General features: G+C 44.5%; 1 long non-coding RNA gene across 1 annotated transcript; it reads right to left on the reverse strand.

Moving 5' to 3' along the window:
- Window positions 1-33,438: 33,438 nt before the first annotated feature.
- Window positions 33,439-184,921, reverse strand: LOC138527929 (uncharacterized). The gene is made up of 3 exons (XR_011284091.1): window positions 184,842-184,921; window positions 38,037-38,207; window positions 33,439-33,773 (listed from the first exon to the last, which is right to left on the reverse strand). It is a non-coding gene; the product is annotated as an uncharacterized lncRNA (long non-coding RNA).
- Window positions 184,922-288,358: the final 103,437 nt, after the last annotated feature.

The raw sequence follows: 288,358 nt of genomic DNA on the forward strand, positions 1-288,358 counted from the left end.
ACAAAGAAATAAATATTGACGAAAACAAGAGAAACTGAAATAATACAAGAGTCACCAGAAACTGGTAAATTTGAAATTCTAGATCCTGCTACAATATCTAATATTTTAGACCATTATACAATTCATCCATTACACTCTAAAGACACCATAGATGCACTAGAAACGTACCAAATGCGACAAACAAAAGGATCACCAATCAGCATGTGGGAAAAAAGTATAGAAGCAGGAGTTTTCCACTGCTATTTCCTACTGGCAAAGGCAGAAGATACGATGATAGACCCACTCAGATTACAGCATCAGAATACCGCTCATTACGAATGTATTCGCAAGATCCCAGATGTAGACAAAATGTGCAATACATATTCCACCTACTCTTTGAAAGTGAACTAGCAACCATATGTTATGGAGTTGCACACATTTTGAAATCTGGAACCCACTTTCAAAATATGTCAGGCACGCAATTAATAGAAAAAGTGCAAGAAAAAGATGAATTGCAATCAAGTATAACAAATCCGTTTGCAAACATGCGTGGTACAAAAGAATACTGGTTCCAACGTCACAGAGACGTATGTTGTATGATAAGAAACCTGGACCACCCACTTGGTTTGTTACATTAAGGTGTGCAGAATATTCCGGGAGGATAGCTCAGTGGCAACGTGCTCGCCTTGGAAGCGAGGCAACACGAAGCAACACAGGTTCCATCACCGGGTCGGCGCTTAGAAACCTCTGGGCATTTAAGCGCATTATAAATATGCAACTTAAACAACAACAAAAAAAATTCTAACAGCGCCTCAATGCCTCTGGCCTGTGTGAGCGCTTTAAAAATGCAAATAAATTAATAAAAACATATGCATGGTAAGATTTACATCAGTTCCTACGCATATCAAACAATAAAAACAACAGATATATTAACACCTGGAGAACTTTGCTCTCTAGATCCAGTTAATGTTTCAAGATATTTCCATTATAGTTTCATTGCTATGCTACACATTATTTGCAATAAAACTGTTCCTCCCCTCGGAGAAGTGCAACACTTCTTTGAGAGAAGAATATCAAGCGAGAGGAGCATCACATATTCACATGCTTTTATGGATCAAAGGTGCACCTAAATTTGGTCTCGACAGTGATGCCACTGTTTTGCAGTTCAGCCAAGAATAAAATCCCTTCACAACTGACATAGTGACCTGCAGGGACAGATTTGACAATTTCAAAGACACAAATGTGGCAAATATTGTTGCAAATACAAAAGCAAAGGGAAATACTACACCAAATGCCATTTTGGTTTTCCTAGAACAGTTACAGAAACAGGTGAAGTGAACAACTTCATGTCTTCAGTTAGACAGTGTTAAAAGTAAATCACCTAAAAATACATATTACATAAAAATAACCAAAGCAAAATATGTCAATCATTACAATGCAGTCATTGTCCTATTGTGGAATGCAAACATAGATGTGCAGTACATTGCAGACAATTCCACTGCAGTTGCACGATATGTTACAGCCTACATAACAAAAGCAGAAAAAAACAGCTTCAGGGTCTCTGGAATGACCTGTCAACCAAAACACTGTCTCGGAAATTGTATAGCTTGGGCATAAAATCGGTACTGCTTTGTATGGAAAATCTGAAAATATGCTATGGCTAAGTCTTGGTCCTGCTAAACCTAGAAAAAGAGTTCTCAAATCATACGGTGACATAGAAACAATAGCCATAAGTGATCCGAACAGCCAAGACTTTTTAAAAAACAAGTTAATAGACACATACTACCCAAACAGAAGCACCACTTTGGAAACCATGTGTCTATACCACATAGCCCAAAACATTGCATACAAAAATATAAAACCGATTAAATAAAATGTAGATACAGAGTGACAAATTGTGAAGGCAGCTTAGTAAAACTTATCAAACCAAGTTTATTCAATCATATCAAATTGTCATAGTTCTTTATGTTGAGCAGTTTTTAATATTACATGTCCCTGCTACAACTCTTTAAACCATGGAGAAAAGAAGATGAAATATTAGATAACTATGACTCCTATGAAGACGCTTTCAAAGCAAATGAAAGCACTATCACTGATGTAAACTTTACACAGTACAAAACAATGTTGCACAATGAACAGCAACACGAAGAAGAACTCCAGGCACAACTAGATAAGGACACTCCTGACAGTAGTCAACCTTCTTTAACAGCAAGCCAAGAACCACTGGGACAGCCACTAATTGCAAATGAAGTGGATTTAGCTATGACAGAAGTAGAAAACGCCATGTGTCAGTATGAAGATACAGAGACTTAAATACACTACAATCAAAACTACACAATGAGCAGCGTAGCATTTTTCAAGTAGTAACAAAAGAAATTGCACATGATGTACAACATGAAAATAAAGAATGTACCTGCCAAAATGACAAACCTATACTATTATAGGTCAGTGGGGAAGCTGGTTCAGGCAAAACCATCTTAATCAAAATCAGCAGCAAGTTCCTTCAACAATTGACAAACAACAAACTCTCAGCTGTTGTAACTGCCCCCACAGGTTTAGCTGCCTACAACATAGGGGGTGTAACTTTACATCGATTACTACTCCTACCAGTAGAACACCAAAACAAATTAGAATATTACAAACTTTCTACAGAAGCTGCAATGGAACTATGCAGAGTGTTAAAACAAATGAAAATGCTACTAATAGATGAAGTGACCATGGTCTCCAACCTAATGCTGGCTTTGATTCACCTCAGATTACAAGTAGTACTCAAAGCAAACTATGAAGAGCTCTTTGGAGGAAAACACATTGTTTTCAGAGATCTTCTTCAATTGACACCAGTGAAAGGTGAACCAATTTTTAAAACGTTAGGACACAAACTCTGCCAGAAAACTATTGGTAGCATAGGAAATGTCAACCTTTAGCAACATTTCCAATATAGAGAATTAACAGAAAACATGCGACAGTCTACAGACCTCACCTACGCCAACATTTTAAGAAGTATTAGAGAAGGTGTACTATCTCAAGAAGCACAAGCAATATTAAAAACCCAGCACATCCATGCACTTTATGGGCATAACTCATGTGCTACTGATGTTATGGAACAGTTAGCACACAATAATATCAATTGTATGGCCTTAATGCCAACTCTTGCAAGCGGTTCCAAATTCAATGAAACAATGTTGAAAAAAGAAATGCAACCAATAATGGAAATTTCGGCATTAGACAAACTGGACGTACATGGTATGACACTACCCATGTGTCACCAAGCCACAACAAGACTAAATACCTTAGAAAATTCTATCTCCAACACAGCTGGTTTGGAAAAAATATTGAAATTATCCTCAAACTGTAGAGTAATGCTTAAACGTAACCTTGACGTGGAGCAAGGACTTGTTAATGGAGCACTGGGTACAGTAGTTGGCTTTCAAACATACCCACGTGACAACAACATTCAGTTTGTCAATATTATCTTTGACAAACTTCCAGAAATAAAAAGGATAGGCTACTCAACAGCTCGATTCCTTCTCTTCAAAGACGTGTGTACGCAGAGAACAAATTTCTCTAACTCACGCAGTCACCATTCATAAAACACAAGATCTTACCCTAGACAAAGCATCGATAGATATTGGTAACAGTCTTTAAAGAAGGCATGAGCTACATAGCACTATCACGCTTATGTACAAATGACAGTATTTCTAATCAACTTTGATGCAAATAAAGTAAACGCTGATTTTCCTTGCATTTTAGAATACAATAGACTACATTCTCTATACACCCCATCTAAAAAAATCCCTTTCCACAAAAAAGAAAACGTTGTAAAAGAAAAATAATTCAAACAGAAATGCAACAGGATCTCACTGCAAATCCTCCAAAGAGACAAAAGGAAACAAATACTTCATCAATTACCACAACCAAAGAAGAAGCTATTACTCAAAGTAACTCAGGTACGTCTTCAAAGAAGCAACAATCTGAAAAAATGACTTGGACACAGACCTATACGGTCCATTCAAATTTTCAAATATAACTGGTGTAAGTTGCTATGCAAATGTAGCAATGAATATTCCATTTCATTTACCACCAATTGTTGAGAACATTTACTTACACAGTACAGACCAATTGTGTTTGCAAATGTTAGTACTTCATAGAAAAGCAACAAACAATCCTGACAACACGTATAGTGTTCATGGAATAAGACAAGAATTGGACTACTGTGCTTTAATGGTGAAATTCACTATAAACTCACAAGATCCAAAAGAATTTCTAATGTACTTACTACAAGTACTTGGAGAAAAAAAAACGTACCTATAAATGTAATTTTCCAGATTTCATACATGTGGAAACATACATGCACTCTCTGCAACAATGTGACACAAGAAAAAATCCCTAATGAGCGCTTCGTGTATGTATCCATACCCAATTGTGAATCTGTTCCATTTCAGCAACTTGTACAAAATGCAAACCATGGTAGATTGTGTACTACCTGCAATTCAGATAATCGCTCCACCATACTAATACAAACCCATAGTAAATACATAATACTAATGCTTCTACGTTACAATGCAGATGATACCAAAAACAACTGCAAACTGACTGGATTCACACATGGTCAAGTATCACTTGGTAAGAAAACCTTCACAATAGGTATAATCTATCACACAGGAGCCACAACCAATGCAGGTCACTACACTGCATATATTAAAAAGAAATGTGGTTGGTTTGAATGTAATAACAGTACCCTTACTCTAAAGCAAAGATTACCAGCACATCTTACAAATGCTTATTTAATATTCTTAAAACCAAAATGTAATATCCAAGCTGTACTTAAACATTAACATAACTTCAATTAAATAACTATAAACTGTTTCAATACGCCAACAGGTATCTAACTGCTCCAAAAATGTGCACCAAGCCAACAGATAGAACATTAGCCAGAAACAACAAGTGAACTCTGAAAACAAACAAATAGACTGTAGCATAACAAAAAAAGGGTTTTTTTTAAATCTGACATGGATTTTTTTTTCCCCCCACAGACCCAATGGTTTGAAAAACAAACACAGAAACTGAGCAAATAGCACAGTACACTGGTTTGTAATCTAGTAAATATGAGGGTCAAAAAGAATAAACAATGTCAATGCTATAAATCCTTACAAACTACCAATACTAACGTGATCTTTTCTTTTGTCACATAAATTGAGAAAGAATATATGTACTGCAGTTACCAAACAGTAAGTATATTACAATAAGTACAACTCATAAATACTGCTCCATAACACAACAACTGACACAAACAGTGCATATAACTTCAGTCTTGAATGCATGGCCCATGCACCCAAGACTCTAGAACCTGGCCACAACCAACGCAGCATATCACACCCATAGCTTATAACTTCGGTACTTACAACTTTGGGCTTGTGTAGGCCATGGCCACAACCATCACATACACCCAAGGCTCTAGGCCCTCACCAAAACCACCATATGCACCCAAGGCTCTAGACCCTCACCACAACCACCAAATGCACCCAAGACCCTAGGCCTTGCCACAACCACCCCAGCATATCACACCCATAGATCACACCCATGTTTGATTCTATGGGTGTGATATGCTGCGGTGGTTGTGGCCAGGGCCTAGAGTTCTGGGTGCTCGGCCATGCACCCAAGACTAGGCCCTGGCCACAACCACGGCAGCATATCACACCCATAGAATCAAACATTTTAACCATGCCATATAGCCGTTTTAATGTCTGCGAACACCATGCATGTTCTTAGAACAGTTTCAACTTGCCTGTGAACATTAGGACATCCCCCATCTGGGTCGATTGCGGACATCAAGGACAGTGCGGCTGTCCGTGGACACAATGAACACAACAGCAGTGCCTACCACCTAAATAGATACAATATTTCAACCATCTCTTACCCCCCTACTATCCCCAAACAGTCTTACAGACCAACACACTTGCCAAAATTGTATTTCACCACCATTTGTCATCGTGCTGTCCGCCGACATCCGCGGATACAAGATGGCGGGCGTTTCCAAAAATCTGACTCACACCACGCTCTCCACCATCCAATTGGCGAACACAGTGCATGTCCGCAGACATGACGCAAGTCGATTAGCCAATCAGGACACTGTCCGTGGAGCGAACCTAGATACTCATTTTTTTTACCTACTTTTTGGTCATTAAAAAAGAAATAACTACTGGACAGAATTTTGCCAAATTTACAAAAGCACGCTTTCGGGACCAAGCCGCTGCACCTGCCGCAAATTTGGTGAAAATCCATCCTGCGGTTTGGGCTGTAGGCGTGAGCAAAGTTTTCCCCCATTCAGTCTATGGGGGAAAAAAAAGACATTTGGGACCCCCCCCATAACTTTGACCCCCCTAGACCAAATCGCACCAACCTTTGCAAAAAAATTCAGAGTGGGCCATATACTTTTTTGCAAAGTTTGGTGAGGATTCGTCCAGGGATAACGAAGTTATAAGCTGCCCAAAAAGTGCTCTTCCTATGGAAACAGCAACTTAACCACCCTCTTGGTGTCCAGTTATAATGTCGACTGCAAAAAGGAGAATGCAAATATGTCGAGAAAAAAAAAATTCAAATGTGTATTTTTTTTATTTGTATGTTTTTTTGGGGTCTAGCTAGTAAAAATAAAAGGGGGGTTGGGGGAAACCCCAACATTATTATTATTATTTTTTTTTTTTTAAAACACATTCGAAATGTTCTCTTCTACATTTTTGCAGTCGACATTTTCACTATAAACCCACCCTCTTGACCACTACTAACTCACTCTTCCACTTCAGAATGCATTCCTGCTTCTGTACCTCTGTCATTTTCTTTTATACTGTATATATCTCAAAATACAAGGAGTACTAGATACACACTATATATATATATATATATATATAGTACATGCACATGTGATGTCTGTGATGTCATCTTTGACGTCCTGGGTGTTAGTCTGAGCAATGCAAGTAGGTGGTGCAAGTTATGGTTGCTTAGCTTACCATAAGTAGCAAATGTCAAGGGTTTTTCATTTTACTTTGAACCATAACGTCTCTTTAACAAAGTTTTTTTTACTGAAAATATATATATGTATGGTAGTGACCAAAAACAAAGGGGCTACACATGATATCAGTAATGACATTTGTGATGCCATCTTTCATGTCCTGGGTGTAAGTGTTACCAGTGCACAGTGGTGCGGGCGGGTATGGTTGCTTAGACTACCATAACTGGCGAATTTCAGGGGGTTTTCGGTTTTACTTTGAACCATACTGTCACGTTTGTAAAGTTTAGTGAATTTCATAGGTTTTTAGTAGCGCAACTTAAGCATAATGTCCCTTTAACAAAGTTTTTTTTTTACTGAATTTCACAGGTTTTTAGAAGGGGAACTTAATCATAACATCGCATTAATAACGTTTTTCTACTGAATATACATTTTCATCATGTGATTTTGGGAGTTGTGTACGATAATTTCCTTATTTTATATGCATGTAACATAGAACATACTGAACCCCCTCGCAAATTATATTTGCAAGGCACGGACTGAGCGCCTGTCTGCGGACGGGCACGAACGAAGTCAACACTACCCAAACAGTCAGGGGGTATCTGAAATTGTATTACATAAAAAATGCACAACTTTGAAAAAGAAAATATAAAGACAATATCAGTACTAATAAATAAGTGAACCTAAACTTCTGAAACATTAACCATGCATTTAATGGCCATGTAGAATGGATTGTACCATAACAAAAAAAGTATGCCTCAAACATAATTACAATACCGAAACTGTGCAGCCAGGAGCAGCAGTAGACGCACAGTAAAAGGAAGAAAAATGACAACAAAATAGTAAGTGACCTTATTTTTTGTGATGTGTGTGTACTTTTTTTGTATGAGGGGCAAAAGAAATAATGTATTTGTTTTGACACAGAAATGTGCAGTACTTTAGAGTGGCTGGAGGAGAAATTTCTGCATGGGTAAATGTTGGAAGATAGCGATAATAATGGTACACATTACTGTGCATAAGGAAATTAATGGTCAGTATTTTATGGACATTAAACATATTTATTTTTAACAGACCAGGTACAAAAAGAAGAAACGCCAACAAAGTACACAGAGGAAGACAGGTTGAAAAGGATAGAATTGAAAATGGACATACTGAATGACAATTTTAACAGTTTAAGGCAATTTGTAGAGTAATATGTGAGAGAAAAAATACGATATCACTGTCCCACCTGTATTTCCCCCCTTCTCCATTTCCTAGTGAACCATCACCAAACCTTCAAGAAAATAAACATTTTGATGAAACATCCATCCCTTCACCCCCTCACAAATCATCCCCTCACAAGCAGCCTGTGTTAAACCCTAATTCCCCTATATTCCCTTCAGTATCTGCTTTCCCCTGTATTTCTCTTGATTGATGTGTGTGTGTTTTGACAATTTTATTTATGTTAGTTGTAGTGGAAGGGTGTGAGGCAAATTTTTTTTAAAAAATGATTTAAATGTTCGTGGACAGCATGCCTGTTCGAGCTGGACGTAAGCAATACAATATAGATGGTCTAACGGCAATACACCTACCGTACCAATCCCAACCAAGATGGAAATTATCTTAGAATGGACCAGATGTTCAAGTTGTGCATAAATGAACACAATGGGGCATCCTAAGGACATTATACCTCTCAGTATCACTCACAAATAAGATAAAACCTGTTCGTACAACATACCAGGTGTCCGGGATGTCTGTAAATGAACAAAATAGAGTGTCCCCTACCTGTCCGTAGCCAAGATTGAACTGTCCGTAGAACAGGCGCGGTGGCCAGCATGTCCGTAGTCAAACATGGAGGTGTCCTAAGGACATTGTACCTGTCCATACAGTCAGCAGATCATGTGCACACAACACCCATAAGTATTGCGAACATCGCGCCTGTCCGTAACTGTCCGTGTCACTTGTGTCGCACTTTTAATTAGTTTCAGGAGCCGAACACTGCCCATAGAACACCCGCGCACATGCGCACGTCCGTTACTCTGCATTTGCTGTCCAGGGGGCACCCATTTCCCTCATGAATTTGTTCATGATGTCATCATGTGACTGCATCCACGCTGAGTGTGTGGACTAATTTTAACAGTTTGTCTGCTTCCGCAACATTTCAAAAGAACTTCTACAAACATGGGACATTTTTTTTACATTATAAAATCACCATTTCACATGTCCCATACAATTGGCCTACCTTTGAACGTATTGTTTAGAATTTTTGCAACGCTTTTCTGTGATCAATGTGGTCATGAGCCACACCCCTATAAAAGGCCACACCCCCAAGCCCATCTTCACTGTCCTTCTGTCTATAGCAGACCGAGTTGTGCGGCCTTTACTGCTGTAGTGAACATTAGCCAGTACTCCTTATGGCATCCATGGCTATTGTTGCTTCATTAGCCTCAGCACCACCCCCAAACCCTCCACCACCTCCCCAAGGGCCTGTAGAGGGAAATACGGGTAAGGATGTAGAGATCAAGGAAAAAGAGGAACAAGAGAATGAGGTGTGGAACTCCGCACTACAAGCACTCGTCAGGAGTCGGGGGTGTGGCGGTTGTTTACCGTTTTTGGGAACGTACCAAAAGCACGTGCGAACCTGGTCAGGTGTAACTAGTGCCAGTTGCTGCTGAGTCGCGGGAGACCTGGTGCGTACAGCTTTGGTACGACAACCATGAAGCGACACTCAACTTCGTTCCACAGTGAAGCCATTCGCAAGGTGGTGCCATGTGAAGAGCGTAGTCTATTGCGTTCCTCCGCAGCATCCTCTGTGTCCGATCCTCTCACCACAAGAGACACTCCTGTGGGGGGGAGCACATCCTTCCAGCTGCCTCACAAGCCATTCGCGATGCTGCCTACCCTTACCTTTCAAGGGTCACAATATTGTGTATGTACTGGGATGCAGTACTCTGCAGGGGGGAGAGTAAGTGCTTTTGAAGCTACGGTCACGGAGCACCAGAAGAACTGCCCCCTACCCAAGTAAAGGCCACCCTATATCTTTCTCTCTCCACCTACCCTTTCGTATCCCCGTGGCTGGTGTCCCTTCCTTACCCTCCTTTGCCCTCCTCTCATAGTGCGTCGTGTGCTGAAAGGCAATAAACTTGAAAACAAAAATTACAAAAAAGGCTCTTTTCAGAGCCGCCTTTCTCAGTTTAACAATAGAACTATCAAGTGACCATTGTAGGCCCTGTGCATTTTTCAAAAAGTCAACGGACATCCGTAGGACGCACAAAAATGGAGTATGCAAGCGAGGCAAACCCAATGCACTTTTCTCTGGGAGTAAGTGGTGGCTCTGAAAAGAGCCTTTGGGTGGTGTAGTGTGCGTTTCAAAAAGTGTGGATTCAAAAAAACGGATTGCCAAATAGGTGACTATGAATCCAAAAAAGGTCACAATGCTTTCTGTACAGTGCGAAGAAAAATCAGATTGCCAGAATATGTGAGATGGACTCCATCTCTGCGAAAAATGAAAGTGCTGCGAAACAAAATGTTTTCATTGTGGAATGAGGACATGCCAACATCTTAGACAGGCACAAACAGCCTTATTGACATTGTGCCTCGCTTTCTCCATTTGTGGACCAAATGCAGAAGAACGCAGCCATATTTGTCTTTGTGTAATATGGGAAAACACTGTTTGGCAATTTGGCAACATGTCCATTACCTTCGCAAGACCTTCCTTCATTGCAAATTGCAGAGAAATTCCAGAGACCTGCCCTAAACTGTTTCCTCTGCAATGAATGATAAGTACATCAGGATGACGCTCTGTCTGTAAAGTAGCACACAGAGGTACCAAGTCCAGCCACGTCATTCCATGCACGCGATGCCAGTGCACATCCGCATGAGGAAATCCAATATCTGCAGATAGACCACAACTTTCTGCATGCACCTTCAACCAATGTATCCATGAGTCTCCCAAAATCTAGATAATCTGTTCGAGCACACAGAGCCATGGCTGTCTGGTCTCCTGCCAGGGAAAAGACCTCACTAAATTTCTCAGTTCAGAACACACCCACTGAACTATACTGACCAATCCCTACCTTCGCACATTCTCTTTTGCATGCATCTCCACCCCAGAATCCCCGTTGGTAATACGTGCTGCCTGAAAACTACCGTCATGTCTGCAGACACTTAGAGGATCAGAGCATATTAGTCCCCTTTTAGGTGGGCTCTGAAAAGAGCCTTTTTTTTGTTTTTTGGGCAGATGCCTTACAGACACCTATTTATTTTTTTTATATTTTTCTTCTTCCTTTACTCCTACAACCATTACAGAACCTTCTCCAAAGCAAGCCTTACATTCCAAAAGAACATGGCATTTCCCAAAGATGATAACGCAACACCATCTGCTGCAAAATATGCCGCGTTACTGGGAACAATGTTCTCATGGCTGCAGAAAAATATACCAGCTCGTAACATGAAAGCACTTATTCCACGATTGATGTTACACCTCCCAATACTTTGATTAGGACAGAAAACAGAACTGTTGTCCCATTTTCCTCTAGGGAGTAATGCAGAAAAAATTACTTTCGTAGTTGGAAAGTTGTTAATGACCGCTTGCACCAACTGTTCTAAATCTTCCAGCAAAGTACATGAACGCATGTAGCCCAAATGGCAAGCACCATAGTGCAAAAGTACCACATGAGGACTGGTCATCCTACGCATGTTTCTGCAAACTTGGAGAATTGCTGCAACATTGCGATCAGTCTCAGTGCTCCACACCACCTCCACTCCTCACATCGAAATTGTGCGCCACATGCCTACTTTTGGAATAGTGCTGTAAAACATGGACAAAAATATCTCCAAGCACCAAAACCCTGACACTCTCCACCTCTGCCATCTTCAGAATACACACCGTCTTTCGACACAAAAGAGCAAAGTCAACATCTAATTGGCTGATGCCTACAGTCCTTTCCATGCTGGATTTGCTGTAGACCCCTGTATGCGACACTCCCTACCCGTGGACAAGCGCTGTCTACGTGCGGCACGTAACTCTTAGCCAGTCCTTCTATCCTTTCCACATCACTCAGAAATCCATTCCCTCATTGGACACAGCTAAGCAGTCACACAACCATCCACCAATCATATTCAACATCTCTACATCTAACAACTATTCTTTCTGCTGCCTTTCTTTGACACTGGAGGACCCTTCTCCTTCACATTGTGTGGCCAGGAGGCCTTTGTGATCCCACTCCCCGACTATCATGGAAGGCAAGCCCATTGTGGCTTATAATGTACTTAACGCTTTGCTGAGAGAATTTGAGCTCCGTATTCCATCAGGAACATCAAATTGATGGTTTATGTAGCCTGTACTACATTGTGCCCCTCACTGCTTTACATCATGTGTTGTACATTATCTGCATTTTCTCAATGCGCCCTGTGTTACCGAAGGCCTCTCCAACATGGCCGATCCTTTCCTCCTGGCTCCAAGTGCCTCCATGTAGCCCCGCCTGCCTGCATATGATTGGTGCAGCTGTCCATCATTTGCACCAATCGGGCAAGCCGGGAGGCGAATGCCGGCCCGCCTCCAAGGTTCCTGTTTGTTTCCTGTTCGGTGCCGGTTCTGCAGTGATCCCCCCCTGCTCATGCCCAGTGTGTTTCTCCTCTTCCCCCAGCCCCCGCTCATGCCCAGTGTGTTTCTCCTCTTCCGCCCAGCCCCCGCTCATGCCCCGTGTGCTCTCTCCCCCCCCGCTCATGGCCCATGTTGCTCTCCCGTTTCCAGCCCCATCCCTATGATGCCCGTTGTTGTCTCTCCTGTCCCCCCCCAACCCTAGGATGCCCCGTGTGGTCTCCTACCCTCACCCACCTCAGAATCCCCATGTTCTCTCTGTATCCCCTCCTCCTATACCCTGTGCTGTCTGTGTCCCCCACCCACTTGCATTCAATATAGTGTTGTGTCTGTGCCCCCGGGCCCACCTCTCATCGTTTTGTTGGTTCTGTGCCCTTTTGTACATCTTGTTTGCCCCCCCACTGTCTCTTGCATCTCTATGTGTTCCCCCATTTGCCCCTGCATCCGTTGTTGCTTGCCCACCCCTGCCACATGTTCATCTTTGTTCCCCCTTGTATCCCTCTGACTCCCCCTCTGGATCATCTTCCTTTTTCCTCCCCCTTCCCCTTTCTTCCTCCTGCTCTCTTATCCTTGCCTTTGCCTCCTCTGGTCTCCCCCTCCCTGTTTATTCTCCGGCACTACCCCCAATTGCTGCCAGGCATATTAAGTGTAGCACATGCTTTCTGCTTCCATCCTCCCTTCTCCCCTTTTTCCCCCCCTTATACTTTACAAGCACTTACTCTTATCACTGGCCTTGACTTCTGATAAGAGCTGTCTGTTTCCCCCTCCCCCTTCTTGTTTTCTCCTCCCCCTCCCCCTAGCACTACCTTGTTTGTTCATTGACCCTCAAGATAGTTCTCCTGTGTGTTCCTCTCCCCTCCCACTCTGTCCCCCTCCCCCACCTCTTGTCATTTTTGCACTGCAACAATTGCCGTCAGGCATAGTAATGCTACTGCTTGTATTGTCTCCTTTTTTCCTCCCTCAACTCTCCGTCATTTGTTCCATGCACTTATACTATCAGTTATGAAAAGATAGTTATTTCTCACATTCTGATTTGCTTCATGGACCTGTAAGAATGTATTGTATTTTCCCTTGTTTCCCTCCCTCCTTGTAGCGCTTTGAAACACATTGTGTATAGGCGCTATACAAATAAACATTCAAACTCCGTTATCAAAATTTCGCACTTCAAATGTACTATTGATCACGCTGAATACAAATTGCATATCATTGCAAAGCACCTACTTCAAAAACTACTGTGCAAGTGTCACGGATTTCTCATACACCTCCATGCATGCGTACATGCATGAGTACAAAGTACAGGTATGCATATTGTATTCAGAGAACATGTGCAACCTTTACGATTTCATTTAAACAAATTAATGCCACTAAATCTGCAAAGCTAATACATACCAACACTGCCCCTTTAAGTGCAAGACGTCCGATTTTTCATTGACAAACCGCACTACTTCTTACTGTCTCCCGTATAACCTATACATATGCAACAACCTTCCCTATTTAGCGTGAAATTCGATTTTCCCTTAGAAAATGTCACAATTTGTTTGTGTACCGCCTACATTAATACCATTTCCAATGCGATTGTATGAGAAAAATAAACGGTCCCGATTGCTGTGATGACATCTCCCTCTGAGGGTCTCCCGATTTTTCGGATATGTACTTATATGAAAGTAGTGACATTTTTGCCATCTACTATAATGACCTATCACTTACAAACCTCTCTGCTATGGATAACACAGCTTAAAAAAACAAGACATTTTCATAAACTATAAATTGTACTAATTTCCGAATCACGTTCAACTAACATACTGCAAATATACAAAGGCAGCACATAGTTAAGTGAAATGCACACATGTTGAGATATAAACGGAGAATACTCCAATGAAAGATGCAAAACTAACATGTACAGTAACATCACTGCTTTAAACACACAAAATGACTAACTTCTTTTTACAATCGCAGTGAAGACTACTCTCCTGACAATCAACAGCATCTATACTGCAAACGACATATCCGAAGAAACCTGGACATTTCGCAAAAAAAAGTAAGTACAGTACTACCTTGATATTCTTACTGGTCCTCAAAGAGACTGATTTAATTTGCGCACTAAAACAAACATTGATTTCTGAACCATTCTACCCACAAATCCCCAGTTATTAAACAAAGAATAACAGGCAGAATGGCTCACAAATCCCTGTTTTTGGAACTCAAACATACAGAAGCCATAGAATGTTAGTACTAGAAAACACATGCTGGTTCAATTTTATACCATTATGTTTACTATTAATGCTTCTCCTCTCCACTAACTCACTTTGTACTCTCATCTGAAGCACAGTGTAGTAGTATACAAACAGAAAAATATCCTTCCCAACTCATTTTAACAGCCCAATGCACTCACACACCACCACAAAGAGCTTCCCCTTCAAACTCATGCACGCATGCACACAGCACACATACATTGTACAACAGACCAAACCATGCCTTTTTTTCCCAACAGACCCCAAAGAATGCCTACCGAACGCAGAAAGAGCAAATGAAAATAAGTGTCCATAGTAAGCATCCTTCTGTAGCAGAGTTTGTAGAGAACATTGGAATAAAACAGCTAATACAGTCGTTTAGCGAAACAAAGGTAGCTTCAACTACCGAAACTTTACCTCCTCTATAAAAATGTGGCACGAAATAATGCTTCAAAAAAAATAATAATAAACCTTCTAAAAAGGAAGTTGTTCATATTAGTGTTAAATAGGATGAAACCACTAACAAAACTAAGTACTAAACTACAAAAGAAACTTATCAATAAACGGAATGTCAACAAAAATATTTGTGGAGGTGAATGGAGTCACAACAACCACAAAACCATATTTTAATGAAGCATACAAACAATTTCCATCCATAGCAGTGGACGACTATGAAAAAAAAAAAAATCAATAATACCATCATGGAACAAGAAACACTGCTTAGAAAAGTATCCCCTGAAAACTTAGAATTACCTCTCAATTCAACTGAACCACACCGTCCTGTATACAAATGGCTGTGCACCTCAATGTGTGACATTCCTAACAAATCTTTCAAATCTTTACGTCAGTTACTCAATCAGTATGTGAAAGGTAAAAACAAAATTCAAATGAAAGTACTGCAAAATATGGCTATCTGTCCAGTGCGCACATACACTTAACTACAAGGACATTCATTAGCCTGCATTTCAGGACCTATTTGCAAAAGCACCTTACATGATATCGAAAGGATATCAATACAGCATTTAAATGTAAGAAATCTAGTGTATAAAATATACTATGCTCAAAGTCCAGCTTTAGAATTAACCAATTTAAATAACACTCTTCTTCATGGTACACCCAAATACCTACAAGAAGTCGACCGTATCTAGAGAAAATATTCTGGAAGTGAAAGCCACTTACAAAATGCAATAGTTTTAGAACAGACTTGCAACAATTCTGAACATAGCAACATTCTATTATACACATACAACAAAAGAAATACTAAAATTTAAAAGTGCATTGGCTGAAGTACCAAACCATGTGTGTGTTGCCGCAGAAGGTTTTACAAAAGGAACACACAAAATATAGACATAGCATACAAAATTGAAGACCATGAAGATTCCAAATGGTTTGAATTAGCTCTACCTTTTAGCAGAAAACAAATGCCAAATAAGTGAACCTCTAATATGTTGCAGTTACTGCACTACAAAACTTGACAACAACCAAACTCCTTCATGTGCTATCGCAAATCATTTGGAATTGTCCCCACTACCAAAACCCCTGAAACAACTCAATTTGTATGAGAGCATAATATTTCAAACAGTTCACCCATTTCAAGCAATAATACGCCTTCAACTTAAAACAGCAAAATTACCTCCCTCGGAATTGGTGAAAGGCATTTGTGGCAAAGTAGTTTATTTGCCATTAGATCTAACAGAAAATGTACACACTCTAGGAGTGCAACGCTCAATAGAACATTCTTTAATTGTTAACTGGTGGATTTACATAAAGTTAAACAAGCCTTGCAATATCTATAAGACAATGAATACTACAAGGAAATACATATTGAAGAAAGCTTAAGGGAAACAACTGAAATAATTCAAGAGTCATCAGAAACTGGACAATTTGAACTTCTGCATCCTGCTGCAGTATCCACTCTTTTGGACCATTACACAATTCATCCATTGCATTCCAATGAAAGCATAGATGATGCACTAGAAACTTAGCAAATGCAACAAACCAAGGGGTCACCCAATGAGCATATGGGAACAAAGTATAGAAGCAGGTGCTTTTCCACAGCTATTTCCTACTGGCAAAGGCGGAAGATACGATGATCGACCGCCTCAAATTACAGCATCAGAATACCGCACATTACGAATGTATTCGCAAGATCCCAGGTGTAGACAAAATGTGCAATACATATTCCACCTACTCTTTGAAAGTGAACTAGCAACCCTATATTACGGAGTTGCATACATTTTGAAATCTGGAACCCACTTTCAAAATATGTCAGGCACGCAATTAATACAAAAAGTACAAGAAAAAGATGAATTACAATCAAGTATAACAAATCTGTTTGCAAACATGCGTGGTACAAAAGAATACTGGTTCCAACGGCACAGAGACGTACGTTGTATGATCAGAAACCCGGACCACCCACTTGGTTTGTTACATTAAGGTGTGCAGAATATTCTGGGAGGATAGCTCGGTGGCAACTTGCTCGCCTTGGAAGCAAGGCGACAAGAAGCAACACAGATTCGATCCCCGGGTCCGCACTTAGAAACCTCTGGGTATTTAAGCGTGTTATAAATATGCAACTTAAACAACAACAAAAAAATTCTAACAGCGCCTCGATGCCTCTGGCCTGTGTGAGCGCTTTAAAAATGCAAATAAATTAATAAAAACATATGCATGGTAAGATTTACATCAGTTCCTACGCATATCATTCAACAAAAACAACAGATATATTAACACCTGGAGAACTTTGCTCTCTAGATCCAGTTAATGTTTCAAGATATTTCCATCATAGTTTCATTGCTATGGTACACTCTTTGCAATAAAACTGTTCCTCCCCTCGGAGAAGTGCAACACTTCTTTGAGAGAAGAATACAATGCGAGAGGAGCATCACATATTCACATGCTTTTATGGATCAAAGGTGCACCTACATTTGGTCTCAACAGTAAAGCCACTGTTTTGCAGTTCATCCAAGAATAAAATCCCTTCACAACGGACACATAGTGACCTGCAGGGACAGATTTTACAATTTCAAAGACTCAAATGTGGCAAATATTGTTGTTACAAATACAAAAGCAAAGTGAAATACTACACCAAATGCTACTTTGGTTTCCCTAGACCAGTTGCAGAAATAGGTTAAGTGAATAACTTCATGTCTTCAGTTCGACATAGTGTTAAAGGTAAATCACCTAAGAACACGTATTACATAAAAAGAACAGAAGAATCAAAATGTATCAATGATAACAATGCAATCATTGCCCTCTTATGGAATGTAAACAGATGTGCAGTACATTGCAGACAATTCCACTGCAGTGGCACGATATGTTACAACCTACTTAAAAGCAGAAAAAAAACAGAGCTTCAAGACCTCTCGATTGACTTATCAGACAAAACACTATCTCAGAAATTGTACAGCCTAGGCATACAAATGCTCTCAGAGAATGTGGTGCGGCAGGTAGTTTAACTGGTACTGCTTTGTATGGAAAATCAGACAACATAGTATGGCTAAGTCTCGGTACTGCTAAATCTAGAAAAAGTTCTAAAATCATAAGAGGACATCGAAACAATTGCCAGAAATGATCCCAACAGCCAAGACATTTTAAAAAACAATTTACTGGACACATACTATCCAAACAGGAGCAGCACTTTGGAAAGCATGTGTCTATACCACATAGCTCAAAACTTTGCATACAAAAATATAAAACCTGATGAAAGCAAAGGTAGATAGAGTGACAGATTGTGAAGGCAGCTTAGTGAATCTTACCAAACTAAGCTTAATCATGTCAAATTGTCATTAAAAACTACTCAACAGAAAGAACTATATTACATGTCTCTGCTACAACTTTTTAAACCATGGAGAAAAGAGGAAGAGATACTTTATACCTATGTCTGCTATGACGATGCTTTTTACACAGTACAAAACAATGTTGCACAATGAACAGCAACACGAAGAAGAACTTCAGGCGCAACTAGATAAGGACACTTCCGACAGTAGTCAACCTTCTGTAACAGGAAGCCAAGAACCACTAGGACAGCCACTAATAGCAAATGATGCAGAATTAGCTATGACAGAAGTGGAAAACACCATGTGTCACTATCAAGAAGATATAGAAGACTTAACTGTACAGCAAGCAAAACTTAAAGATCAGTGCAGCATGTATGAAGAAGTAACAAAACAAATTGCACACTGTGTACAACACGAAAATAAAGAACGTACCTGCCAAAATTACAAACCTATACTGCTGTACGTCAGTGGTGAAGCTGGGTCAGGAAAAACATTAATCAAAATCAGCAAGTTCCTTCAACAATTGACAAACAAACTGTCATCTGTTGTAACTGCCCCCACAGGTTTAGCTGCCTACAACATAGGCGGTGTCAGTTTACACCGATTACTACTCCTTCCAGTAGAACACCAAAACAAATTCGACTAGTACACATTTTCTGCAGAAGCTGCAATGGAACTACTCAGAGTAGTAAAACAAAATGAAAATGCTACTAATAGATGAAGTGAGCATGGTCTCCAACCTAATGTTGGCTTTGATTCACCTCGGATTGCAGGAAGTACTTGAAACAAACTACGAAGAACTCTTCGCGGGAAAACAGATTATCATTTTCGGAGATCTTTAATTGACACCAGTGAAAGGTGAACCTATGTTCAAAACCTTATGACAAACTCTGCCGTAAAACTGTTGGCAGCATAGGAAATGTCAACCTTTGGCAACATTTCCAATACAGAGAATTAACAGAAAACATGTGTCAATCTGCAGACCTCACTTACGCCAACATTTTCAAAAGTATTCGAGTTGGGATATTATCTCAAGAAGCACAAACAATATCGAAAAACTGGCACATTCATGCACTTTATGGGGATAAAGCATGTGCTACTGATGTTATGGAACAATTACCGCACACAAATGTCAATTGTATGGCCTTAATGCCAACTCTAGCAAGCTGTTTCACATTCAATGAAACAATGTTAAAAAAAGAAATGCAACCAATAATGGAAATTTGCGCCACAGACAAACTAGACATACATGGTATGATACTAACAAGCCACAACAAGACTAAATACCTTTGAAAATTCAATCTCCAACACAGCTGGGTTGGAAAAAATATTAAAATTATCCTTAAATTGTAGAGTAATGCTTAAGCGTAACCTTGATGTGGAGCAGGGGCTAGTTAATGGGGCACTGGGTACAGTTGTTGGCTTTCAAACATACCCACATGACAAGTTTGTCAATATTCGCTTTGACAAACTTTCAGAAGTAAAAAGGATAGGGCGCTCAACTGCTTGATTCCTTCTCTTCAAAGACATATGTACGTACGTACGTACGTACGTACGTACGTACGTACGTACGTAGAGAACAATTTTCTCTAAGTCTTGCATATGCAGTCACCATTCATAAATCCCAAGCTCTTACCCTAAACAAAGCATTGATAGATAAAGGAAAGTCTTTAAAGAAGGCATCAGCTACATAGCACTATCACGCTTACGTACACTTGACGGTCTAATCAACTTTGATGCAAGTAAACTGAACACTGATATTTCTTGCATTTTAGAATACAATAGACTGTTCACTGTACACCCCCCCCGCCCCACCAATCTGAAACCATATCCTGTTCCAGAAAAAGTAAAATGTGGTCAAAGGAAACTAATTCAAACAGAAATGCAACAGAATCTGACAGCAAATCCTTCAAAGAAAACAAAACAAGCTAAAACATCAATTACCACAAGTAAAGAAGAACCTATTAGGGAAAGTAAATCAGGTAATTCTTCAAAGAAGGAACAGAAACTCAGAAAAAAGGACTCGAAGACAGAGCTAGGTGGTCCATTCAAATTTTCAAATGGCACGTGTGTAAATTGCTATGCAAATGTAGCAATGAATATTCCATTTCAATTCCCACCAATTGGTAAACAATATTTACTTAAACAGTACAGACAAATTGTGTTTGCAAAGGTTAGTCCTTCATAGAAAGGCAACAAACAATCCTGACAACACGTACAGTGTTCATAGAATAAGACAAAAATTGGACTACTGTGCTGGAATGGTGAGATTCACTATAAACTCACAAGAGCAGCCACACAAATTTCTAATGTACTTACTACAAGTACTGGAAAACAAAAACATACCTATAAATGATATCGTCCACATTTCATAGATGTGGAAAACATACATTCACTTCCTGCAACAATGTGATACAGGAAGAAATCCCAAATGAGCGATTTGTGTATGTATCCATACCTAATTGTGAATCCATTCCATTTCAGCAACTTGTACAGAATGCAAACCATGGCAGATTATGTACTATGTGCAATTCAGATAATCGCTCCACCTTACTGATAGACACATAGTAACTACATAATACTTATGCTTCTATGTTATAATGCAGATGGTACCAAACAACTGCAAGCTGACTGGATTCACACATGTCAAGTGTCACTTGGAAAGAAAACCTTTACAACAATAGGTATAGTCTACCACGCAGGAGCTACAACCAATGCAGGTCACTACACTGCACACATTAAAAAGAAATGTGGATGGTTCGAATGTTATGATAGCACCATTACTCTAAAGCAGAGATTGTCAGCTAATCTTACAAATACGTATTTAATCTTCTTAAAGCCAAAATTTTATAACTAATGTGTACTTTAACATTACCAAAAATTAAAGTAAAAGACTATAAACAGAATACACCAACAGGCATCTAACTGCCCAAGAGTGTATAACTACACAGATAAATGAATACCACAGATCTGTAACAGCAAATGCAGTTAGAATACGCCAACAGGTATCTGTTTTTAAAAATCTGCAACAAGGCAACAGACATAACATTAATCATAAAGAACAAGGAAACACTTAAAGACATTTTTTGTAGCATAGCAATGAAAGGTTTTTTTAATCCGACAAGGATTTTTTTTTCCCCCAGGCCCAAGGATTTGAAAAACAAACACAGAAACTGCGCAAAAAGCACAGTACACTGGTTTGTAAACTAAATAGGAGGATCACGAAAAAAAGCTAAAATGTCTATTGTACATTGTAATAAGTCTTCATAAAATACAAACACTAACATGCTCTTTTCTTTTATCACAATAATTAAAAAAAGGATATTTCCGCCAAGTACTAAAGTCGTGTAAGAAATATATGGATTCACAAAGTAAACAGTGAGTATAATTACACTCATGTCATACATATTCGAATCTACACGTCTAATCTATGGCAGTAATATGGTGCAGTGGCTGTAGGCTGGGCCTAGCGTCTTGGATTTATGACCTACCACCTACACCCTGCGGCCAAGCAACCAAGACAATCGGTCCTACCCACACCCATCACAGCATATCAAAACCATGGTGCTTGCAATTTCACTACTTATAAGTTTACTCTTGGCTGCATGGTTTGCAGCCATGCACCCAAGACGCTAGGTCGTGCACACAACCACCACACCACAGTACACCCATGTTCACTTATAACCTCACTGCTTATGACTTCAGTCTTGGGTGCATGGCCTTTGGCGATGCACCCAAGACTCTTGGTCCTGGCCAGATTCACCACAGCATATCGCACCCATTGTGGCTTCTAACTTCACTACGTATAAAGTTAGGTTTGGGAGCATGGCCTTCGGCCATGCACCCAAGACTCTGCACACTCCCCACAACCATCTGATCGATAAGCAATACTACAGATGTATCCATTGCTGTGGTGGTTGTGGCCAGGGCCTAGAGTCTTGGAAGTATGCCTACGGCCATGCATCCAAGACTCTAGGCCCTGGCCACAACCACCGCAGCATGTCACATCCATGGCGGCATATAAATCAATAGCACACCCATAGAAAAATATAATTTAACTATGGCATGTGCTCGATTTCAAGTTGCCTGCACACAGCACGGACTGAAGTACTACCCTTATGAGACCCCTCATTTTCTGTACTTACAAACATCCCAAACAAGGCGGGCATAGGGAATACATCATTAACACCTACCGCCTGAACAAATACAGTATTTCACCCATCTCTTACTCTCTGAACCTCCCCAAGCACTCTGACACACCAAAACAGTTTCTGAAATAACATTTTTTCGCTGGTCGCCGCTGCGCTGTAGGCGGATGCAAGATGTCGGGTGCATCCAAACAATCTGACGCAGAACACAGCTCACTGAAGACAATCGGTGGAGACGTCGCATGTCCACAGTCATGACGCCAACCCCTTAGCCAATCAGTATCTTGTCCACGGAGCGGACATAGATATCACAAATCTTTTTACACCTACTTTTTGGTCATTTTAAAAGGAAATTACTGCATGGATTGTCACCAAATTTACAAAAGCACTCTTTCGGGACCAAGCCTCTGCCCCTGCCACAAATTTGGGAAAAATCCATCCAGCGGTCTGGCCTATAGGCGTGCGCAAAGTTTTTCCCCCATTCAGTCTATGGGGGGGGGGAAGACGTTTTGGGACCCCTCCCCCCCTTTAACTCCTCTCTCCCCCCCCTCTGCACCAAACTTTGCAAAACAATTCAGAGTGGCCCATAAACATTTTTGCAAAGTTTGGTGAGGATTCCTCCAGGGCGGGTGGATTTGTAGGCCGCCCAAAAAGCGCTCTTCCTATGGAAACAGCAACTTAACCATAACTACACAGCCACTATGTGGCTGTGTAATGTAAAATATATAATATATATATATATATATATATATATATATATATATATATATATATATATATATATATATATATATATATATATATATATATATATATACACACACGTTTTAAATGCATAGCCGGGCTACGTGACAAGCGATGTGATTGGGCGAACCAAACACGTGGACGATAGCAGCAATGACTGGCATGCATATGCTAGACTACGGCACATATGACAGCACGGCACATATCATCACCGCTATCCAGGGGGAGCCTGTGTTACTACAGCTAAATACGGGCCAATGGCAGCTGTGCAACATTTTTATAAAAACTGCATTACAGAAACAATGAGTTTTATAGGAGGAATGGGAGAGAGCAGGGGAGGTGAGGAGGACAGGGGGATGGGGGAGGTGAGATATAGGTTTGGGTCACTTGTTAATGCCTTGGGAGTGCCGGAATGTTTTTATGAATAGCCGCGATTATGAAACAAACAGCCTCACTTGGTGTTGCTATACCCGTGGGTATACAGTGAGCAGCCAGTCGCACGTAGGCATGTTAACATATTTTGTCAGTTGATTGGTTGCTGGTCTACACATGGCTATGAATTGCTGCAGGTATTCAGCCATACATTTTTGTGCAAAAATCATATTATTCTGTGATGTTACACAACACAATTTTACATGCATTTCTGATTCCATGTCTTCACTGGTCTCATTTGAACTTGGTTGGCAAGGTCTTTTTTGTAGTTGGTAAAAAATGTACGTGTATCTGCCGCTACCAGAAGGTGGGGAATTGCCATAACTATGAAGGGATGTTTGAAATTAAAAGGGTTTGTTTTTTGGTGTTTGCAACTGGTTGTTGTTACTGTTGTAATTGTGTACTTGCCTATGGCAGCTTGCAGTGAAAATGTGTTGGCCATTTTAGAATCAGTAAATATTTAAAGTTGTATTTTCAGTGTTGTGTGTCAGATATATTAACCAATGCATTCAGATGGATTGCCATTATTTTCGAACTGCTCACATCAAGCTACTCTATTTCATAAGCACTGCTACCAGATTCTATGTATTGCCAACATAGTACACCTGTTCACACCAAGTTCCACGTACCAGTATTGTTCAAATGTTTTGCAATTGATTTACCATTACTTGTAAAAGCAGTACAAATGGCGGAGCTCCTAATTCACCTATGATTCATTTTTACTTTGAATAAAATGCTGCTAATACATTTTTAAAAGAACATTCATATTCAATTATTTCCCTTTTTCTATGCAGGTTACTGAATGTAAAGGTTTATTTGCTTGCACTTGTCCTAAACTTTCACTTCACCTCTGCCATGAAGTATCTCCAGCTCTCTGCAGTTTTCTCTTGGAAGGAAAATGTAAACAAACTGAGAAAGACATGAGTAATCGCACTATGCACCTGAAAATTAAAACTATAAAATAATGAACTAAATAATGATTTGACAACTTTGTTTGAGGCTAAAGGTTTAGTTGCTCAAACTTTTCTGACATTTTCTGAGGCAGAAAATGGCATCTCTGGCCATGAAGCAATTGTGATATTTGCAGCACAAAGCATGCACTTTGCCGTTCGAGGTCATTGAATGTACCTTGCTGCAGATGGATGGTGCAGAGGTTGCTGCTGGAGAGGTTGACACCACAGAAGCTGTTGGCAGTAGTCAGAAGTAAAAGCATTGAGGATAAGTAAGAGTTGTCTGACCAACTATTTTCAAACCACATTGTTTTTTTTCCCCCAAAGACTGAATAGTTCTTATACGTGAAGACAGTTCGGCAGAGGGGAATTGTATTTTGTGTTAATCATGGGCCTTTCAGTAGTCACATCAACGTCGTCCGTGTGAACTCCTACTAAATGTTGTACGAAGACACATGTCCCCAAGCTCTGCGATGGGATGTTAGATGGTCCATGGCCCAGCTTTGTTTTGCAGAAGCTGCACTGAATCATTTCTGTTTTAGAGAGTGGTGCTGCTTCACCATGAAGTACCTCCAGTTGTCGTCAGTTTTTACCATGCTGCATACAAGGGTGGTGGATGCTTTGTTTATCCACCCACCCCCTCTATCCTTGCCCATGCATTGTACCTTCACCCTCTGTACCCTCATGCACCATATTCTCACTCTTTATATCTAACCCATTTTACCCCCCTTTATAATATGCCCACCATAGCCTAGTTTTAGTTCCCACACCCACAGTATTCCCATCCACTATTCTCTCACCCACCCTACTCCACCATGTGTACCCGTACACACTGTGTATCCCAACCCACTTTACTCCCACCCATTCACCTTATCAATGTGTTACTGTATGTGTTTCTTTTTCCCCAATGCCCCAATAATTATATGTGAAGGCAACAGTGTAATTCGCGCAAATGTTGTATTGAACATAGTGAATATCATGCACTACATATGAGGGTCAAAAGCATTAAACATGTGTACAACTGTAACTAATTGTATTTCATAACATATGTTCCCTAACTAATTATGTTTTCTTTTTTTTTTACAGATAGAAGAGTGCAAACTATACCTTTCTCATCATATCTATTAAGTGTCTATACCAAATATGAAATCCACCCATTTTAATGAACTCCGACTACCCCATCCACTTAACTGTTGACAGTCTATTCACACTCCATACACTCCACCTACATCCTTTACCCCCATCGATCCTACTCCCACCCCTACGCATCCTATCGCCACAGAATCAATTCATGCTACTGCATCCTACTCCCATCATCTCACACTCTGTATTCTGTACTCCTTGTTACATTTTATTATATAAACACTTATACATTTTATTTAAATGCAAATTCATAACTGTGCCTATGGCAACAGCCAATAGGGTGGCAAGCTTTGAGGTGCAGCTAATGTTAACGACTGGTGCATATCCATTGCTAAGAGATCACCAACTGCAGCTCCCCACACCTAATCACAGCTATATCCAGGCTGCACCGGGGCCTTTGATAGCTGTGGTTGTGAATAGAATTCAATTCACTCAATACACACAGCTATAAAGAAAAACAGAGTAAAATACGTGCCAGAAACACAAGCTGCATACTTACGATCACCCAATTTGTTGTGATCTTTTAGCACAGTTTTTTTATTTAGTCTATGTCTATAACTTAGAGGTTGGCCCTGAAAATGGCAGTTCTGGGGGACAGTAAGAGCATCAGGGTTTACACATGTAACAATGGGTATTTTAGTTTTTTTGGGTTGATTTTTTTAATGGGGTGAAAAAAAAAACTGCTGCAAAATACATACCTAGTGGAATTGGGTCTGGTGTTCAGAAATTACCCGTCCCAAGCCATCTAGGGTAGCATATCCCACTGTGATCCAATTGTGGCATTGTTAACATAAAACCTTGTAATCATTTAGCTCTTGTGTCAGCGGCGGTGGGGTTGGTTGGGGCACGGTGAAGGTTGTGATAGTTAGGAGTGGTGGAGGTTGATGGTCTAGAGTTTACCATGGTGGTTGCAGCTCTTCGCCGCCGTACAGAGTTTGGTCCATGAGCTTAAATTTTGTGTTGCTCCTGGGCCTTTTGTAGTCCTTGTCTACATCATATGTGAGAAGCCTGAGGGTATTTTCCCTCCTATGTCCCTTGGATCCTCTGCACAGGTGGCCAGGGAAAGGCCATCACTATTGGATCCTGGGCCTAGGGGCAGAGAAGTGAGGATCACCTTGGTGAAGGTTCTGTGGGGACTGCTAGTGGGATGGCCCAGGGCAAGACAGGGTATCCCCCTTTCGCTAATAACTAAACAACCCAACCTTTTCCAAACCTGTATGGACCACAACTAATTTCCCCACCATTGACACTTAATAGTACTGGGACGAAGAAGAGGCAACTAAGAGCAATGAAGACTATACTCTTACCACTCTAGTATTGGGATGGGGTAGATGCCTGTTAAGAGCAGTGTATCTCAGTGGTCAGACAAGGCTGATTGATCATTCACACCTGCAGCCTGTTAAAGGGCTGCAGGTGTATAAATGGAACCCAACTCAGTGTCAGAGAGAAATGGCAGGAGAAGGAACAGAAGGCCAGTGCATGCAGCAGAGAACTGAATGGTGCGGCTTTGGAGCTGGGACTCCCCGGAGCAGACTTGGACCTATGAAGGGAGCCGTGCTCGGATGCCGCCCATTCCCTTTCTACACAACATGCTTGTTCCTCTGTAGTGGAAGACGACCATTGGAGTGTCTGAGGGGCAGGAACTGGAGAACCAACACTAGAAGGATGAAGGCTGTGTGATCTACGCTGCAGCACACACCTTTAAAGCAACCAGTGAGTTCCTGGGGAATGAGAAATCCACTACATGTGTGTGAACTTAAGCATTTCCTGACCTGAATACTTTGTATCAGAGTGGTAGCGTGTGGCAAGAAGCACATTTTTGAAGGTCTCCAAACAACGTACTATTCAATTAAAGTAAATCAACTATATTTGTCATTATCAAAGAAAGAAGACTACTATGTGCCGGAGTGGTCGTGTGTGTGTGTAGAAACATTTTCAGAAAGTCTGCAAGCATTTAATCAATTGAAGTGAAACAATTTTATTTGGCAATTATCAAACAAAGACAAACATCTGGTATCAGAGTGGTCGTGTTTGGCAAGAAGCATGCTTTCGAAGGTCTATGAGCAGTGAACCATTTAATTAAAGTGAAATTAACAATTCTTGAACTCTGAATGGAGGGAATGAACCCTAAGCAAGAGATAAAAATATTGAATGCTGAACTGAAGTAAAATGTTATAACATTACAGAATGAACACCTTTGGGACCCAGAGAGGGGAAGAGACACATTAAATTCAAATGGACCATTAAATGTTGAACTGCTGAATGAATATTATAAGCCAACGATTATATTAAACAAACCACAGTATGCTGATTTCTAATGTGACTTTACAGATTACACAACGAGAAATACTGAAGTCTGATTAGCAGTGGAGTGGTCAACTTCTACCCAAGATGCAAATTATCTGAACAAATATTAAAAACATTAACTGAACTATGGAAACACAGAAATGTTGTGTTTTGTTTTGAACTGTACCACTTGAAAACTTGGGGAAGGGAACTCTGAGTCCTAACTAGGAACATTTCATCTCAAGGTTGTTTAAACTTTATTAGTTGGAACTTGGGGAAGAGAACCCCGAGTTCGACCAGGAATATTTATTTTCAAGTTTGTTTGAACTGTGTTACTTGGAACTTGGGGAAGGGCATCCCAAGTCCTTACTTGGGGAAAGGAAACCCTGAGACCGAATAGAACTATTGCATTTTAACTCTAAGAAAGGTAATTTTTAGACTTTGTTTATTCAGAACGGTTTTCCACTTGGAGAAGGGAGCTGACATGAAGCTTCAAGCTGGAAGAAGCACAGGAATTTGTGTTAAACACTTTTTTTTGGTTGATGACGTCCCTACACATTCTATAGTTATCGTTGTGAGGGCAGGTATAGGTTCTGGACACAGACAGATTCCCAAGTTGAACTCTTACACTCAGACTGTTTTATTTAGGTAGGGAAATCCCACCTTAGCATACGGCAAGTTAAGCCTTTTTCCATCCTGACATTTAAGTTAATAAAATTGATTGTTTTGAATCTGGAATCTATTGTCTGTCGGTCTTCATGATGCCTTCACACATCCCAATGTACTCTCATGGATGGGACATTTGATGGCCCGAGCGTAGGTTATTTATTTTTTTTATTTTATACAACGGATCTTGCACTGCATCATTCTTTGAGAGTGGTGGTGCTCCTCCACCATGAAATATCTCCAGCCATGTGCCATTTTCTTCATTCTGCATTATTTGTTCTGCAAGCATGCTGGGTTTGGCACCCAAACCACAGTCGCTGTTGATGCCATGTTCAGACATGTTAGACAATGTCTAAACTGGTAAGAAAATATAAAATGAAAAATGACACAATAAAAAGGACTATGCCAAGGGAAAAGGGAAATGGACACAGGATGGGAAAATGGATCGGTAAATCTGAGTAGTTTGCTATTAATAACCTTCTGATACAAAGGTATAAATAACTTTCAGAGAACTAGCTTAGTTTCCAGTTCCTGCCTCTCCCACTCCCCACCCCCTCTCTCTCCCCCAAAACAGTCCTTTTCAGGGACAACCTTGATTGGCCTTTTTAATGCAGTGTGTGTTAAGAAAAGACCATTTGTCTATGTATATTATTATAGACACAGATTTCCTTCATGGTAGCCGTGGGTACAACCTATAGTCATTGCTGCAATAAACCGTGCCTACAGTTTAGCTAATCACATCCTTCATGGTAGCCTCGAGTACAATGACAGCAATGCTATAACTGTGGCTACAATGTTTGTCAATGAGCCCTGTGAGCCTATTCCATAGCGTGTCTAGTATCCATGGCTTTGCAATTCTTTTTATAAAGAAATACATATGTAGATATATGTGTGGTAGGTAGTCCTGTAAAGTTCTATTTTGAGATATATTGAGTGTAATCTTTGTACAAATGTATTGTAACACTTTAATGACTTTCTATTCATCAACCATAAATATAACTAAACATTTTTAAATGTTAAATATGCAAACAACTTTTTTCGTGAAAGCAATTATTTGTGGGCAATGTGATTGTGGGATCTTTTAGTTTTACACATTATACTTCATCAGCCCAATTGTCTGCATTTTTACTATCTATTTTTTACTATCTATTTGTCTCAGGTCTTGTGTGTCCTTGTTAATGAATCTCCAACGATATGGAATCAATTAACATGCGTTTCATTTTGTTTAAAGTATCCATGATTGTATTTGTTGGGAATTCCTGAGGCGGCTGTTGCCTAATCCTTCTAGATACTTTAATTACTTTGTCATCCGTTTGAAAATATGTATACATATGTTTAAACAATTGAAGATAAAATTGACCTTAAAATACTTTTGCTGGTAGCACAAACATTTAAAAACAATATTTATATTTATTTTTAGATGGTTTATATCAGTAAATAGAGGTTCCATTTTTGTCTCTCCAATTAAACTTTTTTTTCTCTACAAAATTATTAATCTGTACAACATTAATTGGTTGAGTATTAGGAATATATTCAATATTATGATAAATAAGTCACGCCTCATATTTCTGTTCTGAAGTGTATTGCATTGTCTTTCAGAGATGTTATAGTAACTGAACAGAGGTGTGAGATCCATGAATTTAATTAAGGATGCCACTGGGAAGAACATGTATTTGTATACTGTATTGTTTAGAATTATTATGGATAGTGGTCTGGTAGTGTTCTAAAATGTCGTGGCTACTGGCTATGGGTGAAGGCCAGTGGCACAGAACAAATCTATAGAATAACAAAACTCTTGAAATTCAAGGATAAAGCGTTATTGCAGGGACGTTAAAATGAGCAATACATTGTATCAAAACCTTTGAAATTCAAGAAAAAAAAAACTTTAGTTGCAGGAACATTAAGGTGAGAACTTAAAGCAACAAAACCCCTGAAATTCAGCAGAAGCCACCTTAACTTCACACCCCTGTTGAGCAGCCTATGGCCATAGATGACATCAATGATGACATCACTAGTGAAATTACTAATTACATAATCTATGACATGACTGATGACATCACAGATCACATCACTGATGCTACACTGCTGACAACACTAATTACATCATATATGATAGATTACATCAGTAATGGCAGACATAACATCATTTATAAGTTAGCTCATAAAACCTTTGATTATCTTAATGACAAGTTAGACCATCGACTTGACCATGACGAAGGCTGTGGTCATTGGCCATCAGCAAAGGTCATACCAAGTGTTGGCTGGTTAGTGTTGTACAATATATAGTGGGCCTGGCTAAAAGCTATGCACAGTGGCCCGTTACTGTTTTAAAACAAAGTTGGCAAGGTCGAAAGCTGTAGCCACTGGCCATGGCTAAAGGCTATGGCTAGTGCCTATTAATATGTTAGAATATACAGTCAGCATAGCCATTGGCTGTGGTCGATGGCCTGTATTGTGCAGATGGCCGTGGCTAGTGTATATAATATACAGTGTGCATGGCAGAAACCTGTAGCCAATGGCTGGTTAGTGTTGTATAATATACAGTGGGCCCACCCAAAGCCCATAGCTAAAGGCAATGTAGTATTTTAAAATACAGTGGGCATAGCCAAAGGCTGCAGCCAATGCCCATGGTCAAAGGCCATGGTTAAAGGTCCATTTATATGTTAGAATATATATGGAGCATGGCCAAAGTCTGTGGTCACTAGCAAGTATTGTGCTGAAGGCCATGGCTAGTGGCTGGTTAGTGTATATAATATACATTGGGCACAGCTGAAGGCCATATCCACTGGTGAAGGCCAAAGGCTATGGTTGGAGGCCTATTAGCATTTTAAAATATACAATGGGTACGGATGAACGCCAAAGACCATTACTAGTGGCTCATCAATGTGTAAAAATATATTTGGCCATGCACACTGACCATAGCTCAAGGCCACTGCTGGTTACTGTTGTAATTTTTGATGTCTTCAGTGATGCCATCTATGATGTCCCACTTTGGTAATATGCTGCACAACAGGGGCTCAGCGTTAAGTTGGGTTTAGCTAAATTTTAGAGGTTGTGTTAAGTTCTCACCTTAACACCACCGCAACTAATGAATTTTCCTTGAATTTCAATGTTTGTCTTACAATATATTGTTAACGTCCCTGCAACTATATATAGTGTTTGTTCAGTTTTGTCACTGGTATATGTCCCACTTTTTTACACCCTCACAAACTGCTGCACTACTTGTTCTCATTATACGTGGCAATACCTCTGCAATCTGTAAATATGTTAATGCAAGTCATTTTTAAACAGATTTGGCATCCCACTTTTTCAAATAAATACAAAGAGGCTTCATCAACGAAAGAGTGCTTCAACAATTACAGAAGCATCAGAAAATTCCCACATTTAATTTCCACTCCAGAAATATTTCCACGCTTCAATCAATTGGTCAAAGAACACATCAGCATTGCTGATGACTGAGATAGAATAGCAAAAGTAAAAGTTAAACCAGCTATTTTAATATTTCCAGAATATATTCCCAGTTGGATTTCTCCGATTGTGGACATTAGTCACTTCACTTTACAACCAAATCTAAGTACCATAATCTGATGACTGTATTTTTAAGACAATACCGGTTACCTCTAGTGTCTATGGAGGCACTCACTTAGATTATTTGAACATTAGACAAATATTCAGGTGATCCAAACAGCCTTTGCTTAACTGAACAAGACTGTCAGGGAAAGGAAGTTCAAGTCTTAATAAAATTCCATCAAATGTAAAAACAAAATTAAAAAAAATAAAACTGGATGGAATTTAGTTAGTAAACCACAATCTGGTTACGATCTGTGGGTAGACTTTACCTCATTTTAAAACATAATGTTAACTCATGCCCATGATGCAGTGACAGCTCGTCAGCGATTTCAAAAGACAAAGGAGGTCCTACGTGAAGTTGCTTAATGGCCACACATGGGTAAGACAGTATTTTTTATTTAAAAGGGTGGCTGGTGTGTTGTCAGTTCCAACCAAACTCTCCCAATATCACAGGGCTTCTTTAAAAAAGATAGTATTTACATAACCAGTGCTATATGTTCAGATTGACTTATTAGTTCAGTGATTCAATTTATATTTGTTTACCAAATTGCTGCCCACTCGGAGTTTGCAAGATGGAGACTGCAGCCATTTCATTAATGAACCACATCTTCTCTAATTTCCGCCTTTGTGAAAGGATTGTGTTGGACGGGGGTAGTCATTTAAGCAATAAGGCAATGACTAAGTAGTAGGACTTTTTGGGAGTGAAAACATTGCATTGTGCCTACCTCCAGGCACCATTGAAAATGAGGATACTAAAAGGGAAAAAGACAGGAAGACTGAGTTAATGTGAACCAGAGTAGGACCCGTCGTCCCTGAACAGCCCTTAATCGAATTGAGGAATTAGTTCCTTCTTACGATGAGTCAAACCCTGAATAAAAAGGAATCTGTAGTGAAATGGTAAGTACAAATGTTCAGATGAAAGGATGAATGTCTATACACTGTTTATTGAATACAATTTTATGCTTTAGCCATTCTTGTTACCAACCATTAAAGTAGAGGAAAATAGGGTAGGATTTAAAATATGTAACCTTAATATCATATCATGATATTATACTAAAACACTGCATCTACCCCCTCTCTCCTAGAGACACAATTTCATGTATTTTACAGGACGGATGATAGGGGAGAAAAGAGGAAAGATGTAAAATCCCTCACACCACGAAGGAGGAAAAGAGGAGGTGAGGACCCCAACATCCTCAGTCCAGAAGTGGTTTGTCCAGATATCCAACATTGGCGATGACCCGAAACATGAACCTAAGCCCTGTAAAAAGAAAAGGGAGAGATTAATTTTCTTTCAGAGAGAAACTTTGCATCGAAATTTAAAGAAAAGAGGTCTTAGTTCTGCATAGTACATACTAACCCTGAACACATGCCCTTCCCCTGGAGCCATTGGTCCTGGGGGGGAAGGAGGGTTCTGGAAAAGAAATCAAGAGACCTGCCGCAATTTAAAGTGAAGATGTCCGCAATAATGTCCCACTTAAATCATGCCTTGCATTTTCATCAGCTACCAAGAAAAGGGTTCACACCTTTGGTAGTTACTCTCTTCCCTGAGAGAGAGCAATTAAAAAAATGGTGCAGAGTTTCTCTGACAATAGGGAATATGCTTTGAACTGTATACTACAAGCAAGAACTGCTGAAAGACTTTGTAAAATAACATTTCAGCAGCTATTGAAAATGGTGTCGTACTAGACTGCAATATTAGAATTAAAGCGAAAAAACAGTGCCACTTCCTAGATTAGCTAGAAAATATTGCAACGTTTTAATAAAGCTTAATGTATTCACTTGTAATTTTAAGCACAAAATACAATCTTTTTCCAAAAGCATTGAACATGAAATGGACTCCTCTTTCAAGGTTATATGCCTGAAATAGCAGTTATGCCTTCATAATTGTGATTACACAATTATGAAGGCATATATTATTAAGAATTATGAAGATTACACATTGAATTGTCGAATGTAAACGTACAAGATTGTGAGCATGATTCAAAAAGAACATGTAGTTGACCCCATTTTTAAACATCGAGGGGTAACACAGCATGAGGACCAGGACCTATCGTAACAAACCGAAGCACATCCAGCGAGGCTACTAGGAAGCTCACCAGAGCCAGATATCCTCCGTTCTACAACGGGAATTACACAGTCTACCCACGGTCATCTCTGCATGCCCCACGTTCAGGGGATTATTTTGCAACATATAGATGCATTCAGCAGTCTTCTCAAGGCATTTTCACCTATGATAAGGTCACGCCCCACTCTGAAGAATTAGAGACCTCTTCTATACCATTTCTACCTGACATTGCCAACAGTGGTACTTCGTCAGTCAACATTAAAATTGGATTTTCTACCAATGGTTAGATTCTCTCACAACAACCCTGTGAAGTTTTTTATACTTGCCTGTACACTTTGGCACTTGGACTATGCCATAACAAATAAACTTACACTATTGGTGCCCTATTCAAATGAACGTTTCAACCTCTATTCTGAGTTTGACAGATGGTGAGTTACCAATATCTTTGTTTTTTTAACACGTTGAGGTGTTTTCTTTTTTTTAAACACAAGACCGGCATTTACTTAATTCAAACTACTAAAGCAGACCATGACGTTGCTCTAACCAACGTAATAGAGCACGGCACGCACACATTATATCGTGACATCACCATACAAATAGCGTCCATTTTTTTACCGCGGACATTGCAATTTTTGGGATACATTGGAATACATGCCTCCGGTTAACAGGTAAGATGAAACTCACCAATTTAGCTGGACTTGATCCAGTCCAGGAATTTTGATATATTAGGTATAATTAATAGTGGACATTCATCTTTGATGTTTATCCTGATACATTTGGGCTTATGTTCCCATAGGCTACACGCCGCAATTGATCATCAACAACAAGTTGAAGCCACCAGTGACCATACTCTACCTTTAAAGCCACATTGATTTGAATGGTGGCAAGAATCTTTTTATCCATTTACAGACATTGGCCATCAGGTTTGTTCTAAATCAGCATTCTAGGACCAGCCACTATAACATCCATAAATACCTTAAAACCTATTTTCATAGATGTGACATAAGGGCTTTTTCAGCCCCAACCTTGTTGATTAAGTGATTGACCAGTCCAGACACTTAAGAATTAGCAACCACCTTTGTGAGACTAATACACAGATTTACTTTGGACTACCACACCAAGATAAAGACTACACTAAAACATAACCTTTTATATACACGTGGATTAGATCATTTCATATTGTGAGCAACCTATTCTCATATGTGCATTATTTATAGGCTCATTTTATTGATTTTAGGCTACTTGACAGCCCACAAGTAACCTGTCGGTACAAGCATTACAATAATTGATTTGAATTGGAAAACAGTGTCAAAATTGAAAATAGAGTACCTGGTATGGCAAGTGGGGGACGAGAGTACTTGCCCACATCATGTAGGCGAGGAATTCTCCCTGCCATGCAGAGGGATCAATTGATTGGGAGAGATGGGCACCAGCTGCGATCGGGAATTGTCTGTTACAAGAGGTTGGCAAAGGAACCGGAAGTCTAACATAAACCAGAACGTTTTAGATGCAAGATATATATAGAACAGCTGGACTGAACAATGGAAAAAGTAAGGGGGGGCTGACCTGGGCAAGAATAGAATAAAAGGTGCCCTTCCGGTAATGGGTATCTGACTAAGAACAGATGGCTCGATTAGACTTCCACCTTATAGAAACAAGAGAATAAGACTTAAAGAACAAGAAACCCCCGGTGAGAGTAAAGAGGAGGAGGCATGGAACAAGGCAACCACTTACCGGTCGTCCAGTGTGGAATCTTCGTTTGACACCACAACGGCAGCGTATTGCCCCAAGAGGTAGTACCTGATGAAACAAGGATGTAGCGAGAGTGACCAACAGTCTCAAGTCCCAAAGGGTCACCGACAGCAGGCAGAAGCCTAACAGGTTCTAAGTGCCAGGGTTGGAAGTCCAAAAAGTTCCTGCGCTAGACTTGGGGCAATACAGGTGTGCAGTGGCATCAGGTGGAATTTAAGGTCTATATCCAACCCAAGGAGTTGGTGGTTTGGTAACCGGGAAAGGGGTTACTTTGTTTAACAATCCTTGTTCGTGTTGGTGCAGACTGAATCGGCAGGCAGAGGCAAATCGTTAGTGGTCTTGGTTCGTTCTTGGCAGTAGTCAGAATAGGATAAATAATCAACAGAAAAGGCAAGGAAACAAGGGTAGGCAAGACAACAAGACCTCAGGAAATTAGTATGTGAAAGGGACAGCGCCTGATTTCAACAAAATCAGAAGCACCGGGTCTCAGAAACCCGGAAGCTAAATATTCTTTGCTGGGAAACAACAGCCACAAATCTTAATGCGTACGTTGGAATGTATCGGGTGCCAGAGTCGCCATGGTAACCTCCAAGTTGTTTGAGGATTACAGCAAGAGCAAGGGGGCAGGGTTGTCAGAGTATGTGCATGGCATTGTTTACCAGGGAACAATGTGAGAGAGCTCATTGGTAGTGGGCTACAACGCCTGGGGACCTGGTGTCTGCTACCTCGCATAGTCGTGTCCCCACTAAGTCTAGTAGGTACATTTTTGGAATGCCTAGTAGGTAACGCCCGTCCCGAGGATGGAATCCTGACAGAGGAATTGGACATCCAGGTGAATATTTCTATTAATTGGACATGACAATATAATGATCCAAATAGTCTTAGGAAACTAAAATGTTATCATTAATTATACATTATAGATCAGCCAAGTAAACAGAAGAAGGTGAACAACTCCTGAAGAAGTGGGATATCTAACCACGAAACGCGTAGAGTGTTACACATGAGCATTTTTCAAAACTACATACAGTTTGTGAACTTTTAAACATAAGTGAAGAATCTGATGAGTATATTCATTTACCCTGAAGGAACCATTGAGCATTGAGATTTGAGTTTTGTTGTTCTAACCAGTTCATATGCTTTCCTATGAATTAATAATGTTCTGTGTATGAAGAAAAATAGGTGTAACCTAGGAATATTGAATCAAAATTTCATGTGTGAAAAACTACATGTACAACTGAAGTAAAACCTAAACCAGTTTACAAAAAAATTGAATCATAAGTGACTTAAAAAAACCTTTTTTTGAAAGAATATTTCTTTTAAAAACATATTACGCTAATTTACATATTGTTTGTGTATACAATAACCCAAGGTGTGCAGGGGATGGGAGACTTCCACAAGTGTGTGGACATCTGTTGGTTTGGCATCACAGAAGATGATCACCACTGCAGCAGATGGCCTAGGGATAGGAGGTTGTGGAAAACCCTCCATGGTGGACTGCACATCCTCAGGTCTCTGGGCCAGGGGTGAAGCCTAAACACCCTATACAATGCCCCACCTGACCCCATAGGCTGGGCTGCAATAGCGCCCTTTCCCACTTCCACCCCATCACTCAAGAAGCCTCCACCCTAGCTGGCCCCTGCATAGCAGCATCTTGTCCCACCACTGCTGATTAGTACCCCACAGCAACCACCTCCTTGGACATACCGTCAGCAGCCTTGCCCGATGGAATCGGCGCTCTCCCTGTCACATCGCTCTCTGAAGAGGGAGGAGTCAATGATCGGTGGCCAGGGTTTGCATCTTGGTCTGGCAGCCTTGTCCCTGACCCTGCTCCTCTGCTCCACAGCACTTCAACCCTCTACGCCATCTGAAGCAACTCTGGAAAAGGAGACAAAGAAAATAGACATCAAAGTTAGAGAGTCAGGGAAAGACTGCATGCCAGTGCGCTTAGGCCACTTATTCCTATGTGGTGTGCTGCAGAGCTAGTGTCGAGGTTCAACCCTTAACCTCAAATATTAAACAATTAGAAAATTAGACAAGCTACTCACTCTTGCCACTAACATTAATATTGAATGAGCATATGATCAACAAGAATATCAATACAATAGTTAGGTATTCAAAATTGCTGGGCTTATGTTCTTTTCTTCTGATCTGAACCAAAACGTCTTTCGACACTATGGGCCTCATTACGAGTCTAGTGGTTAGCCTGCAGGTGGCCGCCGGTCTCGTAAAATGTTACGAGTGCCTAAATTCCTGGTGCCACCGGGAGATTCCAAGTCTTGTGGCCTGGGAAGTCAGGCGCCTGTAAAAGGTAAATCCACATTCCCATAGAGTCTTTTAAGACTCTATGGGAGTGGGGATATGGAAGCATCAGCACTGTTGCCAACAGTGCCCGTGTTTCCATGACTAGTCTGCCTACTGTGTCCACTGCGTCCGGCAGGGTCAGACCTGTTGGGCACAGTGGCTCAGGCAGGCAGACTCATAGATTGACGGTCCGGAAACAAGGGTGCCGGTGAGTTTACCGGCACCCTTGTTTCCGGACTGGCAAAGTTATGAGGCCCTTGGTCTTCCTCAAGGTGATATTAGAATAATATGAGATCAACTTTGTATTCCCAAATACAAACAAAATTAAAAATAAATACCAGAGTCATGGTTTGGGGACAGGCAAATGAAAAACAAAAACATGGTAGAAAACTAGCATTCGAAACACAATTACAACTAAGTATTACCAAAAAATCATTGTCAATCTTGGTATTAATGTTTCAATTAGCTCACCTAGTTGAGCTCTGTAGGTAACAAGTGACCAATTGTTTTTGACAACCAATAAAACAAAGGTGAAGCACCGAAAATCCCATTAAAATCAGTATACCAAAGTTAGTTTAACATAAGGTTGGCATTGTAACCATGCAAGGTGACTAGGCCCTTAAAGTGATTGAAATATTTGAAAGTAAATAATAGTGTTATTGATGACACTGAGTGCTCTCCAATGTGAGGGCGGTGAAAAATAATATTATTGAGCTCACCTGTGGTAATAGAGGGGAATATCCCGAGGATCAATATAAATAGAACAAATGTAATCAATTGTTTCCGAACTCCAATACATCAGGTCTGAACCATATTGTTTTTAGCATAAGAGCACTTACCCAATAAATAGAGGATAAAGTTCTGCTGTAACTTGATGGTATCTTGGTTTAATGTACCAGTTAAATCTTGAATTGCTGCAAAAATCATCAAGAAACATTTTTAATTTTAATCTTGTCATTAAAGGAATATGCGAGATTCTTGGAGTTTAGTTGTCGCCAACTTACCTCTAAGACTTGGTTCTTCCTTAAATCGAACAATGGTAGTAGGGGTTCCCTCATGGTAGGACCAGATATATAATGCTGCAGAAGGCAGGAAAATAAAATGCGTAATGGCACCGATTGTGGAATTAGCATCTCACATATTTACAGCTATTTATCCCCATTAACTATCTTCTAAGCCTATCTTATTGGGATTAATCTGAAGACATTGATCCTTCTCACAAGGCGCTGATCCTATGCCGTGTTTGGTTGTGTCTTGTTGCTACCTTACATTCCACTACTTTTTTGTCTGCCCCAAAGTAACAAAATTATATAATTAACTTGTGGTTGCTTCAATAGAAGCACCAGAAACTTTTAAATAGTTTGCTTGGTCATTGGACTTTTATTTGATGCAATTGGTATTTTAATATACCTTATTTGATTATTTCAGTTGCTTAATTCAATTTGTTTGTTCCTCTCAATTTGCTCATTCCTCTACACATCGTTCATCTATCAAGGTGGACCTTTGGTAGAAAGTATTGATCTGTAGAGATTGAATAGAGGATAAAGTATGAATTAATTCATTTAAAATAAAATTGTCTATTCATAACTTCAACGGACACTATGATGTATCAACCAGGTGTTTATCCGTGTTACATCTCACTAGGAAAAACTATTCTATTTATACTAACAGCAGTATTGCTCTAAAGGCACAAATCACTGATACATCATAACGTAATTTCTCAGTCTCTCCAGTATTCTCAGGAGATTCAAATATTCTCCAATACACATCTTGATATTTTTGTGTAGTTTGATTTTTGTAAAAGGATGTAAAGCAATGAGAACATAATCTGATTTTATATTTACTACATGTCTGTTTTGTGCTAAATCTAGGTCAGGGACTCGCCTGGCATCTTCTAAAGCTCTAATGTTCCTGAAATTGATAGTGTGGTTTCCTGCAAAACAAAATAGAGTCCTTGTATTTGATGCAATGTGCAATGACATCATTACGCAAAGCGTTGTAGATGACTCGTATGTGAAACCGCTGTTATGCTGCTGTAGAGGAGATCCCAAATAAAGCCTGCACTCACCATTGCTCATTTGGAAGTACAAGGAACATTCACACCAAAATATGTGACGTCTGATGAGCAAATAAAACAGCAGAGAGCCGCAGTAGGGCTCTGCCCAATACCCATCAGAAGAGCAACACCTATTGAAGTACCAATACCCAGACAACCATGGACAGTAAGGCATCCATTGAGAAAACCCTACCAACAAAGGAGACAAAATGAAGATTGCCCAAGTACCGTCCCAGAAGAAACCAAAAAGGCCTTAATGGAAGATGAATGGTGATATCACGAGAGCCCGGACGGACTCACAGATCGAACAAATGACGAATCAAGAATGACCCAAGGAGCCGAAACGCCCTGAGAAAAGAGATTGTGAGCTTAAAGTGATAGAAAGCTATCAAAGTGTAAAAGAGTTAAGCTGTAAGCAACATGAATACAGTCAATCTGTTTACGCCTGTACATATGCTTGAAACCACAAGAAAGATAAGAAAATAGTGCAGCTTGCTATGCTAAGTAGAAGAATAGCGTGGCAACCACCATTATACATAATCTACCTCAAAACAAAGCACAGTATTATAAGTGCAATTCCACTTTGCACGAAAAGCAGAATCAACTCAGGTTACTAGAGGCCAAGCAAGACAAGATTCATATTCTAGCAAAATGAGAAGAGACGGCTGAATCGAAACTCAGCAGATGCAACTTGTGCCAGGAGATCCAAGGTCATGCCAATAGGAGGAACAAACAGTAGCTACATCTAATTGAAACTCAAGAACATAATATCCTGTCTTTGAAAGGTCAAGATAAAGAAGCGTAGGCAGGTGGCAAGCCGAATAAGAATTAAATGCACAAATCGAGGGAAACTAAGCAAATTCATAGTGTCTGCATCACGTGACCATCCGAGCGAGGAGAAGCACGAGTTCACACCTACACTTGCATCAGCCCAGGAAGAGTTATTGGAACTGTCCCAGACAGAAGATGCAGTTTCGAGACCAACCACAGTAACATAATTGACACATTACTGTTGAAGTGATGATTCACTGTAACCTTAACGGAGGAAGGCCGGGTAGCTGAGGTGGCACCCTGCACCTGGCTGACCATTCTGCGTGCTGCTAAGCAGAGTGGAAATGTATGCATGGGGTTGGTGCCAATCCAATCACAATGGACCAAATAATCTAGGGTACTATAGTTAGTAGATCATCATACTTTTAGTGACGTCTACAGTAGTCATTTGGAAGGAAGGGCTTGGACGCCCACCTGACTATTTACCCAATCCCCTCACTCCGTTACCATATACAGATATAGCAACTATATTAAAGTTACTTTTTCCGAACCAATAGAAATGCTTATTAACTTTTGAGTGTTACACGTCACTTATGACGAATTTTCAGCATAAATGATGTGTTTTTTATGAAGTTCATTGAAGTTGAAGCGAGACGGACTATTGCATCGCTGCTGATTGCAATGACTTCCCGTTTTTTGTACTTGTCATTAAACAGACTCCCTTTGCCAAACCATTGAGTTGTCCTTATTGATTGGTGTTGGAGTAATACATCTGCACCCCCATCCATCTCAAGGTGCAGCTATCTGATCTTAAAGTACTCTTGGAGCAAACCTCGGCTCTTATGGCCGGCCGGGGGTCTCCTGAGTACACTGGGATGATTTATTAAAAATCTACTAAAAATAAAGCTGAAAACTTTGTTCCGAAAACCAGTGAGAATTGTCTATGTTGGAAAAAAAATACCAAGATTGTGCTTAACCCATAGGAAGAGCACTTTATGCTTTGTGGCTTATAACTTTTCCCAGTTGGATGAATCCTCATGCAAGTTTGCAAACAAAAGTATATGGCCCTCTCATATTGATCCTGTGAAGTTTGGTGAGGTTTTGTGCAGGAAGGCAAAGCTACAGGGGGGTTCCCAAAATGTGTGGTTTTTCCCATAGACAAAATGGAAAAAAGATTTTGCTCACCTACAACCCAAACTGCAGGAGGGATTTTCACCAAATGTGTGGCAGGAGTGGCGACTTGTTCCCGAAAGCGTGCTTTTGTAGATTAGGTGTAAATCCATCCAGTAGTTACTTTTTAAAAGGCCAAAAAGTAGGTAAAAATACTTGCTTCCTGTTCGGTCCATGGATGGTCTTTTGATTGGTCTAGAGAGTGACGTAATGTCCATGGACATTGGACACGCCTGCTGATTGGTCAATAAAAGATGTGAGGTGCGTCTGATTTTTGGAAACACCTACCATGTTGGATTCACGGATAGTGGCTGGTGTCCACATGCAGCACCGTAAAAACATATTGAAGAACACAACATTGCACTTGTTAAACTAATGAAACAATCCCTGGGCAGGTGACGGGTGATGAGGATGGGATATGACCTTAAAAAGGCAAAAAAAACTGATGCCTTTTTAACTCCAATATCCGCAAACAGTCTGGATGTCTGAGGCAGTCCTGTGATGTTCATGAACATCTGCGATATCCAGACACATCTATGCCTATTGATGCATTACAGGGTTGGTGACAGTTTTTGGACGGCTTATAACTTTGGCACCGCTCAATGAACCTGCATGAAAATTTGGAGTTCCATTCTAGACCGGTCTCCATATGGTTCTGCAAAGTGTGCAGTTGTTTTGCCAAGACGTAACAAAATAAGAGGGGTGGGTCCCAAAATATTTGAAGGGATTATAAATGTGGTACCATTGGATGAATCTGGACAGACGTTGGCAGAAATATTTTAGACTTAGATGTCAATGTGTTTGCAAGGTTTGGTGGGATTTTGCCAACAGGCAAAATTAGATGGGTTCTCAACATTTTTAGATGGCTTAGAACTTTGCCGTTTCACGAATTTGCAGAAATGTTTTCAGAGAGATTATAGACCCAATCTTGAATGTTTCTGCAAAGTCTGAATGGATTGTCAAGTGGGGGCCAAGTTATGATTATTTTATGTACGTACATTTTGACACTTTTAAAAAAATATATATGGGCGGATTTGCAGCAAACTCATTCAAGGAACATTGGCAAGGACCTGAAAGCATGGTTTTGCAAATGTGTCCATGTTTTATTTTTTGAAAAGTGTCATAATGTGAAACAAAACAAATGATATACCTTTGGTTACTGAGGATATAGCCTGTGGCCAGGTGCAGAGGCCAGATTGTCCTGGTCATGGCCTCAGGCAATGACCCAGACAATCGGGGCATTGGCCATGACCAGTGGGGACTAGCAATGAGGTTAAGGCAGGCATGGCCACCTGGGAACAGTCGTTTGGTAAACATTTTTGAGAAATTGGGATAGGTTGCAGTGGGAAAATGAAATTCTGCTTGTGGGTACAGGTTGAAATGCAAGATGGGATTGCTGCAAATATGGATGAGGAGATTCAGCAAGAACTTCATAGCATGGTTTTGCAAATATGTGCAGTATTTTATTTTTTTGAAAGTGTGAAAATGTAAGTAGACAAAACAGTGATAGAACACTAGTGTTTGGGCAAGGTGCCTGGCCATCAGCAAGGAGAAATGTGTACTGTAATTTTCTTATTGGGGCATGAGCAAAGTGGTAGATTTGAATGGGAAAAAAAAAAATTCTGCTTGCCATTACATCCTGCAGTGGTGCACTAGATTATAACAAACGTGCGCGACGAGCATTAACAAGGGCCTAAAAGCATGTTTTTGGAAATCGGTCTAATTTTCCCCAAATGTAATAATGTAAGTAGAAAAACTAGGGATATTAATTTGGTGTCTGGGTAGCAGGGCCTGGCAAATTAAAATGTGAACTCAGATTTGCTTAATGGCAAATGCGGCATGGTTGAACACCATGGCCCATGGATTGGGAGATTGGACATGGCTGCAAGCAATGAGCACTGGCCATGGACTACATTAGGGTATAGTGAACACTGAGCTAGGATGCTGGGTTGGTGCACTGAATAGGGGGGTGCAGGGGGGGGTTTGGTTTGGCTGGGGTCATAGTGGAGCCGTTTGCCGTAGGCAATTGAACTTTGATTTTCCCTGCTGATAACGACAGACATAAGTATGTGTTGCAAAATATATGTTTCTTAAAGGAGGTTTATAGTTTTTATATATATGAAATTGAAATTAATAACATTTTTTATAACTTCTATATAGTGATGTAACACCATAAAACATTTTCACTTATAAAAACCTATTAAATTAACAAAAAACATGGTTAAAGGAATGTTACAGTTAAGATGCATCCCACCCTTTGGACTCCTCTCCTCCGGTAGTTATCCAGTGGTGCCCCATCTTGGCTTCTGAAATGCAGATGCCAAAGATGTGTGGAACAGTGTTAAGTGGCAGTTGGTGTGTGGAAGCTTTACATGTACAGTTTTTGGAAGTGATTGGTGGATGGACATATGACTGTTTGAAAGCAGGTGTTGAGGGATTGTGACAAATATAAAATTTAAAAAAGGTAGAAGGGCTGCCCTGTCCGATGGTGTGCGTGTGCCATCCGGGTCTTTTAATGATCCATGCCCAGGAAAGGGGACTGGATAATTATAAAGGTCCACCGATGATGGTCCTTATTGTATGCTACAGAAAAGTATTTGTGACATAAAATTGTTTGTCTGTTTATATTTTTCTCTAGTATACAACTGTCCATTAGCACCCTGTGTGGGGGAGCCAGCCAATCAGGTGGCTAAGAACGCAGGCTTGAAGTGCCAGTACAAACGTACGTACCATGCAGCCTGACGGCCAGCTCTCCCTGGCGCCATCTCCCCCCACCACCCTCTGTTCCATTTTCTTTTTGTTCACCCCCTTTACTTACCTTAATTCATCGGTGGCAGGTGCCGCTGCCACATTCACTCCTTCCCTTCGCTTCCCACAGGCTGCCATGGAAGGGGAAGAGGGGCTTCGTACAGAGCACTGCCTTCCCTTTCCATAGCAGCCATCTTGAAAAAGGATTTTGCTTCCTACAGCAGGGGCTGGAACAGAGGACACAGACCATATTATGTCTATTATCATAACACAAAATGCTTATGGAAATGGAGAATCTTATTGCGTCTATCTACTTTATTGAGAAATGTAAAGTAGAAGGAGCCTATTAGATTATTGCTTTTAGTTTTATGTTTTAACTGTGAAAGATGGTTCCTAAAGGAACTTTTTTTGGAGGAGAAGAAAGAAAGTATAGAGGGTAGGTGTACATAGGAAGATGTTGCGCCTGTGTTACATCCAAGGCAGTGTTTTTCATGCTCCTTGATAACAGCTTCAAAAGTACTTCAAAATTTCTCCCCCCTGCATAGTGGTGTGTTGCAGTATTGAAGAGAATTGCTGTTTCCGAAAAAATATGGAACAGCAGCCTCTTATCACTTACAAGGAGCTGGTGGGATTTTGTGTCCCACAGAAGTAGGCTGTGTGGTTACAGTATTGGTTGCGGAAGATGAGGTGGAGGAAGACAGCCTACTGCTTGCTGAGAAAGGAACAACCTTTCTGAAAGCATTGCAGTGGTTGGATTTGGTGTGGTGGTGCATAGAGGTGGTCCCATACGAGTACTGTAAAGGTAGTTCGCAAATGAGTAAGCGCTGCACTCTGCATTTCACTTTGGTAGCTGTAGCCTTTGGTACATTCCCAACAGTGGAAAAGAAAAGCCACACCCACGATTCTATCTGGGTGCTAGAGGTAGGCACTTCCTCTACCTCATCTTCTTGGCCCTCTTCTTTGTCTTTGGAAGTACTGCACTTTTTAGTTGTGTAGGACCTCCAGCTGGTGGTGGTGGTGGCTCTTGGGGAGGAGAGATGGCAATACATGATGCCATTTTTAAGATAAATAGCAGTTTTGCTAATATTCTTCCAAGTATGTATTCTGTGCTAGATTGTTATTGGATAATGATTAAGACTGTGTAGGAGATGCGCTAGTGTACATTATGAGCTTGAAAGTTTGTAGATCAGCAGAAAATGCAGTCCTGAACTGTTTGTGATGCAGGGACCCATTTGCGAAGTGCAAACGCGTTCACGAACACATCATGCTGTGCATGTCCGCGTGGTCACGTGACAGTGTCCAGAAAGTCTGCGATTATGTCAGACGCTCACGGACGTGGACAAACACAAAAACTGTGAAAAGTTTCAAAAAGTGTATGGAAGTGTTACAAATTTTGCTGGAATGTGAGGAATTGCAGATTTCTAAGGTGAAACTTTGTAAATTGGACAAACATGTTGCTATTTTGGGGTAAGTATGATATTTGTAAGTTGAAGGAAAAGTGTGCACTGGTAACAACCCATGAAATTAACCTATAACATCACAAATCTGGGCCACTTTTTGTTCATTGACATATGTAGGTCATGTGATTTTGTTCACTGATAGAGACAATTATGCAAATTAAGAGGTGTTACATACGTACACATTAACCTTTTATGGTGTTAATGCACTTTCCTTGGGATTTGGCCTCAGTTCATGGTATAAATACATGGTGAAATAAGCAAGCCTCAAACACACAAATCGTGTGTACTTCATGATGAAGTGAAATGTAACTGTCATTTTTTGGTGGTGTTCTTTCTTTCCTCCTTAAGTTTCCTGGTGTGTGCCTCAGATTTGTATGCATTATATGACCTGATGTGTATTGTTTCTACTAGCTCAAGTATGTAGTAAGTCTTCAATTATTAGCTATTTATTCCATGTTTATCATTACTGAAAACTCTGATAAGGTACCATTCAATTACCAAATTACAAAAAGTGTAATTCTGTAGTGCATGCTGCAGCCATTGTCTATGTATGATTAGGTTCCTGTATTAACAACAAGACTCCAATATTAGGTTTTGTTGAGATGAGTACATCCTTTAATACATTAAGTAGTTCATGATACAATTCCCGATCACACCTGACATCTTGTTACTAACATTATAAAACACAACCATAGAGACCTATCACAATTAATTTCATATATGAGGTCATCGGTGATGTCAACAATGACATTTATTTGATATGCTATCTTTAATGTCCTGGGTGTTAGTCTTAGCAGTGCACAGAGGTGGCACAAGTTATGATTGCTTAGCATACCATAACTGGTGAATTTTAAGGGTTTTTCTTTTACTTGTAACCATAACATCCCTTTAACAAAGATTTTCCACTGAATTATAACAGTCATTTTTATTCTTGTAAACATTGCATTCTAGCAATATGGGTAACTGGTTCAAGACCACTCTATGTAAACATAATATTATGTTCATAATGTGAGTCAATTACCAAAATTACAGCATGGAGTAAATAAAGTGAGTTGTAAGTGGGGTTTGTAATAGCAACTATGATAATCCAAATCAATTGTTTGTCTTGTAATATCCATTCAAATGTTCACATATTCCCCCATGAATTATTCATATATTGTATTTGATATTAAAGAAAAGACCAAATCTTACTTTCCCGGTTTAAGCCAGAAAAACATGTGTCCATGTACATGATCCATTTTGCCTCTTGTCATAGATTTAATTCTCTGTTGCCTCCATTAATTATTTGTACTGTTGTCAATCCCAAGAATCGCAACTTCTCTGTTGGTTGTCCCAAATGTTCTTTTTGACAGTGTACAGCCATGGGATATTTATTGTCTCTGAAAAAAATTGTATGTGCTAAAAAGTTCTGATCATTAACTTTCGTTTGTGTATAGGTAGCAACCTATATACCATTTTCAACTGTGGCATTCAATTCCATAAACAACGTATTTGATATCACAGATAAAGCGTTTAATTTCTTATATTTTGCCATTGAGAAGCTTTACTGACTTAGTCTTGTCCAAGATTTGGGTACACGCTTTGCATTTGATACATTTGTCATTTCCTTTAGGCAGTGGCTTTTGCCAATAAGAACACCGTGCCATGTTTTGTCTGGTTCCAAGAAACGCAGACTGAGACTTGTTTTTAACGTAGTCGGCAAAGTGGCATCATCATTACTAGCCTATAATTTTCATTCCACTGTGTTGCTGTGGTTTTTTCGGATGACATGCTTGGTGTCATTGATGTATGACAGGTTTTGTGGTAGAGGATTAAGGTACAAGTCTATTCTGAGATTCTTTCAGTTATTAGAGCCAATCCCATTAATTATGGGTCTGAAAGGAGAAACAAAAAAAAAGTTGAATGTTTTTAGGAATATTTGGTAGAAAAAAAAAAGATTGTGGCTATTATTTTGTGTTGAATGTTCATGAAATCAAAGTCATGGTCATTGAATAAAATCAAGTATGCCAATTTTTGCTTAATGTATTCCAATTTGCAATAACAGTTGGTAACGGATTAGAATCCAATGTTGATAGCAAAGATTGTTTAGTAGTTTGTTGGCTTCAGCTATAAAGTCATTTATTCATGAGGACAATTTTGCCACCTTTGTCCATACTTTTGACAATGATCTTTGTTTTTTCTAAGTTCTTGTAAAGCTTGTTTTCTTCAAACGTAAGATTGATTTTCGTGGAGTTGTGTAAGTAGTTGTGCCTTAGATTTTGTATTATAGCCTGGTTGAAGAGATCAATCACATTATCTTCTGACTGCGTTGGCATGAATTTAGATGTCAGGGTGCTGTCTTTAGTGATGTGAGTATCTATGTCTTGTTCTCAAACAAATTGCTCCAAATCACAGTCTTCGTCTATACCATCCAAGTTTTAAAATGTTTTTTTTTCAGCTATAGCCACAGTTACTCCAGATTGTATTGATTTGGGTTCCTTTGGTTTGTCTGATGTGGGTGCAATGTCAAAGAATTTCTTTAACTAACGTCTGCAAAATGCATACATGTCTATGTTTGCATAGTATCCATGTGTTGGTTGGCCTATAAGACAGTAATTTATTGAGACCCGAGATGTGGCTTGTAGAAAGTTGTGCATCTAAGATTTATAACTAGGTTTTCTTGTTGTACCACCTCATTCCTCTTGATCTTTTTGTAACTTCTGTGTCTTCTTCTGTGCGTTTTCCCTGCTTGTTTGCCTCTTTGGCATTTTTTGTATTGGTCATGGTAGAGGGACCTTTTGTAGGTCTTCCTGTATTGAATGTTGGTCTTTTGAAATTTAGTTTGTGTCTTTTGAATTCCTCTATAAAAAGACATATTTTCTGTGATAGTGTTTGTTTGCTCCAATTCGACATCACTGCTTTCTGTGGATTCTACCTCAGGTGATGATGCAGACAATGCTTTTTTCTACCAGTGTTCTAACTGTTTTTGAGACCGGTTTTGGATTATATTTCGTCTCATATATCTACTATTTAATGCTGTAAAATGGCATGTCTAGGAGTCTACAACTTTTCCATTTCATAAATCTGCATTGGGCTGAAAGCCACCAAGTATGATGACACTGTTTGTAATGACCAAAACAGCATGATATATTGGGGTTGTTACTATATTCCCCCCCATGATTGCATTATGGATTTCTACTCATTATGAGTACTGTACAGATACAGAAATTAAGTCCAGGGTTCATAAAAATATATGTCTATTGTCCATTGACAGCGAATAGTAAAAATCTTACCTGTGGTACGACAGGATGTCCTGTAGGAAATCATCCCAGGCAACCCGTGCGCAAGGTACACATGGTGCCATTTTGTTCCATTGTTGCACAATCATGCGTATGACATCACATGCACGTTGCATGTGACAACATCCTCACTTCATGTCACCATTGACAGAAACGAGCTGTGACAAGTGTCCTTGTGGCGATACCAGTGCACAAGAAAATAAAAACTGTTTTAATTTGGCATGTTAGCACTAGATTCGGGCTGTGTGGTTGAGTATTGTAAAGTCCACCCTTGTTACTAAGGTCTATAACTCCAGCGAACCTGACCAATCAGATTCTTAAAATGTCTAGTTGGGACCTAATGTAGGCTGTCTATTATAATTGTAGAGCTATTGATATAGCATTCTAAATTCTCCTGACTGTAAGGTACCACATGATACATCATGTAGGGATCATTGAGAACTGTTAGGCCATGAGTAACATTAAATGTGAACTGAATAAAATGTATGCATCTAAAGTGTGCTCTTGACCATTACTGTCATCAATTGGCATTTGGGACGATTGCTACCTACAATACAGACATTCATCAATCCGTATCCTAACTAGGTACACAATCTTTGATCTGCCTAATAATTACAGTCCCTGTGATAGTGACCCTGTAGCTATGGTTAAGTTGCTCAAACCATAGGAAGAGCACTTTCTGGGTGGAATATAAATTTGTACCCTCTAGATGAATGCTAACCAATCTTATAAACAGTATGTGGTCCCCTTGGCTTGATTATACTAAGTTTTGAAAGATTTAGCACGGGGGGGCAAAATTATAGGGGTGCCAAAATGTGTTTTCCTCATAGACACAATGGAAAAATAAAAAAATAAGAAAGGTGCTCACGTTTACAGCCGAGACCTATGGACGGATGTTCACCAAATTTGTGCCAGGAGTGGTGGCTTGGTTCCGAAAGCATGCTTTTGTAAATTTGGTGTAAATCCATCCAATAGTTTTTTTTTTCAAAAGGACAAAAAAACTAGGCATAGAAAATGTTGATAAATGGGTTCAGTCCACAGACTCACTTCCCTATTTGGTCTGTGGAAACCCCCTGGACCAATCAGGGGGTGGCGTGATGTCCGCAGACTTCGAACGTGCCTGCTGATTGGATGGTGTGAAGCAGGAGGTGGGATATATTTTTGGAAGCATTGGCCATGTTGAATCCGTGGACAGCGTCAATGTCCGCGGATAGGGCAGTGGGTGGAAAAGTATGGAAAACACATTTAGGGTTATTTGATGGCCGAAAAGAGGGCCTGGAATGGGTGGGGGGGGGTGTTTGAGTGGAATAGAGATAATATGGGGCTGTTTGTCTAGATTAAAAATGTGGGGGCCGGTGCCGCCCGATCAACGGACACTGCGGTAGGCCACAGACAGCGCTGTGAACTGGCAGCTTGGAAAACACAGTTATTTGATGGCTGAAAGAGGGTATATAAAGGGTAGGGAATGGAATGAAGATTATATGAAGCTGTTTGTATAGGTGAAAATAGGGTTTGCATGTGCCACAGACTCCACTGTTTATTTCAATGTCCGTGGATACCAATTCAATGGCTGCGGTTTCAGGGTGAGTTGTTTAGTTGATCATGCGTTCCAAAACAAGGGGTAGCCTGTATTTGCAGGTGTGCTGCATGTACTTGTTAGAAAGTACAATTATATTGGGGTGGTTGTGGCCAGTTTTCTGGGGGCCTGGCTGTGGGCCATGGCCCCAAAAATCTGGCCACAACCATTATAGTAATCATAGGTACTGTATGGGGAGTAGATAGTATGTGGTATTTATGATTGTAGATAAATGGAGGATAGTGCTTATGGAATATGCATTTGTTTACAGTTGGTACTGTAACTTAGGTGTAATAAAGTAGTAAAGCTGGAATCTCTGGTTGCAGAGAGCGGAGAGTAGAGACAGGCGGATTTCTGTGAAAGAAAACGGTATAAATTTGTTAAGCAGGATGTTAGGCAGAATCCTAAGCAGTTCCCTTAGGGAGCACTACAGAAGATTAGGACTACAGGTATATGCAATAATTTCCCTTTGGTATCAGTCTGTACCACACAGATTTAGTTGGTAGCTGTGGCTGAGCAGTCAGACTCTCAAGAGGGAGATGAGCAGTATTCAGGGTTTACACCATAGGACTACAATACTATGGAACATGGAAACACTGACCAAAGCTTTGTATCAAAAGGAATATATTTATTTTACACACTTCTAGTTCAACACATAAATCACTATCCTTAAAGCAAGTTAAAACAGTCAAGATAAAATTACACAATGCCCCGTTTAAATTGTAGACAAGTTTGAGCAAGAGTGAAAACTGAGCAAAAAGGCACAGTGTAAACCAAGCAGAAATGGCACTAACAATTTCTCAAAAGGGAGGGTAAGGACAAGTTATACAGATTCAGACTCTAAAACACACCAGCAACACTTCCCAAGTAGATTAGGAAAAGCGGTACTTTTAGCATATGAAATACTTGGTGAAAATCAAGCAAAATGGCCCTTCACAATATTTGAAAAGGGAAGGAGGGTGGTTATAAGAGTTTTAGGTGCACCAACACATTTCTTGATGAAAAGCAATCTAGAGAAGGCAGTTGTAACAGATTTAGCCAGAGTCAACAGGCCTGTATCAGAGTCAGTTGTACAAGGCAAAGTGCCCAGGATCAAACAGTTCTAGTAGCTGCAGTCAAGTCTTTGTTTAACGATTTTGAAAAGGCGGTTGCAGAAGGTAAAAGACAATTCTAGATGATAGGGGCGGCCAACCCAGAGGTAAGTAAAGGATTTAAAACACCTTTAGCAGTACGCAACAAAACAGGAGGCCTGGTGGAACAATGTACATTTCAAGTGGAAGAGGCTCCTGTGGTGGCGGTAGTTCCTGCAGTTCGGGAGATCCAGCAGAGGAAGAGAGGCTCTCGTCATGGAGGAAGGTTTGAGTCACTGCACTGCCCAGGGATGAAGCCAGCCGCGGTGCTGCCAAAACTGGAATAAAACTTATGCTCCTTTAAATCGTGGTCGTGGTGGACGGGTGCCTAGCTTTCCGGTCTCCGAGTGCAGGGAACTGGCGATTCAAACAAGGCAGGTCCTGAAAGGCGATTGGTGAACTGGTTGGCCCCACCAGCTCAAGGGAAAAAGACTCTTGCAGGTGAAGATTTTCTCAAGTGGTGAGGATCTGCAGCAGGTCTTCACCGGTGGTTCAGTCGTAGAGGTCTTCAGCTTCTCTCCTCTTCGGGTTTTAGTCCCAGTCGCGACGGAAAGACCCCCATTCATACAGCCTAGCTTCACTCACAAAGTGGGGTGGCTATCCTGGTGGGATAACCCCCCCAGCCTATCAGGGCAGAGTGTGACTTCGGTTGCCTAGGTAACCATGTTCATGGTGCCTATTCCCCCTCCCACATATCCCGTCGACCCCAGACTCAGTGGCGCCGAGAGGAGGGCTTCTGTGCAGAAGCCCTCCAAAAGGACGAACATAGGATCCCTGACGCGGGTTAGCATTTCAAAGAAAGACATGAGAAAGAAATATCAAAGATCTGGCAATAAAAACCTACCGGAGTAAAGTTAATAATAAAATAAACCAGCGGTTGGTTAGGGGTTGTCAGCAAAAGTGGTACCCCCGAACAATGGGAAAATCCCATAGGGAAGTATTTGCGGTCAAATATTTACGGTAGTAACCACTGCCACCAGCCAGAAACTTTGGAGAGAGGGACTGGACAGTACCCTCAAAAATGATCACTAGGGAAAAACTATTAACACCCTTTCCAGTACTTCCATAGTAAGATGGGTTGTACTGGGTTTGTTCATAATTATTGACTAGTAAAGTCAATGGGGACTTTACATGCCCTGGGAGACAGTAGTCTGTCCCACGGTATGGAGTCTATGTTTGGGGGTCACCATGACACCACTGTGTTACTGCACTGAGGGTGCTGTGTAACACATGTAAAAATATGATACCTATGAGGGTGAGAAAAACCCCATAGACCATAAGCACAAAAATAGCCTAAAACAAACATCTGCAATACGTCTAAGAGTGGGGAAAAAGTCTCTTAGCAGGAGACAAAAATAAACCCATCAAATCAAGCAAAGCTGCTGGGGGACTGTATAGGTAAGGGAAATTAGCCTTAGAAGAGAATTCTCCCTAACACAGGATAAACATTTACTTTTTCTGACCCTCATAAACAGTGCATTCTATGTACTATGTTTGATACAACATTGGTGAGTGGTACACTGTTGTTGCATGGACTTGAATAATCATTGGGTCATGGGCAATAAAAATCCATAGAGGATTAAAATACAAACAACTACAATTATGGCTGTGTGATAGTATGTTTGAAGTGTGTGGTTATTAAGGGAATGTTTAAAGTAGTTATATGTTGGCGTATTCTAACTACATTAGACTTTAGAAGAAGTTTTGTAGTAACAAGAATTGTGATGGTGTATTTCAAGTGTATTGCAATGAAGGGTTAAGTAGTTGGATACCTGCTGGCGTATTCTAACTATCTTGACTTTTAGTCAAGTAGTATTATAGATTATGGATGTAGTTATATTCTAACTGTTCATTGTGCTACAGTTTAGTGTGTAAAATTGAGTTGAAGGAATATTAAGTAGGCAATTTTTGGATTTGCAGGTAACCTATGTTTTGGAGTAACAGAGGTGTCATTACATTCAAACCAACCACGTCTTTGACATATGCATTTCGGTGCCCTGAAGTGGTTGTGGCACGAGTGTTGTATTGTATACCTACTGGTGAAGGTTTTCTTGCCTATAGATACTTGGCCATGTGTGAAGCTAGTAAGATTACAGTTATGTTTGATACCATCTGCATTGTACCTAATAAGCATTAGTATGAATAGTAAGCATTAGTATGACATATTGGCTATGTGAGCTGATTTGTATGCTGGAACGATTGTCTGAATTGCAAAAATGGCCTAAAATGTCATGGAAGCTGGTGAAATGAAATGGATTCACAATTTGGTATGGATACATGGTTGCAGAGAGTGCATGTGTGTTTCCACATGTATGAAATCTGAAAGATTTATAGGGATGTTTTCGGTTTCAAATTCTTGTAGTAAGTACATTAGGAATTCTTGAGCATCTTGATATGATGTGTTATGGAACTTATAGCAGGCCTATACACAAGTGTTTCAAGGCGTGACGAGGCAAGGGAGGGGGAACAGAGGGAAGACAGACAACAATCTTACTAAGCCAGGTGACATTGAGATCGCGCAAGTGCAGGGAAGGGAGAAAAGTGTAGGGGAAGGGGGCAGCGCAGTACATAAGCTAAACAGTCAAAAAAGACAATATATAAATAAAATAAATAAAACAAATAAAAGTGTGGCTAGCTGGTGGCAAGGGTAACAGCAGACATCAGGTGTCAAGTACTGGTAGGGGGCTTTCGGGATAAAGAAACAGCTCCCGAGTGCCATGGTTACCAGGGATGCCAGTGATGCAGTGCAGGGTTGCAAATGGCTGGGGATGGGGGGGGCTGGGCCTGGGATCAGAGGGTAGCCAGGTAACCAGTGCAGTTTCAGTTTTAGCCAGGAGATCAGCAGGGGAGAGGATGAGAGAAAGCAGAAGCAAAGCGGAAGGTCTTGAGGTGCTTCCGGAGCCGAAGATGGTTCTCCTTGAGTTTGAGGCAGGGAGGCTGTTCCAGAGGGTAGCCCCAGCCGAAGAGACATCTACCACCAACTTGTTGCTTGGAGAAGCGACGGACCCTGAGGGAGTTGTAGGCAAATGAGCAAAGAGCACGAGAAGGAAGATATTTAGGAAAAGAAAGTTGAAGGTATTGCAACCAAGACCCCAGAAGGCCTTGTGGGCAATTAAGAGGGTTTTGAACTTAATCCTCACCGCCGCTGGGAGCCAGTGCAGAGATTTCAGTCCTGAAGAGAAACAATCCCTGGACTTGAGGCCAAGGACAAAGCTTGCTTTCCTGTTTTGGATGAGTTGCAGAGGGCGGAGAGTAGAGACAGGCAGATTTAGAAAGAAGCTGTTGCAGTAGTCCAGCCTAGAGAGAACCAAAGCTCTAGAGACTGTGCTTCTGGGAAGAGGGAAGGAAGAATACCTCTGAGGAGAGGCAGCTGGTAGTGTGACTTCTTAGAGACGTCAGGGAAGTGAGGAGAGAAGGAGAGTGAAGTCGAAGATGACCCACAGGTTTTTAGCCTCGCAAGTGGGAGCAGGAAGTGCCAAGAGGCCGGCCAGAGACTGACAGGGAAGGAAGGAAGGAGCAGTTATGCCGATGAGGAGAATCTTGGTCTTACTGGCATTAAGGCAGAGATCATTGGTGGCAAACCACTCCTGGATAGCAGACAGACAATCGGAGATGAGAGAAGGAGAAGCGGTGGTAGGAGGTAGCCTGAAAATGAGTTGAATGTCATCCGCATAGCACTGAAAGTTAGGGAAGAGAGCGACAATGTGTTGGGCAAGAAGTTCCGGGTATTGGTTCTTCATGGATGTCATTTAGGGCAGCCAGTGCTACCCCTAGCTATTGGCATGCTACTCCTGATCAATTGGCCATTACATCTGTCCGATCCTCAAAAAAAACAGAACACTGCAAGGGGGCGTGGCTAATTAGAAATTACTGAGTGACGAGTCAGGCACTGTCACATCCCTTTTGGGCTCCCTCCATTTTGTTTGCGGCCAGGCAATAGCATGATGTGTTTGTGTGTCTGAGCAGTAGCAGGTGTGCGACCCCTCCCACCGCCATGGTGAGTGGCAAGAGGAGCTTCTGATAATCTCCACGTTTATGTCCATATTCCCAAAGTGAGTGAGTAGATTAGAATCAACTAGTCATGCAGGTGCCCTGGCGCCGGCGGAAATTATAATATGTAATTAGAGCCATCGCCGAGCACCCACTTGTACAGCCGAGCCAGAGAGCAGGAAAGGTTCACTGTCTGTCCGACCACCCTGGTAGCACAAGTAACTGACGTTGTTGCTTGTCTTGGTCCTGTGGTCTGATCCATGCTGGCTGGCCGACTGCATTAGCCTAGTTGCTGTGGCCTGCATGCAGGCCCAACCATAATGCGTGCCATGCCATCATGCCACAGTGTGCCAACTCCAAGGGCTAGCGTCGTGCAGCAGCAGGTAAAGCCTGGGCTCTCAGCGCCTGCCTTCATATTACTACTCAATATTGTGTTTCTAGTAGCTAGGTATGTTCTCAATCTCAGCTTTGCCCAGTGCCTGTGCCTTCAGGCGGTGTGGTTTTCCATGCAACACTGGGCCCTTGTCAACCCCTCGCCCCACTAAATAAGTCCATTCAGTTGCCCCCTTGGCACCCACCACCCAATCAATCAATCTGGCCATCTCTCAACATTGCATGATGCAATCACAAGCACTGACCAAACAGTCCCCCATCACTGGACCATCCAAAACGGCATACAGAATATCAGAAATATTAGTGAAATAGGGTGGAGGGAGGAGTGTGGGATTGAGACAGCGAGGTCTCTGCTGCCGTAATGGTACAAAAGATAAACATGACGTCCTCTCAAGAAACGGAACACCCTTGGTGATATCAAGTATACTCCCCTAACTTCATAAAGATATATCATCTATATCGTAAAACATCTCCGGTGTCCAGTCAACTGGTCGAAAAAAAAAACTGGTCGACTGCAATTTGGTCGACGCAATTTGGTCGAAAACCAAATGGTCTAATTTTTTTTTTTATTTATATATTTATTTTTCGGGTTTTCGTTTAGTAAAAAAAGGGGTTTTTAGAGAAAAAAGGGGGTTGGGGGGACCCCCCCAAAAAAAAAAAAAAAGGGTTAAAATAAAAAAAATAAAAATTCGACCATTTGGTTTTCGACCAAATTGGTTCGACCATTTGTCTGGTCGACCAATTTTTTTCGACCAAATGTCTGGCAACCAACATCTCCCCCATGTTTTGCCACCTCCTGTGGTGTTGCCTGATGTGGGGCTCAAATCTAAGCATTGCCCTCCCTCCAAACCCCTCCCCACAGCCCCCAAGGCATTTAACTAATTGGATGATGCATTTCTCATAAAATCAGACATGCACCTACCCAGTCCTCACTGGTAGGTTTATACTTTCAACTTCCTTTCTGCATTCTACTGGTGCAGGGCATGCCAAAACCCTAGTGACATATATGTCCCTTTCCCATGTCTAAGCACTCCAATCATCAAAACAGTGAATAAGTGCCACCACTCTAGTGTTCATTGTGAACTACAAAAACAAATTCAAAGCCTTCAGACAATGACCATGGTTCATGCATCTCTCTGGAGACCACAGGCAAGGGGTACATTTACAAATATATACAGTTATACATAGTAATGGTTACTTCACGTGTCTTCACTATTACTCTATCCTTAGAGTCCTCTTCCCCCAGAACACAAACAGATATCCCTTCTGTATAATACAGAGGGCTTTAACCTTCAATACCATAGTCTCACTAACCTTAACACTGTGCCCAACAGGAAGACCCCTTAATCCCTCGTATAGGTTGATCAGTGACAACCCGCTTGTCTTGGAAGCAAGACGATGCAGAGCAACACAGGTTTAAATCCCGGGACTGGTTAGGAACCTTTAAGGTATTAAGTGCATTATAAAAAAAACTAATTATAACTATAATTACTCATTTTTCTCAGCGCATTGCTCAAGTACCATTGGATTAGTTTTAGTTCTATAACCAGCCATAACTGTTTCAGCATCCCAACTGTTATCAACTATCATGACTTCCTGTTCACACCTCTGCCAGGTGCTCCATGGATACCCTGTGAGTGCAATTCATCCTGTAGTTCACGGTAGGATTGGGGCTTCTCAAAGCCATGGATCTCGCTACACTGGCACAATTGCAGTTTACCTTTGCTCAAGTCCCTGTATTCCCTGCACCAAGGTTCCACTAATGCCCCAAAGGAGTTGTCCGAAATGCCCTGTGAAATTGCAGCCCCACTCCCCCTTTCTACCACGTATGCATCTCTTAGCATTTGTGTTTTCTGGTCCATGCTTTACATTGCCCTATATGCACTAGGATCCCACAACATAGCCAGCTTTCGCATACTTCTGGTCCCAGGTGTCTCTGGGAGGCTGCCCCCCCAGTAACACAACCCCTATGTAAGAAGGCTGAACTATAACCACCCATTACCTTCTACCCTCAGCTGCCCTGGCCTGTGATCATCCAGAAGTATCCAAATACTTTCCAACATACAGGTGCCTGTCCTCCACCAGGGAACTATTGTAATACGCTGCAGTCCAAACACTAAATTCAAGCCAACCCCAACCAGAGTATCAGTCCAGGGACTCACTGACCATCTACATAGGCTCTCTCGCTGAGTCCAGCACACTTTTGGGAAGGAACCATGAATCTTGTACTGACCTTTCTCTCAAGGATCAGTGGCAATGTGTGACCAAATTAGAAATTCTCATTCACGCCATAATCCTTGCTTCTCCCAGAACATCCTCAATGCAACACTTCTTATAAACCTTCTGTTAGGGTACACACCCACTCACCCAAACAACCATAAAGGTTCATCTCATTCTAGAACTAGCATACTGTGACATCCTTCATTCACAAAAAAGGCAGGGATCAGACCAGTTTGTGTAAACCACATCCTCCCAGTATCACCCACTCACCTATCTTCAGGCCCAAACCACACCGTGCACATATTCTCCGCCATGTGAAACCCACATCCACTTCACCCCTGAAGGGACCCTCCAGTAAACGGGGAATACTTGGTGACAGTATTATATGAGTAAATAATTATTTCATACAAAAGAAAAAAAAGGTTCTTTCATGCATTCACCTCCTCTTTTCACCAAGTAGCCACCTATAGCTGCATAAAACAGTGAGGAGTTCGAAAAGAGCAAATAACGCAAACTGTGAGCTGGCTCTTTCAGAAACATCCTTTGGTTCGGTGCTTCAAGAGGTTTCAACACATGTCACTTGTGATGGATTGCGAGTGTGGTCACATTTGAACTTGATGTAATGTCTCAGAAAGGGGTCCCAGCACATTGATATTAATGATATTCACACAACCGGGAACTCTAACCCAGGGGTCGGCGGCACACACGGATGTGCTGCTTTTACTGTCATGGGACCTGTGAAGGATTTAATTTTAGTAACCCATTAACATTATTTGATCATAGAGCAGACCTCAGCAATGGCAGACTTTTGAAGCAGCACTGGCCAATAATGTGTTTATATTCTCTTGTGTGGATGTATTACACTGCTCCGTATTGTGTTCGCCTTTTAGGTGGGCTCCGAAATAAGCGCAGCGCCATGCCTTTATTTAAGATGCTCTCAGGCATGAGGGCATACCATTTCTCAGTCAATTCCATGTTTATATTCAGGTATTCCTGGACATATTTGCACTACTCAATACTTTTTTTCTGTGTGGGTGTCCCCAGAAGAGGAGCAGTATGTATGGCTCTCTATTGTAAAATATATCTAGGGACTCTCAGGCAAAGGCAGAGGTCTCTGCTCTCTATTGTGTTCTATGCTTGGGTGCTCTCAGACGTGGATCCTTTGCACTGCCCCTAGAGGTGTGCGTTTCTACCAAGGCGGTGCCCGGGCAGTTCGCGCCGGAGCACCGGAATGAGCAGACGTCTCCGGCATGTGTTCTTGCGTGCCGCCACCGCGCGCTGGTGTCCCGACCCAGCGAGGCCCGCACACCACCTCAGGGCTCTCCCAGGGCACAACACTGGCGACGAGGAGGTACGGACTGCTTCCGTGCCCCGACAACCTCAGAGAGACGGAAAGCCTTCCGTATTACGGACCCGCGGAGCGCCGGCGGCCATCTGGTTTTCACTCGCTCCCCCCTTCACACGAGGCGGCAGTGGTTGCGGCCCGAAAGGGTGCTCGTGCGCCACTCGCCAGCTGTGTTTGAAGGACAGTCAATTTTTGGAAAAGCCCACAGTCCTGCAGGCGCAGGGCTGTGGCAATTAAGAAGAAAGAAGTGGGTTTTTACACCCCAACACTACCACGAGACCAGGACAAGTCGCCCTTCTCTCCAGACAGACAACTGTGAGTACTTGACGCAGAAATGGGTGAAGAGGCCGACGATGAGGGTGCCGCTGCCCCAATCCCCCGCAGATCTCGCAACTCCCTAGCCCCCATGCCGGAATTCGATACTACTGGCCCCCCTACCAAGCTGGGCCCAAAGTGGCTATTGTGGGTCAAGAGACTAGATATGTTCTTCAGGGCATCTGCGGTGGACGATGATGACACCAAAATTGCGACTATGATCTACTCGGCAGGCGCAGAAGTCCACAAGATCTACGACTCCCTCGTCATCCCCGTGGTCACGTATGACGCAGTCAAGCAGGCGCTCAAAGACCATTTTCTCCCCATGGCCAACGTGGATTTTGATAGATTTGTCATGGGCGCTGAAAGACAACTGGACGACGAGCCCCTAGACAAATTTTGCGCCCGTCTGAGACTCCTGGAGACCTCCTGCAGATGGGTAAATGAGGAAGAAATGGTCCGCAACCAATTACTGCAGGGGTGCAGCTCCGGAAAACTTTGAAGGCAGGTACTGAGAGAACCTGGCCTGACCCTCCAGCAAATTTTGGACCTGGGTAGAGCACATGAGCTGGCGGAAGCCAGAGGTGCGAAAATGGACGCTGCCACGCGACCGAAGAATGACGAGGAGGCATTCGCTGTGAGACGGTCAGCAGCGGGAAGGTCAAGGTGGGTGTCGAGAGGGCCTGATACCACGCCCACGCCAGGCAACGCCCCATTGTGCTCCTACTGTGGGTATGACCTCCCCCACAGTGGTGACTGCCCGGCAAAGTCGAGAACATGCGCCTGGTGTGGCACAACGGGGCACTGTGCCAGGATGTGCCGGGCTGCCTCCCCCGTTGCGGCAGGAAGAGGACCGGAGAGAGCTGGACGAGGAGGCGCTCGCAGAGTGAGAGGCATCTCTTCGATCAATCAGGGCCTGCAGGACCTGGACATCGCGGAAGAAGAAGAGGAGGAGGAAGAGGTTTTCTTCATCTCCGACATCGCAAAAGGTCCTGGCATGAGGCGCCAACCCACATGCACTGTCAACATCGATGACGTTCCCACCCCCATTCTCATTGACACTGGGGCTTCGGTCTGCGTGCTAGCCACCAAACATTACGAGGCCATGCCAGGCCCACCGGAACTATCAGCGTCCACGGCACGAATATATGCATTCGGGGGGGAAACACCCCTACCCATCCAAGGCGTGTTCGTTGCCCCGGTTTCTCATGGACAAAACACCATCAAAGCTAGGTTCTTTGTCACCAGCGTCAGCCCACATTCCCTGTTGAGCTGTGCGGCGTCAGAGGCACTCGACATTGTCCACTTCACGTTTGGGGTATACCACGCCGATCTGAAAAGCATGTAACACAAGTTTGAAACTCTCTTCAAGGGCATTGGTAAACTGAACGCAGAGCCCATTTGCCTACACATCGACAAGTCCGTTAGGCCGACAGCCCTCAAACACCACCGGATTCCTTTTCACCTAAGAGCCCAAGTGGAGGAGGAGCTGCAACAGCTAGTCGACCGGGACATCATTGAAAGAGTGGAAGGCCCCACCCCTTGGGTTTCGCCCATCGTAGTAGCCCCAAACCCGAAACAGCCGGGGGCTGTACGCATCTGCGTGGACATGAGGCTCCCGAACGCCGCCATCAAAAGGGAGCGTCACCTCACACCCACTCTAGACGACATTGTCGGAGAACTCCAAGGCGCCAAAGTCTTCTCCAAACTGGACCTCAGGTCTGGGTACCACCAGTTGGAGCTACACCCCGAGTCGAGGTACATTACGACATTCACTACTCACGAGGGGTTGTACCAGTACAAGAGACTTAACTTTGGAATCTCGTCCGCGGCAGAGGTCTTCCAGAACGCCATCAGAGGAGCACTGTCCGGACTGAAAGGTGTCATTAACGTGTCCGACGACATCTTGGTCTTCGCCAGGTCGGAAATTGAACATCTTAAATGGCTAGAGAACACTTTTGAGAGACTACAGGCGGTAGGCCTAACCATGCACCAAGAAAAGTGCGAATTCCTCAAAGACCGACTGGAATTCTTTGGGTTCACCTTCCATGCGGGGGGCATATCCCCGGACCCTGGAAAAGTGAAAGACATTAGGGATGCGCCTCCACCCACATCACCGGCGGAGGTTCTGAGCTTCTTGGGGATGGTCAACTACTGCGGCCGATTCATCAAAGACCTAGCCTCTCTGTCGGAACCACTGAGGGCACTTACGAGGAATGACGTGGCTTGGCAGTGGACTGAGATTGAACAACGATCCTTCAATGCCATCAAGGAAGCCCTGTCAGAGCAGGAGACAATGGCCTATTTCAACCCCAGCCGGGAATCAGAGATTTTGGTCGATGTCAGCCCGGTGGGACTGGGGGAGGTCCTCATGCAGGAAGACGAACTAGGGGTCATGAGGCCCATAGCAAATGCCAGCAAAGCCCTCACCGACACGGAAAGACGGTACTCCCAGATAGAAAGGGAAGCCCTTGCCATCTTGTGGGGATGCAAACACTTTAGGATTTACATCCTCGGCAAACCCGTCGTCGTGATTACGTACCACAAACCCCTAATTCCTATCCTGTCCGGAACGTCATCCAAGCCGCCTCCCCGCATCGAAAGATGGATGCTGTCCCTCATTGAATACGGCGTCAAGCTAGTATACCGCCCAGGCACTCATAACCCCGCCGACTACCTTTCTCGCCACCCAGGCTCGGGGAACGCCCAGAGTCCGGTAGAGACGACAGACGCTGGGGACGCCGTGCATCTCGTCATTGAATCAGCCCTGCCAGTAGCCTTGTCGAGAGAGGACATTGTGGACAACTCGAACTCCGACGAGGCGTCCCTAAGAGTGAAAAGGGCGGTGGCCACCGGAGAGTGGCGGGACATCCTTCTAAACAATGCCAGGAGGAACCCAGAGGTACAAAGGGACCTACAACTGCTGTGGAAAGTTCGACACGAGCTCTCGGTGTCCACGGACGGCCTGTTGCTGCGAGGGAACCAAATCGTGATCCCCAGGTCGTTGATCATGAGGGTCCTCCAGTTGGCCCACAAAGGGCACCAAGGCATGGCCAGGATGAAGGCGCGCCTCAGGCTGAAGGTCTGGTTCCCCGATCTGGAACACAGGGTAGCCGAATTTGTGAGGACCTGCATCCCCTGCCAGGCCACAAGTCCTGTGGAGAGGGGTCCACCCATTCAGGCCATGGAACGGAGCGACGTGCCATGGGGAACAGTGCACGCAGATTTCGGCTCGACCGGAAGAGGTCTATATTTCTTGGTGGTCACAGACCAGTGGTCGAGGTACCCGGAAGTGGAACTCGTGGAATCCACCGCCAGCGATCACACCATCCTGGCCATGGACAAAATCTTCGCCACCCATGGGTTCCCATTGGAGATCTGCTCAGATAATGAAGCGCCGTTCCAAGGGCAGCGGTTCGCTAGATACTGCGCGGAACGAGACATCAAGCACCAGAAGGTGACCCCGCTGTGGCCAAGGGCCAATGGAGAGGTTGAGCGGTTCATGCGGACGCTTAACAACATTTTTCGCATTTCTGTCAATGGAGGGGAGGACCTGCGACACAACCTAATCGACTTTCTCCATGAGTACCAGTCCACCCCACATCGGTCCACCGGAATCGCACCCGCCGAGGCACTGTTCAGGCGAATACCCAGAGGGCTGATACCCGAAGCGGGAGATCGACGCCCAGGAGTGATCGATAGCGCACAGGTGACAGCAGACAGAGCAGCGAGAAACGAGAGCGAAACAACAAGGCGGAGGCTGCCGGAAAAGGAGGTATCAGTAGGAGACACCGTCCTAGTCCGGAATAGGAAACCGGAAGGAAAACTCTCGATGACTTACGAAACCCAACCAATGGGAGTAACTCATGTCAAAGGTTCAATGGTCACAGCTGCGAACGCTCGAGGAACGGTAACCAGAAACGTGTCCTTCTTCAAGCGCATAGGACCCGTGGCAGCGGAGGGAGAAACCACTCCTGACCAAGGACAAGCAGCAGAGGCGCCGCAGGAAGGCGGTGAACCGCCCGAAGACCCCGGGGGACCAGAGAACCTCGAGAGAGGCTCGCCCAGGTACCCGCGCAGGGAAGGGCACCGCCCACCGCAAAGGTTCCAAGACTTCATCATGGACTCGGCAGCCTGAGTAATGAAGTCTGTTAAGTACAGTTTGATTTGAGCCACGTTGGCTCCCCTGTTTGATGTGTTTGTTGTTTGAGGGGGAAAAGGAGGGATTTTGTGTACGTGGTACACGAAGCACGCATGCGCGGCCCAGCGGTCCGGTGCATTCGCGCTAGTTAATAAAGGCGGTGCCCGGGCAGTTCGCGCCGGAGCACCGGAACGAGCAGACGTCTCCGGCGTGTGTTCTTGCGCGCCGCCACCGCGCGCTGGTGTCCCAACCCAGGGAGGCCTGCACACCACCTCAGGGCTCTCCCAGGGCACAACAGGTGTCCCCAGACAAGGAGCAGTATGTATGGCTCTCTATTGTAAAATATATCTAGGGACTCTCAGGCAAAGGCAGAGGTCTCTGCTCTCTATTGTGTTCTATGCTTGGGTGCTCTCAGACGTGGATCCTTTGCACTGCCCCTAGAGGTGTGCGTTTCTACCAAGATTTTCTCTGGCACACGCCTGTAGCCTTTTCCCAGCCTGGCTGCTGTACACAATGGTGCATGGCACTGCTCCATATCGTGCCATAAATCTAGGTATTGTCAAGCATAAGCCCAATAATTATCCTCTGCCTGGGAGTTCTTACATGTGGGCACATCATCACACTGCTCTACACTGCACTTTCTACCTGGGAGATCCCAGACATAAATGCACTACAATGCTCTATATTGTGCCCGAGTCTGAGTGATCTCAGACATAAGCACACCACACTGCTGTAGACTAAGTCTTATGTTGCTTTGTGTCTGGGTGTTCGTCTCAGATTCAAGTGCATGGTACCCCACTAAACCATCTCATATATCTCAATATTCTCAAACGTAACTCTGTTTCACTGCACAACATTCTGTTCTCTGCCCGGATGTTTATACACGTGGGCGCACTACACTGCTCGATACTGCACTTTCGACCTGGGAGATGGAAGATAAACATGCATTGCACTACTGTATACTATATGGTACCTGTGTATGGGTGGCCCCAGACACATATGCACATTGTACAGCTCTAGACTATGTACCTTATAACTAAGTGCGTGTTCTAAGACAAAAGCACATTGCACCGTACTCTGTGTTCCCTGACTGGGTGCTCATAAACTTCTGTGTACCAGACTACCCTACATTGTGTTTTCCATAAAGGTATTTATTGACAATAGCGCATTGCACTGTTCTATAAAGACGAGCACCTTACATAGCTCAATCAGGGCAAGCCTTCTGAACAATCCCCCTGCACGACTCCAGTCCCCATTCCCCTGCACTTGCGCGATCTGTATGCCACCACGCCTAGTAAGATCGTTGCTTTTTCCCCTCCCTCTCTTCCCTCCTTGCCTTGTCACGCTTTGAAACACTTGTGTATAGGCGCGTTATAAATACCATATCATACCATAATTAACAGTACATGCTGCACTACGCTATATTAGATCACCAGGCTGCGTCATGGTTGGGCCTCCATGCAGGAAGCCAGCACGAACCGATTCCGGAATCCGTCTCCGACCACAGGAGCTGCAACTCCTTGGTTGCTGTGCCGAGGTGGAATTATCACGCAATTGTCATGCAATGTAGCTGGGTAATAATGACGTGTGTGTTTTATATAGCGCCACCGCCTAAAGGCAGATTCCTGCCTCCCAATCCTAAACTCGGTAATATTACCCTGTTGTGCTCAATTTGTCTCACAAGAATGAAGGGGGCAGGAGGAGATGGGTTCAGTGGCAGGCAGCACAGCTTCATGTTCAACAAATGTGAGTGACTTTTTCGAAGTACTGGCGTTAATTGCTTGTAACATTGAAGCTGCACTAGAATAGTAACTTAATGTGTAAAGAACTTAAATGGCAATGCCCCCACACAAGTATGTTTGCCCCTCTCCCACAGTCTCTGAAGGTAGCACCTTACCCAACAATTTAAGGGTTAGCCCCACCCCTGGAATTTTAGCCTAGGTGCACGTGGTAAAATGTTAGATAAAGCATTGGCAGGAGCAGCTGAGAAGCTCCAGATTATCGTTCAGTAGGTATATTGGCCTCTACAGCTGAGCAATGAAAGACAACCAGCAGGGAGTGGAAACACTAAACTTAAAAAGCAATTAAGCTTTCCTTGCCAGAGTCACATGGTGTGGTATGCCATTTCATTGGGTGGTCATGTGGGCCACTAACAACCCCCCATATGGAATAAGTCATTGTGGACCCTGCTTCCCTGTGGCCCACCCTCTTCGGTCAGCGAGTCTCGGCATGCATGGTGTTATGCATCTTGTAGCCAGGAGATTACACAGGGATCTAGAAATGAGGGTGCCCAAAGGAAAGGACACCAAGGGACGACTTGCTGCCCCCTGCCTAATCATCAAATGTTTCATCTCGTCTGTTATGTTGTTCACTTGGCCCCCTTAAATTGGGGGTACTTAAGTGCTTTGCGCATGAAATGAATATGGTGTGGTGTTGCATAAATGATTCTCCAATTCGGAGGTTTGGTTTTTAATTCCAAACTTTATCTTCCACACCTGCATCTTCTCATGGGAGTTCCTTCCTCTGTGTCCTCAGACTTCAGTAAACAGTACCACCACAGAGCAGTGGACATCCAGCTGTATCCTTCACCACTTGGGAGGCAAATGAACATGAAGCAACTTATTGAAAATGGATAACATATGTTAATGTTCTGTTGATCCTCATCTATGCATGTGTTACAGCCTTGGCCAAGATGTTCCAAATCTAAGGATTGCTCTGCCTCTTCAAGTGAATCAGAGAATGCCACAAAATAACTTCAAACGGGTATGACACTAAAGACATGCGTCACTTCAATCCATTTTCAGGACCTAGGGTGTTTCTTCTTTTTAGGGGCAGAGTTTGAACAGTTTACAACTGTTCATCTCTCAAATCTAAACTATAACTCCAACAGATAAGACTGGCCTAAATGTAAGCTACCAAAAGAAATACTTGAAAGCACTGCTTAGATATATTTATTTAATACACTTTCAGCCAAGCACCTTAACATATACAACATACAATGCCGCAAAACCATTAAAACATCACATTTACAGTCATTTCCACAGGTACAACACTTTCAATAAGAACATTGATGTGCTTCATTACTCGATTAAAATGACTGATAAAAACGAAATACTACATAATCACAGTCTTAATTATATTACCAACTCTTAAAAAAAATATAGGGTGTACTGGAAACACAGATAAAAAGGGATCAGTTACAGCCTCAGTTTATTACACTTCGCTAATTAAAGCTCGAGTATTGCCACACAATTCCAATAAAATCTGATAAGTTAATACATCAAATTATGGTCAGAACCATTTAAAAATTGTGTACATAAGTCTGCAAATTCTGTGCTCGAAAAGGCCGTTATACGATTTAAGATAACTCACTTTGATATTTTGCAGACTTTCACACATAGTCAAGAGATGCTCAATAGTTTGTATTTCTTGTGACCCACATAGGCGACAATAGTGCATTTCACACTCTATCCATAGCGGAGCACCTTGATTTGCCAACGCCTCACTGATGTTGAATATTAATAGCAAGTACTGTTGTGCTATGGTGCTATTAGGAAACGATAATATGCAGGATGGTTTAACCAAACGAATCTCAATATTCTCACAAAACGATGAGCTGTTTCGCTTGGTGTTTAAAATGGTTAGATGTTCTTTGCTGAGTATTTTCAGTCTATGGTTCAAACGTGATTTTATCACTCGCACAGTATAATCCACAGATAAGGAGCTACATCCAACTTGCCATTTAGCATTCAGAGAGCTCAATTTACTGAGTGTTACTATTGTGCTGCAGTTATCTGTTGCTAGGAATGAGCGTAAGAAAATGGCCATCATCGTGTTGTGTTCAGTTTAAGCTCATCATAAAACCTTACAATTTTCCCCATAAGGTCGGAATTGATACTGTTACACTCAAATTCTAGGCATAGGTATTCAACAGACAGTGCCTGTGGCATACAGAGCAAGTTTCATAGAAAGCAGCTTTCAAAGCGTTTTAAAGCTGTAGCATACTGATGTCCCCATAACTCAATTCCATAAAAAAGGATGCAACGGATTTTAGTCCAATACAGGAGTAGTATTGTCTCAATAGATATGCCGCTCTGTTGGCCAATAAATTGGTGGATTGTTCGGACTACTCTAACATTTGGTCTTGGTTTCTTTCCACTGTTTTTCCCATTTGAGGGTTTCTTGGACATAAAGACCTAAATACTTGTAGCTGGAGACACATTCAAGGTTAAGTCCATTCAATTTACAGACAATATTCCGTCTGTCTTTGCGACGGTACAAATGTCATTATCTTGCTCTTTTCTATGTTCAGTGTCAAACTATTCAAAACTGCATATTCGCCTAGTGCCCTGATCCACTCTTGAAGGCCACAGGGAGGTATAATCTACCAAGAGGAGATCGGCATATGCCAACCAGCTTATCTGCTGTTTGCCTATTTTCACGGGGTCGATATTTAGATTGTTAAAGGTAGGTCCCAGGTTGGCTAGATACAAATTAAAAAGTGTTGCAGCGACAATGCATCCCTGCTTCATGCCCCGTTGTGTTGGCATGGAAGAAGAATTTGCCTGCAGCATCTAACCAAACCTTAACTGTCGTGTTTTTCTCTAAAAGCATCAACACCCGGATTAAGCCAGGAGGAATGTTCCACTGTGATAACTTCAGCCATAAAGTATTTCTCAACACGGAGTCAAACACAGCTGAGAAGTCAAAGGCACTATTCACTGGGATGTTTCTGCGTTTCCAGGCATAAATGACTGATGATTTCAATATTGGAAGGTTATGTGAGGTCTTTGCTTTTTTAATAAAGCCCATTTGATTTGGTGGCAGCATGTTTTCACTGATCCACGTGTTTAATTCCAAAAACAGCACTTTGGCAAATAATTTAGCGGGAACGTCTAGCATCACTAGCATTCTGTAATTAGTAGTCACGTTCCATGGGCCTTTATTGTGAACGGGTAGGCTGTGACTCCCTAGCCATGTGGGTGGTATGCTGCCAGTTTCACCAATGTGAGTGAAGAGTAGAATTCGGGTTTGGGCCCAAATCCCAGGGGCTGTTTTAACAAGGGCATTATAAATGCCATCTCCACCTGCAACCTGTGATGAATTTAGGTGTTCAATAATGATTAAGTCTAGAATAGTAACTTTACAATACCACAGGGAGATTGGTAATGGAAGAAAACGTTTTGTCTAGTGGGGAATCAGCCCAAGGTGTTAGCTATGTGGAGTTCCAATCTGGTTCGCAATTCCGTTGGTAGGAAGGGCATGTGGATCATTGCCTCTCAATATACACCATGTTTTTGAGTTGAGTGGTTAAGTGAGCTATTTCTATCCATTTGTCATAGTTGCATTTCTTACGATATTCCTTGACCATTTTCGGTGATTTTGATTAGGTATATACTATTGAAACTAAAATATGTCCTTACGGTTAAAGAGTGTTTCATACATGCCAGGGAGGTAAGCTAATGGCCTGTATGCTGGCCCTTACAAAATATCCTTTTGCTTACCTTCTGTAACAACTCAGACCCCTGTTTGTCACAAACAATCTTATCTTTCAGATAATTGATGCTTCCTGTTTACATTCAGGCTTTTCAACTGTCACCTATCATTCATCAAAGCAAAAAAGGTTTAGAATTCATCTCAACTTCTGGCATTGCTCTTGGCAACCCTCCAGACCATCCTTTTTCACCCCCATTACCTCTTTGTTTTTGAGCTATCATACACCACAATTGTTCAGATGTGGTTATTGCCATTCATAGATAGTAAAGCAAACACATTTGTGAAATTACTTATTATCACCATTATATACATAAATTAATGTTAGTTCTAAGCCAAAACAATGCATTTCAGATTGGTCTCCTCTCATTTGATATGCAGCAGAAGTGGTCTCCCAACGAAGAGTGAAGAGCACAACACGTTGGGAAGACACCTAGAAATCCATCATTTGCTTGAATAATAGCTTTATATTTAACAGTACTAAAAGCAAGAACATCCACACCAACAAAGGATCCAAAACAGAGGTCAATACTTGAGATATTTGCTCAAAAACCCAAACGAGCTGACACTAACACAGTCTTGGATTCAAGCAAGTGAAAGAGGTTGTCTTCTGAAGATACCTCAAGTGGCAGTTCAAGCACTGCTTTACATGTTGCCCAACCATCGGCCAGCACAAACTCCTGCTGGCAGCGCAGATGCTTCTTCAGGTCCAGACATTGCATCAACATTTACATGTGCTGATATTGGCCTGATATCTTCACATGCAGACACTTTGCCTGGAGCTCCTCATTCCTTGGCCGACATGGCTTCTTCATTTGTAGTGGAGTCTCTTGTTCACATGCAGACACTGGTGTGATGGTTTTGCGTTATGCTGGCCTAAGCAATACTTCATCTTTCCTGGATAATGTTGAATGTTTTCAATCCTGATATTGAGGATTGTTCTTCCTGTGTTAGCATGTTTGAGGATCCCCCCCTTAGTTGCATGTTTTACTCAAATTTTTGTCCTCCAGGAGATCACAGGCAGCTCTTGGATGCAGAGTGATGAGTATGCAGATGTGTCACGCTGAGCAGGGCATTCAGAGAAGATCTTCAGCTCCCAATTTAGATGAGTGTGGTCACTGATCTGTCACCAAATCAATGCAGTGACCATGTACAGCAAAAACCCCCTGCATACCCTGTAAATGGGACTGTAAGTTTAATGGAGACTACAAAACATATCCTTGGCTGAAGTATTGAGTTGTGAAAGAAAGTATACTGCTTTGCATGCAGACATTTTGGTGCTACTTCAGGAGGAGGGGGGCGCGTGCATGGCAATGTTCCATTTGTTGACATTGGCTTCAGTAAATGGCAAAAGACAGGTCATGTTTTAAAGAAGCAGAGTCTGAAGAACATAAATCTTCAGTTGTAGCTTGGACAGACTTTAAAGATGTACAACAAACTACAAACCCTCAAAAGTCCACTTTTTCCACAATAGAAAAGGTTGGAGAGCAAGAGATTGAAGAGAATCGTCAACAAGTGCTGCAGTTGCTAAGGGCTTAAGTTTCTTGGCTCGTCAAGGTCTTGTATTCCGAGCCACAGATTCGCACAATAAGGGAAACTTCATTGCTATATTGAATATGATTCATGATCTTCTTAAAACCAAAATGGCAAGAAGATGTGGGCACTACACATCTCCCAACTATCAAAATGACAATCTCAGTTGTGACAAATCGCATACGTGATAACATTGTTAGCAAAGTGAAAAAGTACTTTGCAATGGTAGTTGATGAAACCAAAGACATTTCACATAAAGAACAGCTGAGCTTTGTGATCCAGTTTGTAGATAAAGATGGGGGATATTCAGGAAATCACCCATGTATGTTACCACATCGAGAAGTGGGATGCCTCAAGTTTAGCTGCCTCCATTGACGATTCTGTATGCAAAGCTGACCTTCACTGGAAGAACTGTGTGGCACAATGCTATGATGGGGCATCAGTTATGAGTGACTGTTTCAATGGAGTGCACGGCAAAATCAAACAAACTGCTCCACAGGCTATTTATGTTCAATGCCATGCAAATCATCTAAACCTTGCGTTAGTGCAAATTATCACCAACAGACACAGTAAAAGATTTTTTTATAAACTTCCAGGTGGTTTATGCATTCCTTTCAAAAAGTTCTCCTTGAAACCAACTTTGTAAAAGTTCAAAAAGAAAGTGGTCTGCTAGTATACGAATTAGAAAGACTTGCTCACACTAGATGGTTTTATTGGTACGCTAGTGTTAGAAAACTATACATTTGAAACCGTTTGCAGTGCAATAGAATCACAACAATGTGGCATGCAGTCTAGTTCAAAAGCCAGAGGTCTACTCCAAAATATTCAGAGCTTTGAGGTTTTGCTAACTTTGCAAAGTATGGAAGTGATTCTCGGAAAAAATGAATGTTATCTGAAGAACCTCAAAGAAAGGATCTTGATTTGCCAAATGCGAGTGATCCAATTCAAGTGACGAGAACTAACTCGTTGACCTTCGACAAGAATGCCATTAGATGCAAATCGCCATTGAGGCAAAGTAATTGGCAGAAAATGTGCTACTGAAACCAGTAAAGACCACAACAGAAGAGCTTTACCATTAAAGCAGCACCAACTGAGCAACAAACTAACAGAATACTTTGTTAGTACTACTGTAGTGAATAGGCCTGGCCATTATGAGCACTTGAGGATAGAAGGCCACAGACTGAATGGTTAAAGCAAGCAGTGCTTCCTCCACCTTAGATAGGTTTGTAAGTGAGTTGGATGCTCGATTTACAGATAACATGGGGCTTATCAAGGCTGCGGGCATGTTTAATTCAAGGGCACCACATTTCTTGGACTCATCTGCAAATGTTCTTGTTGTGTAGTACCTAGGGACCCAAGTACATTACGTTGAATTGCATGCAGGGATTTACATGGCAAAGACATTTTTATCAAACAAGAATAAGCCAGGTATTCACTGTCAGATACCATCTCCATCATCAGGATTATCTGAGGTCCTGTTGCATCTGGTCCTTGCATTGCTAATTATAACTGCAACAAATTAGGTTCTTCTCCGGTTGAAAAGAGTTAAAAACTATTTGCGAAATAGCTGTGGAGAAAAGAGACTTCGTGATTTGAGTGATGCCATTGACAGATTTGCGGACATGCGGCAAAGCCGGTATTCCCTCAAAAGATGAGCCATTATCTTCCTTGACACTGTGCTAGGGTATAGCTCACATTCCAGTTACACTCTCCTTTACAAGTCACACAATCCTAATCAGCACCACATACAGTCTTCAAAACCATCTGCCCTGTCCTACACTACCAGCCTCTACTCATTTTGAAGTGAGACATGCTACATCGCTGAAGCACTACAAACAGATAAAGTGATAAGTTTCTTGGCTTGACTCAATGGGACCCCTCAAGAATGGGACCCCTCAAGAATGTAACCCGTTTGCAGGAAGAAGTCACAGGGATGTTGAATCCAAGACAAGAGAGCCAAATGCACTCTGAAAGACAGCAGTTTCGGTCTTCGAAGTGGTCTCAGTTGGACAGCAGCTACTCTGGCCGTGGAAGTCCTAGGAAGGTGAAACTTGCCGTGTACTCGCAAAAGGCCTATTTGATGAAGATAAGACCCTTGCAGGCTTTGGATGACTTTCGACAGAAACGGGTGCAGTGCCTGAAGTAGGTGTTTCAGGATTTCATAGTTCAGGTTCAGTGTCTTTTGGATGTTCTGTGCTGCAGCCACAGCACAAATGTCTGGATAGCTTCTGGTGACCTGGTCTCGCCTACTGGAATGGATCATGGGCCCTCACCAAGGCTGCACCCTCAGGACATTTTCTGCAGATTTTGGTGGTGGGAAACCCCCCCGGCAGTCCTTCCGCTGCACACAGCAAAGAGGACTCTTTCGGCAGGAAAAAGTGGTCAAATGTCATATCAGGGATGTCGATTAAAGGATTCTTTGATCAGGTGGAATTTTTGCAGCTCCAGGGGTCAAGCGGCAATGTGCCAGGGTACCCCCTCTTCTGGGTGGAACACAGCAATCTGGCTTCCAGCAGTTACACATTTTCTTCCAGACCCTGGGCCACACAAACGGACTTCGTCTCAAGATGTCCAAGCACTCCTCTTCTTGACTCACTAGACCCTTTCACCAGATGGCAGGAACACAGGACTGGCTTGCAGGGTACTGCTGATGAAGAGTAGCAGGTGCACGATGGTCCCTTATAGCTCGAGAAGCGGTCTCATATCCAGGTCTTCTCTTGGATCAGTACTTGGAAGAACATTGCATCTTTCAGATTTCCTGAAGAAAATGCAGCAGCAGACTTCTTCCTCCAGCTGGGCTGCCAGAGAACAGCTTCTCTTGCTTCAGCTTCAGGTCTTGGACAAATTGGTTACCGAGGGGTCCCTATATGTACATGTTACCCATTCACTCAGGCTGATCCAGGCTCAGGCAGCCTATCATTCATGAGTGCATTCATGCAGGAGGGCAGCCAATCAGGCTCTCAGGCATTCAGGCCATTCACCCAAATCAGACACCCATAACAGAATATAGATTGAGTAAGCACCCAGCCTTTCAGAACACTATACTGCATTCACTCCAGTTTCAGTAAGGGCTGGCCCAGGCATTGTGTCATGCACACCAAAATCAGACACCCACAACAAAGAATGTGATTTGGCTTTTCACTCCATTCATACAGGTCCCACCCCAAGGGAGTACGCACTGCACTGGGGTAAGGCTCCAGTCAGTCTGGCAGGAGGCATGCAAGCCATATATGGTTCTTCCACCCAACAGCCAGTCAGTCAGGGGGAAGGAACTGAGTCAGGGCTTCCCAGGACTTTGGGAAACTAGGTGAAAAGGCAAACAAGAGGCTACAGTGACAATCTTGCCTTTGTTCAGGGATACATTGATTCCTATAGCAGGGCCTGGGTTTCCCAAAAAATGGTGGACCCTCAGAGCCACTGCTAAGTGCATGTAGCTGCAACCAGCCCATACACTGTTCTGTGGGCAACACACAGGTCCCAAAAAACATATTCCTGGTACAAGGGTTCACATAGGTATAAACGAACAGCTGCACTGCCAGAGGTCCAGGCTGGACCTTAGTGGCAGAAAACCCACACAGAAGTGGTACAACAAGGACTAGGTGGTCCTGTCCCTCCAAAAGGCATTTCCAGCATTACAGTGTCAAGGTACCCATCACTGTCTGCTGGCCAGTACTCATGTGTGGCAATGGCATGCAACACACATCTCATTGTCCACATTCAGTGTCATGCATGCATATCTTCCATTGTGAATACCCATCAGGACACGCATAGAATCAAAGCAATGTGTGCATGATTTCACAGTCATCCATTCCCTGGCCCCGGCTGCTGGTACATGTGGATGGTCAATAGATTTTTCAGCGTAGTATATTACACATTGTCAATGGAGCAGTGACCCAGAAAGAGTGCCTTGGTCAGTTCCAAGTCGCAGAGTCCTCACATATGTTTGCCATAGATGTGATTGGAACCAACCACATATCTTGTGGGGGGCAATGTTGCAATTGTGGAGATCATGGCAACACATGTGCCTGCATGACATTTTAGTTCAGCATATGCAAAGGTCACATTTCCACATGTTGACAAAGGTTTGGAGTAGAGTAGGGGCTCGATGATGCAGACCTCCAGCCTTCCACTGATGGAAATCACTCTTAATCATGTCCTTGTGTATGTACTCTTGATTCCCACAAACCATGCCATGTTGCACGGCCTGATCAGCCCAGCCATGATTGCACAAGTCACCAAATGCCATTCATCTGTGCTGTTCAAGTCACACTGTGCTCAGTCACAATGTGTGATGTATGTGTGGCCGGCCATTTTGTGTCTGTATGAATTGTAATGCACATGTGCATCGCCTGTCAGGTACTCATGTCTCAGAATGTTGCTGTGACATTGTGCAGGTGGTTATGCAGCAGATGGAGGTGGGGGAGGGGGACACAACAGTCCACCAGTGGAGGCCGGGATGTTGCGCCTGTGAGAATCCCCTAGTGCTGCAGGTAGTCCTTGGTAGGGTTGCAGACTCTTCTCTGGACTTTTGAGACTCCTCACAAAGCTGATGATTCAAATGTGGAGGACTTGGAGGGACATGGAGGGTTCCCCAATTGGCAGTCTGGATGGGTCCATTGAGTCTGAGAAGGTGAGCCAGGAGTCACAGGTCTGGTTTGTGGGATGTATTGACCCACTCCACTGTGCTATGCGGCATCACCCTGCCAGTTATGGGGAAAGAAACAGCAACAACGGCAGCAAAACCCTTGTGTGCACCAAAAACCTACACAAACCTACCAAAACCGTGTGCTTCAGCACACAAAAAGAGGGATGCACAACCTGCCACCCATGGTGCATGTGCGGTGGAATAGAGCACAACCTGCAGAAATGTGCCAGTGAGTCCCATGACCAGCAAACAGAGTGCAGACAGAGAAGCAGCACTTTGCAAATGAAACCCCAAAATGTGCTTACAAATGTCATGTGCTTTGTTGCTAAAAACTCCAAAATGCCTGTAACACTTTTACATTTAAAATCTTGCCTGGTGCGAACATTCATGTATCTAATGAAGCATTGTAAATATAAAAAGTCCCAATATGAAGAGCAAAACATTCACCAGAAAACTGGATTGTCGGAAAACTGACAGCATACGCCAAAATATGGGTGCAGTACCCTGGGCCGCCTGAATGTCAAGTTACTAATGAAACTTTAAAAGTGAGCTAAAAACTCAAAAGCCTGCTGGATTAGCAAACAGAAAAAGGACTGTTGCCGAAAAGGAATACAGATCTTAGTTGTGTTTTTATCCCAGAGATTTTAAAAATAATGTACTTATGTTTGATGCAACAAAGTTGTTTTGCTGGATTTAAAAGTTAATTAGCCTGGCTGGGGCTGAAAGAACTGGAAAAGCAGTTTTTTCTCCTGGAAGGAGGGCCTTCCTCTCAGTACAAACTCACAGGGAGGTGTTAATTGCTGGGTTGCCCAGAATCTTGTCTACAGAAAGCTAAGGAACAATGCAAATCCTCCAACCCAGGATATGGAAGGTGTGAAAGGCTGTAAAACTGCTGCAGCCCAGGAAACTCCTGGCTGACACAGCAAATTCCAAAGGAGGGGGCCACCACATGCTTTAAGGAGTGACAAATACTTACCATTTGGTGTTCAGGATATGTAATGGACATTTTTAAAAGGGGTACAACTTATTATCAAAAGGCGTGCAAAATCTGAAAATGGCAGAGCAACCTAAATTTTAGCACTACCGTTGAAAACTTAGTACAACCGTGTAGTTTATTCTGAACAGGGATGGCAACAAACGTCTGTTTATGGTCTCTGCATTTCTGCTAGAATTGGGAAACTTTATACGCTCATTGCCATGTTAAACACACATTTGTGGAAAGTTACATGAAATTCGGAAACTGCATAGCGAAAAGGACAAAATTCTGTAGAAAGTCGATCCGAGATCCTACAGCTGCGAGATTTTGGTGAAAAGATGCTAGATAAATTATGGCATCTTTGTGTGTAATTTGTATAAAAGTGACTAAATATAAAATCCGATTTTGAGACCAGTGGCTAAAGGGAGGTCTGAGGACTGTAAAGCAAATCATAAAATTTGACATCAGCCGACCTTGATCCAATCACCCCAAATGCAAGGCGGAGATGAAGTGTTGACCCTATCCCTGCTCAAAGAGGCAAGCTTAGCTAAACCGGCCCACACACCCCTTTATGATGTCATTTTTTAGCATAGAGACAGTTGACAACACATAGGGACAGAGAGATACACTCGCTTTCCAGATGCTGGCGGAGCCCCCTCTGCTGAAATCTACATCTTCCTTGTTCCAGACACCAGAAACTTGGAAAAGCAAAGGCCTATTGCATAGCTGAACCATTCTCAGCTGCGCCTCAAATTCTAGAACAGAAGTCTAGGGGAAGCATAATACAGCCGGGTGTGCTGTTAATGCTTGCCTGCTGAATTGAAATATCCTTAGAACCAAGAAGGGCAGATCCCGTGCTGTGACCAGAGTGCCTTGCTGACCGTGTCCAGTCCGATGTGCCCAGCTGTCAATCCCTGACAGATCCGATTCAATGGTCCAGAATCCTGACGGTCCAAAAATCTTAAATCCATTTTGTTTTGTGAATATTAACAGGAAGCTAGAAACTGTTGATTCCTGTGCATTATCTTTTCCCGTCCTAACCTCTGAACTATCCTTACTTCCATAATCAGTAATATTGTTTAAATCTGTAGTGAAATCATATTCCGTCCACCTGTAAAAGCATTCTTTTTCCTAGTCACTGTCAACTTTGATCTATTAATTTCATTCGAGTGACCAGGCTGGCGCTCCAGGGTGGACAGCGAGGAACCAAGACTGAGTCACGAATCACTCCAGACTTACGTTGTGCCATCCTGGTGGCACAGCTTGGATAGTCCATAGTCAATATTTTTCTGATTTTAAAACTAAAGTTTCTGTCCAAATCCGCGCCTATATTTTTGCAAAATGGCTGTTACTAAAACCTCCATAACTCCCTCCGTTTTTGTGATAGAAATAGAAATTGAACACTTACTTGTACCCAACATCCATAGCTATCCATAAAAGAGTGCGATTCTCCAGTTATCGTGAATGGAAAGGTTTGCCACAAATTTTCTTTGAGACATTTCTACACGTGTGAAATAGCTTCCATTTGTTTCTAACTTGGATTTTAAGATTGCAAATGTTTTCTGTTGACTAAATCATTGTTTATGCTGGTGGGCAACTGTTCAAAGTGGCTCCCGTAGGAATTTAGAATAATTTAAGCATTTTTCCACACACATTTAGAGTTCTTGCTCAGCCACTTTAAAAGTAATGCTGACAGTTGAAATGCCCACTTCATTTTTTTTCTTTCTGTGTAAGGGGGATGGAGGGGGGAGTGAGACATGGTTTGATCTGTACTATTCCTAAATACCTGCTCTCTCCTTCCATCTCTTTGCATTGCCTATTGGGGGTTGAGGGTGTTGAGGGGGAATTTCTAACCATAGTGCCATCTGATCTGAAACCAAAACAAAAGTATTTTCTGTGCTGCATTTGTTTCGCTCATTACTTATTCCCAGGGTATTAAAGATATTTGGTGTTCTGGCACCCCATTGGTGATTGTGGTTTACCTATTAAAATATATATATATATATATATATATATATATATATATATATATATATATATATATATATATATATAGCAGAGGCCACCAGGGGGTGCACAGGCTATGGCAGCCTGAGTTCTGAGCTCCCGCCGAAGCTGGGCCGAAAAGGGGTTGAGGCCCCCGCCCCTCCTCTCGACAGGAACAAGCCTGTGTGACGGCAATGTGATCCCCCAGGGACCCCCCTCCAGACCGAAAGAGCAACGATCCGGGACCCCTGGAAGCCGGTGTTCGGGGCCCGTTGGTGCAGGCGGGAAGCGGAGAGTTTCGGTGGCTGAAGAGGAACGGGAGGAGCCGTTGGAGATCGGGGCAGTGGGTTCTCGGGCCCCCTTTCCTGCTCCCCGTCCGTGGGTGCCAGAAGATTCCGGGGAGATCAGCTTTTCTCGGACTGTCGGAGTGTGAGGGGAGCCTCCCCCCGTCCAGGGGAGTGTCGACTTTGGAGGCATCGGCCCGTAGCGGGTGAAGCCGCTCCATCTGGGTGCGGGAGCATGGGGGCGGCTGTTCGGAGAGTTGGGGCCCCAACTCCGACAACACCCCCGGGGGGCCTGAAGAGCACAAGCCCTCCGGGGCGAGCATTAGCCTGAACGGGGAGGTGGACTCGGGGGTGCCGAAGCATAAATGCCGTAGAGCGAGAAAACAGAGGCCCTCCGATCCCTCGCCCAGCGATCCCCGCTAGAGTACTCCCAGATCGACCAGGGACTTGGGAGGGGTGCGGGGGCCTGAAGTTTGGCAACCCGGAGGGCGGCGCAGTGACACGATCCTCTGGAGAGGGGCACTTACATGGACACGAGGCCCAAAATTGCTGGACGGCATGAGTTAAGGTGCAGGGCACAGGCATGCCGACTCCGTGTGGGTAGTTGCCCCGGGGCCTGAGTCCGGTGCGTGTACCCTCTCAAGCGTATCCGAGAGGGGGGCTTTGTCCTCCGGAGTGGACTGGGAGGCCAGACTGGTGGTTGTCCCCCCCCGGAGTGCAAAGAGGGTCTTGGACTGCCACAGTAGTTTGGACGGGGTGTGAGGCCCCCGCCCGCCGTTGGTGGGGCGTGTGCCCGCACAGGAGTGTATATGGTCCAGGAGGACAGGCCAATTCCTCCTTAGTAGTCCACCAGCTGGAGTGGTGAAGAGGTCTCAAAGCAGAGCCTGGGGGAGACGTTCTATGCTCCCCTGGACGGCGGCGGAACATGCCGGGGGGGCTCACGGGGTGGCTGGATGAGCTGGCGGAAAACCCTTCAGGAGGACCGCTATCAGGAGGTAAGCAGCAACAGGCTGGATCGAGATAGCGGAATGGCCCAGCCAGAGTCCTCATCACAGTCAGCTTCAGCAATGGAAAGGGGTTTTGCCGCAGTCCTGCAGGAAATCAGGGACATGAAATCAGACATTGCCCAAAAAAATTGAAAAAAAATGGAACAGAGGGTGAGCAAAGTTGAAGACAGGCTGTTGCAATTGGAAACTAATCAAACATCATCAGTGACCCAGGAGGTTCAAATAGACCTGAGGCTGAAGGCCCTGGAGAAGAGGGATGAGGAAAGGGCCAGGCAACTGGACGATTTTGAAAACAGGGAAAGGAGGAACAGAATTTCTGGAGTCCCAGAAACAGAGGGCGAAATGGAAAGAGAGTTGGGTCAGGTGGTGAGAGACATGAACCTCCTCTTTGCAGATGGGACGACAACAGAACTAATGTTGGACCATGTTCATAGAGTGGGCCCCCCCCCGGTCTATATTGGTCCGGTTCCATTACTACACTGAAAAGACCACGGTGCTGGAGGAGGCTAGGAAGGCCCAGGAGAGCGCATACAACAACGCGCAAGTATCAATTTTCCAAGCTCTCATCGTACACGTTGGCCAAGTGTAGAATGTGCCGCCCCATAACAGCTGCTGAAGGAGAAGGGAATGCGTTACAGATGGGGCTACCCCTTCTCCCCATCATTCGAATATATGGGTCAGCGCACAATCTGGTCACTGAGGACGACATAAAAAGGGAGCTATCCAGGACTACGTGACTGAGCCGACCCCCTGGAGGGGACCCACAGGGTCGATTGTGGAGGGTGCAAACTGTCCCAGGTCTCCGGGAAAGAGGACAAAGAAAACAAGCTGAATAAAATTAAAAACACTGAACACGCCCTCACCAACCACAGACAACCCTGGAGGAGGAGAGGGCCACTCCGACCAAAAACAGGGTCACCATGAACAGCAAGTACAAAGGGGTCTCGGAGGGGGCGACAAGATGGGGGGGCTCAAAGAGGAGATCACTTCAATGATAAGCCTAGCAGAGGTGGGCAGGCTGGTGGTCCGGCCAAGTGCCTGCAATGGCGGAACTATTTGGCTGGACACCGGGGAGTGGGGGTTGGGGGGGAAGGGGAGAGTTTGGGTTCTTCAATTTGGGAATGGGGGGCAGTTGGGGGGAAGCTTAAGGCCCACCCAGGGAGGAGGGAGGTGGGGTGAGAGGGAGCACAGTAAAAGACAAAGAGCTGGAAGGAAATGGTGCTGAGAATATGCTGACCGAGAGAAAAGGAAACCTAGACAATAGCTGAAAGTCTGCCTGGGAGTGGGTTCCCTTAACGTGCGGGGCTTGAACGCCCCTACCAAGAGGTCCTTGGTTTGTAGAGAATTTAGAAGGGCCAAACTGAACTTACTGGGCAAGGAACCAAAAATGCACGGGGGAGGAATCAGAGAGGTATTCTGTGCATCACACAAAACCAAAAAGAGGGGGTGGCCATTTTAATGGTAACGGACGTGGGCTTTGACAAAGAGGCCATACTGAGGGATCTGGAGGGCCATTATTTGCTGGTGAGGGGTACCCTACAGGGCTCCCCAATAACTCTCGCTAAGGTGTATATCCCAAATGATGCCAAGGCACAATTCTGGGAAGAAATGAGGGACAGGCTAAAGTAATTTGTTCAAGGCTCAGCGGTGGGGAGGAGGCGGAGGGGGGAGTTATTTCAACATGGTCCTGGGCCCATCCACTGATGGGAAACAGTTGGGACCACAGGTTACTAGGGCTGCGGACGAAGCCAATGGCATGAACCTTCCAGAAGGTTAATGCGGAACTGAGCCTGGTGGACACAATCCTGAGTCCCAGGTCTGGATATCCCTTTTTCACATACTACTCCGCAATCCATGAATCGTATTCTAGAATAGACTACATCCTAGTTGATGAGCTCCTGTGTCTGCACATCTCTGGCAAAAGGGTCGACCTGTCCCCTGGTCCGACCATGGTCTGGTCCGCATTACCATAGTGGAGGGATGGCGTGGGGACCGTAGAGGGCGTTGGAAATGTAATGACTCCCTGTTGAAGGATGACGTCCTGGCTCAAGAGCCCAGATTCAGGGGTTTCTTAACTCCATTGAGGTTCTGGCCCTGACAGAGGATATGGCGGAGGGTTTGGAGGGTCCTGTGACAGAGGATGAGGTAGAGCAAGTGATTAGTGGGATGAAAGTGGGGACGTCTCCGGGTGAGGATGGCTTCACTGTATTTTTACAAAAGGTTTCGCTCCACCCTGGCCCCGTACTTAGTGAGGGTGTTTAATGCGGTACTGGAGAGGGGGAATCCTGCCAGAATCCATGATGGGGGCTATAATAGTGGTGCTGCCCAAGGAAGGAAAAGACCCGACGGAATGCCCCTCCTAACGACCAATATCGCTTAACATAGATGTAAAGATCCTAGCCAAGGTGGTGGGGAAGCAGATGGAAGAGAATGCCAAAGCTGGTCCACGGGGATCAAGTGGGCTTCATAAGGGGGAGGCAAGGTTTAGATAATATCGGAAAGGCGATAGATCTGATCCACTATGCCCAAGAATCGGACCTTAAGGCGAGCTTGCTTTCTTTAGACTTGGAGAAAGCTTTTGATAGGGTTGAATAGAGATATATAGAACTGCTCCAAAGAATGGGCTTCGGGGGTACACATTAGGAACTGGGTCACCACCCTATGTAGAGCCCTAATGGCAAGGGTAAAAGTGAATTGAGTTTTATCAGAATCATTCTCCCTTTCGTGGGGGACAAGGCAGGGATGCCCACTCTCTCCCTTGATATACGTCCTCATGAAGCAACTCCTTGCCATAGCGGTGAGAGCCCATCCGGCTATCCAAGGGATTAGAAGAGGTGAAGTGGAGTTCAAGCTCTGTTCGCAGATATCCTGGCATACCGGGTGCAGCCTGGCTCCTGGCTCCCCCCTCTCCTGTCCTTTATGTCCACCTTTGGGCAATTTCCAGGGTTGAAAATTAGCACAACAAAGTCAGTAATACTCCCCATGAGGGCTCGGGACCCAAGGTTGGATCCTTGGACAGGTACAAGGGGATTGTAGTGGGGAAAGACTCCATCCGATACCTGGGCGTTCTCATTACCAGGGACCTTTTCAAAGCTAGCCCCAACCAACTACGTCCCCGCAATGGCAGGGATGACATCGGATCTGAGGAAATGGGGTGGGATGATCCTGTCTTGGTACGGTCGCATGACGGCAGTAAAGATGAATATCCTGCCGAGGCTGCTGTACCTCTTTACAGCACTCCCAACGAGTGTCCCTGACCAAACCTTTAGGGATCTGCAGAAAGCAGTGCGAGAGCTTATATGGCAGGGGAAAACCCAGAGGATCAGGAGGGCTACTCTAACTCTCCCCAGGGAGTAGGGGGGTTTTGGGTTACCAGATTTTCTTCTATTACCGTGCCGCCCAATTGCGCGTCCTTTTGGAGCATATGAAAGAGGGGATGGGAACTTACTGGACCTACCTGGAAGATAGGGATGCCCACGCCCTTAAGGTACGTGACCTCCTGTGGATTCCACACAGGCTCATCCCGAGTAGGTTGAAAGCCCATCCAACCTTGGGAGTGCTCTGGGCGATTTGGAAAGAGGGGCCCTCTACTGCTGACCTCACTTCATGGCCCTTTCCGAAGACCTCAATCTGGGGGGACACCCCCTCAAACTTGGTAGTAGGGGGTTCCGGAACACCCAATCCTGGTCGGACATAGGTATGGAATGGGAGGGGCAGATGTTTAGAGAGGGCGAGTTCCTCTTGTATGAAGAAATGAGTGAGGCTATTGGGCAGGGGTCAATCTCCATTTTCAAATACCTTTGACTGAAGGGCATTCTCTGCGATCAGTCATGGGGTCACAACCTGAGAAGACAGTTGACTCCCTTTGAAAATCTACTGGACACGGCAACAACAAGAAAGGGGACAGTATCCAAGATGTATAAAATTCTGAACACCAACAACCTAGTGGAGAGGAGGAGATTTCGCACGTTCTGGAATGGGTTAGCAGGGGAGGCCCTCTCGGAGGACGCATGGTCAAAGATATTTAAAATAGCGTTCCATGGGAACTTATTTACATCAGATATGGAGCATAATTTTAAGATTTTGCAGGGGTGGCATAGGGACCCATTGAAACTGTCAAATATGTTCCCAGGGGTGTCACCCAGATGCCCAAGGGGTTGTGACCATGTGGGATCAAGGGACCACATGTGGTGGTACTGCCCAAAAGTCCAGAAGTTTTTGGGAGAATGTAAGGGGTTGGATTGCTGAGGTAACTGAAGAATTACTCCCACAAAATCTGCTGATGATGCTGTTGGGCCTCGTCCGGAGGAAGTGGAAATACACAGGTACCCAAGAATGTGGGAAACAATGTTGAGGGTGGGTAGGGTGGCCTTGGCGCAGAAATAGAAGAGCCCGGTGACCCCTTCCAAGGACGATTGGAAGAATAAACTAAAGAACATGCTCCGTGTGGCCAAATTGACTGCCATGGTTAACAATGACTCTGGTACATTTCAAGCGAATTGGTACGGTGTGCGACAGATATGGGGATGGGAGGTTTAACGTCACTGAGGGGATGTCTCTGTACAGGAGGGGAGGGACGGAGAATGCAAGGTATCTACTCAAAAGTGGGTGACCTACGGTCTGGGGTGCAGGAGATGCTACAAAGCCGACAGATGGCGATAAACAATTCAGCTCCCAAGCTCCAGGAAAAAGATGACTTATGGAAGCTCATACGGTTAAAGTTCTGAAGGGACAATCTAATTGGGGTGAGGGACGGAGTTGAGGGGGGAATGGGGTTGGGTTCAAGGTCCGATGAATGTGTTTAACCTGTACCTATTATGGGCCCGCTTGTTGTATTTAGAAAATATATATATATATATATATATATATATATATATATATATATATATATATATATATATATATATATATATATATATATATCGAATTTGAATTTAAATAAATACCTTTTACAAACCAGACTGATTCCTGGTACAGCGTGACCCGGGGTATTTTTAAGTAAGGGGTGTGATACGAATGGTACATCTTTCAAATAATTGAACCTATATGTCAAATAAGTTTTTCCATTGCACTGTACACTAGGCCGAGAGCAGAGTGTATTGCCTGATTGAAATCCTTAACAGGTCAGTGGGAAGCCACGTGTCTATGGTGGTTACGGCTGCAAGATCGCCTTCACATGTGTAGGATTCAGCAGCAGGGGCTGTCGTCCTATGAGGCTTGCAGGCATCCCAACGCCATGGGCCCAGTACACATGGTGGACGTGTGCATGATGGACAGTCAGAGTGGGAGCAGCAGATGCTACATGCGACCATCAGACAAGGAAACGTCATGCAGGGAATGGCCAGGGACATCCATCGCCTGGCTGAGAACTTCTCCTCACCAACTGCATGAGATGCACAGCATCTGGCCTCTGGGGACCAATGGCAGCGGTTGATGGACAGCCTGACAAGGACACTGCATGACATGCAGTCCTCAAGTCTCTCCCACAAACTGGGCATGGAGGCCAACATCAAAAGCCAACAGGCTGATCTGGTGTCTCTGTGGGAACCCCTGCATCGAGATTCGGTGGCACAGAGAAAAGGTCTGCAGCTGGCGATGTTGATGTCCCGACCCCCCCCCCCCCTCCTATTGTCACGAGATGGAGAGCTTGCAGTCTTAAATGCATAATGAGCTTTTGGCTGCAAGGTCCCACCTCCACCAGGACATGGACGTCTTGGGGCAGACCATCTCTCAGCACTCTGGTGCGTCACGAGTGAGCACACACGTGGACTCTGGCCACTGAAGAGGAAGTTCATCATGGCTTCTAAGCCATTGGGCTATGCATGCATGCTAAAAAGAGAAGGTGCATTTGAGCTAGTACCAAGTGCGCACGTCAATGAGTTCAAAGATTATAGATGCAACAGTAGATGCACCATGTCTGCTGTGGGTGGTCGCGCAAAACGGAATAACAGCTAATTGCACAGGTACACAGCAATACTGTACAGAAAAGCCACAATTTTCAGGTACACTATTTTAATCTGAAAAGGACAGCTGGCATATGTTTCGACCACAGTCTTTCTAGCATTAAGCTCAAATTAGCCCGGTATTCCGGTAAAAACCAATATGAATTAGCTCAAATGAGCAGCCTGTTCTGATTCAGTGCATCTCCTGAGATGCACTGAATAAGAACCGGCTGCTCATTTGAGCTAATTCATATTTGTGCTTACCGGACCGCCAGCTTAATTTGAGCTCTTTGCAATATTCGATTCACTACCTGAACTACGGTTGTGACTTCCAGACCTCGCTTAAGGCTAGAAGACGACTTGTTATGTTAACAGATTTCTAAAGCGCACGGTCACATTAAGGTATCTGGGTGCTAGAGGGAGGGGTCCGCAGCCAGGACCAGCACAAAACTCATCCTAAAATAAAAATGTTTTAACAGTGAAACAAGTGTTGGCTGTCCTTTTCAGATTAAAAAATAGTTTGACACTTGTGGTTATTCTGTGCTGTGTACTTGAGCAATTACGCATGCATGTATCTGTGTCATGAGGGGCCCTAGTCCAATTTAAAACCTTGGCAACGGAAGGATGCATGTATGGATAGCCCCTAGCCCACAGGGTGGACATATTTTTGTATTACACCCGTCCAAGAAAGTCGTTTTCTTTTTTTCCAACTTTAGTGATGCGCCATTGCCCTCTCGTGGCCTTCCTAAGTGGAGAACTGGACATGCAGCCATGCACAGTGGAGTCAACTCCCATGGTTAAGTGGACTTAAATAGCCTAATACATACAGATGCAGATGGCAATCAACATTGATTTACACATGTGCATGAATGACTCATTTAGCGGATCCAATGTCGGTACAGGTATTTTGCCTCAACCAGTACCTGCACTCCCCGAGCTGTCCACCCACCACCATTTTTCCATCCTAGTCGCTATACCCTCTGCTGTATACTGGCCCTCCATGCACCATTGCAGAGGCAGTGTTAGGTGGAGGTGGTGAGGGAATCAGAACAGCTCTGCCAGCAGGTAAGGTTGTGCACTGTCAATCATGTTCATGGAAGATGACGTTTGCATCCCAATAGGGGCATGCAGTGGCACACGTAGGATTTGCATGGATCATGTGATTTGCTGATGTGACTGTCACTGAAGATGTGAGTTGGGTTACATGTCCGTGTTTGTGCATGTCCCCTTTATCATCTAGGAATGTGCTTTGTGTTTCTGGTTGCACTTCCACAGAGGACAGCAGACTCAGAAGGCTGTACTGAACTTATCCTCCTTCTCCTCATTGGCAGCCTGTGACACCATCAACGTCAGCATTGACGGACTCCACTTTCTAGGCATAATGGACTCTGCATTAAGATGGTTCACCTCTTAACTCATGGACTGTTCACAAATCTTCCTGCCACCTTTCTTCTCTACTCCACGCTCTGTCTCCAACAGTATCCTTCAGTGGGACTTCCTAACCACCCTGCTCTTCACCCTGTGCCTGGGCCCCATCGCCACCCTTATCTGCACACATGACCTGTCCTGCTACAACTACGCAGATGACACCCAGATCCTTTCAAGACCCAAGACCCTGGCTAATCCATATCCTGACCTCACCTCAGGATGTACAGCCAACTATCTCCTCCTAAATCGTGGTGAAAGTGGAATCCTGATCTGCGGTAATACCTGGGGGTCGGTGCAATCAGCCATGCATTCTAGGAGTAGGGTACAGCTCTCCTTTAAGTCATATCCTTCAACATAATGTTCCAAATCTGAGAACTCCCTTCATTTTGAACTTCCCTGGAGGCCAAAAAAATAGATCTGCTTGAAGCCTCTCTCCTACATCCCCCTGGGAGCTTTGCAAGTTGGCCATCTGGGTTTTATTTCAATGATCATTTTCTCCCAGTCCAATTAGTCTCGTGGCCAGGAATGGGGTTAATCCTAGGATGAGAATTAGATGACCTTACCCTCTTCTGCTCAGGGGTCAAGAAGGCTGTATATTGCGCCCCTACTATCGGGCCACCCTCTTCAAACAATGCTGTCCTTTACAGTTGATCACCGCACGCTTGATTTAACTGGGATGTGGTGGGTTCCCAGAGGTGTGCAACAGAGTGAGATGGCAAATAACTATGACTGCATCTTTATGTTCATTAACTGAAGTAGTTAAATCAAGCATATCTCTGTTAAGGATGATACTTGAGGATTCTATCGCCTGGTTTGGGTCATCTTCCCCAAGGAGAACCTGATCCATATTAGTAGTCATCATCTGGTTTGTCCGATTTTCTTTTTCCACCTCTCAAGCTCTTCCTCCGTGAGGGTGTCTGCGGTTGACTTACCACCGGGACTCAAGTCCTTAAGCCCATTGCTTGGGATCTTCCTGGGTGCTTTGGGTTTTTTCGATTTTTTTTTGTCCGTTTTGACAGCTTACCAGGCACTTTCATTTTTGCAAATATTTCAAATACGGGATGAGAAGGCCTCAAGTCTTTTGGTTCACCTACCAAGTTCAAGGTGATAGGGCCCATATCCTCTAGGTCACTAATGCTCCCTACTTGGATCTCCTGTAGGGGTTTTTCCGACAACTCCTCTTGAATAAGAGAACTGGGGGCTGTCCCCCTTTCTTATATTATCATGCCTTGCGCTGTTTTCTGGGGCAGAAGCATCTAAGCTGGAGGAAGATCTCTAAGCTCGGAAGCTGAGGTCATTGCTTCTTGCATTTCTTTGCTAGATAATATCTCCTCTAGATCGAGACCTTTGTCAACAATGTAGGAAGTAAGACCGTCTGAGCGGATCTCTTTTCATTTAATGAGTCAGATTTGACAAGTTCATAAATGTCATGTTCATTGCCGACAGTGTTAATTCTACAGTAGATTTGACATCCCAAAAGATCTAGGAATCGGTTCGATAAATGAAACTGAGGAGTTTAAAGAGGAATCCGGAGTATCTGGATAAAGGATTGGGGATACCGATAATTGCCTCTCATGAGGTTGGAGACATTCCTCTTGAACCTGTCTCATCATAGTATGGTGTCATGTTCCTTACCATGCCCTTCAAAAGTTCCTGGGCATCACGTACATTTCAAAAAGCTGTTTATGGTATGAATGAGGATGAAGTACCCTCCTTCTGCTGATCAATGTTGGCATCTTCTAGGTTAACCACCATTGATTTACTCAATTTTATTGCATTTGTGTGTGAATGCAATGTAAGATTGTTCTTTGGGAAGTGGACCTGTGCCTTCGCAATCATGTAAGGATTCTGAATCTGATGTGAGGTCTTAGAGTAGGTATTTTACTTTGGTGGGGCACTTTTTCTGGTTATATCAGTCTGGATAGGTTTAACCAATCTAGTATGCCAGCTCTCCCCAATTTACAATGCTTCTATTCATTGCCCCCCCCCACCGCCAGGGCAGTATATGAAATATCCGAGACGGATATTAACTGGTCATCGGATTGGCAATATGAGCTGAAGGGGATTGGGCAGTCTTTGGGAGCTGTAAATGCTCTGCTGCCTTATCGTCCGCAGCAGCCTCCTTTTTCTTTAGGTATGACCGGATATCATGCATAAGCCATGGTGCAGCTGTAGCCGCAGCTGTTGGTGTTGTTAAGCGGCTTCACTTCAACACTACAGCTAAGTCAATGCCTAGTCTGGGATGCTGAGGGAAACCCTTATTGATATATTTTTAGGTCCAGTTCATGTACTCTGGATGACAACCCTTATATAACGCCCCTCTCTTAGAAACCCCCTGACCCCACTGAGTCAAGAAGTAGGTCTGTTTTGCAAATTTAAAAGGTTTGAGAAAAACAATATATATCTATCACACTTTTATAATAAATTAATATTGCATATCACACTTAAAATATGACCGTGACAACAATGGATAATGTTCTACTGTAAACTGATTTGGTTACTTAGTAGTATAGAGGATGAGGTAGCTGAAATGCTTTATGGTTTCAAGGAAATGCAAGGTGGAATAAATGCAGTACAGAAAATAAACTGATATGGTTTCACAAGAGATAATATGTTCACTTTTCCCCTGGTGGCAATTCACCCCCCCCCCATATGCAATGCAAGGAGATAGAAGTAACACACACAGTCTTCAGGAATACAATCAAATACAATACGGAATTCAGTGCCCCCCCCCTAGCAAGCTTAGACAACAGGTATGCTTTTTAAAACACGGGCTAGAGTGCTTTGTCATGTGGTGGCAAGGAAGTGAAAAATGCTAAAATTGCTTTTAATTCCCTATAGGAGGTTCAGGGTGAGTGGTAGACACTTTAAATCAGTTCAGGTCAGCCCTAACAATTGTTCAGGGATGGTTATTAGGTTGCAAACGAATTTTAGCAGTTAAGGCAACAGCGGCTATCTTTTTACAGATGACGAAATCGCAAATCACGGTACATTTTGCGAGTGCGTAAATCTCGATTGTGGTAAAAGTATGAGTAGGAAGTCAGTTCTAGGCTTGTTGGAAAGCTTAGATTCTAATCTCGTTCCTAGGACAAACGGTTCCAGAGATACGGACAATTTTGTGAAGGTAGTTTTTCGGATTTAAAGTAAACTCAAATTGACAGGTGACAGCTTGCAGCTGCAGAATTGACAGGTGACAGTTTTGCAGCTTTAAAAATGACAGATGACACGATTTCTAGGAGGCTGTTCTAATTAGGTTAAAATAGTTTGGATTAGATTATTTTAACTAAGAGATTGGGTTCTGCACAGTTCTGGCAGATACTCACTCCTAATTTTGAAATGAATGGGCCTCGTCACAGATCTGGTCAGGTTTTGGACTGGACTCCGGTTCTGGTCTCGGCACTTCACAGCGATCTGGGTCAGCTCTCTGGATACAGCGGCCTGTGGTTCTCTGGATCTCTGGTCTGGTCTCTGGTACTCGCCAAAGTTCTCTGGATCGGGTTCTGCTTTCTCTGGGTACTGGCAAAAGTTATTGGCAAAGAATTCAGACAGCTCGCCCGGCTGTGGAATAGTTTGCAAAAGATTGAGGCCTGCTGACAAATACTTTTGCTTGCAGAGGGCCTTCTTGGTTCAAAGTTCTGTAGTCTCTGTTTAGCTTGGAAGTCTAAGTGTTGGATCTCTGGATGTGAAGTCGTCGGTCAGCACGCTCCGCAGCAAATGGAATTGAATGTCTCTACCTGTCCCAGCAGTCTCTTTTTGTGTGTTTTGGAAGTGGGTGTGTGCGTGGCATAACTGAGCCTGCCCCTCTCTACTTGTCATTGGCCCAATTCTCCCCTCTCCCATGATTGGGGGAAGGAAATGGATCGTCATCATGATGAGGTCTGTTTATGGGTCAGAGGATCCTTCCCTGGTCAATTTGCCCACAAATCTATATTTGATTCAAATACATATTTCCCAGATACACAATTTGTTGAAATTACATGTACACATTATATATTCCTTATGGTCCATGCTTGTCCGCCTCTGATCTTCCTGGGGTATTGCATTAAAAAATGACAACATTTTGTGCTTTTTGACTGGTTTACCAATATCGGACATTTAACAAAAATTAAACACATGTGCGCAAGGAGTATGTTAATTGATGAAGTGTCAGATTTTTAACATGCAGACATTTGGAGTAAGACCCTATTTTCCGCTAGCAACCCCCCAGCAAACACCACAGGGTCCTAACACCTCTTAAAACATGCACAGAAGAATCACAAGAATAATATTACTTATATAATTCTGACAAGTCCGTACTATGAATTATCCATCTTTTTTTAAAAATTATGCTCTGGACCAGATGGGTGTGGTTTAGGTTCCAAAGCACATGGGGGAAGCTTCTGTCTGCCCCCGCCTCCAGCTCGGGTGGCTCCCAGAGGTACTTCTTCTCCCAAGAGGAAGCCACTTTACGGCCCCCCCAATATAACATTTGCCTGAGTCCAAGACAAGGCTTTGTTCAACCTCCTGCAGGTGCCCCTCCCCTAATCTAATCAGATAGGTGTCAACTTCCTTTTGGTGGGGAAGCAGGGTGCAGCTAGGCCTGGGAAGAGTGGCTGAGCAGGTTTCTCCTGTCGGGGGTAGTTGACAGGCAGAATTCAGCTAAATGTCACTTTAGTTCCCAGTTTAAATCAAATTTACAATTTTTACATATACATTAAATAATTACTTCAAGTCATTTCAGAATATAGTTTTACATTGTTTCCACCTCTTAGCAAGTCTTTCCTTGGCCTGGTTTGGGTTCCTCTGTTCAGTTTTACACAAAAGTCTGGTGGTTTTAAAACGCCGGCTTTCTGATAGTGGTGAGTACCGGTATTGCATCCATTTTTGGGATCTGTCTTGAATTACTGCATTTCAATAGAGGGGTCTTTTGGTTGATAGTATAGGACCCTTGCTTAACATTGTTTTGATGGCATCCTTACAGTAGAGTGGTGATGTGGAACCCCCCACAAGAAGGTTGAATCTTTGGAATGGTCTTGTGCCAACTGCACAGTTCTCCTGGATTCTGGCGTGAATCTGGGCGGCGATAGCTCATCCCCACATCTACCCAGTCTAAGGATTCAACATGGGTCAAAACCCTTGACAGTGTGGGTTGGAGTAGCTGTTCCTCAGAGACATTGACAGTAAGTCTTGGAACTTTCTCGGCTAGCCCTCCATCTTCTTTCAGCCGGCATGGCTTTTTTTCAGCATGTAAACATAATATTATGAAGGTTTAAATACTCAACAGGTAAACAGACTTACCCGAGGGCGGAGTATTAAGCCAAACGTGCTGACCCCTCTCCACAGTTACTGCTCCAAGGCCCTCGACCCGCCACTTTGCCAAACAGCCAAACACTGTACTCCCAGTGCACTCATGAGCGCGCACATGTGGGTGCGCACGTCCAGGGTCGTAAATGCAGGTCTTCAGCTCTGGGCGGAGTTTGAGACCAGATTTAAATAAATCAGCAGTTGTGTTTTTAAAAAGATACAAAACAATGACAGTGAAGTAAAAGATCTGTGGTAGACACTTGCAGCAGCAAACAAACAGCTACAAGCAGGGGGTGGGAGGGGAATGATTCTTGCAGCCTCCAGCAATAGGTTGGATCAGCCAGCCAATCAGTGCACTTGCAGACATAGAAAGGATGGAGGACAGGACACTCATTAGCTATACAGGCCTTCCTTCTTAGAGAAGATTGACTTTCCCCATTTGGGCACCTCCTGTGCCAACTGCCATGAATGACAATCTACTTAGAATAGAAAAACAATGTACCACTGAGGACAAGAATGAGTAGTGACCAATCGTCTTACTCAGCCCCAACACTACAAACCAACAGTGATCACAATCAGAAAATTACAATAGGCACAGCTAATAGCTATACCTCCTCATCCTGTTCTAGTAATGTGGGTTGAGGGAAGGCTATGCTCTCAGAAGGGGTGTGGGCCGGATCCAGTAGCTATGATAATTTGACTGCAGGAGTACAAGGATGATTAGAGGCTGAACCGCCACTCAGCCCTCACACTTCACAAAGAGTGAACCCAAGCATACAGGTAGAATAGGCACAGTTAAGACTGTATCTGGTCATATAATCTAAAGCATTACCATCAAATGCCATTCCATCGACAAAATTGCATCAAAAAAATAAGCATCGAATGCATGTTTTTTCAAGGTAAAGGGTTTACTGTTATTTATAATGGGTTTTAAAGGGTAAAAACAGGGGTTTGGGGGAACACCCCCATTTAAAAAAGAATAAAAAAGGAAAAACATGCATTTGATGGTAATTTTGATGTATTATTTTAGATGGATTGGTCATTCAATGAAATAAAATTAAAAAAAGATGGAATGACCATAAACCAGTTAAGACAATCCCTTCACCTTTTGTGGTAATGTGGGCAGATGGAAGGCTATATTCTCAAGAGTGGTGTGAATATGAAACAGTAGCATCCCAATCCAAAATAAAGAAATGCCCAATCAAGTTATATATACACTTTCATAAAACACATGCAATAACTCAATAGAAAATACAAAATAAGACTATAGAAAGCAGACAGAATATGCAAAGATAGCAATATGCAGCACTCTGCATAATGGCGCAGGGAGAAAAAGACAAAACATAGCCACAATGCTTTTAACAAATGTGTTGTGCAAAAAATGATTAAAGTGAACTAGCCATACTCAAGGGCCCAAAAATGGACTGGGGTGGGGAGTTGTCACTCACCAAGACCTTTTTTGTTCTTTGTGGATTGTCAATAGCAAATCAAGATAATTGTTGCTGTGCAGCCAATTCGTTTCAGGCTTGAATGCGGCAGTCACGGTAGTCCATATGGCAAGCAGATGTGCAGTGAGGTTTTACTGAAGGTTGTTGTAGTTTGAAGCGATGGTCGAGGGATGCAAGTCCTGGAGATCATGGGGTTTGGTTTGATGGTCCAGGTTTGATTGTGGAAAAGCTAATGACAGGACACGAAAGGAGAGTCAGTTCAATGTTGTGCTCAGAGGACACAGTTTCGGTAGAACAGCAGGGTCAGTTCGACCGACGTCTGGATTGGTGATGAAGAGGCTGGAGGTTTGAACAGGGTTTGAGCTTGAAGGTGCAGCTACTCTTCAATGTTCGAGATGAGGAAAAGATGCGCTTAGCTGTGGTATGGTTGCAATCTGGTTTGAACAAGCAGTATAGCGGTCCGAAAGTTGGTGAGTGCCAAAGGCAGTTTGTGACGCTTCTTTTGGTTTGAACTGGGTCAAACAGGCTCGACTCAGGGTTCACAGTCATTGAATGGCAATAAAAGTGGGATTCTGGGGTCATGTCTTTCAGGTGCTGTGAGTCCCACTCCAGGGTCTCAAGGGCAAGGGTAGTACTTGTTCTCAAACTCCCAAGTGGTTGGTAGGCTGGCACACACCTGCAGGGATCCTTTAGCATGGGGGGTACCAGTGTGACTGGCAGAGAGGCAGGTCTTGCTCCAGCAGCAGTGCACCCCCAATATGCCCTGGGTATGGTGAGGGGGCAGTGCTTGTCTTTGCCCTGGGCTACCGCTCTTGAACTCACAACTGAAAGATTTTGGAAAGGCCGTCCCTCCCAACAAAGTACAAATACATTTTTCATCAAGGTCTGTAGCCCAAGAAGTTGGAGACACATGTAAATGTCCATTAGTGATTGGAATAAAGCAAGACCGATTCAAGGTGTACAATCCCTGATCTTGAGACCAGTGGTCTTTGCCTACGGACATACCCAAAAGACTGTTCAATGAAGTGGAGGAGACATTGTTAAGGAGAAATCTCATTAATGTGCTAATTTCCCTTACCTTACGAGACCCCTAGCAACGTTGCTGGATTTCTAGGACTTTCATTTTTACCTGGAAAGAGTGGGAGCCTTTTTTTCCCACTCGTTAATGTATTTTGATGTGCGTTTTACTTTTGTGTTCTTAGGATATGGAGTTTTAGAAAACTCCATAGGCATCATCTTGTTCTTGTGTGCCACACAGCACCCTCAGTGCAGTGGCACATGGATGTCTTTTAGACTTCCCAAGGTTTAAAAACCTTCTCTGGGATGGACTACTGTCTCCCAGTGAATGTAAAGTTTAATTGAGTTTGCTAATCTTTTTAATTTGCTAGTCCCAGCACACACTGCCTTACAGCAGAGTGCTGGAGGGAATATCTAGTGTTCCCTATGCATGGAAAACTCATAGCGCTCAAAAGCTACCCTTTCCTCTCAGAAAGGCTGGTGGCAGTGGTATTACCATGATTTCCCTGACCACGATCCGTTTAAATGCTCTGGTAGCTGAAATCCTCCAGAGCCATGTTTTTCAAGATGGTTTCTGAGCCACCTCAGAAAAAAAAAAAGTTCTGATAGACTTTTGCCATTTCTTTTTGGAAAGGTCCTTCCAGTGTTTGTCTGTGTGCCAATCCAGGTTTGGTCCCTTTGTTCGTTTGCCTTTGGCGGGCTTCAGTGCTGAAGCCCCCCTGTGGTGTCTGAGTGTCTGGGGTGGACAGGATATGAGGGAAGTGCCCGAAATTCCCTGTGCTCAGTCTCCTAGGAGACCTCAATGCACTCTGGTGTGACTGACTAACTGGCTGACTGTCCGGCAAGGACATCCACCCTGATGCGTGAGCGACAGCTAGGCTGGAATGAATGGGAGAAAACTGTTTAAAAGCAGGTCTCTGGGACTTGGAAGGTAGGGTCGACCACTGAAATGAAAGAACCAAAGACGAGCTGAACAAAGACGACTGCTGCAACTCCTGGACCATTGGTTTGCCCAGTGAAGCCCTGCTGCATGTCTGAATACCCTGAAACTCCCTTGACAGAGAAGCCCCTTCAAGGAAGACTTCTTCCCTTGAGCTGGTGGGAACAACTCACATGCTACCTGGAAACCATCTCCATTCTGGTCGAATTTTCTTCATAGTGCTGTTGAAAACCGGATAGCCACTGAGAAGGATACCAGTTTGTGGACTAAGGCACTCACACCTTAAACCGACGTTTTGCCAAGCTTGTGGATCCTTCCCTGTGCAATGCAGGAACCTCCAGACGTCCCCCCTCTTGTCCCCACGACTGAGACTCAGGAACAGCGAGACCTGCAGGAACTGCCAGGAAAAACTGCCTCAGCTACAGCTTTTTTTCATTCAAAAAGGTACTGTGCAAATGCAGTGGAGAAATCCTCTTTGCCGCGGTGAATGTTTGTGAAACTTTCCAACTTTGGAGTCTTGTTCTCTCCTAAACCGACCTATAACTTTTTTGTTCAAACTACTTCTAAGAACATTAGCAAAGACTTAACTGTTTACTACCAGAACTGTGCTATCCTATCCAAGACACTGATCTATTGACTTTGGCCCAGGCCTATTGAATTGAACTGCCTCTTGTAGTGAACTGAAAACCTTTGCCCTGCATATGAAAGTAACGGTTTGATTCTTATAACCTTTGTCTTTCTACCCATTTTGAAAGTTACTGAAGTGCCATTTTGCTCCCACTTCAGGGGAGCCTAACTTGTTCAGAACCTTATTGGTTTGGTACTGTAGTGTATTATAGTTTGATATTGAGCTGCTTATTACTAGTGGCATGTTTTCTAACTAAATGAGTAAATAAATTAATATTGTTTTACTAAGAAACCTTGAGTGTTTGTTTGAACCACTGTGAATGCAAGTCCTTTGTGTAACACCTTGTACTTCTCACATGCCTCAGACATTAAGGAAGAGTGAATGTAGAGAAACAAGGTGACTCTTTGCTCAGCTGTGAGGTGCTCCTTCTATCTACACTAACTCTGCCCTGCTGTCTCCTCATGGCTGCTTTTGGCATACAGCAGCCTAGTGTGAGGCTGGTCCTTTAGGGATGGGTGTGCATTTTGATTCCTGTTTCCCTGGCCAGCTAGCTCCTACTGGGAGGCTGACTCAGTGCAGAGAGGTGTTAGAAATCCTCACAAACGATCACCATGAGAGGTGTAGCCATCCAGCCTCCTGCCCCGTCACTGGGCAGCAGCTAGCTAATGGTTTGAGCCAAACAGGTGACATTCTCTACCTGGTACGATGGAGTGGCAAGACATTTCACAGATGCAGCAACAGTGGTTAGAGTGAGTCCCAAAAGCAGCACAAGTATATCCTTGTTTGAATGTGGTGAATAGTACTTGCATGTGGTTTAATCGGTCTGATCCAGTGAAAACATGGCTCCTAGCTGTCTTGGATGTTAGATGCCGTGAGACCCACTGCAGGGGACTCTAGGAAAAATGTAGTCCTTTCCGGTTCTACTCTCCCTGCCTAGGAAGGTTTGCAAACAGAGTGACAGGCCTTGGTCCTCAGCAAAAGCCACCCAAATGTGCTCTGGGAGTGGAAAGGGAGCACTTCTTGCCTATGCCTTGGAGTACTGCTTCACATCAATGCCCGAGGGATTTGGAAACATCAACTCTCTCAAGAGTTCCAATATTATTTCTTTAGTCCTGTATGGTCGAAAAGGGAATCAAAAAGGGATGGGAGGCCCCCTCTTTTGGGAATGGAGGGAAACACGCCTGCTTTAAGGGTTCAATGCCCTGTCCTTGTGACAAATGGTCTTTGCCTTATTGCATTTGAACCAAAGTTGCTTTATGCTAAAGGAAGGAGAAGTGCAGGAAAAAAATCAAGAAGGTGGCATCCTTCCCCAACTATGCCAATCTCCCTCGGGCTCACTAACCACACGCCCTTCTATCATCAAATGCCCTTTGGTATGCAATACCCTGGTGTGAGGTTTGTCCTTTTGTTTTGGGTGTGCTCTTTGAAGGCTGCTTTCCAGGCTGATCCTGCTGGGACATGTGGGCTGGAGAAGGTGCTCCCTGACCTCACAAATGATGAGCTATAACTTCCACTGGCTATTGTCCTGCTGATTGCATCCAGTCTAAGAAGACTACACAGAGCCTGTCCATGGCTGACCTCGGCTCAGTGTTGGCAGGTGTACAATACAGATCAGATGTGGCATTAGTGCTTATGTAATTTACAAGTCACCATACTTCACACAGGTGTGGCTTATGTTTAAAGATTAAACTGCCTCCAGGATGGCAGTCATCATAATCATGTCATTTTTGGAACAGAGGTGCAGATTGTAAGTGCAGCCACAGTACTGCAGTGACTGCCATCACAGCAAATCTTTGAACTCTGAACCTACTCCGTACCACTGAATAGCAGGTGCTGCAGATCAGGATACTGATCAACAGGGCACAGGTGTACACTTTGCTTTTGGCATGGAGTTTGATGAAAGGGGGTTCTGGTAAACAGACCACCCTCTGAGATGAAATTAGCTGCATCACGCTATTACTAACACATTTAAAAGGCAAGGTTTTTACACCTTTGTCAGATGGCAATCCTTCATACCTGGAATTTGTGAAATCTGTTAACATGCATCACCTATCTGTATTCTCCCGTGAAACAGTCTGGGAAATCCTACCCACTATAATCGTGGTACATGTGCAGGTTGATGGAAACATACCCTTTCAAGTATCACAACAAACCTGAGGACAATACATAGCTGCAATATCCAAATATTAAAATCGGCATGGTTTCATCTCATACTATTTAATGACATTTTGTGTTTACGTAGCTTTCAAATAAACCATATGAATATAGTTCTTTAGTACTGTATCAATGCAACACTAATCAATGAGCCGTAAACAGTACAATGTCATCTACAAAATGCAAACATACAATAAGTGGATCACTTCACTATTATTTATTTTCTAATGATATATGGTTGTGCTTTGTAGAATAAGTCACCTTTAGCAATTAGTAATATATGTTCTGCCACTTATGGCGAGTTGCCTTCAATATATGTTCATCCTTGAGAGGTTGTTAAAACCAGTACCAATTATTTGGATACACACACATCTGGTATCTCTTTATAACACCAACCAAACACACATTAAAGTCTAAAAGTACTTCTGTTAAGGTGCATTCACCATAACGAAGGAGCCAGTATTCAGGTAAGTTAAGTTGCCTTGGGAAACAAGTGAAATATGTTGATGTTTCCAGAGGTTTTACTATGTAGTGCATGACTAATCGAATGAATGCTCTTTGGGAATGCATCAATTAGACACAACACATTGCCCAAAACTCTGGCAAGGCAAAGGAAGTTATACCCACACGTCACTGATCCTCAATACGAAAATAAGGGATGATAACCAGGAAGGAAGCAGAGCACTGGAATCCCTCCATGGCAGTCGTACAGACAGATGCACACACACACACACACACACACACCACACAGACATGCATGCGCGCTCACACACCGACCACCCTAACACATCATGCAGAAAGATAAATATTCCCGAGTACAAAATGAGTGGTTTCCTTTGCTCTGCCTGCTACTTATGTCTTCAGAGAGTGTGAAAGGACTAGGTGATATCAGACAGGCTAGGAGGAAGAGGAATCATGTTTCTACTGTGTTAAGTTGATTAATAGAAAAGTATGCTTGCAAATTGTAACATGGAAAGTACTATAAGAGACAAACTGCTCTATAGTTGACACAAAACAAATGTGAGCAAAGGTCATTTTTATAATCATTTTTTCTGAAGGATTCATATCTAAAAGCAGAGGAATACAATGTGCATAAATGAGTATACATTGATATTTCTGCTTATGCGTTGTGTAATCCACAATCGAGGACTCCCCTTTGTCTTCTTGCAGTCCGAGTGCAGGAAGAAATTTAACAAATAGCAAAGAGATCATGGCACGCGTGCTAGCCTTTTCCATCTGGAATAACTTACACTAGGTGTACATCCATTTATATTTCCCAGAACACAGCGAACATTTTTGTGGGTTCTTGTCGAAAGGAAAGCAGACTTAACATGTCTGGTTTCCAATTACTTTGCAGAGTTGCATTCAAAATGAAAAAAAATGCTGGCAGATGAGCCTGCTGGAACAAGGATCTCAATGTGATATTATTGAACACTTCAGCACAAATGACACTTTGCTGGCAGTATTGACAATGTGAGAAGAAAATTTAGCACCATTTCCCATTACAGTCAAAAGTCACTAAACTACTCGATGACGATAGATGTAAAAATTGATCTGATGAACTGCACAAGCACATTATATACACATCAAAGGTGGGTGTTTGAATTCCTGTTTACTAATCCTGCTCTTAATGGCGTGTAACCTCCTTATAAATTCAGGGAAAAGGAACATTTTGTAGGGAACTCGCCATTAATGGCAGAAAATAAGTTACTAGTTACTAAAGGTGACATTTATGTTCTAATGTTATATGGTTGGGCTTTGTGGAATAATAGTAAAGTGATCCACTTATTGTATGGTTGCATTTTGTTGATGACATTGTATTGATTATGGCTATTTGACTACTGCTGCATTGATGAAGTACTAAAACACTGTACACATAGGCTTTATTTGAAACCTACGTAAACACAATATATCATTAAAAAAAGTATGAGATGAAAACATTGTTTTTAATGTGTGGATATTACAGTTCTGTATTGCCCGCAGGTGTATGTTGTGATTTTTGAATGGTATGTTAATGAGAACAGTGTTACAATGAAACATTCCAATTGAAACATTCGTGAGTCAAAATGTCCTTCAGTATATGTATGCTTAACAAGCAGTTTAGACTCGGCATACACACAAAAGTCATTTGTTTGGTTCACAGAGACAACTACCAAAGTGGGGATTAGAGGTTGATCCATGATCAAGCTTTAATTATTGTGTGGTATCACCACCACTGAAGGAGTGTAAATGTTTAACATGATTCCATATAGAAGTGTATACAGTGAAAATATACAGGCAAAGACAGGTGAATTGGAAAGAATGGATCTTGCGAATACTAAAAAAAAATACAAAAAAAACACCCAGCTCCTCCGACTTCCCAGTTTTTTTGTTTGGAGTTGCAAATCTCAGCTTGGTGGCCAATTTAAGAATGCACATCCGTCCTAGAGTTGGATATGGGAGGAAATGAATGAAACCTGCTACACATGAGTACCTGCAAGTACATCTACCCAAAGTCGTGAGGAACAGTTCACTCTCCAATTATGCCCATTCACTGTTGCATTGCCATATTCAGATGGATTTAAACATTTTTAAAAAAAAACAGTTGCCAACACAAATCATTCATGGTGAGAGTTGTCTGCAGTAATTGATGTCCATTTTGATGAACAAAAATCATAAAACAAAACTTTTACATAAAACTTTAACACAACTTTGCCATAATTTATACATGTAAAAAACACCATAATGTCATCGTTTCCAAATTTCATAATACAAACATTCTGTAAAATTCAAAAACATGAACATTTTTACTAAAATTGACTAACTCATAAAATGTGTATCGAGAGACTCAACTGACTTGTGTACATATATTTTATTGACTAACAACCAACCAAATCTTCAGGTGCACACTCTGAATATCCCCCATTACACAATTGCCAGCGAAAACTCTACGGCTTCCTTCCACATGTAAAACCCGGCACCTGTAACAAGTGAGTTTGGACTGTATAGCAAGCTCCAAAATGTTTGTATTTTGCCCAAATTTCACACAAAGCATGTGTGTGCCTTAATGCACTGGTGTCTAAGTGTACTACATTGGGTCAGGACATGACGGCTGGATTCAACATGTTTTGCGTACAACTGACAATCTATCCTCATTGTTGACTCCACTCCAATTCCCAGTATATTCATAAGTGGGTAGGATATTTATGTGTGTGTATATGATACGTTCCTCCATATAATGGGTGCAAGGCTCAAGAAGATAGCGACATGCTCTGTCTATTGTAAATGCCTGTTGTGAAAATTCTTGATGGTGCGTTTTTGTAACTAATTTCTGGAAAGAAACAAGCCTATCCCACTCCCAGGTCTTTCTCCCGAGCAGGTGAAGATAAACTGGCGTATCAGTAAAATGCAATAGTTGGAAACTAATCTTTTCACAGTGTGCCACTGCTATTTGGTCAATGAGAACAGGAAAGAATTTGGGTGGACACTACCCAAGTTACGCCACCAAGCTCAACAGCTTTGTAGCCCCCGGCGAACAATAAAATTGAGTCAGTGGGCTAGAAGAGACTGCACTCCCAGCTCAAGTCGCAGGGCTTCGACCGGCAAAGCATTAGTTACTTTCAAGATCATTCCTAAGAGCCTCTCTTCTAGTCTATCCAACCAGTCCAGGTAGGCCTCGAACAGTAGTTCGAGACTATATGTCAAGCAGGGACAATACTTGTCTGATGTATTTTAATGAGGCCATCTATTTGTTACCACCAGAACTGGCCACAAATCGTTGTATCAAGTGCCATTTCTAAAGTATGCGACCAGAGATACCCTCGCCAAAAAACCCTGTATAGGCAATGAGCAAATTGGGAAAACTAGGTAAGTATAACAATCAACCACCCCTACATTTACACCATTTAACATCCAAACTTAGGGGTCCCAGCATATTGTCCTTCTACCCAGCACCAAAAGCTTATTCTTGGAGATTTATAGCCAAATTGTTCTTACTGCCGTATTCCCCACAATGCTTTAATTGCATGCTGTAGGCCGATCTGTGTGATCCATAAGGATGGTATCATCGGCGTACATTAGCTATCTAATTCCCAACAAATATGTATCCAAGTCTGACGTACAAGGATTATACAGCAGTGGTGCAAGTGCACATCCCTGTTTCAAACCTATGTTGGTTTTGATTGTCCTGGAAAGTTCCCCACCTTGGGTTAATCGAATATCTACCTGCGTGTCACTATGCAGTGCCTTAACAAAATGTAAAAGGACTGAATCCAGACCCCAATGAGATAGTTTGTGCCAGAGTTTCACACAAAACCATGTCAAAAGCTCTTGAGTGATCTATAAAACACATGTAGATCCTTTGCTTGCGAGCCAATATATATGAGAGCAGGAACTGTACAGCGCAGATATTGTGCATATTGCTGTGAAAACCAGTTTAACATCTATGGAGGCAGACAGAAGTTTCGTCCCATGCATTTATTTGTTTTAATAGCAGTGTTGCAAATATTTTCGCACAAGAGTCGAGCATGGCAAGTAGCCTGTAATTGGAGGGGGCGCTGAATCTCCCCTCTTATAGACCGCAATCAAAACGGACTTCCTCCAACTGCTAGGAATTTCACCAGATGTCAAAATCTTTTTGAACCAATCTGCCAAAATTACCACCCAAGCTGGCAGGTCAGTTTTGAATACAACATTAGGTATTGCATAGGGCCCACCTGCCTAAGAAGTTTTTAAGTACTATTACTATTTTGAGGTCAGCCTCGAAGGATCCCAGCACTCTACAGTTCCTGGGCTGTTCGCTGGCCACCAGAGGAGCCATTTATCGGTCATAGAAAAGTGACCCCATATATTTTAGCCAAGTTTCTTGCGAAATGGGGTTCAATTCCTGGACCGAATAGCCTGCTAGACAGGACTTGAAAAAAGACTAAAACTTTCTATTATCATTTTTATGCAGTAGATTGAACATGTTTTTCCAGTTGGCACTTTGTAGGGAACTACGATGCTGCAAAACCAGTTTTTATATTTAGTAGTCGGCTCTGTACTGACCGCTTTTTCTCTGTTGGATGGCTATATCAAATGGCGCAAACCCCACACTAGCCCACTAGGCCCCCACTCGGAAAAAGTGTTTAGATGGTTGCAGTGCCCCAACGTAGCTGTCAGGTTCCCTATATGAGAGATCAATCAATTCATGATCAAGTTCCATGGACATTGAGGGGATTCATCTTTTCGATCATCAGGTCGGACCAATGTAAGCAGTTGCCAGCGTTGTTAACTGCTAACAATGGACAATGTGCCCCCTTTGCTCACTTGTTTCCCCCTCTCCTGTGTCCACCCCCATGACAACAGGTGGTGACTTAGATTGGATTGCACCGTAGTGATGGGGCTAAGGTTATACCATAGATCCTGACTGATGAAAACATAGTCGATGCAAAAAAAGGATCTACCATTGGTCCAAGTGTATTGAATATCACAACCACCGGTCATCTTTGTGTTCAGGCATGCCAATTTATAGGATTCAAACTGTTGTTGCCAACCATGTAGTGGGACATGGACCACACTCCCACCCAACACAATAGAATTGGCATCCTTTTTGACCCTTTAGGCCGCCCACCCTTGCAATGGTTAGATATGCTCAATGAAGTCCCCCTAGAGTAACAGGTGTACCAATAAACAAGAGGTTTGGTCACCTTCCCACTAATGGGACCTGGATTCTTGACCGTTGGTGGCTGTAGAGGTTTATGATCAACACAGCATCCAGGGAGAGTTCTGGCTTGTGAAGAACTGCCGACAATACATCCTCACAAATGGTGCAGACTATTATAGTGAACCCTCCCATAGTCTGCCCTCTCAGGTCGGGTTTGGCCGGCAGCCAGACGACATTGCAGCCGTCCACACAAAACATATCCAAGCACCATGTCTTCAGATAGAAAAACGTGGTAGATAGAAAACATTTTTAAACCGTTGGGATTAAGTAAGGAGTTAAAGCCCTGTGAATTCCAAGAAGCCCATCTCAACGTTTCTCCTTTTTTGATAATCATGCTTGGCCCACACCATGTCCCTCAAAAGCGTCAAGGCACCAAGTTACAGCCTTAGGGCTTTTGCCCATGTGATCACCCTTTGAGTATGAAGGGATAACACTGTCTGATATGTGGCGCAGGGGCACTGATTGAAAAAAGCGAATCATGTTCATGCGGGGTACTCACTTGCCTACAAACTGTTAATCAAAAAACGAGTGGTTTTATATCCAGGTAGCAAAGACTCAAGATGGCGGAGATCGCCGTGGTAATGAAGTCCACCGTGCCCAGTTAGTAGCGCTATTTGCTTTTGGCAGGACAATCCCTGTGATATTACTGCGGTTTATATTCCTGAGCGGAGGGTTACGCTGGAAATGTTTTAATATAAAACAACGGTTCGAAAATTGGCTAGTGTTCAATGGGGATGGTTCTTCCAATTTTAGCCCTTTCCCATATAGAGCGCCAGGGGACCACTCTGGTGGCAATAGTGCGCGGTATAAATGTTCTCTTACATTAACATATAGAGCCTTCTGGTCATGTTGAGACTCTGCCTGTTATCAACCCTGTTCCTCACATTAACTCACCTTTTGGACCGCTGATTTTGATAAGGCCGTTGCATTTTTAGTCCCTCCTGTGGGTTGTCCTGTGGTTTTTCCATAGCCCGTGTCCCAGGAGCAATGGCTAATCCAAACTGGGGAGGTCCGTAACTTGCTCCCAGGGACTCATTGAACGATTTTGGATTGCTGACTCCCTCACCCATTAAGAACCATCTTTGCAATGGGCCCTGTAGGTCAACCTACCTTTTAGTGGCATCAGGGAGGGTGTTGGTAACCGTAGTTGAGACGAGCCCACGTCTCCTGCAGTATTGTGTGGTGCCAACTCTTAGGCTCTGTGCCTCCTACTTCCTGCATAGGCACAAGGGGGGCATTGACACTTTTTGCTTGCCTGTGTGACTGAATGGAATCCCGTCAGGGAAAGTGGCAAGTGCACCCTGGAGCATATCGTATTGTTTATGGCTATGGGGCTGAAGTTCGCAAATTCTATGGACAAGGCGGGCTCATTCGCTGAGTCCGGGATAGTAGATCCGAGTAGTCCTCATTTATTTGAGCGAGCCAGGCCAAGGGTCGAGATTTACTGGTAAGATCTATGGTGGGGCTGCAATTGCTAAGACCCAAATTACCAGCTTATGTTGCATTAATAGGCGTAGTTACATTAGTGCCAGATGGAATATGCAATGGAAGGTTGAAGGACACTTCCGGCGCTGGCCCAACTTATATCGTAATGCTGCTGGCCAGAGCCTTTTCTAGCCACCTGGTCAATATTGTCTTCATTGAGCTATTTTCTTTTACATGACATTACATACCAGCAACAAGGCGTCCAAAGAAGCACTGAAATCTTCAAGTGTAGCACGGGTGTGCCCCTCCTGTCTGCAGTGCCTTATAGGCGAGGGGCGAACATTGGGGGGGCCTGCGATTCCGGACCTTCCTCAGCTTCACTCATAAATTCACTGTCTTCATCATAGCTGCTGGACGAGCAAGATGGAGAGCAGCCTTTGCATGTCGGGTGACGCTGATAATTGGGTTCTGATTGTGTTATCATAAAGCACTGGAGGAGTTTAAGGTGACAGTGTTCTTCACAGCTACACCCAAAGAATTCTGATGAAGATTCATTGCTAACTTGAGTAAGGAATTCTTGTGGTTGTTCGATGGCCTCAGTTTGGACCAATTGAGGGGTTCTTCCAGTCCCTCCTCTTCCTAAACTGTAGATGCCAGAAGAACAGGATGTAGGCAAGCCGAGGGTGCTATGTTATGGTCCAAGGAGGACTTGCTGTATATGCGTGTGACTCCCCGGAGGGCAACAAGCCTGAGGCAGCCGCACATGGTTCGGCAAGCGATAGGGGCAGGGTGGGCAGCCAATACACTGGGAGGATTTTTGGCTGTTTGCCCAAAGTAGCCCGTAATTAGATTTGCATAAGTAGCCACTAAACGAGCCACAGGGCTGGCGATAGGGGCATCTGAATTGGGGGGTCTGTCCCTTGTTGTTACCTTTGTACCGGTCATCTCCATCTTGGCACTATGAAGGCCTACATCTTGCTCCTCGCCGCCTTCATTCTTGGGCTTAACAAGCCACCCCATTTAGCAGGTATCAGATTAAGTGCTATAATACACAGTCTGACCGTGAGATGCAAGGTATGATGTGATGAAGCTTGCCCGCTCCAGTGAGACAAGGTGAAGGAGGAGGAAAACAGAACAAGGCTCCCTCAACCCACTCATACCAGACAACCATAGCTAACCACTCCACACACCACTCACCACTCTGCACTCCACATGGCAATATATGTTAAATGTGATAGACCAGTAAGGCAGGCAGCAGGACTCCTCCACACAGCAGCAATGGAAGGCAGACTCACAGGCACCGAGTCACCACATCTAACCATTCCTCACACCAGTCTCCGTCTCTTCATCAGTACAAGTAGAATTATTTTTGTAAATTGGATATGGCCCAGGCAAACACATAGGGGTATCAGAGTGCTGTGCACAGAATATCTTTCTGGTTACAAAAGAAAGCTTTACAAAGAATATTCATCAAGAGGCCAAGAGGGAGTAAAAGAGGGTGAGCAGTACATTTAGCATACATTATATGTGGCAATCAATGAAGAGACCTAAGCTACAGAAATAAACAATATAAATCCAGCAAGAAGGGATATAAAAAGAAAAGTCTGGTTCGAGGAGCGTTGTGAGAGGAGAAGGTTGTGGATAGTTAGAGACGATCAGGTATAATCGGAGAGTGAAGAAAATGCTATAGATTGGCATGAACAGTGACGAAGGAAAAGGCTAGACCCACTGAAGGAAAAGGTCAGGTAGGGAGTATTAACAAGGATGACAGCATTTAAAGTAGGAGGTAGGGGTGGGTTTATGCTGACTACAAGGCTACTGACTAACCACATTTAAGGGAGGTCAGGATGAGCAGAAGCAAGGGCTAGTAATAATAGATAAGGGAAAGGTGCGACCAATGGTAAAATGTGAGCCTATTGGCGAACTGTGTTCAAGGAGGAAATATGTAAGGTGTAAAGTGCAATCTGATCTAGAGTGAGAGGATGTGTGATGGGAGAGCCAATAGAGACAACTGTAATTGGTAGAGTGTTAAAAGACCTTCAAGGACTACAAACCTAATAGCTAACAGCACTCAGGCGATGTCAGGTTGAGTAGGGTGGAGTGCTTGAAAAAAACCAAAAGTGCGCATGTGAGTGGACATGGTGAGTAATGAGAGAATGAAAATCTGCTTTCTAACTGGATTCAAAGGAGGGAATGAAAGGCAATAGAGGAGGAAGGGCAGCAGAAGGAAGTTGGTAAGGCAGAAAAGGCAACCCCAATTGATGGGGGATATTTCAAAAGAAAGATAAACACGGATAGCATTCAAGGTGAAATAAGCATATCAAGGGAGCAGGGGAAGTGAAAGTACAAAGGAGTCGGTTGTTGCCCATCCAGAGTGGGGGTGGGGCGGTTGGGGTTCCCCAAAGGATGCAAGACAAAGAACATGTGATAGATAAATGCAGTGAAGCAGAATGCCATCAGTTACAGTGTAAACTCATTATCACAGAGTGCTAAGCAGACACTTTCTACATATGCTCTGTTCTTAAAAGATAGTCTCAGTGGTTACAACTGAGTTGACTTCTGGCTCACAGAGTAACATCATCATGGCCATCTCTATAGGTGATCCATGTAAAATACTTTTATACACAGGCTACCAGCAGACGAGAAGAAACATTGACACATTTCTCATGCAGCTCCAAGTGTCCATTCTGGTTTCGATTTGTTGGAGAGGTCTATTCACTGTCCATGTACACAGGTGTAAAGACACTTAATCAAACGAGGGAGAGAAAGGAGATAGAGCAAGATAGACTTCTTCCAATATCCCTGGAACACACATTGGGCAATTAAGCTAAAAACCCAGTGTTAAGAGGCAAAAGGGCTGGTAACAGGCCACCAGCCTGAGCTGGCTCTGTGAGCCCAATGTCCTATCAAATAAAAGAAAAACAAGACGGCTGCCATCAGAGTACATAGAGAAAGGACTTAAGTCTGTTTTCTATTTCCGTGGCGGTGGGTAGACGGGAAGGAGCCAGATAATCACAGGTAAGTGAGGGGGGAGTTTGAGTGGAAGGTTGGGGATTACGTGTGGACTGAAGGGGAGTAAAATAGGGTCAGGTGCAGGGGCTGAGGGACAAGACACAGAAAACATGGCAGCACCTGGGAAAGAGGCTCTGGTGGCTGATGGAAAGCAGACAGGTCACTGGCAGTTCTCAACCATATTTCTAGCCACATGATTGTCCGAGTAGCCCCTTCCTGGGGGTGTAAATTAGTGGAAGAACCTTGAGTTTCCATGCAGCTGGAAAACAAGAGACCCAGAAACCGAGGTACCAGTGGGAGACAGTGCAGGATTTCCCTCAGTATTGTTCATACTGAGTGGGGCAACACAGAGTTTTGGCTGTTTGTGGTTCTCTGGAGGAGATCCCAGCACCCTTAAGTCTAGAAACATTTCACGTGGCACCATTTGTTGGTCAGAAAATATAAAAAGACCCTAAGCCTTTATGTATCGCCATTGGGCCACAATAATCTGCAATTGAGTTGTGTGAGGACTTTATGTGCCAAATAATCTTTGGAGTCTTGAGTTACTTCTACATCTGTCAAGCAGTTCCATGTCTCTGCTTCACATATATTCACTGAGTGGGTTTTCCCCGCACAATAAATACATCAGATCTTGTTCGCTTACTGCCCAGTCACACCCCAACCTGCTTCCATGAAGTGGAATACCTGCTTCACACCCCATCCCCACCACACATCCCAAGTCACTCGGGCGCTTAACTGAGTCTCTTGCTGTATCTCCACTTCCACAACTCTACTTCTGTTCTGCTCTTTCATCACCACTCCCCCATAAAAGCCCCATAATCACGCAGTGCCTGCCTCCCAATATAATCCAAGAACCACACACCCTCCAGCACCTCTCCCCACTGTGCAGTTCTTTGCTGTGATGCAAGTGCGCATGTTAAAGGCCCCATTGTATTTGCAGCACATTGAAGACACAGCCCATCAAGCTGCCTGAGAAAACTCGTTACGCTGCCTGACTCAAAGCGGTCTGCACTGTAGTAGTGCATTTTCAAGTCACATGCCACCTTCAAGACATTCTCAAGTAAAACTACAACTTTCCCTGCTTTTGAATCACAGCTCAAACCCATATTAGCCCTAGAACACCAGTCCAACACTGTCATGCCTTCTACATAAACTAGGGCAGAAGACTGGAGGGATTATCTTGGCTCTCAAGCCTAGTATATGCCCAAACCTTTACCTATCAAAAGACATTTTTACAACCAGGTGTGTGTACTCCTAATTTAAATCCTTAGGCTTACTTTCTCTTGTCTGCAATTTCCACTGTGTTTTAAATTGCAGGTAGAGGGGGTTATTTATTTCAAATCGCTCTCTATCTTTTTGGTAAAGATCGTATGTTTACCTTGCTTGAACATTACTTTTATTTTGGTTCATACTGTTTTTATTTGTTGTATGGAACCGTCTGCTCCTGATATGTCCAGGGGTCAAGTCCTAAAAATTAATGTGGGGGGGACTCATCAACAAACGAATGATTGGTGACATCGCCAGAAATTATCAAATCAAGGTGAAATATGCACATTTCATTAAATTGGCTTTGCATAACCACCCCCATTGCACAGGACGAATGGCATTTGCATTTCATAAAATTAATGCAAACGCAAAACCAAGAGAGGATATTTTCTTCTAATAGTGTTCTTGAAAACGTTAAAAGGTGCGCATGTTTTAAACTCCAACCAATACAAATGTTTTCCCTGGGACATGCAGTACCGAAATGGGACATTTCACCTTTAGTTGTTTGTTATTCTTCATCAGGTTAACTTGGTGCAGTGATGAAGTTTCCGGCCTACAAACCTGACGACTGCGGTTTGAGCTTTAATGCATAAATTCAAAGAGGACATTCAATGTTTCTCATTTCTGCTGTGGGGGACTCAGTCCACCCTGTGAATAAAGTGGGGGGACTCTGTCCCCCTACGAGTACCCTCGACTTGAGCCCTGGAAATGTCTGCCGCTGATGATGATTCTCTAGGGCATATCCTCCCCTCGGAACATGTTACCAGGTCAAGGCAAAAGAGTAACATTTAGTTACATTACCTTCATGACAGAAGGTATTGGAGCCAAGATAGTGTGCAAGTTAGGGGCAGAGATCATAGAAGGCATTTTCTTCCCCTTGTACTTCTGGCCAACATGTGATTTAGAAACAAAAAGGGAGTGGCGAGAAGATAAAGGGGCAATAGAATGTGTAGGCAATATTAAGATAAATATTGTTGATCAAGATCAATAAGGGAGGAAGGAGGTGAAAGATATTCGTGGTGAGGGGAAGCTGAGCCTAGTAGTTAGAACCAAAATTAAAAAGGCATGCATGCAAGGCCAATGAGTGTCGGGTAGTCATCTGCAGGAAAATAGGTTACTTCCTGTTTAGGTATTGCCTAATTAGTCGACTTTTGAGTTATTTCCTGAATGCGGGGCAAGGGAGTTCCATATTTTGTGTTTACTCAAGAATGCTTAATGCTAGTTTGTTTTTTCTTGAAATTTGTAGGTGTAGATTCACTTTTCTATGTAGGGCTATGATCTCTCCTAAGATTTGGAGTTTGTTATGTTTTGGAATAAAGGCTTTGCACTGTATAAATCACCATTATCGTGATCTAATGGCATGGTATCTTGTCCAAGATGCTGCCATACTTTTCCCCCCACCTGGGGTAAAACAGACATTAAAAGGATGAGAAGAGAAAAAAAACAGGGCAGTATTGAGAGGGGAGTGGAGAGAGGGAGGATCAAAGTGGCAAACAATACTAAACATAATTGAAGAGACAGTGGGATTGAGGGCAGAGGGAATATGTGTAGATGAGGGGCCAAATCTGACCCTCATGCCCCGTGAATGACTCGACATCAAGAGAGAAACAATAGATGTGCCTCGCTCTTAGGTCCATCACCGCAATCATTGATATATCACAGTTGTGAAAAACGATATTCCCTTAGACAACCATTCAAACCAATCTGGAGGTTTAGGAGCTTAAGAGAACTATAGATCACCTTGCTGATCTGTTTGTCTCCCTCTATCTAGTTTGTTTCCTGCAGCCTCTAGTAGGGGTTCCAGTGGGACAGCGCTCCTGAAGTCCCAGGGGATTAGGGATTCAAAGTTTTGGTATATGGAACCCCTGATTTTAATGGTTTGTTGGTGCCAACACGTGTTTCGACCTAAGGTCTTTCTCAAAGCTGTGCAATTTATGTGGTGGTGACGGTGTTTTCCAAGTATCGTGGGTGGGTACAGTGATATACGTTATTTAATAATTGGTGTTAATACATGTTGAGTTTGATTTTGCGGTTACAGAGGTTCACTTGGCACAAAAAATACATTTTTGTACATTGTTGGCAGTACATGGTATGATGGTATACATTTAAACATATAGGTATGACACAATGGGTGGTGAGCCGTGAGTGGACCATGAATTGTGAGCTGTGTTTGTGACATTGTCAAGGAACCAACAAACAAGAATATAAAAGAATGCATCATATAACAGTAGATGTCCTGAGATTGAGCACAAGTAGGGGAGAAAGAAGAGGATGCGTTGGTATGGGGGCAGGCATGCTAGCAGTTTTCTGTTAGGTAGTCAGTATGGGTGCTTACCGTAAAGCAAGGGCCTGGTAGGTCCCGAGTGGGGATGGCTGGTTAGCCTCTGCATTGACAAAGGAAATGGCATGCATTAGGGGCGATTGGTCTGGCAAGCACACTTTCCTTTGTGGTTTTCTTAATACAATGTTGCCACTTGAAAGCTTCAAACACAAGCTGATTTCATATCAGCTTCTCTGACTCACCGGAGTGCTGCTTTTTCTGGCACAGCTTTCTTGCAGGAGCCAAGTACAGTGCAATTTAGCAGCAATTGCTCCTCCCGGCTTGGATTATAAACATGGGAGCACCCTGGATATCTTTGATGCAGTCTAGGAAAAATCAACATCAGTTCTCAGTCTTACAGGGTAATTCATAGAATTTCGCTGAAAAGTGTCGCAAGCGGCTGGCGCAGAGGGTCTGCGTGCGATTGACTGCGCCAGGCACGTGCGCTAAAACCGATTTCCGCGCACAGCGTATTCATGGATTTCATGCTCCCAAACCAGCCGTGGCGCAGAGCATCGCAGCGACCCTGCAGCAGCGCCAGTAACGCCCCCAAGAATGCCCTCGCGCAAGGAAAAGCCATCCAAATCGCTAAATCATCGCAAAGGGCTGCGCTAACCCTGGACCAGTTTACAGGGCTGCCAAACAAGGAACGCAAAGCGGGTAACGTGCATATCAGGGGTACACGTGAAGTCATACACGCGATTAGCCAGGGTACGTGTATTACAGGGGTACGCGGGAAGTTTAACACGCGATTGGCCAGGGTACGTGTATTACAGGGGTACGCGGGAAGTTCAACACGCGATTGGCCAGGGTACGTGTATTACAGGGGTACGCGGGAAGTTTAACACGCGATTGGCCAGGGTACGTGTATTACAGGGGTACGCGGGAAGTTTAACACGCGATTGGCCAGGGTACGTGTATTACAGGGGTACGCGGGAAGTTATACACGCGATTAGCCAGGGTACGTGTATTACAGGGGTACGCGGGAAGTGTAACACGCGATTGCCCAGGGTACGTGTATTACAGGGGTACGCGGGAAGTTTAACACGCGATTAGGCAGGGTACGTGTATTACAGGGGTACGCGGGAAGTCATACACGCGATTAGCCAGGGTACGTGTATTACAGGGGTACACGGGAAGTTTAACACGCGATTGGCCAGGGTACGTGTATTACAGGGGTACGCGGGAAGTTTAACACGCGATTGGCCAGGGTACGTGTATTACAGGGGTACGCGGGAAGTTATACATGCGATTAGCCAGGGTACGTGTATTACAGGGGTACGCGGGAAGTGTAACATGCGATTGCCCAGGGTACGTGTATTACAGGGGTACGCGGGAAGTTTAACACGCGATTTGGCAGGGTACGTGTATTACAGGGGTACGCGGGAAGTTTAACACGCGATTAGCCAGGGTAAGTGTATTACAGGGGTACGCGGGAAGTTTAACACGCGATTAGCCAGGGTACGTGTATTACAGGGGTACGCGGGAAGTTTAACACGCGATTGGCCAGGGTACGTGTATTACAGGGGTGCGTGGGAATCATCACACGCGATTAGGCTGGGTGGGTCCTCACAGGTGTTCCCTGTACACCCTCCACGGCCCCTGCAGGCAGCCTACAAAACAGGGGACTACCCTGCACACCTGCTCATGTCCCCCTGCACCCCCACCCCCCAGCAGTGCAGGGGCAGCCTCCACCAGGCCCCCACTCATGTCTCCCACCACCCCCACCCTCCCGCCACCAGGGGCAGCCTCCACCAGGCCCCCACCCATGTCTCCCACCACCCACACCCCCCCGCCACCAGGGGCACTCTCCACCAAGCCCCCACCCATGTCTCCCACCACCCCCACCAGTGCAGGGGCACCCTCCACCAGGCCCCCACCCATGTCTCCCAACACCCCCACCCACTAGCACTGTGGGACACGTGGCCAGCAGGCAGTCAGGCAGCAGCAGATGGCAGGTGGGAGCGTGCTCAGGGCTCTGGGGGGCAGTAATTTGGCCTCCTGGCCAGGAGCGTGGTCTCATGTGTGAACGCGTGGACAGCCTGATAGGTAGTGAAATCCCACACGTCAGCAAAGGCCCTTAGCGCGTAAACCCGTCAACAGCATATGCGCGCCTATAGTCACCTGCACGTGCAGGAAATTGTTGCGTGACACGTCCCAGTGTCAAAGCGTGTGATTGGTGAAAATGGATGTACACGTAGAAGTGACAAAGCGTGTGATTGGTGAAAATGGATGTACACGTAGAAGTGACAAAGCGTGTGATTGGTGAAAATGGATCTACACGCAGAAGTGACAAAGCGTGTGAATGGTGAAAATGGATCTACACGCAGAAGTGACAAAGCGTGTGATTGGTGAACGTACACGCCGCGTAAGTGACGCTGGACGTGTGGGCCTGCATAAAAGGTACGTGTAGAACACCATTTCCTTGTACGTGCTTTTCGTGGAGAGCGAGTGGGTGAATTCTGTACTTCTTGTCGGTTCACACGCGATTTACTTCACGGCGTTTCCAGTTCGTATTCCCTGTTACCTCTGACAGCTTTTTCTCTTTTTTCTCTTTTACTGGTCTACCTGGGCCTGTTCCCTCAAACAGTGTCCCCTTCTACTGTTGTCCTGTCTTCTCAGACAGCGTACACATCTTCTTTTGGCGGGGGTTTAGCCAGCCAAACGCGCTCATTCTTCACGCTCTTTTACCTGGCAGACGGTGAGTCACGCACGTATCCAACTTCTGTGCTTGCCCCGTGTGTAGCCTACCCCTTCAGAGGTCATTCTAGGCTGCGTGTGACACGCATACGTTCATTCTTGTGTTACTGGGTGCCACAGCGTAGTGCAGGTTTTTCTTTCTGCACACGTGGTCTAGGAGGGGTTGCGTGCACGTCATCTCCCTTTTTTGGGCCTCCTGTGCGTTGCGTGACTCGTCATCTTTCCCCAGGGGTTACAATCAGCCGTGCTAGAGCACTAGGGTACAATTACCATCTGGTACCCAACCCCTTTGACCCCCAATTGCCCAGGACAATTGTCTACAGCCACTCCCATACGCACATTAATATCAGTGCCATGGCTGGGAGGCGAGGATTCCGTAAGGGTGGCAAAGGTGGAAGAGCCACAAGTGGTGGCCGTGGTGGATCCGGTAGGGGACGTGGTCGTAACTTGCAGGGTGAGCCTGTCCCCCCATGTGTGGAGGACCAGTCAAGGGCACCCATCACCCCCCCTCCCCCCCTCCCCACCTCCCGTTGAGGCTGAAGTGGCTGACACCATCCATGCTCAGCCCTTGTTGGACCAGCCCATTGTGGCACCAGACCTGGCTGACTCCATGGCTGACTTCCAGGTCAGCAGGGCTACGACACGTGCGCTGGTGCACGTTGATGCCATCATGCCACGTGGATCTGGGGCAGCAAGGTCATCTGCTGCACCAAGGAGGCAGGGCGGAGTGGCTGCAGGGGCAGCTGCGGCTCCATCCACCCCAGCCCTCACACACCCAGCCAGGACAGTGTCGGTCCTAGTCCATGCTGCTGACATTCCCCCTGACACCATCACACTAGAGCCAATGCCTGCACCAACTCCCATGCTGAGTGTGCAATCCCACACTCCTGATACAGAGTCCACCAGGGCTCCTTCCCCTAGTGTCCAGAGCGGCGCAGGACACTCAGGATCACCACCACCTTCCAAGCGGAAGAGGAAGAGTGCTCGTCCGGCACAGGCTGATGCCCCAGACACGGCTACACAGTCCGGCCCGTCCAGGAAGCCCAGCTTCACGGATGACGAACTGAATGCACTTGTCGAGTATGTGTCCGGACATGACAACGAGATGGTCATTGTTGCAGGATCCAAGACCACACCTGCACAACGCCAGGCACACTGGCAGACCGTTGCGGACATCGTAAGTGCCCTTGGAATCGTGAGGCGCACAGCCAATGATTGCTATAAGCGCTGGAATGACCTAAAGCGCAGGGCAAAGAGTAAGCTGGCCTCAAGTCATGCCGCAACTCTAGTGACTGGAGGTGGGTCTCCAGTAGTAGACATGGAACTCACTCCACATGAGTCAGTCGCTGGGACCTACGTCACGGAGGAACAGATCCAAGGCGTGGGAGATCTGGCTGATTACGAGGCATTGTCCGGTGAGTGCACATGCATGTGTGTGTCATACATGTGCATGGTGTGTGTGTGAGGGCTTCTGTTTGGGTGCCAGGTGAGAGTGTGTGCGCCTCAGTCGTATGGGTCAGCCATGTGCTTCATGCAATACTTCCTGCGCAGCTGCATTTGGCCATAGCAGTATCCCTTCTGCCAACAGTAGACATCTAGCACAACTGCACGCCAGTTGCCCTTGAAGTGTCACCTTGACACAACATATTTGCTTATTTTTCACTGTTCATTCAGTCAGTTTGTTTGCATTCCACCACTTTCACTAGGCATGTCGCTGTCCACTAGTCACAAGTCTGACATGGGTATGGTAAAGTGGAGTGACTTTGTTACCTGGATATCATTTGTACACACATGTCCCTGTGCTATTTGACCATTTCAGACTGGCAGCTCCAGGTGAAAAATCTGACCTGTTAGAATCAGAAAAGCTATTACATGCGGGAACTGGACTGAATGAATAGGTGCTGCCCTCCTCTCCATCTTCACTCAATAGCAATGGTACATGCCATCTGTGTGATGGCATGTGTGTTTCACCTGCCAATCACAGGCCAATGTGTGATGCCACTGCCAGGCAGCATGCAGAAAATGTGTTCATCTTCCATCTTGGTGTCATCAGTGTGTGCCATTTGCCTGCACTTCATACGCAGTGAGGGTGCATGCATGGGAGGGTTTTAGTCATGTGGGACATGTGTCAATCAAGTACTGGTTCTCTTGCTTCTCAGCCCTCAATGTGTGCCATGGTGCTAATGCCTGTTTCCATTACTTTGTTTTCATGTCTTTGCAGGGGAAGACGCACCTGATACTGCTGGGGTTGTGGAGATGGTGCAGACCCAGGAGGTGTCCCAGGGCCGACCAACCACCAGTGAGGGACGTGGTGTGGTGGTGGGGGAGAACCCACAAGTGCTGCAGGTCGTGCTCTCAAGGGGTGTCTCTGGCTGCACCTCCCCCGAGCTGTACTCAGGTGTTGATTCGGATGAGACCTACGTGCCGTCGCTGGTGAGTGTTCCAGGGAGGGATTCTGTTCTGTCTCACCCACCTGCACCAGGGTCAGTACCCTCCATGGGGATGTCAGTGTTGGCAGCTACGCCTTCGGTGGTTACGGATGCAGGGTCACACTCCGCGACATCTGATCCTGTTCCTGGGCCAGCAGATCAGAGGGGGAATGCAGTCCTGCAGCCTCAGGCAGTGCCGGCACAGCAAGGCGCAGTTCGCCTTGCCCCAGACAGGTGTGGTGTCCGCCGACGTGGTGGCTGTACGCCACCCGGCAATACCGCATGGGAGCAATCCATTTACGGTATGGCTACCCAACAGGCTGCATCATCCGAGATGATGGCTCAGGCCATGGATAGGGTGGCCACTTCCATTGTCCCCCCAGAAAGGCTGATGGAGCGACTAGAGCAGGCAACCGACTCCATCTGCCAGTCACACAGGGAGGACATGTTAGGGTCCAACAGGGACAGGCGGGCGGCACTGGCGACTCTGCAGGAGGCCATCTCCATTGAGTCCCAGGGCCACAGGGAAGCCCTGAGGCAGGAGCTCCTACACCTCAGGACGACTCTTGTTGAGCTTGAGGCTTCAACACACCAAAGGACAGAACAGCAGCTGGAGCGTCTCACCCGTACGCTCTCAGCTGAGATGCAGGCAACGAGGGCGGAGGTCCGGGCATCCCGTGAGTTGTTGCATGGGGACCTCCGCACACTCATCCTCCAGAACCAGACCTACCACACCCGCATGCTTGCAGCCATGGAGGAGCAGACTAGGGCCTTGCGTGGGCTGCCTCCCATAGTGCAACCACCTCCGGATGCAGCTGCACAGGGTGATAATAGCGACAGCAGTGACACTCCCACAATAGGGTAGCCGTGTGGGCCATGAGCCCATGGAGGTGTTTTATCTTCCCAGGATCCACGCAGGTGGGTTCTGGTGTGCATCCTGTCCTCGGACCTCCTGGGTGGCCTCCCCAACCCCCCCGGGCCCATCAATGGCCATTTTTGATTGTTTCTTATTTTTATTTTGATTTCTTTTATTCCCAATTTTTTTGGGACGATCTGTTGGCTCCGATCTGTTGGCTCCGATCTGTTGGCTCCGATCTGTTGGCTCCGATCTGTTGGCTCCGATCTGTTGGCTCCGATCTGTTGGCTCCGATCTGTTGGCTCCGATCTGTTGGCTCCGATCTGTTGGCTCCCGTGGTTCCTGTGGGCATACGCTGCATTGTGGCTGGGCACATGCAGGCTTGTAATGTATTTGGTTCAGATGCTTGGGTTTGAGTCACACACACCCCTCCTGCTTCCCGTTTCCATGGGCTTGCAAAGGGTGTGCCCAAGTGACAGTGAATTACACAGTGACGTTGGACTCCCATGAGCTGTGTGGCCAGTCTCTAGTCAATACTGTGTATACATTCATAGTGCATATTGCTGTTGTGTTGTACACTGCATGTTGCATTGATGTGTAACTCTTCTTCTGTGTCTACCTCCCAATTTGCAGGTCCCTTCCTCAAGTCCACACAAGGACCTCTAGTCTGGCGATGGGGACCATGTTGGCAGCAGTGCACCTACAACTCTACATGGCGCCAACACTGCACAGTTGGTAGTGGTGGGAGTGCAGGCATTTCCAGGTGGTGAGACTACTAATATGTAACATTTTTGATGTCATGTTAATGGTACTACGTGCTCAAGTATGTTGTTGGTCCGGCATTGCTGTGAGCATTTCAGGTGTTGCAGGTTTCTAATAGTGCCACTGTACATAGTGAGAGTGATGTCATGTTGTGGGGATTACTTTGTTTACCTGCAATTAGCATGACATGGCACGGTGTGTCGTGTGGCAGTGCTGGGGTTGGGTTGGCTGACATGGCACTGTCCTCTTGTTGCATTTTGCAAGTGGGTATTCATTTTAGCTGCTTCAATGTGTAACTTCACAAAACTGCATTGGTGGTGTCTGTGTGGGTAGGGATGCACACATTGTGACACTTCCAGGTGAACAATCTCAGGCTGACATGGAATTCCCGGTTCATTCTCCACACATTCAGGATCAGTGTCAGGTTGAGTCATCATTGATTGTCAGATGGAATGTGCCAGGGCAGTGTGCACTCCACAGGGGTGTGATTTCTATGTGAAGTAATTAGCCACTAGCTGTGTACGGGCTGCCTCCCCCCGTGCCCTTTCCCCTCCCATGCGCAGCGGCTGTGCATGTGGTTGGGGATGTGGGGCCACCACCATGTCCACGGCCAGGCCCCGGCGTGTTGCAACGTTGTGCAGGACACATGCTGCCACTATGATCCTGCACACTACTGGGGGAGCGTATAACAGCTGCCCGCCAGAACGGTCAAGGGAGCGAAAGCGTGACTTCAGCACTCCGAATGTGCGCTCCACTATGCCCCTGGTTGTAATGTGGGCTGTGTTAAATCTTACCTGGGGTGGCGTGGTGGGGTTCCGAATTGGCGTCATCATGTGGGGGCTGAGAGGGTAGGCACTGTCCCCTGTGGAGGTGGGGATTGGTATCATTGGTGAGGTTGTGACCTTGCTCAGTATCCAACATGCATGCATGTGCAGTGGCATACATACTCACCAAGCAGCCATGTATCGCCATGCCGCCCAGCTTCTAGGTCCCGGCTTAGGGTGGACATTCGGTAAATGAAGCTGTCGTGGGTGGAGCCGGGATAGTTGGCATATACTGAGGTGATGATTCCCTTGGCATTACATGCTACCTGCACGTTGATGGAATGCCAGTGCTTGCGGTTCCTATAGATGTGCTCAGATGCCCCGGGGGGACGTAGAGCCACATGGGTGCAGTCGATGGCACCTAGCCCTTTGGGGAATCGTGCCACTGCGTAAAAATCCAGGGCGGCAGCATGCCTTTCTGCAGGTGTTCTGGGCAGGTATATGTGCCTGCGGACTGATGGGCGTGCAGTCATGATGTTCAAGACCTGGTGTAGGCAGCGTGACTGGGTGGCCTGTGACACCCCACCCACTATGGCACTTGTCCGCTGAAATGATCCAGTGGCTAAGAAGTGCAGTACATTGAGGACCTTCTCCAGGGGGCTGAGTGCTTGGGAGCACAGGGTGGGTGATGTGAGGTCATCCTCCCACTCACTCACCAGGTCCAGTATGATGTGCGGTGGAAACCTGTACCTCCCATACACCTGGTCATCAGGCATCCCGAAAAGGCTGGTTCTGGGTGTGAATATTCTGGCCCTGACTATCCTCCTCCTCCTCCTCCTTTGGTAGCCCACTGCCACTGCTGCTAGGAACGGTATGTTCATCCTGGCGTCTGAGCTTGTTATTGTTAAAGTCCGCAATTTATGCTTAGCGCGTGTTCTAGGCGAGCGTGTGACCCGCGCAGCCCTGGAATCCTGTTCCCAGTCCAATAGCGTGTGGAAATTCACACGCACCACGGGATACAGGTTCGCTGACGTACTTGCGTGTGTAAGTGGCCGCGCACCCATTAAATACACGTACATAGGCCAATCGCGTGTACGCGCACTTTTGTCCAATTACACGCGATGACACTCTGACGTGCAGTATCTCCACGTGTGCCCCGTCATCACGTCCTGAGTGGGGAACACCCGTGCGGGTCACGTCACAGACGCGCTTACGCGCTGAGGGACTCTGGTCCAATAGAATCGCGTATGCGTGCTGACGCGCTTACGCGCTAAGGGCCTTTCCTCGGATTTCACGCTGACGTGCAGGATTTTCACGTGCCAAATCACTCCGTATCAAGCTGGCCACGCGAAAACACACGGAAGCCCACGCTCCTGCCCAGAAGGCCGAGTTACTGCCCCCCAGTGCCCCGAGCAGCCTCCCACGTGCCATCTGCTGCTGCCTGCCTGCCTGCCTGCCTGCCTGCTGCCACCGTGCCCTGCCATTTGGTGCCTGCACATCAGCCATCTGCAGGGGTCCAGTTGCTGTGTCCACCCCTGCTGGAACTGAAGACTCCCGACTGGTATTACATCGCTCCACAGCCCAGCCCCAGGACCCAGTTGCCCACCCACACCTGCCTCTGGGGTTGCCATGTCGGGCACTTCCACATCTGGCACCAGTGGCAACCCCAGGCCAGAGGGGCAGAGGGGCACCAGCTTCACTGTCACCGAAGTTGGTGTCCTGGTGGAGCATGTCCTGGGGCAGTATGATGCCCTCTTTGGATCGTCCCGCACCAGCAAGGAAGGACGGCAGAGGATCTGGGCCGACTGTGTGGTTGCCATCAACGCGGAGGGGGTGGCAACCCGCGACGTCCTGAAGATCAAGAAGCGCTGGGAGGACTTGAGGTCCAGGACCCTTGTGAAGGCCCGGTGCCTCGTGGAGGGGGGCCGGGGCCGCATGAGTACCATCCAGATGAGGGTCCTGGAACGCGTACGCCCAGCGCTCCACGCCCAGATCCTTGAGAGGGAGGCCCGTCTGGAGTTGAGCGGTAAGTGTCCATGCATTACTGTGTGAGACAGGGCATGTTGCGGTGTGCTGGTTCTATGATACTTGCCTGTATGTGTGCCATAGCCCATGTATGCATGTATGTGTGCAGGGACATCTTGGTAATGCATGTGCGACCAGTGATGTGTGATGCACATGATTGTTGCATGTGTTGAAATGCCGCATGGGGAGCCCTAATCAGATTATGAACATGAGAGCATGCCAGTCTCTGTACCTGAACATGGGTGGGGGTGAGGGATGGGTGCTGATGCCAGGTACATATATGGTAGCCATGTCTGTGTGCCTGACCTGCGTGTCTGTGACTTGTGCATGCCATGGATGCATGACACGTGTGTGACAATGCAGAGATTCAGTAAAGCAGCAAAATTACCCTTGTATCCGCTGTGTTTGGTGTGTTTGGGGCCAGATGGATGTGACTGAGGTAAAGTGTGTGCATGTGATGGGCATGAGGCATGATGCATGTGAGTTACATATCATTGAATGTTTCAAGAGTCCATTGGACATGCATGGAAATGTCCATGGCATGCACCATGCCTGTTACTGTGTGTGTTTTGCCTGGACTGGCCCATGTGTTGTGGAGGGACATGATGGAAGTGTACTTTGACAGTGGTGCTCATCTGCTATTGCTTCCTGTCTAGGGGACCATTGTACAGTGCCCTGATGCTTGTGTTCTTTGTCTCCCTCTACGCAGCGGCTAGTGAAGAAGAGGGCGGAGACGGCGCTGTGGAGCAAGGCGGCGGGGATGCCCCCACGGCTGCAGCGGAAGGGGTGGGTGAGCCCCCACAGGGGCCTGCTACGGTGGGAGACGGTGAGGAGCCATCCAGGTTGGTGGTTTGCACAGAGGAGGAGGAGGCCGCCACTGGGGCACACATGGGGCCTGGTGGGGGCATCCCTGCTGGTGCAAGTGGTGCAGTCCAGGGCCAGGGGCAGGAGGCAGCACAGGTCACCGTGGAGGGGCCTGTGCATGTCGCTGTCCCTGACCCTGTGAGTGCACCACCATGCACCAGCAGGGATGCCCCGTCCCAGGCCTGTCCGCAGGTAGAGGGGATGTCCATGTCACCTGACTCCCCTCCACCTGCGGACGTGGGAACCCCTGGCCGTGCGGAGAAGGTCCTGATTGGGGTCGCGTTGCGCACGGCTGTGATTCGTGATGCCGTGCGTGCTTCCCGGGAGGAGCACGCACGTCATCACGAAGTGCACCGTGCCGACGTGGCCCAATTGGGATCGGCCATGTTCGGGGGTTTCCTGCATGTGTTGGCCAATGTGGCGGCCCTCTCCTCCTCTGTGCAGGCTATCCACCAGTCGTTCTCCTTGCCGTCTTCCAGGCCAGATGCCACCAGGGCCCCCTGTGGACCTGCCCCGACCAATGCAGCCAGCTCGGTGGGGATCCCATCCCTGCCACAGTCGGGAGTCAGAGATCCAGCAGGGGTGGACACCAGAGCAACTGGACCCCAGCAGATGGAGGATGTGACGGCATCATCGGGCAGGGCACGTGCACGACGGCGTCGGTGGTTTCCATCAGCCTGGATGCCGTCGTGCTGGCACAGGCAGTTGCGTCGGAGGCAGCAGCAGGCTCAACGTGGGAGGCATCATGGCTCGGGGCCATCAACATCAGGGGTGCAGGCATCGGCCGGAGGGCAGGAGAACCCTGGAATGGGAGTGGCTTCCGTGTGGGAGAGGTTGTGCCAGCGGATAGGTGCGGAGCGGCAGCGGGCAGAGGAGGAACGGCTCACGATGGTCAGGGCGGAGGACTCCATGCGGAGGGCGCTGAGGCGGGCTGAGTGCCTCGAGGGTCTTCGCAGGGAGTTTGAGCTTGACACTGCGTTATCCCTGCGGGACCTCGGGGCCAGGGAACATGCCCGCCTCCAAGCCATTAACCAGGAGTTCGAGGATGCCCTGGCCCATGACAACAACCAGTGAGCCGCCCCAATAGCCCGCTGCCTTTGTATATAGTTGTATAGTTAGGGTTAGGTTTCCTTTGTTTTTTTGATTTTTTTTTTGGTTGCGATTGGACAATGCACCACTTTTTTGTATATAGTTCCCTTTTTAGTTAGTAGTCAGTTAGGTTTAATTTGGTAGGGCTCATGGACCCAGGATGATCTTCTTGATTGGCTTATTTTAATTTTTCATAATTTTTTCTTGGACATTCATCTTGTTTTGTTTGATTTGCTTTGTGTTTTTTCTTATTTGCTGTTCAATACATATTATTTTTTTAATCTTCAATGTGTTGTATCATCTCATTGCTTTCAGGCATGTCATGTTGGGTGTTTTGTCATTCACTTGCAGCCATTGTGTGTGACAGACATGTGTTAAATTGCATTATTTACATTGGGGGTGTAACATGTAATTGCCTTTGATATGTGGGTGGGTGTGATAGTTGGTTGGGCCTTTTGGCAGGGGAGGATGGGCATTACGGACATGATTGGGGAATGTTGGGACCCAGGTGCAGGGGGGCATGGATTGGACATGGGTGGGGGCCTGCTGGCAGGTGCCCCACAGTGCTGGGGGGTGGGGGTGGTGGGAGACATGAGTTGGACATGGGTGGGGGCCTGCTGGCAGGTGCCCCACAGTGCTGGGGGGTGGGGGTGGTGGGAGACATGAGTGGGGCCCTGGTGGAGAGTGACCCTGGTGGCTGGGGGGTGGGGGTGGTGGGAGACATGAGTTGGACATGGGTGGGGGCCTACTGGCAGGTGCCCCACAGTGCTGGGGGGTGGGGGTGGTGGGGGACATGAGTTGGACATGGGTGGGGGACTGCTGGCAGGTGCCCCACAGTGCTGGGGGGTGGGGGGGGTGGGAGACATGAGTTGGACATGGGTGGGGGCCTGCTGGCAGGTGCCCCACAGTGCTGGGGGGTGGGGGTGGTGGGAGACATGAGTGGGGCACTGGTGGAGGGTGACCCTGCACTGCTGGGGTGTGGGGGTGGTGGGTGACATGAGTGGGGGCCTGGTGGAGGGTGACCCTGGTGGCTGGGGGGTGGGGGTGGTGGTAGACATGAGTGGGGGCCTGGTGGAGGGTGACCCTGCACTGCTGGGGTGTGGGGGTGGTGGGAGACATGAGTGGGGCCCTGGTGGAGGGTGACCCTGCACTGCTGGGGTGTGGGGGTGGTGGGTGACATGAGTGGGGGCCTGGTGGAGGGTGCCCCTGGTGGCTGGGGTTTGGGGGTGGTGGGAGACATGAGTTGGACATGGGTGGGGGCCTGCTGGCAGGTGCCCCACAGTGCTGGGGGGTGGGGGTGGTGGGAGACATGAGTGGGGCCCTGGTGGAGGGTGACCCTGGTGGCTGGGGGGTGGGGGTGGTGGGAGACATGAGTTGGACATGGGTGGGGGCCTACTGGCAGGTGCCCCACAGTGCTGGGGGGTGGGGGTGGTGGGGGACATGAGTTGGACATGGGTGGGGGACTGCTGGCAGGTGCCCCACAGTGCTGGGGGGTGGGGGTGGTGGGAGACATGAGTTGGACATGGGTGGGGGCCTACTGGCAGGTGCCCCACAGTGCTGGGGGGTGGGGGTGGTGGGGGACATGAGTTGGACATGGGTGGGGGACTGCTGGCAGGTGCCCCACAGTGCTGGGGGGTGGGGGTGGTGGGAGACATGAGTTGGACATGGGTGGGGGCCTGCTGGCAGGTGCCCCACAGTGCTGGGGGGTGGGGGTGGTGGGAGACATGAGTGGGGCCCTGGTGGAGGGTGACCCTGGTGGCTGGGGTTTGGGGGTGGTGGGAGACATGAGTTGGACATGGGTGGGGGCCTACTGGCAGGTGCCCCACAGTGCTGGGGGGTGGGGGTGGTGGGAGACATGAGTTGGACATGGGTGGGGGCCTGCTGGCAGGTGCCCCACAGTGCTGGGGGGTGGGGGTGCAAGGGGACATGTGTTGGTGTTCATTAGTTCAAGGAGACATGTGCCTTTGCTGGGGGGCATGCCCATGTTGGGTGGGCTGCCTGCGGGACATGACCAGGGATGCAGGGTAGTCCCCTGTGGTGTGGGCTGCCTGCAGGGGCCGTGGAGGGTGTACAGGGTACACCTGGGAGGAGCCACACTGTCAAATCACATGTGGAACTTCCCGCGCACCCCTGAAATACACGCGCCCAGGCTATTCGCGTGTGGAACTTCCCGCGCACCCCTGAAATACACGCGCCCAGGCTATTCGGGTGTGGAACTTCCCGCGCACCCCTGAAATACACGCGCCCAGGCTATTCGCGTGTGGAACTTCCCGCGAACCCCTGAAATACACGCGCCCAGGCTATTCGCGTGTGGAACTTCCCGCGCACCCCTGAAATTCACGCGCCCAGGCTATTCGCGTGTGGAACTTCCCGCGAACCCCTGAAATACACGCGCCCAGGCTATTCACGTGTGGAACTTCCCGCGCACCCCTGAAATACACGCGCCCAGGCTATTCGCGTGTGGAACTTCCCGCGCACCCCTGAAATACACGCGGCCAGGCTATTCGCGTGTGGAACTTCCCGCGAACCCCTGTAATACACGCGCCCAGGCTATTCGCGTGTGGAACTTCCCGCGCACCCCTGAAATACACGCGCCCAGGCTATTCGCGTGTGGAACTTCCCGCGCACCCCTGAAATACACGCGCCCAGGCTATTCGCGTGTGGAACTTCCCGCGCACCCCTGAAATACACGCGCCCAGGCTATTCGCGTGTGGAACTTCCCGCGAACCCCTGAAATACACGCGCCCAGGCTATTCGCGTGTGGAACTTCCCGCGCACCCCTCAAATTCACGCGCCCAGGCTATTCGCGTGTGGAACTTCCCGCGAACCCCTGAAATACACGCGCCCAGGCTATTCGCGTGTGGAACTTCCCGCGCACCCCTGAAATACACGCGCCCAGGCTATTCGCGTGTGGAACTTCCCGCGCACCCCTGAAATACACGCGCCCAGGCTATTCGCGTGTGGAACTTCCCGCGAACCCCTGTAATACACGCGCCCAGGCTATTCGCGTGTGGAACTTCCCGCGCACCCCCCCTGAAATACACGTAGCCCGCTCCCCCAGGCCCGATCGCGTGTGGAACTTCACGCGAACCCCTGTAATACACGTAGCCCGCTCCCCCAGGCCCGATCGCGTGAGGAACTTCACGCGAACCCCTGTAATACACGTAGCCCGCTCCCCCAGGCCCGATCGCGTGAGGAACTTCACGCGAACCCCTGTTATACACGTAGCCCGCTCCCCCAGGCCCGATCGCGTGAGGAACTTCACGCGAACCCCTGTAATACACGTAGCCCGCTCCCCCAGGCCCGATCGCGTGAGGAACTTCACGCGAACCCCTGTAATACACGTAGCCCGCTCCCCCAGGCCCGATCGCGTGAATAACTTCACGCGAACCCCTGTGATGCACGTACCCTGCAAATCGCGTGTGACACTTCCCGCGCACCCCGGTATACATGCACACGTATTTTTTGTCAGCGGGTGTCCGTGTTTGTGGGTACCCCTTTGCACGTCATTTTTCCTGGAGGGCCACAGTATGGGACATTCATCATGGCAGTATATAGGTGCTATTTGTTGGCGCACCTTTTGGCGCACATTTCTTACAGCCGCAGAGACGCTACCGCCTCCTTTCTTGTGGCGGTCGTGTTTGTGCCTGTGCGCTGGTTTGAGCGTGCACTTTTTTCCCCTATTCTATTCCATGAATACGTGTTGTAGGCGAGCGTGTGGGCGTTCCGCGCACTTGTGCCCTGTACTTCCCCCGTGACGCCCACGTTTTGGCAAGTTGTTCCCCATTCCGAGTGTTACGCCCGTGTTCCGCCTACTTTTATTGCGTGCGCCGCGCTATGTGCGAATTTCGCTGTGGCCTGTGCGATTTTCGCTGTGACCTGGCGCACGCTGTTAGATGGCCTGTGCGCCAATGTGCGCCGCGCACTTTTTTTTCGCACATCCGCTGGTTTTCTCACGCACGGCCTTCCATGAATCGACGTGCGCTGCTTTTCGTGCGATTTTCGCACGTTCACTGCGATTTTCGCTATTCCACTGCGATTCGCACGTTTTTGCCCACTTGCGCCGCGCTAATTATTCCATCGAATCGGCCTCTTAGGCTTTTCACTTTCCAAGGGTTATGAAAGTAGCGGTTTCTAGAGGTCAAGGGTGCTTCCCTCTTTGTAACCCTCTCCGGTCTCGCCGCCTTTCTCCTCGAGTTAAATTGCCATTCTGGAACTGCTGCTTGCTCATGTGTTTTTCCTCGCTCAGAATGTGCTTTCGTGCTCCTCCTTTTATTCATGTGGGGGAAGTGTGATGGAGGCAGGTGTGTGTGATGATTAGAAATTGCCTGACCAGGGTTTTGGGACATGTCAGGTATACAGCTCTGGTGTAAGTCCATCGTCGCACATGATGAACTGTCTGTGAGAAAGTGTCGATAAAGAGGGTTAGAGCTTCTAGGTATCCCATCTGGTAGGATGGGGAAAAGGTGTTACAATTTGGCAGTATCCCCTTTCCTGTATCAGACGATGTCTGCATCGTAGAGTTCCCCGATGAAAAACTCACTGATGAGGTGCATCGCCATCTCCGCTCATCAATCAAAGCCATGCTGATGGATGCTTCACCCAGTCTGCGTTCTCCTTAGACTTTGATGAAACTAGCCTAAGACAGACAGCATATCTAGCCAACAACCGTCTCAATCAAGATAACCTACCGAAATCTCGAATTGAAGAGCAGGAGAGACCCTTGCAAACCAACTTGAAACGGAAGTCCGTAAGAAGTCCATCACCCGTCACTTGCAGGGAAAGACCGTTAAAAAAGGTCCAGGACTAGGGCTACCATTATCAAGCAAGAGAAGGGAAAATGTAGTCCTGACAATCAAAAATGTCCGCGGGAGGTTGAAGGGGGACAACCCCCCGTGCAGATCAGTATCATTTGGTGTGCGCTACCAGGCCCCAAAATTCTCGTAAAGAGAAGTCTAGCAGCAAACTGCAGTGGACCCAGGGTGCCCCTCCCCATCCCTGCTACCCTGAAACACAAGAGGATTCACACATCTGACAAGAAAAGAAGTATCCCATGGAGCAAGATTTCATCTGTTTGCAGGAAACATAGTTTATTAGAAACCCTGCACTGGATGGTTTTGTGTCTTTTCTGAAGCTGGCATCGACAGGCACAGGGGGACACCCATCGGCAGGTCTGTTGATGCTGATAATAGAAAATGGAAAATGGAAACATTTTTAACTAGTGAGTTCATCTAATTATGGGCCTTAAATACAGCGGACCGTCTTAAAAAAAGATACAACTGCTTGTTTTTCTGCAAAAACAAGGAAGCATTTAGCTCTGATCAATATATATTGGAACCCGAAGAAGAGTGCTGAGCCCAAATTCTGTTAGATTCTGCAAGGTGCATTGACAAGGCGTACAATTTGGATAACACCTCCATAATGTTGTGCAGGGACTTAAATATGTCCTGTGGGGACAGTCGCCTGTTGATGCCAAAGACATGTCTAACTGCCTCCGCCTAATAAGCTGAAGAGGACTTCAGTAGGCTCACTTGATGAAATCTTACGATGTACATATCTTAATGCAGATTTTGAAAAAGAAGAAATGAAACCTGACGTGGCATGGGGGAAGTCAGTCCTCTGTCATGGACTATATTTTTGGATTGGCACAATAGTGTCCTTGGTCGGGCCAAAGTGACCACACCATGGAATAAGTTTCCAATACTATGCTGAAGATACTCAGATTTCATTACAATTGACAAAGTCAAGGAAACCTTTACTAAGATTAGTGATTGTCTTCAGGAGATTACTGAGCGGATGGCCTCCAATCAATTGCAAATAAATGCAGTCAAGAGAGTTTATTCTGTTTGGCCCTGAGCAACTTTCGGCCACTATAAAGAATCAGTCACTTCCTAAATTATTGGGAGTCTAACTCAAGTTTTCTACCAAAGTTAAAAACCTTGGCTGCATCTGACAGGACAGCCTGGGTAGTGAAAGCCAGGTTGGAGCCAAGGTGAATGCCATTTTTTTACTCCGAGACTTCTCTGACAAACTCTCCCATATATTCCAGAAGAGGATCATGCTCTGGTGGTGGGAGCACTCACAAATGCCCAGTTATAATATTGTTATAATATTGTAATAGTCAACTGGTGGGCATTCCAAAAAACCGTAGTAGAATGCAATGGGCACAGAATGCAGAAGTCAGGTTGGTTTGTGGATTAAATAAAACCGCACACGTGTAACACGCGCACCATTTGCTTCATTGGTTATGAGTCGAGGACCGTATTAAATTTAAGGTAGCGTGTCTGGTATACAAGTGTTTGAACAATCACCAAATTACCTGAAGGATAAGCTTAAACAATATCAACCTTCCAGATGTCTACTTTCAAGGGACAAGCTCTGCTAGTTATCCACTCATCTACATTTGTGTCTAGAGGATTCTCATTGTTTGGTCCTAGACTCTGGAATAGCCTACCCATTGAAATTAGGACTTTGGGTTCGCTGTTTAAGTTTCGTAAAGCCCTAAAAACTTTGTTTGAATAAAGGTTAGTTATTCTGGGCTCGTGAAACTGGGTGTCATTACAATTTTGGTATACAGTTTCTAGCAAAAGTAATCTGCGCCATTATACGGTTTGGTCCGTTTCGAGCACGTCACAAATTCCTCAAAATGCTTTACTCAGAGTGCACTGGGCTATGGAAGAGACTCAAACTAAGAAGCACCAGTGTACTGTTGAGGTGGACAACAGCGCTTCCAGGCTAAGACTCCAAAAACAAGATGTCAATAACATGGCCCAAACTCTGTATAATCAACTAAACTGAAGCAGACAGCTGAGCTCTGATACTATAGTCAACTACCTGCTACTGGTAGAGGTCCACCGTAAACCCAGGGATAGAAGCCACCAGACATGGCTATGATATCTAACTAGCCAAAAAAAAGAAATAATCATAATTTTGAGACGTGAAGAAAGACTACTTAAAAGGCTAGAAAATGAATTGTCCAGAAAGAACATTGTATGATTGAAGACCATCTACAGGAACTGGGAGACATTGGATACGGAGCTAATGCTGAGTCAATGCTGGAGAAAAACAATTCAAGGGAAGACATGATCAATCAACGCTGAAGACCATAACCAATATTAGAACACCCTAGAGGGTGTTTGACGTTCCTGATTGGTCATTCTGCAGGCTATATGGAATGGTATAGCCCGCAGATTGATTAGAGCCTGGAAAAATGTAAGCAAAGCTTACCAAAGAAAGGGCAGAGTTGATTTCAACACGGCACACAAACTGAAACAGTTAAAGTTCTGTGTGCTGTGTTGCCTTCGCAGCATGCCTGGCATGGCCCTGCCCCATCAAGGAAGCAGACTTCCATATGTTAAAAAAAAAAAAAAAAGAAAGTGTGCTCGATATACGACGGGCGTTTTGTCATCTGCAAACTGTGCTATCATACTTTGAGATGCGACCCGTTGCTCTCACGCCCGAATAAAAGAAACAAGCAAAGAGACTTTCGGGAAAGGCATTGGGTGCCAGTTCAAAAATGAAAACTTTTCACATTTTCAAGTTGATTGTGCAGTGTATTTCTTTTTGCGAGTCATGCATTGAGGACAAAGGGAGTGTGGGGCGTTATGAGGGAGAGGAAATGTAGCAGAACGGGTCATTAATGTTCAGAGCATTGCCTCGAAGTTCATGTTTCCATATAGTGGTGATGGAGGGGGTGGGGGTTCGGAGGGGAGGAAATATATTTAGTTTATTTTTTGCTGGATTTCTTGACCGTTTCCGGCACAGCATAATGTGCTTCTACCCTCTGCTATTATCACACACATTCAAAAAGCCTACAGCAGAGCATAGCGGTTAATTCACAGATCAACCTATACATTCCAACACCCCTCTCAAACCCCTCCTCTCCCACACAAGTACAATTTGCCAGCCCCAGCTCCCTAGATGCGCATGTGTCCTATTGTTATCAGCCCGCTGCGTGTACACTGGTGTGAATAGCAGCCTGTAATCAAACATTTCTCATGTATTGTACTTTAACACTAAGTGCATTCTAATAGCTTTATAGACCTGCAGCTTGGGCCGTACCGGGCGTTATGGTCACTCATACATCGTTTAACTCAGTCTTCAGGGCCCATAACGCCCTTTACGGCCCTCGCTGCAGGTCTATAAAGCTATATCGTTCCCTAATAGACGGTGTATCTGAAACAAGATGGTCAGTCTTTTTCGAGGACCTATATGCAGCCCCCAGTGGATATATCACTTTCTTGATTTACCCAGCTCCTTGGTGCTCATCGTAGAACCATGACGACTTAATCCATCTGATCTAATGAGATAAGGCATCTCATCCTCTGCGTCCGGGCGGTCTGGCGAATAGGACATTAAAAGAAAACCCTGAAGAATGGGCGGCCATACTTGACTCAAATGATTGTGGCATCTAGATTAATCCCCAAGTCCTGGAATGAGGTGAGCAATGTCCTGATCTATAAGAGTGGCATCAGAGACGACCCAGGGAACTACCGGCCGATTGTCCTTTTTGAGGTCTTGGGGAACACTCTACGCTACCCTCCTTTTACAGAGACTGAAAGGGAGGGCAAAGGAATCCGGGCACCAAGATGAGCTGCAATTTGGATTTAAGAAAGGCCTTGGAACCCTCCTGACCATTATTTCTGCTCTCATTGCTGAAAAACAAAATGCTGAAAACCAACAAAAATTTAATCTGGCTTTTATAGACTTTTCAAAGGCCTTCCACAGCATCAGTAGGCAACTGCTGTGAGGGAAGCCAACTAAATGGAATTGCCCTACTGACCTACACCCCAGATCAAAGCCTTGCACTCAGGCACCTTTCAGGATACGGTTAAACATGGAAGGCTTTTTGAGTGGTAAAATCAAAACAGGGCTTCTAGTAAAACATGGATACCCGCTTGCTCCGTATATTTAAACTATATATCTCCAACTTCATGGTGTTTATGAAATCTTGCACCCGTTTTTTATCTGTCTTGGAGAGTATACTGTGTTGAATAAACTTTCAATCAACATAGGGAAAACTAAGGTCATGCAATTCCAGAAACAAAACAGTCCTTTAGGTGGTCAAAGAGTCTGTTCCAACCTATAAATATCTGGGCCTTAATATATCAGCAAACAAAACAGAAGATAAACAGTGCAGCCCTGAACAGGAAAGTGGAAGCTTTGGCCAACCAAGCATTAATCCTCAAGCGAAGATTATGTGCCTTTTCCCTGCAACCACTGCCGAATTTCTATAAAGCCAAGGTGGTGCCTTTACTCACATATGGCTCAGTGGCTTTGCCATCCACCCCATGGCAGCTGTGGCCGTTACTTGAAGGGAAGTTCAGGAAGCGCGTTCTTGGCCTACCAAAATCAACCCTGATGCAAATTGTGAAAAGAGAGCTGGGCCTAATAGCACACAGGGCATCTGGACTGGAAATCAGTATGCTTTTTACGGAAATTCATAATGCCCGAGTCTGCATTTTGTTTCCAAATGATCAATGCCGAACTAGCCAAGGGAGACAATGCACTAGGCGCATTCTGGGATGATTCCTGTAGAAAACTTCTATAAACAGAAACCGCACCAGAAGAGCTGATGACCAAACCGGACAAAACTGAGAAGAAGCTGTGGGGAAAAAGACTGGCTATCCACTGAGGAAGAAGCCAATAACTACTAACTCCATAAACAGTTGGAGCATGAATCAAGAGCGTATGGCCAGCTGCAGGAGTATTTAAATAAATTCCGGGACACGATGTACAGAAATTATCTGATGAGAATCAGATTCAGCCTCTTGCCGAGTATGGAGATCATCGCAAGTCGATCAAAGAGCTGCTCAATCGCCGAAGTGTAGGATCTGCAAGGCAGTCTCATCACCGGAAACCTTACAACATCTTGCCACAACATGCAAAGATCAAACAGTACCGAGATCGAAACATCTTGCCAAGCTCATCACAAGGGCAGAGTTATTGTCCGCAGCGGAAGGGTGGTCAATAGCATCAAGTAGAAGGCGTGGGCTTCACTGTTGATATGGTTGACTTTATTACAGAGTACCTAGGTCTGAAGGGCCATGTAAAGCATGGTCAATCTAAAGAGGTGAGGTCAGAGGGAATGCAAAGACAACCACTAGGTTAACGAGGGGTTGGGACGCACCTGCTCCTCCTATGACTGGGATAAGATATGGAAGTAATTTCAGTGCAAAGAAAGGTGTTAAAAAAGCGCAGGAACACATTTTTGTTAAAAGGTTTTGTAATAAAGTAAAGATGCAATGATAAACAAATAAAACAATTTGCAAACCTTTCTACAGATTCGTCAAATTACACCATAGTTATAAGCCATCTAAAAATGTTGGGGTCCCCTCCAATTTTGCCCCTTCTTGACAAAATGGCACCAAACTTTGCAACATTCAAAGTTGGGTCTATTTTTTTGTTGTACAATTTTGTGCAGTTTCGTTTAACTGCGCCAAAGCTACAATGCATCGGAAAACTGCTCAACGACCCTGTAATGCACACAATATGCACGGATGTCTTCGAACATTTGTCAAGTTCATGAACATCACAGCAATGTCCCATAACATTTGGGATGTGCGCGGACATTGGAGAAAAAACACCAGATGTATTGCTTTTTGTGTGCATATCCAGTTCCATCCCATCCTCATCACCCTTCACCTCTCCAGAGATGGTTTCATTTATTTGACAAGTGTAATGCTCGGTTTAATATTTTACTGTGATGTTCGCAGATTACAGGTGCAGTTCGCAAATCCAACATGGTGTCCAGTTGAAAGGTTGTGTGTAAACATTAGATGGCTGCCTGGTTGTTATAGAGGAGTCCGTGGACACTGAATAAGGAAGTGAGACCATGGACTGACAGATCACTATTTTCTTTAAACCTACATTTTGGGATTTTTTTTTCTTTTTTTATCTGCTAAATGGATTACCAGCAAATTTGGGCCAGGCCACTGCTCCTCGCTCAAGTTTGGTGCAAATCCGTCCAGTGGTTTGGGTTTTAGTTAAGAGCAGAAATGTTTCCAAACATGTCTGTATGGATTTCAACCATTTTGGGACCAGCCCCTATAACTTTGCCACACTTTGACCAAACCGAACATGACTATGGAAATTATTCCGGGATGGCTGTGCACTTTTTTTGCAAGGTTTTGTGAGGATTTGTCAAACGGCGCCAAAATTATGAGTTGCACAAAAACTACTCTTCCTATGGGAAGTGCAACTTAACCAGAACTACAGGGTGGCTGCCACAGTCCCTGTATTGAGGTGGCTAGTCTACCTCTCCTGGAATATTGGGTGAGGCTGTGGCTAAATACTAGGGTGGTGGTTTACACTCGAATATGCATTGGAAGTGAGGTTGTTGCAAGTGGCTATTGATCTCCCCTAGTTTAGGCATGTAAGACATTGGTTCTGTCACTTAGATTTCATACATGTTGGAGTAGGTGGTCGGTCAAAATACCGAAAATAAAATCTCGAATTGCAAAAAAGCACGAAACAAAAATCTCGAAAAAAAAATATCGAATTTTTTATTTATTTATTTATATGTGTTTTTGGGGGTCAGGTAAGTAATAAAAGGGGTAAAATAAAAAATGAAAAACGGGGGGTTGGGGAACCCCCCATTTTGAAAAAAAACACATTGAAAAAAAAAAAATTTCCGCGATTTTAAATTCGTGCTTTTTTTTCCGAGATTTTACTTTGAGATTTTGACTATAAACCCAATGGATTGAAATAATGCCACAGTCCTCTATGGCAGGGCCTCTGCGGGCAGAAGGCTAAGCTAGGACGAGGTGCAATACTCGACCCAGGTGTCCCTTCCTGGGAAGCAGGTTATGCTTTATGCTTGGCTCCCCATTATAAAGAAAATAACACAAAATTAAGTGCATTACTTTCCAAATCGTCCATAGCATTCCACCTAAATAACGAACACATATGTACCCAATACCATTAAGAGACTCACAGGTTACCAACCTAACTTCACATAGGTTCAAAAGATTGAAACATGGAAGATCCCTTGTAGCATCAAGTCCAAACCTGTGGAACACCCTCCCCATAACTCTAAACACAGAATATAACCACAAGAGTTTAAAAAGGAATGTAAGCATTGGGCTCTGTGAGCAGTACATCTAACTCAGATATGCCTGCATACAGGGGGCGCTGTTGAGCGCCGAACAAGATGGCCGCCTGAACGTGACTCTCCACGGCAGGCAGTCACAGGATCCTCTTTTGCGGCACCTTTCTGGATTCGCAATGGACTCCGGAGGGCACGACTCGATCGAGGACGATCCGTGCTCCATTTGGATCGAACCCCGACGCGAAACGGGGCCGGGGACCCCGAGATCCAGTCATCTCCCCGCCCCTCCCCCACCTGCGAGGCAGCTTCGCGCCGACGTCCTTCCTCGGCTGCGGGACGTGCCGGGCTTCTTGGATTGCTGGAGCCGCCACAAGCTCCAGCGAGGATCTACACCCACTCCCACCGGGGCTCGCCGACTGTGGGGCCTCCCCCGGAGCCCGGACCCTGCGCTCCCTACCATCGCGGAGGGGCGGCACACATACGGCTGCGGCGCAACCCGGCGCCGCCTCGTGGTGTCTCCTTGTCGCCGCTGTGGCCTGGCCCATCCCGGACTGTGGTCCTGCTCGCCGTGGGAGTCGACGGCTGGACACTTCTATGGAGGGGTCGAGCTGCGGTGCCCCCCCGGACGCCTAGCGCCGCGCTCCCCTGCTGACACACTGTAGGGCCCCGGGCCCAATAAGGTACGTGGGGGGGGGGGTACCGCCTCACTCTGGTGGTGCCGGCCTCAGTGACTTGGGGCCCACCTTGCTGTGTGCTGGCGCTCTCACCCAGCGCAGTCTGCCTCGCCCTGGAGTTACATCACCTGGGGGCCCCTCTCTCCCGCAGATCTGGCAATTGACTTGGGGGGGCTCTGGGCCACGCCAGTCACCCACAACATTATTATTATCTACATTGAGGGACCTCCTGGCCTGAAGATCCTCGGGATTTGGTTCATCCTACATCGCTGTTCTGGAGTCTCAGCCTGTCCATTTCATTGGGGGGCCGGTTGGGGCTCTTCCCTACCCCTCCTACAGGCTCGCTTGAACTACCATTCCTTGACCTCGGCTCCCACGGCGGCCACTACACACCACCGCTCTCGGCCCCTGGGTCGCCTACACCTGATCTCTCCGGGCTTCGCCTCCACGGGCCCCACCGGCCGCCACAGTCCCCACATAACGGGTCTACAGTCGCTGACCTCCCCTCTGAAAATCACCTGCTCTACATCACATCTCGCGAGGTTCCCATACCCCCCCCCCCCACTTACTCCATTGGAACTCCAACCTTGCCAGGATGACCAAGGGGGCCTCAAAGAGACAGAGCTCCATCAATATGTTCGCGAAGTCATCGGTAAGACTGCCAGAGGAAACCACCGAGCAGGCTCCAACGGCGTCATCATCCTCCATAGCTCCGGAGTCTCAAAACATGATGGATTTTATCCGGGAGGGCTTCACCGCACTCCACTCAAAACTAGATGACATGAACGGCACTATATCCTCTATCAAGGCCCATATTGAGAGGACGGATAGCCGGGTGGCGGAGGTCGAGACAAGGGTGGGCTCCGCTGAGGATGCATTGGGTGCTCTGCGCTCTGAGGTCATCGCCCTTTGAAATCGAGTCCTCGACGTGGAAAAGAAGAACGAGGACTTGGAATCCCGATCAAGGCGCAATAACCTTTGTATCATCGGCGTTCCTGAGAATGAAGTTCATGAATCAATGGAAGACTTTGTCAAACATACATTGCTGTCACTCCTCGATTCACCCAAACTTTCCCCGCAATTTTCCATAGAGCATGCGCACCGAGCCCTAACGGCTAAACCCAGGCCCGGCGCTCCTCCTCGGCCCATCATAGCCCGTGTGCTGAATTTTCGTGACCGCGATGCCCTCCTCAGGGCCGCGAGGCTCAAGGGTGAGCTCTTACTGGGCGGTGCGAGGATCCACCTTTATCCAGACTTCTCGGTGGCCGTTCAACGTGAGCGCAAGACTTTCCTGGCAGTAAAACGCAGGCTGCGTGACCTCTCAGTTAAATACGCCATGCTCTACCCCGCCAAACTCAGTGTAGAACACGCCAACCGGGTGTTGTTTTTCACTCTTCCAGAAGAGGCCTCTAAGTTCCTGGACGAACATTTCCCAGGCTAATACCCCCCCATCTGTCCAAGGTCCTACTGCTACCCTCTAGCCCGGTCAAGGAGGGCCCGTACCCTGCCACCTTCCTATACTGGAGTCACACTGGTTTTCTATTCTGTAACCTGTTTAGAATGTTCACTGTCATGAATATGTGCCGCATCAACATGTGCAACATCTCCGCCCAAGCTACGTACAAGTTCTCACTGTTGGCACCTTTCATCTCACTTTGACCTGCCGTGCCCGGAGAGACACTGCCAATCCGGCCTACAGGCCCCCAGGCGCTGATGCCTTTGGTTTGGTTTTTGTTGAGGGGTTTTGGGATTGTCATCCCTCTGTTAGGGGGGGTGGGGGTGGGACATGTTGGGGGTTATGTTACAAAAAGCTTGGCGTTGGCAGCAATTACGGACCGCGATGTGGTACTCAACGACTGTTACTGCAGGGTTGCTGAACTGGCCCATTGGCCATTTGTATTTTCTCTGATATATTTGCCCTCGCAGCAATGTCTGGGAGCGACTTGACTTATGAGCTGGAATGTTCGGGGGTTGGGTAACTACAAAAAGATGAGGCAGCTACTGCTACTGGCTGAGCATCATGGATCCAAGGTTCTCTTCTTACAGGAGACACATGCCCGCACGGAACAGTGCATAAGGTTTGCCAAATCATGGGGCCCCCCACAGATTCTCCACCGATTTTTCTTCCCAAAGCCGTGGGGTCATGACCCTCATCCATAAGAGTCTCAAGTTCACTCTCATCTCCTCACACAGACCCTCAGGGCAGATATGTATAGCTTCATGCTACGCTTCAAAATAAGGAGATAGTCCTGCTGAATATTTATGGTCCCAATATAGAGGATCCAGAATTCTATGTACAGGTCTCGTCCCTTCTCGATGGCTTCCCCTTTTCCCCATCCTCTGTTGGGGGGGATTTCAACACAATTTTCGATGTAACCCTCGATAGGTCTGGGTCCAAACCTCGTCAACTCTCTAGAGCAGCCTACGCTGCACTATCGTCCCTTCCCCGTCTCGCCATGGTCGATGCATGGAGGTTCTTTTACCCGGATTCCCGCGTTTATTCTTTCTACTCTTCGGTCCATGATTCTTATTCCCGTATTGACAGATGGGTGATCTCCAATGTCCTGGTTAAGAATGTCATACAGCTACAGATTCTCCCCAGGACCCTGTCTGACCACTCTCCTGTGACCATTACCATGAATTGGGGACCGGAACCGGGCTGTACCCGACGTTGGAGGCTGTAGCCTCTTTCCCTGCTAGACCCGGAATTTTGCTCTGAGCTCGAGCTATCTATCGAGGAGTTCTTTGAGACAAACACAGGTTCGGTAGCATCGCAGGCCATTCTATGGGAGTCCTTCAAGGTTTACATTAGAGGGATGGCGCTGTCGAAGGAGAACGGTGTTCTTAAATCGATCCGTAGAAACCTCGCAGAGAGCGAATCCAAATTATCGACCCTTGAGGCTCAATGTTCACTTCACTCCACTCCGGGAACCCTGGCTGACATCGGGGTGGAGCTGGATACGTTCCGATCCCTGGCGGAGCGCAAACAAAAATTCTTGGATAACCCTGGCATGGCGAGGAGATACAGGGAGGGTGAGCGCCCTGGCCGATTTCTGGCGAGACTTATCTGTCACGAGATGGGGTCCCCGCATATACTTGGGATTGAGAGACCGGACGGCTCTATGGCTGTCGCCTCACAAGACATAAATACTGAATTTTTCAAGTTCTATGAAACCCTATATTCCAACTCTGATGAGGTGCCAGCGGTGGAGATAGACTCCTTCCTCGATACCCTTCCTTTGACGACTCTCTCTCCGGAGTCCGCGGGTTCTCTTGATTCCCCACTTACGCTTGAGGAGCTCTCTGATGCGGTGGACTCCTAATCCTCGGGGAAGGCCCCTGGTTCGGATGGTATCCCAGTTGAATTTTATAAGCGCTATAAACGACTATTGCTCCCTCACCTGTTGGCTCTCTGGGAGGAGTCGGTCAAAGCCGGGGTATTTCCACCCTCACTCCGTGAAGCCACAATTACGGTACTCCTTAAACCTGGTAAATCCCCCTCACAATGCGGTTCATACCGCCCGCTCTCACTTATAAACTGCAATGTCAAAATATTTGCTAAGGCACTGGCACTCCGGTTGGCTCCCCTCTTGCCATCTGTCATCCATCCGGATCAGGGGGGCTTCATCCCCGGTCGCTCTACCTCCCTGAACCTTAGGCGTCTCTTTAATATAATTAACAGAATAAACCCCGAGACACACGCGGTAGCGGCCACCCTCGACATGCAAAAGGCGTTCGATTCGGTTTCATGGAGGTATTTGTGGCGGGTCCTCGAGAGCTGTAGGTTTGGTCCCTCTTTTCTCTCCTGGGTCAGATTGCTCTACTCTGACCCCGTGGCTAGGGTCCGTACAGGTGACCACTGTCCCCCCCCGCCACCCCCCTTTTTGGGATGGCCAGGGGGACGAGACAGGGATGCCCCTTCTCTCCCCTGATCTTCGCTATAGCAATAGAGCCCTTCGCTGACATGCTCCGTCAATTCCACGCACATAGAGGACTCCGTACTGCGGGCCAGGCGGACATAGTGTCTCTATATGCCGTTGATGCTTTGTTGCTTATACGCTCTCCCTCCGTCAACTTATCCCCAATACTGGAAGACGTCAAGCACTTTGGCCGAATCTCTGGCCTCAAGGTGAATTGCTCGAAATCTACACTTTTCCCTCTTACAGAATACACTCTCCCCCCCCCCTCCCCGGACACCCAAGGGTTCACATGGGCTCAGTCTACTTTCACCTATTTGGGGATCGAGATAACGCGCCATCGAGCGCTGACTTTCAACGAGAACTATCAAAAGTATCTCACACATTTGTCATCTAAGGTTCTAGCCTGGGACAAACTCCCAATATCCCTCGCAGGCAGGATAGGCCTACTGAAAATGGTGGTGTTGCCCCAGTTACTCTACAAGTTTGCCAATATCCCCCTGTGGCCGGGGGGTGGTTTCTTCCGGGAACTGACTCGCACGGTCAATTCCTTCCTTTGGCATTCGGGCGCGGTCCGCCTTAAACTGGATACCTTATCTACCCCTATGGTTTATGGGGGCTTTGGTGCCCCTACTGGCTGGTATCCCAAATCCAATATGCATCCTACTGGTTTAACGCAACGGACCCCCCCTCCCCACATGTCAGACTCGAGAAACTTGGTCTGTGACCGTGACATTCGCTTCTTGGTGATACAGCCCTCCCCTCTGGAGCTGGACTCACAGAGTCCGGTTGCCTGCTCATCCCTGGCACTGGCCAAAACATGGAAATTGTCTGGTACTGTTCACACCTTCCATGGTAACCTCCCTCTTTGGAACTTCCTACCTGGGGTCCCACGGGTGCCATCGGCCATGGTCCAACGCTGGGCTGAGGCGGGATATGAGTTGCTGCACGATGTGTTCGATCAGGGAATATTTGTCGAATGGCCCGACCTCCCATTGTCCTTGAGAAGAGGCCGGAGTGTGTGGCTCCAATATTCATCTCTTCGCAGGACCCTTAAGCGTAATTATCCGATGTTTCCGGCTTTACCACCGGATGACCCCATCATCGAGGAGCTGACCTCCCCCTCGCCCACTAGAGGTAAAATATCTAGACTATACACCATGCTGCAATCCAGATCCATTCCAGAATTCACTAAGCTGAGGTGGGCGTGGGAGGTGGACCTTGGTGTTGAAATGTCTGATGAGCGCTGGGCGCACTTGTGTGATCGCATACACCGGGTGTCTTTCAACTCCCGCTTTAAATTGATACAGTTTAAAATCCTACATAGGTTCCAATACACCCCGATCAGATTGCACCACATGTCCAGTGATCACCCCTCTAGCTGCCCTAGGTGCGGCCTTGATGCGGCTGATTACATTCATATGATTTGGTCCTGCCCCCGCCTTTCACAGTTTTGGGAGGCAGTCTGATCGACGGTGTCGGCTATGCTCGACCACCCCATCAATCCCTCCCCGGTGGTATGCATCTTGCACGACCTCCCGGGCCTCCCCCGGAACTCCAGAAAACTAGCAGGCCTCCGCATGCTTCTTGCTGTTCGATCCATCCTACTGTGCTGGCTTCGCCCCTTGCCTCCCACGCACGCCCAATGGCTAAGAGCGGTCACGTGGGCCTTGGACTCGGAGGAAGCCTGGTCTCACCTACAACCTACCCACTCTAGGCCCAGGAACGTCTGGCTCAGATTCCGATCTTATATGTCAGATCGGAATGTGACACCGGCCACATCTCCTCTGGCCACCTCTCCCCACCGACCCGGGCTCTCGCCTCCATCATAGCTTCCGGACTTTTTGTTGTTTATGTTATAAAAGTGCCCAATGGCTGTGTTCATCTCCGATGTAACCTCCCCCATTTACCTGCACTGTATATTTATTGTACTTGTATTGTACCTGCCTGGTGATGTTCGCCTGTCTTTTTTGCTGCCACGCTAAATGAATAAAAAGAAGTTTAAAAAAAAAAAAGATATGCCTGCATACATAAACCAAATAACCTTCTACCCAATGACTCCTACGCTTTACTCTCCGACACCTACACCTTATGATTAACGCTTCCACCAAACAGGCACATTTAGCCATTTCCAGATCAACTATAATGTGCCTGCCTTGGCCCGGCAAAGGTTTACCAGAAGTGTTCCTATTCCCATTTGTTTTAGGAGGGTCTTAAGAATAACCTGCACCATAAGTTGTTTAACCAATGGTGCCTTATTGAAAGTGTCGACCAAACCATGTAGCACAGTGTCAGCTCAGATCTCTAACATACGTCACACCTTTGTTTTGTACCCGACATACTGTTTTGTTTCTCCTGTGCAATTTGAAGCGGCATCCCCAAGAGTTAGCGCATTAAAAGCACAAACAGTGCTTTGCGGCTAGCTTCTCTGACCTCAAAATGGAACTGTGAAAATGCCTCCTCTGTGGCATTTTGTTCTGACAGAATTGCGCACAAGACAATAGAGCACATGTCTGTTTTGCCCAAGTTACTGTAGTCCAAGAAATGCCCGTTTAATGTCCTTTTCCCATGAAATGAGGTTACAAACTGCTAGAGGAGAACTGAACAGGAGTTCTCTCCCCTGGCTACTTTGTCCCAGTAAGTGGTAATACATGTTTTGTGGCGAACACGGACATTCAGAGCAAAGCCTGTTTTAGGGTCAGAATGAGAAAGAATACTTTGATAACAATAGTGACCCTTACTCCTGGATTCACTAAAGGGAGGTTAAGTTGCACCACTACAAACCTATCCCCATTACTGAAAACCTATGCTAAAGGAAGGGTCTGGTTACAGTGGCCTACTAAAAACCCACCAACTTCAGTGCAAACAGGTTGGTGAAGGGACGTTATGCTTCAGTTGCCCTAAGAGCAACCTAGCAACTTCAGTGCAAAAACCTGTTACAGGAACATTACAGCTACTTTGCACCAACTACAACCTATCCATACTATGCTAACAAATAAAACCAAGAAACCCAAGAAATTCACCAGTTATGGTAAGCTAAGCAACCATAACTCAACCCACCACTGTGCACTGCGAAGACAAACACCCATGACATCAGAGATGATATCACAAATGTAATGACAGTTATGCAGGAGATCGGAAACAGACGCATGACCTGGGCAAGTGCCTCCTTCATCACAAACGGCACTGAACCTCATGTAACACGCTTGCAATTTTCCCTCCACAACGAATAATAATATTGTCCACATGATTGCGCATTGCCAAAGTGTCACACAGACAAACCAAAATCCCAAATCAGTGGCCACTGCAAAGTGTTTGCCATTCACTGGCAATCAATGGGCCTCATTGAGAGTACGGCGGTAGGGGGATAATGGCACCGGTAAGGATATCAGTGTCGTTAACCCCCAACCGTCGCATTCCGAGGTCCTTTAATGGGTCCCACTAATGCCAGCTTGTTTTACCAGCCGCCGTTAGCGGGTGCCGCTAAGGGACCAGGGAGCTAATAACGGGCCCACTGTTTGTGGGCCCGTTATTAGCTCCATTCGCATTGAGCCCTATGGGGGCTCAAACGGGAATGGGGAATGGTTTTCAGAATGGGGGACTTACCAGGTCCTCCAAGGTTGGAATGACCCAGGTCCTCCAAGGTTGGAATGACCCGGTATTGGAGGCAGCCATGGCGCTAATAGCACCATGGCTACCTCCAAACTCATAATGAGGCCCAATGTATTTCAAACGCCCCCCAGAATCTGCACGCTGTGGCTCGTGAAACAGCCATAACCGCACCCTCTGCACTTGTCAACATCTACACCATATACCAGAGTGTGCCTGCACACCACACCCAGAAACCTTATTGACCAATCCCGTAGCCTCTACAGGCCCATTTCTATTGCCCTAATCTGCGAAAGTGGCTGTAACACATGCCACCCTGCAACTAGCACAATGTCTGCAGACTTTGTGCTGTGCACATGTGGGTGTGGGGGAATAACTTTCAAACAGGGTAGGGGGACGTGGTTAGTTGTGGGGGTTCTGAAAAGAACCTTTTTTTCTTTAAGGTGCTTCCATAGAAACACTCTTGTGTTTTGTCTGTCAGCTCACATTCTTACAGTAGGGTCTTCAGTGCAGCCTCTAGATTGTGAAACAAAATCTCATTGCCACTGGTCAACAAAAACATGCCATTTGCTTTGAAAAGGTGTACAATGTTCTCATTCTCACAAGTCGCATGCTTCTTTTGATGAGACCTCTTCCGACCTCTGGCTGGCAACAGGAATCATTGGAATGCTCCCATACGATTCTCGGTGGTATACATGAGAAAAGCACCTTGGCAGTGGGATAAATGTGCTGCACTGCTTTCATCATCATTTTCAGTTGACGGTACATACAGAAACAAGGCATGGAACAAGAAAATACTGCTCCAAAGTGCACGACCACAACATGTACAGTTGCGGAAGTGGCCATGCATCGACATTCTATCAGCACTCCGCCAAAGCAGCACCCTTTGACACTGCACCACAAAGCCTCCACTCACTCCAAACCAAAAAACCAACAAAGGCATCACCTATGACTAAAACTGTGCGTCTTGCCATGTCTGCCAGCTGCACTACACAAAGTAATGAAAAAAAGGATTGCCGCCTTTTCCTGGGATGCACACCCTGAGCACCTCATTGGACATTCCCCACAGTCCCATTTCCATTGGCCAGCATGGTGAGAAGTACAGAATGTGGCATGTGCCCTTACCCATGTACCGCAAGGGCAGCGCCCCAGTGAAGCAGGAGGGGTCCTTCTCCCCATTGGTGCCCTTGCCAGTGATGCACACCCTGAGCACCTGATTGGACAATGCCCATAGTCCCATTTCCATTGGCCAGCATGGTGGGAAGCGCAGAATGTGGCACGTACAGTTCCCAAGTACTGTGAGGGCGGTGCCGCAGTAAACTAGGACTCCTCCTTTCCTGTGCACTATTTCTGGTCCATCACTACCTCATTGGGGACTGTTGAATAGTCACACATGGATCCACCAATGGCATCTGACATGTTAGCATCGTACACTGTCACTTCTGTACAACACTTCATATGTACCGTTGCACATTAAGCCTCCAAGTGGCGTTTCATTGTAAAGCACACCTAATAGAAAGTTCAATAAAATAGAAAATGTGTGCATCAACATTCATCCACGTGAGCACCCATCACCACAAATTGGAGGTATGACTTATTTTTGCGAAATGTGTACAACTCCGTTATAAGTACCTGTGCGCATGGTATTTTCCACTGAGCATACATTATGTTAGTAAAAAATGTTACTGTTTTTTTCTCCCACCCACAGCCATGAAGTGACACGTCAATTGCATATGCTTGCAACTTTTCCATTTACCCATATCACTCATTGTTATATCACAACAGGAACTCTTTCCTTCCGACAATGGTACAAACTGTTTTCACCACCAACCCATGTTTTACAGAAATTGTAAAAATGTGGCTTCTAAATCAGCACTAAATGTATATTAGCAACGTAAAGCAAGGTCCGAAAAACTCACCGTCTCCACAGCTGTGGTTGTCTGTAGGCTACACTATTGCAACAGCCTCGGTCGAAATTTTCCTTCTTCCACTCTACACCCTCTGCAACTCAACCAAGAGAGGACTGTGCACCTTGTCCTTGGCCTCAAGCCCAGGAATGGTCTCTCCAGGACTGAAATGTCTGCACTGGCTCCCAGTACCTGCGAGCAATAATGTGAAAACCCTCTTCATAATGCACAAGGCCTTCTGGGCCCTGGGGCTTCAATACCTGCAACCGTCACTTTGTAAATTATTCGCGTGCTCGAGCTCTTCACTCATCTGCCTCCAACTCCCTCTGGGTCACTCACTTCTGCAAGAAACCACTTATTGGTAGATCTTTCTTTGGCTGGGGCCTTCCTCTGCAATAGACTCCCTGCCTCACTGAAACTTGAGGAGAGCTATCGCCGGTTCCAGAAGCAACTGAAAATCTTTCTCTGCTTTTGCTCCTCCTCTCCCCTGATGACTTACTGCCTGAAACTGATTCTGCACTGGTTACCTGGCCACCCTCTGATGTTGGCCCAGGTCCACCTCCCCACTGCCAATTGTACCCCATGCACTGCCTTTCTGGCAAACCCCTCACTTGGGGACTGTTTGCTGTATCCCTAACCGTTCCACCACCTCCAGATGTCTGCACTCATCCATGCACTTGCCACCATAAGGCCGTTTTCCCATTTCGTACGAAATTAAATTTCTGACCCCACCAAAAAGACCTAAAACACATACCACGAAAAGTTTGAACTACCCAAAGTTCAAACTTTTTGTGGCATGTGTTTAGGTCTTTTGGTGGGGTCGGTAATGGGGGCTGCCCCCCGCAACACTCTGCTAGCCATACTATACAGTATAGTGAGTGGGGGACACCCCTGCAGCTGCCCGAAAAAGAAGCCAATATTTTTAGTAAAAAGCCAGGGGATGCGGGGTGTCCCCAGCAACCCTTGGTCACTATACTGTATAGTATGGTATGGTATGGTGAGCGGGGGTTGCGGGGACACCCCTGCAGCTCTCCCGATCAAAAGTAAAAAAAGAAAAAATTAAAAAGGACCCTGCAGCACCTGTTCCCGATCATGGAAGTGAAAGGGAACTTGTGCCGCAGGGACACAGCGCATCAGGAAAGTTAAGTAGGGGGTGGGGGTGTGTTGTGGGTGTGTGTATGGTTTTGCAATGGATGTCCGCATGGGAAATGTATAAACATTTTGTATTTGTGCATTTCCCATGGAAACATTTCCGTAGCAGCTAAATCAATTCTTGTCTTGTTTTCTTCTTTCCATGTACTGCACTTTCACCTCCTCCTCTTCATGCACTTGGCCAATCTGAGTGCCAACTGGCCTAGTAGGTTTGTTGTCTCTGTCTCCCCTCTGTACCCCCTCCTTTGCTCGTTGCACCTTGCACAGCTAGTGTGTAGGCACACTGTAAATGGCATATCATACAATTTGAATCATATTCTATCATGCACATTGCATTCATAACAGGATGCCTGCCACTTACCTTGTGCCCTTCATAGGTTTTTTTGTCTGCAGTACTGCACTTATCGTTTCCAAAAATATTGCACATAAGCACCACTCAATGCAGGTTACCAACTTCAAACCAGTACATGCACCTTTGTACAGAGGGACCTTCTGCTACAGTTTTTGCTTACACACCACAACCACAAACCTTATTGAGCAATGCCTTAGTCTCCACAGTCCCATTTCCATGGCTTCCATCCTGCAAATAGCTGGATGTGGCACGTGTAATTCTGAAACTACCGCAGAGTCCGCTGTGTTTTTGTGCTTACGGGGTGGGTGGAGGGTTGGGTTTTTAATACTGTGTCTGAAAAGATGTGGTTTTTTTTTGCTCCTGTTTTTGGCATGTATGTGCTTACATACAATTTTTTTTTTTATCTCTTTCGATGCGTTTGTTTGCTTCTCCTTCTGACATTTTTACCAACTGAAGGTGATCGCTTCTCTTACATTTCTACAGAATTCCCTGCAACGCTTCGTGCATAGTGGCAGAAAAATCAGCATTGCCAATGAAGGTAAAGGTTAAAAAAAAAAAAAAAAAAAAAAAATGCCATGTCCTTGAAACTACTTCAAATCTTGATCGTTAATGCGGTCATAGTCCGTGCAGAACATCCCAGCACTGCACATAAAGTCACACAAGCATCTGTTTGTGAAACACCTCCCGACTTCTGGCTGTGCACAAATTACACCAGCATGGTCCCATGCTCCTCTTGGTGTTATGGTTGCGAAAAACAACTTGTAGAAAGGTATCACACACGATGAGAACTCTGCGTCTCTCCATCTCTACCAACCTCACCATAGACTTTTGGGGAATTATATCACCACCCCTTTCTGTCAACCACAATACCGGATTGGTTAAATCGCACAGTTCTAGGTCCATGCCCACCATCCTTAAAAAGGGCAGGATGTGGCATGTGCGCATGTCCAGCTGCAGTGAGTGCCCCACCCCAGTAAAGCAGAAACAGTCTTATTTTCCCTTTCCACTCCAATGCAAGGCGCTATGCCCTCACCACAGAAAACACCATAGTGCACAGTATGTTTAAATGCTCATGCCATGTGCACTACACTCCCCATCTGCAATTGATCCTGCCAGCTTTCACCCTGGGCGCATATTTGCATGCATGGCTGCATAACGTTGCATTGGGTGTGCTGAAAGTATGTAGGAGACTGTACATTAGCCATAGTTTACATGTATGCTGCTGAGCACGTCCTTTCATGCTGCAATATCTTAAAGCACTCCCTAAAGCAAGGGGCTTATAAGGGCCAAACCACAGGAAATGCACATGGTGGCTCCCTATTGTGCAATAGGGGCAATGATGTACACCATATGCTAATGTACACGTACCAGCTCATTTCTGCTGGTCTACCAAGCCTACACTGTCCTCCACAATCATTGTGAGAAAGTCACCAAATTCAAATGCATGCAGAGTGACATGTGCATGATTGCATTATATTGTGATTGCTGTGATAAAGGGCTATGCTGTTGGGTACTGGTGTGGTGAAGTATGTAGGAGGCTGTATACATTGGCAATATTTTACATGTGTGCTGCTGAGCAAGTCTTTCCTGCTGCAATATCTTACAGCACTTCCTAAAGCAAGGGTCTTATAAGGGCCAAACCATAGCAAACGCAAATGTGGCTCCCTATTGTGCAACAGAGGCAGTGATTTACACTGTATGCTAATGTGCACATAGCAGCTCAATTCTGCTGCTCTACCAAGTTTACAATGTCCTCCACAACCATTGCGTAAAAGTCACCAACCTGACATGCATGCAGAGTGACAAGTGCATGACTGCATTATATTGTGGTGGCTGTGATGAAGGCCTATATACGACAATTTGCGGTTACCTCAGCATGAAACAACCTTGTCTGGTGATTGCAGGCAGCCATCATTGTGGCATGACCGCTCCAGCGGCAATCTTTGTTTGAGTGGTGGCAGGCTGAATTTAAAGCAATGGTGCCTTGGATTGATTTGGCATTTGTGGACGTTTCACCCCCACCTGTGCGTGACTGTGGGCTGCTGGAGATGTCATTAATCAGCGCATAAGAGTAGAGCCGCCTCTTTCCCGTTTGATCGCTGTGGTTGCGCGTGCGCGCTTCCGTTGTCTTGACAAGACATGCCCTCCCATGGGGAAAGTAGAGGACAGATTACAAGCAGTGCTCAATGAGCCTTCTAGCACAATACAATAAGGTAGCAAGGAGCATTTTTGCTGCATCTATTAGAGTTAAAAAAAAAGGAGCACGATTGGAATCCAGTGACCTGAAACAGGTGGCGATAAGCCTCGTTTTTGCAAATTGTGTCAGATGCAAAATGCCATATTTTTGCTGCATACTCAATACCCCTCAGCCGTCTTTCTTCATAGATAGGATTGCTCTCAGACATACATATGTGCCTTGCTAGAATCAATTCTTTATTAGTGTATACAGTACAAATAATACCGGAAGTGGAATGAGAATTGAAGGTTAATAAAGGAACTAAGTCCTATACAAGATCTACGACGACTTTCCGCCAAAGATGCTAGCACAGAAGAAGCAAAGTTTGCTTAGAGGATTCATTCAAACCCGGATGAAGATTTTAAAGATATAAACAAGTCATTTTCAATAAAATCTCCACAAAATAAGTAAGATCAAATTGCGTTCATCATGGATAGAATTTACTGTTGAGAAATCTACATGAAGCCTAACAGCATAGCATAGCGATGCTCAACCCATGGCATGCATATATTGTGCAAGGTGAATCATCCATATATAAGGGGACACCGGAACAGTCAGAAGTTTGCCCCCCTTTTTGGGGCTAGGAGTTTTGTGGTATAGATGGTCAGGAACCGTGGTGCTGTAGGGATGGGACTGCCCCCTTTGTATTCTATGCTCCAATAAACTGATCTGTGTTTCCAAAAAGGTAAACTGTTTGACTTATTCACTGACTGCTCAGGTTTTGGTTACCAGGGTATGTCATCCTCACACGACAGGGGAGGGGGCGCCAATAGGGGCTGACACCGATATGTGAATCTGTGCTGTCCTGTGCCCCTTACATTGCTCCTGACTTTAAAGTACCTTGTAAACCGTAGTCTTGCATTGTATTGTGTGAGTCTGCACCATTGAGGGAAAATGTGCATTTTACAATGTGTTTTGGTGATACATCATCCAGACATCATTTTCTTCATTGTGGAGTGAACAGTTTAGGACAGGTTACCGGCATCTCTCTGCAGTTGCGATGAAGACGGCACTTGGGAAAGTCATGGACATGTTTCCCAACTCAATAATTTCTTTTCTCGCATTGTGCAGAGACAGACTTGGCTGCGCTCTTCATTTGGTCAGCAAATGGAGAAAGCGAGGCACAATGTTAACAAGGCTGTTTGTGCCTTTGAGAGAGGTTTGCATGTCATCCTTTCACAATTAAAATATTACATTTCGTAGCAGAGCATTTTTTTTTCGCAGAGATGGAGTCCATCTTACTGATGCTGGTAATCAGTTTTTTCTGCGAAATATTCAAAATGCATTGCAGCCCTTTTTTACAAGTATAGGAGCCATTATTCCAGTAGGGTTTGGCTTCTTCCACCCAAACACCACAAAAAGGATCTTTTCAGAGCCACCACATTCCCCTGGAAAAGAGGAAAATGTTTTTGAAAGTGCCACCTCCTACATTTTTTCTTTTTAAAGTCTGCAGACTACAGCGCTTTCTTTCCACGGACTTCCCAGCATGCCATGGACCCTGTACCATTTAATTGCCACTATTTTTAAACTGAAATGTGCTGGGCACGGGGGTTTTGCATTTTATTTTTTTATAAATGACACATAAGGAAAGGAAGTGAGAGGGTAGGGAAGGGGCACCAACCACAGGGATAAGAAAGGGCAAGTGGAGAGAGGAAGATGTTGGGTGGGCCCTACTTGGCTAGAGGGCACTCTTTCTCATGCTCCCAGACCAAAGCCTATAAAGCACTTCAAAATTGCTCCCCCCTGCAAAGTACCGCATTGCAGTACATGCACAGTACAGTGACCCTTGAAAGGTAAGGGTCTGATGCGTCATGTATGGCCTGCAAGGCTGGTTCAGGGATGCGCTGCCCCACACTCTTGTGGTGGCAGGAGCAGATATGGAGGGTGTTGTAGAGGAACTCAACCTACTACTTTGTTCAAAGGGGACCACACTCTGAACTGCCGCCTTGTGGTTCGACTTCATGTGTCGCCGTGTGGCGGTGGTCCCATAGCTGTACAGATCTGGTTTGCCATGACTGAGCACCATTTTGCACTCAGTGCAGTGGACCTTGTCTGCACGTGCCTTGGGTACCCCTACAACGGTGGTAAGGATCCTCCACATCCAAGACTCACGCTGGTTGGCAGTTGTAAGGACCTCGACTAGCTCATCCTTTTCTTCCTCACTCTACATCTCCACGCCTGTTCCCTTTCCCAGGCGCTTGGAAAGGAGGTGGTGGTGGAGGAGGAGGAGGGGGGGGGGGTGGTGATGAAGCAGGAGCAGCCATGGTCGCCATCTGATCTGGAAAGTTCTCCAAAAGTGCAGCAATGCTTTGTCCTTGTCAAGCATCGATGCTCCAGGAGGAGCTAGAGCACCCAAAACACTGCCGGCGCAGTGTCTTTCAAGCTGGAGTATTTCTCCTAGTGCGAGGGAAACAGGAGGGCCTCACTGCACATTTCAGCTGAGACCAGTTGATATCACTCAGTGCCTTGCAAAGCACTACTGCTTCCTCTGACGTCGCCAAAATGGGCTGAATGCCCCTACAGCTGCTCACCATTTTTAATCAGCCCTGGTGATTACCCGTGTCCATTGATTCCCCCCCCCATTGGTCTCGACGATGAAAAACGCACGCCAAGATGGCCACCCTGATCTCTGATGAGTCATCTACAGCCTAACTTGGGCCACGATATGCAGCCAGATCAGCTGTGCCTGCTCTCTTGAGCACCAATCCCTCACCGGCAGGCGCAAGCCGGCCCACCTTTTAAGGCACGCATTCAAAGGCTCTTCCCCTGTCCCGAGCCTGTCAGAGCTGCAGGGACACAAACTCCTCTCCTCAAAGAATCTCTGCTACCAACGCCTCAAGACCGGCACCTACTGCAGCCAGAGTCCTCATCGGCACATCATGACCACAATGTGCACCGTTCCTGCCTGCTTGGTGCCTAACACAGCCTCATAAACAGCCAGGTGCCTCACCGTCCATTATTGATTGCCTGACACCTATACCACTAGGAGATACTTATACTGCTGAGCACCATAGTGCCTAATGTTGTTTGCATCCTGCCTGCCCCGACACGGGTGCTGCTGAGCACCATAGTGCCAAATTTTTAACTTGCATCCTTTCCGTCTTACACTGGTGCTGCTAAGCACCCTAGTGTCTACTGTCGATTAAACCTGCATCCTGCCCACCATTACACCTATACCGCTAGCAGAAACCTATACTGCCGAGCACCGTATTGACAATGTTGTGTAATTTTGCATTCTGCCTGCCTTGACACTGATGCTACAGAGTACCATATTGCTGATTGTCGTGTAAACTTGCACTGTGCATGCCTCGACACTGGTGCCGCCGAGTACCATATTGCCCCCTGTTGTGTTATCCTGCATCCTGCCTGCCATGACACCTACACCACTAGCAGAAAGTTATACTGTTGAGCACAATATTGCCTAATGTTTAGATTTGCATCTTGCCTGCCTTGACACTGGTGCTGCTGAGCACCATACTGCCCGCTGTGGTTGAAACCAGTGCCGATCCCAACCTGCATCTTGCCTGCAAATGACGACCTTACGGCCCAGTGCCCACTTTTGCATCTCACACACACACTCACCATGCCAGCCATCCAGCCATCACCACCTCCCTTTGCGCACCTAGCATCACAGACAGCCCCGCTCGCCCTACACACCAGCCCACTGGTAACAAATCACCTCCACAGAGTGCAAGAATACCCGCCCCACGCTCTTTCTGCCTTCCTTCTGTGCTCCCCCACCCCACACAATTTCACTGCTTCCCACCCAGACAAGACACCCGCACCTCCCAACGTCTCAGCAGACAGCAGTTACACCTACCAAAAGAACCTCCACATGCCCAACACACCCCAGACCCACACTGCTGAGAAACCAACTCCTGGGAATCTGCTTTAGACAGCCCAAGCACAACCAAATCGAACCCAGATACGCCTCCACCTACAACCATGCACAACCCAACAGACCTACCCACCACCACTCGACTTCACCAAGAAATCTCTCCCACTCCAAACCTCCCACACAACTCGAATGCACCATGATCAATGCTCGTTCTCTCCCGGCCCACGCCACCGATATCCATGACCTGCTCATTGATCTTGACCTCGGCATCCTCACCATAACAGAAACTTGGTTACACGTAGCCACAGGCCCCTTCATCAGCATTGCACTCCCACCTGGCTACACCTTGTTCCACAAGGACAGAACCTCCAATAAAGGAGGCAGTGTGGCGCTCATTGCCAAAGACTCATTCACCATCAGACAAATCAGCTCATCCATAGATGAACTGACGGACTCGCCAACCGTCAAACTTTCCCCATCTCCCAATGAAACCATCACCATTCATGTCATCTACTACCCTCCTGGCCCAATACTACACTTCCAAGCCAATCTCCTTCACCAGGTGGGGGAGAACCTAAAGTTCAAAACAATCGCCCTAGGCGACTTTAACCTAGGCCTCAAAGACCCTAAAGACAAACAGAGCAAATCCCTCCTCGACATGGGCTTAATCCAAAGAGTTACTGACCCCACCCATATCAAAGGGCGCAGTCTGGATTGGATAGCGGACCACAACTGTGCCGTGGACGTCAGCTCTAACACCCCCTGTCCCTGGACCAAACACCACCTTATACATTTCCACATTCCCACGGAAATCAGACCCAAACCCACCAAACCAGTACCCCTAGCCCTGGCCAGATCCTCCAGGCTAAGGAAAGGCTTATCCATCTCCTAAGGCATCCCCTGCTCTAAATACCCTATTCGGCACAGATCCCATAGTGCTAGCCGACCTGTCCAACACAACCTTACAAACAGCCCTGGACTCAATCACACCCCTTATGATGAAAAAAGCAAAAAACAGGAAGCATTCTAACTCACGGTTCACACAAGAGTTACTAGACCTTAGAGCGAAGCGCTTGGCGCTCACCACCTTGAAATCCCACCCATCTTCCACCTCTTTAGAGGCCTACAAAACCCTTGCCTTACAATACAAAAAGGAAATCTCCATAGCCAAATCCTCATCCTTCAATTCCAGAATAGCCAACGCTAAATCGGAATCAAAGGAACTGTTTGCCATCTATAAAGAGCTGCCGGCCCCGCCAATACACCCAAGAAACAGTAAAGGATGAAGCATGGTGCAACAACATTCAAAGAGCCATGATAAATAAAATAAACACCCTCCAAGGACAAATAAAAGCCCACCTCAATGCCTTACCGAAAACTACCACAAACTGGTAGTCATAGCCCTCATTAAAGGAATCAAATCATCCTCATGCAAAGGTGACGCCTGCCCTGCTGCTCTCATTACAGATTGCACAGTACCCATAGCCACATTCCTCTCAGCATTTATCAATGCCTCGCTCTCCTCAGTTATCGCCCCCCGTCAAAGAATCATGGGTTTGACCGCTTCTGAAAAAAAGACCAACCGAACTATAGACCAATAACCACTGTCCCCTTTCTGCTAAAGATACTAGATAAAGCAGTATAGCAACAGATTAACCACCACTTGGAAGACCAACATTTCTTGGGCAAGAGGCAATCAGGCTTCCGGCCACGCCACAGGACTGAAACCGCATTACTTGACCTAATAATGCAGATACAGCGAATTATGGATGAAGGGAAAACAGGTCTGCTCCTGTTCCTAGACCTGTCTACTGCTTTCGATCTTGTGGAACACTAGACTCTCTGCAAACACCTAAAAGACGCAGAACATTTCTCCCAACAAGCCACCTCCTGGAACAGCTTCCTCGAAGGGGGACTCGTGAGAGTATTTTCTGACCAGAACTGCGCAAACCCTACACCCATCCACTGCAGAGTCCCCCAGGGATCCTGCACCACACCCACCCTCTACAATATTCTCCCCCTCCCCCTCTTCAATGACCTTTATGATCATGGCATAGCTTACACAACTATGCCGATGATACCCAGGTTCTTCTCCTACTCTCTGGTTCTTACAAACAAGATGCAGCCACACTGAACAAGATCTACGCCATCATCCAGGCCTGGATGACAGCAAATGGGCTTGGTCTCAATGAAGAGAGCTACTACTGGTCGGCCCCAAACAAGTTCAGTAAACTGGACAGCAAATACGCATCCTTCAACATTGACAAAATAACTATCACCACTGCAGCAGCTGCCAAAACATTAGGGGTAAACATACTCAAACTCTCCATGTCACGTCAAGTGAACGTGATAGCATCCTCTGCAGCACTAACCACCAAGATCATAAACTCCATCAAACCCTACCTCTCTACCAAAAACTGCCTAGCCATAGCAAGAGTCACTGTGGTAGCGAGACTATAGACTACTGCAATGTCCTATTCCTAGGCACATCATCCAAAAACATGACTAAACTACAAACCACACAAAACAATGCTATATGAGCAGCCCTTAGCATACCGAAGAGAGCACATCTCAGGCTAGATGAAATGCCCACTGGCTCCCAATGAGAGAGCGCATCCTCTTCAAGAAGCTCTCCTTCACCCAATCCTGCCTATCCCAAACAGCTGTCATAGCTATCAGAAACCATTCACAGAACCACCACAAACAAACCCAAGCAAACCTAACACTGCAACCAGCTAGTGATTCCAACATCAGAGTCAAAGCAGGTGGCTTCAGCTTTGCTGTCCTAGCCCCCAAGAATTGGAATGCACTCCCACCTGCCCTCAGGAAAGAGCCCTCCATCACTCTTTTCTGCAAGGCACTCAAAACACAACTCTTCCGCTAGCCCAGCACCTGCCCGAGTAGGACTCATTGGTACTGCATCCACTACACCAATACACGGTGCACCTCACGGTAGCTCCACCTGCTTGCTAGCCGAAGCTAGTCTATCATTCCCACTATGAAAACTGGTTGCTTCACTATGTAAAACTGTTAGTCCAAGAAAAGTATCCTGTAAAAGCGCCACAAAACCCCTGGCTCGCTGGCACTTTATAAATCGAAATACAAAATATCCAAAAACAGAATGAGGAGCAGCTCTGGGGTGTGCCCTTTTATAGGGGTGCTGGGGTGCTCCACAGACAGTTGTGCGCTCCGGGGACACTTTGAACACCAAAGAGTTCAAAAAGCTCCAAAAAGTGTTCAGATTGCAGGGGCATTGTCTGGGACCTGTGCAAGGGTGACGTTTCATAGTAAAACATCTTGGATTGCTAAACAAAAAAATAAAAAAGCTTTTTGGGTGTTCGGGGGCCCGGACACTGCTCGCGGACAAGGGCCTACGCTGAGCATGGGTGCAGTCACATGATGTCGGACGTTCACGACTGGGACGGGTGTTCGTAGGACACCTAATGCGCGGGATAGTTTGTACGCATAGGTGTTCTATGGACAGGGATGGGCTCCACAGACTAATTAAAACTGCGACACGTGCGGCAGACAGTTCGGACAGGCACGATGTTCATAGGACACCAAAGGTGGGATGCACGCAGGTGTCCGCCGGACAGGGGTGGGGTCTAATTAGGGGTGCATCACAACTTTGCAGACATGCAGTCAGGTGTGGTGTTTTACGGACACCTCCATTTTGATTGCGGACAGTCCTTGTTCGTAGTCCCTCGAAAGTGGGATGCGCATGTGTCCGCCGGACAGGGGTGGTATGCCCAAACTAATTAGGAGTGAGTCACAGCTTTGCTGACATGCGGAAAGGCTTGGTGTTCTACAAACACCTCCATTTTGATTGTGGACAACCTGGACAGGTTAAGTGTCCGTAGGACATCTCCATTGTGATTTACGGACACTCTGGCCAGTCGCGCTGTCTGCGGACTCATACAGGGCTTCTAAAAAATAAAAACGCAGACATACATATAACTTATTTACAGACATAAATATACAAATTACGAAAGAGGCAGAAGCAGAAATGGAGGAGGAGGAGATGGGTCTCATCGTAATGTTTTTGGTGATGGGGAATTTGTGGGGATGGTTGGCTGAGACAGGGAGAAGGGGTACAGGTGGGGCAGTGATATTTAATATTCTCCATGATATGTCCTTGTACAAAGTCTTTCAAATCAGCAAAGGTGTTCATTAATTGATCAATTTTCCCTTTTTCTTCCAAGTGCACTAGATGATTTTGCACAGTGTCACTTTGTTGATCCATATGCTCTTGGAGTTGTACATTATGTATTGTTTCTGGGGCATTGCCTTTATTTTCTGTATGTACTGTTAAAGAAAGAAAAATGTGTTGGGTCATGTGAAACAATGTTTATTAATTGGCTTACTTTGGAAACTGCACTGTGCACTGCATTCTGAGCCGACTCATCAGAAACACCTTAGAAGCCTGGTTCAGCTCTTTGCAGCCCATTAAAGAATATTAAGAAAATGTATTAAAAAAAACAGTGGTTCTGTCCCCTTGAACTAGTTCCACAGTGACATTTAAGACCCAAACTATATCTTAAAAGATATACGCTTGGGGGGCGCTGTTGAGCGCCGAACAAGATGGCCGCCTGAGGCTCGAGCTCCGGAGCCGGCAGATCACAAGATCCTAAATAGGCACCCTTAACACCAGATAGCCGATCCCGGCTTATACGTTTCTGGAACAGCTACCCCAGGGACCCAGCGGATCGAATCCCGACATAAATCGGAGCTGTGGAGCACGATTCCTGGGCGCCGCCGTACCATCCCCCCACCTGACTGCAGTGCTCCTGTGCCAAAACTCGGCCCCGGCGGAGCGGACAGACTCGCCCGGGGGCCTGCGCCGTGTCCCCGCCTCGGTGGATGTATGCTGCCGGGTGGTGGTTCGCCTCTTCCCTGACTGGTGGTGCGATCTGGAGGCGGCCGAGGTGCGTCCTGAGACCGCACACTCGGAGGGACGTCTGCCCTGCATCGGAGCTACCCGGGCCCCTCTCTCCGTCTGCTGGGCCTCGTGGTGCCACCGGGGTGCCACCTCGGCGGGAGCTCCCCCCCCTGCCGACAGCGGGACTCCAGCACCCGGGGAAACACGTGGTGCACCGGATCCTTGCGGCCACCAGGTACATGGGTCGGGGAGGCCCCCGCGGACTTTCCCGGACGGCGACATTGCCCTACCCCCTCCCTACACGGGGTTGCAGATTACCCGCTGGCGCCCCCCCAGCCTCTGGGCCCATTAGCAGTTGGTGTCGCCCCGGGCCTGGCGCCTCCCCGGCCTGCATTTGACTTGGAACCCCCCCCCAGAATTTTTTTCATCTCCTCACCCCACTGGTCATCACGGGCTGCGGGTGTCTTCATCCCTGGGGGTCTCCTGTGTTCTGAGGGGGCCGCGATGATCTTGGTGTCACTACCTCGCCCAGGACTTTGTGTTCACCGGCTGCCTGCCCTATCCTCCATTACTGTGCCAGAGGCTGCGGCCTGTCTACCCTGCGGGGCATTGTGCTGGGAGGCGCCCCCCTTTACTCATCACACTCGATCACCCATATCTGGATACAGGCTCACATTGTCCGCTGGGCGTCATCGCCCCCAGCCCTGGGGTCTTCCACCCCCGAGGTCCCCTCGCGTTTCTCCCCACGCCTCCCTGGGCTTGCTGAGACCTCGTGGCCTGCGCTGGTGGCCGCAATATCACATCTATACGGATTCACAGCCACGGCTCCCCCTGCATTACTTCCTGTCTTATACCATACTTCGCACTCTCCCTCAAGTGGTACTGGGCCTGAGCTCCCCCCTCCATTTCTCCCGGGGTGGCCGGGGTCCCCCCCCCTCATCCCCACTCGACCTCCAACATCGCCAGGATGACCAAGGGAGGGGCGAGGAAACAGAGCTCCATCAACAGGTTTACTAAGGCTGCGACGAGATCAGAGGAGACCGCTGAGCAGGCCCCTGCTGCACCTCCACCCGACAGCACCGGAATCCCAAACTATGATGGACTTTATTCGCGAGGGCTTCACCGCACTCCACTCAAAACTGGATGACATGAACGGTACTATATCCTCCATTAGGGCCCACATCGAGCGGACTGACAGCCGGGTGTCAGAAGTCGAGACACGGGTCGGTTCCGCAGAGGATGCACTGGGTGCCCTGTGCTCCGAGGTCACCGCTCTCTCCAACCGAGTCCTTGAGGTGGAGAAGAACAACTAGGACTTGGAATCTCGATCGAGGCGTAACAACCTCCGCATCATCGGGGTTCCCGAGAACGAAGTTCATGAACCAATGGAGGACTTTGTCGAGCGCACATTGGTCTCTCTCCTGGATTCTCCCAAGCTCTCCCCGCACTTCGCCATTGAACGGGCACACCGAGCCCTGACGGCTAAGCCCAGACCTGGTGCTCCACCTCAGCCCATCATAGCCCAAGTGCTGAACTTCCGTGACCGAGATGCCCTCCTCAGGGCCGCTAGACTAAAAGGGGATCTACTATTGGACGGTGCAAGGATTCATCTTTATCCGGACTTCTCTACGGCCGTCCAACGTGAACGCAAGACTTTCCAGGCTGTGAAGCGTAGACTGCGGGACCACTCAGTCAAATACGCTATGCTCTACCCTGCCAAACTCCGCATAGAACACGCCAACCAGGTGTTTTTTTTCACGATCCCGGAGGAGGCCTCCAGGTTCATCGACGAACATTTCCCTGGCTGACCCCTCCCCTCTGGTCACGGTTTTGCAGTTATCCTTCTGTCCCGACGTGGAGGGGCCAGGCAAGGCCACCTTCCTGCATCGGGGTTACTTTGATCCTCTATTCCGGAATCTGCTTGTTTTGCTCATTTTACAAATATGTGCCACATTAACATGTGCCAGAACCCTGTTCAAGTTATTTGCAAAGGTCTACTGTGGGCACCTCTCTTATTTGGATCTGCCGCAGCCCGGACTGCGGCGGCTAGTCCGGCCCTCAGGCCCCCAGGCGCTGATGCCTCTGGTTTGGTTTTGGTTGAGGGGGGTTGGGATTGTCATCCCTCTGTTTGGGGGGGGGGGGGGTGGGTGGGGGTGAGTCATGTCAGGGGTTTTGTTGTTAAAAAGTTGGCGTTGGCAGCGAAGACGAGCCGCGAGGTGGTGCTCAGGACTTGGTGCTGCAGGGCCGTGAATCTGGCCCGCTGGGTACTGACATTTTTCCCTTTTCAACCACCACTGCATCTGTGACCGAGAGTGACCTGACCTTCATGAGCTGGAACGTACGTGGGTTGGGAAACTATAAAAAGATGACAGCTCCAGTTGCAGACCGAGCGTCATGGGTCCAAGATTCTGTTTCTACAAGAGACACATGCCCGCACGGAACAGTATGCGTTTTGCCAAAACCTGGGGTCCCCATAGATTCTTTACCGATTTCTCTACCCAAAGCCCAAAGACCCAAAGCGGGGTCATGACCCTCATCCACAAGAGCCTCAAGTTTACTCTTATTTCTTCACAAATAGACCCTCAAGGCAGTTATGTGCTGCTTCATGCTACGCTACAACACAGGGAGGTGGTCCTGATGAACATTTACGGCCCTAATCTAGATGACCCTGATTTTTATGTACAGGTTACGTCCCTCCTTGAAGGTTTCCCCCTTGTTCCCATCCTCTGGGGGGGGGGGGGCGACTTCAACACGATTTTCGATGTGGCCCTTGACAGATCTGGATCCAGGCCCCGTCTACTCTCCAGGGCAGCCTACGCTGCGCTATCATCCCTGCCCCGTCTCGCCATGGTAGACGCGTGGAGGTTCTTCTACCCGGACTCCCGTGTGTTCTCTTTTTACTCCTCAGTCCACGATTCCTATTCCCGCATTGACAGATGGGTGATCTCCAACGAACTGGTTAAGAGCTTTATACAGCTAATGATCCTCCCCAGAACCCTGTCCGACCACTCTCCAGGTACTGTAACCATCGGTTGGGGTCCTGATCCCGGCCAGACACGCAACTGGAGGCTGAAACCCCTGTCCTTACTGGACCCGGAGTTCTGTTCCGAGCTCGAGCGGTCGATTGAGGAATTCTTCGAGACTAATACGGGTTCGGTAGCGTCCCAGGCCACTCTATGGGAGTCATTTAAGGCTTATATCAGAGGGATTGCGTTGTCCAAGGAGAATGGGGTCCTTAAGTCAATCCGGAGGGATCTAGCTGCTAGTGAATCCAGACTCTCTACCCTGGAAGCTACATGCTCACTTCACTCCACCCCGGGCAACCTGGCTGACATAGGGTTGGAATTGGACACGTTCCGATCCCTTGCGGATCGCGAACAAAGGTTTTTGGATAGTCCTGGCATGGCGAGGAGATATGGGGAGGGGGAGCTCCCCGGTCAATTTCTGGCACGACTGATCCGTCATGAGACGGGGTCCCCACACAAGAGTCGAGAGACCTGACGGCTCCATGGCTGTCTCTTCGCAACAGGGAATTTTTCACATTTTACGAAACCCTATACTCTAAACTCAGATGAGGTGTCCGTAGCGGAGATCGACTCCTTTCTCGATGCCCTCCCTCTCTCAGCCCTGTCCCCGGAATCCGCGGCTTCCCTCGATTCTCCTCTCACACTGGAGGAGCTGTCGGACGCTATTGACTCCTTATCCTCGGGGCGTGCCCCCGGTTCGGACGGTATCCCGGTCGAATTTTACAAGCATTTTAAGTCACAGCTGCTCCCTCACCCGTTAGTTCTTTGGGAGGAGTCTGTGGAGTTCGGAGTATTCCCCCTTCACTCCGAGAGGCCACAATCACAGTACTACTTAAATCAGGTAAATCCCCCTTGCAATGTGGTTCATACCGGCCGCTCTCACTCATAAATTGTGACGTCAAAGTATACGCCAAGGCTCTGGCGCTCCGGTTGGCTCCCCTCCTGCCATCTATCATCCATCCAGATCAGGCGGGTTTCATTCCGGGTCGCTCCACCTCTCTGAACCGGAGGTGCCTATTTAATATAATCAACAGAATCAGTCCCGATACGCAAGCAGTGGCCGTCACCCTTGACATGCAAAAGGCGTTCGACTCGGTCTCTTGGAGGTACCTATGGCGGGTTCTCGAGAGTTGCAAATTCGGCCCCTCCTTTCTCTCCAGGGTCAGATTGCTTTACTCTTCCCCGGTGGCCAGGGTCCGCACTGACGACCACTGCTCCCCCCCCTCTTTGAGATCGCCAGGGGGACGAGACAGGGGTGCCCCTTCTCTCCCTTGATCTTCGCTATAGCAATAGAGCCCTTCGCTGATATGCTCTGCCAACTTCATGCTCACAGAGGCCTCCGCACTGCGGGCCAGTCGGACATAGTGTCCCTATATGCGGATGATGCTTTGTTGTTTGTGCGCTCTCCCTCCATCAACTTACCCCCAATATTGGAGGACATCATTCGGTTCGGTCAAATCTCTGGTCTTAAAGTGAATTTTTCGAAATCCATTCTTTTCCCACTCACAGAATGCACTCTCCCTTCTCCCGATACCTTTGGCTTCACATGGGCTCAATCCACATTTACCTACTTTGGAATAGCGGTGACACGCCAGCAGGCGTTGACCTTCCAGGAAAACTATCAGAAGTATCTCGCACACCTGACGGCTAAGGTCCGGACCTGGGACAAACTCCCGATCTCCTTGGCAGGCAGGATAGGGCTGTTGAAGATGGTGGTGTTACCCCAGTTGCTTTACAGGTTCACTAACATACCCTTGTGGCCGGGGGGGGGGCTTCTTCCGTGACTTGACTCGCACTGTGAATTCCTTTCTCTGGCACTCGAGTGCGGTCCGCCTTAAAATTGATACCCTGTCTACTCCCATCTCCAACGGGGGCTTCGGTGCCCCTAACTTCCTCAAATACTGGCTGGTATCCCAAATCCAATATACCTCACTGGTTTAATACAATTGACCCTCCCCCGCATGTCCGACTCGTGACCGGGATATCCGCTCCTTGGTGATACAACCCGCTCCCTTAGCACTGGACTCACAGAGCCCGGTCGCCTGCACTTCCATCGCATTGGCGAAGATGTGGAGACTATTCAAACTACCTACGCCTTTCACGGCAACCTCCCTCTCTGGAATTTCCTCCCGGGGGTCCCGCGGGTCCCACCGGGCACAGTTCGTCGCTGGGCAGACGCAGGCTTACGAGCTGCTGCATGATGTGTTTGACCAGGGTATATTTGTTGCATGGCCCGATCTTCCGTTGCCCCTGAGGAGTGACCAGGGTGCATGGCTTCAATACGCATCCCTCCACAGGACCCTCAAACATAATTATCAAACGTTCCCTGCGCTGCCTCCGGACGACCCGGCTATTGAGGAGCTCACCTCCCCTGGGCCCACAAGAGGTAAAATCTCCAGGTTATATACGATGCTGCAATCCAGATCTGTCCCAGATTTCACTAAACTGAAGTGTGTGCGGGAGGTAGACCTGGGTGTTGAAATGTCAGATGAGCACTGGGCACATCTATGCGAGCATACACATCGAGTGTCCTTCAACTCCCGGCTTAGACTCATTCAGTTCAAAGTACTACACAGGTTTCACTACACCCCGATCAGACTACATCGCATGTTCAGGGATCACCCTTCCAGCTGCCCTAGATGCTATAGGGACGATGCGGACTACATTCACATGATTTGTTCCTGCCCTCGCCTCTCACAGTTTTGGGAGGCAGTTTGCTCGACAATGTCTGCGGTTCTCGACCATCCCATTGTTCCTTCCCCGTTGGTATGCCTCTTTCATGACCTCCCAAGGCCTCTCCCGTGATTCCCAAAAATTAGCAGGCCTCTGCCTGCTGCTGGCGGTGCGCTCCATCCTGCTTTGTTGGCTTCGCCCCTCACCTCCCACACACGCCCAATGGCTGAGAGCGGTCACGTGGGCCTCGGACTCTGAGGAAGCCTGGTCCCATATGCAACCTACCCACTCCAGACCTAGAAATGTCTGGCTTAAGTTCCGCTCTTACATGTCTGATCTAATCGCGACACCGGATACCTCCCCCCTGCCTTCTTCCCCCCCGCCTGCTCGAGCCCTCACCCCCATCCCGATCTTCTGTTGCCCTATCCATGCTGTGATTGTACCCATTGATTGTGCTATTATGTGAAGTAACCTCTGGGCACCTACATTATGTATACAGTATTCATATTGTAACGCCTTACGCTGTTCGCTTGTGTTTTGCTGCCACGCTGAATAATAAAAAGAAGTTTAAAAAAAAGATATACGCTTGAATTTGAACTGCCTACAAAGATAGTTTGCCTTCATTTCACTGTTCTGCAATGTCAGTACGTTTCACCCAAATGCGCCTGCATTATCTGTTTATTTCCTAATATGGGTGGGTTACCAGTGTTTATCCTAGTGTGCTTGTCTTTTTAGTGGAATTAAAGTTTCACATTACTTTTATAGAACCTCAATTAGATGTTTGTTACTTTGAAACCACAGTACTATTGTTTTGGATGCTTTGATGGCTACACCTCTCCTGCAGAATGTAGCTGACCTTGACCAATGTTACATTAAAGAGGCAAAGGAGGTGTACCCTTATGTTGTGCCCGTTTAACCTTTATGATGGAGATTACTGCAGGTTTAGTAGTAGTGGGTGGTTGCATATGCATTTAGAAACCACATCACATCCCTGTAAAGCAGTAGTCATTTTGTCAAAGCCATTGCCTGTCAGGATTGGCTGCGGGGGAATATGCAGATGGTGCAGAAGGAAAGAATCCCATGCAGGAACTCTCAATATGACAGTTATCACACTTGGAGTGTGTGTAGTAAATGATTTGATGTACTGCATCCACTACACCAATACACAGATGTTTGAAGGATGAAAATGAAATTGACAAGGGGAACCTGGCTTACATCCAAGAGGAGCAAGTAGAGTGATATTAGTGAGTGGGGGGGGGCACGTTTCCCTCCCCCAGACCAGAGGTTGAGTAGAATCATTGCCCTGGCACATGCATATCACCTGGGGAGCAGCCTTGTGAAGAGAAGGATGAGAAAGACATTTGATGCGAAGTCTGAGCATATATGAGGATGTATGCACAGTGTGACCAGTGCAAAAAACATTGCAAAATGGGCTTTTTTAAGCACTCCCTTGTGCATCCTCTCCTTAAGAAACCCACAGCTGTTCCTTGTCCGGCTAACTATAGACCAATTTCCATTACTCCATTACTCCCTTTTTGGGTAAGCTCCTGGAAAAGCTGGCCATCTCTCAATTTAAACTTCATTCTGATTCTGTTGGCTCTCTCCATGACCACCAATAACAAGCATGGAAACTGCTCTCCAGAACATCCGTGAAGACCTGCTCTCTAAGATCGACTCCAACATTACCTCTGTCCTCATCCTACTTTATCTCTCCTCTGCTTTCAACACTGTCAACCATACCTACCCTGCTCAATCGTCTGACAACCTGGGTATCACCGATCAGGATCTGGCCTAGCAGATCTTTCCTCTCTGATCGACTCTCCCACATACAACTTGGGTCCTTCCCATCTCCCTTACTGCCTCTGGTGTTCCCCAGGGGTCTAACCTCTCTCCCTGGTTTTTCAACCAATACCTGGCAACTCGCGCCTTTCCATTTTCTGTTCAAATTTCCAGTGCTATGCTGATTACACCCAACTCATTTTCAGGTTTCCTTCAGCCACCTCCTCTCGGATTGCCTAATCGCCATTCAAAATTGGTGTGCCACCAACGATCTGTGTCTAAGTGCCAATAAGACTGGGATCATCCTCATTGGTACACCTTCACCATCATTCTCTGGCCAGCCTCCCTTGGCCCTCCTCCTATGCCTACCTGTGAGGCTAAGAACCTCTGGGTCATCTTTGACTCCACACTTTCATTCTCTGCACAAATCTCTGAAGTCTCTAAAAAGTCAAACTTCTTACTGCATCTCCTTAGAGGTACTCTGCCTTTCCTCTCCTTCCCTCAAACTCACTGTCTCCCAACCTCTAGTCCCCTCTAGGTTTGACTACTGTAACAGGCTCTTTCTAAATTTACCTGCCTCCACTCAGTCCTTTACAACTAATCCAGAACAGGACGCCAGGATTTGTCCTTTGCCTCAAGCCCTGGGATTGTATCCTTCCAGCTCGGATGTCCCTTCATTGGCTTCCAGTGGATGCAAGGATTAAGTTTTAAACCCCCTGCATGGTCCACGAGGCTTTCTTGGGCCGGGGTCCAAAATACCTTCAACTATCACTCCGTAAATACCTCCTCTCAAGCCATTCGCTCCTCTACTTCTAACTCCCTCAGGGTCAGTCGTTTTTCAAAGAAATGAGCTGGGGGTAGATCGGTCTTCGGCTGGGGCCTCCCTTTGGAACATCCTCCCTGCCACCTTGAAACTTGAGGAGGACCCTCTCTGGTTACGGAAGCAGCTTGAGACCATCCTCTTCGCTTCTGCCTTTGCCCTTCTTCTCCCCTGCTGATCTTCTCTCTATTTCTTCACAGTGCACCTGGCCACCCTCTTCTGTCGGGCCCAGGTACCGGCTCACACCGCCGGCCTCCTGGCCACCCCTTGCAATGGGGTCTGTATCTGTACCCATACAGTCCCCCACCCACTTTTCTTCTGCACTTATCAGATACCCCCCCCCCATCTGACTAACCTAGCACTTTGCCACTTGCGGGCTGCACTACCAATGTTTATTGCCTTTAGTTATTTATTGTACTTATTTATTCTGTTCTCTCCTCTGTTCCGCACTTTCCACTTCTTCCCCCTTCCATGAACTTTCCCCCTTTTCCCTTTCTCGTGTACTTGCATGCTCTTAATTCACTGGGCACAGTAAGATCGTTGTTTTTGTTTGTTCCCTTTGCCTGGTTGCGCTCTGAAACATTAGTCTACGAGCGCGATATAAATAAAATATATCAATGGGCAATCAACACAGGTCCTAGTGTTGCACTCTAAGGCCAAATATGTTACTGACATGCATCTTGTCCATTCAGGTAGAAAAGGGCAAAGGAAAATACTTACTCTGCCTCCTAGATTCATTGATTAAAGTTTGAGAACATGGCAGGTAGCATGGACATTACAGCAATCTGGAGTGCGAGTGCTGCATTAGGGTCAGCTGCTGGGCAGTGCTCACACTACACATTCAATTCCAAAGGCTCAGTCTATAATGCTGTGGGGCCCACAAATTTCACAAGCATATCCACCAATCCCCACTAGTAAACCAACCCCACTCTTCAGAGGAGTCTTTGGTCAGTGTTTAGATGGATTTTTTTTTTTTATCTGGCCCTGTGGACAGATTTAGGAGGTCAACCTAGTAATGGTGAACAGGGGAACTCTGATTAGCCAAACCCAATCAAGGTAAGCTTGGAGAGTGGCCAAGGCTTTGTTTCAGGAAAAAAGGAGTTGGCTCAGGGGTCCACGAGTTCACATGGTGAAGCACATAATTCAATTCAGACAGGTTAGTACAAAAATACTCTGCAGGACTCTTCAAACGTGGGGAAGGAGAATTCCAGCAATGGCCATCGCGCACACAGGTGCTAGCGGGCATCTTTCCAGTCGTGGTTGAAGACGACCTCCCAAAACAGGATTCCTCGATTCTGGCAAGCTGAAACTTGGCAGGAAGGCAACTTTTTCTATGAGCTGGTGACCAGCAAAGTTATTCTTGAAGTAGCCTACTGGAGAACTGGTCAGCTCACCGGGTGGTCCAGGGAAACTTCTGAAGGCTCAGGATGACTGGATCATCAAGAATGCGTCGAGACAGGTTGGTGCCATTAGTTCTAGTTTTAAAGCATCGCTCAGGGGCTTAGCCGGGCCAAACACATGAAGGGATGTCAGGCCTCTTCGGGTGTCGCCCACGTATCTTCATTTGGCTTCTGTTCTACAGAGCATACTTGGCTACAAGGCTGATCTGAAGAATTTACTGCAGGAGTCCCCTTATCCTAAATCCTGTCTAGAAGCAAGTCCACCAACAGTAATGATCTGCACCATTCCAACAGCCAGTAGTAGTCCAATCAGGGACCACTGTGGGTTTCACTCATGGCCCACACCCAGACTATCTGGCACCATCTTTCCTGGGCAAGTGCTTGACCTCATGTGATTTCCTGACCTGAAAAGGCAGGAAGAAGGCCAAACAATACAGCTAAAGTACATGAGAATAATCTTGTGGAACTGCCATTTTAGGGCCCTAGCCATATTTAGTAGCCAGACACAGTATGAATGCACCTAATGACATTTTTTTTTTTTTTTTTTTTTTTTTAAAGGCATCTGCTGCCATCAGCTTGTCTTTAGGCACATAAAGTAACCGAAAATCCCCAGTATAAAGGACCAGGGTGGTAAAAAAAAGTATCCCCACTGCACTGTATTGTAAGATGTTGTGTGCACTGTTAAAAGGTTACGTGGAAAGACAAAAAAGGAAAGACAAAAATGGAAAGAGTCAAGGACTAATCAATTTCCCCATAACAAAATGAGCAAAAGGCCAGGGAGTGAAGCTGAAGGCTTCACTTCCCTGTATGAATTCAGGACAAGTTCAAGTACAAAAGCAAAAGGTTTGGGGGCTATAGAATATGGAGGGAAAGTTCCCTAAAGAAAAATATTTCCTAACCGTCGTGAGAGGTGCAACCTAGAGGAAGGTGAAGACTACATAAAAAGGTTTTGAGTTACTTACTCTGGTTTTCAGCATTATGAGTTGGGAGACAGGTGGGGGCTGTAGTGAAGGGAAACTGGTGACAGAAAGATGACAGGAGGTGGAAGAGTTGTGGCAGAAGGATACATGGATGAAGGGGAAGAAGGGAGGAGAGAGCATTGGGAGGAAGGTTGAAAGCAACATGCAAGAGTTGGACAGAGGCTTTGGGAAGGAAGTGAGTAGAATATGTCATGAGGAGGTTGGTCAATGAGGGCAGAAGGAGACTGGCAGAAGCTGTAAGAAGGGGGTGGGTAGAATCTCTATAAAAGAGGCTGGTCAGTTTACTGTGAAGGAGCCGGACAGAAGCTATAATGAAGAGTTTACCGGAATTACAAGAAATGTGGTGGCAAGCACATCATACAAGAAGGGGAGTGAAGAAGAATTGTAAGGAGTTGTGATGAGCAAGGAGGGGAGAGGGCATTAACATGGAGGTGTGCTTGAAAATCAGGATGAAGGTGCAAAATAGTGTAGTGGCAGAAAAAGACAGAAAAACAAGTGTGCAGCTGAAAGTTGAGAGATACAGGAGGAGGGTCCGAAGAGTCAGCACGAGGAGAGAGGAAAGGACAGTGTAGCCCAGTTAGGATCGGGATTATTGCAAATCATTAAAGAGGTATACAATGTAGAGGAATTCAAGGGAAACCAGATGCTACATATGCTCCAGAATGAAGTGAACAAAAGATATGAGAGGGAATCATACTTGGAGATGGAATTGGGGAGGCACACATGGGTGGAGAGTGAGGAAGAAGAGGAGGGCCTCTGTATGAATGAGATTGATGTGTACCATAGAAGAGGTAGGGTTTTGGAGAACCAAGTAAGTACCTTTGAAGGAGAGGTGGTGACCTAGAACATGAAGGAAAGGCTAGTCTAACAGTTCCCTTGCAATACCTCTGGATTCATCAGCTGGTATAAGCCCGGCTTGTGCCATAAGAGGCTTAGTGTACGAGTGTAGGATGGCCTGGCATAACAAAGCAAAACATCTTCAATAACCAAGTTCAGACACAGATGGCCACATGCTATATAGCCAAGAAGAAAGAACAAAAGGTGACAGGGATGCTTCCAGCCCCCAAACTATAAGTGGCGCATATTGACATTTGCAAAATCATATACTGGCATTCAAGGAGAAATTCTATAGTGCTTGGTGGAGTCTTGTATTTTGAATTCAATGAGAACCTAACCTGGGGAATTTGTTGGACTCCATTATGTTGAGCTAATGCAGAATAAATCATGTGATGTCATTGGACTAGATAAGCCTTTGCCCAGGGAAGTGTTTGTGTGGGTATTGAAAAATCATAACTTTGGGTGTTGGAGAAGACATTCTTTTGCTCTTGTTGAACAATGTTTTATATTGCCTTTTTTCATTCAATTTTCAGGTTATACTTCATCCTGCATCGCTTTGTGACAGTGTATAATATTAATTATTGTAGGGTGCAACCCGCCCAAAGGCCTCAGTGCACACAGTAAGGAGGAAACCAAAGAACGAGCCAAAGAGGTGGTGTAAAGATAGGTATAAAAGGGATAAGAATCGGGATCAAGAGGGGAAAAGAAGGTCTAATCATGAGAGTTAAAAAGAAAAGTCTTAATTTTTTTTAAGCCAAGGAGTGACGGGTTATTTCTCAGTTCCAGTGCGGTAGAATTCCAAACACCAGGGGCATGAACATCAAAGCTCGTGCCACCAAAGTACTTTAGTTTATGTCTCAGATTGGGTAGATGGTCAAGATCACTAAAACGTACATAGCATGTAGCTGGGGCCTTCTGCAACCACTTTGCTAAGTAAGACCAAGCTTTGCCTGCCAAACATGTATATGGCAGTGTAAGGATTTTGAAGTTTATGCAGTGGTGGAGTGGAAACCAGTGGAGAGATCTGAGCCTGGGTGAAATTAGCAATTCTTGCCAGTCCACAAACAGTGCTAACCACACTATTTTCTGCAACCTGTACGATTTTCACATTGTTTTTGGAGGTACCTGCAAGAAGACTGTTGCAGTAGTCTATTCATTGAGTTAAGAGCCATGGCCAACCTAGCAACATTGTTATGAGACAGATAGGGTTGATCTGTCTAATACGTTTTGTCACATAGGCACAAGAGGCTTTGATCTGCATTACATGTTCTTTTCATGTTCAGATTACAGACCAGATGCACCCCATGTGTTTTCACCCAAGGGCACACATGAAAAACAGTCAGCTACTGTGATTTGACTATCTAGTCTAAGCCAGATGTTGACTTGAACCAACCAGCAGAAATTAATTTTTTTGTTTAAAGCCAAGGAATTGGCGTCAATCCATCCTTGGTTCAGGTTATATACCTGATGGATTAAATGAGTATCCCCCTCAGACACTTGACAGCTCGAAGACCACCTGGGCGTCATCTGCGTAGTTGGTGTATGAAACGCCGGTGCCATCCAGGAGGGTGAAGAGCGGTCGGGTATAGAGGTTAACTAAGCATGGAGAGAGAGGGTCCCTGCGGTACTCCACAGGTCAGCAACTCAGGAGGTGCCTGAAATCCCGCGATAGCCACATGTGCCATCCTTTGGCAGAGAAAGGAGGCCATCCATTGCAATGCAGATGGGAACAATTCGCGATTAATTCCATCCTCTCGAGCAGCCGAGTATCATCGATGAGATCAAAAGCAGCCAAGAGGTCGATAAGCATCAGAGCCACCGTACCAGAATCCACAATCCCAGCCAAATTGATTCTCAGGTCTAGCATGGCAATTTCAGTGTCGTGCATATCACAGAAACCAGACTGTATTTCACCTAATACTCCATGCTTAACCATGTGGTTCTGAAACTGCAGAAAAGCTCCCCTATCCAAAATCTTCAATAAAAAGGGACATTGGTAATGGAACAATAATTCCTTGTTAACCCAGGATCCAATGTTTCCTTTTTAAGAATGGGAGTTATCCATACATGCTAAGAGTAGGAGGCACCATGGATGAGGCAAATGAGGAGTTAATGTTAGTAACATAAGGGCGAAGGGGGTAATGGCATTATGAATAATGCTGGATGGACATACATCACCAATACAAGTAGATGCGTTCAGACTTTTACAATCTCCAAGACCTCCACCTCAGTTAGTTGGCAAAGGTGAAATTCAGGAGTGCCGTTTAGATTTGTAGTAGAGAGTTTAGATGTGCTAACCATGTCAATATGGGCATAAATTGGAACAGACCAGTGTTCCAAAATGGTGGCTTGTTGGGAATTAATTTTCGTAGTAAAGCCAGGCTGAATTTTAGTACACTATGTGTCACCAATGGCAGAAAAGTTACTAGTTTTCCCCTCCATTTTCCTTAAGATGGTAAACAATTCTCTTTGGTCAGATTATGCAGAAGTAATCCTGTTTTCAAAGTGTTTTTTTTTTTTTGCTGAAATAATCACATAGTTATATGTAGCTGCCGCAGTATGGTATTAAGAGATTCTACTGAGAAGAGATTTTACGCAATGTCCTTTCCCATTCTTCTGTGTCTTATGTTCTCGGAGAATCACTTTTGCAGAAGTTCCTTTTTAAAAAAAATGTTATGGTGATGGGCGCATGAGTGTTAATAACCAAACAAGTCATCTTAAATTGTTCTACAAGAGCATACGGATTGTTACATGGAGCAAGACCTTCAAAAAGATATACCAGGTCCCCAAAGGTTTCAGTAGTAACCCTATGGGTATTCCTCTCTTTAGATTCTGTCCTTATATGGTTGTTGGTTTTTTCAGCTTATTGGGAAGTATAAGTGAAAGGGTAATCAAGCAACGATCTGACCAAGGGCACGTCCTGATCATTCTAGGAGTGGTAAGTAATTTAGGGGTAAGCACCCAATCTAAAATGTGTCCCTCTTTATGTGTCACGTTCCCAATCAATTGGGATGTCCCAAGTGTGAGAAGTGCAGTAAGCAGAGACTCTGCTTCTGGGTCATCCTTATGGTAGCCCTAGAGGTTAAACTCACACAGAATAAGGTGCAAACAAAGCAGTCTTAAGAAAGTGCCCTAATAAAGAAGGTGTTCCTCAAAGATCAGTGTACATACTGGCAGTTGATACAGAACAAGGAGACTAATAGTGGTGTTAAAATGTAGAACCAATTTAATTGGGGTATAATCACTATTGTCCAGAGTGGATAATGTACAAGTGTGCACTCTTAATTACTCCCTTAGAATAGCAGTGCCGCCACATTTTCCAATCGGACGGTCTGTTCTAAAGCTTCTATAGACCAAGGGTAGAGCTAAAAGAGCAGCAAGATTTGTATTATTAAGCCATATTTCTGTTAAAGAATATCCAAATCCATGCTCACAATCGGGTCTGCTACATCAGTGGAATGTTTCACAAGAGAGTGTGTATTAAGGAGAGCAATTTTATTTCTCCGCTATTGGGTAGGAATGTGGTATAGACTGCATTATTCCCATCCGGTGTAGCCACAGCAGTTTTTTTTTTTGTTTGCTTTAGCAAGAGACCAGTTGGGCATTGTAGCCATCCTGCTTGACAGCAGAAGCTTGTGAGTTATTCCGCTGAGCATTCACAGACCTCAGAAGCCCGATCTTCAAGGTCATCAGTAATGGAATTGACTAAAGAAGTGGTAGAGGCCACATCATGAGCTTCCAAGGGCAGATTGCTTGCATTGTTACATGGTAGAGTAGGAGAGTATAATACCATGTAACGCTTTGCTATCTCCTCCCTGGTTTTCGTTCCCACCTTACTACTAGTCAATTTAATGGCTTCAAGTGGATGCATATTATAAGGTGGACAAAGCACAATAGTATAGTAACTAATAAGACACCAGCGTACCTTACAACAGCTACACTGCTTCACAGACCAGCACAGACTGGCTTGTTAATCCAGCGCTGCTCTGCCTGGTTAGCGAAAAAGTAGTCCAAAGGACTACAATGAGATAAAATGAAGCAAATCGAACGTCAGCAGATTTTCCTACTGCAGCAACGAAGTATCAAAACATGGCTCTACACTTTAAGTTGTCCAGAATTACACAACAAATCACGAAATATATTGGCCCCCCACAGTTTTTTTTTAAAAGCAAACACTAAACCAGAGTTGCTAAAAGCGTAAACCAAGTAACAGCACAATTACTTAATCAAAGATGAGTGATCAGGCTCCTAGGGCCTTATATACCAGCACAGACTGGCTGGTTACTCCCGCGCCTGGTTAGCAAAAAAGTAGTCGAAAGGAATACAATGTTGCTAAGAACTGTAGTTTATAGATAAAATAAAGCAATTTGAATGTCAGCTTAGACTTTCGTAGGGCAGCAATGAGGTATCAAAATACAGCACTACACTTTTGGCTGAAGTTCTCCCCAATTACAAAACAAATCACTAAATATATTGCCCCACAATTTAAAAAATAAAAGCTAAAACAGAGTGGCTAAAAAGTACAAACCAAGTTACAGCACAATAACTAAATCAAAGTTTTTATTGGATTTGGCTAATGTCCTGAATTAGAGAGAAGCTATCAGAGAGATAGTAGATGTGTGTGGGACAGAATGTATACTAATTGATCTTTTCACAATTGATCATTGGAGAATTGCCCTTCTGCACAATTGATCATGAAATGAAGGTCAATTAGGGCACATATGCGGGCGGAAACCCCATTCAACCCTCTCACTCAATCCAAAACTTTCTGCTACCCCCTACCCAACCCCATTATATTATTTATTACCCCAAACCCACCCCACATATATATCAAAAGTAAAATAAAAGGTAAAGGACAATTGTGCAGAAGGTCAATTAGGACCAATTTTATTAGGTCAATTAGGACAAAAGGTCAAATGTAAAAGGTCAATGTGGGTAATACTGTGGGACAATGCCACATGTTCCAACATGCATGATCTGTTCATGCTCATGTGTGAGATGCTTATCCAGTAGCTGACTTGGCCAGTCCTGGAGGAATGGAAATGAGCAGGGAAGGGAGCTCAACATGTGTTTGGTGTAAAAGGGTGAACAAACACCACGAGAATGATGAATGCAAGGGTCTATAATAAGTGCTTTATGTTACATTTCGTCATTTTATTTTAGGTTACTCATTTTGTATAGTACACTATTGACCGCCATAGTGGTTTAACTGAGGTTCTTCTGCACAGTGGCATATTCTGCACCTGCAAGGGGTATCCAAACCGTGGAGAAAAAAAAAATAATGGAAACCAGCACCAGATTAGTTTGATGGGTATATGGAAAATGGCAGCAGAGCAGTGTACATTGTAAAGGGGGTGAAGGGGTAAATACACTTGACATAGCTATCTACATGTAAGAACGAGTGAAGCATAGTAATAAAACATGTAGTAGTTTGACAGTGCTACCCTCAATTTATAATATGCCAAAGCATAGCACTAATCAGAAATGCATATGTGCTTAATGCTCCTGCATATGAGCATATACACATGCAGGCAGTTTCTCGACTTAAGGGGAGGTCATTAAATTATTCAAGAGCAGGGTTCTGTACATTGTGCTGATCTTCTGGTCAGCAATGGTGGAAGACATTTTGAAGCTTGCAGCCTTATAGCCTCTCTGCTATGCTTTCAAAAATGCCACTATGTACACAATTATAAGGTTCTTAAGGACATATTCCTTTTGTATTTCAAAGAAAATAAAATATTCAATACGAATATTTAACATTTCATTTCAGTTATTTATATTGTGCTAATTCCTCACAGAGGAAAACTGGAAAGAGACTATCAGGGCACAGATCTAAATGGAGGAGAACATGAGCCCTAAATTATTGGAGAAAATTTAGAGAGATTTGTTTTTAGCTTCTTCTAGAATATGGGAAAATAGTCAGTTTTCTCAAGGTCGGGAGGTAGAGAATTCCAGGCACGAGGATCAAATACAGATAAGCACTTATCGCCATGATGGACAAAACAGGATGTAGGTACCAACAGATTTTGAGCTGATCGTAGAGGTCGCTATGGTAGATAGAGGCTGATCTTGGGAAAAGAGCAGGTTGGGGCCAGGTAATGGAGGCTTCTAAAAACAAGACAGGATATTGAAAGGTTGTACTGATAACCAGTGAAGCCATCTTTGGTAAAAGGACACAGAGGCTGATGTATGGAGATTAAAAATAAGTCTTGCGGCTGCATTTTGGGCAACTTAAGACAGTGGATTTGACCGGCCAGGATCCCAGCAAGGAGGCATTGCAATAATCAAGTTTGGAATGGGTCAATGTGCCAAAGACCACTGGGAGATATTCCTCAGCAATGACAGGAAGAATGCCTCTCAAGAGTCCAAGTCGATAATATGTTGACCTTAGAATCTCACTGACCTGCACACTACAATTCCGCTTAAACTGCCAAATACAGAAAAGGGTTTTTCTCTGGGAGAGAAGGCAATAGGGACATCAAATAGAGCAGGGCATGAAGGGGGCTGGTGAGGTGCTGCCAAAAGGTGCTTGTGGTCAAGTAAAATGTTTTGTTTTAGAAGGATTGAGTTGCAGCATGTTTGCCAACATCCAACTTTTAACCATTTTGGCACAGTTTAAAATCTAATTGATGGATTCCGAAGACTTTGTGTATCATCAGCATATGGATGATAACAGAGGCAGAAATTGGACAGATACTCCGTCGCAGTTGGATAAAAATCAGAAGGAAAGGAGACCGAAGAGCCCTGCGGAACGCCACATGGGGCCGGGAGAGAGCGATTGAGTAGTAGGCTCCCATTTTCACTTGTTGAGTCTCTTCAACTAAGAAGGATTTAACAATTTACTGCATCTTCCAACACAAACGCAACCTCAGTCAGTCTAGATATGAGTTTTTCAAGATCGTCTGTGTCCAAGGCCACCGATGGGTTGAGCATGAAAAGCAGACTACGATCACCCTCATCTGCTGATCTTAAGATGTCATCCCAGATGGCGAGAAGGGCTGTCTCTACCATGGCGAGGCATACAGCCTGATTGAAACATCAAGGAGAGGCTATTCTCCCAAACATTCTGAAGTTGGGATGTGTCAACTTTGAGGATTTTCATGGGGCATAACATGCCTGCAATTGGATGATAATTCTCAAGTAGTTTGTGATCTAAAGAGGGTTTCTTTAGTAATTGAGGCAGGAAGGATTGTTTAAGCACTGCAGGACCAATACTTTGCGAGAAAGAATTTACAAAGCCAGCGATAAATTCTCTTAATTCGGCAGCGTGATGCTTCACCAGGCAAGACAGAATTTGGATCACAGTTGTAGTTTTTAGGTTTTAAAGTTGAAAGAGCAAATATTTCCTCAGATGGGACCCGAGTAAAATTGAAGGGTATAGGGGAAAGAAGAGTATAAGAATCTGAGTTAGGCAGAGCACCGTGAGCGGCAGAGAAATTATTGAAGTTGTTAGGTTGGGAGAGGGAGTCAGACTCAATGTGATATATGAGGCAAGATTTTGTATAACTTCAAAAAGCTCTTTGGGCTAGTTACTTTTGGTATCTGACTCTGCAAGAAACTAGATTTAGCAGAGATAGTGACTTGTGTAGATACTAAGCGCCATGCTATCCACCTGGCGGTGAAGCGGATTAACGCCAGACTTTTTTCTTGCGATAGTCCTTCTTTGAAACCTTAAAGGGATTCAGAACATGTGTTGGCCTCCTTTTGTTGCTCTAAGTATTAAAGAGGAAATTGTATTGCAGACTTTCCGTAAAATAGTCATATTAGAAAGAAAAGGGTTTTCACAATTAATAAGCTGTAATGATGAAGGCCTCAAAGATCTGCACCTGTAATTTTATTAAGCTTTTTTAAACTGAGAAAGGATTGCTTCTGCGCGTTTAGCTTTTTGAGATATGGTCAGGTCATTCTGAATGATAAAGATCCTAGCATAGTGATCAGACCATGCAATACGTAAGCTCTTAATAGTTCAAGGCCCTTATAAATTGGTCAAGACAATGACCTAGACTATGAGAAGGGAAGAGGTAGTAAGAGAAAGACCATGAGACGTAAGAATGTCAAAGTTTAATGGCATCAGGATTGTGTGGGATGTCACCAGATATTAAGAACTCAGAATAATTAAATTTAAATATTGTAGGCCATTTGTTCAAAGGAACAAGTCCAGATTTTCTAAACAAACAAAAAACTCACAGTTCCCTGAGGATAACAGAACAAAATGAAAGGGTGATACATGTATGGTACATGCATAGATCTTAAATACCTGGTCCCAGAAAAGCGATTGAAAATTAGTTAAAACCAAAAAGGTTTTGAAGATCATTGCAACTCCATCCCCGTGAGATTCCCAGTTCAGCAGTTAAATGTGTAAATCAGGGGGATTAGGAGGTGGAAGTAAAACTGGTTTCCGTAACAAAGATATCAGGAGGAGGGCTCACGGGCAACCTGCTAGCAAGACAACATGGGAGCACCACAGGTTCGATGGCTGGGTCCGCGCTTAGTAACCTCTGGGTATTAAGCGCGTTATAACATATCATATGAAGTTTTGGAAGATCAATGAAATCTGCCAATTGATACTGCATTCTTTACAGCAGATCTGGCATTGATCAGAGCAATGCGCAGCGTCTTTGAGAGCGCAGACAGAGCGACATCCAACAGTTTGTTAATGGCATGGATCCCGATTGTATTCAGTGCACGGAGATGAAAAGTAGTGTCTCCATTGTTTAAAGCCAATAACTTTTCTTTAGTGTACATGAACAAATTTTAACAGCATAAGGCAGTTGAAAAAAAGAATATAATTGAGGCTTCAGCAACAAACCAAGACCCACCAAGGTCTTAAGAACCTGAAAGATGGGGTAAACAGTCAGCATAACACGCAGACCGTCGAACTGTCCCGAACAGGCTGTGCATCAGGCTTCGCCCCGACATGAAACTTTTGAGGCCTGTGGCGCCAAGTTATGAGTGAAGCGAGCTGCAACAGCTCAGAAGATGGGAAGTGTAGTTCCCAATAAACGAGCACAAATCAAGTGACAAGGACAGAATACGATCTACAATTATTCAAATCACACAAATGCACTACAATTAATGAACAGGTACCATTTTGCATGGCCAAAGTTCAAAATGACTAGAATATGTCTATTGGTAAATGTGCTTCAATTCCTCAATGTCACATGGGTTTAAAAGCAATGAAAGGAAAACAGCAACAGAGTAGCAGCACTAAGCAAAACGTCACCCTGACGTGAGCCTTTTAAGGTCTGTGGTGCCAATTGCTGAGGAAAGCGAGCTGCGACAGCTTGGAAGATGGGAAGTGTTGTTTCCAGTAAATGAGCACAAATCAAGTAACAAAAACAGTATGAGTTAGAATTAATTAAAAAGCACATGAAAATGTACTGCAATCAATGAACCACTACCATTTTATGTGGGAAAAGTGTAAAATTACTAAGATATGGCTATCAGTAAATGCAGTTGACTAGTTCCACAGTTGAAATAGTACGGTCCATAATGCACAGTAATTGCTTGCATGAATGGGGTACTGTTATTTTGTTGACAGGCCTCATACCTATGAAAACACCTCAACATGTGTCACTGCTTCGAAGCAGCTTAGCCAAGTGGATTTTGAAGGATACCTTTGGGGAATTATTTGTTGGTGCTCACAGTCACTGCCCTTTGTATGTGGATAAACATTCCTTAGCTTCAGCCGATTTCGCAGTTGCACGAGATCCTGGGGAAGGTTGGCTGCATTTCATGGAGGCTTTCAAGGTGCAAAGTTATCTGCTCCTGGTAATAAGTAGATCAGTAAGTGTATGTGATGGGCTTGAAATGTAATCCGACACACCCTTGAATTGCATGGAGAATTGTTGGTCCATTAAGTGTTGCAGTAGCCTGAGCACCCTAGGGAGATAAATCAGTGTTTTGGAGCCAACTCTCAGAAGTGTCGGAAAAGAGTGGGAATGTGTGTCACACAAGTGAAAGTCGCGTTAGGCAAGATTGTATGTAGTAACCCTGTGGGCTACTAAACCATCTTTGCCCTCTTGACAACCCACCCTTTGGGATAGGTCTGTACTACACAAGTTGGTAGATTGAGCTGCCAGACTTATCTCAAGAGGGTTTAATGAGAGCTGTAGAGGTGTAACAGATTCACAGTGACAGGTATTCAAATAACACGTATACTCTGTTTCGTATTAAAATAATTATTTATTAATTTAAGTCAGTTTTAAAATAAGCCTTCTTTAGAAAAGGCAAGGCAACAATAAAATACACTTCAGACATACACTCCTTCAGTTTCATTTAAGTAGATACCCTTTTGGGATGTCTCACACACATACTTCCACAAAACAGAAAGGTGATGGCTGGAAGGTTTTGAATTCGTCAACCAGGGGCAAAGCTCTGGGCAACCCTCCAGACCATTGTTTTACAGCCTGCCAACCATTACAGAAGGGAAAAAACCATAAGCAAATCAGTCTTGGTCCTACCCAAACTGCTAGGTCACACCCCTTCTGCATGAGACCACAAGCATCCCCAGACATGTTTCAGCCTAGTTGGGCGTCATCAGTGAGGAGTAGCTTGGGTCTCTAGGCCCGGCAGTACCAGACTGATGGCTGGAGCCCTTTTGCAATGGCGCAGACGGGCTAAAAAACAGTGGTGTGGAAGGTTGCCCAGAGCAATACCAGTGGTACAGATTCATTCGAAATCTTCCACCAATCACTTTGTGGAGACACTTCCTACACCTTGGGGTGACTTCAATTGCTAGGACACTGTGGACATTGATATATCTTACACTTAATGCAATACTGAGGTTGTGGGAAAAGGAATAAGTTAGTGAAGGAAACAAAGGTTAACCTGCTTTTCAAACAGTTAAGCACTTTACAATACCCCAATGAAATATGGTTAACCCTTTCCCAGCTATACAAGTAACTTATGAATGACTTTTTTGAGGGAGAGAAACAAAGTCAGAGGGTAAGAAGAGTCTTCAGAGAGCCAGGACAGCCAATGTCAATTGAGCAAAGTCTAGGGGGAGTTGATGCATTCTTGAAGATAGCACAAAAGTCTTGCACATTGTTAAAAAGTTTTGTTGTAAAAAGAATCAATGTTGGGCCACATGCCGGGAGGCTTGTGAAGAGCAAAGATGCAAGCAACTCTGCAAAGGGCAGCCAATGCAAGTTTCCAGTGAGAACAAGCAAGCTACACACAACAAGAGGTAAGCCCCCCCCCCTAGTTAGACAATACCTTGAGTCTGAAAAAAAAGTTCCAGCTGGCTTCGGTTCCTGTTGTAGTCCTGCAGATCCTGTTCATGGGCCTCAGTCGTGGGAACAAGAGGATATCTGGGGACTCCTGCACTACGGTTTGAATGTTGGGGGCAGCAATGGACACTCCAGATCAGTGGCACTTCACGGTTTCAGCTACTCACAAATAGCACCACCGCAGTTCTTGGGCTCTCCTTGCTTCTGGTGTCCAGCACTGTTCAGGTGGCTTGGATAGTCCTGCTTTGAGGGAATCCTTAGGATCTTCCAGGAGCTCGGCTCCGGCTTAAAGGCAATGCACTCGTCCTGGTGTTCCTGTCCCCTGGCACTCGGTTCCTGCAGCAGCAAAGAAGTACAGCCAGCAGGGAGAGTGGTTCCAGGCAAGCTTGTCTTGGGGTTGATTGGTCCCACCAACCCAAGGGGAGAAGTCGTCCTTTCCAGGCTTCTCTAGTCGATTAGAAATGTGCAGCTTCAGAACTGCAGCAGGGCTTCACCCGGCAAACCAATGGTCCAGGAGGGTGCAACAAGCTTCTCTTCCTGTTACTTCTTCGGTTCCTTTGTCCAGTGGTCGACTGCCTTCCTTGCAAAAGACCTCACCTTTTATGCAAGTTTCTCCCATTCATTTGCAGCCGAGCTGTCACTCACATCAGGGTGGCTGTCCTCTAAGGACAGTCAATCACCTTTGGGTGCATTGCTGTAACCAAGTAGACTAAGCACTCGAGTTTTGGGTACCTTCCTCGCTTCCGGCCCTGCCAGACACGCTGGAGCCAGAGGCAGACTTCACCAGTGAATCCTGCCAAAGACAAAACAAAGGGACCAAACCTGGTTTGGCGCACAGAGTAAGTCTCAAGAAGGATATTACCAAACAAGAAATGGTGAAGAAAAAGACAGCCATTTTAACAAAATGGGCACCCATTGGTGCAATAATGCAGCTGAGGATTCAGCCTGCTGTAAAAACGCACAATGGTAGGAAAATTGAACCACTGCCACCAGCCATTAATTGTAGTAACGGTAACGTAAAAATGTTACATGAGAAGGTAGACAAAGGACATACTAAGTAACTTCCCAGCACTCCACATATGTGTGCTGGGTCTACAAAGAGAAAAAGGTAAGTAAAGTCTATTTCACTTTACTTCTCTTCGAAACAGTTTATCCAACAGAAGGTATTTAAACCTCGGAAATCCAAAGGACTTCGCTTTGACACTGCACTGAGTGCGATGTGTGTCACAATACAAAACGATGATGCCTATGGAGTTTGTCAGACTTCAAAACCAAAAGAAACAGTGCCCAAATCAAATAAAAATACATGTGAGTGTGAGAAAAAGGTCTCTAATTCCAGGATAAAAAATGAAAAAGACCTAAAGCCCAGCAAGAGAGCTTTGTGTCTCCAAGGTAGAAGGGAATTAACACGGAAATGAGAATTCTCCAAAACAAGTGGACATACAGGGAAAGAGAAAACAGATGTGTGAGTCATCTCTGTGTCCTGCTTGTGTCACCAAATTCTGAGGGATGGGTGCAGCAGTAGGGAATAATGTAACATTAGGGTAATGTATTGTAATATCTTGTGCGAGTGTGCACTGTTCAGCGTTCCTTTTGAGGTGGCTATGTGCATTACATGAATATCACAATCTAAAGCTGAGACACGCATCTTGTAGGTTTCCACACTTGTGGAACATGCAGGATTTGTCAATATGGGTTCAATTATAAAACATGTTTAAAAAAAAAAGTGTATTTCAATACTCAACAGGTGCACCATTTGATAGGATCTAATATACTCCAAAATGGTTGCCACAAGAGCAGAGCAGACCAGCCAGAGTGCTAGCTACCACACCTAAAGTTATGGTCGTGACACGCAGCAAGTGTCAAACAAATAACTACAAAAAGGGGGTAGGGGTGGTTGTTCGTCATATGCGCTTCAGTCTACAATTACATTTAAAGCATCGGTGTGCAACAGTCCCATGAAAGACAATCATTAAACTTTACATGAAAGACGAAAAACGTTACTGATCAGAAAAAAATGCCAATGCAGACGCACGCATTGAACATTTAATTTCTTGAAAGCATTTGAACATATCTGTGGCCAGCCATGCAGCAATGCACGCGCTCACGGCGGAAAGAACAAGTAGTATTGGGCATTATTGCCGGGCATAAGCACCTGAAAACAGAGAAAAAAGGCAAGTGGGCCGAATTCAGAAGTTTCATCAAAGTGATCTTCAAACAGCACAGATCTTGAAAACAAGCTATAAATGTGCAAACAGTTTTTTTTTTTTAATGAGAGGTCACTAAAAATAAATTACCAGTAACGCAGCTCTGTTGGACCTCACGGCTTCACCAGGCAAAGAACAGGATTCTGCGTAAACAGCCACCGACAGAAGGCAACCTGATTAAATAGCGAACCAGAAATCAAGGTGTGTTTTGGCGCGAACACGTGCAAACTCCGAACCAATCACCATTCAAATGAACCTATCAGATCATTGCTTGGCTCGTGAATGAATTAGATGATGAGAGCTCCACGAGAAATACACAATTGAGACAGCGCCCAAACCTGGAATTCTTTCACAAAAAAACAGCTCAATTTACACATATGGATTCATGTACAAAAGCGAAAAATCAATGTTCAAAGTAACAGAACGTTCTATGCGTGTATAGCAATGATGGTTTCTCATCCAAAAGGAAAACAAACATTTGGCTGTTTAGCTAACTCAGGATTGACAAACAACATGCAACTGGTGAATTGAGGAACAGTTTCTAAACTAGTTCCCGGAAAGCAAGTATATGTGAGAAGAGTGCAATAGGGCTCACCACTTAAAGAATTGCATTGATGTGCTAAAGAACCTGCACGTGAGATGCCAACAGCGAAGCAACAATGAAAGGTCACAAAGCACTGAAATTGTTTAACAAATCTGAGGCTTTGGTGGCACCCTACCAAAAGAAGTCTAGCACATAAGGACGGCACAGCTACGAAATAATATGCAAAAATAAAAACACAGGGCCTAATGCGGCTAGGTATTGATCACAGTATAAGTAAACAGTGGTCTCTCATCCAAAAGGAAACCTGAGGTGAGCTTGCTTAGCTAGCTCTGCCGTGCACATGAACAGGCTTCATGAAAACTGGGGATCTCGCCACATAAAAGTTGCAGAAATCAAGAATATAAAAATATAAGGATTGACAAAACAACCTAAACATATCGGTTAACCTCCATCAGCCCATGCTATACATCTTAAATAATTGGGCAATCAAGATATCAAATAGCAAAGCTACAAACACCAAACTTACTGAAGAGAATGCAAATAACCTGCCACTCATTGCTGGACTAAAATATATACACGTGTATTACCACCTGTAATATAAGTCAATAAAAGGGTCAATAAATTCAGAAATCTTGAATATGATGGACATGTTGGATGCAGGGCCCCCTCAGAAAACGGGGCGACTATGTGCGCGGGCACCAGGTGCCAAGTGCAGACTGGAAATGAATACTAAGCGAGACAAATGAGAAATACAATACTTATTAAATAGATCAGCTTGAACCCAAACACTAACAATTGAATTTGCGATTTACAAATCCTATATGGCAATTTCACAAGAGATAAGCCGCATGCCGATAACACTGGTGTCAATGCCCATTTGTGTTACAAAAAAAACAGCCATCTCCTGGTCCTTATGTAGTCTTTGGTTTACTGTTTATTTACAAATCATCCTGGCCTCCACCCGGAGGAGGCTGCGTTCTTTGTCTCCATCTCTGGCATCCATTTTCAATACCGTTAAACCAAAGAAGCCTATACAACCCTCATCGTCCATCGGATGTTTCTGCTGCCAATGTACAGACAGGCAATCTTGTCGACCAATATTGAACAGGCATTCACGAATCCGGACGCAGTTCCCCGATGGTACTGCCAATGTAGTACAGCTTGTATACACATTGAATGGCACATGAAATATATGTTGTCTTTAAGTTGATACAGTTATGCACAAACCGCTGAGTTAGCTAAGCAGCCACATGTTTGGTTTCCTTTTGGTTGGGAGACCATTTTTGCTTTAAACAAAGATGAACATTCAATACTTTGGAGATTGATGTTTCGCTTATCTACATGAATCTATATGTGTACATTGAGCTGTTTTTTGTGGCAGAATTCCAGGGTTTGGCGCCGTCTCAATTGTGTATTTCTCGTGGAGCACGCATCGTTTAATTCATTCATGAGTCAAGCAATGATCTGATTGGTGCATTTGAATGTTGAAGAATCATTGGCGATTGGTTCGGAGTCTTCACCTGTTCGCGCCCAAACACACCTTGAGGTCTGTTACGCTATTTAATCGGGTTGCTTTTCTGCGCAGCAGTTCGGGCGTTTATGCAGAATCCTGTTGGTTTTGCCGGCTGCAGCCGTGAGTTCGACAGAGCCGCGTTACTGGTGAACGCTCATAAAAAAAAGTGTTTGTACATTTATAGTTTGTTTTCAAGATCCTTGATGTTTGAAGATCACTTTGATGAAACGGCTGAATTCGGCCCACCTGCTTTTCTTCTCTGTTTTCAGGTGCTTATGCCCGGCAATAATGCCCAATACTACTTGTTCTTTCCGCCGTGAGCGCGTGCATTGCTGGTCACATCTATGTTCAAATGCTTTCAAGAAATTAAATGTTCAATGTGTGCGTCTGCATTGGCATTTTAAGTAACGTTTTTCGAGTTTCATGTAGTGAAGTTTAATGATTGACTTTCCTGCGACTACACAAATGCTTTTAAATGTAATTGTGGACGGAAATAAATATTAGGAATAACACCCCCACCCCGTCGCCCTTTTGTAGTTTTTTGTTTAATCCTTGGACCAGGTGCACGCGCTAGTTTCTTGCACTGCTGCTTTTCACGACCAGCACTTTAGGTGCGGTAGCTCGCACGCGGGCTAGTCTGCTCTTGTGGCATCCGTTTTGGATTATATTCGACCCTCTCGAATTACAAACGGATTTGTTAAAAAACAGACTTCAAGACTAGGCACATTCCCAGCAGCAGGAGAAGTGCCCTTCTCAACAATAGAGAAGGCTTAGAACCATTAAAGAAAATAATTTAAAAAAAAAAAAATATATATATATATATATATATATATATATATGGATAACATCTGAGACGTTCTAGTAAGTATGCAGAGTACATGCAAGTAACCATGTAATCTTACAATCCACAACATGGTCATAACCATCGAAAAAATACTGTCCAGTAACCACCACAAGCTACATTGGCTTACCCAAAGTAAGATTCACCCCCAGATCCCTAAAATAAGGTGTAAGCATACGTGTGTACTAAAGTCAATGGCTATAGTAAACCAGGGGGAAATTGTTAAACTGTAAGCTCCCTGGTCAGTATAGTGTGTTCGTGTTTCCATGGCTCCCTCCAAGGTGGAGAAATGTCGTTGTGGGTATTTAGTGCACTAACCTATAAGGACATGAACTGGTGGTCAAGAGATGGAAGTGGTTATAAGCCTGACAAACTGAATGTTCAGGTGGGATAAAGTGTAAGAAGGGAGGGGGAAACCGTGAGAAAGTATACACCAAATGCATACAAAATATTTGTACTTTGGTGGCAAGTTTTGTGTGGACACTTCTTACATTTGCTACGGCCATAGGGCGAAAGCTCCTGTGTATTGCTAATTATGTGATTAGGTTGTTTTATTTACACTTTTGTGAGTTTATAATTTTAACTTTGTTTAGTGGGTTTTATAATTTGATGTGTTTAACGCTTTGTTGAGGAGAGATGTTGCAATAGGCACTTAGCAATGTTCTCATCACCCAATGCTTAATCCGTTCCACAGCCACATGTCCATTCGCTAGAGTTTGGCCTGTACTCTTTAGTGCATGGGGTCACAATTATTTGTCAGAAACGCATCTGACTTCCAGAAGGCCTCCATTTTGGTTTACTAGAGTTAGTGGGTGGAGAATCGTAGGCGATTGTCCTGCCTCAAAAGTATATTATGGGGCACAGTCTTCTAGACTTCACTGTTGTAGCCACAGACAGTACCTTTTACCTTCATGACAAGCTCTCCTTAGTAATCTCATGTGCCATGAACCAATTTTACTCAGTCCTATACTTTCCCATAACATAGTTCTATAAAAGATCTCCTACTGAACCCTGTATATTGTTTCATCTCTGAACAAACCTTTTGTTCCTCAGCAGGAATTCTGGTCTGTTTTTGTTGCCCGAAGCATATATGATCATTGCAAAGTGCGAAACTCATACTTTGTGATGCATTGTGTGCTCGTTTCACAGTGCATGTGTAATCTTCTGGATGTAACTTGATGAATTTAGAGTGTTGATTTCGAAGACTATAAAATACCTAAACATCTCACCCATACCTCATTTTATATTATAATGCAAAGCACTCTAATAGGCCTCAGTGGGCACAAATAAGACGGACAAGTGCAAATCAGAGCCGTGATCGGACAGTCGGGGCTCAGAGCTTTAAGAGTTAGTCATTGGAGTTAAAAAGGGAAGACTTTAAATTGTAAGGGAGTAGGACAATTGAACGTAAGTCAATAGGGAGTATGTTGGGCAGAATCATATGCAGTACCCTTTGGGAGCACCACACACAATTAAGACTAAAAGTGACAGTACAAAATCACCTTTGGTACAAGCCTGTACTACACAGTAAAATGGTAGTGATGGCTGAGCAGCCAGACTTATCAAGTGAGCAGTATCAATGGTTACACAAAGGACAGCAATTACTTTGATTCACAGACACTGACTCAAGGTTTCTGAGTAAAATAATATACGTTTATTTACACATCGTTATTAAACATTAAACTAAAGTAAAGCAGTTGAAAAATCACTCTTAATGCACCGCACCACTCCCGATAGATTATGGAGAAGTTGAGCTCAAAAATGAAGTATGAGCAAAATGGCACTCCAACAATTTAAAAAGGGAGGGAAAGACAAAGTTAGATACAAATTGAGCAGCACCAACAGGTAAGTAAGCAGGGCAATCTGGAAAGAGGAACTACAATGATGGAATCAAGTTAATAGGACAAGTCTTTTGCTCAAGATCACATAGTTCGCGGTTAAGTCTTTGCCAAGAGTTCCAGACGAAGTTGGTCGGCAGAAAGGTTAGTTTAAAGAGTAGGGAAGGACAAGCCCTCGGATTGGTGAAAGGTTTCACACACCTTCAACGCGGCTGGAAGAAACTAACTGTATTTGCACAGTACATTTTTAAATGGGGAAGAAGCTGTAGCTGAGGCGGATGTTCCTGGCAGGTCCTGCAGGCTCACAGTTCCTGAAGTGACTGTCGGACTGATATGAAGTAGGAAGACTGGAGGGTCCTGCACTGCCCAGGGAAGAAACCAGTATCGGAGCAAAGCAACGAATAAAAGGTGCACTCCTTAAAACCCAAGCAGGTTCTGAACTTCCTGTCTCTTCGGTTCACTGTAGCTCTGTACAGCAAATATGACCAGATGAGGGAGTCCTGGCTTTCAGTTTGGGCGAACTGGTTGGTCCCACCAGCTCAGGGGAAGAAGATTCCTGGTAGATCTTCTGACATTGGGGTCTGAAGATTTGGACCTGCAGCAGGGCTTCATGGGCGGTTCAGGCTTTGTAGGGGTCCTCTTGTCACTGCCTCGTCAGTTCTTTCATTCCAGTGGCAACTCTGCCTTTCCAATCCCAGAGACCTGCTTTTTATGCAGTTTTCCCCCATTCACCCAGCCTGGTTGTCAATCACACAGCAGGGTGGCTGTCCTAGCGGGACAGTCGCCTAGCCAATCAAACAGGAGTCTGACTTGGGCTACCAAGGGAACCCATGGCAGAGGTCCTAAAACCCCTCCCTCACATCCTGCCTACCCAGACTTTCAGGTGCCTAAGGAGGGCTTCTGCAGAGAAGCCCGTGAAAAGACGTTGAACAAAGGAAACACAACTGATTTGGCGCGCAGAGTAAAACAGACATTTTCAAAAAGAAATGGCGAATAAACCCAGCGGGAACCGTATAAAAACGCATATGGTCCAGCAGGTTTAAATTCCAGGCTACCAAGATAGTTGAAAACGATACCAAGGTTATTTAAGGTAACTGTGGTAGGAAAAATAGGGTAGTTACCACTGCCATCAGCCAAGTCTTGATGAAAAAGGAGCGAAACAATGCTCCGAGAGAAACGGACAAAAAGGGATAAGTATTAACCCTTTCCAGTACTATGTAAGATAGTTTGCACTGGGTCTGTGTTTTTTTTTTTTAAGAGCCTAATAAAGTCAATGGCAACTTTACATGTTCTGGGAGACAGTAGTTAGTCCCAGAAAATGGGGTCTGAGTTGGGATGTCTAAGACAACCCTGTGTCACTTCACTGAAGGTGCTGTGTAACACACAGTAAACGATGATGCCTATGGAGTTGGTGAGGCTCCAGTCTATGAACACAAGAATGTTAAAACACACGTAAGAGTGGCGAAAAAAGGCTCACACTGTTACCAGGTGAAAATAAATAAATACTAGAAATCCAGCAAAACTGCTGAGGGACTTGTTAGGTAAGGGAAATTAGCCATTCTGGAGAATTCTCCCTACCAGAGTTCCATAGGGCAGCTGCATAAATGTCAAAACTCGTGCCCCCAAAGCATTGTCTAAGTGATAGTTTGTATTGTCTACATTGGGAGAGATGTAGAATGTTTAATAACTCACATACATCTATTTAGTAGTGTACTAACTGGTTGGAAATGTCCCACATGTCAGTATTGCGATGCACCAGTTGAACTGCTTCCCATGAATTCCATTGCAAACCATGCTTCTATGAAAGCACTAATTTCCCCCACCTAATATACCTACAGGGAGGGGAGGAAAGCAGGCATGTAGTGGTACCCACTTTTATTCCATTTGACTGCCTGTTTACATTTTAATGCCAAGATTTGTTTTTTGGATAATTGGGGTCACTGAACTGTCCCAGATTTGCACCATGGGAATCCATATTGAGTGGATATGACAAACCTGGGTCTTCTATTTTTAGGTTTGAGAAATGCCATTTGTGTGATTTCATGAAGCCTTTTCTCAAATGATGTTCAATGTAGGCTTTGTCTCATGGGTCATTAAGCTCACTCCCCAGGAACACCTCTGTTGGGATGGCATCTTCACATTCACTTGCCTTGTTCAGCAATGTTCCCTTTCCTTGGTCTGATCACCTTATCCTGGGCACACCCTGCTTCTACCATGGGAATCTCCAAAAAGCAGTCAAACTTTTCTCCAGACCTCAACTCTTAGCAAAGTACTACTTTGAAGAAAGCATCCTTCATTTCCCCCCTCTGCCCTTAACCCAAACCTGCTATCAATCTTAAACTACAGGAGAACAGAAATCCCTTACACGACCACGGAAATTAACAAACTGAAGCTCAGAAAACCTTTTAATATTAATAAACAAGTCTGTGTGATCAGAATAAAACATTCTCTCTCCATGGAGAGATTGTATAGAAGGCAGGCATGGGGGTGGCACATCACCTGATTTACAGGTGATAAACTGGGTGGAAAAAATCCTCAACCGAGCTTACTTTAACATTAAATGATCACCCTTTCCCAGACTGTATTGTTGCAACAGAAAATACACAAGTGAGGTACTTTAAAATATACAAAAAGCTTAACACCCACCTCGTATCAACTCCCATCCCTGCTCATGGACCACCCCTCTGCCTTTTTTGAAAATGTGCCGCAAGTGCATCACACTGCACAGAAACAATTCTTTTCCCAACAATGTGTGGCTTCTCTTAATTATTGTGGATATATTCTATATCGGCAGGAGAATTTAAAATTTTTTGGTGAGCGTTGGTTTCTCTGCCCCACTTCACTTCTGAGAAGATCTGTACGCATACTAGCAGAATCCCTCGCAGAACATTGCAACACCTTTTTATACCATTGATATGTGAATCTTAAATCTGCTGCTTCTGCATCATAGAAAAGGTTGACCCACCACCAATGTACCAAAGTCTGGAAACATTCATGGTACATTGTGCTAATCGCAATCTTCTGCATGAAACCTGTAAGTGACTCCAATCAAGCAATCCCACTAAGTCAGTGCCTTGTCAGGGATGCCCAAGGGAAGCCCTTATTTATGTATTTTTATGGCAAGTTATAATCTGGATGATGAACCCTTGTATAACACCCCTCTCTTAGAATCCCCCCCTTGACCCAACTGAGGGAAGAAGTAGGCTTGTTTTGCAAATTTAAAAGGTTTATTTGAAAAATAACACTATATATATATATATATATATATATGCTCTTCTGTAAATTTGATAATGGATAGCACACTTGTGAATATGAGCAGTAATCAGCAAGAGGTAATCCTACAGTAGCACAGTTCTTGGTTACTTATGAATAGGAAAAGAAGAATAAGGTGGCAGAGAATGCTTTATATGGTTCAAGGAAACGCAATCACGAATGAAATGCAGTACAGAAAATAACTTGATATGGCTTCAACAAAAGACAATGTAATCACTTTTCCTTGACAATTCACTCCCCCCCCCTTTATGCAATATAAGGAGTTGAAAAGGAGAGCATATAGTTCTCAGGAATGCAAACAATATTATTCAGTTCCCCCCCCTAGCAAGCTTAGAGGAAAACTAATTTTGCTCCTAGCACAAACGGTTCCGGAGATACGGACGATTTTGCGAAGGTAGTTTTTCGGATTTGAAATTTAAAAGTTCAAAATGACAGGTGACAGTTTTCAGCTTTAAAAAGGACAGATTGACACACACGATTCCTATGAGGTAGTTCTAAATAGGTTAAAATAGTTTTAATTAGATTATTTTAAACTAAGAGATTAGTCTGGCACAGTCCTAGAGTACTCGCACTATGTTTTGGACAGGAATGGCTTCGTCACCGATCGGGTCAGGATTGGCTGGACTTCTGCTAGCGGTTCTTCACAGCGGTCTGGTCTCTGGTTCTGCTCTCAGCACTGCACAGTTCTGGTCTCTCTGGATCTCTGGTCTCTGGAGGTTGATGGATTTGAAGTCTGGAGTCTCCCGGCAAAGCGTCCCGCAAGAAAGTGGAAAGTGAATCTCCCTACCTGTCCTGCACTGTCTGCTTTTATGTGTTGAGAAAGTGGGTGTGTGTGTGGCATAACTGAGCCTGCCCCGCTCTACTTGTCATTGGCCCAATTCTCCCCTCTCCCATGATTGGGGGAAGGAAATGGATTGTCATCATGATGAGGTCTGTTTATGGGTCAGAGGATCCTCCCCTGGTCAATTTGCCCACAAATCTATATTTGATTCAAATACATATTTCCCAGATACACAAGTGGTTGACATTACATGTACATATTACAGATGAATTAAGACAGGTCTCTGTTCAAGCCCCATGTTCCTGCGAGCTGGATTCAGAAATGACATTTTGCGCTTTTTGGTCGGTGTACCAATATCGGACATTTACCAAAAATTACACAAATGTGCGCAAGGAGTATGGACATAAATTGATGAAGTGTCAGATTTTTAACATGCTGACATTTGGAGTAAGACCCTATTTTCTGCTAGCAACCCCCAGAATACACCACAGGGTCCTAACACCTCCTAAAACGTGCACAGAAAAATCACAAGAATAATGATATTACTTATATAATTTTGACCAGTCCGCACTATGAGTTATCTATCTTTTTAAAATTATGCCCTGGTTAAAAAGGGGTGTGGCTTCCCACATCACATGGTGGAATAACTGGTTTATCCACTTCCCCCAAACTTAGTTTGCTCTCACAGGCACTGTCCCTCCCAGTTTCTCCCAAGAGGAAGCCACTTTACGGCCCCCCCAATATAACCTTTGCCTGAGTCCAGGACAGGGCTTTGTTCAACTTCCTGCAGTCCCCAGGTGCTCCTCCCCTAACCCAATCAGAGAGGTGTCATCTCTTTTTGGCAGGGGCAGCAGGATGCAGCTAGGCCAGGGAAGAGTGGCTGAGCAGGTTTCTCCTGTCGGGGGTAGTTGTCAGGCAGAATTCAGCCAAATGTCACTTTAGTTCCCAGTTTAAATCAAACTTAAAATTTTTACACATGCAGCTAGAATGCTGATTCTAAGTTCAAAACCATGACATTTAACAGTTGCAACTATGTGCCACTCAAAAGTAGGTCACTCATTTAATTTAAACATTTCGATTTTAGTGGTTTTAAATCCAATTTCAATTAAGCTGCTCACATCCACAGCTCAGCCAGTTTTGTTATAAACATTGTTTTGGGCTCTTCATCTTCCCAGATTGTGTATGCACACACTTCATTCTGCCAGATGTTTGCTGGTGTTCAGTAAGATTTTTGAATATCCTGCAATGTTCGAAATAGGCACTTTGAGCTTGCATTCAGGAAAACCAGGTGATTTTAAGGCGCTTTTGGTCTAACAACACTGTTATTTTTCCTTTGACACCACCTTTCACCCCTGGCGTTTCTGGTCCATCATGCTGGCACTGGTGGGTGTCAGGTTAGACAACCATTTCCTGGTTCTAGCATGTAATGATGGGCGGCGACAGCTCATCCCCACATCCACCCAGTCTATTGATTTAGTTTTGATCTGGGATGGAATGATGGGCGGCGACAGCTCATCCCCATCTACCCAGTCTAATAATTCAACATGGTTCACAACCCTTGACAAACCCAATCTGGCTTCCACCCACTCTTAATGATCGTAACTGGTTTCTTAACCCTAGGGGGAAACCTTCTTAAAGTTCAGTATAAAAACTACCTAGTCATGTTGATTCCTTTGGACTTTTCAGCAGCATTTGACATGGCTATTCACTATCAGCTTATGAAAAGTCTACGCATCATTCTGATACACTGGGCAGCATTCACCTTAAATGGATCAACAACTTAATCCAGGAGGTCCCTTCAATTTTTAAAAAAAAACATTTTTAAATGGGGTGACATCGGCTCTCCTATTAGTTTGCAACCCTCCATTTCTGCCCTGGCTCTTCAATGTGTATATATTTTAGACCCTTATCTAATTTCACTCTTTACTCTAAATTCCGGTCTGACAGATGATTCACAAATAATCCTTGAAAAACTGTCAAATTCCAATGAAAGCAGAATGATTACCAAGTTTCTACAAAAATAGCAATGGACACTTGTCAACGTTGTGTTCCAATCTTACTAAAACTGCCATATCCTTCTGATCTGACTCCCTTTCAGATGGACTCTTTCCTCTGACACTCCCCCATTACCTAGTCTTACTATAAACAAATAATTCCTTTTATAACATAGCCTGCCACCCTCAAATTAACATGATTACACAAGATTTCTTTTCAATTGCACATGGAGAGAATCTTCCCTTATTTTTACTTCACCCACTAAATAGTATGTGGAAGACCTTCCACCCAGGTTAGACTACTTCATCTTCATTTACATTGGCCTTAAAGACTTCAACTTCTCCAAATCCTCCAACATAAAAGCAATAACAAGTTCAGATGAAATCTGTATGCAGGCTATGCTCTTGCAGGCTTTGAGTTCAAGCACTGCAACACTCTTCACCTGGGATTAAGAGCAGAACTTTCATTACGTTTCAATAAAGTAACTCAAAGTATGGCTTTTGTCATTAGCATACTAGAAAGATGCTACCAGCGGCCCCTTGTTTCTCTGACTTTTGTCTCCAAACTTACTGCTATGACAACCTTTCTCTGCCCATACCTTTTTTACTGCAAGTGCTTTTCCTCTTTCCCATCTTGGAATCTGTCTTTTGCATATGTAGAGGAGAAAAAAGATGGGAACTTGACAATCTAAAACAAGGCGTCAGAATGATGCCTCTTTGTTCATCAGCTACCAAAACAGGGTGCACCTGTCGGATGCAGGGAATTGCCTGGTCCCTTAAAAGACAGCACCTGACAAATGGCACAGTTTCACAAACTAAGAACACTTCATTGAACTGTACTTTAAACTAACAGAACAAATGCTGAAAGCTTTTTGGTAAACGAGCTGAACAATGTATTGCAAGCCAAAGACCAGTGCCAGTTCCTACCACACCCCTAAATGGTTCTTAACAACAGTGCTTAGTGTATTCACTTATATTTTTATGGAAAAAGTGCTCTGCGTCAAGTAAACTCCATATGTATAAAATATAATTGTCATACCATTATAAATGCATGGAAAAGTCAATTCTGATTACACAATGATTTGTACAGGCAATACTTTAAAATGGGGAATACATGTATAGGACATCAGACTTGTTCTAGTTTGGCTTTGACAATGCTTGTTTTGTTAGACCTCAAAGCCTAATTTCTTCTGTTTATGCACTGCATGCGTAATCTAATGGGTGCAGTTTACGTGTCCCAGGAGATTTGCCTTGACCATCTTTCATCGTGAAAACACATTTAGTTCACATACAAAGTCATATGTACAAGATCCCTTTATAATGGGACATCCCTAACACATGGGTATATTTAAAGGGAATATTGAAATCCAGTAGAGGCTGTAATGCAACACCTCTGCTGATAAGATCAAAACAGTTCACATATGCAACCTTGCCTCTGAGCAGCCCGGTCCGACGTCAAGGATGGAATACACTGAAGATTTTACCATGTAACATGGAGCCATGAAGGGCTTTGTAAAGGGAGGCCCCTGTCTGCAAACCCTAGTATCATTAACTGAAAGGCAAATCTGGACAAGAGATTCTATAATTGAAGGAAATCGAAGCGCAATTAAAGTTTGCCTCAGAAATGCCTTCAAAACAGTTTTCAGTAACTTTGCAACCATTTGACTTACAATCAAAAGGAAAAGTGTCATTGACATGTGCGCCATCAAATGTCTCAATTTGACATGTTTAAGATTAATAATTCATAACATCAGATATTTAATATTTCACTGCACATATTCATGTGACATGTCACAGTATTTGCGAACAAGGGTATTTCAGAAATCCTTCAATCTGTCTTGATGCCATGATGCACTGAACAAAAATAATGAATTTAAAAGTATCTAGAGCAGGCAGCCCCACATTTTTTAATATTTTCAAAATATGAAAATTAATGTGTTGCTGGGGGTCGGGGGTGTCTGCCTATTAAACAAGTCAACAGAATGACTTTACCCAATCAAAAAGCATGAGGTAAGGATGCCCTAGTTTTGGAAAAATTACCAAACTTGGAAAGATACCAAGAATGGAGAGCTCTGGAATGAAGGCTCCATTGAAGAACACCTACTGAGCTTGAATATTATTTGGATGAATCGGCCTTAACCAATGAGAACCTTTCCATGGGGCAGACCTGCTTTTCCAAGAGGACAGAGGAACAGGAGAGCTGGATGACTGGGGGTTACTTTGAAACTCTTGGGTCCATTCTGGCTCAGAGCCGTAAGGAATCATTTCAAATTTCCCCACGCAATTAGAGCCCCCTGAAGTAGGTGGACTGGGAGGTTGTTTCTGCTAGGGAGAGGTAATTTATTTACTGATATTTTTGTGTGAAATGCAAAGGCGCTTTCTTACTATATTTACAGCCAAGTGAGATTTGATTTCAAGTTGAGAACACAGTATTTTTCTGTTCATAGAGGCAGGAGTTGGTAGATTACTAATAGAATGAGAATAGGATATTGTTTGCTAGAGTGTATTCTATACTTTCTTAAAACATTTATAATAAGAATAAATTCATTTAAACTTTAACACCCTAGAATTTCTGCAGGGGGGCACACTTCCCTGCGACCAAAGCCAGGTAAATTAGAATCCTGCATTTTTGCATTGGTGTAGTCAACACATTGGGCATTAATTGGTGTCCACACTTCATTACTTAACAGAGAATTTGACACCCATAGGTTTTAAAAATAACAGATTGTGATGAGAGGGAGTATTGCATTTCTATGCCAATTCAACTTAAATTTCATCATTGATTGTGTTCAACTGAGAAGATACCCAACTAAAAACTCCAAATTATTCAGGGGAATTGGGTGAGAGGGGCGGCATAGTTATCCTTTCAGAAAGTCCGAATTCTGGGTTGATGTAAATAAAGCAATACTGTACATTCTAAATTGATGGCAGTGAACCTAAACACAAACCTGAAGATCAATTGTGCTATCCAAACTCTAGGACAGGACTCCCAGGGAGGTTTGGGGGGGAGGGCGCTCTGCCTCCTGTCCATGGGTCTCACACCCACATTCTGAATAAAAAAATGTAAAAAGGATGCTCACACCATTCCAAGTGAGAACAACCCTTATTCCTGCAAGTTCAGTCCATAAGACCCCCAGCACATCCTCCATAACACATGACGGCCAACTGACTCCAACTGGAAATAACCATGCTGCTTACTAAGTAACATTCTACAATGAGATAGTAAAGGTTCAGGTTCCACCATACTCTTCCATGTTCTGGCAGAACACATCTCCTTCCCTTGGTCATCGTATTACAACTACTATATACATAGAAATATGTTCAAGCTTATAAAATGAAATCGTAGTGAGGAATTTACATTCTGAAATCCGCACATACTTGACCATCTTGCCTCCACACTGGCCTCATCACAGCCACCCTTCTCAGGTTACACACCTGACCCCTGTGCACTCTCTCAGCCCCTCAACACCTGCATCACTTGAACAGGACTGGTGCACCTCCCATTTCCTTCCCACAACTCCCTCCTTTATTCTCACACAATCTCCCACCTCCACTTTCACATTACTCCTCCCAAGCTTCTCATTGACACTTCATACCTGTTCACCTTTCCTGACATCCATCGTAGCCCTTAAATCACCCACTACAGTCAGATTCACGAACCCGTCCCGGCCACGGAGGCACCACCCTGGTATTGGGCTTCCTCCCTCTCATGAGCTAAAATTGACTTACTCCCGTGCTAGTATGGGGAGCCAAGCGTAAGGTTTATGACCTGTCTCTAACAGCAGTTTTTCTGTCCTTTCCACATGCCTTCGTTATCCGCACTGCCTCTATTTTTTTATTTTCTACCATCCCATTTGTTTGAGTGGTGAAAAAAGAAAACCATACTGTATCATCCACAATCTCAAATACTCCTGGAAATTTCCACCAATAAACATACTTCCATTATCCGTCAATACCGAATCTGGCAAATTCTCTCAAACCTTGCAAGAAACTATCACACCTTGAGGTGATATATCATTCACAATCCGAAACTCTGTCCAACTTGAGAATAAATCCACCAGTACTAACATAAAACTCCCATGTCCACTGGACCTAAAATGTCCATTGCCAGTTCACTCCATGCCTTGTCGGGAGACTTCACCTTCACCATGGGTTGTTCCTTTGCCACCACGTTCTTACCCGACACCTCACAATCAACACACCTTCCAATCCTCTCCATGTCAAACCCAGGCTTCCAATAATCATTCCTAAAACTCCTTTGGCCTTCGAAATACCTTGTGCCCCTCTTGGGCTGTCTCCATTAACCTACTCCTTGGGGCTCTCGGCACCACCACCATGTCATACCCGTACAAAACACCTTCCTCCACCTGCAATTCCATCCTCGCCTCCCACAGTGCTCTCTTCTCAGGCCACCCCCTTTGCACAAACTGCATCACCCTCACGAAAAATCTCATCTTCCCTCAAAATTCTCTTCCCGAGTAATCACACCTTCATGATTCACACAGTATCTGTGATTACATCACCCTTACGTTCTTCATCCCTTTCATGTTTGCTTGCAAACAGTCTTGAAACATGATCCGCCAAAACGTTCTCAACCAGTAACCACTTCCATTGTGAATTAATGCCCCTGCATGCTCGCAACCCAACATACCACCCTTCTCAATACCTTTTCCTTTCCTTTCAAATATTGCCTTCAGTGGTTTGATTGGTCCTAATCACAAATTCAACTCCCAAAATCGCAGACCAGGGCTTCCTTTTCCAGTACAGAGTAGTTTCCTTTTTTTCAGCACCTCTTATCCTCGATGCATGCATAACAAAAAACTCACTGCTGTCCTCTCCTATCTGTGACAGCAGGATCCCAACTCCAGAATTGCTCGCATCAACAAATATCACACCTTTGTGTCAAACATGGCTAGGGCCTTCACCGTATTTATTTCCTTTTTATCATTTGGAATTCTCTCATATTCCACACCCCAGATGAACTCTGCACCCTTCTTTAGCAAGCTTCTAATTTTCACAACTTTATCCTCAAACCCACCAACAAAGTTCTGATTGATAGAACTCTTATCATAACAAGGAAGGACCTTAGTTCTGCCTTCCCTTCCAGTGATCCAATCCTTTTTATACCATCCACCATATCCTTCCTCGGCTTCAAATCTTCGCCCGATATCTCATGGCCTAGTTACTCCACAACCTCCTTCCCAAACATACATTTATTAACCCTAAGCATCTTCCCTTTCTCACCCAAAATCCTACTACACTCCTGAGATTTTTCATGGTTTCCCCAATTATCACCGCACACAGGTATGTCATCCTGGAAGTGGCACACTCCAGGAAGTCCTTTTAATAACTTGTCCATAAGTTTTTGAAAGACTGAGCAAGCTGACACCAACCCAAACGGAATCCTACAATACTGGAAAATCCCTTCATGGGTGACTGAATTTCTGATGGTACGCTGATGCCATGTTTAACTTTATAAAATACCTCGCCTTTCCCACCCTTGCCAATGTCTGACATGTTCGGCCTTGGATGCCTCTGCCACAAAATACTGGTTCAATTCCCTCTAATCTTCGCTCCCCATTGGACTTTCTCACTATCTCGAGGGGAGACACCCATTCAACACTTCTTGCCTGCTCAATTATTCCTGCATCTCTTAATTTCTGGAGTGCCATGGGGAAGCAGCGCAATTTTGCCACAACAGGTTTGTGTCCTTCCTTTTAATACAATTTTTGTGCAACATTCCACTCTCACAACCCATTTTCTTGGAGAGCACTTTCAGATTTTCTTGAACTACCTGAACATCACCACTCACATTTAGCACCTGCTCAACTGCATTTGGATCCAACCTTGCACACAAAGCCCTTTGTTCAGTCCATCCTAGCAAGGTTCCCCCCTCAGTAACACACTTTACATTGAGTCTCCATCTTTAAATCTCAACACAGCTACTAACTACCCTATAACATTTATTCTACCTAGGTTATTTCCACCAGATCTTTTATCAGATGGCATCAAATCCTCAATACTACCACCCACAATTTTCTCAAACCTCGCGTGACATTAAGGATAACTTTGCCCTAGAATCTGCCATCATGCGCACTTTCTTTCTATGTACCGGCAAACGGACTGTGTCAAGTACTTTCCTCTCCACATCCTACCATATTCACTCACAATTTCAACATGTTCCTCCATTTCATTCCCTGAATATTGATGTGACTCTTCAGACACGTATAACACATTTTTTTCCCCCTAGGTATACAATAGTTTTTACAGCAATTGGCATAGTGCCCACATCTTTGTTGCACATCCCCTTCCTCCACAGGCACGCAGGAGAACCTGCAAAATGGGTTGCACTCGCACAACCTCTCTTCACTCTTGAATGTTTTTGTTCCATCAGCCCTCCCTTCCATATCACCAAAACCACTTTGGATATGTGTGGTCCGCTTTTCTTCTTTATTTTCTTGTAGTCTTTGTTGGCATCACCCACTCTCAGTATCTTGGTAGACCGCACTTTGTTGTCTTGCCTACCAAGTTTTTCAACGCAAGCCATCATGTGTTCGGCCCTCTTTGCTATTAGCACTACCTCATCAAGATCATGTCATCTTTTAACCATTTCTCCTCTCTAATCCTTTCATTACACCAATGAATCATAAATTGATCCCTAATGTGTTCATCTAATTTCTTCCCAAATTTACAGTTGATGGCTAGTTGCTGCAGTGCACTTAAGTATTCAACAGACTTACCCCACCATTGCTGCCTTGTCCCAAAATTGTACCTTTTCAACACAGTACTCGTTTTTACACTGAAATGGTGGTCTAGTTTATGGAGTGCCACCTCAAATTTGTTTGACTTTCTAAATTGAGGATATCTGGCAGTCTCACAAATCTGCTGCCCCTCAAACCCTAAAAAATGCATTAATAGTGAGACTCTTTCTGCAGAAATGGAATTGCCACAAGCAGCCTTTATATAATGGATAAAACCTTTGTTCCATGCTGCCCATGCCATTTTTTTATGGCTCCTGGGCTTGCCATAAATACTGGCGGACCTGGGACTCCGTGACTAGGGGGTTGTCCTTCCCTCTATAGTTCGAAAAAGTTGCATCTTAAGTGCAAACTGGTTTTTAGACCCTTTAAGATACCCATATAGTTGGGGCAGGCATTGTTTGAAAAAACAACCTTATTGGTGAAAAAACACACATTTCTTACTCGTATGTGTATAAAAAAAAAAAAAGAAAAAAAAACACACACAAATTCAGCATAGTTTTAATGCAAAATATATTTTCTAGTGAAAATGTTTAAAGTGATTACAGCAAAACATAAACCATTTGTACTTTCAACATGCAGTTTGTTCAATAAAACGTGCCAATGCATCAAACCACGAAGGTAGAAATACAGTTGGGGGAGACATTAGGCATAGGTCTCAGGTGCCCGGCTGGAGTCTGACCTCATATATGGTCTCTATGTTAAACATTGAGGGGCCTTGTAAAATGTCGATTTCCTGAGTGTTTGTTCCATGTTGGAAACGTCAGAATAAGAGTAAGGCTTTGTGGTGGAGAAAGATGAAGGATTGGAACTATAGGATACGTGGGGGAGACCCTATGTGAATAGGCGAGGTCCTAGGGGAGGACCTCTGGAAACACAACAGGGATTTTTACCCTTGGGACTCCTGCTACAGCCATGAGTCACTCTTGTGTAATTTAAACACGCTGTTTGCACTCGCTAATCCACCTTCACATGCAACCCTGGTTTGGGCTCTGGCACTGCACTCCTTGTCTTTATCCCTTTTTATAAAACAAAATATGCGCAGGAGAATGACAAAATAAAACACAATTCTCACTGAAGTAGTGGTAAGATGTTCCTCAGGTCAAACACGTGCGTCCTTCCCTTGGGGCCCTAGGCACACATGTGCTTGTCTCCTTGGGCTGTTTAGCTCCATTGCCCGTTATCGGAGACACTCCAGTGTCTGTCACTGTCCTGTTCCTTGTGAAGTTCTCTATATTCTTTCTGGATCCTAAGGGGGGGAAAATGCCTCCTTTTCACTTGTGCATCTCCCGAACTTTGTTTATCAGCATTTTTGCTCTACCACGGCTTGTCTTCCTGGTGCTGTTGCTTAGCAACACTAGTTTCATACAGCTTCCTATCAGCTTGCCACGCAATGCGTCATCGTAAAAGGGGCAGAGTAGGATGTCTTTGCTTCTGTTCCTCCGCACCCTGGTATCGTTGGTAAGCAGCGTTCAACGCTTTGTTACTGTCTCTCCTTGGAGGACGTTCCACGTTGTTGCTGGCTTTGGTCTCCTTCTGCTCTGGTTGCCTAGTAACATCGGACGCTTTCACAGCCACACGTCACTGGATGAGGTTTGCATCTAACAACTCGGCTGAACTCTTTTAAAATCTGCAAGGAACTAACCAATCCTGCCACAGTCTCTACCAGTCCTGTTCCTTCCCATGCCCTCTGCGCAACACTGGCTTCTCACTTCATTTCATCCTGTCCTCTCTCCTCCTATCCCTTCCCTCGCTCCCTCCATCCCCTGCTCTTCCTCTGGCCCTTCTGCAGCCCCCCCTTCCCTCCGTCTCTGCCTTCCCCATTTCTCTGCAGACAAGGTTTCTAGACAAGTCCGATCTATGAAAGTCTCGTCGTAACAGCCTGTTCCTCCAAAACTATCAAGGACCACATCGACTCCCTGGCTCCTGCCTTGGCTGATTTCTGCATCACTCCTTTGCATCCCCCCTGAAGCACAACCCTCTGCCGACCCCTCCTGCCCGGCTAACTATTGCCCAATCTCCATCACTCCCTTCCTGGGCAAGCTCCTGGAGAAACTGACCATCTCCCAGCGTAATGTCCACACTGAATCTGTTGGTTGTCTTCATGACCATCAGTCTGGCTTCAGAGCTGCCAGAAGCATGGAAACTGCTCTGCTGAACATCCATGAAGACCTGCTCTCTGACCTTGATGCCAAGACCCCGTGTGTCCTCATCTTGCTTGATCTCTATTCTGCCTTTGATACTGTCAACCATGCCTGTCTATTCAATCGGCTCTGATCTGTGATAACTTGGGCATCACTGGTCAGGCTCTGGCGTGGCTGACCTCTTTCCTCTCTGACCGACCCTCCCAGGTCCAACTTGGGTCCTTTCTCTCCAAAATAATTTTTCTTCCTGTGGTGTCCCCCAGGGATATAACGTCTCTCCCTGGCTGTTCAACCAATACCTGGCACTCCTTGCCCACCACATCGCCCCACACTGCCCCAATTTTCAGAGCTTTGCGGATGATATCCAGCTCATTTTCAGGCTACCCTCTGCTTCCTCCTCTCCTTCCCTCATCTCTGTCTGCTATCCAGGAGTGGTGTGCCACCAATGACCTCTGCCTTAATGCCAGTAAGACTAAGATTGTACTCATTGGCACACCCACTCCCTCCTTCCCTGCAGCTCTCTGGCCGACCTCTCTTGGCCCTCTTCTGCTCCCTCCTGCAAGGCTAAAAACCTTGGGGTCATCTTTGGATCCACACTCTCTCTCCTCACATCTCAGATGTCTCTAAGAAGTCACACTATCAGCTGCACCTCCTCAGAGGTATCCTTCGCTTCCTCTCCTTCCCGCAGAAGCTCACTGTCTCCAGAGCCCTGGTTCTCTCCAGGTTGGACTATTGCAACAGCCTCTATCTAAATCTGCATGCCTCTACTCTCCGCCCTCTGCAATTTATCCAGAACAGGACTGCGAGACTTGGCCTTGGCCTCAAGCCCAGGGATCGCATCTCTCCAGGACTGAAATCTCTGCAGTGGCTGCAAGGATTAAGTTCAGAACCCTCTGCATTGTCCACAAGGCCTTCTGGGGCCGCAATGCCTTCAACCCTCTCTTCCCAAATATCTTCCTTCTCAAGCTCTTCGCTCATCTGCTTCCAACTCCCTCAGGGTCATTCGCTTCTCCAAGCAATGAGTTGGTGGTAGATCTTTCTTCGGCTGGTGCCTACCTCTGGAACAGCCTTCCTGAAACTTGAGAACCATCTTCGGTCCTGGAAGCACTTCAAAACCTTACTCTTTGCTTCTGATTTCTCTCCTCCTTTCCCCTGCTGAACTCCTGACTGAAACTGCACTGGTTACCTGGCCACCCTCTGATTTAGGGCCCAGGTCACCCCCCACCATTTGCATACCTGCACTCCCTCCCTGGCAACCCCTACACTTGGGGACTGTTGTCTGTATCCCTACAGTCCCACTTCCAGCACTTGACACCTGATGCCTGCACTTTGCCTTGCACTTGCCATCAGCTGGCCATATTTTTATATTCTATGTATCCCATGCACTGCACTTCCCCTCTACCCCCTCATACTTTTCCCGTTCCCACTTCCCATGCACTTGCGCAGTCTGAATGACACATTGCCTAGTAGGATTGTTGTCCGTCTTCCCCTCCCCCCCACCCCCCTTGCCTCATCGCACCTCGAAAAACTTGTGTATAGGCGCATTATAAATGCCATATTGACTGGCCACCAGGTGGCGCAGAGACAAACCTGGTCCCTGTGTGAGCTCTGCCGCCGCGGCCCTGTTAAGTGGATTGAGCCCCCACTTGACACCCCCCCACCTTGGATGCTATCGAGCAACTGACACAGGAAGTTCCCCTCGTCCTCTGACTGAAATCCCGAAGAAAATCTGATCAGAATTCGTTCTGAAACCACCCCTGAAACACAAGCCCCCCCTCAGCCCAGCGAAGCTTCAAGAAACTTTCACGTGCGGTGCGACACAGAGCGACTGCTGAACTGGAAAACAGGCCCTGAAGTGGCCCTCGCAGCAAAAATAACACAAGATCTTCCGAAGAGAGCAAGTGGAAGGATTCGTTCACACGTACGGTGCCCAGCGTTTTGAAGACCGCAACCCGCCTCGAATGTACCAGAAAACCAAAGGAGGCCCAGCTCTTTCTGGGTGCATCTCCTTTGAGGCAGCGACTCGGAAGTAGAGCCTTCGGATAACGCGGCGTGCCGGACACCCCACAGGCCCCCCTCTGCTGGTAGGAAAGCGAACACTAAATATTTTTGCTTGAATTTGACTGGAACTTGCACCTCCATCCTACGATGTAGGCCACGAAATGGGGAGACTCAATGCGCACTGACACTGAAAATGGAGGGCAACCCCGACAACGCTCTGAATCCCATATCGGAGTAACCTCACGATGAATCGAAGGGAACAAAAAAGTGCACGGTGGAGTACCCGACAAATGGAATGCTCCCTCTTTGGACATAGTAAAACCCTACTCCACTCCATTTCCCAGCCTTACCATAAGCCTCCTATAGACGCAAAACATAAATTGGCCCCGTTTGCCTACATCCCCATTCCCGCAGCTTCCGAACCTAACATAGCAACTAGTGAAACCACAGAGAAGGAACTTGCCGCCACAAAAGGAGACATTGTGGCCCTACTGGGAGAAATTAAAAACATGAGCGCCAGTATAGGAAGTAAGCTAGATAAACTCACGAAAAAAACTGGACAAAATGGAGGATAGACTTGAAGGAGTGGAGAACAACCAGGCATCTATAGATACCTTAGAAGCACAACTTGATCACAGGATGACACAATTGGAACAACGGGAAGAAGATTTTAAGCTCAAGTTGGACGATTTGGAAAACTGAGAGAGACGGAACATGCGTATCTTTGGAATTCTGGAGAAAGAGGGAGAGGCTGAAGCAGACCTGAAGGAAATACTCCATGATATCATCAAACGTTTGGTCGCAGATGATGCCATTATACCCCTAACTGAATGCATTCATAGGGCCGGTGGACCCCCAGGCGGACCGAGGTCGGTCCTTGCCCGATTCCATCGCTTTCAAGACAAGGCCCGAGTACGCGAGAAGGCCAGGAAAAGCGACACTTTACGTTAAGTAGTGCCCATATTACAATATACAAAGACCTCTCTGCGCTGACACTTGCCCTCAGACGGATGTGCGGGCCTCTCGCAAAACATCTAAAAGGGGGAAAAACATTTGATATAGATGGGGATACCCCTTCTCTCTCTCATTTGAATACGATGGAAGCAAATTCAGACTAAGAACCGGAAAAGACATCTTCGATCTGCTCGGCCCCCAAGGTGAAGGAAATAACCATGATGAACCCAAAAGAGAAGATCGAGAATGGCGAACCCAGGGCCCCAGAAGGAAACGGGTGAAGGGATTAAGGAAATACAGGAGAGTTAAACTCTCCCCAGAGGCAGATAACTGATCAGTTGCATCCCTGGGAAGATGGAACTCAAATGTAAACTTTTTGTGGAAGATGCGACCGGAAAAGATCTATGGACATCCCGGTAGTCGCAACATGAGACTTTGGGGCATGGGGGGACACTAAGAGGGCTCAATTGAAACTGTTATCACAACAGATTAAGGGGTGTGACGTAACGGTCCCCACTGGTGGTTTGATGTAGATCCGGTGCAGTTAACTGGGCTCAATCGAACGCCATCGACAGGAGATGGGGAGAAGGAGGGGGGAGATGGAGGGAGGCGGGGGGAAAAGGAGGGTTGAAATAACATTCATGGAAACTCAAAGCAGTCACAGCAGCATACAATTTATAATGAAACTATACTGTCGGTCATGCAGTAGGAGCCATCCTCTCAGAAAAATGTTTAATGGCGTTAAAGACTCCAAGAGGAAGGGACTCTCTACGGGTAGGGACACTTAATGTGAAGGGGCTCAATTCTCCAACTAAACGATCACTCGTGGCCAGAGAATTTCAGAGTTCTAAGATGGACATCCTACTGTTACAGGAGACAAAATATGTGAAGGGTGAAGAACTGAGAGTCCTAGGAAAGCGTGTTGGAACGGAATTCTGGGGCTCGGGCCCACTTAAAAGAGGAGGTGTAGGTATTCTGGTCAGAAAAGGATTAGTTTGTCGAGATGAAAACATGGTCAGATGTAGAAGGTCTAGCATTATTGGTAACTGGCAACATAGGCAAGGTGAATCTAATGATCGCAACATTATACTCCCCGAATGCTGGACAAAATGGATTCCTTGGCAAAGTAATCTCCAATACTTTTAGAAGCCACAGGCCACATTATCCTTGGGGCGATTTCAACCAGTGTGCGGACCCACTCAAAGATAGAAAGCCGGGTAATCCGGGAGTGTACAATGTCAGTAGAGATGATCCAACTGAGATGGCAAAGATGATGGAAATATATAATATGATGTATGGAGGAACATGCACCCCAATGCACAAGATTATACATTCTTTTCCGCCCCCCACAATATGTACTCTTATTGATTAGATATACCTGTCCAGAGAACTTGCCAACACCACAACACATTCAGAAATAACCCCATCACATGGTCTGACCATGATCTGGTGCTGGCTGAAATCCAATGGGAAAATTTACCAACTAAGGGGGGGAAAATGGCGCTGCAATGAGTCTTTGGAAGGGCGCAGCCTTCAAGGCTGAAATGGAGACTGAAATCACCGAATTCCTCAAAACAAACGACACTGGTGAAGTCCCCAAGCAGACAGTGTGGGTAGTGGGGAAAGCCACTTGGAGAGGGATCCTAATAAGGGAAGGGTCAACAAAAAAAGGGGAACAATATATTTGAGCACAGATTAAGATCTGAAATTTGTCAACTACAAGGTGACTTCAAAAAGGGTGGGGGAATCGACCATCTAAAAATCAAGGAGGCAAAGGGTAAGAGGGAAGAATTGAAATGACCATGAACAAATAGTCCGCAAACTCAGAATGTTGAAACAAACCTATGAAAAGGGGGATAAGGCGGATGCACTACTGGCTGCTAGGCTCTGAGAGCAGAGCGGAAAGTGGTGGAGATCGTCGAAGAAGACCCTAAAACAACGCACACTCGCCCCACCATTCCCAAATGCTTCGTTAACTTTTATGAGAGCCTATACTCCTCAGAAACGAACCACGACCAATAGGAAACACTCATACCTGTCCCTGATCAATATGCCCAAAATATTGAGACTAGATTCAGAACAGCTGAAATCCCCTATATCTGAACAAGAGGTCCAGGACACAGAGATTAACCTTGGGCAAATCCCTGGGAGAGGATGGCTTTACAGCGGGATTCTATCAAACGTTTAGCACACAACTCTTGCCATTTATGACCGAACTCTTTAATGAAGTAAAAAAAACGGAGAACGCCCCTGATTCCTTCACCCATGCACTGATTAGTGATTCCTAAGGAAGGGAGGGACCCCAAAAAATGTGGATCATATCGCCCAATTTCCCTGCTCAACCTAGACGCAAAAATATACACGAGGGTCCTAGCTGCGAGGTTGGAAACAATGCCACAGCTAATACATTCTGACCAGGTTGGGTTTACATTAGGGAGACGGGGAGCAGATACAATGCGTAAGACCCTTCATCTTCTCTACACATCAGACATTTAATAAGGACCCAGTCCTTTTTTCGATTGACGCAGAAAAAGCCTTTGACTGGGTAGAATGGGGATTTCTGAAAGCAGTGCTATGTAAAGTAGGTATAGGCCCAATATTTAGAAGAGCAATACACTTGGTGTCCACGGCCCCCAAAGCATCTATTTTTGTGAATGGAGAATACTCCAGATGGTTTAACCTGGGACGTTTAACCCGTCGGATGCCCCCTCTCCGCTATTCTTTTTGTACTCTCCCTAGAGCCCCTTGCACAAGCCATGCAAACAGACCACATGCTAGAAGGTATTCGTCTAGGAATGGCGGAAAATAAAGCAGCTCTCTACGCTGATGACATACTCCTAAATATCACTAACCCCATGACATCCATCCCCCGAGCACTATCAATGCTAGAAGAATACGGTTGGCTCTCAGGGTTCAAAATAAATAAAAAAAAAAATCGATATTCTTTCCCTTACAAGGACAAAAAAGAAAATGAGGCAAAATTCTCCACACTAGGTTTTAAGATTGAACATACTAGATCACAATACCTGGGTATATAGATTACCAGATGTATAGACAATCTTTATGAAGGAACCCCCCCCCCCACCTCCTTCAAAGGTTTCGTGCAGACCTAACTAGATGGAACAAACTGACGATATCTTGGCTGGGACGACTTAATGCCATCAAAATGGTATGCCTCCCCAGATTTCTACTAAATTTCCAAATGGTTACCCATTAAGATGCTGAGAAGCTTTTTTACAGAAACCAAGAAACTCATTGTTAAATTCCTTTGGCAAGGGAAGAAAGCGAGAATCCTGTATGATACCCTAACAAAAGATAAACATGGGATGGGACTCCCAGATCTACAAAAATACTATGAAGCATCCCAACTCCGGGTACTGATCCCTCATTTACGTAACCACAAAGATTCCATGTAATCTCGCCATGCAAAAATATCGCAGAAACATGGCAGTTTTTTTGTGGCAACATTATTGCATGGAACATGTGGACGACACCCCTGCAACCCCCTTTTTTTTTTTGGACCCTGTCCCCATATATATGCTCTCCCATATAATATTGCTGCAACCTTTTCCCGGCAATATTATTTACGGCGACCATATATATGGGGATAATAATACAGGATACCAACACAAAGACATCCAGTAGGTTCAAATGGACAACAATTACCTGTCACCTGCCACAATATCTGAATGGCCATGGTCCCCCAGGAAAAGGCTTCATATTAGAACCAAAGGCCACCCAATTTTGAGTGTCATATGGTACATCTGGAAACAGGGTACAAACATGCATAAAATCACCACATGGTCATCCCCCCCAAAGTCATTTATGGTCTCCTGGTATCAATAATCCCATCCCTAATGTAGAACGATTCCAATCGTGGTACGCGGCAGGCTTGAAGGGAGTGGGGCAATTACAAAGAAAAGACACCTTTTATAACATTACCAGACTTGACGGAAGCTCTGGGAATAGGCCCTCTGTCCATATTCCAATATATACAAATAAAAGGTATCCTAACGAAGCCAATATGGAAGCCCAAACTAATGAGACCTCACTCCCCTTGAGAAGATATTGGATATGAGAATGGAAATGAAGGGCCTAATATCGGCACTGTCTAAAGAGTTGATTATTGTGGGTGGAGGATCCACAGAAATGCTCAAAAGCCGATGGGAAAGAGACCTAGGCGAACAGATTAGCATAGACACGTGGGAAACGATGTGACGCCACTGCCCACACATCTATTTCAAATCAATCCAAGCTACACGCTATCAAGCTCTTACACAGATGGCAGTATGACCCTGTCCGGCTTTCCAAAATGTTTCAAACAGCTAACCCAAAATGTTGGTGAGGGTGTGGGGAAAATGCCTATTATTGGCACATGTGATGGGGATACGCCCAGATAAAGATTTATTTTTGGGATGAGGTCCTGGGATGGGTCAAGAACATAGATGGCATATCCCAGGTGGCTGACCCCTACCTTATACTGTTTGGTCTTGAGAGGGACGAGGAAGACTGGAATAAGATTAGAGGCCTAGCAGCTCAGCTGTTATTAGCTGCCCGAGCAACACTTGTAATGAAATGGAAATCCAAATCCACCCCCACCGAATGGATTAAGGTTGCCACTATATTTATAATGGAACTGATCATTGCATGGGAAGTCATCACAATGTGAGGACATATGGGTGGACTACAAGAATGAACGCCTCCCTAACGGGATGTTCCGTTGACCAGCCAAAATGTACAACTACAATGTACACGAGGCGGCGAGGTGATCAAAGCGAAGAAATGTAACAGCCTCATGGACAATTGTCCTGAAACAAATCCCTACATTCTGAAAACCTTTAAAAAGACTGACACCCTTTAAAAGAACACGCCAAGACGACCAAGAACTTTGTTATTCGACCTGTAGGGGCTAGGGGGGGAAGGAAAATGGGAGGGGGGGGGAAAGTCATGTAAGTCTACAATAGCTGGATGGAAGAAGCATGTAAAAATAATTCTGTAGTATTGGAATTCCTGTTTTCACTATGTAACTCTAAGATCGTAATTGTGTTATGTAATGTGACTTTCAATTTAAAAATGTTAAAACCAAATTTACCAAACAAATAAATGCTATATCATATGACCGTTAATGTTCCAATATTGAACATTATGGCACTGGCATCTATATTGTGTGGCCAATGTCTCCTACCCATGGTTTATCTGACCTTACTCAAGGGGCACTGGATCCAAGTTGAGCCGCGCATATATAAGCTATTGTACCCATTTGTTGTGTTTGCAATCCCATTCAGTCTTGTTCAAATGGCAAGATTGTAACTGCAGCGCGTGAGGATTTCTTTCTGCGTCTCAAATTAGTAAGTTCATCTTCAACCCTGCAAGGTGCGTAATGTCTGGATCAAAGGGGTTCTTTTCTTGTGTGTTCTAACACTTGTTCATCCAGGGCAAACCCAACTTGCACTTGATCTCATTAATAGTGCTAACAAACTGATTTGATGGTTCAGACCTTTTTTCTGCGCTTTTGTTTAAGAAAATCAATTGCTGTTCTTTAAGTATCAATTTCTTTTTTAATCATTTTTGTCATTACTTGCTTTAAGTTGGTACAGGGCTGTCCATTTGATCTGCTCTGTGTATTGCCTCTGTCCCATGTGCCACTAAAGGTTCAGCACCAGATTCTTGATGCAGTTTTATGCTCTATAATTTTAATTTTTCTTTGTTTTGCCTATATATATATATAGTTTCTGACATGGACACCATGGTATAAATCACCATTTGTGAGTTTCAATTTGTGAATCCAGTTTGCCTCCAGGGTTTTGTGATACCAATATCAACTTCTGTAGTTTGTCATGAGAGTGCAATGCACGCAATTACCACATTTGAAGAGTCCCTTTACAGGCGGGATACCCCATGTTCTGCATTCTTGCATTCTTCTACTCGCATCACTGCGGGTGGTCTGGTCATTAGATTCTTGCTGCTTTTGATACCTATTAGCAGTTTCTTAATTGCACCTTCTCCTTTCTCCATAACTTTCCAGTTTTTATTGATGATCTCGATGGAATTAGACAAATTGCTATAGGTATTCACAAATACACTTTTTTTTTTTTGTTCTTTATGCTCTAATAGGAATTCCCTATTGTTGTTGGAAGCTTTTTTTTAATGCTTTAGTAACTAAATCATTCAGATATCCTCTTGTGTTGATTAGTTCGAAGGGCATTGGCTTCTGTCTTGAACATTTTTCGGGTGTGGTTTTGTCTTAAGCAGAGAAATTGTCCCAATAGTAAATTGTCGTACATTTCGTGGATGGAAACTCAGTGCAACAGTTTGTTTATGAAATGGTTTCACAAACCGATTTTGTCCCTTCATCAACTGTGATGGTAATGTCGAGGAAGTTCAATTTTTTGTAAAAGAGAAAAAAAGATATATATATATATATATATATATATATATATATATATATATATATATATATATATATATATATATATATATATATATATATATTCAGTAAATTGAAGAAACTTGTCTTGATGGTTAACCCATTTTCAGAATTCATCTGCTTCAGCCTCACTCCCCTTCTATAGCACTGTCATCTGTGTATCGTCTCAACATTCACACATGCTTCTGATATGGGTTCTTGATAGTTTACATTTTGTTGGTCTCAAATGCCTCCATATAGAGGTTAGCTTTACTAGGGGCCAGTTTGGCACCCATGGCCGTGCCATGTACTTGCTGATAGAATGATCCATTGAAATGGAATACATTCTCAAGTGCCATTGTGTGCACCATAGAATAAATGAAGTCTGTGTTGAGGTTGTGCTTTGTTACACTAGTAGCCATTCTTCCAGCATATTTAGAGGCTCTTTGGGGAATTCTTGTATAAAGAGCTAGTACTTCTAAGCCTAATAGGAGTTTGTTGGTAGAATCAAATGGTTTTCCTTCCCCAACGGCTTACTTATCTGTGTGGTGTCCTGTGTGTGTGTATATATATATATATATATATGCCCTTTTGCATACCTGTGGTTAAAGACATTTGTCAGCCAATTGTGACAAGGGTTTTACAACCAACTTTACAACGGAAACTATTGGGTGACCTGGAGGGTTTACCAGGGTTTATTCATCTAGAAAATGTGTAAAACTGAGGTGTCCTGGGTTTAGTCATTATAAGGAAGTCTGCCTCTTTTTGAGTGATCCACCCTCTTTTCTAGCTTTTTCTGCTTTGTGTGATCGGTAGTTGTAGTCTGCTTGTAGGATCATTTTCCAGTCTTTCCTAGCTATCTGCCAAATCACATTCTTGTACATAACAAGTTCTATCTTGTACAACAATGGCTCCCGCCTTTATCAGCCTTACGAATTACAATTCTACTATTGGCTAACAGATTTTTCACCGCCTGTTCTTTCTTCTTCATATTGTGAAAGGTGGATGTTTCAGTGTTTCTTAAATCTAGGCTTTGGATGTCTGCCAGTTCTCTTTGCTTCAAAGCCAATTTGCTTGCATAGGAACTCAATAGGTAGATTTTCTATGTAGACCAGTGTCATCACTACTCCAACAACTTTGTCTGGGAGAAAATGTTTGAGTTGGACTTTCCTCATAAACCTGAAGAATTGTATGAAGCCACCATGGAAAAGGCACAAACCTGCATATGTACAACTAATCAACTAGCAGCGCACATTCATGAGGAAACACGGGCACCATGGCATCCTGACAGGAGAATCAAAGACCCTGAAAGTTGAGTGCTGGCCATAAGCTGTGCAAACGTATCCCCATAGTGATTGGCCATAAGCTGTGGAAATGTATCCCCATAGTGAATTATTCCACATAAGTACTGTGATTGATGATGTGCCAGAACACTTGCACAATGAATGCAGGACGATCAACATGGAGCTGTTCAAGGCAACATATTCACAATACTATGTGACTGACATATATGGCCTTTGCCCTTGCAGTTGACTGTATATTCCCAGCTACCATGACTGACACCCATGTGGAATCCAGTGGCACACGTGGACCTTTGGCATGTTGAAGGCTCCTTTGTGCTTCCTACAATGGAGTGTCAGGGCCTTGGTGTACAGGCCAGAGAAGATTGGACAAATTGTTCTTGCTTGTCATGATACACATTTGCCTTGGGTGCAATGTCCCTTTGTGCCCTGATAAGGACATGCCATCCCAAGAAGAGGACTCACTGTCTGTGGGTGTTTTGCTGCCATGCAGTGAGTGGGAAGAGGAGTAGGCATGGACATCCGGTTCGGCAAGAACATTGATATCCGCATGATACACCCCCTCTGTAAATATAGTCATGTTATGATTTAAACACATGAACACAATACAGAATGTCCTGGCATTGCTCCAAGTAAACTATTTAATTTTGAATGTGAAATCACCAGCTCCACCCTCTCCACCCCACTGACCTCACCCCTCCCCACAATGTCTTCCCTAACACACCCTCCCAACTCCCTTTCCCTATAAACAGAGTGCTACCTACAGCCACTTGTCCTTACACGCCTGCTGCAGCACCATTGGAGTCGGCGTGCAGAGTGGCGCCTTAGGGTGCTTCGCAAATATCCCTCTACGGATGATGGAGGTGAACTGGTTTGACTCAGACCCCCAGATGCATTGCATGTTGGCCTGCATTGCCACAGCAAAATCGTGATGTTGTTCATCTCCTCCCACCACCTGTCCCATGACAGTCGGGGTGGCAGATGTTACAGCTGACTCCAAGTCCATGGCTCTCGCTATCCTCGGTGAGGCTCCCTGGACAGAGTCTCAGATGGCCTGCACGTGTTTGTGTCCACCCGGGTTTCCAAGCGCACCTGGTGTGCAGCCTCCTCATAGGGCATCCTATAATTTATGGGCTATGGGAAGGCTTGAGCTGAAGCAGGGTTGGATGTAACCTGCCACCCACACTACCATCAGTGTCACCCTCTAATTCTAGGCCATGCTGACCATGTGGCTGGTTGCCCTGCTCAGGTGAGGAGGGGGTGTTGTGGGACAGTTGGGTAGGTGCGGGCACAGTTCCTTGTGTAGTCCTATCGGCATCTGGCTCCCCTGTCACGACCACAGTGGCTGGCTGTTGGGTGGTGGTTGAAGTACCTGCAGCTGTGTCGGCATCGCTGCCATACTGGCCCTGGCATATGTGGTGCTGCTGGGCCCTGGGGTCCCACTGCAGCCGTTTCTTTTTTCCCTAACATTACTGGATTGTGCAGAAGTGCTGGCAGTCAGCGTTGCTTTGGAGGACTGAACATGGAATGTAGATGGGCCTGGATAGTCCACCTGGGTCGCCTTTTAACCTGTTGGGTGGACCTTTGTTAGGCAAAGTTTGTATGCAGTACCCCCTGGGAACACTACAAACCACTCTGATTACAGTTATAGGAAACGCATCCTTTGGTATAAGCTTGTATAAGAGGGGTCCAATGGAGCTGTAGGGGAGTTAGAGATTCAGTGACAAGTATTCAAATAAACACTGAAGGTTTCTTGAATAAACAATTGTGAATTTATCAATCTGTTAGAATAAGCCTCCTTCAGAAGGAGGCAATGCAATAGTAACACACAAATACACTTCAATATTGTACATTCTTAGTTTCTAAATCAGTAACCCTTTTGGGATGGCCCACAGACAAAACCTACACCCTCAGGTGACTTTAATAGCTAGGGTGCTGGGGACATTAATGTCTTACTGTTGGCATTTAGAACACTGTTAAAAGTTGGCTAAAGGAAAAGATTATTAGAACAAGAGATCACAAATATTCTTAAGCAGGCAAGTACTTTTGGATCCCTACAGTTGTCATTCAGTATAACGGGCTAGGCCAAAGTCTTATATAGGATGAAGCACACCTGGTAGGTGTTAGGTGGAATTGCAGGCAGTACCCTCTGGGAACCCCACATTAAACTAGGACTGCAGGTGTAAGCAAAAACCAACCTTTGGTACAAGTCTGTACCATGGTAGCGATCTGAGCAGCCAGGCTTATCCCAAGAGCGAGTGTGAGCAGTAGTTGAAGTTACACAGTGGTTCAAGTAGACACTTACACTCAAGGTTTCATGGTAAAAATACTTATACATTTATTTACACAAACATTTAGAAAACATTCACTAGTATGAATCAAATTAATATGAATACAAATACACTACAGTAACAAACTCTAAGTTGCAGGGACAGTTTGTGCTCCCCTGTAAAAGGAGCCAAATGGCACTTCAGTTACTTTCAATGGTAATATAAAGTTTGTACAATGGATTAGAAAACACTTCTGTTAGGCAATGCAAAGACTGTGTTCCAGGAGGGTCAGTTTAATTCAATAGGCCAGACCAAAGCCAATATTGTAGTGTTCTTGGATAGGACAGATCAGTTCTGGTAACAAACGGAGAAGTCTTTGTAAACGTTCTCAGAAGTAGTTTAGACAAAAAAAAATGATATGCTGGGTCACAAGCTGATTAGGCCTGCAAGTTGGGAAAGTTTCAAACTTTCACTGAAAGTTAGGATCAACCAGATGGCACAGTACCACAGCTGAAGACATTGGTTCCTGGTAGTTCCTGCAGATCTCGCTGTTCCTGAGCCTCCATCATGGGGACAAGAGGGAGGACATCTGTGGACTCCTGCACTGCACAGGATCATCGTTGGAGCAAACAAAATGGAGTCACTTTGGTTCAAGTAGCCGTTGCCTCAAGACACAAACTGGTTTCCCCTCTCCCTGGCTAAACCTTAACCAGCATTGAGAATGGTAACCAGGTTTCTTCTGAGCTGACTGGTCCCACCAACTCAAAGGAAGAAGCTGTCTTTGAAGGAGCTTCTCTGTCGAATGGAGTTCTGGCAATTCCGATTTGCAGCAGGGCTTCACCGGACAAACTAACGGTCCAGTGGTGGCAGATCCGGTCTTTTCAAACTAGTCTTCGAATCTTTCTATCCAGTGGTCGAATCTGCCTTCCAGTCCTTGAGAGTTGCCTTTTAAACAGTTTTCTCCCATTCATTCCAGTCCTAGCTGCCACTTGCCCAGCAAGGTGGCTGTCCTTTCTGGACAGTCAGCCATCCAATCACACCAGAGTGCATTTGTGTCTCCTAGGAGACCAAGCACAGGGAGTTTTGGGCACCTCCCTCACTTCCTGCCCACCCCAAACACTTCGACACCAAGGGTGGACTTCAGTCCTTGAAGCCCACCAAAGGCTCATGAACAAAGGGACCAAACCTGGTTTGGCATGCAGAGTTAAACAGAAGGACCTTTACACAAAAACAGCGAAAAAAGATGACCGAGACAGTTTTTACAGAGGGGTCATGGGCGTCATTTTGAAAAACATGATGGTCCCAATTTTTAGCTACTAGTGTTTGCGGTCGGGAAAAATCATGGTAGTTATTAAACCACTGCCACCAGCCATTTCAATAGGAAATGGTAGCTTTTGACAGCTACAAGAGTGTTTAGACTTGGGGGATACTAAGTAACCCCCCCAACACTCTATAGGAAGATAGTGTGTGCTGGGTCTATGAACTTAAAAATACTAGTAAATTCAACTTAAAATTACATTCTCTGGGGACCAGTAGTTCATCCCATAAAAGGTATTTAAACCCTGGGAAGTCCAAAGGACATCAGTGCCACGGCAGTTAAGGTGCTGTCTGACACCCAAATGAAAAAAATGAAGCCCATGGAGTTATCCAAGACTTCATAATCAAAGAACATGAGTAAAACGCACATCAAAATACATGAGAGAGTGGGGGAAAAAAAGGCTGTCTCTCCAGGAAAGAGAATCAAGTCCTCAAAATCCAGCAAAGTTGCTGGGGGTCTCTAAGGTGAAGGGAATAAGCACATTTCTGAGAATTCACCCTAACAGTAGGTAAGTAGAAAAGTCTTTGCACAATGTTTTAGTCTTTGAGGAAAAGAAGAACCAAATGTAGGGCCCCAAGCCATTAGACTTGTGAGTAGTAGAAGATGTAAGCAAATCTACAGCAAGAGGTACATTCTCTGACTTTGTAAAGTACCTTTGAATTGAAGAAAGTGCAGCAGATTAATTCTGTTCCTGCGCCTCAGTTGTGGGGACAATAGGGAGGCCTTTGGGGGACATCTGCACTGCAATGGGACGGTCACAGTTCGCAACCGGCAGCCTTCAAATCAGTGGCTGTTCAATGTTTCAGCTCCTACCACCTACCACAAATAGCAACACTGTGGTTCTGCCTGTTGAGATGGACTTTCCTTGCTTCTGGGGTTAAGCACTCTGTTCAAGGGGCTCAGGCTCGGTCAGCCCTGCTTCCTGGGAGTGAGGTCCTTTCTGAAGTTCTAGGCCAGATTAAAAGCAATACACATCTGGTGTTCCTCTCACTCGCTATATGGTTTCCAGCAGCAACTCTGTGGAAATTCAACTAGCTACGAGAAGGAAGTCCAGGAGGCTTTCTTTGGAGTTGATTGGTCCCACCAACTCAAGGGGAGAATTCTGTTGATACGAATTTGGAGTTTCAGCACAGCGGCAGGGCTTCAAAGGTCAAACCAATGGTCCAGGAGTTGTATCGGGCATCCTCTTCAAGTTCTTCTTTTGGTTCCTTCGCCCAGTGGTCGACTGCCTTCCAAGCCAAAAGACTCGCCTTTTATTCAGTTCTCTCTCATTCATTCCAGCCTAGCTGTCAATCGACCAGCAGGGTGGCTGTCTTTGGTAGACCAGCAGCCGGCCAATCGCTAGGAGACTAAGCACAGGGAGTTCTGGGCACCTCCCTCACTTCTACCGACCCTAGACACCCTGGAGCCAGAGGCAGGCTTCACTCGTGAATCCCACCAAAGGCAAAGCGAACAAGGGGACCAAACCTGGTTTGGTGCTCAGAGTAAATCTCAAGAAGGACCTTTGCACAAAGAAATGGCAAAAAGACCAGGGCCATTTTGACAAAAATGGCACCCTTGGGTGCTTTACTGCAGCTGCGAACACAGCCCATGGTAAATGCACACACTGGTAGTTAAAACAAAACCACTGCCACCAGCCATTCAGTGAGGAAAGGTAACATAAAATTGTTACATGAGAAGCTATACCAAGGGGATACTAGGTAACCCCTCCAGCACCCTACTGTTAGATCTTGTGTGCTGGATCTAGAAAGTTAAAAATGTAAGTAGTCAATTTCACTTTACTGCTCTAGTAAACAGTAGTTTATCCAAGAGAAGGTATTTAAACCTTGGGGAAATCTGAAAGACTTCCCGTGCCACTGCACTGAAGGTGCTGTGTGACACAATGTAAAAGATGATGCCTACGGAGTTTATCAGGCTCCATAACCAAAAGAAACACAAAGCTCAGAAATTGCATTAAAATACACGAGTGAGGGGAGAAAGGGTCTCACTCTATCCAGGTTAAAAAAAAATCAAGTCCTCAAAATCCAGCAAAGTTGCTCGGGGGGTCTCTAAGGTGGAGGAAATTAGCAAATTTCTGAGAATTCTCCCTAACATTGACATGCTGTTAGTCATCATGCATACTATTGTACATGGGCTTGCCAGTCACCCATTCTACATGGTGAAGGGACATCATACACATGTGGTGTGATTGATTACAGGCCAATTCATGGCACCAGTGCAAGGTTGGTGTTTGCTGAGGGTGTACACCCTATTGGCATGTGCTCTGCCAATTGTGCTGGCAATATGGCCTGTACATGCAGTTGTGATTGGGAGGGGGGCGTCCACTTCGACTACTTCCCTACATACCTGAAGCCACTGTTTCACTTGCATGGAGTTGATCTTGGAACATTAAAAATGTCTGTCTCAAATCATGTTTGTATCCATGCTAATATAAACATTTCAATGTACCAACCGGCTGTTCCCTAAAATGAATCGTGCGCATCTTCCACTACTATGCCTGATGCTGGCCCAGGATCAAGCACAACTTGCCCATCTGCTGGTGAGGATTGTCCATGTTGGAAAAATAACAAACATTAATTTAGTTAGTCGAGTCTTTAATTCTATTCTTCCATGTACCATGGTCTGCCGTCTTGTCAACTGGTACTCTCCACTGTGTCCACCAGTCTTTTTCTGTCTCAGGAACTCCACTTTTTCATCCAGCAGACTTCTCCTTTTCTCCAGGCTGATTTGTGGGCATAGGGTTCTAATTACATTGTAGGTTCACCTTCTTTGTTTGTGAAGATCATATCTCAACATTTCATCCATTCCTCCAGGTACACTAAGCATTCATAATTACCCGTTATCATTTTCCTCTCAAATTCGTGTCCAACCTATTGTGAATCCCCTCACTCACCTATATCATGTAACAGTACCCTTTTAACTCTTTTCCACTTGACTGATCTATTCTTTTGATCTCAGGTTTTGCATGGGATGGCTCGATTGTTTTAACATGGTTAAACTGTTCCACGGCCAGATGGCCTAACTGGATTTGTTTTCTATAGTAATACTATTCTATACCACAGGTGAAATCTTGTCAACAATTTGAATGGGCCATGCCAGAAGTTTTTTACTTTCAGAAATTTGAATTTATATACTTGATAACCTATCTTGAATTTTTCTCTAATGGTTGATGTTCTGCCATAGTAAGACATGGCACCCTCAGCTGCTATTTTTAGATTATCTATGCAAATTGCAAATGCTTCCTTAATTCCTTCACATATTTGTGAATTGTGAATGCATCTACCGAGACTTGCTCATTTGTCCTGCACAAGAGGTGTTGGAGGGGTATGGGGTGAGATGAGGGTGGGGGGGTACAATTTTTTTTTTTCCCCCCTGTGATTAACTTGTGAGTACTGAGATGTGTAGTTTTGATGATTGCTCTAATTGCCATGAGTAATAAAGGAAGTCGCACATCCAAAATAGACCCTGCTTCAGCCACTAACATTTTTCAGATTTTCAATAATCATCCAATTGCACCGCTCCTCTCATCCACTACAGGATGGATGATATGAAATATGGAACATTCTCTTCTCCCCTAAAATTTGCCACATTTTCATCATTACAAATATTCCCTTATGTATATTCTCTTGATATTTTAGAATGGCTCCTTATCTTTTTTCTAGTGGATCTTCATCTCGTTTTTAGATGGTCTGAATTAATCTGCCATGTTTGAGGGGCTGGGGCTTTTTATTAACATTTTCCACCCCGGCAGATATTCCATAAAGCTGTTCTGGTTATTGTTGGTCTGCGATGATCACTTTTGACTTTTCTACTTCTGTGAATATTGCCTTGTAGATGGCGGCAAACACTGCTATCTAGCTACTCTTGGAACCTATCTGCAAACTCAGTGATCGAATATCCTACATTTTTACATGCACATTTCCTATTGCTAAATTTCTAGCACAAACTCCTTTTCAAGGTCATTACTCAAGATCTGCACACCCATCCACACATACAGTTGGAAGATTCTGACATTTCTCCTCTTACAATGATTTGTGTTCAAATTCATTCAACCAATCTTAATTGTTTAATTTGTGTGGTTCCTACAAATGCGGACATGTCATTGTGCAAGCTGCCGGCCCACTGAACCTTTTATTATAACAATTCTTCTGACCAGATTCCCCTTCCTCCTCACCTGTCCGTGATTCCTTGGGTGAGTCTTCTGAAGATATCTCCCTTCGGCTTCTCCAGGCATGCTTTGGCTTTTTTGGATGAGTCTTAGGAAGTGCCTCGCCGGAGGCCACCCTGCCTAGTAGCAGCCGGCCCGGCAGTGGGGACCTCCAGGGGGACCGCCCCACAACCAGGGAAAAGCAAGGCTGAAAAACCCTGGGAAGATGTACTGCGGTTTCTTGAATGCAGATGACTTCGTGGGACGGAAAGGCGTATCCAGTCTTTCCAGAAGGTGCTGAAGAGGATTACGCAAATGCTAACAGATGCGTAGTAGAAACACAAGTAAAGTTTAAGGGGAAAACTCTGAGAAGGCTCTGAGTGGAAGAACGCCCCGAAGGAAAGCAGAGCGCAGAGGAGGGGCAGAATGGCGGTCGATAGATTAGAACGAACCGCTAGGAAAAAGGGAGGAAGGAGGCATGAAGGAACAGCAAGGAAGGCGGGAAGGCAGTGGGAAAACAGAACCACCAGAACAGTGGACGGAGAACAAGCGTGTATACCCAAAGGAGGGTTGCAACGCATCGTCTCTTAGGCGTGACGCGTATATGTACGTGATGCGCCGTAAACACCTAGAGCTCTGCATTATTTTCTGCTCCGTAGCCCTTCTGTCATTTTCACCATAGTTTCCAGGGACAGCGGATCATGACAGTATGACCCCTTCTTATGGACACACCACCTGGTTTGCCTGGATGATTTCTATGAAACTGACGTAGGAGCCTGGGAGCCTTCACATTCCTTTCGGGTTCCCATGATCTTTCGGACCAGGGATACCCTGTCCAGAGTATGAGGTATTGGACTCTGCCTTGTTTGTACCTGGAGTCCAATATTTGAGACCTCATATTCCTGGGTGTCTTCTGGAGTTGGTGTCTTCTTTCTCAGATGCCTTTTTATATGGGTCGAATTTGTATTCCTTGAGCAGGGATGTGTGAAATACAGGGTGGCTCTGCGTAAGGAAGATGGCAAAGAGTCGGAAGGCTACCGGATTGACACATTTTTCAATTGAGTAAGGAACAATGTATCTTGGGGCAAACTTCCCAAGGTGGACCCATCTCGGAAGATGCTTGGTTGACAACCACACTTTATCACCAACTTTCCATTTAGGATTGGGTCTTCTACCCTTGTCGGCCCATCTTTTGTTCTTCTGGAGGCTGTCCGACGGGTTCTCTTGAACCTCCTTGTGTGTCTGAGTGTGTGCAGCACCTGATCGATGGTAGGTAACGAGGTGGGTTGCATGGTAGAAAAAGGGATGTGATGAGGATGGTATCCATAGGTGCACTTGAATGGACTCATTCCGATTGCTGAGTGTACTGTTTTATAAGAAAACTCAGCCACCGGTAAAAGCTGATGCCAATCATCCTGTGTTTGGTGACAAAACCATCTTATGTATTGTTCGAGGGTGGTGTTAAGATGCTCCGTTTGCCCATTGGACTCGGGATGAAAACCTGAAGATAAAGCTCTTTGGATCTGAAGTTGTTTGCAGAGAGCAGTCCAGAATTACGAGGTGAATTGGGTACCTCTGTCAAACTATGGTAAACGGTATTCCATGTAGACGCACAATGTCTCTGAGAAAGGCAAGGGCTGTCTCCGAAGCTGATGGAGTGCCCCTCATAGGTGCGAAATGAGCCAATTTGCTAAAGGAATCGACTACCACCATGATTGCCGTGTATCCTGACGAGTCTTTTAATTCTACAATGAAATCCATCGAGAGGTGTTGCCAGGGTCCTGAAGGAGGACTGTCTTGTTGAAGGAGTCCCAAGGGCTTTGCTGTATTATATTTGTTTCTTGCACAGGTGGGACATGAGGAGACAAACTCCTTGGTATCCTTAGCCATCCTAGGCCACCAGAAATGTTGATGTAATAGTTCCAGAGTGGCAGACTGACCCTTGTGGCCTGCGGTAGGTATATCATGGCACCATATAAGTGCCTAGGTCCCGAGTTCCTGAGTTGAAAGATACAATCATTCCTCCCGAAACCAAAGGTTCCCTCTGAGTCAAGAGAGGAATAAGGGTGGTGGATGGGTCTTTCTGGGCTTCAAGAACATCTTGTAAGAAAGTGTTTATGGAGTTGATAAAGGTTTTACCCTGCAGTAAGTATTTGTGACCTGAGTACTTTCCTGATTCTTCCCCATGACTTCTAGAAAGAGCATCGGCTAAATGATTTTCCTTCCCTGGTAGACAGGTCAGTTCGAAGTCAAATTGGGAGAAATAATATGCCCATCTGGCATGGCGGGAATTCCTGCATTCCATTTGTTGTAAGATGCTAAGGTTTCTATGATCCGTGCGGACTTGAAAGGGAAACCTTGCTCCCTGCAGAAGATGTCTCCACTCCTTGCAAGCTTGTTGAATGACAAGGAGTTCCTTTTCAATCACCGAGTAATTCTTCTCACTAGAATTGAGGGTTCTTAAATAGTAAGCAATTGGGTGTTCCAACTGTTCTTCCTTTTTCTGTAAAAGAGCAGCTCCGAAGGCCCCATAAGAAGCATCAGTGACAATGATAAAAGGCTTTGTCTGGTCAGGTTGGTTAAGTATTGGAGCGGCGGTAAAAGCATTTTTTAATTGATGGAAGGCTTGATTGGCTTCGATTGACCATGTGAACCTTACACCCTTTTTTAACAGGGCGGTTATTGGTAGGACAATGTTGGAAAACCCGGTGATGAATTTCCGGTAAAAATTGGCTAAGCCTAAAAATCGCTGTACATCCTTGACCGAAGCGGGAGTGGGCCACTGGGATATTGCCTTGACCTTGTTCGGATCTATTGTCAGTTGGTCTTCTGAAAGTATAAATCCCAGATAAGGAACAGAAGAGGCTTCAAACTGGCTCTTTTCAGGTTTTGTGAAGAGATGATTATGTCTGAGCCGTTCCAAGACTTCCTTTACGTCCAGACGATGCTGATCAAGGGTCTTTGAGTAGAACAATATATTGTCCATATACAACCACCTTGCTGAACAACAAATCAGAGAAAATCTTGTCCATAAACCTTTGGAATTGAGCGGGAGCATTAACTAAGCGAAAGGGCATTACCCTGTACTCAGTGACTCAGGGGTGAACGAAAAGCCGTCTTCCATTCGTCTCCTTTATGTATTCTTAGTATATGATATGCACCCCTGAGATCCAATTTTGTAAACCATCTTGCTCCTTGCACAGCCTCCAGAATGTCCTTGATAAGAGGCATTGGGTAGCGGTCTCCGATTGTCTGACTGTTCAGACCTCGATAGTCGATACAGAACCTGAGCTCCGTGGTACCCTTCTTGGGGATAAAGAACAGAGAAGCCCCTGCAGAATAGGTTGATTCTCGGATGAGACCATTCTGTAGATTGGTGGCTAAATATTCCCTCAGGGCGTCTTTCTCTGCTAGGGACAACAGTAACATTCTCCCGAACGGAACCTCTGCCTCTGGTTTTAATTAAATTCTACAGTCTTCTGGTCTGTGACGTGGGAGAGGCTTGGGTTGGATGTCGGAAATTCTTCTCGGATACAAATCACGCTCTTGATGGGCATCGTGTTATTGGCTTGAATGGGCTCATTCTCTTGCGACAAACGGGTTTGTAAACAGAGGTCAGAGCAGAATTCCAGCTTATTTGCGCTCCAGTCAATACCGGGATTGTGTCTCCTTAGCCAAGGGATTACCTGGGAAGTGGGCCGCCCTTATCAAGTCGAATGCAATTCTTTCTCGATGGGTGTTCATCTTGACTGTTAATTCATGAGTCTCTTGTTTGATGGGACCCGAAGATAGGGGAGAGCCATCTACCCCTTCCACAGGTATGGGTAGATGCTTACTTCTAGGTATGGCGTGCTTTGTTGCCCATTCATTGTCCATGAAATTGCCAGCTGCTCTGCAGTCATAGCATGGCCAGGCATTCCACCTTACAGTTCTTATTCCATTCTAATACCACCTTGAGGATCATGAGCTGGTGAGACTTCCTCTACTATGGGTTTTTTTTAAACACAGGGCTTGGCCCTATAGACCCCTTCCGTGTCCCTGTTCACGGACGGGGTTGTTCGTTTCCCGACCTCCGAGGGACCTCCGGACAATCCCTCAGGAGATGCTGGTCAGATCCGCAATACAGAAGTCCTTTCGCTGTTTTCTCTCTGCAACCATTAGGGGGTCCTCTGGTAGTCCCGATTTGCATGGGTTCTTCTGTTGAAGGTTTATTCCTTTCTGGGGTGGTCTGCACACTGGGAGAAGGAAGGTGAGGAGCAAGCAACCTGGGTTGTCCACTTTCTGCCTGGCGCTCCGACAGTCGGAATTCAATTTGTAGAGCTAGGGAAATCAGTTCCTGAAATGATGCAGGTCTAGCAATTCTTGACAGTTCGTCCTTTATCTCCTCTTGTAAACCCCTTCTGAATAAAGTCTGTCTTGCAGAGTCTGGCCATCCAGTCTCCTGGGCTATCCTCTGGAAGTTGGTCACATATGTCTGAACGTCAGATGTGCCCTGTTTGGTGTCTAAGAGGTTTTCATAAGACGTAAATAACACCTCTGGTCTTTCGAACCTGGTCCGGAACTGTTGGATAAAAGTTCCATAAACAGTGAGGGCTGGATCGGCATCGGTGACCAGCGGGGTTGCCCAGGCCAGGGCATTACCCGTTAAGTTTGAGATCCGACTTTAGCCCGGTCTAATTCAAACATCTTGGGGCGAAAAGTGAAGTAAATTTGACAGGCATCCAGAAATTCTAGTCTTTTGGGATTCCCGTCGTATTTGCCGCATGGCAAGGATATTGGTGGGAAATCTCCCCAATCTTCTTCTCTACGTAAGAACTGTTTTAATGCAGCATTGTCTGCCTTCAATGCATTGTTCTGTTTTTAGTCTATAGTTCGACTTTAATACCTTGAATGACTGTAACAAGCTCTTGGTATTGTTCTAAACTGGCCATCTCTTGGCGTTGCAAACTCTCATGAATGTGGGGTAAACTATCCAAGAACAATTCTTCTGACCCAGATTCCCCTTCCTCCTCACCTGTCCATGATTCCTCAGGTGAGTTATCTCCCTCCAGCTTCTCCAGGGTTACTCTGGATTTTTTGGATGAGTCTTGGGAAGAACCCTGCTGGAGGCCACCCTGCCTAATAGCAGCCAGCCCGGCAGTGGGGACCGCCCCACAACCAGGGAAAAGCAAGGCTGAAAAACCCTGGGATGATGTTAAACTGCGGTTTCTTGAATGCAGTTGACTTCGTGGGACGAAAAGGCGTATCCAGTCTTTCCAGAAGGTACTGAAGAGGATTACGCAAATGCTAACAGATGCGTAGTAGAAACACAAGGAAAGTGTAAGGGGAAAACTCTGAGAAGACTCTGGGTGGAAGAATGCTCTGAAGGAAAGCGGAGCGCATAGGAGGGGCAGAATGGCGGTCGATGGATTCGAATGAACGGCTAGGAAAAAGGGAGGAAGGAGGCACGGAGAAGGAACAGCAAGGAAGGCGGGAAGGCAGCGGGAAAACAGAACCACCAGAACAGTGGACGGAGAACAAGCGTGTATACCCAAAGGAGGGTTGTAACGCATCGTCGCTTAAGCGTGACGCGTATATGTACGTGATGCGCCGTAAACAACTAGAGAGCTGCATTAGTTTCCGCTCAGTAGCCCTTCTTCCATTTCCACCATAGTGTCCAGGGACGGTGGATCGTGACACCATGAGGTAATTCTTGATTGGGCTTCTTTTTCAGACCTGATCTTTTACTTTATTCAAATTGTAGACGCTGATGTGCAGTTTGAGTAATTACCCGCTCATCTTGAATAATGGGGCACACATGTTGCAATGCCCATTCACATTCATTAAACTTGATTTCTACTTGTGACAGTGCATTGCAAGCATATGCACTGGTCTTGTTGTTCGACATTGTGTTTCTGATATAAATCCATTGACATTCAGAAGCCTGTAAACTGTCTCTATAAGAAGAAATCTTGTTTGTTTTTTGGATAAGCCAAACATGGGTCCCTCACCAAACAATCTTTTAATTTAGCTACTGCCTCATGTTGCTTCTGTCCCCATTTCCAGGGCACATCTTGTCTCAGTAGCAGTCCATGGTTGTGATTTCCGCATAATCATTGAAAAACATTTCAAACCCTTCATATTAATGGCATCCTGCAATCTTTGAATAGCTTTTACCTTTTTCTTCTGTGGGTTCAATCCCTGTTCCGTGATTTCATGTCCCAAGTAATTAACCTTTTCTTGTAGCACTGCCTTCTGTAATGAGATTGCCTGAGCCTTTTGCAATTGACAGGGTACATGTCTTATTTGGCCTGTTCTCATTTTTAATCAGAAGAACATCCACATAAACTACGGTTCCTCCTTCGGCTGCATCCAAAATTGAAGATGTGAGCTGCAGGTAAGTACACTGAATGCAGTTAATGCAATTCAAAGAAACACTCAAATGTATATTAAGATATATATTTACACAAGATGTTTAAAAAATACTTGGCACATATAACCAAAACGCACATGAATACTTGTGGATACAAAGGACACTTCGTAGATTATAGTTGCTTGCAGGTACATTTGTTACAGCGTGTGACTGTAATGACAGTTGTACCGTATTATCGGTATTGCCGCACACTCGCATAAGAGTCAAAATACAGGAATTGCATTTAGATCGCAAAACCACATTAGATAAGGTCTTTTTGGATGGAAAATGGTTGATTTGTCAAACAGTAGCAGAGATTATAGAGGCAGTTTCTTCTCACAACAAGTCTTTTAAAGTCCAGTTCGTAACCCTAGCTAAAGGAAGTTCGGAGCGGTCTCAAAGTTTTGTGAAGCAGCAGAACAGAGGTTTCTGTGGATACTTTCTATTCTTGTCTTTAAGATGCAGGAAGATTAACACAACGTTAGAGCCACTGTAAAATGACTTGCAAAAGGGACACCAGCACTAGCTTGGGTCAGAGCGAATATGGGGGCACCCTAGACATCTGTGTACGCCGACACTCGAATTACTTTTTGGATTAAGATAACAAATACCTTTTCCCCACAGTACCTTGGGTTTGAAGAAATGTTTGTGGCTGTATTCTCCTCTGTGGCGCTGAACCTGATCTCTCAGCAGCAGTCTCGAAGGAGGACATCTGACAGTTATTTCTTGAGCTCTTCTGCTCAGTCTGTGGTTATGGCACCTTTTCTGTAGCACCAACAAAGGACATTATTTGCCTGGTCAATCTTCTTTGATTCCTGGAGTCCAGCACCCTGGTGAGGGGACTTCAATGAGTTGGATTGTGTCTCCCGAGGACACCTGGAGCTCAGCAAAGATTTTGATGGGTTCGGCCTTTCAAAGACAATGCACTACAATTGGGTCAGAGGTCTCTTGGTATTCGCGCTCTCCAGCTCTTGAGAGGCGCAGCACCTCAGGCGGTGGCTCAGATTGGAGTTTGTCAAGGGACTGATTGTTTCCACGGTTGTGTGTGTTTTTTTAATTTTTTTTTTATAACTGACCACAATTACAGAGTGGGTAAATGTCATCGTGGACAAACATTTTCTTTTTTTAATGAGGGGTGGGAGGGTCCTTCAAAACCCTCGGTTTGTTTTACCCTTGTAATACCACCCCTTACTGACCTATTGTAACCCCTTTATCCCACTACCCTTTAATTAATGTTTGCAATTTTTTCGTGTTATGGTCCAGTCTGAAATGTACCACTCTGGTGGGAACAGTACCCAGTCGATATAGCTAAAACATTAGTCAATGGAAAGGAGTCAACCTCTTCAGACTTCCTGTTGCACAGAAAACTGGGTCACACCAGCAGTGGTCACTTCATGGTTGTTGCAAAGAGTCTGATCAGGTTCCAGTAGTTGGCTTGCCTTTCATCCCAGAAGTCCCAATTTCAGCAAACTCATCTGCATCTCTCAGCAGTTTACAGCCGGGGGAAGGTGGCTGTCCAACCAGGCAAACTGAAGATCTAAGGAACATCTAGATTATTTTAGTTTGTTTTGTATTTACATATTTATTGAATTTTATACTTGGCAGACATTTCATCAGCAAACCACTAATAATATATATACAGAAACATATACAAAGACTACAGTTCAATTCTTCAGTTTGGTCAAATAACAATGGCAAGTCGTTTAACCGTCTTCAAAGAAATAATTCAGTCCTAAAAACGTTTCCCATATTTTTTCATACAAATTCCTTTTCTTGTCTGTGTAAAGAATAATTCTCTCCATCTCGACACTTTTTTTTATTGATTTGGTTTGTAGAAACCTTTACAAAACTTCCAAAGAATTTAAAACAGAATTAAAACTGTGTTAAAAAAAAACACAAAGAAAAAAAATCTGTCTTACAAATAGTGACTTTCAAAGCAGTTTAAAAAAAAAAACACAGTACATAAATCTCTTATTCCAATATACAGATAATCCTTAAATAGGCATTTACACTCAATTTCAGTGCAATTGAGGAACCATGTAGCATTTCATGCCACAATAATTCTCTATTTACAAATTGTGCAAAATATTCTATCCTTTTTGACAACAGGTTTGGGCAAATTAATAACAAATGCTGCAATGTCTCTTTCTCTACCTCAATTTGACACTGCCTAAAATATTTATACTCTCCAGAAGTTGGAAATCGGATGTTCCGTATTTAGGGCATTGCATCTAAAACTCATAGTACTAATCCTAAACAAATGCGAGTGATATTTTAAAATGTACTAAAAAGGGAACTAGAAAACGAATACCCTAAGTTTGCAGTTTTAATCTTTGTTCTTTCACAACTCCACTAAATTTTGCATTTTATTTTTACTATGTTGACCCAAATGTATAATTACGTTTTTTTGATTTTCAGGTCCGCAATAAAGGCCACAAACACATTAATAATCTTTGTAGTCCTATTTTCGTACGATAAAGGAGCCACTAATTGAGCATTGTCCAAGGAATTACCAGCTGCAGATGCATACAGATTAACTAGAATCGCAGCAAGTGCACAACTCTGTTTTTAACCCATTGTATGATTTTATTATGTTTGACATGAGTCCATCCTTATTCTATCTAACCCTCAATACTGTTTCTGAATATAAGTAAATCGAAACTTCCGGCAGGCCTTTGTCGATTCCCAACTCAGTTAGACTTTGCCATAATGTTGGTCTATCGACCATGTCGAAGGTTAACGATGGATCTATCAATGCTAAGTATGAAGGATGTTGACCTTTGACACATGCATTTTGTTGTAGCTGTGAAATGAGCATACCACCAGCGTCAGTCCCCATACCTTTTCTGAACCCTATCTTTCTACAATCCAGAATTTAATTCTCTTCAATCCACCCAAGCAGTTTGCCAAGTACTAGGGATGCAAACATCTTTCTGTCAACGTTCATTAGGGAAATCGGCCAATAATTAGTTGGACACAGCCCCTTTTTAAAGATGAACAGGATATATGAAATTCTCCAAGACTCTGGTACTTGCTTGGCTGAAATTGCATCACTAAACAAGACCACATTAGAGTGTTCTGTTTCAGTGTCAAATAGGACAAATTATTTGGACCAGGTGTATTGAGGATTTAGATTTTTTTTTATGCAACATGTTATATTGCCAACTGATGCATCCAAAGACCATAATGAATCAATTGACAGTGGGAGCTGCAGAGGACAGGCAAACAAAGAAAAAGCGGCCCCATGAGAAGGAGGCTGATGTGAATCCTTCATCTGTAGACCGTGAGAACTAACCACCCCACAGACTGAGTCCACGCAGATGCAGCCACCCAGAAGCAGCAGGGACACAGGGGCATATAAGTGAGCATTCCGAATGCAGACATTTGGGAACCATTTAATTGAGTGAGATAAAGAAGGGACCTATTTGGAAAAGGAGTATAAATCCCAAGCCACCACTCTTCTAATGTCTGCATATACAGTGTAGATACTTAAAGCAGAGACGATAACGCAGCCGAGGGATCCACTATCCAACAGTTCTGGAAGGAGAGTATAACATGCAATGTTTAAAGTGGGTAAATCAGAAGTCCCGACAGGGAGTATACCAGGCAATTGAACAATATTGTTTCTTTCAGGACACCTCAGGTTGTGTGGTTTCTTCTTTGTATAACACAAATTGTAAAGTCAGACAGTTTTTGTATGCAAGTGCTGGAGTTGGCTAAGATGCCCAAAAAACTGTTAACAATAAAAACCTGAAGGAGTACATCGATGGGAACTACCCTCTGGAGCCAAGACTTTCTTCCTTTGACTTTTTGGACCAAAGAACCATTTTGGTCAGACTAGAATTTTGGACTGATCTTTAGTTTTGGTTTAGGTAGGGAAATTCCTCTTTGCACAGGGACAGAGACCCTTTCCCAACCCTTAAGTCTTTAATGAAAAACATGGGCATTTTATTTTTTTATTTACTCACTCCACACCTAACCTTTACATAATTCTTAGTAAAAATATTCTTTTAAAACATTTATGAAAGATGAAAAGTTACCTTAAAAGGGAAAAAATGATTAAGAAGATGCAGATGAATACTGGTATCATTCACCTGTATATAAAATGTACTGGTCACTAATTGACATCGGTAAGGTTTGAGGCATCTCTCAGCCTGCCAAACAACCAAGCTACTAAGGAATGTGAAAAGAATGTAAATATGTGACTGAAATATTAATCTGAATTTCCAATGAAACATAGGTTCTTGACTCAATTTGCACTACTCATTCTCTTATCTGCCAACTTGCAGATGCTTTGTTTCTCATGGGGAGGTGTAAGGGAAGTAGGAGGAGGGCCGCTACTGCAGGTCTAGTTGCTCAACCCATAGGAAGAGCACTTTTTGGGTGGCATATAACTTTGCCCCTGTGGACGAATCCTTACTCATATTTGCAAAAAAATGAGTATATGCCCCTTTCAGATTAATTCTTTGAAGTTTGGTGATGTTTCGCCAAGGGGGGAATAGTTATAGGGGGTCCCAACAGTTCTGTTTACTTTCGACGCAATGGGAAAAAAATGTTGCTCGCATCGAGAGCCAAAACCGCTGGAGGGATATTCACCAAACGTGCAGCAGGAGTGGCTGCTGGGTCCCAAAAACGTTATTTTTGTAAATTTGGTGTAAATCTGTACACTACCAAAAAGTAGGTTAAAAACAATTGGGATTGGTCCGCAGAAACACTTCCATGTTCGATTTCAAGACCGGCATCCGATTAGCCCAAGAGGCTGACGTGAGGTCCATGGACATCGGCAACGCTTGCTGATTGGTCAAATGTGAGGTTTGTCAGATTTTTGGAAACTCCTGCCATGATGGATTCGTGTACGGGTGCCGGTGTTCCCTACCTTACGGTAAAAACATATTAAAGAACACAACATTGCATTTGTTAAATTTATTAAACATCTCTGGGGAGGTGAGGGGTGATGAGGAGGGGATGGCCATAAAAAGCCAAAAAAACCTGGTGTTTTTCTTCTGCAATGTCTGGGATAGTCCTGTGATGTCCGCAAACATTTGATATTTTCGGGAGCATTGATGTGTATTTGTGCATTACAGGGTACGTGAAAAGCAGTTTTTGGATGGCTTATAACTCTGGGGCTGGATAACATTTTTGAATTTTAAGAGGGAACAAAATTAGAGGGGAGGTCCCAAAATATTGTAGAGAATGTTGTGCCATTTGACAAATCTGCCCAAAAGTTTGCAAACATTTTAGATTTGGATATACATGGTTTTGCAATGCCTGGAGTTAAGAGGGGGGGGCTCTCAACATTTGTAGATGCCTTATAACTTTGTTGCCATTTGACGAATGTAGACAAAAGTTTTTAGAAAGATTAGAGACCCAACCTTCAATGTTTGTGCAAAGTCTGAATGGAGATTGTCAAGTGGGGGCCAAGTTGTATGACTATTGTGTGTGTATATATGCATTTTGACACTTTTGAAAAAATAAGATTTCCAGCAAATTTGTGTAGGAGCACTGGCAAGAACTTGAAAGAATGGTTTTGCAAATATGTTGGTGTTTTGTTTTTTGACAAGTGTCATAATGTAGGTACAAAACCTAGCTACCTTTTGGTGACCGAGGTTGCAGCCTGTGGCCATGGGCAGTGGCCAGATTGTCCGGTCATGACTTGGACAATCTGGCTACTGGCCATGACCACAAGGGATGGCCAATCGGGGGGGGGGGGAGGAAACGTGGCCATGTCCATGCAGGACCGGCTATGTGATGAAGTTTTGTTTTTTGGGAAATTGGTATAGATTTTCAAAGGGGGGGAAAGTGCTTGGGTAATATAGTCACAGGGTTCTGGAAGAGTGGCTCTGTGCAGAGCCCCGCCTTCCCTTTCCATGGTGGCCATCTTGGAAAAGGATTTTCTTCCTAGAGCAGGATGCCATGGGCATCCTGGTGTATGGAGCCCTTATTATCTGCCCTTGCTTCACTTGGGCTGGTGGCCCGTTATCCCCCATTCTAGCGACTGGAATGGGGCTGAGTGCCACAATATTCCCATTAGCATAACTCAAAATGCTAATGGGAATGTTGCATAATCTTATTGAGTCAATATACTTTACTGCGAAATGTTAACTAGATGGAGTAGATAAGTAGATGGCGTCTGTTTTTTTTTTTTTTCCGTGACGGATGTTTCCTAAAGGCACTTTTTTTTTTGTAGGAGAGGTTGGAACTTAAAAGGTGGGGAGGGAAGAGGCACTAATATGGAGGGGCAGGTGGACAGGGGAAGAGTATTGTGTTGCAGTATATAGAGAGGATAGTTGTCTTCGAAAGATATGGATCAAAAGCCTCTTATTGCTTGCATGGTAGCTGGTGGGATATGGTGTGCCACAGAAGTAGGCTGTGTGGTTATAGCATTGGTTGAGGAAGATGGCCTACTACTTGCTAGGAAAGGAACATCCTTTTTGAGAGCATTGGGATGGTTGGAATGGGTGTGGTGTTGCATGGAGGTGGTCCCATGGAGTACTGTCCAGGTGGTCCACCACTGAGTACAATGTTGCACTCAGTGTATGTCACTTTAGTTTTAGCTTTTTGTACTTTTCCAACAGTGGTAAAGAACTCCCACACCCATGATTCTCTCTTGGTGCCAGAGGTAGGTACTTCCTCTACCTTATCTTCTCGGTCCTCTTCATTGTCTTTGGAAGTTCTGCCCATTTGTGTTGTGTAGGTCCTGCATCTGATGGTGGTGGCTCTCGTGAGGAGGGGTGGCAATAGATGATGCCGTTTTTAAGATAAGTAGCAGTTTGGTAATGTTCCAAGTATGTGCTCTGTATTGTATGTTTTTTTTTTTTTTTTCCTTTCTTCTAGTAGATGAGTAAGATTAGGTGTAGGTGCTTTACAAGGGGAATATTTTGAGCTTGATATTACGTAGATTAGTAGAAAGTGAAGTTCAGAACTGTCTAAAGCACAGACGTGTTCCCGTCATGCCACGCATGAGCATGCAGTCACGTGCTGCTGTTTGGAAGTCTGCGATGTCAGACGGTTGTGGACGTCTGCAGAAACAGTGGATAAAGTTGTGACACGTGTATAGAATTGTTAAAAATGATGCTACGAGGTTAAGGTGAAACTTGGTAAATTGGACAAAAATGTTGCTATATTGGGGTAAGTATGATATTCGTAAGTTGTAGGTAATGAGCATGCACTGGGAAAAACCCATGAAATTCACTGAAAATATGTGGTTATGGTTACAAGTAAAACCTCAGAAATTAAGCAACCATAAAGCGCATCAACCACCGTACACTGCTAAGACTAACACCCAGGATATCAGATGACATATACATTTTGATACAAGGGGTTGTGTTTATAATGTTGGTAACAAGATGTCGGGGGTAATCGGGAGACCTATCAAGAACTAAATCTATTAAAGAATGTACTCCTCTAAACAAAATGAAATGTTATATTGGAGTGTTAATACAGGAACCTAATCATACATAAACCTAGGCAATGGCTGCAGCATGCACCATAGAAGTACAATAGTTATAATCTTGTAATTTTGGATAATAAAACGATGAATCCTACATTATCAGTTTTGAGTAATGTTAATAGCTAACAATTCAACACTTACTACACACTTGTGCCAGTACAAACAATACATATGAAGGCCCACACTGCATAAAAATCTAAAGTATATACAGGGAAACTAAAGTAAGAAATCACATTACCAGAAAATGTTATAAACATTAAAGTTCATCTTCATGCACACCACTGAGGCATGCTTATTACCCCATGTATGTGCAACATGAGCTGAGATCAAACCCCAAGGGAAAGTACTGTAAGCACATACAACAAGGTTAACGTCTACATATATAGCACCTTGATGGTCCGTGTACAAAACCACCTGGCCTATATATGTCAGTGGGAAAAAACAAGTGGCCCAGATATGTGATGTCATTTGTAATGTCATCTTTGATGTCCTGGGTGTTAGTCGTAGCAGTGCATGGTGGTGTTGTGAGTTATGGTTGCTTAGCTTACCATATCAGGCGAATTTGAGGTTTTTCGGTTTTACTTGAAACCATAACGTGAATTTCATAGGTTTTTTATTAGTGCAACTTGAGAATAACGTTCCTTTTTTTTCTTCTGTGAGTGAATATATAAATATATATCATGTAGTAGGAGTGCAATGTTACAAGTTGTTTTATCTTGTAATGCCAATTCCTACCTTTCCCCTAACAAACACATTCCCTTAAAGATCTTCTATGATCTTTAGCCCTGTCACACTCCCAAACCAGCTGCTAATCGGAACCAAAGCCTGTAGTGTTTTATAGCTTAGCCACTTCCCAATGGATAACATAATTATTTCTTCTGCCAAACCTATACAAAGCTCATTGGCATTCAAGTATATTCATGTACCTGGTACTTTTGTCCTGCACCCATCGATACCTCAGATTTTGCATCTGTCGTTTACACTGTCCCACAACTGGACCCTAGCCTCCTTAATGTCTTACAGACCCAAGTGCAGCGATGCTACCAATAGTGACGGGCAGGTGATATACAAAACAACTTACCATTAAACTGGACACCTACCAAATGCATCCATCAACAACTGCCAAACACATTACATATTGATTTGAGAAGATGTCTTTTAAGGACGTAAATGGTTGTACCACGTGCTTCCACTTTCCTTTTCAACGTTCTATGTACCCTCACCAATTCATCACTTTTTTTAAAATCCCTAATACTCTATACATGCGACTACTTTTCAGCACTGTAACCCTACAAATAGACACCTTCCAGCTCAAACCACAGAACAGCAAGCATTATAATGTATAACCATCACAACAACCACAGGCTATGCATGTCCTCATAGATATGATATATCAGTGCGCTACACATAGCAAGCCACCAATTAAACTTTCACAAATGGTTGTATTACAGGGTGCTTTATAAGAGACCTTGAACACATGGTTTAGTTTTCTCTCCTCAAAGACCCTAGGCTGGAATCAAGAGCAGCTGCTATGCACCAAAGACCACAAAGTATTCGACACCCAATAATGAGCATGTACATGTGAACACATGTTCGATATGTGCCTATGAAACCCATCGCAACTGGGTATTCAGTTGAACAGCTTTACTGTGTTGCTAGGTACTGCACACTTGCAAACCTTCCTAGTATTGTAATTATTTTTTTATACAGCGCTTTGACACAAGTGAAGTGCTTCAAAGCAGGAAGCGAGCAAGGGGATACAGGAGTCATTCTTAGGCCTTGAAGTTTCCTAAATGATCTAACAAAGTAACTAGTGTACTAGGTCTGACTCCCTTTCTCCTACTGCAAGTGCATTAAGTGTTTCAGGCACAATCAAACTAGGAGGGGAGAAAAGTGGGGGGGACAGGACAGAATTACTAGCCTTGTAAATTCAGGTCATGCAAATGAACAGGAGGAACTGTGGGGGAGGGGTGGGAGGGAGAAACAAGAGCACCCAGTCCAGCAGGGCCCTGGGTTATGTGCAGAGAGATTGCTCCTCTCATGGCACATATGCTGAAAGTGCAGTAGGTCTGCGCAGAGGCAAGTGTAAGACTGGTGGGGGGCCCTGGGACCTGTGAGGCTCTGGAGGTCAACCAGTCAGCAGAGGGAAGAGCAGGAGAAGTGAGGCAGGAAGAAAAAGAGGAGGGTAGCGGGTAGGGTGGGGGAAAGAGAAAGATTAAGAGAAGAGGAAAGTCTTGAAGTTTTTGAAACTCAGGTGGAGAGAGGCAGGGAGGCTGTTCCAGAGGGAGGCACCTGCAGAGAATAAAGATCTACCCCCAAATCTCTGCTTGGAAAAACAGCTCGCCCACAGAGTTGGAGGAGGATGAGCGGAGGGCTCTAGAAGGAGAGTATTTCAGAAGAGAGTGGTGTAGATAGTGTTGGCCCCGGCCCCAGAAAGCCTTGTGGACTATGCAGAGGGTCTTGGACTTGATCCTAGCAGCCAAAGGGAGCCAGTGGAGGGATTTCAGCGCCAGACAGATGTGGGCTCTGGGCTTAAGGCCAAGAATAAGTCATGCGTTCTGTTCTGGATGAGTTGTAGCTGAAGGAGAGTAGAAGTTAAGAGGAAGAGGCTGTTGCAGTAGTCCAGCCTGGCTGGAGAGACCAGGGTTCTGGAGACAGTGGGCCTTTGGGGGGGTAATGTGGGAAAAGGTAGAATACCTCTGAGGACATGCAGCTGGTAGTGGGACTTTTTGGAGATTTCTGAGATGTGAGGAGAAGGTGGAGCCAAAACTGACCTATAGGACATAACCCTCTAGACACACATCCTCCAATACTTAATTCAACCAAAAAGGCAATCTACCCGCAATGCTTGCTTGGAATGGGTCATATCGACCAACTGCACACAGGCACGTGGGAAACAGCACTTGCAGCAGTGTTGTGACCATGGTGTTTCTGTGATGGGTGAGCACTGTTAGCCATACTAGCAACTCACTTTTTTCTAGTCTTACTTGAGCCTGTTTTTGCTGCTTAGAAAAAGAGCATAGTTTGGCAAAGTGGCTCCATGTTTCCTGTCCTGGTGTTTTGTGCAACAGGTCAATGGATTCTGAGAGTTGTGATTTTATTTCAACTGGAATAATATACCCAAGAACAATGATCTTCAAAGGAAACCCTAGTAATGACATGGATTCATTGTATTGCCCTTAAATATCCCACGAAAATGATTATAGTCCTCTACTAAATACCATAATTTAATGACAATTGCTTCCCTCATATTTATGCTTTCTTTGGGCATTGGCCTCACTCCTGCACTCACAACCACCTACCCTTGTAGGCTGTCGCTGGTCCTTTGATGCAGCCAAGCAAAATAATAAAATGGTGATCCACCACAACTGCAGAGCCTTCCATTCTGAGATGGCAGTGCTATATAGACACTATTATTGTTTAAGCATGATTCACTTCACAAATAGATGCTCATTTGGGAGGTGAACCCCTTCTTAAATTGGAGTACTACACCATTGGCTGCATCCTGGGAGGTGAAGGTTTTGCGAACTGCATGGTTTGTCACATGCCTCTGATACTGTAGTGCTCAATCGGAGCTCACAAAATCTAATGGCTCACTAGCATTGGTGAGTAGTTTATAGGAAGGGTGAGTATCATTTGCATGATACTCTACCTTGCCCTGGCGAGTATGGGGACATTACACACTTATTTTCATTTACTGTAAATACACTTTGTTTGCGGTAGATGGCAAATACAAGTTTCACGGTGCATGCTTGACTGTGTTGCTTAAGGTTTTGTTTTTAACCAAATGTACAATAAAACATTTTAACAAATGGACAGCATTGCAGCAAGTATGACGTGTACTGTGCTTATGGTGACATGCAACATTTTACAAAAAGCAGCAGTCAATATTTTGTCACCAGTCACCTTGGGGCAAGTGCCTGTCTCTTAGGTCAAGTATGTAAACTAAATAACTCTTCCTGCAGATCTATTGGGATTTTTTTAAAAAATAATTTGCAAGGCCTGTCAATGATATTAAATGTAACGGCTTTCTGCTCTCCCATGGACGAAGACTAACATTGGGCCTTTGTGTGCCTTGCCCCAACTGTCCCCTGAGCCTTTGCCTGGTTTACTTGCCCTTAGAAACAGGGTGTGTGTTGCATGATTCATTCTGTGCTTTGCAATTAGTTTTAACAGGTGAACATTTTAATATTTGCATCACTCAGTGGAAGTGTGTACTGCATTGCACTTAGAACTTTATTCAGGGTTAGGACGTGTTGGGATTATTTTAGAGTGGCCAATGATCTTGGACAACACAGTTCTGAGCTTTTCTGTTCTCTATCAATTACTTTGATAACATATTGAAATAATCTCATTAATATATGTAGTACTAGCTTTTATACCCAGCGTTGCCAGGGATTTCATTTTTTCACAGGTACTTTTTGTTAGTGCTACCTTAAGTAGCTTTATGCTTTTCAGAAAGGCTTAATAAGAGGTGAAAAGTAAAACTCACAATCTTTTGAATAATTTTTTAAAAATGTTTTTCCTAAAGGCAACTTTTTTTTTTTCTTTTAACTAATTTTGAAACCTGCAACTGTACGGAAATCTGAAACTGTACATGAGAACATGGAGATTCCTGAGCAGCATGAGGGGTGACATGCCAATGGTGCCAACAGGGGAAAAAGGATAGCTCGGGGGCAAAGCATCCGTCTTGGAAGCAAGACAATGCGGCACAACACAGGTTTGAAGCCTGATCCTGTGTTTAGAAACCACTGGCTGGTATTAAGCACGTTATAAATGAAGAATAAAGTCAATAAAAATTAAAACTATGGACCTAAAGTTTAAAATTACCAAAGTACATGTTTCTAAACATCTTTTTTTTCCAGTTGTAGCAAAGATATACAGCTGATTCGCAGTACTCCCTCAAGAACATGCAACTGTTTGTGGGAGAAACCAGTAACTGACTGGCCATGTGCCTTGTTTATCTTGAGACTGCATGCCAGCCTGAGCGAGACCTGTAGGTGTTTGATTCTCGGAATGTGGGGGATGACAGCCTTGGATTAACAGCCTTGTGCCATTACACCACATAGGTGGGTCAAGATTGCGAAGCAGCACGATGGGTGACACAACTTTCACTCGAAGGTGATGTGATAGCATTCCTGGGGGGGGTCGAGTGAGTTGAGGAATTCTGTTGGATAGTTTGCGGAATCCTCAGCATCCACAACCATATCGAGTGAGTTGTACTCAGTAACTGTGCTCGGAATCATATCCTAATTTCATTGACAGAATAATTATTAGCAGCAAGGATGACTCATTCACGCAGCCACTTGTGATCTAACACTAGTACTAAGAGTAACAAATACCTGTCGCACCTCAAAATTGCAACAATTTGGATCCCTCTGGAATGCTACCTGCTTTCACTTTCGCCTCACGGGTCCATTCGACTCCCACATGCCTCGCATCCCATACACCTTTCACCTCGCCTACTTCTTTGCCTCCCATGCACCAACAATTCACCAAACCCACAAAATATATATAGAGTAAATGCAATTGTCGATCTGGTAAAATTGTATATCTGCATCACTCGTTTATGATCTGGTTATTAATAATATATAATAAAACAATCTGACAAATTCAAGAATGATTGGAGCATTATTTTCACAGTCCGGTAATGGAATGATGAGTCATTTGGGACTAATCATTCTGCACCTTAATTTGAAACCTTAACTTTTAATGTCTATTCTCTTGCTGAATTAATTTCAGGCTGTTGGTGCTACAGTATCCCTAGCTGCCCTATTTCCATCATCACTGGAAGGCATCCTCTTACGCTGGTTCTAAATTGCTGGGATGACAAGGAATTTGGGTTTCTATACAGAGTTGTGCTGGCCTACTGAACATCCAGGAAGACATGAAATCAAGAGCTACTGTAAAAAGGACCTTAAAACAGGCCTTGTCAGACTGTTTTCCAGGTAAGGGTTAAATTAACCAATATGCCCCGAGCAGCGGGGGCATTACCTGACTCGGTAATGCCCCCACTGAGGGGCATATTGCTATTGGTACCCTGGCATGCAAGAGCTGCGTGACCGGGGCAATAACGTTTTTTTTTCTCTTCCAAAAATGACAAAAATTGGCAGCCGGGAAAGGACAAACAGTCCGTTTTCCCTTTCCATGCCGACCATCGGGAGTGGATGCGCTGGGAACAGAAGTGTTCCCAGTGTGTCCGCACCCCAAAGACGACAAAGAAGAAGGTAAGTGGGGCTGTGTGGTGCGGGGGATGGCCCCACTTCGAGCCTCCACATGGCTGGAGGCTGCCACACCATCTGCTGTGGACCAAGGAGGTAGAAGGTAAGTGGGGTGGGGAGGGCAGGGAGGTGGGAGGAAAGGGTAAGAAAAAATAACCTTACCCGAGTCCCTGGCGGGGGGGCGAAGGCGGATTCTCAGCCAGGTAGGAGGCTCGGAGCAGGGATGGGCTGGCTTCGAGCCTCCTCATTGGATGAGGGCTGCCATGCCCCCCCCCCCGCCATGGACAAGGTGGCTGGAATCCTGGCTAATGGTAATGACCCGGCGAGAGCCAATCAGAATGTGTTGCATTCTGCTTGATTCTCGCTGGGTACTAATACTAATTGCAGTGCACTGTATAATATCTCCTTTTGTACATTTTTATAGGGCTGTTTTATATTTTTAAAAAGGTTTTCATAATTTCAAACTGTTAGGATGACTTATGCAGCAATTTAGTGATAGTTATACATAGTGCATTGACACTGATTTATTTATTGGGATTTTGACTGAATTTGACAATATAGCCGACTGACGGGCACCTTATTCATGGACCAGGTTCTGGCACTCTGAGGTTGAGAGAATTAAGGCAAAATATTACTTTATTGACGGTTATGTCCCATTGAGCAAACAATTCCATTAGGTGCTAAATTTGATGTAGTCCCTCGAGTATATCACCAGTGAGGACAAGTGTCTGAGTGAAGCACTTAGTCTATCTCGGAGCAGTATCCTGGTCTGCTATGGTCCTAAAATATCAACCTTTAGGCATTGACACTTGCCATCCATGGGGGTTAACAAATAGTATGCTATCTTTTTTTGGGGTGTAATCACTTGGGCTCAGTTGTAGGCTAGCACACCATATAGTATTAGCGCAATCCCTACTTTGCCCAGTGCTGTTCACAGTAATCCCGCAGGGCCTGTTGGAGAGAATTCTCCCAGCTCTTTTAGCTGGACTTTAGGAGTTTTAATTTCTAACCTGGAGAGAGGGACCTTTTCCCAACTCTTCCCATGTTTTTTACTGTGAATTGTACTGTTTCTTTTGACTTTGGAGTCTGACAAACTCCATAGGCATCATATTTACATTGTGACACACCACACCTTCAGTCAAGTGACACAGGGAAATCTTAGATTTCCCAAATGTTTAAATACCTTCTCTTGGTGAAACTGTTTCTGAGAGCAGTGAAAATGACTTTACTTACATTTTGTAACTTTCTAGACCTGGCACAGACTCTTACAATAGGGTGCTGGAGGGGTTAGTTGGTATCCCCTTGGTCTAGTTTCTCATGTAACATTTTTATGTTCTCCTTTCTACAATTCATGGCTGGTGGCAGTGGTTTACTTTTTCCAACCATTGTGTGTTTTTACTGTGGGCTGCAATTGCAGCTGCAGTCAGACACCCATGGGTGCCCATGTCGTCAAAATGGCACTAGTCTTCTCTTTTTTGCCATTTATTGTTGAAAATGTCCTTGAGATTTCCTCTTCATGCCAAACCAGATTTGATCCCTTTGTTCATTTTGTCTTTGGTGGGATTCACTGGTGAATCCCGTGTCTGGCAGGGAAAGGGAGGGAGGTGCCTGAAACTCCCTGGATGTAATCCCCTTGCTTGCAAGAAGGCACCCAGGCACCCAAAGGTGATTGGCCGGCAGTGGCATCTAGGCTGCAAATTGATGGGAGAAACCAGCATAAAAGGTGTGCCTTTTTGATTGGAAGGCAGAGTCAACCACTGGACGAAGGAATCGTAAGAAGTACTTGGAAGAGACGCTTGCTGCAACTCCTGGACTGTTGGTTTGCCTGGTGAAGCCCTGCTGTGTTGCCGATGCTCTCAATTCACCTATACTAGAGAAGCCCTGCAACAGATTGGTCCCACCAACCCAAGGGGAGAAGTAATCAATCCCAAAGCGACATTGTCTGGACATCCTCTCTGAGCTGGTTGTACTTGTTGCAGGAACCGAAGTGCCAGGGAAAGGAACACTAGACCAAGAGCATTGCTTTTAAGTCGGACCCAATCTCCAGGAAGAGTCTCTGGACTACCATGAAGCAGGACTGACCAAACCTGAGCCACCTCAAGAGTGCTGGACCCCAGATGCGCGGAAAGTCCATAGTGGTATCCGAGAATCACAGTGGTGTTGTTTGTGAGAGACGCGAGGAGATGAAAACACGAAGTACCGCTGATCTGAAGTTTGCCCATTGCTGCCCCGACCTTCCATTCATAGTGCAGGAGTCCCCAGATGTCCTCCCTCTTGTCTACATTACCTAGGCCCAGGAAAACAGGATCTGCAGACCTACACAGGCACAAAGGTACTCTAAAACTCTAAAGGAGGAATTACCTCTTGTTTTGTAGCCTTGCTCGCTCTCATTTGAAACTTGTCTTGGTTGCCCTTGCAGAGTTGCTTGCAGCTTTGCCCCTCACAAGCCTCCCAGTTTGTGGCCCTTCAGTGATATCATTTCTACAGACTTTTCTAAAAACATTGTGCAAGACTTTTACTTGCAAGAAGATCTCCAGCTCCCTTGCTCAACTAACATTAGATGTGCTCGCCCCCTGAGAGACTCTTCTTCCCTCTGACTTTGTGCTTTTGCCTTTCTCCCAGGAAAGGGTTAATTTACTTTGCATTGGAGGGTTCAAAAAGTACTTACCAGTTTGAGTTATTTAACATTTGTTTTTGGTCCCATATCTAACCTTTTACAACAAACTCAGTATTGTTATAAATGTACCAATGATGTCCAGTGTCCTAGCTATTTAAGTCACCTGAGGGTGTAGGAAGTGTCTGGGCACCATCCCAGTGGGTATCATCTGATTAGAGAAACTTAAGTGTGTTTTTAAATCTATTGTTACCTGTTTTGCTCCCTTCTAAAGAAGGCTTATTAAACTGACTGTTAAATTTATAGAAACCTGTGTATAAGTGTTTATAACGGTCATTGTGCAACTGTGTTACAACCTTACAGCTCACATTGACCCCTCTTGAGATAAGCCTGACTGCTCAGTCACTCCACCAACTTGTGTAGTACATGCTTATACCAAAGGTTGGGTTAACTAGTGCCAAGAGGACAAGGCTGGTGCAGTCTCCCACATGGTCCTGCATACAATCTTGCCTAACGGGGCCCATTGTAGGTACCCTGATGTCTGAACCCACATCCATTCCGAGTTCCCTGTGCCTATGTGATTCTGAAGAGGTATCGCAGCGGTGTTTGTATTTATGTAAGACTAAGCAGGGGCAATGGGGTTACTGTTTTAATAGTTATTTCCATGTTAAATAGTTCAAAAAAGATAGTATATTTAGAAACGATTTGTGATGTTTCTTTTAACAAGATGATTGTTATGATTTTTTTCAATTCGATTACAATATTTTTTTACATTTCTTTTGAGTGTATCTAAAGATGACATAGAGGGAACAACATAAGGATCAAGAAGTGGTGTCCACGTTATGTTCAGGAAAGCATATAAATTGATATTCAAAATATAAACATAGGATGGAATATATTTAATGTTCCTATAGGGCCAACTATCGAAGCCATAATTTCCAATGGTGTTGCATTGCAAATGGCATCAACCCAGAGCAAAATACAACAAAGCAAAAGAATCGAGTTTTATATAAATATACATTAAAACATAGCGCAAATCGCATTAATGGAAATATTCTCATTCTGAACACATCGAAATCTATCAGTGTCAGAAATGAAATCCATTGCAACCCAGTACAGTGCCAAAGAAAAGCCCTGCCACAAGAGATGCATCCAAAAGTCCCAAGCACAAAACGGGGAATCATAATTATTGACCTAAAGTACTTTAAATGCAATTCCCCAATCCTAAAATGTACAACATTGGTTTTCAAAATTCCTGATGAATCGCAATGTTTGAAACGCAGAAGGAAAAAACACTTTTTGGTCAACTAGCCGCTTGAGGCAATGAATGTACATTCAATAATCTTTTTAACATTCTATCCTGTTGGCAATTCAGATGGCCATTTTGTACAACTACCAATAGATCAGGCCTTCCTCAATGCTAGTTTTGACTGACAAAAAACAAATAAGCATGAAAACAGTCTTCATCAGGACCCAAACACATCTTTGTTCCTCTTTTTCATTTTTCTTTCCCCCGCCCACTTCATCATTTCTGCAGGATTATTTTGTAATTGACGTATACATCGCCACTGCATCAACTGGCGTGAAATCTTAGCCCTCAGTTCATCCCAAACAGATACGTCACACAAAGAGGTTTAACACTGCACCCTTAAGCAACTGGTGTAAATCACCTAATTTACTTCAGTAACAAATGATGTGCACATTAATGCTTTGATGGGAGCTACTTCAAGGTTCCATGCTCAATTCCAGGTGAATTACACAATATCACGATGGATGTTCAGTTATATAGGCGTCAAATATATTACTTGTGCTCCACTTTACGCATCTAGGTAATGCGTGCTGCAACCGCCATCAGTAACGGCCCCAGGGCAGCAACAGAGTGTTTCTTCTGTGTGAGACAGAATAGTAGAAGTGTCTGGTTCAGACATTACCGGAACATCTAATGGCAAGCAGTCAAAGAGCACCACCAAAAAACAGGTAAACAAAGTTGTATAAAACAGTCTGATGGATTGAAACGGCATTCAAGAAAATAGTGGTAGAAATTAGTACGTTTTCTATAATGCATTTAATACAGGAAACCAGTACCTGGGACCAGGATTCAAACCTGTGTAGCTATACATTGGCTGCCTTCCATACATGCACACACTTATGCTGAAAAATTATTTTAATAAAAAATGTTGCCAACAAATGGTATGGTAACTTTGCCATTATCTGAGCTTGGCTGAGGTTATAGAGTGAGGGATGGAATTTTAACTGTGTAGCAGTGGCTACTTAAAAAAAGAACCCATTAATGGAACTCAATTGTTGAATCACTGGATGTGTGCTTCCATGTGCAATTTACAACAGTCCTGCACAATGTTAAGGGCCTTTCTTACTAGTTTCTGCTCTACCAAGAGTGATAAGCGGCAGATTAAAATGCTGTTATGTGTGGATAATTGTGAAGTAAGTGAATGTATTGATTTATGGGGACACTCTTGTATTTTTCTAAGGCACCAGCTATTTCCCTTGGACTCCTGAAGAAAGTGATTTCTTGTACTGTGGAGGAACTGAACGTGGTACTAGAATCCTTACAAGAGACCTACTTTACATCAGTTCCAATTCTTCACGAACCTGCCATTGGAATGGGTCAAATTAATGTTATGCTTTGAAAGGAAGCAATATTACAAACCAGTCAAAAGCCAAACAAAGTTGGTGTGTCTTATTGATGTACATTTTACATGTCACTGGTACACAATTGGATATTGAGTAGGTGTATACTGACAGATGTGTAAAGCACTCGTCTTGTATTTGTTTGTTGTGGGTCGAATGTTACTGAATTTCAAATATTGTGTATTGCTTCAGTCATTTTTAAAAATGTACAAATCCCTCCATGAGGATTTTAAGCAAAATGGTGTGGAACCTGAATGTTCGAAGTGAATGCTTTACAAACCACCCCTCCTTTTCAGGGTACATTCAGGTTAGAGACATGCTCTTCAAAGCTTCCTTCCAAAGAACTTGTGCCAGGATTGAAAGGGAAAGTCGTGTATTTACCACTAGATCTGTACGAATGTTCAGAATCCGGGTGTCAGATGGCAGAGAAGACATTGTTTAATGGTGTAACAACAAAAGACAAAACAATTTGGCAACAAATTGTTGATTTGGAAAAGATGAAAGAATCACTACATTATATAAGGTAAGGAATAATGTGTTTTTACGCTAATCTTCAGATTGAGGAAGAAATTCCACTTCCTAATATGACCGCAGATGCATGTACATGATTTCAGCATGTTAGTCCTTCTTTTTATTCTTGTGAGGTATTTCTATCAAATGCAGCAAGTAAGGGTTTATCAGTTAGTTAATGAGAGAAGAGTTCAGAGCAGGGTTGTTCAACTCGAGGGCTGGAATCCTAGCGGGTTTTCAGGATATTGTTTGTTAATATTCATGAACAAAGTATATATATTTAGAATAACTGTATGCACATTTATTTCATTAATATTAATCAGGGGTATCCTGAACATCTAACATTTTTCCGGTCCTCAAGGCCTGGAGTTGGGCAACCCTGGTTTAGAGGTTTGATGTTTTCCAATACCTTTTCCTACTGGAAGAGGTGGCTGATTGGACAGATGTCGCTGTCCATGCATGTATTCCAAGGACCGATGATTCAGGACAAACATGGAGTATGTTTTCCACTTCTTGTTGTATGAGGATTTGTTATTTATGTAGCGCTTATGCGCAAGTGCTGTACATCGAACATACTAGCATACATTAACCATCTTGACCGAAGTTGGTAATCCTAGGCGAGTGAATTTTCCACTCATTCAGTGACAAACACACAGAAGATTGGTGCTCGTTTTCAAAATATCACTGGACGTGAGATGGTGCAGAAGGCGAAAGAAAATGAGGTATTCGAAAGCAAGATTACTAACATTCTTGCTAATGTGTAGAACTAAAGAGTACTGGTACAGCTACCATTAAGAGGTCAGGCGCATGCTGTGAAATGTAGGCTCACTGACCTGGTTTGTAACTCTGAGCAGTACAGAGTATGGATCGGATGATCTGATGGATTTCTATTCATGGAAGCAACCCTTACAAAATTGGGTTAGAGCACATGACGCCAGCAGAAATCCATGGAATGCAATTTGCAATGGACTCTATTCTTTTGTCTCATTTTATTACAACATAGTTTACTTGCTGTGTTGCATTTTATATGTAGCAAAGGGAATACTCCCCTTGGATGTGTTGCACATTTTTTGGGAGGAAGGAGTATCGGGCTTGAGGAGCGCCTCATATTCATATGCTTTTATGGGTGATTGATGCTCCGAAGTTTGAAGTTCTGCACAGCACTGCTTTGGAGTTGATCATTCATAAAGTGGTTGGAAAAAATTGTTATTGAACTAACAAACAGACTTTTTACAAATGGAGTTATTCTCAGAATAATTACTATGCTATAGAAGGAAAAGAGATCTCCATTGTACATAAATATTCTTAATTTCCATTCCAGTAAACATTGCAAATGTCTGGACCTCATGAAATGGGTCATAGTACACGCTTCATTTTGATGCATGTCATTCTGTCATATTAGAGCCCTACAAACAAAGCAAAATGGTGGCAATGCAGATAATATTTTGAATAGAAATATTCCTCTAAAGAGGATGAACTGTAAATATTAATAGCAGCAAATGTATCCAATGCATTAATTGACCAAGTCGTGTCCCAAAAGTGTTGAATCTGGATTGACTTTAAAGGGAAAACCTTTCTGTCACACCTACAGCCGAATCGCTGGAGGGATTTTCAGCAGACTTGCACAAGAAGCGAATGCCTAGTCCTGAAAATGTGCATTTGCAAATTTTGTTTTAATCAGTCCATTGTTTATTATTTTTTTTCTTCACAAATGTAAAAACAAAGCAATATAGCGTTGGGGGGTTGAGACGAGGCCTGTGCCCCTTGGCAATTGACGAGATTGACACAATTATGCCATTTGAGATTTTGTTTATAATGTCATGTGTTTTGGTATGCACATTGCATGTGAAAGGTGTACGTTATGGTTGTGAAGCTTACCATAAATAGCGATTGGTTTTGTTTTTAGATTTTATGCTGAAACCATAATGTTCCAATTAACAGATTTGTTTTAACTGAATTTCAAAGGTTTTTTTTATTAAAACAACTTAACCGTAATGTCCCCTGAGCAAAGTGTTTTATACAATAAAAACAAGTGATGTTTTCTAGTTATAAAGTACCTGTAGACAGAATGTTCATCAAATGTTGAAAATCAGTGATCCTGTAAGGTTGCTGGTCTAAGTCACTTTTGCATGCTGTACATTGCACTCTGAAGTAAACTGCACTGAGAATGGGCACTTGTGGCTGGCTGACATACCCCGGAGCAAACATGGAGGCGAGGTGAGCATTGGTGTGCTGCAGCATACTGGGACCTTCTACGCTCTTCCCCACCTGTTGCCCCTCCCTGGTGCAGTGCAAATATCTCAAAAGGTGTGTCCTAGGGCCTTGAAATGTGGCTTCAAGGGCTCTGAGTTTGTTCCTCACCTTGAGGTGCGTAAAATGACTGCTGTCTGGTCTTTCTAGACCACATTGATCGTTCGCAGATTTCAGGCAACTGTCATGTGTGAACAGGCTGAAACCCGGGGAAAGGGGTGGGTTGGTATCATGGAGCTGGCAATTTTCGGAGGGTCCTAATGGGTAACTGTGTAGAATGTGGTGAAGATTGGTGGGATGGTGTGGAATTGTATAAGGAAAAAACTAACAGATGTTCTGATTTACATAGATGGATATGTCTTGTTTGCTGTATTGTATGTTATGGGGCGAAATAAACCTTATAGTGATTGTATGATAACATTGTCAAGGAGGATTCCAAAATTGGACACATTGGTGCTTGTAAAGTTTGTCGTGGTTTTGTATTTAATTAGGAAACTAGACAAACTCTTATGTCTAGAAATAATTGCTAATTTACACACGTTACAAATTAAACAAAGTATGTGTAACTGCGTGGCATCAGTTGAAAGCCTGACTTCTTATACAATGAATATTGCCAAGTGGATCCTTCGGGGAGCCAGCCCAGAAATAATGCATGCAGTCTATTTGCTGGCATTTCAAGCATTAAATTAATATTCTTGAAGTGGATTCATGAAGTCTCTAACCTGTCATTGGGATTCTGGCCATGCATCCGATTAGAGAGAAAGGGAATCAGCCCGCTGAGAGAGACAGCTTCTCATTTGGAATCCAATCAGGGAGAGCAAACAATCCAAACAGGGGTTCTGAGGCAGATAGATATGGTTATTATTCTGCAAGCATGGCTGAACGAGCACTGGACCCTAATGAACACAAATGGCGTGTTTCTCGTCCCAAAGGATTCCCCCTGAAACAGTTGTGATTCGGTCAGTATGATTGGCATGGAAGAAAAAAAATGAAATGACTTGCTTTTTAGTGTAATGCAATAGGAGTCGCTTGCAAACGAACATAGATATGCATGAGGACAAATTAACATTTAACTTGCGAAGTAAATGCAAGTAGCATGCCCTGGACACTGCACATGATAAATGGATGGATTAGAATCATGATTAACACATTGAAATCTTACATATTACTGCTGTGTGCTGACTTTCATTCATCAAACAATATTCTTTCCCAATGTACCAGTCCTCTAGAAGAACAAAGTGCAGGGGAAATGTCACTGCCCATCCCTTCTCAAAATGTTCTTTTTTTAAATGTTAATAGTGTTGTGTAGCTACAAAGAATGTTCACATTCATTCATTAAAATAAAGCTTCACATTAACCATCATTATATTTCACCAGTTTATAACATATCGAAGGTAAAATCAACCCGTGATCTTGTTCCTTCTTCAGCATTTCCTAAAAACACCCAGTTTTAAGCACTTATCCTCCTAAACATACCAATTAAATAACTTGCTTCTTAGTTAATGTAATTTGTTGCATTCAATAAAAATGTTTTTAACGGTTCTGCCACTTGTTTTCTACAACACCAGCAGTGTCTTAATTGTCGCAGTATAGTTGATTGAGTGCTTGTGCTTTAACATGTGAAAAATGGTACATGGAGCATTGTCTCATTTTAGATTTAGGGGGCAACATGGTTGGATATCATGAAATAGCCATGTGTTCCTTAAACATATTGATACACTCCTCCAAAAATGTTTTCCCTTTTGACTTCACCCTAATTAAATTCCAGTCCTTACTCTGTTAATGAGCAATTTCCATTTAGTGAGACCCTCAGTCTCTACATAAGCCTTGAAATCATGGAGGAAGACATATTAATGCCTGGAGTTTCTGGCATTGATTTTCCTTTTAATCAATGCATGCATGGGCCTTTCCTCAGATGCAGCTATCTTACTGATAAAGGTACAGGCTTTAGTGCTAGTTGCAGGAAGTCGGGTGTGTGAACCCAATTCCCCATAAGTGCCTTCAATGGGGTTGCTTGTGGCACTCTCCGAATTGTCCTAATAAAGTGCACCTTCTGGTTTAGATAACCAGCACAGGTTGCTGTTTGTCCAAAGGTCCACATCAAACCGCTTTGTTGGAATAACCGTATCCTTTATGATTTCAATCATGGGGTGTAAGGAATACGCAGCTTGGTGGTTAACAAAGGACTGGATTGCAAAGGAGATTTGAAGTACCTTAAGTTAGTTCTGGCATTGAATTTCACGTATAGCCAATAAACCGTTCGCAAAGATTTTGAAGGAGTCACTGCATGTTGTTGGCTATTAGAACACAGAGTCGCATTTTGAGACTACATCTAGCAATTGATCTTTTGAAGACCATACATATGTAGGATCACTAGATGGGTGAATCAGAAAATCTTAGTTTTGTTGGCTATTCATTTGTAAGTCAATGAAGGCTGAGAAACATTGCAATGTGCAGCGTAGTCCCTGGAAGTCTATCTGACATTTCTAGTACACTTAAATCTGTGTATGCTAGCCAGGTAATTGGGAAGGCCCCCAACATTGGAGGACTGCATTTAACCATGGTAAAATATATATTTAAATCTGCTAAATATAAGTTAAACAAAGTCTTGAATCATGGTGTCCTCATACAGATTCTCTATGTAAAACAGTAATAAATCAATTGGCCATCTTTATAACTTTGCCCATAATTTATGTCAATCAAGCAAAAGCATCACTAAAGTCTATGGGCGCTTGGGTTAGTGGGCGTTGTTTCTGGGCTATGCTCTTTTTGCAAGTGCACTTCATATATGGGCTTTGGCAGCAGTTTGTCTACAGGCAGAGTGTTCCATAGTGGAGAAGAGCAGAGAAGGTGAGGCCCTCCAGTTATATTTAATCTCTGACTATAATTTACAGGCCACGATTTTCCAGATGGATAGAAGTGAGTAAAGGCACAATTCAAGTTCATAATTAGTTTCATGTCATAAAAACAAATCCCCAAAAAAACAAGGCCAAAATCATTTTTTTTGTCACCAAGTTGTTTGCACTTTAAGGAAATTGATGGGGGTTTGGGGTTAGGGAATACAATAAGTGTGGGGGTGGAGGGCAACGGGGGCTGTGGGGCATCTCACCCTGAATTTAGTGCAAAGAAACTAAACCTTTTCGAAATTTGAAAAATGAAATATTGATGTTTTGGGCATTATTTGCTTTTGTATATCAAAGTAGATCCCTTTTCATAACATATTTTACAGTAGGCTTTAAGGCTCTGGCTAATGGAGAATTCCCAACTGCAGTCGTATGAGGTATTACAGCTTCTCCAACATTTTACTTCATGTAGTTCTCCCACATGCTTTTTCAGGAATTGTATTGCTCTGTTTAGAACTCGCCTGTTTTAGTGCATAGATTGATTGCTAATGTGTGGTTGCTTTTGTTCTTATTCCCGATGCCACTGATTGATGTTGTGTAGACAGAGATGACTTTATTTTGCAAAATCCAATTCTGATATTTATGTTGGATTTTAGAAAGTTACATCATACAATATCGCCATAACAAACCTTTTGATTTTACTATCTGTCTACAAATGTTCATTACTTTTCAACTGAATGTTCAACTGAATGTTTGTTTCTGAACATCTTGACAGTTATTGATTTTCCCAATTGTTCTTTGTTTCACTCAACCCAGTATTTTTGATCAAATCTGTAGCATTCCGCCAGGTGAATTCTAAGTTGTTAGCAAAAGTATTTGTGACAAAATCAGGCATAATCCTTATGTATCTTAATAAAGAACCATTTCACGTTGTCAATGAAAGCTTCTACATCAATAGTTAGCAGTGTAAGGGTTTCCATTTCCCACTCATGGTCAACAGACAGTGATCACCTTTGTCACTATGTTTAATGTTTACATATTTAGCATTTTGCGTATCAGTCACTAGAAGAAATGTATTTATCACTTAATCATGATTGTGCTGTTTTTAAATAGGATAAAAGTGGATATCTCAGCCAAATATACATTTTCATCTGTAAGGACATAAGAGCCTTCTTCCAATTGTGTTTCAAAATACTAATCTTATATATATAAATACTGCTTTTTCAAGGCACCAAATATTGTTAAACTGACAATTATAACCCGCTTACGCAATTTCCAGTGGACAACTAAAGTTGAAGTCCCATCACAGGATTATATGATCCTTGGGGTTATTTAATCACCAATCTAAAAGGGTTTGCACGATTATTTTAGATAATTTTGTATTGGAGGGTCATACAAATTTACATAAGAATTTTGAGTTCATCTGTATTTAAAGAAAGAAATATCTGACATCTGCAAATGTTATCAGTTGATTTTGCTGGGGCAGTATTCTCCATATAATAGTGATTGACACATATGAAGAGGCCTGCCCTTTGAATGACCCATTAATTCCTTTCTGGACAGTTCATGAATAATAACAAAATCGCTCATCCCAAGGTGTGTTGTAGGTTCATTCTTCCCGAAGAACTTTTGGACCAAAGTTAACCTGTGGAAAGAGGTTGGTCATGGTTATAGTTTTGGTTGAAGCTTCATGAACAGCACCCTACCGGTTTGATTCCTGAAGAGAGAAGGGATTGCGAATCATAGGTTGGTATGTCTTGTGTTCCATCTGGCCTGGAAGTTTAACTCATTGGCCTGGAAGTTTAACTCATTGGCTAGAGAGCTATTGAAAATCGTTTTATAGGTGGGGGAGTCTATTGATCTTCGCTTGCATACTCTCCAGACTACCTCTCAGCACCCATCCACCACATACACTATGACGCATTGCACAGCACCTCTGCTATAAGAATGCAACTGTTACCCACAATAGAAATGTGGTCAAGCTGCATGCATAATCCCTCTCCTGCTCTCACATGCTCCCCGTACTACCTCTCAGCACCCATCCACATTCCCAGCTCAACATGTGGCTAGCAGGGTCTTGGCCACCCTTGCTTACCTTAGTTTTAACTAAAATGCACACACGTATTGTAAACCTGACATTTTTCCCATATCCAGACTTCTGGCACCTGAGTGTGTTGAACCGACAGTACGTTCGGACCATACCACATACCAATGGTGAAAGTTGCTATACAAATGCCAATTGCATATTTGCGTATCTGTCTAGCTTTTCTTGCTTATGCTGGCTGTCCATGTGTCGGGAAAGGCTACTTGGGTAGAGTTCTTGCATACTTTGACCATTTTATCAAATCCCCACATTTTGCATACGTACCTTGATCCTGAAGTTTCAACATGTGATTTCTCCTTCATTTACCTTTTCAATGATTCACTTCTGGCTCAGGAGTCTTGTTGTTCTCATTGTGCTTATGGAGTGCTGCATGTTTGTTTAAGGTAACATTTCTCTAGCATGTCTTGCAAGTGTACCCACTTTATTTGGTTTTCTTTTCTTACTACACTTTCCATTAATTTTCTTTGTCGTCTTGCTTTTTCGAGAATTCAGTGGACCTGCATATGTAAAGGAATCCTCTATCTCTCTATTTGATTTTCTATGATTCTAATACATGTTGATGGCTTAAAGCTTATTTCTCCTGTAGTATATCCTTTTCCAATCATGTCTCCTCAGAGTTTTTCTCATGATGTGTATCCTGTATATGCAATTCCTTAGTCACTCCTGACTGGATGTTGGTTTGCTCATCTGAGTCCTACATACCAGGTAGATTGTTGGAATATACCTTATCCTGAAGCTCTGTATTAGGTTAAACTAGGTATGCATGTCCTCTAGTTTCGCATAATAAGTTGTCACCAGCTCTAATCAGTGAAATTGCAATGAAATTCCAAATGTTCATATACTCAGCCGGTAGAATATTATTGAACCCAACCATACACCATTCCTGCTCATTTTTCTGACGCTCTGCTTTTACTTTTCCAAAACTGCCATTTCAGTATTTAAATGACGTATTTTTATTCTACCCTCCTCAGAATTTCAGAGGGGCCCAGCTTCAGAAGGTGACCATCTTGTGCCGATGGGTTCAGTGCAATCCTGCAAGGAGCCAATTATTGAAACAGAATCCGTTTTGCCAGTTTTAAATCTGTCAACCGTGAATTGACATTACCATTTCACAAGCTTAACTTAGTTGTGCCTTTGGCATGGCCAATTGCCAGAATCGTTATTTGCTGTGTGCTGGGAAATTGCGAGATATTCTTCAAGGATGAGAACATTTATGGATTTAGATATGCTTTACGTGTCCCTGGTGTTTCCTTGTAGAGCTGGATCTCAAAATATCATTTTGGGGGTAGTGTTTTTTTTTTTGTAAAAAAAAAAATTAGTGTTATTATTGACCTGCAGTGACTTATTGCAATTTGGCACGACTGTGATGGTATCAAGTGGCCAAAATCACATAGAACTAGAAACTAAGTTAGTCGCCCCCGGTCCCCTTCACTTGTGAAAACTTGAAAGGCCCCAGTGTTGTGTAAATCCTGACTAAGGCCTCTTGAGACCTTCCCAGTGTTAACAACGGGTGACTATAACCATAATCAAAGCCCCTCTTAGACACTGGAGATATTTTGCACGCTTTGGTGAGCTCTTGTCATCCTTCACGTTTCACAGCACAGATATATTGCACTCTTGGTTGTGCTTGATATACACCAGACCTTCAGGCATTTCTGATGTCCACTTTCTCACAGCACATATTGACCGGAAGGGCACCAGAAACACTTTGAAATTCATACTTCTTATTTTTGCTGTACATTGTTAAAGTTGGTAAGTGCTAAGCAAGAACTGAAAAAAATGTACAGCCGTCAGGAAAATTGGCAATATAAACAGCAAGATGCATATATCACTCCTCCGTTAATAGACAATGATTTAGTAAATAACTAAAATTATAGTAGTATATGCAACAGAGAAAATGGAGGTAGCATACTGTCACCCTGAAAGCTAATATTCCCTTAATCTTCATGAAAATAATGTCCTCATTGAGAAAAGTGTTCTACCCAAAAACTTTATTGATGTCTGTGCAGCTTTCTTTTCTTCCAAGGAGTCTTTCCCACATTCTTGGGGTCAATGCGAGAAGTGACTGTGGTTATAGTTGGGAGTTCTTTTGGGAAAGTCAGGTTTGGTGTTATTTCCCTTAGTGTTCTGATGTTGAAAAAGGTTACTTTCTGTTTGTTGATTCTACAGCGAATTACACCAAGGTGCTCTGCTCATTAGGAGTAATGGAGAGCAAAGAGCAAACAAACCCCAGTATGAAAGTCAAGCCACTTGGATTGCAAGAAAAAAACAAGCCACAAGAAATATAACATTGGCAGAAAGCACAACTTAAAACAGTAAGCAAGACACCAGCTACAGAACCAGGAATCTATATGTAAAAAATTATAGCAATGAGTGACCACATATGCCCAACTGGGCTGGTCAAGTCCAAAGCATTGTGCACGGAGAGCAGATGATTCAAAAGCACAAGCAGCCAGGTTGCAAGCCTACCACAGCATGGAGATCCCACAGCAGAGAGCAGATCTCTCCCCCCGTCCCCTAAATTCGCCTCAGGGGATGTCCAAATTCCAAGCAGTGTCCAAAGAGCCTCAAGCGGCGGCCTGAAGTCCCTACACACTACGTTGACTGCAGAGTTTATTTTCAGCATCATGGAAATGTGAGTCTTTTTATGTGCCTAGTTTCTTTCTTTTAAAGATGGGTTGTCGGGCAATTACCTGAGGTGGTGTGCAGTAAGTGTGGTTGATTTAATGGTTGTGTTGTCACCCAATTTTAAGCTCTGTATTTGATGTCGAATAATTTACTCGTGCTCTACTCAGCAAACACTGAACTGCAAAAGGGCATTCCGCAAATCAAGTGTGTTCCATTATTGGAGTTTTGAAAGTGTAATTAGGTGTTGGCATAGCGATAGGTGACACTAAAATCAATTACAAATGTTAGAGGACTTATACATGCATAGAATTAAACAAGAGGAGGGCAGCGTGTGATGCAGAACTCTACAAGTGTGCAGGTAGGATTGAGAGCAGGTTTTAAGAAAGATATAACAAAATCTGTTCTTTATGAGTGAGTATGTATTGTTGGAAGTGAGATGTTTTTAAAGATATTGCAGGTGATCTTTCTGAAAAGAACGTAGATATCCAGTCAATGGCTGTGTTATGGTTGTGCTAAGGAATCACGCTGGCCAGAGTGCTAGAAAGTGGTAAGTCTCAAAGCGCAGACAGATAAGGGCTCTTTCTGTGGTACAACCAGTGGTGCTGGAACAATTTTCAGGGTGGGGGGTGGGGGGTGGGGGGTGCTGGCCAGTGGCATTGCAACGCCAAAATTACAGCCTTAACAATACTGGTGCTAGGGATCCGCAGAGAGCAGTAAATAAGGTAAGTGTTTTCATCTAAAGCATGTGTTTAAAGGATTGCCCTTATGAAATCTTTGAAAAATGGGTCCCGGTGTATTTTAAAGCACCTTTCAACATTCCTATGGTGTAAAACATGATATGGTCGAGCATTTTCTATTATAGAGAGCATGATTTCTATTGAAATTGTCTTTGTACTGAGAATTCAACAAAAACTTCCAATGGATAACCAACAAGTATTTCAAGAGTGAGGAGTTAATAACTTTTTACAATTTTAGATGGTCAGTTTTTAAATACAGATCTGATTAGGATCTCATAAATTAATCTAATACCCCACCATTTTCAGCACTGCCTTGATGCATTAGTCTTCTGTAGTACTCAACATGTTTTGAAATCTCTTAACTGTTTTGCACAGTTATACCTCTGGATGAATGGCAGGAATAGTGTGTGCTAAGTAAAAATATAGCCCCAAAGCAGAACATTGCAATGGGATGATGCCCTTCAGAATACCTAGCACACTATTTTGTGGATATTGCCAAGAGCCTTGCATTGTAATATTGTACAGTTGTAAGTAAATATCAAAGGTATCTACTCAAATAAAGACGGTTTAACAGTACTTGGAGCATACAGCTCAAAAGAGCACCACTAACACATTAATGCTCTAAGAGTAATATTGAATATTGGCATATTATATGGGATGCTGAAAGACTGTTTTGTAAAGCTGCCTAGTCTATGTAGGTTATTTAAAATGGCCACCCCCATTAAGGTCCTTTACGAGTGAAGTAATTGCTTTAATCTATATAATACATTTACTCAGAGCTATGCTGATGATAACGCCAATATATTTTCATAACTCTGCTCTAAAAGAATCACTTATATCTGTGTACTTGAAAATATCCAAAGTCCATTGAACCCTGCTGATTGGAAGCTGCTCCAAATCGGCGGCTAACTGGTTGTGATCATTTCTGGGCCCTAGGAGAGCAAGGGTTGTGCAACGTTATTTTAAGTCAGAGGAATCGGTGTTTCACTGCAGAGTCCCTCCGGGCTCTAGTGTGTCTCCCTTGCTCTATAACCTCTATTCTAAGCTTTGATGTTCTGGACAGCCTGAGTGTCAGCTTTTCAAATTATGTGAACAACACCCAGATCGTCCTGGAACTCTTGGGCTCTTAAGAGGCAGACTCATGATTGGTCACTGAAGTGTACAATGCCATAAAAACCTGGATGCAAGACAACTATCTGGCAATCAATGATAACAAAACGGAGATCTTGATTGTTGGCAGTACGATCAAACGCAAAGCTCTTGCACCACAATATGATACACATTTAGTGGGGGAGTCACTATTTAGGTCTCCAGATCAGTTAAAACATTGGGTGTTAAGTGGCTAATATTAACGCCAACTGTACTTACACTACACATCAGCTGTGGCAAATCCGACCCTACCTTTCAGAACGAAACAGAGCTTTGATAGTGACAGTCATGATTAACTCTAAAATTGATTCTAGTAATAGCTTACTAGATGGCACTACTGCGGCCAGCTTAAAAAAAAAATTCAGGTAATATAAAATGGTGCTGTACATGTAGTGTGCGGTTTGGGGCACAGAGAACATGTTTCTCATGCACGGAGGAAGCTGCATTGGCTTCCCGTCCGCGAAAGGGTCCACTTTAAGGCATCCTGCTTGGTCTACAAGTGCCTTGCTAGCACGGCTCCAAGATACCTTCAGTCACGGATTACGAAGCAGCCTTTCAGACGCACCTTGCGCTCTAATGATAAGGATCGCTTATCAAACCCTGCTTTAAGCTGAGGTGATACAGGGATCTTAGCTTCGATGCCTGGGGGCCAAGAATCTGGAATGGCCTCCCTGTTCTTATCAGACAATTGCCATCACTGTCACAATTTATGAAAGGTCTCAAAACTCTCCTGTTTGATGGATGTGGCATGTGGGCTAGTGTCACACTGATTATTTGACTAAAGCCAAATTGGGATCCCCCCCCTGCACTCTTCCACATTTTGCCTGTTTTCTGTCTGTACTGTCTGTGTAAGTGCTCTGAGGCCTGCGGGTTAGTTGGCGCTATACGAAAACACACTAGAATAGAGTATGCATGATTCACTTAAGGCCCCTTGCACTTTATAACAGCCACATAGTTTCAAAGTTTGAATCATGAGCATACCCAAACTAATTCGGAGCTATGCTCCTGATAACATACTGCTCTTAATTTTCTGCAAGCTCCCTCAGAGCTTGTTTTCTGTATAGCACTCAGACACTCCAGGAGGTAATAATATAAATAAAACTGACTCAGTGCTGCCCTTGATCCCAGCTATGAGCCATTCAGATCTCCAATTGGTATAATGCACACAATCACTCACAGCTCGGTTCTTCATAACTTCCAAATGCTCTGCTATTGACACTACCTATATTCACCCCGAACTATGGTCTATATAATGAAAGGACTCTAATGTTGGAAATTTGGATGTTGAACTTTAACTTGATGGTTAAAAAGTAATCGCTCAGATTTGTCATGTAAGGATATTTGCTAATGCATACACTTTTTCTGGAGTTTACCCCATATGTTTCTCTTAAAAAAATGTTGGCCAATGGGGCACTATTAGTTACTGGAATGGAATACCCACTGTAGGCACAGATTTGCAACATTACCCATGTGTATTATTAAAAGCACAGATCTGTTAGCAAAAGGAAAATCAGTCTGTTTTATCCAGCATGCTCAGAGATATACACTACTCACCCTTTTATTACAGACACATGAAAGCAAATAATGTACAGCATAAATATGCTGAAAGAGTCATTTTCTGAAAGGCTTGTATAATTGAGAAGGGTTCGCCACCATACTAGTGTGCATTAAGCCTGCTCTAGATAAATGAGATTGTGGAGTCCACATCCATTCAGCATAACCTGATCCTTTCAGGTATTGCAGTCCCCCTGCTAAGATGCACAGTTACTGCAACTGAAGGGAATACCGACTCTGCTGGAAGGTTCTGGCACTAGCGTTCCATTACTGTCCCATAAAAAGACAAACGCCTGTTGAAAAATGCAGAACATTCTCACAAAGAACAGCTTGAGCACCCGCCCCCTGTGAGCCAACAAAGCATTGGGCATGCCACACTCCAGGCCAGCCTGGTCCAACATGCATGCTTAATTCCCATCATGCTGCTGCAGTGGTATGCCACACACGGCTCTAGGTGAAACATGCAATTATATTTTGCATCAAAGCTTAAATCTTTCGCCTAGCATAGAAAAAAGGAGATGGGGCCAGGCACCCAAATGTACCAGCCTCATTGGCAGCTGGTACATTTTTTTAAATTGGGGAAGGTTCTAAATTTCCCACAAATATGCGAGTGACGGTGTGTAGCCCAAACCTACCATGGTGGGCTTGGGAAGTTCTCTCTTGAATGAGTTAAAATGTAACATTATACATCACTCTTTTTGTGAAACATTGGGTAAAAAGACAGTTTACTATCGGTTTTGAAGAGTAACTCATGAAAAAATCCAATAGATGCAAGCCCCCAACAGTGCAAGCATTATTACCCAACTCACTTTCATGATGCATTTTCCCACAATGAGACAGTATAAAAACATTTTCATACTGGCTTGTGCCCATATATCTATGTTGGCTTAACCAATATGTGGCAATATTACCATATAACAAAATACTCATGCTTGCACTATACAATAATTGTAACTGTTTATTTGTAAAACACGTACACACAAGTGAAGTGCTTCAAAACATAAGGAAACATGTCCAACATCATGGCTCTGCCAATGTATGGCAGGACCCCCAGATAGGAATGTGCTCATGTTGGTTTTGCCAATAAAAATTCCATGCCACAATAGGAAAACATGTCCAAACTGGCTGAACCAATTTAGGCCGGTCTAGACACGTAATAATGCTTGAGTCATCACACTGTCATTATTTTTTTTTTTACTGTGCATATTTGATCAAGCAGAGATGATTCACCCAGAGAACCTGGCCTGGGACCCCTAATGTGGCCACGGAAAGGCAGACACTACCTTATCCTGACCCCGGGGTTGATGTTCTGTGGGTGGATCACATATGGGGGGGGACGTATAGAGGGGCAGGTCAGGTTGAATGGGGAAGACCCCTTTAATAGCTTTACCTGAGACCCGACCATTCTAAGGGCTCATTGTAAGACTGAAATTGGGGGGGCGGGAGAAGGCCATTTGAACATTGGGGATTTCAAATCCCATAATTCTAAAAGTACTGGGTGAAGAAGAGGGATGAAGAGTCCCTTGATTGGCAGTTGCAGGTTAATGATCCACACATGAGTGAAACTGGGAAGCGTAAAAGGTTCCTTCAGTTGTCTGCCATAGAGTAGCAATGGAAGTTGGAGTGGTTGCAGTAGCTCCACATTGCAGATGCAGCTGATGGAGAGTAGAGATGCCAGAACCGCCATGTTTTGCACTATGGATGGCAGTTCTTCTGAGGGCCTTCAGAGACTTGAGGTGCAGAGATTGTGCAGCAGGAAGCGTTATTTGAACAAGCTTTCCCCCTGAATATCGTGGTTGCAGAGGTAGCTCTGTGTAAAGCTAAGAAGCCTTCCTCCCAACAAGGCAGACTCTGGTGGCAGGCGAGCACCATAGGGCGTTTGGAGCACGAAATGCTTCTGTTTTGCTCAGCGTGGGCCAAGTAAAACCAAGCAAGGCTGTTTTCCATGCTGTCCGTAGTAGAAGAAGCCAAGAACCCAAAAGCAGCTTGGCGAGCGGACACGCACATCAAACCCAGAGAGTGCACTTGTATGTTGTGACCCCTGAGTGCTTCATAACTGCCTGCTGGCCCGAAACAGGTCTTTTGAATATCAAACTGATACCTCAGTTTCTGCCATTTTGCTCTTTTTGTATGTCAAACTGATATAAAGCAGAAAGATTGTGCTCACTTGGTATCCAAAATCATAAAGTGGAGAAAGAGGCAGTATAATAACTTGGCAAGCAGACCAGCAGAATATCATTGGGAATTGAAAGGTTAAGGCGCTTACCAAGAGTACAATGGGGTAATATTGCTAGAAATGAACATAAACAACCATTGCCAAAGACAAGAGGGAACAATTAAGAAACAAGTTGTTTGTAAACCATATTATCAGAGGAAGAAAGAAGCAATAAAGGGGGCTGACCGAAATAGGTATTGTTGAACCAAAGGGGAGCAGAAGTGGGGGAAAAAAGCCATTGTCAAAACTTGGTTAATGCAAGAGGGGCAGGAAGGTTGTCCTTCTGACAAAACGTATTCGGGAGGAGAGGTGCATAACCTGCATTGCATGTGGCAATCAAAAGTGTAAAACAAACACCAATGTGTCTCCTGTTTTCCCAAAAGAAGTAGTCCACATTGTTGATAAAATTATAAGACATTTTGAGTTGTATGAAGACTAGCTTAAACCATAGGAGTATTTGCTGAAGTAGTAGTTTTGCTTATCCTGGCAAGGAGTACACCAGGACAAAAGGACCTTGTAGTATAGGCCTGGCAGGTGAGTGGACCAGGCAGAAGTCATTGAAGTACTGTGATGTGGTTAACATTTTTGAAGAAGTGGCAAGACCACAAAGGCACATTGTGATTAGCTGTGGAATCATCCTGACAAATCAATATTGCCAATGCACGTATTTCTGAACTGTTGCAGAGTTATCTTGGTGGACGTATTTTTGTTTATAATGACTGTTTAAGAACATTTTTATTGTCTGAGAAGCAGTTATGTCTTTTGAACTGTTTGTTGAAATCCTGATTAAATCTGAGGAAGGGAGACACGCACAGGCTACAAGGAGAAACAATTACTTGATCTTGACTGTAACTGTTAATGTTGTTGTATCTGAATTGCCATATTGTACCTTATTGAGTTTGTTATATGTACAAGTGTGAGGGACATAATCCTCTTGTTAGACTGTTTCCTTTAGTTTATTTGAGGCTGGGAAATCCTCTGCAGGGTAGGGATAGGGAGGCATTTATCAAACCCTTTTTGAGTTTAATAAAATTGCATTGTTGGAAAAACCTTCACCAAGTTGTCCTCAAAATAGCAAGAAATTGCTAAACTGCTGCCCAAAATGCCAGTTTAACCACGTAATAAAAGTTTTCTTTATCATAGATGCCCAGTAAAATGTGTGATGCCTGCCCCCAAGGGCTCCCAGGGCCTCGCACACATTCACATGAAACATTTCACTCATGATTCACTCACCCACACACAGACTCTTGCATTCGCTCACATGCACCGCGCATGCAAAACATTCAAATTGCATTCTACCGACATGCACAAGGAACATTCGAAAGGGCGAGTACTGTGCTGGTTTGCTGTGGAAATCACTGTGGAATACCCTCCTGTGCCCCGCGTTTGCTGTGGAGTGTTGACGTGGGTAAACAACTTTTCGGAGGTGCGTGTGCCTTTAAGTCAGCAGCAGGTGTATCAGCTGACTTTAAAAGAGCCGCCTCCACGCCCTTGCGGCGTAAGCCCTCGGCGAAAGGGCGAGTACTGTGCTGTTTTGCTGTTCTGCGTGTTTTGCGGCTGGAGACTCTGTCGGACTGCTTGAATTAAACATCACGCCTGCTGCGGTCTTGATGTATGCCGAGTCCTTGATACAATCTGTTCCAGCAACATCGACTCTGATGCACCTTGCTAAGACACGCGCACAAACCAGGAAATGGACTTCAATGGACGCACACCCTGACTCTGAGAAGACAGCTGTAGCTCTCTGTGGGGAGGGGAACCTAACAACTGTAAGTACTCTAAGCACACAAGCCATCGCTGAGATAGGCAACGCTACTCGGCCAATGGTCGTGGTTGATATTAACAATGCTGAAACAAACGTTGAACACGCTTATGATGCCCCAACACATATGGCTTTTGAGCAGTGTCCACCATACAATCTATCTAACAGCACTGACCTTAACTCAGGGTCAGTGTGTTCAGATAGCTTAGTGAACAATGCCTGTCATGTTAACCACGGCTCAATGGCAAATCCAAAGTCTGACCTCACGGAAGAGGCACTTGTGTCAACGTCGGTCGCTGATCATACTCGAAAACACAGCGGTATCGACAAAAGTCGTCTGAATACACTGTGTTCTGTGGACTCTAACACTGGGGAGATCGGCGTAACGAACCTTATGGAACTAGATGACTGTAATAGCAAATTACACGTAACACACATCAACCCTGAGACCAGGGTTGATAGGGATGGAGGGAACCCACTATCTCCTTGTTGTATGTCCACTGATGCTGTAGCTTTTCTCAACCACGACGGCTTTTTTGACAATGAAGTATCGGTCATACCAACAACAAATACATCCTCAAAGAAAGATTTGAGCAGAAAGGCACCAATGCTCTCTGCAGTACCTAACTTGGAAGCTCGCACTGAGGCAGCTACAACACAAGGACCCGGGAACCGTAGACCTTCATTAGACATCGCCAACAAGCTACTTATTGATCTAGCACTAATGACTAAACTCCAACAAAACCGACATGTTGAAATAGCGAATCAAGGTCACATGACGATCATAAACGACCAGTTAGAACAAGTGATGCATGAAGCGACACAAAGCGGCCCCCAAAGTGTCACACGTACAGCAACTGTTGGAACTAAACGCAGTTGGACCAACACAGACAGTTTATCACCGCTGCGCTGCTCTCAGGTAAAAAAGCCAAAAGTTACCTCCACTTCAGATCTCCTCAATGATAAAACGAGTTCCGAATCTTCCTCAGTGGAACCCGTTGAATGCTTTAAAACCTCTAGACACCAACACCTACAAAATACTTCTGCCTCAGAAACTTCTTCGTCTGACTCCTCGATTATGGAGCGTCCTTACCCTAAAATCAGATCTTGCAGACGATCAAACTCCTCAAAACAAGTACGTATGCCCAATAAACAAGAGATCCCCCGAAATGCACCTGTCTCTAAAGACCTACAAGCTGTCATCATAGCATCTATGGCAATTTCCATTGGGCCTTTTCAAAAACTCTACGAGCAGATGAATGAAAACATGAAAGATCTTACAACCTTAACTGCCCTTCTCAACACAAAAATAATCGAACTAGAAAGGAATGAAACGAAACATCATACCAAATTAACCTCTACTAATGACAAAATTGACCGTATTCTAAACTCTGTCTGTAGCTTTACTGCAAACAACAATGAAGACAAAAAACTGCTGGCAGAAGTAGCACGGGAAGCCTTAAAACTTTTCAAAGAACATCCTGGGAAGTCGGTGTGTAACACAAACTTGGAAGAAACTGATTCAGTTAAGACGCATAGCGACACAGACAGTGCGTTTGATGCAACAATTACAACACAGCAAGGAAACCGAAACGCGATGAGCTTTAACTTAGACACCCAAAAACAAAACATAACGACTCAGTCGGACAAGAACGCAAACAAGACTGGTGGTCCACACTCACAGAAAGAGTGCGTTCTCTCTGTGTCTAATGTGTGTGATAAAGACTCCTCCTTGCAAATGATAGCCACATTTGATGAGATGGTTGAAATTAGCAGCCAACCATGCAATCCTGCAACTGCTGACCCTCTACTGGCATCATCTTCAGGAAGCAAACCGGTCTCAAAGCAAAAGGGTGCAAACGATGACATAATACCGACAACGACCTCCGCCAGTGTGGAGGTATACGACATATTCAAAAAAAACAAACGGCTGTCAAAACCAGAGCACACACTCTCTGTTGGGAAGTCTGCCAACTGCGAGAAAAAATCTAAAAACTTACCGTCCAATAATATGAGACGTGCAAACGGTTCCAGAAAATTTCTGCGAAACCTGAAAACAGTGAATCTAACAGTTGCTGGTACGAGATGCAACTTCTCCAACCCTGCCAACCCAAAAACCCTCCAAAGAAGTGCAAACACTAATGTCAAAACCTGTTCTCCCGAAAGAACTTCAGATGATGATCTGGATTTGATAAATCTATCTATATACGACGGTGATGAAGTAAACCAAACAGACGAGCTGATAGATCTTGCAAACGAGAGCTTACCCTCACAACATGTAGGAGTGGAAGCCTCCCATCCAAGCAATAACATTGAGAAGGATCAGTCTGACGTCTTACTTGATACTCAAAAAGCAACAAAGACACGACTCACATGCACGATCATCAGTGCTGTCGACACGATCTCTGACCTGAATAACAACCCGGACTCACCATTTGTAACAATGGCTGAAAGACGATCCAAACTGGCGGCCATAAGCTCCAAAGATCTTGAACCTGTAACAGGCCAATCAATGGTTTCTCACATGTCCGCAAAAAAGGTTACTCCAACGATCCCCGAAGCAAACGGTAATCCTGACTCACCTTTCGAAACACTAGCTGAAAGGCGGCTCAAGCTGGTGTCGAAGAGTCGGAAGGACCTTGACTGTGATAGCAGTCAGGTGGAGGTCTCCGACAAACCCACAGAAACTGGAAAAAGTGGCTTGACTAGTTCAGGACGCTCGACCCACCAATGCCAACCTGTGTACAAACAGCTGAGAGACGAAACTAAACCAAGTTCTAAAAACACGATGTCTAAATCAAAAATAACAAAAAAGAATCTTCTTTTGAAAAACTAATTCTAGAAAGACTTGACTCCTGTGATAATATGATCCTAAATCGACAATACTTATCCAAACTATTTTACCTGATACCAAGTCTGCGAACACTCAACTCTGATGATGTGAAAATAGTGGAGTTTCACTGCGAAGAAAGAAACGATATGGTGACTCTACACCTTGCTTCCAAAATTATTCGCGAGATACTGCTGGATGCGGTACCTGCACTTTTGTCCCTAGGCTTCGACCTATATCCACAGAGCCTAGTTGACAAAATGCCAGAGCCTTTTCTAAATAATACATATGACAAAGGCCAGGAAAATCTAAAGAAAAGAACAACTTCGAGCACAAAATCCAAAGAATACAAAGACTCGAAATCCGGCACATCAACTCGAACTGAGACCAAACCAATGGACTCAGAACTAACTCAGTTCTACTTAAATGACCAAATCCAAATAACTGTTGAAGGTCTGAATAAAAACGTCGGAACAACTCAAAAGAATGACGTAGAAAATGGAAACTGGGCATGGTTAGCTGCAAACCTAAACAACAAAAACCATGATTAACGCTCAAATCGGAGTTCACCTCAGTGCTTTAATTTCGGATCTTGGAACACACAGGGTTTTGTTCACCTATTCAACTCCCCTTGGATGAACAACTTAGACCTGATTTGTCTACAAGAAACCTGGCTGACAACCTGTCCGCTGTCGCCTGCCTTCGAGATAGTGGCAAATCCAGCCATTAAGCCACCCAAAGGTAGGCCTATGACTGGCCTTTTGATAGCGGTCAAAAAAGATCGCGGACTCAGAATAATCGAGACAGAAAATGTTTCATCGTATATACAAATTGCTAAAGTGGGCATTACCTCCCTCGACAAATCAGAATCCATGTACATAATTAATCTCTATTGGAATCATACTACAACTGGTGCTGTCAAGTTTATAGACCAGGTGACCGCTATATTGGACAACCTAATGGAAAATTCAAGCAGACCATCGATTCTTCTTTGCGGTGATCTCAACGTAGACTGCCTGAATTTGAAACTGCGTCAAAAATAAACTCCGTGAACCACAAGGTCAATGAAAAAATGGGACGGCTTTGGATGAACGAAATGAACTTGAGAAACCTTACACTTTTGAATGGGAACACACCGGGTGATATCCCGGCACAGCCCACATGGAGACGAGAAAATCAATCTTCAACTATAGACTATCTCTTCGTGTCTGAAGACCTTGCAGCCAAAGTACATCGGCTCGAGATCACCAAAATGAAACATAGTGATCACGACATGCTAAAGATGTCATTCAATGCCTATAGCCAGACATCCCAACAACTATGGCTCCATGACACCACGTACCGATCCGGAAGAATTCGCCTTAACTTTAAAACCAAAGATATAAACTCGGTAACATCTGCTTTGGAGGACACTCCAGGCGAGATTGAATATCAACACCTGCTGATCCAATTTGTGGAACGCAAACAAGGCCTTAAACAACAAAAAACACAGCACAAACATAAGTTTGATCTACAAGTATTGCAACAAAAACGAACTCTACGTAAAGAAATAAGGATGATACCCAGAAGCAACAAAGAAATATACGACACAGCCAAAAAACGTATAACGCAAAAATACAGAAATTGGAGAAACAATTACTACGCTACAATCCTGCAGAATGACTCCGAAGAGATGATGCGCAAGCTCAAAAATAAAAATAAAAACTGCCCCACAAATAGCACTACAAGTATCTCCAATTTGCCAAGAAACTTGGGTAAAACACTATACGAACTTGTTTAACACACTTGAAGTGGAAAATAAAAGCACAACCGAGCATAAAATCCCGTGGATACTGGAGTTCGACATAAATGACATCACAAACTCAATTAAGAACTCCAACGCATCAAGAGCTCCAGGGCCGGATGGCCTCACGAACCACACAATGAAACAAAACCCGAAAGAATGGGCAAAGCTCTGTTTACTCCTCTTCGAAAGAATAAAAATAAAACGAGCTACCCCAAGATCTTGGAAAAATGCCATAATTGTGCCAATCTTCAAAAAGGGGAACAGACTGGACCCGAGAGACTATCGACCTATCGCCTTGTTAGATGTAATAGGAAAAATCTATGCAACTCAACTTCAACAAACCGTAAAATCGTGGGCACTTAAAAATCATCGTAATGACCCACGACAAGCGGGTTTTGTTAAAGGCGTAGGTTGCGGTCTTAACACCCTCTTGCTGAATCTCTTAAAAATGGAGTCAATGCGAACTAACACTTCCATCTATGTTGCATCTATCGACTTTTCACACGCTTTCGATAGTGTTGACCGCCACATTCTGTGGGAAAAACTCAAAGCTTGGAAGTGTCCAGCGGATCTTATAGACGCAATAAAAGAGCTCCATTCTAACACCACTGTGCAAGTCAGACTCGACCAAGGAGGTTCCTTATCCCCTTTGATTCCATCCAACCTATAAAAGAGTGAAACAAGGATGCCCCTTGGCTGCAATTGTGTTTAACCTCTTTATTTCCGACATAGGGGACGCATTAAACGAGGTAACAGCTTTTCCACCTAAAATTCACAGCTCGCAGTTTGGTCACTTGTTGTATGCTGATGATCTATTAATCCTGGATGTCACACCGGTCGGTATACAGCGAAAACTAGACGCCTTAGAAAGATACGTAATGGAAAACAAGCTCTGTTTAAATAAGAAGTAATGCGAAGTCTTGATATTGCGCAACCTGTCAGCCTATCAAAAGAGATCAACCCAATTTGTGTGGTACCTGGAAAAAAATACCGCTCAGGATCTCCACTCACATAAAATACTTGGGATCCATAATAAGTGCACACATAAATGACAATGCTTGGGTTGAGGCCACCAAAAGGAAATGTCAACAACTGGCTTGTCAGGCCGCGATCATAAACAAAAAATTTGGGAAATTTTCTATAAAACCTGTGATCAATTTCTACAGACAAAAAGCAATACCGGCCCTGATCTATGGTGCTGAAAATATGTTCGGCTGCTCATACGAGTTATGGAACACACTTGAAAACAACTTTTGGACCAGAGCGTTACACATCTCTAAAGGATGTCCGACTAGCAACATAAGATTTGAACTGGGACTGACCTCCATACAAGCGAGAGTTTCCTGGAATGCTTTAACTCTATACAGGAAGTCACAGCTCGCCAATGCAGCCCCTCCATTCAATATAATACATAAGCCGGACTCAGAGCCCGAATACACAATGCTTGCTAAATGGAATCGGCAATGCACTGAAATTCTGGACGCAAATGACATTAACATTACTACCTTACTTGAAAATCCTGAGAAGGCCAAACGTAAACTATGGAGCGCGGACTGGCATCAAACCTGTACTGACAGATCTAGCTCTCGTCTCTTAAGAGAAGTACCACCAGAAGCCAGAGAACTAGACAAACTACAACCGTATCTGACGCAATTTCCTGATCAGAACTCAAGATTACCATATCTGCACTTCCGGCTCAATCTGTTCATGACAAAAGACCGTACAGGAACTTGGCTACGTAAGGAACCTGTCGACTTAATCTGTCGCTTTTGTAAACGTTCGATAGAGACACTAAAACACTTGACGTTGTTCTGCCCTGAATTTCGCTCCTTGCGAACAAAGTTATTCGGACCGCTCTTTGAGGCACGAAGTACCTACACAGCTGATGATTGGTGGAAAGTTATGTTTGAGGGTGCTGACTGAAAAATTTTGTTTGGTCTAGTTCAACTGTTGAAGGACTTGAAAATCCGGCTAAAAGAGCCGATCTAGATAGTAGGAGGAGCCGACTGATAAAGGGTCTAAACAACATATGTTTGGTGAAAGAAGTAGGAAGAAGTGTATCTCGCTATCTGTTTTTTAAAGGTTTTTCTTGTAAACCATATAAAACTAATAAAAAAAAATATATATATATTTACGTACATATACAATTGCATCTGGCGCACACACTCGGACATACACACATACATACATGTTTTAAAGAAGGCTTTCTTGTTTCCATGAGCTCAAAGCTTCATCATTTCTCCAGGCCTCAGGGCTGAGGCGTCCCACCCCCCCACCCCACCCCACCCCACCCCTCCTCCCGGGACATGCAATGGCAGGGCACCAGCACCCTGGGGGCTGCAGGCGCCCTTACTGCACCGATTATACAGTGTAGAGGGATTGTGCTACCCAATCCAGTTACTATCCCGTTAAATGTATATCGCTATTGTGAGGGACCATAGTGACAAGTAGTTATGGGTGAAATGTCTTCATTTTGCTCGAAAGAGTGAAATGGTGTCCGAACCAACAAACTTGCCTGAGCATCAAATCCACTCACAAAAAGTCCACAGAAGGCGGAAAAAAAAGCCTAGCAATTTCAGCTAATCTGATTGGTTGAAATATTGCAGATCAATTTGATTTACTAAAACACTTGTGAAACAACTATATCAAAAGATGCAGAAAGTCTTGCATTCCATTCTGGGAGGTTGACCAGAATCTGATGTGGATTTCACCAGTTCTTAAATGTGGAAGTCATTCAATTTGTTGGGAAATCATTATATTTCCATCCTTAAAGGTTTTGAATTAAATTACTTCCGTTGTAGAAAAAAGTAAATAGTTGGAAGAAGTCGGGAACAAAATGAAGTGCACCATTCTGGACTTCTCGAGACATGCAAGGCAAATTAAAAATCCCTCTGCAAGTTTAAGAATTCTTCTGAGGCATTAAAATCGGCAGGCATATTTTAAACACACTGCAGTCTATGGAAGTCTTTGACTACTTGGCTCTTGTTTTTGAACGTTTTTGAGGATATTTTCTTACTACATACAATACAAAAGGCTTGACTTGAGCACTATATCTCGTCTTCAATCTACCTATTATCTCACATGCCCCTACTCTCAAAGTGTGGTAGCCCTACTGGGAAGTGTTGGTACTATCTGATAAAAGTAGTGCAGAAAAGTATCATGTAAGCATCTCCAGCAGTAAAGTTCTTTGTTGGATTAAATTTATAGAAGCCCTATTGATATAAAGAAGGCGAAGTCTGCATGGATGTGGGTCCACACTGCAAACTGTAGCATGCACATTAATGAAACAAGCTTTATCCATAGGATTACAACTTGAGACTTGCATATTACCCCTACATTTTTTTTTCAGTAGGTTGAAATACGAGCTGAGATGTATTTCTCAGATTTGTGCCTTTGGATAATTCCTAATCTACACTAGAACAAGTGTGGCTTAACTAACTTTGAATGTCTTTGTCCTCAGCTTTACCGGCACCTGAAATGTCTATCCCATAAAGAAATCTGAATGTTTACAGAATATTGCTCTAAAAGTTAATTAGGTCTAAGGAAGTGACAGTAGGGCATTCATGACGGAAAGGCTATCGGAGGTGCTGCTGTATTGAGAGCCAGATTGAGACGACTGTTGCCTAAGATCTCAAGCAATAATGCACATTTCACAGGGTGCCCACCAATGTATACCTTCTCAGGAAAGGCAATGCAGGTGTTGAGACACTGTTGCCATTCAGTCATTTGCTTCTCTGCTGACACTGCAAACACAATGTTTGTACTGTGCCATTAAAGGATGTGGCTCTTCTGAAAAGGTACATGTATTGTCTGAATAATAAAATGTTCCGCTGAAAAATGTCTGCACTATTGGGGCATGCTGGAGATTTCGAATTTAAAGTATAGTGAAATTAAAAATAATACTAAATTGGTCTTACATATATATATATTGTCCTTCATGCCCAAGTCCAGCCTCTAAGCGTGGGACAAGGTATCAAACTCATGTTGTTCAGTGTGTCTTCATTCCAAGATAAGTAGGTTCCCCCCCTGAGCTATCCTCCCACCTCAGTTACTGAGAGTTGACGATAGTCGCACTAAAATCATAGAAGGGAGAATGACTGGTGCTGTTGATGATCCATTAAAATTAGAGCAGCTACTGATGCTGTGAAACGATGGTATGTTTACTCTTTGCCGGCAGTGTGCTTTATATAATGTCATGGAGTTGAAGCATACATTGGAGTGCATTGCCAGCCCCCTCGCCCCTCTCTGAAAATAACAAAACATGCCTCTATTCTTTCTTATACAGAATATTCTAAAACTATGCACAGATGTTTAACATGCAACGCTTTTCATTTTTATAAACCCGTATCTTACTTATTTTGGTGCAATGAGAAAAAACATTGTATGGTGAAATGACCATACAAATTAACAATTTCACAAAATTGCACAACTGATGCGAAATATGCTACTGCTGGAGAGCTGCCTTCAATGAAGTGCTGCAGCAAAGATCAACACAATTATATTGCATAAGATATTAACATGAAATTATACGAGAAGTGAGACAATGATGAAAAGATCTAAAATGTTTTAAAGAATAATGGATGTTAAAGCCTTATAATTATAAATAACCCACCATCAAATTCACAAACAGGAAAGGCGTTTCTGAAAGGATCTTCTCTTCAGTCAGGCAGGGGGTAAGCAAAACACTGACCCTGACTTTTGAAAGTGCTTTAGTTAAAGATGCCATCAGCTGCCTACATGGCTACAACATGAAATGATGAAAATGGGGCCACAGCCCAAGCTACCAAATGTCAACCACCTACAGAATTTATGGGGGTGTGCAGCACCTCCACCACCCCCTACTTCCAGTGCCACTGGGTACAACAGGCCTGTCTCCACCAGTAATACAAGATAGTTTGACATGTTGTAGACCTCTGCATGGCTGGAGACCAACTTTGGCAGGGTTGAATATTTTCTGAGATTCAACTATTGTATGGAGGTGGATATAGACTTAGAATACCTCCAGCTTGTCAGTGAAGGCCTATTGAAAATGTCATAGTTGTTCAGATCTGCTAGGTTATTTGAGTAGGGACTTCATGTGGGATGTGTGGAACTCAAAGTCTTGAACATGCAAAGGCAAAGTTTCATGGTAAGGGTTGTTATTGTATTTATTGAGCGCAGACCTAGCTTCAGGGTGCAGTTGAGCGCTTTACAGGTCATGAGGGGAAGTACATGGCAAGGACATCAGATTGCAGTGAATTAATACATGGGGTGGGTAGATAACTATGGAAGAGGGGGAGCGGTGGACATTTGGCAGCAAGGGATATACAAGCAACCATGTGTTGGGGGATGCACGTACAGCATCCCAGCCAGGCAAAAAGGTTCAGGCTGAGAAACACTTATTAGTGCATGCCATAGTGGAATCAGTTTGTGTTTTGTGGGGGCAGAAGGTGCACATATCCCTTGGATAGGTTATGCATATAATAAGAAACCTCTTAAAGCAACACAGAATGAACAACACATTAACACTGTGGTTGCAGAGGTTATAGATAGGGCAGTGTGTTATAGGCCCTGTGTTTAGAACTAGTACTCAAATGAAGTTTCGAGTGAGGTGTGAGAAGGGAGCTGAAGTAAGTGGAAGATGGAGCCAGAAACGTGCTGAGGTAAAAGCGATGTTGGTGGGTGGACATGGCAAGACTGCCGCCATATTGGATTTTAAGGCCTACTACACTTTGAGTAGGATGAAGGCCCTGATGTCGAGATACGGCTCGGTTTACCTCAATTTTAAGACCCCTCCCCCAAGAGATAAGCCAAGGTCAGTGGCACCCAGGCTGCATAGATAAATGCTAATTGTGTCCAGCTACAAAGCTCGTAGGTAATTGGAGTGGAATGTTAGGTGCAAGGAGGGCAGGTAGGCGTGTGCCATTTGAATGTTGAATTCATGAGAACATGGCACAGGGTTTTGTGATGCCAACAGGCCAGGCAAAGACTTGGAGCACTACTGCCATCACCCAAGGAGGGGTCATCCCATTCTAACTACAAGTAGATGTGTAACAAAAGCGAATAAATACATACCTGATATTGAAGTTTAAGAGTGGTGCACTGGTCACTTCACTACTGGGGACCTGTGGTTTGAAGGCGATAACGGGGGAGCCGTGTCTGGAATGGTAGATGATATGGCATAGTAGGAGCAGAGGTGATTCCAATGAAATTAGTCTTAAGTCGGGGTGCAGCTTGTGTGCATCGTGGTGTCTGGTATAACAAGAAGGACTATTGTCTTATCGAATCAGAGTTGGCCTTGCCAGTCTCACTTTGAATGTATCTTGGTCGTAGGGATGCACATCGCGTGACTGAGATTTTAATGTATTAATATACCTGTAGATAATTATGTATTAGGATTCCATAGTGATGTCGGCAGCCACGTTTCTTTTTGGGGGGGGGGGGTGGGACTGGGTTTAGATAAGGTGTGGCCAATAGGTCAAGGGAATATAGGGGGTTATTAGCATTTCACATAGTTGGTAGTCGATGAGTGTGGTGGGATGCCTTTGCAACCTACGTATGCTAATATGTATTTTTCTATGATATAACCTGTAACTTCTTGGGGCATGACAAGCTCTTTGTCAGTTCAGTTCTACGGGGCCATCTGAAACCTTTCTGCATGTAAAAAACATTGTTTTTCCCTTGTAAAACCTTGCAGAGATTTGGTCATTTGGAGTATTTTTTTATCGCATTGGGGTTTGCATCCCATTTCTCTTTACGCATGGAAGTACACATTGGGGAAGTCCATATCTTGTTTCATGTTCAGATTAGGAGGGGAATGGATGGAATGTTAGACTGGAGAAGGAGATTTAATAGTTCTTTAAACAGGGAGGGAGAGAGAAAAAAAAAATAACACAAAAAAACCACACATCAGGATAACCATGGGAAGTTGACTCCCTCGTAGAAAGTGACCCGTTTCAGGAAAAAGATTGAAGTCTGGAGGGAAAAATGTTGGTGTCATCAACGATTTACCGTATGCAAGGCGTTACTGTTATGTTCATGTGGTGTTTTTTTTTTCAACATATTTGTTGTTACCGAGATGAAGTGATTGACTAAGGTGTCATACCATGCTAACATACCTTAATTGCACGGATCTGTTATAGCTCACCGAGGAGTTTGAAAAGTTCATTTTTCAGGCTGAGTGTTGGTGACATCGTGTCTGGGTGGTGTGCTCTTTTAGCACTGCAGAATGAGTATAGGTAGGTTAAGTTAGGGCTGATCACATCACATTCGTCCTATCACGTGATTGGATGTGTGACAAATCCTCATCGTCTGGGGAAATACAATGGGAGCAAATTGGTCTACGTGCTATGCTCAAACTTGCACTACAAATTGTCGTAAGTGTTTCAGTCCTAAAGGTTGAATAGACAAAAATATATAGAATGCCCGCTTTGCCAAATTTCAGCTGAGGGCAAGATTTACTTTTGTGAAGATTGGTCAGCAGCAGAAACTTCCAAACAACAAAATATGTCCAGTTCGAAAAGGAAAGCGCGCAGGAAATACAGCTGACTATATACACACACTGCCAGGCTGGATATATTTGAACTAAACTGCAGGATGGACAAATAAGTGATTGAAAAAGGAAAAAAAAAGAATAGTAAAAAGTCTTTTACCAGACTATAGGGCCAAGGTAATACTGGTGGCTTAAAGTTCCTAGGATGCCTCGGAATGACAACTAGCAGGAATTACGGGACATCTGCGCTGGAATTTATTGGCTGATGCATGATAGCATCCCATTACGAATCATTACATGGCCAGGCCATGGGTTTTTTTTTCTTTCCCCTGAAGGTTTGGATTTTCCATACTCCCCAACACTACAACACTTCAAGCCTGGGTGGCCAACTTTTCCAAGGGTAACTCTGAACCCGGCGTACTGATTGTCAGTAGTACATGATCTCTGCTTTATCAGGTGTGACCAAGTACACATGCAATGTCTCACCACACACATATTGGCAGCTAGACTATCTTACCACTATCTCAATTGTCTCATTCTTTCTTTGTGATGAAGTTGGGCAACTATGGCACAATGCCTCCATCCGATTGTTTCAGGATTGTGAAGGCTTTTACGCAGGTGCCATGTATTATTTCATGTGCACTTTTCTCTGCTGCAAGAAAATGCATTCCTGAAACGGAGGGTCATGTCATCTTACAGCTGCTGGTTCATCAGTCGATGTGAACAGAAGTGTAAAGGTGTCTTTATATACAGATGCCAACATTCAAATTATAGACTCGATATGCACTTCCACTCGTTCTACTTTTAAGTCACAGAGCATTTCAAGAAAGTGAGACTGTTTTGGCAGACCCAGCTTTCATTCAGAATGAAAGGCTTCCAAAATATGAAAAACTGGTTAAGTATTGCAGGTCTGTTACATATACATCAGCTGTGAAATTGTGGTCTAAAACGGGTTCAGCCTCACCCTCCCAGCAATATGACTTACAAAGTCATCTATGCCGGAACCTCTCTCCAGGCTGCTGCATGACAACTATCTAGAATTATAGTAGGATTCTGGAGCATATTCCATGAACTGTCTTTTGTTCTGGCCAGCCCACAGGACCTTTGGTGGCTGTGTATTTCCCTTACATCGAACACCATTACACCACCAACAGCTTGGTCTCCTTTTCCCTGGTAAATACCAATCCTGAGCCTCGGGTTGTCCATAGTGCATTCTCTCTGATGCTTCTGTCTCTATTTACTTGGGTGGACTGTACGTTCCCACTATCTCGATTCTTTTTTTCTGCTCCTGGGTAAGCGTTGTTGTTTTAGTCTGGAACAATGCCTTAATTCAGTCCTTTTGAATGGTGTATAACCATACAGTGATGCCACACAGGGCTCACATGGAGCACTGGCAACTCTCCCTGTGGCTAATGGTCAAGGCCAGAGGATGCCTGCTTGCTTTCTTTACACAATTAGAGACATCAGTCTGAAAACTTAGAGCGGAAAGTCTGAATTCTCCTTGATTGGGTTTGAGAGATTCTTGCTGTGCCTAGGCCAGTGCACTTTCTGGAAATGCCAGTCTATATCTCTCAGGCTTGAGAGGAGTGTTCCCCCAAAACCAAGTCTCAGTGGCTAGGTTCACACCAACTGTGAGCCAACCATTTCAAAGGAGTGAAGAGCTGAAAACCTTCTCTCCATCCTCCTGGGTAATTTTCCAGTTGACAGGCTAATAACTTTATCCCCATTTTACTTTAATCCCCATTTTACTTTTATGTAGTTCAACGGGTAAAGGGTCAGATTTCATGAAGATTGAGAAGGGTTCCTCAGCACTCCATCTTATTACTGCTTCCGAGGTGCACCACTTCTACTGGGGATTTACAGTGCTCTTCACCCCCATGATATTGAAGAGAAGCAGACATTGGCTCGCATATCTCTTAACAACGGACTTCCCCCTGTGATTCTGGCTAGTCTTTCCACTGAAAATACAAGGTGCAGAGTCCCTGTATATTACTAGAGTTTTCTGATTGGCCTTGTGACAGCCTCTGTCAAGGCAAGAGCAGGCAAATGCTAGATCCTTTTGTTTACTGGTCCCTCTCTTGTCCTTGGGGTATAATCCATGATAATCTATTTGATCCCAGTAAGTGGGTTTGTAGTTATAAGGATTATGCACCTGTTCCTGTGGTGTATCTATTCCTTACCGGAGTGGTTCCCTCTTGGACTGGGAAGCCATCTCTCTCAGCTGAAAGGGCAGGTTTCTGTGTTCCTATTCAGGAGCTGGTTAACCCATCTGGTGACAATAGGCCTCGCAGGAACTGGTTAAAGTACTTCCTGACACCTCTTCCACAGAGAGTCCTCTTCGGTCATGTAGATTGACAACCTCAGGGTAGTGGTTTCAGAGTATACAACCCACTGTGTTACTACCCTGGAGCACCTTAGCAAGGTCAAGAAGCAATTTCCAAATCCAGTAGCAGCAAAGTCCAACTCGATGGATCTCTGTTATGGGTGCATATGTATTCCATCCTTCCTCACTTTTGAGTGCTTGGCTGTTCTTTGGTTGTCACTGCAAGGAACATTTAAGATGACAGCCTCTAGGTGTTTTGGGGGCGAGTTTCCCATGCCAGAAGAACCGTTTGCCCTTCCTCACTTCTCAGCTCATCTAGAGTTAAGGTCTTCCTCAATACAAGATAAGCTGAGAGTTGGGACAATCGACTGTGGGAACAACCCTCTCCACACAGCATGCTCTTGTACTACCTGGCAGGCAGAATTCTGCTTTTCAGATGACTCCTGCTGGATCACTGTCCATCCTCCCTCTCATTGGGGAGACAAATATACAGCCCCCGCTATCCATGTTTTGGGAAGCTCAGCTGAATACACCAAAGGCTTGGACTGGATGCATCTCCACACATTTCACAAAGATAGTTCTTGTTTACCTGAAGGTTGTCCACATCAGAGATAGAACCCTCTGGTTTACTTCACTATCTTGCCTATGAGAATGGTCAAAGGGCAGTTTCCCTCTTGTATGTTGGAATAGCCTCACTGGATGGAACAAAGTATTCTCACTGAGAGGGCTTTTGGCTGCAGGTCAGAGGCATTGGGAACAATTTGAGGACATGACCTCTATGAGTTCAGAGATTAGGGGCCCGAGCCTGCAGCAATAGTTTAGGCGCCTTTCCTCGTAACTCATCCAGTTAAGATGTTGCCACTAGTGACTCTGGAAGCTTTTGTGTCCAGCTCTGTCAGACCTGCTGTTCTCTCAACTCCTATAGAAAAACTGTCTGCACTTCCTGTGGAAAGCATTTAAGTCCAAACAGGTGGGATGTCATGTGATGAAGTTAGGACTGCCAGACCCAGCTTCAGTTCCTATACTGTACAAGTATAAATATCTGAAGCCACCAACTCTTACTGAATTGTAGGCGCCTCATGGGCCACTGTTCCTTGTGGTCATTCTGCAAGTTCACTTTGTCCTTCATTCCTGAGAAAGCTCTCTTTCTCTCTTTCTCTCTTTCTCCCCCCCTCCCCCCCTCCCCCCCTGTTGACAGAAACAATTGTGATGAACTTTTTGCCACTGACAACAGACGAGCCTGCCAATGATGAAAGTCAGCAATATGGGAGGAGGTGGCCCAGAAGTTCTCATCAGTGGGCCCTGTCCATCAAAGATTTTTCATAAAAGGTGCGACGTACTACACCTCAGAGTGAGGAGCCTGCTCTCTGCCCAACAGATGGAATGCCTTGCAACTGGAGGCAGGACGACCTCCCACTGAAACTCATTTCCTAGGAGGAGGCATCCTGCACATGGAAGGGATTGAAGGAGTAGGAGTGGCAGACGCCACTGCTGGGATACAAGCAGAGGGCAGTGTGTACAACAAGCCACATCATGACACAAAACCTGAGTTGAATGTGAAATGCACCACACACATCATGGAATTGGGTCAAAGTGCATGACACAGAAACCTAAATGCTACATGCACATACAGCTGCCAGGGACAAAGTCCAGGGGAACACAAGCATTGAAGCAAAAATGCATGGACACACATATGGGCAGCGAGTACCAGTTATGTGCACAAAGTGACAACATGTGAAGTAGCAAAAGTTAGTGTGGCAGCAACATGACTGATGTGCATCCATACTACACACATGCATCACATCAGTCCTGACAACCAGACACCATGTACAGGTAGAATTAAACACAATGACGTATCTGTGTATTGCAATTCCGTTGAGGTGGCACAGAGGAGAATAACTGCTTGCCCATCTCATCCTGAGTGGCACATCCTCTAACCGCGAACATGCTGGACCCTATACATCCCAGCAAGCAATGAAAAAGAGGACCACTCCCAGCAGAACCACAGCACAGCCGATGCCAGCCGCAGCAGCACAGCCCTCGGGCCATGTGGTCCAGCCACTTGAACTGGCAGTGTAGCCCTCTGGTCCACCAACAAAACCAGTGCCCACCCAACACCAGTCACCATCACATCCCGGAACATCTCCAAAGATGCTGTGTCTCAATCTGGGGACAGCATGGACAGCTCCCTGGACCCCACAACATAACATAGGCCAACCTTCATCCCCTCTGACCTATATATCCCACCGCCAATGCCAAACTTGTGTGACATCGATGCACACATTTGCAGAATAGAACAGAGGCATGAAGAGATGGCTGAACTGGTCAGGCAGCAGCTACAGGAGTCCCATATGATGTGGGAATGCATGCAGGCCAGCAGCCAGTGCTGTGCCCAGTCCCTAGGCTGGTGTACCTGTGCCCTGCTTGTGCTATCATAGAAGGTCTGGGAGGGTAACGAGGAAATTTCAGCTCTCTGAGTCCCTCACCACACCCTTCAGGTGGCCCTGGACTGAAGGGATGTCCAGGGATCAGACCTCTCTCCACCATCACTACCCCACAAGCTAATACCAGGGCTCCCAGTGGCTGTCGGGGTCACCCACACAAGGCAAGTCCAGTGACATCCAGAAGCCTAGAAGGTGACTGTAATCCACAGCATTATTGACACTGTTTGAATTGTGCAAGTGTTTGGGGAGTTGAGTGTTTGGGGAGCGGCTGGGGGCACAGATGATTGATTGCATATTGTTCAAACCAAAACATCTTGTTATGCTTAAAAAAAAATCAATGACTGGGCAGTCCTTACTGGTGTTCTGTATGTCACATGCAGTGGGGTGCATGGGTCTTGTGCAGTGGATGGGTGGTCAAAAGAAGTTGTCAATTATTTCCTGACACCAGTGCTCCCATCCTTGACATCCATGTGTATGGGTCATCGCATGGCTGGAGTTCCCTTCAGCATCTGCTGGTGTCATGTCCATATCCAGGGGCAGGGGTATGTTGCATATGACGCCTATATTGTGCAACATCGCACAGTTCAGGCATACCTTCTCTGGCTTGTAAATGAGTGCCCCCACTCTTCCCCCCCCACGACCAGTGTAGTTATCTAAACCGTGCCTTCAATAGCACACTTGTAATGATCCTTCTGGACTCGACATTAGATCAAGAAACCATCATAGAATATTTCCAAGAAAAAAGCTAAGGCTAAATATACATTTAATACTTTATACACCAAGAAAGCAGAGTATGTGCTGCTCCGACTCAAACAAAAACTACAAGCAGGTTGAAAATGCAGGAACACGATTGTCTCATCATTCATGCCAAAGAACCCTTAATAGGCATATACCTTATTAGGAATGGCGGGACAACCCAATTTCTAACTCAGAATACATAAATAGAGCATTTTAAGAAATTCTATCAGGACAGCTATTCCTTTGAAATTACCCCGGACATGGGAGCCTTGAAAGCCTTTTAAGAGCACCTCAAAACATCTATAAAACACTGATTGCTCCCAACTGGGGGCCACAATAAGGGACGCTGAAATCCAGGCTGCCATGAAGGCACCCGGTCTTGTTTGCCTACCTGGCGAATTCTACAAGATGTGTGTTTCACCAGTCTTAAGAACCCTCTTCCAGGAGACAACAGAAAAAAGCACGTAAGACTAGAATTCAGCTAGGCATTGATTGCATTACTACCAAAACCACATGGAGAACATACACCATTACAGAATTACAGACCTATCTATCTTAATACTGACATGAACATTATGGCCAAAATACTAACTGTGAGACTGGGTAAACACCTCCCTTGCTTGAGCCACACTTCCCAAGCAGGGTTTGTCTTGAGGACCACCACAAAGGACAATATGAGGGCACTACTTCATATTGTGTGGCAGGAAAAACACTCCACTGACCCTAAATATGCTATATCACTAAATCCAGAAAAGGCTTTTGTTAGGATATCATGGCCATCATTATTTTACACTATGAACAAATGTAATCTCGATCAAGAATACATCTCCAAAGTTGCCATCTTGTATGAATCCCCAACAGCCAAGATAAGTACTAATGGCCGTATCTGTGATCATTTCAAAATAACACAAGGAACTAGGCAGGGCTGCCGATTATCATCCCTCTTATTCATCTTGGCACTAGAGCCACTAGCATGCACAATCAGAGAACACCAGGAAATAGTAGGCATAAGCACCCCAGTAGGACACGTCAAAGCACTTCTATATGCAAATGACATTTTACTCACTGCAGCTAAACCGGAGATTTCCTTAAATACTATTGCAGTCATAAATGAATTCTCATCCTTCTCAGGCTACAAAATAAACTTGGGAAAATGTGAAGCATTACCATTGTCCCCAAGCTCAACGAAGGAGGTCACACAATTTGGCTTTAAATGGAAACCCAAGAGCCTGAAATATTTGAGAATCCATAAAGCCGGATCTGAAGAAATGGTTTGAGCTCCACCTCCTCAATGTGGGGCAAAGTTCAATGTATAAAGATGATGGTTATACCTATTTATTGAATATGATCCCAAGCATACCTTTTAGCCAGTGGTGGAAAACCATAGATAATGACATGAGCTGGTTTGTCTGGGGGGGAAAGCAAACCTAGACTCGGTATGAAGAAACTGCAGTCATGCAACCACTCTGGAGTACTGCAGCTACCAAACCCAGAGCGTACCATCTGGTGCAAATAATACAATTATGCACAGCCCCCAAAGACCCTGCAATTGTATGGTAATAGAAAGACATCTAACAGAAATGGGTGGGAATGGGAGTATATACAGCTTTAAGGCCATTACAACCAACAATAAAATGATATGCTGGAAGACATGGTACATCAAAGGCATTGCAAATTTGCAAGACATAACACATCAGTCTGGCGCAATACTATCTTTCCAAGTTCTATCGCAAATGTATGGCCTCACAGACTCAGACCATTGGAAATACTTACAATTGAATTACTGCCTACTAAGCTGGAGAGGTGACGGAAATAGAAACTTTGTATCTTCCTTTTCCCAACTCCTGCAAAGCAGTGATGGGGGGGTGGACACTGTAGATGAGGAGTCAAGTACCTCTACCGGAAGTTCTGCCCCTATTCTGCCTATATGTTGGCAACCGGAAATTGCGACATGCGCAAAGCCAATAATGGTGCCTATATTGCAAAAAGTCCTTGAAACAAGGTATCCATTGAGAAAGCCCTGTATGTATCCTTAGAGAAATAACTATCTTATGGAGGAAATTCCAGAAAGTGTGAAAATGAATGAAAGAAAAGACTGGTGACGTTACGTGAAATAGAGGTGACACATCCAGAAGAGATGTGAATAAAGTAAGACTATAGATCTTATAGAAGCGGATGATGAAGTAGTGAAGTAAGCAACATTTCTGGAGCGAATATTACACGTTCGGAAAAGCACTGAAGAAAATGCAAAACCATTTTACAATTGTGCAGACGCAGTAACGCTAGTAGACAAAGTAATCATAAGATTGTAATCATAAGGCTGGATACGTAGTGAATAGTGTGTATGTGTGTGTATATATATATATATATATATATATATATATATATATACACACATTACATGGCCACAGTAGTGGCCATGTAGTTATGGTTAAGTTGCTGTTTCCATAGGAAGAGCACTTTTTGGGCGGCTTATAACTTCGCTCCCCCTGGACAAATCCTCACCAAACTGTGCAAAAGAAGTATATGGCCCACTCTGAATTTGTTTGCAAAGTTGGTGGGGATTCGTCCAGGGGGGGCAAAGTTATAGGGGAGGTCCCAAAACTTTTTTTTTCCCCATAGTCTGAATGGGGAAAAAACTTTGCTCGCGCCTACAGCCCAAACCGCTGGACGGATTTTCACCAAATTTGGACCAGGAGTAGCGGCTTGGTCCCGAAAGCGTGCTTTTGCAGATTTGGTGAAAATACGTCCTGTAGTTTTTTTTTTTTTTAAATGCCCAAAAAGTAGGTCATAAAAAATTAGGGATATCTGTGTTCGTTCCATGGACACACTTCCCTGTTCGCTCCGCGGCAGTGTCCTGATTGGCCAATTGGCTTGCGTGATGTCCGCGGACATGCAACGTGTTCGCTGATTGGACAGCGTGGAGCGTGAAGCGCATCAGATTTTGGGTAGCGCCCGCCATCTTGTATTCACGGACGTCCGCGGACAGCGCAGTGAAACTTGGTTTAAAATTTCTATTTAGTAGAGTGTGTTGGTGTGTAAGAGTGTTTGGGGAGGGTGGGAGAGTATGAGATAGGTTAAATGTTGTGTTTTTTTAATGTGGTGGACGCTCCTTGTTGTGTTCGATTTGTCTGCGGACAACACGGCTGTTCTGAAATGTTCTAAATAAACTAAATAGGGTGTGTTCTGAGGACGCAATGTGTGTCCATTTTGTTCGCAAGCAAGCTGAAACTTTTCTAAGAACACTGCAGTGTCCTGAAATGTTTGTAAATAAATAAAATGGGGGTGTCCTGAGGACGGTGTCCGTATTGTTCTCTGGTAAGTTGAATGTGTTCTAAGAATCTTCGCGGTGTCCTGAAATGTTCGCAAATAAATGAAATGGGGGTGTTCTGAGGATGCTGTCCGTATTGTTCATTGTCAAGTTGAAAGTGTTCTGAGAACTGTTGTGGTGTCCTGAAGACGCTGTCCATATTATTCGCTGGCAAGTTGAATGTGTTCTAAGAAGACTCATAATGTCCGCGAACATTAAAAGTTTCCATAGGCCATAGTTGAAATGTTTGACTCTATGGGTGTGATATGCTGTGGTGGTTGTGGCCAGGGTATAGAGTCTTGGGTGCATGGCCACTATAGGTGTGATGTGCTGCAATGGTTGTACTTACTATAATATACTCACTGTTTGGTTTAGTAACTGGAGTACATGTATTTCTTGTTCATTTCTGTGATAAAAGAAAATAGCATGTTAGTATTTTGTAATGACTTATTACATTGTATAATCAACTTTTTTTTTTTTTGGACCCTCATATTTAGTAGATTACAAACCCGAGTACTGCCAAAATCATTGGGTCTCTGGGAGAAAAAGAAATCCATGTTGGATAAAAAAAAACCTTTTACTGTTATGCTACAGTTTATTTGTTTGTTTGTTTTCAGTGTTCACTTGTTGTTTCTGGCTAATGATTTATACATTGGCTTGTTGCAGTTTTTTGGAGCAGTACCATATTTTTTTTTTTGGATATTGTAAAATTTTGGAGCAGTCAGATACCAGTAGGCGCATTCTAACTGTCTATTTTTTGCTCTAATTTGCTGGTATTCATTTATCTGATTAGTTGTTGTAGAATCTTTGGGCAGTTATATAGCTTTTGGAATATTCTAACAGTTAAAATGTGTTTACTACAAGTTTACTTAAGGTTTAAGTACAATTGAGTTATCAAATTTTGGTGTTAAGAAAATTAAATAAGCGTTTGTAAGATTTGCTGGTAATCTCTGCTTTAGAGTAATGGTACCATCATTACATTCAAACCGTCCACATTTCTTTTTTGTATATGCAGTGTAGTGCCCTGAATTGGTGTTACCACATCGCCACTTACCTGTCATAGGGGGCACACCTATGGGTCACGGCGCGCCCCATCCTGGCGCTGCTATCCTCGATACCGGCTGGGGGGACCGCAGTCTTCTGCGGCACTCGGCGCTTCCGGGGTTTCTGTGTCTCGGGATCTGCGCATGCGCGGAAGGCCGCGTTTCGTTCTTTGTGCATGCGCAGTCCACGGAACGCTTGGGAAGCCACAAGCTTGCTTCCCAAGCCTCGCTCTGGGCACGGCAGCACTTGGGAACAGCACGGCTTGCGTTCCAAGCCTCCCGGGTGCTGCCCGCCCTATTTAAGGGATAGAATCTTGAAACTCACCGCGTCTCAACGCGGTTTGTTTCCAGATCATGCTTTTCGCTCCTGCAGCCTTCCGCTGCGCCCTATTTCCTCCTTGTTGGATTCCTGTTCCTCCTGTCCCCTCCTGTGTTCCAGGTTTGGTCCTCCCTTCCCTCGGTTCCCTTAGACTGCCTTGCTCTCTCCTTCCCTCCCAGCCTT

This window comes from Ambystoma mexicanum, chromosome 7q (assembly GCF_040938575.1).
Source record: "Ambystoma mexicanum isolate Mex_15411 chromosome 7q, UKY_AmexF1_1, whole genome shotgun sequence".
NCBI lineage: Eukaryota > Metazoa > Chordata > Amphibia > Caudata > Ambystomatidae > Ambystoma > Ambystoma mexicanum.